Raw genomic sequence first — 288,358 nt, 5'->3', positions numbered from 1 at the left:
CAAAGTTTGATACTAGCCTACGTTAGATTTCATAACTTTTAAAATCATGACCAGAGAGAGACTGTCAAAGAATACAGCAAAGAGCTGCTGTTTTTATGAGTGAGTTCATGTTTAAGTTTTATTCAGCAGTCCAAAGGACATATGAAAAAATCCCTCGTTATGTCAAGATCACAATATATTTATCTAATGATCATGACATAACAAAAGTTGTTTTGTCGAGATCACGAGATAAACTCTATAAATAGGAGTGGACGTATTGGTAATAGATTGACAGTATGGCTGAGGCGGCAGAGCCCACCGTGGATAGGCGCATATATAATAATAATAATATAATATGCCATTTAGCAGACGCTTTTATCCAAAGCGACTTACAGTCATGCGTGCATACATTTTTGTGTATGGGTGGTCCCGGGGCTTGAACCCACTACCTTGGCGTTTCAAGCGCCGTGCTCTACCAGCTGAGCTACAGAGGACCACCATATGTTTTTATTGATTGCTAAACTAAGGGATGGTACATTTCATGCTAACATCATGCTTTCATTTGTGTTTGGAGCTCATTATCAGTTTAAGTTAGAATGTTAGCAAGCTAAATGTCCCCTACCTTGAGCTAAGACCCACTGGGGCATCTAAGCCCTCGTGTGGCATTTAAGCCCTGAACAATGCCTGACAGGCAGCCCTGTCTCCCAGGCTGTGTCACTCCCAAGACCACAAACAATCGCATGCAAGCAACAACGCAGCTAACTTGGCTAGTCTTGTCAGTGAGCGAGTGAGCGAGCTAGCTAGTCTTGTTAGCTATCTAGCTAGCTTGTTATCTATGCTGTTTGTTAGCTTGCATAACTGATACGTGTATAATTTTAAGGGACACTTCATGATTTATGGGTAATGTTTAAATGTACAGAGTGTGTGACCTCCGTTCCTAACAGGCTGATCAGATTTAATTTCAGCCTCAGAGGCTGATAAGTCAGGATTCTGCCTTGTAGGCTGTTTCATAGGTAAAGCTCCCTGCAGGCAGATTAGCAGTCAGTGCACTATGTATATGATCAAGACTGGGTTTGCTCTATTCCTGGCATGCTGATGAGATTCAATAGAAGCCTCAGAGGCTGATAAGTTAGGATGCTGCCTTGTAGGCTGTCTGCAAGGAGATGTACATATGAAACAGCTTACAAGGCAGCATCCTTTTTTGTAGCTGAGGATTTTTACAAAGCAAATTTGAGGAACACGCTACTGAAGTTGTATCAACACATTGCCTTGTAGTACTCGCGCTACAAAAACTCTCGACCACTGTTACTCTCCCTTCCGGGATGGCTACAAGGCCCTCCCCCGCACTCCCTTCGGCAAATCAGATCACGACTCCATTCTGCTCCTCCCTTCCTATAGGCAGAAACTCAAACAGGAAGTACCCATGCTAAGGTCTATTCAACACTGGTCTGACCAATCAGAATCCATGCTTCAATATTGTTTTGATCACGCGGACTGGGATATGTTCCAGGTTGCCTCAGAATAACATTGAGGTATACACGGACACGGTGACTGAGTTCATCAGGAAGTGTATAGGGGATGTTGTTCCCACTGTGCCTATTAAAACCTACCCAAACCAAAAACCGTGGATAGATGGCAGCATTCTTGCAAAACTGAAAGTGCGAAGCTCCGCATTCAACCACGGCATGGTGACTGGGAATATGGTTGAATACAAACAGTGTAATTATTCCCTCCGTAAGGCAATAGAACAGGCAAAACGTCAGTACAGAGAAAGTGTAGTTGCAATTTTGGCAGGGTCTACAGACAATCACGGATTACAAAAGGGAAAACCAGCCACGTCGTGGACACAGACATCTTGCTCCCGGACAAGCTAAACACCTTCTTCGCCCGCTTTGAGGATAACACAGTGCCACCGATGCGGTCCGCTCCCAAGGACTGTGGGCTCTCGTTCTCCGTGGCCGATGTGAGTAAGACATTTAAGCATGTTAACCCTCGCAAGGCTGCCGGCCCAGACGGCATCCCTAGCCGCATTCTCAGAGCATGCGCAGACCAGCTGACTGGAGTGTTTACAGACATATTCAATCTCTCCCTATCCTAGTCTGCTGTCCCAACTTGCTTCAAGATGTCCACCATTGTTCCTGTACCTAAGAAAGCAAAGGTAACTGAACTAAATGACTATCGCCCTGTAGCATTCACTTCTGTCATCATGAAGTGCTTTGAGAGGCTAGTTAAGGATCATATCACCTCCACCTTACCTGACACCCTAGACCAACTTCAATTTGCAAACCACCCCAATAGATCCACAGATTATGCAATCACCATTGCATTGCACACTGCCCTATCCCATCTGGACAAGAGGAATACCTATGTAAGAATGCTGTTCATTGACTATAGCTCAGCCTTCAACACCATAGTACCCTCCAAGCTAATCATTAAGCTTGGGTCCCTGGGTCTGAACCCCGCCCTGTGCAACTGAGTCCTGGACTTCCGGACGGGCCGCCCCCAGGTGGTGAAGGTAGGGAACAACACCTCCATTACGCTGATCCTCAACACAGGGGTGTTGTGTGCTCAGGCCCCTCCTGTACTCCCTGTTCACCCATGACTGCATGGCCACGCACGCCTCCATCTCAAATCATCAAGTTTGCAGACGACAACAGTAGTAGGCCCGATTACCAACAATGACAAGACAGCCTACAGGGAGGAGGTGAGGGCCATGGCGGAGTGGTGCCAGGAAAATAAACTCTCCCTCAACGTCAACAAAACAAAGGAGCTGATTATGGACATCAGGAGACAACAGAGAGAGCACGCCCCTATTCACATTGACGGGACCGCAGTGGAGAAGGTGAAAAGCTTTTTTCTTTTTTTGTCATTTAGCAGACGCTCTTATCCAGAGCGACTTACAGTTAGTGAGTGCATACATTATTATAATTTTTTTCATACTGGCCCCCCGTGGGAATTGAACCCACAACCCTGGCGTTGCAAACGCCATGCTCTACCAACTGAGCTACATCCCTGAGGATCACTGACAATCTGAAATGGTCCACCCACACAGAGAGTGTGGTGAAGGCGCAACAGCACCTCTTCAACATCAGGAGGCTGAAGAAATTCGGCTTGGCCCATAAGACCCTCACAAACTTTTACAGATGTACATTTGAGATCATCAAGGACATCAACCACCCAAGCCACGGCCTGTTCACCCCGCTATCATCCAGAAGGCGAGGTCAGTACAGGTGCATCAAAGCTGGGACCAAGAGACTGAAAAACAGCTTCTATCTCAAGGCCATCCGACTGTTAAATACCCATCACTAGCCGGCTACCACCCGGTTACTCAACCCTGCACCTTTAGAACCTGCTGCCCTAAGTACATAGACATGGAACACTAGTCACTTTAATAAGGTTTACATACTGTTTTACTCATTTCATATTCATATACTGTATTCTACAGTATTTTAGTCAATGCCACTCAGACATTGCTCCTCCTAATATTTATATATTTCTTAATTCCATTATTTTAGATTGTTTATTGTTGAGAATTGTTAGATACTACAGCACTGTTGGAGCTAGGAACACAAGCATTTGGCTAAACCCGCAATAACATCTGCTAAATATGTATGTGAACAATACAATTTGATTTGATACAGTGCTGCCTTTCAGGCATCGTTCAGGGCTTAAAGGCCCCACATCGCCATCAATGCAGCCACAGGACTCCTTGATGAAGTGGTCATTGCACATCTGAACAAATGAATGGATGATGCATGGTACTTTTGATTATCTCATGATCTCGACAAAAAACGTTTGTTATGTTGTGATCATGAGAGAAATAAGTTGTGATCGACATAACAAGGGAACTATTTTATTTATTCATATGTCCTCTCTGGACTTTAGTCGTTTTTATTCAACACTATTACAAAACATAAAACGCGCTTCTCCCAACTTCCACTCGCGCTGCAGCTGAAATGAATGAGTAGCCAAGTGTATCGATAGACCTGCGTATTTATTATTATTAGCAGCTCATTGTGTCTATTTTAATATTGAGGAATATTTCACTTTCTCTGGTAATAGGAACAACATTAAATTGTGCATGAGGCAGATGCGGAGCGACTCGAGTTTCGCCATCAGGTGGAATACTGTGTCCCCTCTCTCTGGTCAGTCTCACCGGAGGAAAGGAAGGAGAGAGCAGGGACCGTGAGAGGCAGACCCTCTGCTGCTCTCTCCCTCCCTGCGCTGAGATCTCGGCTTGCTTTTTGACTGTGAAAGTGATCTTGACTCAGAAACGGTTGGTGACCACTGGTATAGCCTATGCTATGAGAGATTGACATGTAATCAGCAAGAAGGCACTGAATAATCTTCAATTTAAGCCATAGTGTACGTGTGAATATATATGTCATACAGCTAGTAGTACTAGCTAGTAGGTCAATAAAGTAGCTAGGCCAGTGTGTCGTCTAAGCACTTGACATTAGCTAATGCAGGGGTTCCCAAACCTTTTCACTCAGGGCCCCCATTCCAGCATTGGCTAACATCCCGCACCCCCCCTGCATGCGCGCACCACGTCTATTTTTATGGGCACAAGCACTGTTCATGACACAACCTGTTCACACCCCTCTTGTTGGTGGAGAGAATTTTGCAGGTTTAAAGCTTATTTCCTGAAATTCCACACATTTTGTCATTTACATTTTAGTCATTTAGCAGACGCTCTTATCCAGAGCGACTTACAGTTAGTGAGTGCATACATTCATACTGGCCCCCCGTGAGAAACGAACCCACAACCCTGGCGTTGCAAGCGCCATGCTCTACCAACTGAGCTACACGGGACCATGTAGGTCATGGTTGCAAAGAACATTAAGCAGTTTTAAAGCTAATTTTCTTGCAATTCTATACATTTTGCCATGTCTAATGTGATATTTGAGTGACAAATTACAACAATATCTATGGGCTAAAAAACCTAAATAAATAAAATTTAGCTGACATGGGCTAGATGATCTGTTATAAAGTTATAAATAGCTCTCTAAGGTATGCAATGACTAACATGACAAGAGGAACGGATGATTCATTCTACTTTTACAACTTTCAAGAGTACGTTTAAAGCCGGACTGAGTTCCTGTAAAATAAATATATATAAAACACACACACACACACACACACACACACACACACACACACACACACACACCTCGCGCCCAGCTCACAGTTTGGGAACCACTGAGCTAATGTACCGTTAGCCTAATTTAGCTCTAAACGGGAGTGACCACTGGGACAATTTGGACATTTTATTTTTTAGGTTGGGCTTGAAAGCAAACCTGGAAAGATACACTACATGACCAAAAGTATGTGGACACCTGCTGGTCAAACATCTCATTCCAAAATTATGGCCATTAATATGGAGTTGGTCCCCCCTTTGCTGCAATTTCAGCCTCCACTCCTCAGGGAAGGCTGGATGTTGGAACATTGCTGCGGAGACTTGTTTCCATTCCGCCACAAGAGAATTAGTGAGGTCGGGCACTGATGTTGCGCGATTAGGCCTGGCTCGCAGTCGGCGTTCCAATTCATCCCAAAGGTGTTCGATGGGGTTGAGGTCAGGGCTCTGTGCAGGTCAGTCATGTTCTCAAAACCATTTCTGTATGGACCTCACTTTGTGCACGGGGGCATTGTCATGCTGAAACAGGAAAGGGCCTTCCCTAAACTATTGCCACAAAGTTGGAAGCACAGAATCGTATAGAATGTAATTGTATGCTGTAGCGTTAAGATCTACCGCCACTGGTACTAAGGGACCTAGCCTGAACCACAGAAAAACAGCCCACTATTCCTCCTCCACCAAACTTTACAGTTGGCACTATGCAGTCGGGCAGGTAGTGTTCTCCTGGCATCCGCCAAACCCAGATTCACCCGTCGGACTGCCAGATCGTGAAGCGTGATTAATCACTCCAGAGAATGCGTTTCCACTGCTCCAGAGTCCAATGGTCGCGAGCTTTACACCACTCCAGCTGACGCTTGGCATTAAGCATGGTGATCTTAGGCTTGTGTGCGGCTGCTCCGCCATGGAAACCCATTTCATGAAGCTCCAGACAAACAGTTATTGTGCTGAATTTGCTTCCAGAGGCAGTTTGGAACTCTGCAATGAGTGTTGCAACCGAGGACAGATGATTTTTACTCGCTTCAGCGGTCTCGTTCTGTGAGCTTGTGTGGCCTACCACTTTATGGCTGAGCCATTGTTGCTCCTAGACGTTTCCACTTCACAATAAAAGCACTTACAGTTGACCGGGGCAGCTCTAGCAGGGCAGAAATTTGACGAACTGTAACATCCTATAAAGGTGCCACGTTGAATGTCACTGAGCTCTTCAGTAAAGCCATTCTAATGCCAATGTTTGTCTATGGCTGTGTGCTTCATTTTATACACCTGTCAGCAACGAGTGTGGCTGAAATAGCCGAATCCACTAATTTGAAGGGGTGTCCACATACTTCTGTATATATAGTGTAGCTATCTAACTAGATTAGCTGGTAAATTCAAGCTAACGTTAGCCAATTTAGCTAGCTAGCCGATTTAATAGCTAGCTAGAAAAAACTGTAATATCCTGTAGCTAGCTAGCCAGTTGGCTACACACCCTTGCTAACAAACAAGCAAGTACTGTAGTAGCTAGCTAGCTAGTAAACTTGCACCCAGCAAACAAGCACAGCAGCCTTGTCTTACGCTATCATCCGAGACGACAATCATGACAGCTGCAGGATTCTGAATTGACGTTAAGCTAACTAGCAAAAGGTGGTTAGCAAGCAAGCTAACCGTAACACAGAATCGTTACCTCCCCAAATCCCGAGCTTGAGTTGTGAGCTGTCAAGGTTTACAACGTAATCCCCTAAAAACCTGTTTAGGACATCTACTACCACGCTTTCGAAGACCATGTTGCTGTCTCGTTCACCTCTTGGTCACCATGTTTACAATCAGTTTGAACTCGCTCGCCTGTCGCTAATAATGACAGCTGGCTGGTCCAGTTTCCTGAAATATCCAACGGCGCCCGGTCACGTGGACGGTCCTGACGCCATGCGGTTGCGTCAGTAGATTATTCTCTTTGGAGTAGCTGATGCAAGGCTCTCGAGATCCCATATTAATTGTCCTCTTCCTCTTGCCAAATATAGTAGATTTACGTTACTATCCATGACAGAATAGGAACCATAGTTATGGTCCATGATTATTTCACCTTTATTTAACCAGGTAAACCAGTTGAGAACAAGTTCTCATTTACATTTTTTTTTTTTTTTGTCTGCTACAACTGAGACCTGGCCAAGATAAAGCAAAGCAGTGCGATAAAAACAACAACACAGAGTTACATATGGGGTAAAACAAAACATAAAGTCAAAAATACAACATAAAATATATATACAGTGTGTGCAAATGTAGCAAGTTATGGAGGTAAGGCAATAAATAGGCTATAGTGCAAAATAATTACAATTAGTATTAACACTGGAATGATAGATGTGCAAGAGATGATGTGCAAATAGAGATACTGGGGTGCAAATGAGCAAAATAAATAACAATATGGGGATGAGGTAGTTGGGTGGGCTAATTTCAGATGGGCTGTGTACAGGTGCAGTGATCGGTAAGGTGCTCTGACAACTAATGCTTAAAGTTAGTGAGGGAGATAAGAGTCTCCAGCTTCAGAGATTTTTGCCATTGACCCTAATTAGTGGTGAACAGGTATACATTTATAAAAACGCTGAAAAAAGCGGTCATGGCTTGAAAGGATCCAGCTTTTGTAAAATTTACGTCACACCTAGGTCACACCTACAGCATCTTTGTGCAAAATGGTACTCAGGCAGCATCATCTGGACATGTGTGCAACAAAAGTTCAACATTCACCTTCTGCTACGATTTCTGTCAAGCTGTAGCAGAAGGTGAATGTTGAACTTTTGTTGCACACATATACAGATGACGCTGCATACCTAGCAGAAAAACGTTGTAGGATTGATTGAGGAGTCAAGAGTTGGCGGTTCATAGCAGGTTATGAGAATTAACGTAGCAGGTTAGGAGAATTAGGTAAGGTAAAGGGTTAGGGTTAGCTAAAATGCAAAACATTTAAACTTTTGCAGTTAATTTGACAAAAGATGGATCCCTTCTAGCCATGACCCTGAAAATACTCAAGTATGGGTAACTCATAGAGAAAGATAGAGGTCTCATCTTTATATATGTTCCATTATAACGTCTGTGACTGCATCAGCAGCGCCATTGATGCCTTGATCACACCTACAGTGTTATTGTGCAAAATGGTACGCAGCATCATTTACATTTTAGTAATTTAGCAGACACTCTTATCCAGAGCGACTTACAGTTAGTGAGTGCATACATTTTTCATACCCGTGGGAATCGAACCCACAACACTGGCATTGCAAGCGCCATGCTCTACCAGCTGAGCTACAGGAGGCCTGGATATGGATCTGGATATGTGTGCAACAAAAGTTCAACATTCACCTTCTGCTACCATTTCTGTCAAGCCGTCTACGCATACAGTTTGACACATACTTTTGATCAATCCAATGTATGTGTAACCAGTGCTGTGCTGCACCGCTGTAGCTCTGCGTTGTGTGTGATTGAGGCGTGAGGCTACAACCAAGGGCCCAAGGTTCCGGTCTAGAAGCATGGTTTCCACTGATCCTACAGGTTTGCTTCGGTAGTGCAGTTTAACTGACGCCCGGCCCAGAAAGACAATTTCCATAGATGGCCACATAGAGAAATCAGACTAGAAATTCCTACTAAGACGTTTTAGTCATCACCATTGTGCACAAAACATCCATTGAATTACTAAAATAATTGTCGCTGAGGCCGATTTTGTTTTTCATCACTCACAGCCGAAGATATACAATTTATATTCATCCAACGTCTACCATGTTTTTGGATGACGTGATGATGTCATTGCTGTTTGCACTGCTCCCGGTGCGCAATGAGTGCTAGTGCGCATGTGATGTTGGTCCATATAAATCGGATGCAACCCGGACATAGACGGTCCATGAATCGGCGTCTGCAAACGTGAATAGATAACCTTAAAAACAACTGTTGGACATCTTGGATGCAGTCTCCAGTTCTTATTATACCTCAGTGGCTACAACCCATAGGAATCCCGAACCAGTTGAATACTTTGACCACTTTAAAATGGTGGAAGCATGGTGGCCACTAGAGGCTTCCATCATTCTCTATGGGGTAACTGCGTATGTGGAGTGTGTCTGAAAGTGGGCGTTGCGAAACAAGTGGGAGGATCAACACCAGTGGGTGTCTCGAAAGTCGAAACCTAACAGCTAATTGGGGAGATTGGTTGCCACTCAAGACTGTTTTGCTTGGCTGCTTCCTGCTTCCTTGTAGCGTTTTAGCTGAACCGGTTAGGCAGGTTAAGATAATTAACATGGCAGGTTAGGAGAATAAACGCAGCTGGTTAGTATAATTAACATGGTAGGTTAGGATAACTAATTTAGCAGGTTAGGAAAATTTTACGTGGCAGGTTAGGAGAACTAACATAGTAGGATAGGAGAATTAACGTGTCAGGTTAGGAGAATTAACGTGTCAGGTTAGGAGAATTAACATGGCAGGTTAGGAGAATTAACGTGTCAGGTTAGGAGAATTAACATGGCAGGTTAGGAGAATTAACATGGCAGGTTAGGAGAATTAACATGGCAGGTTAGGAGAATTAACATGGCAGGTTAGGAAAATTAACATGGCAGGTTAGGAGAATTAACGTGTCAGGTTAGGAGAATTAACATGGCAGGTTAGGAGAATTAACGTGTCAGGTTAGGAGAATTAACGTGTCAGGTTAGGAGAATTAACATGGCAGGTTAGGAGAATTAACATGGCAGGTTAGGAGAATTAACATGGCAGGTTAGGATAATTAACATGGCAGGTTAGGAGAATTAACATGGCAGGTTAGGAGAATTAACGTGGCAGGTTAGGAGAATTAACGTGGGCTTAAACTGACGGAATTTGATGTGGATTTGTTTATTATGTTACTTAGATTGACGCATGGGTGCACCAATAGATAATAGCCGCATGTGCTCACTCCCGCAGAAATCCTTTGTGGAAAATATCCTTTCTGTTTCATTCAGCTATGTTCAATTGTATTGTTCTTACTATAAAATAATACAAAATAATGCCAAGGAAATCATAAGCAAATATTACCTTCTAAATGAAGTAGTGTAGCCCACAGCCATATGGCATAGCCAGATCAGGGCCTAACATAAAGACAACTCAGAATATGCTATTCCGTTCTTCTGAAATAGGCTACATTTTCTTCATAATGTTCCTTTAGACCTAAATAACGGATTTATTGTGATGGTGTAGGATTTATTAAATGGATTTATTTTTTAAAAAATGTAATGTAGACGTTCCAAAAGTCTGCATCAGTGGCTTGTAGGCTATGCAGTGGAAGCCGGACATGCAAAACATGTTTATGTTAATTAACGGTCAATTACGTGATACCGGCAGTTATTTGCATGACAATCACCTGATGACTAAATGTAATGACCGCCACAGCCCTAGGTATAAGCATTAAGCTAAAATAGCATACATTCGTCAGAATCCAAAGGTGAATCAAGTACCATGTTGCCTATACCTTTCCAGTCTGTTAAAATATAGTGGGAGCCAACAGTCTAATTTGAGCACACAGAGTAAACCTGAGAATAAAAAATATGGTGAAAATATAGGTTTTATTTACAGTGCAGTCCAATGACAACAGTGCAAAAGTGATAGTCGAACTTGGACACAGGGCAAAATACCTAAATAGCCTAAAACATACAAGAGAAATACAACACATGTTGTTTCACAACCAGTTATCCACAACAATCGAGCATAAAGGCTACCTGAACTTGACACTCCCAAAACGGGCTAAACCATTCACACATAATCAAACAGGTAGGTTTTTACATGACCGGTCAAAATGTGCATATCAAAAACATATAGACACAAAACACTATAGACAACATAATTAATGATAACTGCAGTCACTGACTATATCAGACACAAATATACCCCAAACGAAATAAACCAATGCAATAGAGTACCACAGTATGAGTCATAATGCCCATAAAGGGAAATGGTTCCAATAGTTTTTCCACCATTCATTTTTCCCATAGGGGATTTTAGAAGCACTTAAATTAGGGCAAAAAATAAAATGAAAAATAAGGACAAGGTGACTTTTATCAATATATTCGCCTGTATTTACCCCCATCAAATGAAATGCTAAATTAGCATTTTCGAATCTGAGAGTAAATAGAGCCGAAGAAATTGATAAAAGTCACCTTGTCCTTATTTTTCATTTTATTTTTTGCCCTAATTTAAGTGCTTCTAAAATCCCCTATGGGAAAAATGAATGGTGGAAAAACAATTGGAACCATTTCCCTGTTTGACCGCTTTGTTTTATGGGTATTATAACACCTCCACTGTGGGGCTCTATTATCGGCATCACCAATGCAACATAATGAGGAAGGGTGCGTTCCTCTGCCCAGGCGTTGCTGACAAATGCCAGATCTTACAATGCCTGGATAGGTATTTTAAGTATCAGCTAACCACATCATGTTATAGCAATCTGGTGCCTGACGGCACAGTCGATGACTAGGCATGCTACCATTGGTTGATGCATGCGTTCACACTATACATCCACATCACGCAGTGAAACATAGAAGTCATTGGGCGCCTTCGAGCGGATCACTTTTGTCAAGTGGTTGACCATAGTTGGTCACCGCCTTTCAAAGTCTGTTGCAATATGGTCATAAAAATTGACTGACTTGCGACTACATGTCGACTGCATGAACTCAAACTCATTCCACGGAGGGCCGAGTGTCTACCGGTTTTCGCCCTTGTACTTGATTGATGAGTAAGGAATTCGCCTCACCTGTTTGTCTAGGTCTTAATTGAAAGGATAAAATGAAACCCCGCAGACACGGCGCCCTCTGTGGAATGAGTTTGACACCCCTGCTCTAACCAATGAGTTGTATACATGTTATGTTTCCAGTTTGTGAGTGTGTGATATGGGGGTATAGAAACGTTTATTTCAACATTTATACAGACAAACTTTTATAAACAATAGCAGCTATGTTGACACTGCCATGTTGATCTGAGCCTTGCTGTTGGAAAACCAATACAGTGAACGACATTCGGCTGTCGCAGATGCACCTCCCCCGACTTAATTTGCTGACTTCGTCTACTGTCGGTTTCGTTAGGCTTACTGCTTGAACACACCCATTTACTTTCAATGGAAGGAAAGCGAGAGAAGCAGAGTGGGCGGGGGGACCGCTGAGCGATGTGAGCATGGGCGAGGGAGCTGAACAGGACAGGACTAATGTTGGGGATACAAATCCTCCGCGATATCGCTACGAGAGTGACCAACCGAAGCTCACCATAGCTTCCAACCCCTACTGGACTGGCTGACAATGGCTGTTAATACCATAGAGATAGATAGAGGACTCATCTTTATATCTCTACCATTTTAGCGTCTGTGACATCATGGGCAGCGCCATTGGGGCTACAACCCATAGGAATTCCCACCCAGTTACCTATTTTGACTACTTAAAAAAAGTATGGTGGAAGCCCTCAATGGCGCTGACCATGCTTAAACAGCCTTTTTGCCAGGAGATGCCTCTTTCATTCTCTATGGTTGAGATGTAGCACTACCTTCCTTGCTTGCTAGCTTGTTAACACCCACATGAGTGCGAGGCTAGCGTGGCTAGGCGAGTGCCGCTTTTATAGTGTGAACGCTCTGTGACGTTGCATTTCCACAAAATACTATGGGTGTGATTAAACAACGGAGCCCAATTCATTTTCAATGGAGGGAAGTGATGCGGGCGGGGGGACCATTGTACAATGCCAACATGGGCGAGGGAGCGTGAACAAAGTTGGGTAAAGCTGAACTTTATGCAAATGCTAGTGACCAATCGAAGCTAACTATAGTTTCCAGCCCCTACTGGATTGCCTGTTGATACCTAGCCTACTTGCTAGCATTTACATTTTACATTTAGCAGACGCTCTTATCCAGAGCGACTTACAGTTAGTGCATACATTATTTTTTTCATACCCCCTGTGGGAATCGAACCCACAACCCTGGCGTTGCAAACGCCATGCTCTATCAACTGAGCTACATCCCTGCCGGCCATTCCCTCCCCTACCCTGGACGATGCTGGGCCAATTGCGCGCCGCCCCATGGATCTCCCGGTCGCGGCCGGCTACGACAGAGCCTGGATTCGAACCAGGATCTCTAGTGGCACAGCTAGCACTGTGATGCAGTGCCTTAGACCACTGCGCCACTCGGGAGCATTCTAGCCCCCACATGAGGGCGACGCTAGAGTGGCTATCCAAATGATCGTGTTATGTGGAAATCCCTTCCCGAGCAGGGGTACGAGACCGAAGTGTTCTGTACGTGCACCCTTTATACTATGCGGCACAACTGGAGATGGCAAACACACACACTGGTTGTAAATTAAATGTTGCAATATAACTTGTAGCACAAACTGTGTGCACTCATAAGCAAGCTCTACAAAGTTGCAGACTGTCAGAATTCTATTTGTGTTTGGCGCGGTGGAAAAGGAACGGAAGTGGGGATGGATGGTGCGGCAGACTTCACATCGCCACACAATCCCTTTAGATCTCCTCAAGTGCATAGGCTGTAGGTAGGGTTTAGAAGTTGATTTGTGATCGGACCAATGTTTCATTTGAGATGGATTTTGTCCATGAAAACATGAACCCTAGTGGCCACTAGAGGGTGCAAGCAGACTGAATTGAACCTTTAATGCCAACATGGCTAGAACCAGGTTGATTTTACTATTGATGTTTATTCCTATAGGGCAGATCTTTGGGGTTTTGAACATTTTGCCAAATACTTTTCTTTTTTTTCAATGGATAGATATCAAAGTAAAAATTCACAGCATCTCGTATCTTAAGTGTCTTTCAATGGATGGTTTTTGATTATGGGTCCAGTTAAGCACGGCAACAATTTGTTTATTATGAAAATGAAACATTGTGTAAAATTAAAAGTCAGACATTGAATAACAAAGTGACACAAACATGTGCAGTTACAGAGAGAGAAGATGCCTTGACACACACACATGCATGCTCAAACACACACACACACACACACACACATACACTACGCGCCGGGGTCTTTGTCTGTGCTATTAATCCAGTTCCCCTTGTTTGCCTAATTAAAGATAACTGTAATTAAGTGATTGGGAGGAACAACATGCCCGTGTCCCCTCACGCTCCGAGTGAGATGATGAATATGCAGAGGGAGTCGGGGGCCCCACCGCGCTCAGGGGTCAGGTGAGTTAAGATATACTTTATTGCGCCAATAAAAACCCAAGTGCTTCCTCTAATGGAGAGATAAATGATCCGGGAGTCAGTGGAGGACCTTTCCTTTAACCGCTGCCACAGCCGCAATTAACACTAACGAGAGACTAGAACAGTGGGTCGTAGCTAGACCCCAACGTTCTTGTGTAGCTACCGTACCGGTAGCCTCTACTGCAAGGTCTGGGTCAGTATTCATAAACCATCTCAGAGTAGGAGGGCTGATCTAGGACCAGGTCCCGCCTGTCGATTGATTATATTCTAAAAGGAAAAACTGATCCTAGATCTGCAGCACTCCTACTCTGAGACACTTTATGATTACGGACCCTGTGGCATAGGAAGCGTACCTACAGAATAATGTGAAAGCAAGCACCCTAATGTCTACGTCAATGTCAAACTGCCGAAGACAGATTGTCACCCTTGTGATGAAGAAATCTACACCTACCTGTAATGTGAGATCCTATCTCTCTTGAGTACCTATATCCTCCCCCCACTCTTTCTCTCACTCTCTGCTCTTAGACACATTCACTCATACATTACATACGAGCACACACACACAAACACACACACACACACACCCTCAGGGCTCATGTGATTGATGTGAGCTTCAGAATTAAACCTGCTCAAGCTATGCCATAATTATCCATTCCTTTGTCTGTGTGTTTTATCTAAGAGTTCATATCCAGGTCTAATGGCCCTTTGCTGCCATACAGTACTAACACACTCACATTCTCCTTCTCTCTCTTTCACTTTTTTGCGTTTCTCTCCCAAACCAATAACTACACACACAGACATGCTCCCATGCACATACACACACACTCATATCGCACAGACACACATAATATAAACATGTAAAGCTGACATCATAGAAATACACATACTGGTTCCTCTCTCTGTTTCTCTCTTTCCTCCTTCCCTGTAGGCCCGGTAACTCCATCCCTGTGGCCTTGGGCAGGGTCCTGTTGTCTGTACTCTCTTACTGGACAAAGAGGCTGTGGTGCAGTCGGACGGTCAGACATCCACCTATAGATCCTTAACGTCCCCTGAGGTGGGTAAAGAGACAGGGATGGGAAGGGAAATGGCTGGAATGGGTCTGAGTGTAGAGCCTAATCAGGCCGTGGATGTATTCATTAGGACACACCGTAGCAATACATTTTTTTTTTTTTTGATTGGACAAGTTCAGGTTATCCCTCCCGGTTTCAGTCTGATTTTTTCAGTTTGGTGTCTAATGTATATGACCCATGTGTGAAAGTCTAGTAGGCTGCAGTAGATTTATTTGTAACTGTTTTATTTGTAACTGTTCATGCTTAGGGTACTGAGAAAAGCCAAACGTTTGACTTTCTCTTTTCAGCACTTTTTGAGTACTTTACCCTCTATTTCTATTGTTGAGGCCATGAATAAGAATATGAGCACTTACCCTTACCCTCCTCAAAAGGTTGGAATGTTTTTGGGAGGCTAAATGGATCTCTTCTCCAACTAGACTGTCCCCATGTGAGAAAGTGAGAGATGAAAGAGAAGAAAGGATTGAAAAAGGAGAAAGCATGGGACGGAGGCCAACAAGAATGCCCCCTGACCCCTTTTTGTAATCCATAATAAAGTGTAATAATGTCTAATCAGGTAGAATAATGTGAACCATTAACGCAGACAGCAGAATGGAGATTGGATGAGTTGCGTCAGAGGACCTTGTTCAAAGGACAACCAGAAACTGCTTACTTCAGCCAGGAGGGCATCTAGACCCTCACCTCTGAGCACTGAATCACCCTGAATCAGAGAGAGAGAGAGAGAGAGAGAGAGAGAGAACATAAGGGAGAGGAGGTTCGAGAGAGGAAAGGGGGGATGTAAGGGAGAGAGAGAAAGAAAGGATTGGAGAAAGAGAAAGCGAGATAAGAGGCAGTGAAAAAAGTGAACGACAATGAAAAGAGAGAGTTATTGTCATCTGCGGTCTTCTCTGGGCGACCTGCCGTTTAGAGTGCCGGCGCTGACAGCTTCTCTCTGTCGCTGGGGCCGATGGTTAATGCTGCCTAGGTGAGTTTTTCATTAGCCGGGCTTTACTGGCTCGACGGGCAGCAGACACGTCATGTGCCAACTATCCCCACCGTCGATGGGCTGGCGTGGTACAGACGGTGAGGCAGCCATTACCGAGTGGCAGCAGCTGTGGTCCGTACTCCCAGCGCCCGTTAGCAGTGAATCATATACCTTGAGGGAAAAAAGTATCTGATCCCCTGCTGATTTTGTACGTTTGCCCACTGACAAAGACATGATCAGTCTATAATTTTAATGGTAGGTTTATTTGAACAGTGAGAGACAGAATAACAACTAAAAAATCCAGATAAACGCATGTCAAAAATGTTATAAATTGATTTGCATTTTAATGAGGGAAATAAGTATTTGACCCCTCTGCAAAACATGACTTAGTACTTGGTGGCAAAACCCTTGTTGGCAATCACAGAGGTCAGACGTTTCTTGTAGTTGGCCACCAGTTTTGCACACATCTCAAGAGGGATTTTGTCCCACTCCTCTTTGCAGATCTTCTCCAAGTCATTAAGGCTTCGAGGCTGATGTTTGGCAACTCGAACCTTCAGGTCCCTCCACAGATTTTCTATGGGATTAAGGTCTGGAGCAGGGGTGTCAAACTCATTTTAGCTCAGGGGCCACATGGAAGAAAATCTATTCCCAAGTGGGCCGGACCGGTAAAATCATGGTATATATAACTTAAAAACAACAACTTCAGATTGTTTTCTTTGTTTTAATACTATCAACATAAAACATAAAGCTGGAGCCTGAGGACAGTGTGTCCAAAATAGTACAAGCACAACATCACTATTAATCATAAAACACCTCAAGTTTATTTGAAAATTCTAAAGAAAAAGAACACAAACACACAATGCCTCAGTGATTCACAGAACTGTTTCACAGATCACAGAACTATATCAGGGTGTCATTTCTCAGGCAGAAATGTAGATACAAATAATGAAATCCTGTTCCCCAAACAAGTGCAAGAACCACAGAGTCAAGAATAGGTTAAATATACAAATAAAATAAATTAAAAACAATAGCACATCAACATAAAAACATATAAACATAAAGCTGGAGCCTGAGGACAGTGTGTCCAAAAGCACAACATCACTATTAATCATAAAACACCTCAAGTTATTTGAGATTCTGAGGACAAACAACACACATACACACAATGCCTCAGTGATTCACAGAAGTATATCACAGAACTATATCAGGGTGTCTCATGCAGCACTTTAAGTGGGGTTGCATAGTTTATTTGACTCCTGATACCTGGCATCTTTTAGCTTTCACCAGCGCATCAATATCAGGCGTCACATCCTGAGTGGCAGCCAACTTCAGGATGTGATTAAAGTGCTTGTGCGTGAGCCTTGAGCGCAGCTTTGTTTTATGTATGCTCATTACAGAGAACTTGCTCACAAAGATATGTGGTTCCAAACATGCACAACAGTTTTGCAGCAAGGGCTGTCAAGTTGGGGTAACCTGGCAAGAGATTCTGATTAAATGTGTCCAAGCCAGCTGCGGCAAATTTGCCCTTCAAATCCGAGTCACACTGCAAGTCTATTATTTCAAGTTGGATGCTGACGGGCAGATCAGAGGGATTCACGGTGAATGGCGAACAAAAAACGTTGAAGTCTTTCTCCAGTTCACCAAAAATCTGAAAGCGTTGCTCAAACTCCCTTAACAGTCCCGTTATTTGATCTTTGAACCGCTTCATGTCTGCCACATGTTGGGTCGCGCACACATTTTTCAGACAGGGGAAGTGAGCTGCATCACCACCGGCGAGTTGCGTCTCCCACAATGACAGCTTCAACTTGAAAGAACGTATGCTGTCATAATACTGCGTGGCAACTTTGTTGCGCCCTTCCAGCTGTTTGTTCAAGTTATTCAAGTGCTCTGTAACATCCACCATAAATGCAAGGTCCTGCATCCATTCTGCGGAATGAAATTCTAACACTGGTTTGCCCTTTTCTTCCATGAACTGTTCAATTTCTTCTCGTAAATCAAAGAAACGCCTCAGCACAGCACCTCGGCTTAACCATCTTACCTCAGTGTGGTATGGCAGGCCATAGATGTGGTCTTTCTCTCTGAGAAGGCTGTCAAACTGACAGTGATTCAGGCTTCTGGATCGGATGAAATTAACAGTTTGGATGACCACCTTCATGACGTTATCCATCTTTAATGACTTGCAACACAAAGCCTCCTGGTGCAAAATACAGTGAAAAGTCCAAAAATCACATCCTCCATTTGCAGATTGCACTTTCTCTCTGAACTTTGTCACAACGCCTGCTTTTTTTCCCGATCATTGAGGGCGCACCATCTGTAGCCAGGCTGACAGCGCGGGACCAGTCCACTCTGACCCTGTCCAGCGCGCCGACGAGTGCAGTGAAAATATCAGCTGCTGTCGTTGTATCTGTCATCGGCACCAACTCCACGAACTCCTCGGTGACGGTCAATGTGTCATCAACTCCGCGGATGAAAATGGCCAGTTGTGCAACATCTGTAATGTCCGTGCTTTCATCAATTGCAACCGAAAACGCAATAAATGACTGACTTTACTTTTTGCTTCAACTGGCTGTCCAAATCCACTGAAAGATCAGAAATCCTGTCTGCAACTGTGTTTCTTGTCAGGATGATATTTGCAAAAGCCTGGTGCTTTTCAGGGCACACAATCTCTGCTGCCTTCATCATGCATGTTTTTACAAATTCACCCTCACTAAATGGTTTTGAAGCCACTGCGATTTCATTAGCAATGAGGTAGCTAGCTTTCACTGCAGCGTCACTGATGTCTCGGCTGTGAGTAAACACAGACTGCTGTTTCTTCAGACCCACCAACAGTTCATTCACCTTCTCTCTTCTCCGCTGTCCTTGAAAGTTGTCATATTTGTTGGCATGAAGACTCACATAGTGGCGACGAAGGTTATATTCTTTCAGCACTGCAACATGCTGTGAACACACCAAACATACAGCTTTCCCATTCAATTCCGTGAATAAATAGAAGGATGACAATTTTTCTTGGAGCACTCTGCGTCCACTTTTCTCTTTTTTGACAGAGACATATTGGGGCAATGAGGGTGCCAAAGCACATAATGTTAAAAGTAGAAGCCGTAATAAATATCGCGGGCAAAACAAAGTAGCTCATCCGGACTGGCTGCACTTGCTTGACCTATTTGCTATGCCCCGGTATAAACAGTTTGCTTGCTTAACACAATTGCTATTGCGCCATCCAGTGGACACAATTGGAACAGCAGCTTCTTTTATTGAAAAATTGCAGCTCATTTTTATACTTTACAATATCATCTCGCGGGCCGGATTAAACCCGTTTGCGGGCCTGATCCGGCCCGCGGGCCGGACGTTTGACACCCCTGGTCTGGAGACTGGCTAGGCCACTCCAGGACCTTAATGTGCTTCTTCTTGAGCCACTCCTTTGTTGCCTTGGCCGTGTGTTTTGGGTCATTGTCATGCTGGAATACCCATCCACGACCCATTTTCAATGCCCTGGCTGAGGGAAGTAGGTTCTCACCCAAGATTTGACGGTACATGGCCCCGTCCATCGTCCCTTTGATGCGGTGAAGTTGTCCTGTCCCCTTAGCAGAAAAACACTCCCAAAGCATAATGTTTCCACCTCCATGTTTGACGGTGGGGATGGTGTTCTTGGGGTCATAGGCAGCATTCCTCCTCCTCCAAACACGGCGAGTTGAGTTGATGCCAAAGAGCTTGATTTTGGTCTCATCTGACCACAACACTTTCACCCAGTTCTCCTCTGAATCATTCAGATGTTCATTGGCAAACTTCAGACGGGCCTGTATAGGTGCTTTCTTGAGCAGGGGGACCATGTGGGCGCTGCAGGATTTCAGTCCTTCTCGGCGTAGTGTGTTACCAATTGTTTTCTTGGTGACTATGGTCCCAGCTGCATTGAGATCATTGACAAGATCCTCCAGTGTAGTTCTGGGCTGATTCCTCGCCGTTCTCATGATCATTGCAACTCCACGAGGTGAGATCTTGCATGGAGCCCCAGGCCGAGGGAGATTGACAGTTCTTTTGTGTTTCTTCCATTTGCGAATAATCGCACCAACTGTTGTCACCTTCTCACCAAGCTGCTTGGCAATGGTCTTGTAGCCCATTCCAGCCTTGTGTAGGTCTACAATCTTGTCCTTGACATCCTTGGAGAGCTCTTTGGTCTTGGCCATGGTAGAGAGTTTGGAATCTGATTGATTGATTGCTTCTGTGGACAGGTGTCTTTTATACAGGTAACAAGCTGAGATTAGGAGCACTCCCTTTAGGAGTGTGCTCCTAATCTCAGCTCGTTACCTGTATAAAAGACACCTTGGAGCCAGAAATCCTTCTGAATGAGAGGGGGTCAAATACTTATTTCCCTCATTAAAATGCAAATCAATTTATAACATTTTTGACATGCGTTTTTCTGGATTTTGTTGTTGTTATTCTGTCTCTCACTGTTCAAATAAACCTACCATTAAAATTATAGACTGATCATTTGTTTGTCAGTGGGCAAATGTACAAAATCAGCAGGGGATCAAATACTTTTTTCCCTCACTGTACGTTAGCATGTTAGCATGATGAGGGTAACTCATCCAGGCAATCTGCGAGGCTGGCTCTGAAGGCAGCTGTGTACAGATGTAGGCTGTTGGAGTGCAATACTGCCTTATCAACAAAAGAGTCGCCTCCTTGTGTGTGGGTGTACTTTAACGGCCTCTGCCAAGAGATGTGTGGACCTTTATGGCACAGGGGGTAGTGTGCTAGCCCTCTAATCGAAGGCTTGCAGAAGTTTGTCAGGAGTGACATATAAGTAAAACGTCAGCATAGGTGACATATAATATAATTACAATGGTTAAATGTCACTATTTTGATATATTCTAGTGTTGCAGATCGAGTGTGTAAAGTTTCTCAGTTGCACAGTGGAGTTACTCTCTCAAGGTCCTAAGATGCATATCCTCTGAGGTCACACTTTTCCTGGCACTGGAAATTCTAGTTGATAAAGAAACCTCTTAAGAATATTATAATTTCATTAGTGCTGCAACATGGTGAAGTCATTGTGCCCTTGTGGGGGTCTTGTTCTCTGCTGTCTTGTAAAGCCACGAGTTTGTGCAGAGATGGAGAAGAATGTGTGCTTGAGATCGACTACATCGCTGTTGACAACTGCAGACTGACTGATGATCTACAAATCACATCACATCCTAAATGACAGCTCGTTGTGATTTGTAGATCAGCTAGTCTGCAGACGCCAACTGCAATGTAGTCGATCCCAAACACACCCCTTTTCTCTATCGTTTACCCTGTGCGGATGGATAGACCTAGGTTTATGTACACACTGATGGTTTAACTCGAGTATAGATAACTGCAGGGATCGCACAGAGAAATGTAATTGTTCACCCTAAATGCTGCTGGATTAAACGATGAACCTATCAATGCAATTATATGTTTTTACCTATTACCACAATTTCTCTCATACAATGGTATCAACATAATAAAATGTACTAGCCGTTTCAGAGAATGTTAAATCTCTGCTCTGCTTAATGTGTGTGTGTGTGTGTGTGTGTGTGTGTGTGTGTGTGTGTGTGTGTGTGTGTGTGTGTGTGTGTGTGTGTGTGTGTGTGTGTGTGTGTGTGTGTGTGTGTGTGTGTGTGTGTGGCGATGAATGAGAGCATTAATGAATTAAGCTGCTCATTATGATGGTCTGCTCTTGTTGGTCATTAAAAAAACGCATGTAGAATTTGTCACCCTGGCCCCGATGGAGTCTGGGTAATTATGGTTAATGTCTCATCGCCTATTCAAGGCTGGAGCGTTATGCTTAGGAGGGTCGTGCAGCAACAACCCCCTGACCTCATGTTTTATTCATCTTAACAGTCATATTATTCGTGATTAACAGATTTTCAAAGAACAAAAGTTTGATTCATATTCATGTCATACAGTTTAGTTAATGGTATCAGTTTTTATAAGATATAATGACGTATTTGCCTTGCGCAAACGAAATATTGTCATCTCACTTTCAGCCCCATTCACATTCATTTCACCTCTTTGTCTGTGGTCTCTTGATTAGGTACAACTGGATATGATAGGTTTATTACTGTGCTATTGTACCAAGTAGCTATATCATGGGACACACACACAAACACACACAGAAACACACACACACACACACACAGGGACCCACTTAGAATAGCCAGGAAAATTGAATGTGCAAACATACACGTGTTAGATGGTCATGTGATATTCTGATTCCAGAAGCTGTGATATTCTGAAGCCAGTGGATCAGTGAGGATAATTGAGACATTATTACGCCTCTTATTAGCTGGTAATTAGAGGTGTTTAATTATACAGTAACACTGGGAGAATCATTAGAGAGACAACACAGATTAGGGTATTGCCTCCTCATAACAATATCACTCTGTATAACTGATATACTGTAGGTTAACCGAGAGAGAGAGAGAGAGAGAGAGAGAGAGAGAGAGAGAGAGAGAGAGAGAGAGAGAGAGAGAGAGAGAGAGAGAGAGAGAGAATGGCCTCTTAGATGCTTTTTCAGTTCACCACTGGGCTGTTATGTAGAGAAAGTCATGGGGAATTATACAAAAATAAAAGGATTTGAGCGACAGTGCGTGTGTTTGTGTATGCATGTGTGTGTGTGTGACAGATATCTCTTTAATAATGACACAGACCCATTTCAATCCTAACTCCCACATCTTTCCTCCACTTGTATGTCTCAATTATTTGTTCAGAGGCTGGTGTGACAATGGAATGGGTTATGGTTGCCTTTGGAATGCTAAACAGGAAGCCTGAATGTAAGTCACTGTCAGTGGGCAGTACCAAGCTCTTTGTGTTCTGGAGGGGACCTGCTCCCTGGACTTCAAAGGTGGGATTATGTTGGAAAGAGAGAAACAAAAGAAAACTTCATCTAATGCCCACTTTTGAAGTTATGGAGACATATAATACACCCCCCTCAATCCATCTTTTGTGGCACACTCACACTCATGCATTGAGTGTGCACGCTCATAGCAGCCAGGTCTCCTAGACACACACACACACACACACACAGTAATATAAGGTTCAGTGCTACCTCTGGAGTCCTTGCAAAAACTGAAGTTAATTGACATAGATTTAATGACCTATTAGGCCTATAAGCTAAATTTTACAACAATATTGGAAAAAATATATTTGATGTTGTTATAGCATAGCCTAACAGTTTAATACCAGATATATATCTCAATATAGTTAAATATGTGGGACGCTTGTTTTCTGCTTTATTGTATACAAAAACTGTGAAATCCCTGGTTAATAAACTGTCTCAATTGGATAACGCGCAACAGGTGCCCCGCTCGTCAGGCCGTTTTTCTCCCAGAGTTTGGCGCTTTACTGCGCTCGTCTATGTGCCTGATTATGTTAATTTGATTCAAACATAATATTAACCATAATAATCATAATAATCATAAAGGCATAAACTCATCTACTCTTTAGCTTGGTGACGAGCTCTGTGAATATAACGATACCCCTTAAAGCAAACATTGGCCTACAATAGGCAATGAGACCATATTTGTATTACAACATGTTCAAGTGCGTGAATGATTCTCTAATCTTGAATTTAACCACATAAATGGACACCTGAAATATCGTGTATAATAAGTGCAAAATAGTGTGACTTGCTCTCATGCCTTTCAGACGAGGTGTCACACAATTGAGAAAAACCAGCAAACAAACATCAGAAACAACATCTCGATAATTCAAAACGAAACAATCCAATAAAAAATTAACAAAATAACTCAGACAGATGATGAATTTCGTTTAAAGTTCTTTATAAATCTCTTAAGATAAATAATGTTATTTTACAGTCATAACATTTATCTTACATGTAATATTAATTTAGCGTGCTAATAAGAACAGGCCGTAATAAAAGTGTGTTATTATTAGACAACACATTCCATTCTTCAATTAAATCTAATGAACAAAAACTTTGAAATAATTTATATTATCCACTCAAACATTTAAAAACTGAGGTTTCGTCTTTATTCTGATTGACTAAATTATTATTAAATTAAAACTCTCTTTGGGTCAATTCCTCATTGTATTTTAGTGCCACATTTAATGTCATAAATACCTTCACGAAATATGCTAATAATGAATTAAAGAAGAAATGTTGAAATGCGTGGTAGCCTACAACTCATCACTAGAAAGATACAGTCTGAATTCCTTTACAGCTCTCCATACCTGCTCAACATTTAGGCAACTATACATGATTAACATTTTAGATACTGCTCTCGCTCCCTCGTCGATACAGAATCGAGTTGTTGACGTTTAACCCGGTTAAGACAGCAGGAGAGCCGGGTGTATCGCATTGCCCTTGCCCTCCAAAGGGTCGGAACCATTCTTCTCCAGCATGGATGAAGGGGAGCAGAGCTGCGCTGGGCCGGACGGAAGGCCCGAAAGACCGGGCATCGGACCCATAGACGGGGTGGGTTTGATGGGCACGGGAACGGCGGGTAGCGTCTGTCCACTGGCGTGATGGTAGAGACTCTTCATGGACACGCCAAAGGGTGCATACTCTGAGGAGACGGGTATGGCGCTCATGGAATCTGACAGCATGCCGACGTGCGGCCACATTGAGTTGACCACACTGCTGATCTGCGCGGGCATAGGGTAGCCCAGGTGGTGCATCACCGAAGTGATGGGCAGCCCGCTCGTCATCACGCCCTTGTAGTCCCGACCTATGATGTTCTCAATGGCAAACGGGTGCTTGAAGCCGCCGGACTGTCCGCAGTTGATGCTGCCGTAGCTCTGGAAGTGGGGGAGCCTTCCCACTGCCGCGGCGGGGCCTGGATGCTCATGATGCCCTCCACTTAGTTTGCCCTGGTGGTGGAAGTAGTGCATCATTGGGGAGCTCTTGCAGGCCATGTGCTCATCCCGCAGCAGTTTAAAGCGCTTCCGTCTGCGTAGAAAGCTGCCGTTTTCGAACATGTCCCCACAGTCTGGGTGCAGGGCCCAAAAGCTGCCCTTCCCCGGCTGGTCGGGCCGCCGGGGGATTTTGATGAAGCAATCATTGAAGGACAGGTTGTGTCGCAGAGAGTTCTGCCACCGCTGTGTGTTCTCCCGGTAGTAAGGGAAGCGGTCCATAATGAACTTATAGATGTCGCTCAGTGGGAGCATCTTCTCCGTGGAGTTCTGGATGGCCATGGCTGTCAGAGAGATATAGGAGTAAGGCGGCTTCTGGTCACTGTACGAGTTCTTCCCCGGACGAGGCATGCTTTTGTTTACTACGCCTATTTATGATTTATCTATGCTGTCTATTTTCTGGTGAGGGCGCCTGAATGTTGTTGCAAGGCTTTGGTCAGTATCGGTGACTTTGCGCAAGGTGTTCCAAAGTTTGGAGACTCCAAAATCATTTATTTCCTGGCATTGTGTGCTAGTATTTTAGTGGTCTACACGGAGGATCATGTGTGAGTCATTCAGGGAAACACAGACACACATTTTGGTCATGCTTTCTCCAGATGAATTCCTCAAAGATGTGTATCACAAAAAGTCCAAAAATGTTTCTCATTTCTCAACCGGCGCACACAAATTCAGAAGTTCATCTCGCGCGTAAAATAACAAGTCCGTCTCTTGCTGTTTCTTTCCCCGCTACACAGGAGGAGATACGAGGCCAGTTTCTGCGACTGCACAGGGCGATGGGTTGGTGATGCTCCTCGCGTGGGGCCGAGCGCTCTTAGTGCGCTCTTCTGGCCACCCCGCGCCGTTTTTGTAAGGCTGGCATCCAGGCACTTAAGGACACGTCGGGCGAAAGGGGAGGGATGGATGGTGAGGAATAAAGAGGAGGGGAAGGGGAAATCTAAAATCATCCGCGTGACCTTAGCCGGTGCCAATCAGGACCCTCGCGCGCTCCAAGAGGATAAAGGGTGGACATAACAGTAAATATTAGTGATGGGGCATATACAACCCCATAATAGTAGCCTAGTCTAATAATACTAATGTTAAGGGAAGAATAAGATAACTATAAAGGGATAATTAAAACATAACAAAATGTTCTTACAGTTTTTTTACGGTCTTTATTCGAATACGTTTGAATGTAATTTATCTTTCACCAATTTTGTTAATTTTAGTCCGATTTCTTATCGTAAATCGTCCATGAAAATTAGCCACTTGTCTGCGTGTTATGTTAATAAGGTCAAGTTGAAACACTGGGACTTTTTAATGCCTTCTTGGATAGAACTACAGATCTCTGAATTCTTAACGTTGCTTTTCATTTCTTCAATAGCTTTTTGTGTGATTGTCATTGTAAGAAGCAATTTCCTTGTAAAATTCGTTATGGCTATATTTATCTTCGTTTTCTATCTTAATTTACATTTAACATTTTAGTCATTTAGCAGTCGCTCTTATCCAGAGCGACTTACAGTTTAGTGAGTGCATACATTTTTCATACTGGCCCCCTGTGGGAAACGAACCCACAACCCTGGCGTTGCAAGCGCCATGCTCTACCAACTGAGCTACAGGGGACCCTGAATTTATTCTTCGTTTATGTGACGAAATATGACCGATTCCAATCTAGTCTAAGCTATTAACCACATAAATGTTGATGCTTCAAAATACAACGTTATGCAATTTAACTTTATGCACGCTGTTCAGAAGGATATCACATATGCCAATGGTAAGCCTATGAGTGTAAATCGGGAAAGATCTCTTTTCATTCCATTATTTTTCAAATTGTTGAAACTGCAGTTTAAGATAACAATCAATCATGTAAGCTATGAACACACACACACACACACACACACACACACACACACACACACACACACACACACACACACACACATACACACGCACACACACACACACACTCATGTTGTTGGAGATTAATTGCGGTGAGGGGACTCCTTGCAGCCAACCTGCTGTCTGTCTGTTTAAACACCCTCCCGCGTATACTACAAGGATGTAAACAAACTTGCTCCCTCCTCTAAGTTCCGATAAACGAAATAACAAAAGCTGCTACTGATTTTGCACGGCCAGGTGTCAAGGCTCGGCCCTCGACGGCGCCCGTCTTCTCGTGCGCCCCAGAGGGACCCGAATACATTACAATAATTAAGCCTTCTGTGATTTACCTTCCTTGGAGAGAGGTCCAACAATGTAATTAAGCGTGAGCTTGCTATTTTAGATTTGAATATTCAAAACAGCAGGGCCGGCCCTAACCTTTTGGGGGCCCTAGGCAATATTTGGTTGGGGGGCCCCCCACCTCGAGGGCAAAACATGGTGGCCATGTTTTAAAATCAGGTTCCTGCAATTCTACAATTTTTTTCCATGGGGATAGAGAAAATATAGCAGTTTTAAAGCAAGTTTTCTGCAATTCGACACACATGCCACTAATTTCATGCAATTCTACTTGTTTTGGCATGGGGCGGAGAGAAGAAATGTGCAGTTTTACAGCCTTATTCATGTTAACATAGAGTCGATGTCCACGTCCCCGCATAAATATAATCAGCATAATACAAAAATCCCCATAGAAATCTGTCTGTTTAAGCTAGAGATATGTTTTTTATTTTTTTTGCATGTGCTGCGTCTCAATCCACATCCGCCAATGGCGGCCTTCTGCATCTGAGGTGGAAGGAGACTGAGCTACAGTGGTTTTTGTCAGACCATGAGACATCCCAAAAATCAGTCTTCTCACGAAAACGACTGTTGCGTCCGAACGGTTTGGCCTACAAACTAATTACCACTCTATCGAAAGATGAGACTCTCGCGATGGTGTTCTCCGTTTTGCTCTACGACCCATACAAGCGTCACGGGACTCGTCTGAAGTCGATACCGCCAATCTGCCAACTCCTGTATGTAGTGTCCGAACAGTTTGGGCCACACACTAATATGGAAAGGTGAGACTCTCACGAACACTTAGATGTTGTTGTTTTTTGCTCTAGGACACCCACAAGCCTCACAAGCCTCTTCTGAAGGTAGCCCGGTACCAGTTTAAAACATTTATGAAAGTATATATGGAAGTAGTTTAGTGCCATTTTCTTTCTTTATATATATGGGTAAAAAAATAATGCAAATAATCCAGATCTTTCTTATAGCTCTGACACTTTAAAACACTTTTTTTTTTTAATTAAATTTTTTGACTATCTGTTTTTCCATGTATGAATCTATTGTTTTTCAATGCGTTTTTATGGGCTAATAGCAGTAAGGCCAAATTCAATGTTTCATCAATTATTTTGGGGATATCTAAAGGGGTCCTAAAATTCCAAATCAAATAGCTAAATGATCCTTTGTATGAAACAATTCCATATGTCAGCTTCACAGGAGGTTGGTGGCACCTTAATTGGGGTGGACGGGCTCGTGGTAATGGCTGGAGCGGCATCGGTGGAATGGTATCAAATACATAAAACATGGTTTCCATGTGTTTGATGCCATTCCATTTGCTCCATTCCAGTCATTATTATGAGATGTCCTCCCCTCAGCAGCCAGCACTAGACTAATTTACCAATCAAAAAAATGTTAGCTGATGCACAACCAAATTTCGAAATTGCACCTTGTGTATTCTAGCACTCAACAGTAAGTTGAGACCCCGACTGAGTAAAAAATAAAGAAACGTGTCCAGGGGCCCTAGGCAAATGCCTATGTGGTTTATGCCCAGGGCTGGCCCTGCAAAACATGTCAATTAATTAGCCAACAAATCTCTCCCATTATGTCTGCCGCCTTCAAGCACTACAGAGTCACCAGCGCCAAAGAAGAGCATATTTTATACATAGCCTATGAGTCCTCATATAAGCACCTTTAAAATAAAGCACTTTTAAAAACTCATTTAGGCCAATATGTTTCATTAAAAATGCATTGTTTTCGGTGCCTAAAAATGTGTTGGTGCCCTTCGAGGCCCACAGAGGCTAATGCGGGTGTATACATCCTCTTTAAACATGCGGGAAAGATAAATATTAAATCTGTTTTCACAAAGGGGGCCGTTAAGTAGGCCTAGACATCGCGCTGATATGCATAACAAAATTAATTAGGTAGTGTTCGCAGCATCCAACTCCTGGACAAATAACTACTTCTAAAGCACACCTTCTGGGCATACTGAACATATGCTGAAATTATCCTTAATTGACTAATTACATAAATTACTCATTAATTTTTTACAGCACATCAATTATAAAATATATATCAATTAATTTTGCATAAATTAAGGCGGCACACCGCTGAAGAAGGAGGTAGGGGGATGAAGGCGCAGGGAGGGGGCCCACACATGTGTTGGGGGTGCGGGGAAAGGGGTCGTCTGTTTGTTTCGAGAGTCTAATAATTATTTGTTCAGCTTAGGGCAGGATGTTATTCCTCTGTCTCCCATTTTAGAAGAGATGTGGATAATGGCAATTATGATAATAATCTTTAAAGACCCCTCACGAAGTCATCAGGGCCATAGCGGCAGAGCGAGACATTTAAATCAATTAGCCCTATTGTTTCAACGGGAAAATTAGCCGGTTTGGGAGTGGTAAGGCTTAGGCCCTACCGTTGGAGTAATGGGAAATGATTTAGTGGTGACGCATAATGCTCCATGATTGCTCTATTTCCCCATAAAACAGCGGGTGGGGTGGTGGTGATGGCGTCTCCTTGTTGTCGTTAAAAGTTATTGGAAACTCAGTCAAGTTCTGGCGAACCTATATAATATGCTTCATAACAAAAAAGTGGCTTTTTGGTTGGTGCCATCACAACATAAATGTGGTCCTCATTTAGTAATTTAAGTGGGCTAGTTATTAAGGCCGGCCTATATTTGTTTCACTCATTGGTATTTTGACCAATCAGATCAGCTCTGAAAAAGATCTACATTTTTACATTTTAGTCATTTAGCAGACGCTCTTATCCAGAGCGACTTACAGTTAGTGAATACATATTTTTTTATACTGGCCCCCCGTGGGAATCGAACCCACAACCCTGGCGTTGCAAACGCCATGCTCTATCAACTGAGCTACATCCCTGCCGGCCATTCCCTCCCCTACCCTGGACGACGCTGGGCCAATTGTGCGCCGCCCATGAGTCTCCCGGTCGCGACCGGCTCCGACAGAGCCTGGATCTCTAGTGGCACAGTTAGCACTGCGATGCAGTGCCTTAGACCACTGCGCCACTCAGGAGACTACATCTATGTGAAATGATCTGGTGTGATTGGTCAAAAGACCAATTAGTGGAAAAAGATCAGAAATGGGCTGTCTGTGTGAACTCAGCCAATTTGTCTCCGTGGCTGCATTTACACAGGCAACCCAATTCTGATCTTTTTTTTCACTAATTGGTCTTTTGACCAATCAGATCAGCACTGGAAAAGATCTGATGGGAAAATATCTTATATGATTGGTCAAAAGACCAATTAGTGGAAAATAAAATCAGAATTGGGCTGCCTGTGTGAACGCAGCCCATGTCGAGTAATTGAATTACACATTCACCTCGGAAACAGTTTTTCAGAGAAATTACAAGGTGAAGATCATTTGGCACGGGACAGTTGTAGCGCAGTGGCTGGTAAGCGGGCAAGACCGTTGATGCTCTACCGGGCAATGGACACTGGGCGGCAGTGGTCAGCTCTCTCCATCATTTCCCTCTTTCTACCTCCCCTCCCCGCCTCTCAGCTATAATGTTCTGCACGTGCCACACCATTGGTTATGCACCTGCCCTGGCCATGCAAGGCCAGTTTATTTGCAAGAATATTAGGGTTGTGGAGTTGACTAGCCTGGTTAGGATCTGAATCACTGAAGAAGTCTAATTCAGTTATGTATTCCCTATTATTTACAATTGTAAAAATTGAACGTTTGAAATATGGCTGAACAACAACACTGGGAGCTTTACCTTTCAGGATTATTGTGCAGGCCTCTTCCATTAAATGTTTTTTTCCTTAGTGGCCAGTGAGATTTAGGCTACGGGTTGTCCCGCCTACCTAACGGCCGCTGTACACCGTTGTGTGGTGCTGAAGGTCAGTTCTCGGGAGTCGGGACGAGACCCATGTTTCGCCGCTGTCCATGCTGAAACCTCATATCGCTGGTAAGCTATTTGTTGCTCATACATTGGATGTTCCACCACAACTTCTGTGTGGTTTCAACAAAGTAGGCTTCAGAAAATTGTTAATTTTGGTTTCAAACAAGGAACAACAATTTTGACTATATTATAGTTAAGCAATAAGGCCCGAGGGGTATGGTGTTTGGCCAATATACCAAGGCTAAGGGCTGTTCTTAAGCACGACGCAACGCAGAGTGCCTGGACACAGCCCTTAGCCAAGGTGTATTGGCCATATATGTGCCTTATTGCTATTATAAACTGTTTACCAATGTAATTAGAGCAGTAAAAATAAATGTTTTGTCATACCTGGGATATATGTTCTGATATACCACGGCTGTCAGCCAATCAGCATTCTGGGCTCGAACCACCCAGTTTATAATAACAATTATAATAACAATTATAAACTGGGTGGTTCAAGCACTGAATGCTGATTGGCTGACAGCCATGGTATATCAGAACGTATACCCCGGGTATGACAAAACATTTATTTTTACTGCTCTAATTACGTTGGTAACCAGTTTATAATAGCAATAAGGTACCTCTGGGGTTTGTGGTATATTGCCAATATACCACGGCTAAGGGCTGTGTCCAGGCACTCCGCGTTTCTTTGTGCGTAAGAACAGCCCTTAGCCATGGTATATTGGCCATATACCACACCTCCTCTGGCCTTATTGCTTAATTATAGAATTGTATTTTGTTGAGGAATAAAAATGGATTATTACCAAGTGCTAGCCAGTCAGTTACAGCCATGACCCCATTTAGTAGGCTTCCTATTTACAGAGGACAGGAGTGAGCTTGAAGAGGGGTGAGAGGCAGGCTGCTGAGGTGTGTGTTGCTCCACTTTACATATGGCCTACTGGTATTATGCAATTGTTCGGTAGGCCTATGTGACATGGTGACTATGTAACGCCAAACGCCTTTTGCATATGTTCAATCATAAGTTGCTGCAAGTCACCCCTAAAAATGCAATGTCACCTGAGAGGTCCCAATCTGATGGCACAGTGACCTCATGATAAATGCTCTGTCCATTATAAATATTAACGTTTCAGAACTGGCCTGTTTCCCAGAACATGGTGTCTGTGTGTTTATGTGTGTGTGCGTGTGTGTGAAAGAGAGAGAGCGGGGGAGAGATCTTGCCAAAGATGTGTTCTTGATGTTATCCTATAACATTTTCACATTGCGTTTGAATTCAATTGAGGTGGATTTCACAGTTATAAAAGGAAATAAAATGTGTGCCAAGGCAATTGTATGAGCATTCAACATTTTATTGTCGGTTCTTGAAAAACAACGTCTTTGGCCTTTCATTTGTCATGCAGTGCATATTGTCAATTTGTGCGCCAACGGGACGCGCACGCGAGCACACGCACGAAACGCTCACGCGCATAAACACACACACACACACACACACACACACACACACGCACACACACACACACACAGTCCTTGGCCTCCATGGTCGGACAGTCTCAACAGTAGGCTACTGCCAACACGTCTAACCGTATCCTCGGTGCTGCAGCATTCTGCATTTCTGAAGCGGCCGGGCGCTCTGTCAATGGTTGCTTTCCTGTTACAAACTGCTTTAATCTACCCGGATACATTTTTGCCATTGGCGGGGATTCCCAAACGCTGGGTGCGCGTTGAATTCAGCGAGCGCGCCCCCGCTGGATAGCTTCTCGTCACACCTACTTCACATCGGGCCAGCCCGGAGAGGGAGGACCGCTAGCTGAGCTAGTGCTGCAGTGAGCGCAGCGGGGGATTCGGCGGCGCAACAGCGCAAAGACAACCAGCGTTGTAAACTTGTATATGGAGGCTGCAGCGTCCCCCGCAACGACAGACTCCAACATGGAAGATTATTTGTGGCGGGCCAAGACCATACTGGTGAGTTTTAGCCTAAACAGCCCGTGGTTAATAAGGGTTTTACTGATTGGGATGATGACGACATGCTACAGGCTGTATTCCTGTTGCTGAAACTGTACAGTCTCTCGTTTCTTTACCCCACAAGCAGCACCTTTAGTAGGCTACGGCGCAAGGCCAGAATGATGAATAAAAACGAGTGGTCCAAACCATAAGGTTCTCCTGCCACACATTTTGTTAATGAATTTTTATCAGGGAATGCATGGCAACAGCAAGTTCATCAGAGGCACGCACAAGCCGGTGCTGCAGACAACGCCTAATCTGTCATCAAGCAGACTATTTGCATTTTACTTATGCCTAATCTGTCATCAGGCAGACTATTTGCATTTTATTTAAAACTAATAGCCACATAGGCCTACTGTCTCGGCAGCGCTCATGCAAGTAGTTTCCAGTAAAAAGTTGTAAACACCTCATGATGACTATTCACTTACGTGACAGGTAGGCGAAAGGATACTAACTGTTCGTTTTAGGTAGGCTTAGGCTACATCACAAGAATATACATGAGTGTAGGCCTGTAGCTACAATAAACATGCAGGTGAGGTCTGAAGTTGCTTGATTTTGATTGGTCATTCTCCACAAAGTTATGTTGTATCTTCATCTCCCTGAATAGACAGACCCCAGTGAAGACTGTCGTTTTCTGTGTATGTCTAGACCCCTGCATTACAGTTTATGCATGGCTGTTGTAAGCCTAATAGTGTCAGTATGCCTATAGTTGTAGATAGTTGTGTTGGAGTGTGTGTAATGGTTGCTTTTTTGCTAGTCCATCCATTGGCTACAGAGTTCCCTTTGTGTGATGAGCCCATGGGATCCTACTAGGATGACATAGAAGGAGAAGACAAAGATGATGTCATAACAGAAAGCAGGAAGTACACATGGGAGCATGGGATCCAAGATGGAGATTGGGATAAATTGGGCCAACTGAAAGAGAAAGAGTAATTGGACGATAAGGCCCAACTCAGTGGCCTTGTGGTTAGTGTCCGCCCTGAGATTGGAAGGTTGGAATTTGATCCTCGGCACTTGGCACATTAAGGAGACAGGTTGGGGTTAAGGCCCTGCGATGGACTATAGCGTCCTGTCCAGGGGGTGTACTTGTACATCAAGCTGCCTCATGCTACAGAAACAGGAGATAGGCGTTCCGACTCACACAAGCCAAGGCTCGTGCTCGTGTGTGCAATTGGACGATAAGGATGCTAGCTGATGAGTGTCATGGAGGTTGGAGATAACGTGTAATACGATACATGTTTATCGACTTGAGGACTGTTCCCCCTCTGTCTCTCTCTCATTCTCCCCATCTATTTTCACCTTCCTTCCTTTAACACTGCAGTGTGTGAATGGTCTCTCTTCCTCCTTTTTCTCTCCTCCTGCATGGCAACCATCCAGAACATCCATACCTCTAATTGGCTTTCCTGTATAAGTGCTTACTGGATCTATCTTCCTTTCTCTTTCTGTCTATGGCTCTTTCTCTTTCACTCTCTCTCTTTCTTGCTCGCTCTCTGGCATGACACTAAGGCAATGTGCTTAGTGGACACACACATGCACATACGCACGCATGCATGCACAGTGCATACACGTTTTTGAGGAACACATTGATCTAGGCTTTGGCAGGGTGATTTGGGCAGTAGATCACCCTGTCCTTCACCCCATGGCAGAACCCTGCCCAGTGTCTGCACACTTTGTGGAGATTGGAGACATATACAGAGATACATATATACAGATATAGAGATATATTGCCATAGTAGACCTAAAACATTTAGACTTGGACAGTCTTTGACTTGGACAGTGAGTGTGACTGACAGAAACACACAGCATGGGACTGACACAGACTATGTTGTTTCTTAAATGAGGAAATACGTGTGTGTATATGTGTGTCTGTGTTTTGACATGTACGTGTGTGTGTATACATTTGTATAAAAAGCTTTCCTTTTATTCATGACGCACTGTAAATCACTGATGCTCAGGCAGCAGTCAGCTGTTAGTCCTTTGAGTGTTTAGTACGGAAGGCTTTATGCGCAGGCAGCCCTGCTAAATTAACCACATCACTGGAGAAGGAATCACGATATTACCACTGAGCTATAGAGAAGGGGGGAGTACGAGGGACTCATAACAGAAGACAGTGGTGAAAGAGAGGGGATGACGGAATGAAAGAGATAATGGAGGGTAAGAGAGATAGAGGGAAAGCAATAAGACAGCTAAGGAAGGCAGAGAAAGCAGCAGCAGCACTGTGTCCGTCCACCCCGAGCCTCCTTGAGATGAATGGGGGGAATTTTAGATAAGGAGCACACAGTGAAATGGAGATGAGAGAGCGGTACCGGGTGTGTGTTTTGTTGTCTGTGTGCTCTGCTGCTGCTGCAGTGGAATAGACAGTGAGTGGCCTTTCCTTTCTCCACTAATGCGTCTCTTCCTCCCGTAGCCATCAGAGTATCGACCGACCCGCTTCCACCCCCTTCTCCCACCTCCCCCATCCATCCGCCTAAAGAAACATGAGACCAGATATTAGCATCTCAAACAGATATCCCTGCCCACTGCCCATCCCACCCCCCGTTCCCCTCCTCATCTGCTCTAATCATGGATATGCACAGTAATATGAGACCGAGATATGGATGGGTATTCATTGCAAATTTCCCTACTTGACCTATGGTTGTATCCAGGAGAGATTTCAGCAGGCCAGTGTGGCACAGTATGCTGCAGGTGGCGTGTATACCCAATACTGCCTTAATATGCTGACTAACTCAATGTAACAACCACCCCAGATACTTACTATCCCATCCGGTCACAACTGTGTATGACGTAGTACTCTTCATTCAAGCAGATGGCACCCATGTTATTCTCATTGGTGTAGTACTAGTACTGGTAGTAGTGACTAGGATACACACACACACACACACACACACACACACACACACACACACACACACACACACACACACACACACACACACACACACACATCACTGATCACACACACCACAAATCATATTTTGCATTATGCCTGGATTTTTCTGAGTACCGCATTCCAGCACAGTCATACCTGCTTTAGGGATGAGATGATATCAGCTATTTCTGCTCTGCCTACAACACTTCTCACAGCTTATCTTTCTTTCATTTCACAGGCTGCAGTGGCAGAAGAAGTTAAAGCTACAGTATGTAACTTTTTGGGCGACCTGACCAACTTCACATAGATCTGGCATTCTCATTGAAAGCAAGTCTAAGAAGTGTAGATCTGTTCTATGTGTACTATTTCTATACTTCCCGTTCTTAAGTTTCATTTTTGCAACTTTTACTGAGAAGGGTGCAACTGCAGCCCGCAATTCGGGGCGTTCCTGCATGTGGGCATTCCTGCATTTGCAGGAACCCCTCTTTATACTTCTATTGGTCTATTTTTAAGCTATGACTCCAGTACATAGGCGGGAGGCAGGGGCGCTCCAGTACATTAGATTGTGGTAATGCACCATAACGTTGGATGCCAACCGCCGATAAACCCCACAGAAGAATACATTTTATTTATTTATTTTATTTATGTATTCATTTGCACCAAAGAAAACAAGTGATAGACAACAATAAAGATTAAAAATAACAAATAAAAAACGGTGTGCAGGTGTGGTTGAAAGCCCAAGGGCTTATATGAAAACCACACCACAAAAACACAACACACAATACATAAGTACAAAAATAAAAAAGGTTTGTTAAAACAGATAATAAAACCTACTAATTACAAATGTATAAATGAATTGACCAGTAATCACGAAAAAAAATTGTGTGAGTGTGTGAGAGTTAGGCAATATGGAGGAGATTACTGAGTAGTTTGGTTCATCAGGCTGACTGACCCCCAGTCTTCACTTGAAGTTATTGAGGGATGATATTGTTTTGGCAATGTGAAGATAAGAATTCCAGAGGATGGTATCTCTATATTTGATAGATAATTGACTATGTGAGGTGCGGCAGTGGGGAGGGTGAAGGTTATCACAGTGTCTTGTGTTATATAGATGGATTTCAGAATTAACTTGGAAGAATCCATTGAAGGGTTTAGGTAAAGTGTCTGGGAGGTATTAGTATTTGTAGATGAAAGTGCATAATTGGCGTAAAATATTTAGAGGAGGTGGCTAATCTTGCAAATGTCTTTTGTATGATGACTAATTTGGGTAGGTAGGAGACAATATTACAGTAAATTAGATATGGGTAAATTAAGCTATAGTATAGAGTCAGGAAGCAAGCCTGATGAACCAAACCACTAATCGTTCTGATGATACCAACAGATTTCATCACTTTGCTGCAGACAAATTGAATATGATCTTTCCAGGATAACTTTTCATTAATTAGAACTCAGAGGAATCTAGTGGATGTGACTTTTTTATTTATTTATTTTTTACATGATTTCTTATTCTTACTAGCGAATACAATAATGTTGGATTTTTTTTACATTTAAAGATAAACAAATGATCTAGAACCATTCCGAAAATTTGGCCATACCTGAGTTGGCTTCATTAATTAGTGAATCAACATTTTTGTGTGATAAAATCTAATTGGTATCATCAACAAAGAGAATGGGAAGTATGGTAGAAGACACAGCAGGAAGGTCATTGATATAGATTAGGAATAACAAAGGTCCAATTATCGAACCCTGTGGCACGCCACAGGATATCTTGGCCCTGGTAGATGCACAACCATTTGCATTAACAAATTGTTCTCTATCATAAACATAACTATATAGCCAATTATATGTATAATCATGAAAACCGTAATAATGCAATTTAGAAAGTAATATTTCATGATCAACCATGTCAAACGCTTTGGATAAATCTAAAAAGATGCCAAGAGCGGATTCATTGTTGCAAAAGAGCCATATCTGTGCTGTAGTTTTTATGAAAACCATATTGGTGCTCATATAGAATACAGTGTTGAAACCATATTGGTGCTCATATAGAATACAGTGTTGATTTAAATGTTTCAACATTCTCTTATGCACCAATTTTTCTAGGATTAAAAAAACCCATGGTAGTACAGATATTGGGCGATAATTTGTAAAAGATCTTGGATCCCCAGATTTATAGAGGGGCATAACGTTGGCAAATTTAACATCTTTAGTAACAATACCAGTTTGCATTGATTTGGTAAAGATATACACTACCGGTCAAAGGTTTTAGAACACCTACTGATTCAAGGTTTTTTCTTAATTTTTAAAACTATTTTCTACATTGAAATAACACATATGGAATTATGAAGTAACCAAAAAAGTGTTAAACAAATCAAAATATATTTTATATTTGAGATTATTCAAATAGCCACCCTTTGCCTTGATGACAGCTTTGCACACTCTTGGCATTCTCTCAACCAGCTTCACCTGGAATGCTTTTCCAACAGTCTTGAAGGAGTTCCCACATACAGTATCTCACAAAAGTGAGTACACCCCTCACATTTTTGTAAATATTTGAGTATATCTTTTCATGTGACAACACTGAAGAAATGACACTTTGCTACAATGTAAAGTAGTGAGTGTACAGCTTGTATAACAGTGTAAATTTGCTGTCCCCTCAAAATAACACCACACAGCCATTAATGTCTAAACCGCTGGCAACAAAAGTGAGTACACCCCTAAGTGAAAATGTCCAAATTGTGCCAAAGTGTCAATATTTTGTGTGGCCACCATCATTTTCCAGCACTGCCTTAACCCTCTTGGGCATGGAGTTCACCAGAGCTTCACAGGTTGCCACTGGAGTCCTCTTCCACTCCTCCATGACGACATCACGGAGCTGGTGGATGTTAGAGACCTTGCACTCCTCCACCTTCCGTTTGAGGATGCCCCACAGATGCTCAATAGGGTTTAGGTCTGGAGACATGCTTGGCCAGTCCATCACCTTTACCCTCAGCTTCTTTAGCAAGGCAGTGGTCGTCTTGGAGGTGTGTTTGGGGTCGTTATCATGTTGGAATACTGCCCTGCGGCCCAGTCTCCGAAGGGAGGGGATCATGCTATGCTTCAGTATGTCACAGTACATGTTCGGCATTCATGGTTCCCTCAATGAACTGTAGCTCCCCAGTGCCGGCAGCACTCATGCAGCCCCAGACCATGACACTCCCACCACCATGCTTGACTGTAGGCAAGACACACTTGTCTTTGTACTCCTCACCTGGTTGCCACCACACCCGCTTGACACCATCTGAACCAAATAAGTTTATCTTGGACCACAGACCACAGGACATTGTTCCAGTAATCCATGTCCTTAGTCTGCTTGTCTTCAGCAAACTGTTTGCGGGCTTTCTTGTGCATCATCTTTAGAAGAGGCTTCCTTCTGGGACGACAGCCATGCAGACCAATTTCATGCAGTGTGCGGCGTATGGTCTGAGCACTAACAGGCTGACCCCCCACCCCTTCAACCTCTGCAGCAATGCTGGCAGCTCTCATACGTCTTTTTCCCAAAGACAATCTCTGGATATGACGCTGAGCACGTGCACTCAACTTCTTTGGTCGACCATGGCGAGGCCTGTTCTGAGTGGAACCTGTCCTGTTAAACCGCTGTATGGTCTTGGCCACCGTGCTGCAGCTCAGTTTCAGGGTCTTGGCAATCTTCTTATAGCCCAGGCCATCTTTATGTAGAGCAACAATTATTTTTTTCAGATCCTCAGAGAGTTCTTTGCCATGAGGTGCCATGTTGAACTTCCAGTGACCAGTATGAGGGAGTGTGAGAGCGATGACACCAAATTTAACACACCTGCTCCCCATTCACACCTGAGACCTTGTAACACTAACGAGTCACATGACACCGGGGAGGGAAAATGGCTAATTGGGCATTTTCACTTAGGGGTGTACTCACTTTTTTTGCCAGCGGTTTAGACATTAATGGCTGTGTGTTGAGTTATTTTGAGGGGACAGCAAATTTACACTGTTATACAAGCTGTACACTCACTACTTTGCATTGTAGCAAAGTGTCATTTCTTCCGTGTTGTCACATGAAAATATATACTCAAAATTTACAAAAATGTGAGGGGTGTACTCACTTTTGTGAGATACTGTATACTGAGCAATTGTTGGCTGCTTTTCCTTCACTCTGCGGTCCGACTCATCCCAAACCATCTCAAATTGGTTGAGGTCGGGGGATTATATAACACCACCTTCTCCACGCTTTACGGTGAGAAATACACATGCAGAGATCATCCGTTCACCCACACCGCGTCTCACAAAGACACAGTGGTTGGAACCAAAAATCTCCAATTTGGACTCCAGACCAAAGGACAAATTTCCACCAGTCTAATGTCCATTGCTCGTGTTTCTTGGCCCAAGCAAGTCTCTTCTTATTATTGGTGTCCTTTAGTAGTGGTTTCTTCGCAGCAATTCGATCATGAAGGCCTGATTCACACAGTCTCCTCTGAACAGTAGATGTTGAGATGTGTCTGTTACTTGAACTCTGTGAAGCATTTATTTGGGCTGCAACTCTAATGAACTTATCCTCTGCAGCAGAGGTAACTCTGGGTCTTCCTTTCGTGTGGCGGTCCGTATGAGAGCCAGTTTCATCATAGCGCTTGATGGTTTTTGCGACTGCACTTGAAGAAACTTTCAAAGTTCTTGAAATGTTCCGTATTGACTGACCTTCATGTCTTAATGTAATGATGGACTGTCGTTTCTCTTTGCTTATTTGAGCTGTTCTTGCCATAATATGGACTTGGTCTTTTACCAAATAGGGCGATCTTCTGTATACCACCCCTACCTTGTCACAACACAACTGATTGGCTCAAATGCATTAAGAAGGAAATAAATTCCACAAATTAACTTTTAAGAAGGCACACCTGTTCAATGAAATGCATTCCAGGTGACTACCTCATGAAGCTGGTTGAGAGAATGCCAAGAGTGTGCAAAGCTGTCACCAAGGCAAAGGGTGGCTATTTGAAGAATCTCAAATCTCAAATATATTTTGATTTGTTTAACACTTTTTTGGTTACGACATGATATATTTATATATGTGTTATTTCATAGTTTCGATGTCTTCACCATTATTCTACAATGTAGAAAATAGTAAAAATAAAGAAAAACCCTTGAATGAGTAGGTGTTCTAAAACCTACGACCGGTAGTGTACGTTAGAGGCTCAGGAATCGAGGAAGACACTGATTTCACCAAAGAGGCACCAATCTCATCATGGCCTGCTGCTGATATCTTGTAAGTTACCAATTACCTCCGTCACCTCCATTACATCAGGAGGATCAAACTGAAGCAGAGAAGGGAAATGTACCTTAATGTAATCCAAGGGATTCCATCAGTTTTCTCTCTTTCCTTTGACAGAGAGGAACCCACATACACAAAAAAGTAATTAAATTCACATATAATAACATCAGGATCACTATAGTTCTTATTTCCAACAATAAGTTGAGATAGTTGTAGATGCCTTTTTCTTATTCAACAGTTGATTGATGATTTTCCAATTGTCCCTATGGGACTCCCGGTTGTGACACAGCCAGGTCTGTAGTGACGCCTCTAACACTGTGACCGCTGTGCCACTTGGGAGACCACAACTTGTTGTTTTTTACTGAGGATTTGTTGAGACCGGTTGTAAACCAAGGTTTCCAGAACCCATCTGCTGCTCTCTTATGTGATTTTAACTAAGGGAAAGCAGTGGTGAAATACAGAATTGAAAGATGTGAGAAAAGTCAGGTAAGCAGACTCCACATCGGCCTGATTATAAAATATATAGCCTCGTTATTGTTATTTTATTGTGTTACTTATTTTTCTTACTTTAGTTACTTTAAAAAAATCTATAATGTTGGTTAAGGGCTTGTAAGTAAGTATTTCACAGTTAGGTCTACACCTGTTGTATTCGTCGCATTTGATTTTATGTCGTCCTCGAGGGGGGAAGCATTCATGCAGGAGCCAATGGGGTGCTCGGGGGGAGGGGGGAGGGGCAACCTGCAGATGCAGAAATGCCCACATGCAGGAACTCCCCGAATTGCAGGCTGCAGTTGCACCCTATTGCTTTCACTTTCGGTTTTGTACACCAGCTTCAAACAAGCTGAAAATACAATATTTTTGGTTATTGAAAAGTTATTTCACAGCGGTTTAGATGGTACAATGATTCTCTACACTATACATTGCTTGTTTTCTCACATAAACTGACATTACACGACATGGGTCCCATTATGCCTAGCGAAAACCAAACACTGCATTCCACAGTAAGAACCTTATAGCAACGGTCAAGCATGGTCGTGGTAGTGTGATGGTTTGGGGATGCTTTGCTGCCTCAGGACATGGACGACTTGCCTTAACAGAAGGAACCATGAATTCTGCTCTGTATCAGACAATTCTACAGGAGAATGTCAGGCCATCCATCTGTGAGCTGAAGCTGAAGCGCAGATGGGTCATGCAGCAAGACAATGATCCAAAACACACAATCAAGTTTACATGAGAATGTCCAAAAAGCAACAAATGTGAAGTTTTGGAATGGCCTAGTCAATGTCCAGACCTAATCCCAATTGAGATGTTGTGGCAGTACTTGAAACGAGCAGTTCATGCTTGAAAACCCACAAATGTTCCTGAGTTAAAGCAATTCTGTATGGAAGAGTGGGCCAAAATTCCTCCACAGTGACGTGAGAGACTGATCAACAACTACAGGTTGCGTTTGGTTTCGAGTCATTGCAGCTAATGGTGGCACAACCAGTTATTGAGTGTAAGGGGGCAATTACTTTTTCACACAGGGGCATTGGGTGTTGCATAACTTTGTTTATGAAATAAGTATTTAATTGTTGTTATTTGTTCATTCAGGTTCCCTTTATCTAATATTAGGTTTTGGTTGAAGATCCGATAACATTCAGTATCAAAAATATGCAAAAGTAGAGAAAATTAGAAAGGGGGCAAATACTTCACAGCACTGTATGCAAACATAGTTTGGAAATATGCACTGGTGTTTGAATGATGGCCCCTATCAACTCTGGATGACTTCTTTACAATACAGTACACTACATTATACTGTACTTTGTCCATTAGTTACAATGAACTGTCACGATTCTCTAAAGCAGAACCCAGAAGCAGACCAGGACAAGTTGAGTAGAACGAAGGTGAGTATTTATTTACAGACTCAAATGTGGAAGCAGAATAATCCAGGAGACGGAGCGGGCAGCGGATGTGAGTTGGTGGGAGTGAATAGGCAGAGCCAATGGTGTCACAGAAGCCACCGACGACCAGGCAGGTGTGGGGTGAATGTTCCGGGAGAATGATTGTAGACAGAGTAAACAGAGTTGAGTACACGGCAAGCAAAAAGTACAGAACAACAAAACTAACTCTAGTAAACTTGAGGCTGATACGCTGACACAACATACTGTTCATGGCTAACGATCCGGCAGGGAATGGATGTCAGGTCAGAGCTTATGAAGTGGAGAGGTGATGATCAGGACCAGGTGTGCAGATAGCTGATGAGATGCAGGTGCGGGTAATAGAGAGATCTCCCGCCTAGCTTCGTCGCCTGGCAACCAGACAGGGTGCGTTCAGGAACCTCAGGAAACAGACTCCAGAACAGAAAACAGGCAACACAGGTAGAGGATTCATGACAGTACCCCCCCCTCCGACGAACGCCACTGGGCGGACTACCCGGAGCGCCAGGATGGAGGCGGTAGAAGTCACGAAGGAGGTCAGCATCAAGGATCTGACGCCGAGGAATCCAACTCCTCTCCTCAGGACCATACCCCTCCCAGTCCACGAGATACTGGAAACCCCGACCCTGCCGTCTGGAATCCATGATGTGGTGCACCGTGTAGACAGGACCACTTCCGATCATCCGAGGAGGAGGCGGAGGGGGCAACAGAGGACTGAGGAGAACAGGCTTCAGGCAGGAGACATGAAAGGTGGGATGGACTCTGAGCGTTCTAGGCAACTTGAGTCGAACCACAACAGGATTAATCACTCTCTCCACCACAAACGGACCAATGAACTTCGGTGACAGTTTCTTCGACTCAGTCCGCAGAGGAAGATCCCGTGTAGCCTACCAGACCTTATCTCCGATGGCATAAGCGGGGGCTGGAATACGGCGACGATTCGCCTGGAGCTGATACCGGTCAGAAACTCTAAGGAGGGCCTTTCTGGCCCGATGCAAGGTCCGGTGGCAACGACGAATGTGGGCCTGAACAGAGGGAACCGAGAGATCCTTCTCCTGAGAAGGAAACGAGGGAGGTTGGTAGCCGTACAGGCACTGGAAGGGAGACATCCCAGTGGGGGATGTAGGGAGAGTATTGTGGGCATACTCGACCCATGGCAACTGAGAGACCTAAGAGGTGGGGTTGGAGGAGACAAGGCAGCGCAGCGTGGATTCCATCTTCTGGTTGGCTCTCTCCGCCTGAACATTAGATTGGGGGTGAAATCCAGATGTGAGACTGACTGTGGCTCCAATGGCCAAACAGAAGGATTTCCAGACAGCAGAGGTAAACTGAGGACCACGGTCGGAAACTATGTCACTGGGCAACACGTGGACCCTGAAAACCTCCCTAACCAGGATCTCGGATGTCTCAGAGGCAGAGGGAAGCTTGGAGATGGGCACAAAGTGGGCGAACTTGCTGAATCTGTCCACAATAGTCAGAATGACCGTGTTCCCCTCAAAAGAGGGCAACCCAGTGACAAAATCCAGGGCCAGATGCGACCATGGTCGCCGGGGAATAGGTAGGGGGTGAAGAAGTCCAGAGCTGGGCCGATTGGCACTCTTATTCTGCGCACAAACTGGACAGGCAGCAACAAACCTCCGGGTATCTTCTCCCATGGCAGGCCACCAAAATCGTCTGCGTAGTAACGCCATCGTCCGAGCCACGCCAGGGTGACAAGCCATCTTGCTGGCGTGGGACCATTGGAGGACAGCAGAACGGACCGACTCTGGCACAAACAACCGACCGGGTGGACCGTTACCGGGACCGGGCTGCGTCCGAAGGGCCGCCATAACCTCCTCCTCAATCCTCCACGTAACTGCTCCCACGATGAAGTTCCGGGGAAGAATCGTCTCAGTCTTGGTCCCACTCTCCTCCGTCTTGGAGAACATCCGGGACAGGGCGTCCGCCTTGCCGTTCTTAGACCCAGGTCGGAACGTCAGGGAAAAATTTAAGCGTCCAAAAAACAAAGCCCACCTTGCCTGACGGGAGTTGAGACGTCTAGCCGATTGCACGTAAGCAAGATTCTTGTGGTCAGTCCAGACAATAAACGGTTGCTCCGCCCCTCCAACCAGTGGCGCCACTCCTCCAAGGCAAGTTTCACCGCGAGAAGCTCCCAGTTACCCACATCGCAGTTCCTCTCCGTAGACGAAAGACGACGAGAGTAGAAGGCGCAGGGATGGAGTTTACCGTCAGTGGAGCTTCGCTGGGACAGGATGGCGCCAACCCCCACATCAGACACGTCCACTTCAATGACAAACTGACGGGCAGCGTCAGGTTGAGAGAGAATCGGGGCGTTGGTGAATCGAAATGCTCGGTCTGCCTCAGGATTCCAACTGAAGGTTCTGGTACTAGAAGTCAGGGCAGTTAATGGAGCGGCCACACGGCTGTAATCACGGATAAATCTACGATAGAAATTCGCAAACCCCAGAAACCTCTGGAGCTGCAATCTCGTACCAGGCTGGTCCCAATCCAGAACCGCTCTAACCTTCTCTTGATCCATCCTAATCTCTCCCCTGGAGATGATGTACCCGAGGAAGGATGTAGTGTGGGCGTGAAATTCACACTTCTCGGCCTTCACAAACAGGCGGTTCTCCAACAATCGCTGCAGAACCTGCTTGACATGCTGGACGTGGCTGGAAAGCTCCTTAGAGAAGATAAGAATGTCATCCAGGTACACAAACACAAAAAGACCGATCATATCTCTCAGGACGTCATTCACCATACTCTGGAACACTGCTGGAGCATTGGTCAGTCCAAACGGCATCACCTGATACTCGAAATGACCCATCGGTGTATTGAAACCAGTCAACCACTCGTCCCCCTCTCTGATCCGGACCAGATGATACGCATTGCGTAGATCCAGCTTAGTGAACACAGTAGCACCCTGTAAGGAGTCGAAAGCAGAGCTCATCAAGGGCAGGGGATACTTGTTCTCGACTGTAACATAATTCAACCCCCGATAATCAATACAAGGTCGAAGAGAGACATCCTTCTTACTCACAAAAAAGAATCCTGCCCCCAGGGGTGATGACGAGGGACAAATGAGACCAGCAGCTAGAGACTCCTTTATGTAGGTCTCCAAAGCTTCACGTTCAGGTCGGGAGATACTGTATAACCGTCCCTTGGGATAGGCAGCTCCAGGGAACAGGTTAATGGCACAATCATATGGTCGGTGGGGAGGAAGTGACAGAGCCTTCTGCTTACTGAACACTTCCCCCAAATCGTGATATGTTTCAGGAACCAGGGACAAATCTGGGGGGGTAGAATCAATGACCTGACTGGGAACAGAATGGGAACAGGCAGTCTTAAGGCAGTTAGCATGACATTCAATACTCCAACTAGTTACCTTGCCAGTCACCCAATCGAATGTGGGATTGTGTTCTCTCAGCCAGGGGTATCCAAGCACCAGAGGAACATGGGGAGAAGGCAGAATGAAGAAGGAGATAACCTCTGAATGGCATATCCCATAATAAAAAAAATAATGTTTATTTGAAAGAGTTAGCTGGCTAGCTTGTAAAGTGGTGAATTAAAGTAGCCTAACTTTTTCTATTTAGCTAGCTAAGTTAGCTAGGTAGCTAGCTAACAAATGTGCTCAAATTCTAATAATGTTTCAACTTTATTTATCTAGCCTATAGTTTATATCATATGACTTTGGCTTCATATATTTGAATTAAATAATCAATTATTGAAAATAACGTGCTTATTTGTAGGCTACTTCCAAGTTGGTTCAACCACCATCCTATTGCGTCGTCATGCTGGAATGAATTGGCAGTTGGTTTTTGAATCAGAATGGCAGTTACATTTTGAATTGACCAAAAAAGTCCATATAGAACCCCTTCTTTATCTAAGAGTGTATGCTTTTATTAAACACATTATTTCCTCTTGCTTCTAGATAGCATTTAGTTTGCAACAGCACAAGTTTGTATGAACCTTGTGGTTTGCCACTCAGACCTCGGAAACAATGTTTCAAAATATGAATTAGATCTTCCTCATGCCATAGTGAGCTAACGGTGTCGGACGTCAGCTAGCCATTTTTATGACCTCTCGAAATCATGCAGCATCATCATTAATATGGATATAAATGACAATGGAAAACATCTAAAACAAATTAAAAGGGATTGTTAGCTGTCATTTCAGAGTTTGATGTGACTGGGTTAGCTTTTGTTAGCTGTTGATTTCTAAAATCCCCATTACACTCTGGGGTAGGGATAGAACCCTCAAAGTTATTTTTCCTTCACTGGGTATACAGTGCCTTCAGAAAGTTTTCACACCCCTTGACTTTTCCCACATTTTGTTGTGTTACAGCCTGAATTAAAATTGATTAAATTGAGATTTTGTGTCACTGGCCTACACAAAATACCCCATAATGTCAAAGTAGAACTATGTTTTTAGAAATGTTTAGATATTTTATTAAAAATGAAAAGCTGAAATGTCATATGTCAATAAGTATTCAACCCCTTTGTTATGGCAATCCTAAATAAGTTCAGGAGTAAAAATGTGCTTAACAAGTCCCATAATAAGTTGAATGGACTCACTCTGTGTGCAATAATAGTGTTTAACATGATTTTTTAATGACTACCTCATCTCTGTACCCCACACATAAGTAGGTAACATAACTGTAAGGTCCCTCAGTCGAGCAGTGAATTTCAAACAGATTTAACCACAATGACCAGGGAGGTTTTCCAATGCCTCGCAAAGAATGGCACCTATTGGTAGATGGGTAAAAAACAACAACTGACATTTAATATGATTTTGAGCATGGTGAAGTTATTAATTACACTTTGGGTGGTGTATCAATACACCCAGTCACTAGAAAGATACAGGCCTCCCCCCTAACTCAGTTGCCGGAGAGGAAGGAAACCGCTCAGAGTTTTCACCATGAGGCCAATGGTGACTTTAAAACAGTTACAGAGTTGAATGGCTGTGATATGAGAAAACTGAGGATGGATCAACAACATTGTAGTTACTCCACAATACTAACCTAAATGACAGAATGAAAAGAAGGAAGCCTGTACAGAATAAAAATATTCCAAAACATACATCCTGTTTGCAATAAGGCGCTAAATAAAATGTTTGGGGCAAATCCAAGACAACACATCACAAAGTACCACTCTTCATATTTTCAAGCATGTTGGTGGCTGCATCATGTTATGGGAATGCCTGTCATCGGCAAGGACTAGTGAGTTTTTTTGGGTATAAAAATAAATGGAATAGAGCTAAGCACAGGCAAAATCCTAGAGGAAAACCTAGGTCAGTCTGCTTTCCAACAGACACACTGGGAGACAAATTCACCTTTCAGCAGGACAATAACCTAAAACACAAGGCCAAATATACACTGGAGTTGCTTACCAAGACGACAATCCTGAGTGGCCTAGTTACAGTTTTGACTTAAATCGGCTTAAAAATCTATGGCAAGACTTGAAAATGGCTGTCTAACAATGATCAACAACCGACTTGACAGAGCTTGAAGAATTTAAAAAAGAATAATGTGCAAATATTGTACATCCAGGTGTGCAAAGCTCTTAGAGACTTACCCAGAAAGACTCACAGCTGTAATCACTGCCAAAGGTGATTCTAACATGTGGTGTGAATACTCATTGAAATTAGATATTTCTGTATTTTATTTGCAATACATTTGCAAAAATGTTTAAAACATGATTTCACTTTGTCATTACAGGGTATTGTGTGTAGATGGGTGATCAAAAAATCTAGCTAATACATTTTTGAATTCAGGCTGTAACACAACAAAATGTGGAATACGTCAAGGGGTATGAATACTTTCTGAAAGTATATATAACACTTTTTTTTAGGAAAGGGTTTTTTAATCTCATCCAAAGAACCAAACGTTTCAATAGAGAACCTCAAATAACCATTTTTTTCTACAAGTGTATATGCCCACACCATTCCAACTCAGAAAAGCACATTTTTAACATACTTAATTACCACTTTTTGGAAGGAAAACTATTTCACTCATATTGTAATTAATTATAGGTCATATTTCATAGAAACACTGCACAGTTACTTTAAAATGCTTGCTAATCCACAGAATAGAAAAACAAACCGAAATGTAAATGTTGTCAGTGTTTGTTTGTATTTTTGTTTGTTCCAGGCATCAGGACCTGACCATCCTAAAGTCCACGCTGTTCTAGGAGGGGTGGACCCAGGTGTAGATTCTGTGGCTTCAACACTGAGTTACGCCTACTTCCTCAACCAGGTAATGTGTGGGGACATGTTCACGTGTGCATGGTATTTATGTACAGTTGAAGTTGGAAGTTTACATACACTTAGGTTGGAGTCATTAAAACTTGTTTTTCAACCACTCCACAAATGTCTTGTTAACAAACTATAGTTTTGGCAAGTCGGTTAGGACATCTACTTTGTGCATGACACAAGTAATTTTTCCAACAATTGTTTACAGACAATTATTTCACTTATAATTCACTGTATCACAATTCCAGTGAGTCAGAAGTTTACATACTTTACAGAAGTTGACTGTGCCTTTAAACAGCTTGGAAAATTCCAGAAAATGATGTCATGGCATTAGAAGCTTCTGATAGGCTAATTGACATCATTTGAGTCAATTGGAGGTGTACCTATGGATGTATTTCAAGGCCTAACTTCAAACTCAGTCCCTCTTTGCTTGACATCATAGGAAAATCAAAAGAAATCAGCCAAGACCTCAGAAAAAAATGTGTAGACCTCCACAAGTCTGGTTCATCCTTGGGAGCAATTTCCAAAAGCCTGAAGGTACCACGTTCATCTGTACAAACAATAGTACGCAAGTATAAACACCATGGGACCACGCAGCCGTCATACCGCTCAGGAAAGAGACGCGTTCTGTCTCCTAGAGATGAACGTACTTTGGTGCGAAAAGTGCAAATCAATCCCAAAACAACAGCAAAGGACCTTGTGAAGATGCTGGAGGAAACGGGTACAAAAGTATCTATATCCACAGTAAAACGAGACCACCTATACTCCACACACAGAGACGCATACAAAGCTCTCCCTCGCCCTCCCTTTGGCAAATCTGACCATAACTCTATCCTCCTGATTCCTGCTTATAAGCAAAAACTAAAGCAGGAAGCACCAGTGACTCGGTTAATAAAAAACGGGTCAGATGACGCAGATGCTAAGCTACAGGACTGTTTTGCTAGCACAGACTGGAACATGTTCCGCGATTCTTCAGATAGCATTGAGGAGTACACCACATCAGTCACTGGCTTCATCAATAAGTGCATCGATGACGTCGTCCCCACAGTGACCGTACGTACATACCCCAACCAGAAGCCATGGATTACAGGCAACATCCGCACTGAGCTAAAGTGTAGAGCTGCAGCTTTCAAGGAGCGGGACTCTAATCCGGACGCTATGCCCTCAGACGAACCATCAAACATGCAAAGAGTCAATACAGGACTAAGATTGAATCGTACTACACCGGTTGTGACGCTCGTCGGATGTGGCAGGGCTTGAAAACTATTACGACTACAAAGGGAAGCACAGCCGCGAGCTGCCCAGTGACACAAGACTTCCAGACGACCTAAACCACTTCTATGCTCGCTTCGAGGCAAGCAACACTGAAGCATGCATGAGAGCACCAGCTGTTCCGGATGACTATGTGATCACGCTCTCCGTAGCCAATGTGAGTAAGACTTTTAAGCAGTTCAACATTCACAAGGCCGCAGGGCCAGACGGATTACCAGGACGTGTACTCCGAGCATGTGCTGACCAACTGGCAAGTGTCTTCACTGACATTTTCAACATGTCCCTGACTGAGTCTGTAATACCAACATGTTTCAAGCAGACCACCATAGTCCCCGTGCCCAAGGACACTAAGATAACCTGCCTAAATGACTACCGACCCGTAGCACTGACGTCTGTAGCCATGAAGTGCTTTGAAAGGCTGGTCATGGCTCACATCAACACCATTATCTCAGAAACCCTAGACCCACTCCAATTTGCATACCGCCCCAACAGATCCACAGATGATGCAATCTCTATTGCACTCCACACTGCCCTTTCCCACCTGGACAAGAGGAACACCTACGTGAGATTCATTGACTACAGCTCAGCATTCAACACCATAGTGCCCTCAAAGCTCATCACTAAGATAAGGATCCTGGGACTAAACACCTCCCTCTGCAACTGGATCCTGGACTTCCTGATGGGCCGCCCCCAGGTGTTAAGGGTAGGTAACAACACATCTGCCACACTGATCCTCAACACAGGGGCCCCTCAGGGGTGCGTGCTCAGTCCCCTCCTGTACTCCCTGTTCACCCATGACTGCATGGCCAGGCACGACTCCAACACCATCATTAAGTTTGGAGACGACACAACAGTGGTAGGCCTGATCACCGACAACGATGCGACAGCCTATAGAGAGGAGGTCAGAGACCTGGCCGTGTAGTGCCAGGATAACAACCTCTCCCTCAACGTGACCAAGACAAAGGAGATGATTGTGGACTACAGGAAAAAAAGGGAACTGAGCACGCCCCCATTCCCATCGACGGGGCTGTAGTGGAACTGGTTGAGAGCTTCAAGTTCCTTGGTGTCCACATCACCAACAAACTATCATGGTCCAAACACACCAAGACAGTTGTGAAGAGGGCACGACAAAGCCTATTCCCCCTCAGGAGACTGAAAAGATTTGGCATGGGTCCTCAGATCCTCAAAAAATTCTACAGCTGCACCATCGAGAGCATCCTGACTGGTTGCATCACCGCCTGGTATGGCAACTGCTCGGCCTCCGACCGCAAGGCATTACAGAGGGTAGTGCGTACGGCCCAGTACATCACTGGGGCCAAGCTTCCTGCCATCCAGGATGTCTATACCAGGCGGTGTCAGAGGAAGGCCCTCAAAATTGTCAAAGACTCCAGCCACCCTAGTCATAGACTGTTCTCTCTGCTACCGCACGCCAAGCGGTACCGGAGTGCCAAGTCTAGGTCCAAAAGACTTCTCAACAGATGCTACCCCCAAGCCACAAGACTCCTGAACAGCTAATCATGGCTAACCGGACTATTTGCACTGCCCCCCCACCCCATCTTTTTACGCTGCTGCTACTCTGTTAATTATTTATGCATAGTCACTTTAACTCTACCCACATGTACATATTACCTCAACTACCTCAACTAGCCGGTGCCCCCGCACATTGACTCTGCACCGGTACCCCCCTGTGTATATATAGCCTCCCTACTGTTATTTTATTTAACTTCTGCTCTTTTTTTCTCAACACTTTTTTGTTGTTGTTGTTTTATTTTACTTTTTTATTAAAAACATGAATGCATTGTTGGTTAAGGGCTGTAAGTAAGCATTTCACTGTAATGTCTACACCTGTTGTATTCGGCGCATGTAGCCAATTTGATTTGATTTGATTATATCGACATAACCTGAAAGGCCACTCAGCAAGGAAGAAGCCACTGCTCAAAAACCGCCAATGAAAAAGCCAGAATACGGTTTGCAACTGCACATGGGGACAAAGATTGTACTTTTTGGAGAAATGTCCTCTGATCTGATGAAACAAAAATAGAACTGTTTGGCCATAATGACCATCGTTATGTTTGGAGGGAAAAAGGGGTAGCTTGCAAGCAGAAGAACACCATCCCAACCGTGAAGCACGGGGGTGGTAGCATCATGCTGTGGGGGTGCTTTGCTGCAGGAGGGACTGGTGCACTTCACAAAATAGATGGCATCATGAGGAAGGAAAATTATATGGATATATTGAAGCAACATCTCAAGACATCAGTCAGGAAGTTAAAGCTTGGTCGCAAATGGGTCTCCCAAATGGACAATGACCCCAAGCATACTTCCAAAGTTGTGCCAAAATGGCTTAAGGACAACAAAGTCAAGGTATTGGAGTTGCCATCACAAAGCCCTGACCTCAATCCTATAGAAAATGTGTGGGCAGAACTGAAAAAAAGTGTGCGAGCAAGGAGGCCTACAAACCTGACTCAGTTACACCAGCTCTGTCAGGAGGAATGGGCAAAAATTCACCCAACTTATTGTGGGTAGCTTGTGGAAGGCTACCCGAAACGTTTGACCCATGTTAAACAATTTAAAGGCAATGACACCAAATAATAATTGAGTGTATGTAAACTTCTGACCCACTGGGAATGTGATGAAAGAAATAAAAGCTGAAATAAATCATTCTCTCTACTATTATTCTGACATTTCACATTCTTAAAATAAAGTGGTGATCCTAACTGACCTAAGACAGGGAGTTTTTACTAGGATTAAATGTCAGGAATTGTGAAAAACTGAGTTTAAATGTATTTGGCTAAGGTGTATGTAAACTTCCGACTTCAACTGTATGTGATTTGTGTGTGTTTTTGCGTGTGTGTGTATTGTAGTCTTTGTGTACTTGTTTATGTGTTTGAGGTTGAGTTTAAGTTTAAGTAATAATAATAATAATATGCCAGTTAGCAGACGCTTTTATCCAAAGCGATTTACAGTCATGCGTGCATACATATTTTTTTTTTTGTGTATGGGTGGTCCCGGGGATCGAACCCACTACCTTGGCGTTACAAGCGCGGTGCTCTACCAGCTGAGCTACAGTGTATCTTTGTGTCTTGTATTTGTACTTTCTCTGTGTGTGTGTGTGTGTGTGTGTGTGTGTGTGTGTGTGTGTGTGTCTCTCAGAAGGAGCGATCGGACTGTGTGTGTGTCCCGGTCCTGTGTGGTCAGGGATGTGATGTGGGGTTGCCGGGGGAGACAGTGCGGTACCTTAAGAGGGTGAGGGTGTGTGAGTCTGCTCTGCTGTGGAGAGACGACATCAACCTACTGCAGCTCCACCACAGAGGAAAACTCTCCCTCACTTTGATGAGGGACGATGTGCTCAACAGGTACACGCAAATGCACATACACACACACATACACACACACGCGCACACACACAGAATTGATGGGATAAATCATTTGGTTGATATTTTGCGTGTGTTTGTACATTTGGGTGTCTGTATTGTCTGATGTGTGTATTTAGATGGTATACTATGAAAGTGTGTATTTATTGTTTCAGACAGGCCCTGAGGGCTTTGTGCAGATGTAGTGTAATGATCCCATCCCCCTGTCTGATCCAGCTCCGACTATGAAGCTCTGGAGTCCAGCATCCTCCGAGTGGTCCATCACCACGAGCAACGGGCAGGAGAAGAGGGGGTGTTGTCCATGGTGATGGTGGTCGCCAGGGAGATTCTTCAAGAGGCAGCGGAGCAGATCTGTGCGCCGCTGGGGGAGCTCTTAGGAGGTGAGGGCCGATGGCGCCCTCCTGGGGGTAATGGGCCGATGCAGGACACACACAAAGACCCCCGATATGACTCGGTTAACACCCACCAGGAGAGAGGGTGTGTGAGTGTGTGTGCATGGAGGAGGGATGGGACTGAAGAGTAACAAGTCATGACATCTAGACAGAAAGAGAATAGAAGAAAGAGTTTCAGAATGTGTAAATGTGCGTCTGCCCGTGTGTGTGTTTTTTCCGTCCCCTCTGGGTTTTTTGTGTTTGACACTTTAAACACACCTTTATGATTCACTACCTCTGACATGGCAGGTGTGTGCGTGCGTGCATGCTTGAGTGCATGGTGTGTATGTGACTGTGTAAGTGCATGTGTGTGTGTGTGTTATTCCCCCTGCCAATAAATCAGTCAAACAAGCAACCAAGCAAGCAATCTTGTTAGAGAGGTTAATGACCGATTTTTGTTCTCCATTGCATATCCTGCTTATATGCATTGCAGGGCCCTATGTCTTAGCTGTGATTTACCGGATAGTGTGTGTATGTATGTATGTGTGTGTGTGTGTGTGTGTGTGTATGTGTGCTGTGGAGAGGAGAACAACTGCCCCTTCTCATTGAAGCCATGAAGTTCAAGGCCGACCGGGGTACTGCAGGCTGTTGTTTTCAGAAAGCAGGATCCCCAATTATAGTGAATGGGAAAATGGCATTCTTCTAGGGCAATATTTGTTTAAATAAATAAAAATGTATGTCCTTGAACCGATTTTTTTAAAATCGCACACAGAAGAAGTTATTAGGATAATTTAGTTGCTACCGGCAGCCTGGAGTATCCCGGTCAGCCTTCAACTTGAGATACTCAATGAGAAGAGGCAGTACTGAGCTAGTCTGCAACGTCACTTCCCCGAGTAGCTCAAACTGCGCATGTTATGTCTTGAGAATCCCTCGCATGAGACGCCATCTTAGCAAGCTAAAACCGACTTCCTGTGCTTCAAATGTGCCATTGAGTCTTCACATAGGAATGAATGGTGTGACGTCATCGATGGCTTTGTCCATTCATATACAGTCAATGGTGCTGTGTTTATGGAGCACAGTACCACCCAACAGCTCCTGAGCGTGATTAATTGAACTGATGTCACTGACATCACTTTGTGAGAGTACCTCTGTATGATATGATGGTCTTGATGCAGTGTCCCTGAGATATTTGCAGCCTGTACATTTTTCCTCCAGGTCGTTTCAGGGCCATTTACAAACATAATAGGATGGAATGGTCTAATATTACACCAATGACTGAATATCAGTTTGTTTTTGATGTAGCCGGTTTTTGTTTTCTCAGAGGCCCTGCGGCTGCAGTCAGAGGGGATGTGGATCAAAGATGGCCACCGCTCGGTGGACCTGGAGGAGCTGCTGAGGGCATTGGAAGAGAGGAGCAGCATCTCACCCTATGATGTCACAACCGGTCCTAACGCTGGCGAGGCCCAGCTTCAAGGTTTGTGTTTACAGCTGGCTGGATTGTGGCTATTCGAGTAGTGTAATGTAATCTACATTACATAGTGTAATGTGTCTGTCTGTGTGTCTGTCTGTCCGTCCGTCCGTATGTCTGTCTGTGTGAGGCGATGTAACTCATGAAGTGGAGAATTTAATTGGAATTAGGCTGTTTGGGAAATTGTAAAATATTTAGTTGAAATTGAATTAGAATTCAGAATTGAATTAAACTTGAATTCAATGACATGTACTTTGTATACACTGAGTGTACTAAACATTAGGAACACCTGCTCTTTCCATGACTGTCAATGCTGAGGTTTATGCGGCGCTGAAGTCAGGCGCAGGACACAGAGGATCAGTAACGACTACTTTACTTTCCAAAGTAAAATACGCACAAAACAAAAGCCTCCAAACACAAGAGGAGAAATGTACGCGGAGTGCGTAATAAACAAGATGGTCAATGCCGAACATACATACAAGAGACGCGGACAATAACACACAAAGGCAAACATAAAACAAGGGAACTTATATGGTACATAATCAATACAGAATACGAAACAGGTGTACCAACTAGACAATACAAGACAAACATCGAAACATCGAGCGGCAGTAGCTAGTACTCCGGGGACGACGAACGCCGAAGCCTGCCCGAGCAAGGAGGAGGAGCAGCCTCGGCGGCATCCGTGACAGTACCCCCCCTTGACGCGCGGCTCCAGCCGTGCGCCGACCCCGGCCTCGGGGACAGCCAGGAGGACGCGGAGCAGGGCGCGTGGGATGACTCCGGTGGAACTCCGTCAGGAGGGAAGGATCTAAAATGTCCCTCCTAGGCACCCAGCACCGTTCCTCCGGACCGTACCCCTCCCACTCCACGAGATACTGCAGACCCCCCATCCGACGTCTCGAATCCACGATGGACCAGACTGAGTACGCCGGAGCCCCCTCTATGTCCAGTGGGGGCGGAGGAGTCTCCCGTATCTCATTGTCCTGGAGTGGACCAGCTACCACCGGCCTGAGGAGAGACACATGGAACGAGGGGTAATCATGAGGCAGTTGTAACCTGTAACATACCTCGTTCAATCTCCTCAGGACTTTAAATGGCCCCACAAACCGCCGACCCAGCTTCCGGCAGGGCAGGCGACGGGGCAGGTTTCGAGTCGAGAGCCAGACTCGATCTCCAGGTGCGTACACAGGACCCTCACTGCGGTGGAGATCGGCGCTCGCCTTCTGCCTACGGATAGCCCGCTGCAGATGTACATGCGCAGCGTTCCATGTCTCCTCCGAGCGCCGAAACCACTCATCCACCGCAGGAGCCTCGATCTGGCTCTGATGCCATGGTGCCAGAACCGGCTGATACCCCAACACACACTGGAAAGGGGTCAGATTCGTAGAGGAATGGCGAAGGGAGTTCTGGGCGATCTCTGCCCAGGGGATATACCCCGACCACTCCTCCTGCTGGTCCTGGCAATAAGATCTCAGAAACCTACCCACATCCTGGTTCACTCTCTCCACCTGCCCATTACTCTCAGGGTGGAAACCCGAGGTAAGGTTAACCGAGACCCCCAAGTGTTCCATGAACGCCCTCCAGACTCTAGAGGTGAATTGGGGACCCCGATCAGACACTATATCCTCGGGTACCCCGTAGTGCCGGAAGACGTGGGTAAACAAAGCCTCAGCAGTCTGTAGGGCAGTAGGGAGACCCGGCATTGGGATGAGGCGACAGGCCTTAGAGAACCGATCCACAACGACCAGAATAGTGGTATTCCCCTGGGAAGGGGGAAGGTCCGTGACAAAGTCTACGGATAGGTGAGACCACGGCCGTTGTGGAACGGGTAGGGGTTGTAACTTCCCCCTGGGCAGGTGTCTAGGCGCCTAACACTGAGCGCACACCGAGCAGGAGGAGACATAAACCCTCACGTCCTTAGCCAATGTTGGCCACCAGTACTTTTCACTAAGGCAGTGCACTGTCCGGCCAATACCAGGATGTCCAGAGGAGGGTGACGTATGAGCCCAATAAATGAGACGATCACGAATCTCGAGCGGAACGTACGTCCGCCCCGCTGGACACTCTGGAGGAGTAGGGTCGGTACGTAACGCCCGCTCGATTTCCGCATCGACCTCCCACACCACCGGTGCCACCAGACAAGACTCTGGCAGTATGGGAGTGGGCTCAATGGACCTCTCCTCTGTGTCATATCGCCGGGACAGGGCTTCTGCCTTAACGTTCTGGGACCCTGGGATGTAAGTGAGCTTAAAAACAAACCGTGCCAGAAACATGGCCAACCTAGCCTGACGAGGGTTCAGTCTCCTAGCTTCCCGGATGTACTCCAGGTTACGATGGTCAGTCAGAATGAGAAAAGGGTGTTGAGCCCCCTCAAGCCAATGCCTCCACACCTTTAGGGCTTGAACCACGGCTAGCAGCTCCCTGTCCCCCACGTCATAATTACGTTCCGCCGGGCTGAGCTTCTTCGAGTAAAAAGTGCAGGGCCGGAGTTTAGGAGGCGTGCCTGAGCGTTGTGACAGTACAGCCCCAATACCGGCCTCTGACGCGTCCACCTCCACCTGGAACGCTAAAGCGGGGTCCGGATGCGCCAGCACCGGAACCGAGGTGAACAGGTCCTTCAGTTGTCCAAACGCCCTGTCCGCCTCAACCGACCACTGCAAACGCACCGGGCCCCCCTTCAGCAGGGAGGTGATGAGAGCTGCTACCTGTCCAAAACCCCGGATAAACCTCCGGTAGTAATTGGCAAAACCCAAAAACCGCTGCACCTCCTTAACCGTGGTTGGAGTCTTCCAATTACGCACGGCTGAAACGCGGTCAATCTCCATCTCCACCCCTGACGCGGACAACCGATGGCCCAGGAAGGAGATGGACTCCTGGAAAAACAGACATTTCTCTGCCTTGACATACAAGTCATGCTCCAACAGCCTACCCAACACTCGACGCACCAGGGCTACATGCTCGGCTCGTGTAGAAGAGTAAACTAGAATGTCGTCAATATACACCACTACACCCTGCCCATGCAAATCCCGGAAGATCTCGTCCACAAAGGATTGGAAGACTGAAGGAGCATTCATTAACCCGTATGGCATGACGAGATACTCATAGTGACCCGAGGTGGTACTAAATGCTGTCTTCCATTCATCTCCCTCCCTAATGCGCACCAAGTTGTAGGCGCTCCTGAGATCCAGTTTTGTGAAGAAACGCGCTCCGTGTAATGATTCCGTCATACTCGCAAACAGAGGGAGAGGATAACTGTATTTCACAGTGATCTGATTGAGACTACGGTAATCAATACACGGGCGCAACCCTCCATCCTTCTTCTTCACAAAAAATAAACTAGAGGACGCAGGAGAAGTGGAGGGCCGTATATATCCCTGTCTCAGAGACTCGGCTATGTATGTCTCCATAGCCGCCGTCTCCTCTTGAGACAGAGGATACACATGACTACGCGGAAGTGCAGCACCTGCCTGGAGGTCTATCGCACAATCCCCCTGTCTATGAGGTGGCAATCGCGTCGCCCTCGTCTTACTGAACACGAGTGCCAAATCATCATACTCAGGAGGAATGTGCAGTGCGGGCATTTGGTTCGGACTTTCCACCGTGGTCGCCCCTACGGAAACACCTAGACACCGCCCGACACACTGGTCAGACCACTCCTTGAGAGCCCTCTGTTGCCACGAAATGGTGGGGTCGTGAGAGATTAACCAAGGAAGTCCCAGCACCACGGGATACGCAGGAGAGTCGATCAGATACAACTGAATGATCTCATCATGACCCCCCTGCGTCCTCATCTTTAGTGGCGCTGTGACCTCCCTAATCAACCCAGATCCCAACGGACGGCTATCTAGGGCATGAATAGGAAAGGGCACATCTACTGGTAGGAGGGGAATCCCTAACTTAACACAAAAATTACGATCAATAAAATTCCCAGCTGCGCCTGAATCGACTAGCGCCTTATGCTGGGAATGAGATGCAACCTGGGGAAATACTACTTGTATACACAGGTGAACAACAGAGAGCTCTGGGTGAGTTGGGCGCCTACTCACCTGGAATGACTCCCCAGTGCGTGACCTGTTGCCTCGATCCCCTGGAGACCCTCCCCAGCACCAAACCGCAGTGTGTCCTCTACGGCCACAGTTGGTGCAGAGGACGGCCTCCCTCCGGATCTCTCTCCTCCTCTCTCTAGCGCCAGCACCCCCGAGCTCCATAGGGCTCGGCTCGAAGGTGCTGGGGGATGGAATGGACGGCCCCAACTCCGGACGTCCGCGGGTAGCCAACAGGGTATCCAGACGGATCGACATGTCCACCAACTGATCGAAGTTTAGATTGGTGTCCCTGCAGGCCAACTCTCGTCGAACGTCCTCTGGTAGGCTGCACCGATAGTGGTCGATAAGGGCCCTCTCATTCCACCCCGCCTCCGCCGCTAGAGTCCGGAAGTCCAGGGCGAACTCTTGTGCGCTCCTCTTCCCCTGTCGGAGGTGGAACAGACGCTCCCCCGCCGCTTTACCCTCTGGGGGATGATCGAAAACAGCCCTGAAGCGGCGGGAGAACTCCGAGTAGCTGATGGTGGCAGCGTCTATTCCCCTCCATTCGGCATTGGCCCACTCCAAAGCCTTGCCGGATAGACAGGAGATGAGGGCGGAAACGCTCTCGTATCCCGAGGGCGCCGGGTGTATGGTTGCCAGGTAGAGTTCCACTTGAAGTAGGAAACCCTGACACCCGGCTGCGGTGCCATCATATGCCCTCGGGAGCGAGAGCCGAATCCCACTGGACTCCGGAGATGGTACGATGGGGCTGGCCGATGGTGGTGGTAATGTAGGAGGAGGTGTGGGCAAGCCTCCTCTTTCCCATCGGCGCAGGGTGTCCATCACGTCTTGCATGGCGGAGCCGAGTCTATGGATCATGGCGTCCTGGCTGCTGACCCGATCCTCCAGTGACTCAGTCACCGCCGCTGCTCCTGCTGACTCCATGGGTGGTGTGTTATTCTGTCAGTGCTGAGGTGTATGCGGCGGTGAAGTCAGGCGCAGGACACAGAGGATCAGTAACGACTACTTTACTTTCCAAAGTAAAATACGCACAAAACAAAAGCCTCCAAACACAAGAGGAGAAATGTACGCGGAGTGCGTAATAAACAAGATGGTCAATGCCGAACATACATACAAGAGACGTGGACAATAATACACAAAGGCAACCCTAGCAAGGGTCCGTGACAATGACATAGACTGACCAGGTGAATCCAGGTGCAAGCTATGATCCCTTATTGATGTCCCTTGTTAAAGCCACTTCAATCAGTGTAGATGAAGGGGAGGAGACTGATTTTAAAGAAGGATTTTTAAGCCTTTAGACATTTGAGTCATGAATTGTTTATGTGTGCCATTCAGAGGGTGAATTGGCAAGACAAAAGATTTAAGTGCCGTTAAACAGGGTATGGTAGTAGGTGCCAGGAACACCAGTTTGAGTGTGTCAAGAACTGCAACGCTGCTGGGTTTTACACGCTCAACAGTTTCCTGTGTGTATCAAGAATGGTCCACCACCCAAAGGACATCCAGCCAACTTGACACAACTGTGGGAAGCATTGGAGTCAACATGGGCCAGCATCCCTGTGGAATGCTTTCAACACCATGTAGAGTCCATTGTATCTATATTATAGCTGCCTGTGCTTAAACAGTGACATTACACGTACAGTATAGTTCTAATTAATATTAGGTGGCTTCAATTACTATTTACCTCTTCCAAACGTGTACTCCCATTGGTGAATTGTGTGTGTGTGTGTGTGTGTGTGTGTGTGTCCTCATTGCAGGATAATATTGAATTAAATTAAATTAGTGGTATTACAGGGAGCAGACGTTTGTTGGAATTTGTGGAATTGACCCCGAACCCTGCAATCTATACATTATTTGTATGTGTGTGTATGTGTGTGTGTGTGTGTTTGTCTGTGTGTGTGTGACAGGTATGGATATAGAGCAGATGTTTCTGAAGGAGCTGAAGGAGTTCTCTGATGAGGAGCTGACAATGTCTTTCACCACGGTGCCAGTAGATCTGGAGGTAAGATCAAAGGTCATTAGCAAAACAAAACTAGAAATGGAAAATCAACTCATTTCTTTGGTTAGACTGATATAGTTATTTTGGGTTCACAGTAAATTGTGTAATAAAATGTAATGCAAACAATGCTCTAATCCAACTTGACTGGCCAATCGAAGGAGTCAGAAGAAACGAGTTGTAGCTATATATAGTGCTTTAAAATAGAACTGATGACACAAGAAAGAAGTCAAAACTTTCATTTGGTATCAGGTAGAACATTTCAGCATTTCTTCCCCCATTGACTTAATCCTAAACTTTTTATGACAACTTTTAATGACACAGACTTTTGCATTTTTATGCATTGAGATGTTATGGTAATAGAAGCCTAAATACATGTGTCACAGCCAGGTGCACCACACTGGGCTCTGCATTTTAAACCCCTACCTGTCCAAACCCTTCCACTTCTTACTGTGGAAACTAAAAGCCACAAGGGAGCAAGGCTTGAGACCAACAGACACACTCTCTCTCTCTCTCTCTCTCTCTCTCTCTCTCTCTCTCTCTCTCTCTCTCTCTCTCTCTCTCTCTCTCTCTCTCTCTCTCTCTCTCTCTCTCTCTCTCTCTCTCTCTCTCTCTCTCTCTCTCTCTCTCTCTCTCTCTCTCTCTCTCTCTCTCTCTCTCTCTCTCTCTCTCTCTCTCTCTCTCTCTCTCTCTCTCTCTCTCTCTCTCTCTCTCTCTCTCTCTCTCTCTCTCTCTCTCTCTCTCTCTCTCTCTCTCTCTCTCTCTCTCTCTCACAGAGGGTGCTTCCAGACACCCGCGTGCTTGTGCTTTTGTATCCCTCCCTGCCCTCTCCGCTGCAACTTCTAATGTGTCTCTCCAATTCATTTATTATTTCTTTATATCTTTTTCTTTTCCAAAGCCATTTTTCTCCCCTGCTGCCTGGCGTGCGATATTAGGGTATGTGTAAAATAAATGATGTCTATAGCTGTAGGGGTAGCTCTGCCTCCCCCGGAACTACCTACGTCTAAGGAACATTAAACATCATATCCTCGTTTAGCGAATAAATAACCATTCATTTGAATGGCTTTGTGCGCTGGACTTCTGTGCATATTTTACCAGCCCAAGGAGAGGGCCCATTAGGGACTTAATATAGAATAAATGGCCAGGGGCGGCAGTGGCGCCAGCGGACGCGCGACTCAGCAGCGTCATGGTGGGTTACTAATGACCTGCGAGGGCTCCAAATGAATCCGTTATATGCATGTCATTTGCAGTATGTATATATTTATATATTATTTTTTAATTGTGTTTGAGAAGAACAAAACGCTAAGCACATCATTTAGGTTTGCCTTAAATGCTTTTCAAAAACTAAATAAATTAGATTCAATTAGCCCATAATGGAGTGTGTGTGTGTGCGTATTCTTTAGTGTGTGTGTTTATCTTTGTGTGTGTGTGTGTGTGTGGGTGGGGGGGGTGGGTAAAGAGAGAGGGATTGGAGATTTTTATGAGTGCTGTGGAAGCGATTTGTAGCGCTGATTGTCTTGTTAGCACAAGAGTAAGCCCCAGAGTGTGTTGGGTATAAGTACTTATGTGGATAGATACATGGACAAAATACATCAGTCTGCCTGTATGGACTGCAGCAGTATGGAATAGAAGAGAATGAGAAGTAGAGGTTAGCGAGACGGATCTCAATCCATATGGAAGGCAGTTTCAATCCACCGTCTCTGCCTGGTAGATCTACATTAGTAATACATGATTATTATCATTCAGACATCTGTACACCTGTCACTGTGTCTGTGTCTCTGTCTGTAGGACTGCAACAGTGGATCAGTGTAGGTCACACTTTATTTGGATAGTCCCCTATAGATGATCGACAGATGCTCAAACTATCAACAAACTATCAACGGCAACTCTGTTGATGTGCAGCAGCTTGCTAGGGTTAGGTTAGGGTTAGGTTTGGAGTTACAAGGGTTAGGGTTAAGGTTGGGGTTAGGGTTAGGTTAGGGTAGAGTTAGGGCTAGTGGATAGTTAGTTGAAATGTTGTTCAGTTAGTTGAACATCTACTGAACATTTACAAACCATCTATTTGGGACTATCCAAATAAAGTGGTACCGTGTTTGTCTTTGTTTCGCTGTATTGCTGTGACTGGATGTTCGTCTCTGTGAATGTAGTCTCTGTGCTCCTCTGACTCGGTGTAAGCAAAGCGAGGTAATCAGCCCTAAGTGCCTCTAACTTTCACAAAAACCCATTTACCAAAACGGGAGCATTTATTTATTATTTAGCAAATTGACTTGTTGCTAATCTTCTTTGGTGGAAAAACAAACAGCGATTTCTCCCACTCTTCAGAGTGATTGAGCCATCTGGAGCACTCTCTCTCTCTCTCTCGCTCTCTCTCTCGCTCTCTCTCGCTCTCTCTCTCTCTCTCGCTCTCTCTCTCTCTCTCTCTCTCTCTCTCTCTCTTTCTCTCTTTTCCACTTTCTCTTCTGTAGTAATGAAGTTACTTGTATAAGTTACATTTCGATAACTTATACAAGTTTAATCCAGTTTAACCAAGTTCCAAGTTTTGTACAGTAGAAAGTGCCTAAACTTTCCTTCCTTACAGAAATATCCAAACAAAACCAGCTTCCATTATCCTACAAGTAATACTTAAAGCAGGGGTCATCAACCTTTTCTTGACCAGAGACCCCCCTCCCAGGCAAACCGGCGACCCAGGGACCCCATCATACATCATTCATATCAGGTGAATGATAATGGCAAGGAGAAGTAATCAACATCGTTTTTCATAATAATTATAACATAGGTTATTAACTAGAAAGGTAACTCCAAACACATTTTCGGTAAAAGCAGCTGTTTAGCTATTTAAACAAAGGTTAGCCATTTGTTGGCAGTAAAAAAAATCCAAGTCAAGAAAGAGAAGAAAATAAACTTTTTTTTGTTTGTTTAAACAATATTTTCACGGACCCCCTACAGTACCTCCGCGGACCCCCGGTTGAATACCCCTGACTAAAAAGATAGGACGGTGTCAAAATTATTGGCACCCCTAAAGATTCTTATAAATAAAATAAATCTCAGTTTAAGGAACTGTATTGTGGCCTTTCATGGCTTCCTGTTTCACTGGGGTATAAAAATTAGGTACACGAATGTAAAATCCCTTTTTCATCCATCACCATGGGAAAAGGCAAAGAGCTTGCAAACGAAAATAGACATGGTTGTTTACCTTGATAAATCATGCAATGGGTTAAAAAAAGAGAAATATACCACTTACCACTATTAGGGCAACACTTAAGAAGTTTAAAACCACTGGAACAGTGGTAAACTTGCCTGGTATTGGACACAAGTGTATCTTGTCCCCATGCACAGTGAGGAAGATAGTTCGGGAGGCAAAGAAAAATCCAAAGGCCAAAGTTGGAGAATTACAGAACTTGGTTGCATTTTAGGTTCACCAAGTCTCCAAATCTACAACTAGATGCCACCTCCATACCAATAGGCTCTTTGAAAGGGTTGTCAGTAAAAAGCCTTTATTAAGAGCAACCAACAAATATAAAAGCCTGGAGTTTGCTAAACAGCATTGGAACTTGGATTGGAACTTGTGCTGTGGTCAGATGACACGAAAATAGAGCTCTTTGGCCACACACACCAGTGGTGGGTTTGATGTCAAAAGAAGGATGCATATGCAGAAAATAACCCCATAGCTACTGTAAAATATGGTGGTGGATCTTTATGTTTTGCTTCTACTGGTCCTGGGGCCCTTGTTAAGGTCGATGGCATCATGAACTTTACCAAGTACCAGGACATTTTAGCCAAAAACCTGGTTGCCTCTGCCAGGAAGATGAAACTTCCAGCAAGACCATAACCCCATGCACACATCAAAATCCACAAAGAAATTGTTAATTGACCACAAAATCAACATTTTGCATTAGCCATCTCAATCTCTGGACTTGAACCCCATTAAAAACCTGTGGTTTGAATTGAAGAGGGCAGTCCATAAGCATAGACCAAAAGATGTCTACAATCTGGAAAGATTCTGTATGGAGGAATGGTCTAAGATCCTTCCGAATGTGTTCTCCAATCTCATAAAACATTTTAGTGAAAGTCTCAGTGCTGTTATCCTCGCAAGGGGAGGGTGCCAGAGTATTGAAAACATGGGTGCCAATAATGATGAAACCTATCTTTAAAAATATGTTTTTTTACTTCATAAACAAAATCTCTTTCTCTGAGCAATTATATTAGTATAAAATAATATAATGTCCACTTTTTTGATCATACAGTTTAGCTCAGTATATGATATATTTATTTTATATAGTCTTTTTACCTCATCTTTATCAAGGGTGGCAATAATTTTGGACCTGACTGTATGTGTCTGCCTTAGAATTTTAATACAAGCTAATACATGCCACATAGTTTTTCATTGTCAACAACGTGTTTATTTTTCATTGGTTAACATTTTAAAAGAAAATGCCTAAACAGAACAAATGGAAGGCTGACAAATATTAGGAGATGCAGGGTCTTGGTGTTTTCTGCTAAGCTAACGGCAAGCCCGGTAATTAGCCGCGGCAGATGAAGCGTTGGTTGGCGTCGGCGTGCTGGGGAGTTGATGAACTGTAGGAGAGATAGGAGCCTGCAGCCACGTGCATAGAGACGTTACCATATTCATGAGAGAGAGAGAGAGAGTGTGTGTGTGTGTGTTTGTGTAGACATGCCAGTTTGTTTGAATGTGAGTTAGAGATTTATTTTGTTGTGGTTTTACCTGCCATTTTAGCTGGATGCAAAGATTGTTTACAATGTTTGTGTTTGGGTTTTTTATGTCAGTGTTTGTGTTTGTGTTCCTGTGTATCATCATTGTGTTTGTCTGTGTTAGAGGGTATGGTAATGTTGTTTGTCATCCGTCTCCGAGCCCTCCTGTTTGTTTATGCCAGGCCAGTTTTACCCAGCACCCCTTGCAAATAATTATCAGTGCTAATTATGGGCCTGCAGTCACGGCGCTCTAAATGCCTTTCTGATGAGATGGGCTGAGGGATAGCAGGTGCAGGGTGGCCCTCCCAGGGACTAAGACTGAAGAGTAGGCCTCCTCTCTCTCTTCCTCCCTCTCCTCCTCTCTCTCCCTCCTTCCTCTCCTCCTCTCTCTCTTCCTCCCTCTCCTTCTCTCTCTCTTCCTCCCTCTCCTTCTCTCTCTCCCTCCCTCTCCTTCTCTCTCTCCCTCCTTCCTCTTCTCTCCTTTAGGTCAAGCAGGTGATGGTGTCAGTTTGGGACCCACACTTCTCTACCCCCCCAACAGACAGAGCCTCCAGGGCCCGGTTTCATGAAGCATCTCAGAGTAGGAGTGCTGATCTATGATAAATTGTCTTTTAGATGATAATGAATGTGATTTAATGGACAGGGGGGACTGGATCCTGGATCAGCTCTACTGCTCTGAGATGCTTTGTGAAATAGGGCCCAAGTTTCAAGTTTCAAGTTTTAATGTCGCATGCACAAGTACAGTGAAATGCCTTGCAAACTCAAAACCCAACAATGCAATAATCGATAACAATGTAATACTATAAAAAAAAGAGGAATAAGAAGGAATATGAAGAACACAATAAGTAAGTAAGCATACTTTATACAGGGTCAGTTCCAATACCATATTTACAATGTGCAGGGATACTGGAGTGATGGAGGTAGATACAGTGAGGGAAAAAAGTATTTGATCCCCTGCTGATTTTGTACGTTTGTCCACTGACAAAGACATGATCAGTCTATAATTTTAATGGTAGGTTTATTTGAACAGTGAGAGACAGAATAACAATAAAAAAAATCCAGAAAAACGCATGTCAAAAATGTTCTAAATTGATTTGCATTTTAATGAGGGAAATAAGTATTTGACCCCTCTGCAAAACATGACTTAGTACTTGGTGGCAAAACCCTTGTTGGCAATCACAGAGGTCAGACGTTTCTTGTAGTTGGCCACCAGGTTTGCACACATCTCAGGAGGGATTTTGTCCCACTCCTCTTTGGAGATCTTCTCCAAGTCATTAAGGTTTCGAGGCTGACGTTTGGCAACTCAAACCTTCAGCTCCCTCCACATATGTTCTATAGAATTAAGGTCTGGAGACTGGCTAGGCCACTCCAGGACCTTAATGTGCTTCTTCTTGAGCCACTCCTTTGTTGCTTTGGCCGTGTGTTTTGGGTCATTGTCATGCTGGAATACCCATCCACGACCCATTTTCAATGCCCTGGCTGAGGGAAGGAGGTTCTCACCCAAGATTTGACAGTACATGGCCCCGTCCATCGTCCCTTTGATGCAGTGAAGTTGTCCTGTCCCCTTAGCAGAAAAACACCCCCAAAGCATAATGTTTCCACCTCCATGTTTGACGGTGGGGATGGTGTTCTTGGGGTCATAGGCAGCATTCCTCCTCCTCCAAACACGGCGAGTTGAGGTGATGCCAAAGAGCTCCATTTTGGTCTCATCTGACCACAACACTTTCACCCAGTTCTCCTCTGAATCATTCAGATGTTCATTGGCAAACTTCAGACGGGCATGTATATGTGTTTTCTTGAGCAGGGGGACCTTGCGGGCGCTGCAGGATTTCAGTCCTTCATGGCGTAGTGTGTTACCAATTGTTTTCTTGGTGACTATGGTCCCAGCTGCCTTGAGATCATTAACAAGATCCTTCCGTGTAGTTCTGGGCTGATTCCTCACCGTTCTCATGATCATTGCAACTCCACGAGGTGAGATCTTGCATGGAGCCCCAGGCAGAGGGAGATTGACAGTTATTTTGTGTTTCTTCCATTTGCGAATAATCGCACCAACTGTTGTCACCTTCTCACCAAGCTGCTTGGCGATGGTCTTGTAGCCCATTCCAGCCTTGTGTAGGTCTATAATCTTGTCCCTGACATCCTTGGAGAGCTCTTTGGTCTTGGCCACGGTGGAGAGTTTGGAATCTGATTGATTGCTTCTGTGGACAGGTGTATTTTATACAGGTAACAAGCTGAGATTAGGAGCACTCCCTTTAAGAGTGTGTTCCTAATCTCAGCTCGTTACCTGTATAAAAGACACCTGGGTGCCAGAAATCTTTCTGATTGAGAGGGGGTCAAATACTTATTTCCCTCATTAAAATTCAAATCAATTTATAACATTTTTGACATGCGTTTTTCTGGATTTTTTTGTTGTTATTCTGTCTCTCACTGTCCATTAAAATTATAGACGGATCATTTGTTTGTCAGTGGGCAAACGTACAAAATCAGCAGGGGATCAAATACTTTTTTCCCTCACTGTATGTATAGGGGTAAGGTGACTAGGAATCAGGATAAAAGATAAACAGAGTAGCAGCAGCTTGTATGTGAGTGGTTGTGCGTGTGTGTAGAGTCAGTATAAGTGTATGTGCATGTTATGTGTAAGTGGACAGATGATGGAGTGAGTGTTTGTATGAGTATGTAGGGCCCTGTGAGTGTGCATAGAGACAAAAACAATTAAATTAAAGGTCAATGACGATACAAGGTTAACTCAGATAGTCTGTGTAGCTATTTTGTTAGCTATTTATCAGTCTTAATGCTTGGGGATAGAAGCTGTTCAAGAGCCTGTTGGTGCCAGACTTGATGCACCGGTACCGCTTGCCGTGCGGAAGCAGAGAGAATAGTCTATGGCTTGGGTGGTTGGAGTCATTAACGTTTTTCCGGGCCTTCCATATAGATGTCCTGGATGGCAGGGAGCTTGGCCCCAGTGATGTACTGGGCTGTCCTCACCACCCTCTTTAGCGCCATGCGATCAAGGGCGGTGTTATTGCCATACCAGGCAGTGATGCAGCCAGTCAAAATGCTCTCAATGGTACAGCTGTAGAGCTTAAGGATTTTAGGGCCCATGCCAAACTTTTTAAACCTCCTGAGGGGGAAGAGGCGTTGTCGCGCCTTCTTCACGACTGTGCACGTTTGTTTGGACCATTTTAAGTCTTTAGTGATTTGGACACCGAGGAACTTGACGCTCTCGACCTGCTCCACTGCAGCCTCACGATCATCTCCTTGGTCTTATTGACGTTGAGGGAGAGGTTGTTGTTCTGGCACCACACTGCCAGGTCTCTGACCTCCTCCCTGTAGGCTGACTGGAGGCATTCTCACATAGGTATTCCTCTTATCTAGGTGGGTGAGGGCAGTATGGAGCGCAATTCAGATTGCGTCATCTATGGATCTGTTGGGGCGGTATGCAAATTGGAGTGTGTCTATTGGTGTCTGGGATGGTGGAGTTAATGTGTGCCATAACCAGCCTCTCAAAGCACTTCATGATTACAGAAGTGAGTGCTACAGGGCAGTAGTCATTGTGGGATAAAGCCTTAGAGTTATTGGGGACAGGAATGATGGTGGTCATCTTAAAAAATGTGGGGATTACAGACTGGGACAAGGAGAGGTTGAAAATGACAGTGAATATGCCTGCCAGCAGTTCTCCACATGCTCTGAGAACGCGCCCTGGAATACCGTTGGGCCCCGCAGTCTTGCGGGTGTTGACCTTTTTCACGTCGGCCTGGGAGAGCAAGATCACCCAATCCTCTGGGTAACCCTGTCCTTTAGTTAAGTGCCAACCTCTGTGTTAATCCAGGGCTTTTGATTGGGGAAGCAGTGAACCTTCACTGTGGGGACAACGTCGCCGATATATTTTCTAATGAAGCCGGTGACGGAGGTGGTTAACTCGTCAATGTTATCGGCGGAGCCTCGAAACATATTCCAATCAGTGCTAGCAAAGCAGTCCTGTAGCATAACCTCTGATTCTGGTGACCATTTCTCAATGGAGTGAGTCACGGGTACTTCCTGTTTGAGTTTCTGCTTGTAAACAGGAAGCAGGAGTACGGAGTCATGATCTGATTTGCCGAATGGTGGACGAAGGAGGGCCTTGTATGCTTGCTTGTGGGTAGAATAACAGTGATCAAGGACTTTATCACCCCTAGTGGCGTTGGAGACGTGTTGATAGAAGTTGGGCATCATGTGTCTTAGTGATGCGGAATTAAAATCGCCAGCAACCAGAAAAGCAGCCTCTGGATGTAGGTTTTCCTGCTTGTTTATAGCCTTGTACAGTTCGATAAGTGCCAGCTTGTTATTTTTCTTATCCTGAGGTGGAGTGTATACAACAGTCACAATAATAGCTGAAAACTTCCTCGGGAGGTAGAAGGGTTGGCATTTGACCATCAGGTATTCCAAGACGGGTGAACAGTGGGTCGACACTTCCACCGCGCTGGACTTAGCACACCAGTTGGAGTTGATGTAGAGGCAAACCCCTCCCCCCCTCAATTTCCCCGACTCCACTGTCCTGTCCGCCTGGTGAATGGAGAATCCATCGAGTGGGGTATCTTGTCCAAGAGCTGTTTCAGAAAAGCAAATAATATTGCAGTTTCGGCGGACATCCAGTATGGTGCCCTGTAAGGTCTGTGGATGACGAATCAGGAAGGAGTGCCCTGTCAGATCAGGCCTAATGTCAGAACCCATAACCAAATCTGGTGCTAGCTAGCTACTGTGTGAAAGTCTGTCACGAGAGATTAGATGAAGCCTGACCAGGACACCAGACACATCGGTCTTTGAAAAGACAAAAGGAGGGTAGTGAATTGCATAAGCACCCCATGCCTGCTTTAGAGATATGATATGGCCAATGGCTATACTTTTACTTTTAGTATATGCTTCCGTGTTTTAATGTATGTAAGTATGTAGTAACGGCTTGCTCACTAGACTCATCGTGCCGTTGTTTGAGACTTTGTTTGAGACCCTTTGAGTTGCTTTGGGCAAAAAGGCCCAAACAAAACAATGCATCTATAGATTCCAGCCCCAAATATTTTCCCTTGTTGGGTGAATCAAGGGCACGGAGCAGAATATGCGATAGACATTCGTGCATATGTCGTGTGTCAAACTTTTACCCCCCATCCCCCACCCCACCCCCACCCCCATCCAGTCTGTCTCCCAAAGTTCACAGATTTTCGGGTGGTGTCAGCTTGCACTCCAATTGGGCAAGGAAATGAACGTTGATTAATTCTTTGCCAGAGATGTTGTCGACAGCAGGAAATGTGTTTTGCTTTGACTGTGTTTGCATGGGAATTTACGCGCGCGGGGCGTGAGTTATGGAGCACAAGTTTATACCTAAGGCTATTCTGCATAATGATGGCAGGTTGGAGAACTTGGAGGAGCCACTAAAGACTCGCTACCTGTGGCGCAAACACAACTAGAGAGAGGGAGAGAGGGAGAGAGGGAGAGAGGGAGAGAGGGAGAGAGGGAGAGAGGGAGAGAGGGAGAGAGGGAGGGAGAGAGGGAGAGAGGGAGAGAGGGAGAGAGGGAGGGAGGGAGGGAGAGAGGGAGAGAGGGAGAGAGGGAGAGAGGGAGGGAGGGAGAGAGGGAGAGAGGGAGAGAGGGAGAGAGGGAGGGAGGGAGGGAGGGAGGGAGAGAGGGAGGGAGGGAGAGAGGGAGGGAGAGAGAGAGATGGATATAATAGACTAGAGAATAAAGGGAAGCTAAGAGGCAGAGAATCTGAGAAGAAGGAAGTGAGTTGAACATGGAGAAGGAACAAATTATCAAGAGAGAGAAAGAAAGAAAGGCATTAGCTATGTATGGCTTTACCTCCCATGTTCATCTTGTTAATCTAGTTACATTGACCAAAATATTCATTATTTACAATGATATATGATTAGTATTCAAGGGTTTTATTTAGACATCTTTGATCCTTTACATGAGTGGGGTGGGGTAAGGGGAGGAAAGCAAGAGGCTCATAAAGTAGTTTGAATAGGTGGAATAACTGGGAAGGTGGGAGTGAATCTTTATGGGGGAAGAGCTCTTTAGAAGTAACTCAGACGTAGATAGAAGTTTAGAAAGGACTCCCGAGTGGCGCAGCGGTCTAAGACACTGCACGCAGTGCTAGAGGCATCACTACAGACCCTGGTTTGATCCCGGGCTGTATCACAACTGGCTGTGATCGGGAGTCCCATAGGGCGGCGCACAATTGGCCCAGTGTTGTCCGGGTTAGGGGAGGGTTTGGCCGGGGGGGGGGCTTTACTTGACTCATCGTGCTCTAGTGACTCCTTGAGGTGGGCTGGGTGCCTGCAAGCTGACCTCGGTTGTCAGGTGAACGGTGTTTCCTCTGACACATTGGTGCGGCTGGCTTCTGGGTTAAGCATGACTTGACCTTCGCCTCCTGAGCCCGTTGGGGAATTGCAGCGATGAGAAAAATGCTTTATTGTTAAAACATTCTTAGCCTGTCTATCTATTGGTAACAGGGTTGACATGTTATGCTCGACGCGCTCAGTTTTCCACCACAAAACACCTGAAAATTGCCAAAAAGAGTAGAGCCGGCTCACCTGCGTTTACACAATGATTTGACTATTATATGTTCAATATTTTGAGCGTTCAGTTCACGTAACAGGGTTGATCTTCAAATGAGGGACAGATTTAAATTAATCACATGAAATAAATAATCATCTTCAGAAGTGACTTTGTCAAAGCAAGAACATAACTAGGGCTTTACAATGATGGTGAAAACATTGAGACATTTTGGGGTTATGTGTGTTAAAATCTTCCTAGAAGTCGGAAAAACATGACGAGGGACATATAAAAATGCAACTTTTTTATTCATATAAAACGTTTTATTTATAAATATATAATGTGTGTTCAGAGCACTTTATGTAATATAACAGGCTTTTAAATTTCAGTATTGGTGCACATTTTCTACTTAAAATATCAAAGTGAAATTGTAGCTGATGATTTGGGGATGTTGGGGGGCGGGCATGGGGGGGGATGTGGCTTGTAGTTGACTCGCGTTACAAACAAATGGTAGACAGACTGTGGCTCTGCGTGTTATCTGAAAGATTTGTGCTTCACTTTCTCTCTGTGTTTTCCTGTGTGTGTGTGTGTGTGTGTGTGTGTGTGTGTGTGTGTGTGTGTGTGTGTGTGTGTGTGTGTGTGTGTGCGTGTGACCAATGTGTGTGCACATATCGGTATCACTGTTTGTATAATTGTATTCATGAGTGGACTGTGGACATATAATATACAGTATGCGTGCGCACTTGTGCGTGTGCACGTGTGTGTTCATATAAAGTATGTGTTCGCGCATTTGTGTGTGTGTCCTTGGTGTGTGTGTGTGCTTTTGCCTGTGTGAGTGAGTGAATATGTGTGTTTTTAACAAAGCTGGGGAGGCCTCATTGCACTCATCAGGATATCGCTGGTAAAAAATGACTGTGTCGGCGGGGTGACAGTTGTGTGTGAGCAGATTGATGGGGCTCTCCCTGACAGTAGCCATATTGTGCATGTGGCCCTCATCCACGCAGGTTAATATTGACTCAGCCTGGGCAACACCATGCCTACAGCAGCCATCCATCAATACTACTGGGCCTTCGCACACCACACAGGCACAGGCACAGGCACGGACCACACAACTCATGACACACGCTCGCATACACACACACACTCTCAGGCGTGCACACACGCACTTGCACAAACACGCACACACACATATACATAAGCACACACACGCATATCTCTTATAGCCTATAGCCTTGAATGGTGTATACGAAGATGACAGAGATGCAAAGAGATAGGAGTCATTGATAAAACCCTGGACTTAGTATGCCAACCTCTTGTTATACATGTAGATATCCACCGTTGCCTCTGCACATGTGCATTAGCTAGTCACTTCCTATACTGTGTTACAATAGTTTTAAATAATTTTTATAAACTGCTTCCTGTGTCTCAGGACACATTATAACAGTCTCTCTCCAGTCTAAGTTGTAATGCCAGACTGAGTGAACAAGTTTCTTTACACATATCTTTCATGCAATTACAATATGCTTTTAAACAATACTTATTTAAACAATATTTGCTATTTTTCAAATTTCTAGTCAATTCATGTAATCTTTTTGTCTTTATATTTGATATGAAGTTGTGTTTTTTTATTTATTGACAATTTCCCTGTATTATTCAAAGTTATATTGACATGTAGTTTTTTCATTTTTTTCAGGGATGTTATCTAAAAGAATACAAGTATGTTAACTTGTACGCCATTGAAAAAACAAACAACCATCATACAACAAATGTAGTGATTAATCTCGCTATTTGTTTTAAACTGTAACACTTTCACACTTTTTTTCATAAACATTGTCTTAGAAATTAGGGATGCCATAGCGTTGTTGTTAATCATGGAAGAGAAAAAAAACATAGATGGAAAAAAACAAGCTTTCTTGACAAACAAAACCATTAATTAATGCAACTTTCTCTCCATCAATCACCGGGGCTGTCAGAGAATTACCATAATCTGGGAATGTTGGATGTGTTAAGAGCAAACAGTTAATTTCCAAACGATAAATCATAAAATGTCTCTTTACCCCTCTCTGTGCCCTGACGGCTTCGTCTCTCATCAAAATAGACAAAGGCATTCTTAAAAACACTTTTGACTCGATGCACAAAATGAGACGGGACCAAAAAGTTTTTATATTAGTTTAAGTGGAGGTCGTTTTTTTAAGTGGCATAAAATGGTGACAAAGTCAATACCTCAAATACATTTTAGGACAAAGTCAATACCTCGAGTAGACCATAACTATAAAACTCTGAATATGCTATACATACTGTATATGTAAATATAAATGAAAATAAGAGTATCTATCAAAATCAAAATATATCAGATAAGAAACCTAACACATGTCTTTGTTGTTTTCATATGACCACCTAGGACTGGAATGCTCGCCATGGCCTGGTTGGGGAGTTGAAGTCATTCTGTCATCACCATAGTTATGAGAGTCTAGTCATAGTCTCATCTCGCCAAAGTGACCCTCGCCATCCATGCCAGCAGGTGGCAGTGTACTCGGACAACTCTGACATTCTCAATCAGGTATGTGTTCTTTTACATCAGGCATAGTGAGATAGACACCACAGGAGGTTGGTGGCACCTTGATTGGGCAGAACGGGATAGTGGTAATGGCTGGAGTGGAATAATTGGAATGGTATCAAATACATCAAACACATGGTTTCCATGCTCCATTCCGGCCGTTATTATGAGCCGTTCTGCCCTCAGCAGCCTCCTGTGATAGACACATCACCTAGTACACACATCACGTAGTAGAGACATATACACACATCACATAGTAGAGACATATACACACATCCCCTAGTAGAGACATACAGTGCCTTCAGAAAGCACTCATACCCCTTGACGTATTCCACATTTTGTTGTGTTACAGCCTGAATTCAAAATGGATTAAACTGATATTTTTTTCTCACCCATCTACACACAATACCCCATAATGACAACGTGAAAACATGTTTTTAGAAATTTTTGCAAATTCATTCAAAATGAAATACAGAAATATCTATTTTACATAAGTATTCACACCCCTTTGCTATGACACTCCAAATTGAGCTCAGGTGCATCCAATTTATTTTGGTCATCCTTGATCACTACAAATTCATTGGAGTTCAATTGTTTGGACATGATTTAGAAAGAAACACACCTGTCTATATAAGGTCCCACAGTTGACAGTGCATATCAGAGCAGAAACTATACCATGACGTCTAAGGAACTGTCCGTAGAGCTCTGAGATTGTAACGAGGCATATATCTGGGGAAGGGTCTAAAACAATTTCTAGAGTATTGAAAGTGTCCAAGAGCACAGTGGTCTCCATCATTGGGAAATTGAAAAAATATGGAACTACCCAGACACTGCCTAGAGCTGGCCGTCCGGCCAAACTGAGCAACCAGGCAAGAAGGACCTTGGTCAGGGAGGTGACCAAGAACCTAATGGCTGAGATGGGAGAAGTGGCCAGATGGAAGCCACTCCTGAGAAAAAGGCATGACAGCACACCTGGAGTTTGCAAAAAGTTACTTGAAAGACTCAGAGATCATAAGGCAAAAGATTCTGTGGTCTAATGAGAGGGCTATGGCCTAAATGCAAAGCGCTATGTCAGGAAAAAAACACCCGTCTAACACCATCCCTACTGTGAAGCATGGTAATAATAATAATAATAATATGCCACTTAGCAGTGGCAGCATCATGCTATGGGGATGCTTTTCAGCGGCAGGGACTGGGAGACTGGTAAGGATAGAGGGAACAATGAATGGAGCCAAACACAGGCAAATCCTTGATGAGAACCTAGTTGATACAGACATACCCTAGTTGACTCAAATCTGTAATCACCGCCAAAGATGTTTCTAGAAAGTATTGACTCAGGGGTGTAAATACTTATGTAAATGAGATATATCTGTATTTCATTTTCAATACATTTGCAAAAATAATAATAATATGTTTTCACTTCGTCATTACAGGGTATTGTGTGTAGATGGGTGAGAATTAATTAATTTAGAATCAATTTTGAATTCAGGCTGTAACACAACAAAATGTGGAATAAGTCAAGGGGTATGAATACTTTCTGAAGGCACTGTATACACACATTACCTACCAGAGAGATAGACACACATCACCTACCGGAGAGATTAACACAAACATAACCTAATAGAGAGATATGCACACACATCACCCAGTAAAGATATATACAAACATATTTGCAGTGTATGTTGGAAATAATATAAATACATTGACATTTGAAAGTGAAAAAGTTAATCACTTGTATTGAACATTTCTGTTTAAATAACATCAAAATGGAACAGATTTCATTTTGGCCTTGGCCATGCCAAAGCATTTTTTACACCATGTCATCATTCCACTTGTTGTTCCGGTTCTGTTCCAGATCTGCTGTGAGCTGGAGGAGTCAGCGAGCTCCTCTCTGGGGCTGGAGCCTGTGGACTGTCTCCAGGGCTCCCAGGGCTCCCAAGGCTCCCTGCAGCTCTACCACCACAAGGCCCTGGCAGACTCACCTGGAGGTCTGGGACCCCTGGTCATGGAGTTCCTCAAGGAGTTCATGGAGCGCCGGTGCCGCTTGTTAACCTGCGCCCCCACCAGCAGGACCTCCTCCACGGAGGGCGTGGCAGGCAGCGCCCCGCTGTCCCAGGGCTCCTCGGGCTTCACCGACATGTACGGCTCTGACGTGGAGAGGCTCGAGGGCCCCATTGCCGTGGCGATGCCTGGTGACGTGGGTGCCGACCTGGTGAGCCCGGACAGCGGCCTGGCAACCATCCGCAGCAGCCGCTCCTCCAAGGAGAGCTCCGTGTTCCTAAGCGATGACAGCCCGGTAGCCGAGGCAATGGCCGGGGGTTTCCTCCTGAACCCGGCACTCGGGTTCCCCTCCCTGTCCCCCATCCCGCATGAGAGGAGACACTCAAGCAGGAACAGGAGCGGCGACAACTTTGAGCTGTTCAGCTTCGACCCACTGCACTGCAGTAACGCCTCTCCACCTGCAGAAGATGCAGTGCTGCGCTCCTCTCGAGGTACAGGAGGCCATGGCAGCTCCAGCCTGTCTGAGTTTGACGAGCTGAGCATGGTGGATTTCTACACCCCTGATTCGTCAGCTGGGCATGGAGGTTTGGTGGGGAGCGACTTGATTGGGGGAGGAGCTCTGATGGACCAGAGCGTGAACAGGGTCCCTCCCACTCCTGTCAACAGCCTTGTGGGTAGCAGCACTCACAGTGGCACAGAGGTCTGCTTCTTTCCAGAGGACGTCGCTCAGAGAATCAACGGGCTGCAGCACAAAGAGAGTGTATCCTCGTCAGAGGCATGGGATGACTTTGGCTTGGATACTAAGGGCTCCACCTCAGATGACGCCAACACGTGGAGCCTGACAGAGGCTGGGTTTGTCTGCACAGATTGTCCTAACCCTGACATTGATCTGGAGGGACTGAGAGAGGACAAGGATAGCGGAGGAGGAAGAGGAGAAGGAGATGTTAGGAATGCTAAGCCGCGAGAAGAGAAGGATGTCTGTTCCAAACCAGTGGAGAGACAGCTCACCCTTGTGAATGAGTACATAGAACCCTACGAGACCTGGAACCCTGACTCAGGCTTCACAGAACCATGGCAGCCAGTGACACTGGGCGATCTGCAGCTCACTCCTCCGGACGAAGAGAACAGAGAAGGGAAGCTCCTCAAAGTCACATCACGTGCACAGTCCCGTGTGGTAGGAAAAAAGCGAGAGGCTCTGGCCACTCTCACGCCAGAGACCTCGAAGGAGGAAGAGGATGGTCTAGTCAGGAAGGCCACAGAGCTGGACTTCTGGACCTACACAGCCCAGAAGGGATTTCTCAAATCGGACAGTGCGACCAGCACCACCAGCGTCACGACAGCGTCCTACCCAGAGTCTCTGGACCTATGGAACATGACAATCCACGAAGACAGCCAATCCACGCTCACTACCCCAGACATGGCCGACCTATCGGAGCGGTCGGACTCCTGCGGGCTCCCTGCGCTGGGAACATCCTTGGAGAGTCCACTGGGTGTGTCTAGCGAGGGGATGGACATGTGGAACACCACCATACAGGAAGACAGCGCTTCCATGGCAACCAGTCCGGAGGACGCTGGGACTGGGAGGGAGGAGCTTACTGGCATGGAGCCCTGGGAGGCAGAGCCTGGGACAGACCTAAGGCAACAGGAGGGGGAGAGGAGATATTCAGAAGAAGCCTCTCCACTACAAGAGAATGTAAAGAGGCAGGCCCAGAGAGTTCAGATAGTCATCAAAGGAGACGAGGGGAAAATATGTCCCCAATCAGGGCATGATGATCACATGATGACAGAGAATCAAATTACACAGGATCAAATTCCGGGGGCCATGCTCGTCCCCGTCCCCAACATGGTGACGTCTACCTCTGAGTATGATAACATAGGAGAAGGAGGCGTCTGGAGTCAGCCCTCCTCCCCTGACCTCCAGGCCAGCCCTGGAACAGACACTACTGAACTGATCCAAGGTCAGTCCAGCCCTTTTATAGCAGTGCTAAATCCAGAATCAAGTGGAAGCACCACTGAACATCAGGCGTCCATTGTGAAAGGCAACAGTGATTATAGCGGGTCAACAACGACAGGCATTGAACAGTTGACTGTCCAGTGTTCCACTGGCAGACAGGTGTTCCTATTCGACGGAACCTCTGGACTGGGCCACGGGACCAGAAATGGGCAGCTTCCAGTTCCAGGGGGCCACTCTGTGGAGAGCAAGTATGACAACAGAGGGCAGGGGTCTGAGGCATCGGAGGGCCCAGATTGGACAGAGGACCTGAGTAGCCATTCCCCATTCGTGCTGGTGGACGATGGCTCCTCCCCCACAGAGAGTGACGTCTTGCCTCTGAGTCACAGGGAGGAGCCAGTCACTGAGCTAAACTTTGACCAAACATGGAAAGATCCAGCCACAACCCAGACTCAACCCTCTGCAACCCCAAAGCTTGACAGTTGGGACCACCTATCCACCCCTGTTGTGAAACCAGGTGATTCTGAATCGCCACCAAATGGCGCATCATCCCTCCAGTGGACTACTAAGGTGATCTATCCGGATGGGGGACCTCATCATATGGAAGATCGTAGCACTATGGATGCTATGTCACTGAGCTCCAGCTCAGGGGAAAAAGACAGGCTCAAGCCCAGCCCAGATAGCCTTCCTCCCGGGAGCCGCGAGGATGTCAGGTCCAACTCAGACGGAGACTCCTCATCGGGCCTGGAAATGGACTACATCATTGTGTCAGGGACGGTCAGAGAGAGTGATAGAGAGAGGAAGGATGATTATAGAGAGAGGAATGTAACCAAAGACTGTGATAGAGGCAGGAGGGAGGGGTCTACATCCTTAGAGACATATAGCATGCTCTCTTATGTGGCTACTTTTCTCCAATCCGGCACAGCCTCTCACAGACATCCCGAAGAAAACAATGAGCTAAATAGGCATGATCTAACAAACATAGATATCCACAGCCCATACTGCTCAGTTGCAGGTGACAATCCTATTTCACCTATTCACACAGACGTAGACCACTCTACCGAAGCCAACGCAAATGGGATTGGTTTCTTTCAAAGCTCACACGCAACCAACCAAAGGTACTCCGAAACAGCCGCCTCTTATCTTGTAAGCCCTCAAATCCAAGTAACCACAGAGATAAGCGACCGTGGCCAATCAGACACCAATCGGTCAAGCCTCCACAAGTCAGAGATGAGAGTGGCGGGCCTCGATAGTTCGGACGTGGATGAGGACAGCTATGATGGCCAGACGAACGCCAAAGTTGTAAAAAGTAGCAGCGCCTCCCTGAGATACCCAGCAGAACAACACTTCTTCAAAGCCAGGGAGGAGGTCTACGTCCACTCTCAGATCTCTCTGGAGGACTCAGACGAGGGCGGGCTCTCCCCCTCCGCCGCCACATGTCCCTCCCAACGGAGCCAGGCCTGGGGCTCTCTGCTGAGGGAACAAGACGACCAGCAGCGGCAGCACGCCATCCCCCAGTCTCCCCTCCCCCTCACAGACAGCTCACCATCCCCATTGGGGGACAGCTCGTTGATGGGCACTCCCGATAACCAATCAGGTGGTCCCTCTCCTGTCCAAGAGGTGGGGCTTCCGTTCTCAGGCGACCTCATGGACAAGGAGGAGGAGGAGTTTGGAATGGACCCTCCCAGTTGGGACGCAGGTGAGGAGATGGAGAAAGGAGGATGTGGGGTGATACACAGCCACACCCATGCACCAAACCCTGGGCCTACCGATGAGCTACTGGAGAATAGTGAGCATCCGTGTGGAGGTCATTTCTCAGAGGATGGAGATAGACTGACAGCACAGCCAATGATTGACAGGTTCTCGCAGGGTCAGGTTGACTTTGCAGCTGAGCAACCAATGAGAAATCAGCCCCGAAGACCTTTACAGGGCCTTGAAGACCTGTTAGTTAATCATAAAAGGGGAGGTTATGGAGATGATTTTGAAGAAGCCGACTCATCTGATCTGGGGTAAGTAATATCTATAAAGTAACATACAGTATATTGCACACTGTACAATTGTTTACATAAATGAGAGTTATGGTGTTTCTTTGTGTATGCCCTTAGACCATCCTGCCTTTTCAATGGGTTTCGGAGTGTGTATGGGTCTCTAAACAGCTGCTGGGTATTTGTAAAGTAGCACAGACTGTGGAAGCAGAGTTAAAAGCTCTCAGGAGAGTGAGATGGTGTGTTCTATGTGAGAGAAGAATGGGGTGGGTGGAGGGGGTAGAGAGGGGATATTGCACCCGTGTGGCCTCATACCCCTCTCCAGCATGAACAGAGCTTTTGAAGATGAAACAAGGGATCCCTGTGTGTGTGTGTGTGTGTGTGTGTGTGTGTGTGTGTTTGTTGCGCCAGACTTTGATCTCAGCCCTGGGTGTGTTTATAAATCTGTTTACGCCTCATTAAATATGCATTACCTGCCTCATTACAGATGTATCCCCACCACAGCTAATGGAGCCAGCTCCCCTCTGTCTTACACAAGGTGTGTGTGAGAATCTGTATTTGCACTCTTTAGTGGACATGAGAATGACTGACAGTCAGTGATTATTACATGTTTGCTATGTATTTTCATCTGTTTTGTAATTTTTCTCCCTTCAGACTTGAAGATGTTGCAACCCAGCCTTGGAACCAGCAATCCAGCGAGAGTGTTCCTCACCAGTGGACAGCAAGTCAGGACCAAGCCAACAACAGTTACACCCAGTATGGATATGGCCACACTGACCACCACACACATACTGATCATCCATCTGTGGACTACCATGAGACTGAAGACCATGCCTACCACCAAACCCACGACCATGCTGAAGATAAGAGAGATGATGGCCTCAGCCAACACTATGAGGCTAAAGGACATACTTCTACTTCCTACTACTACCATACTGAAGGCAATGGCCAAGACCGGTCTGATGACTATAGCCATTATGAGAGTGAAGGCCAGGCCCACTGGGAGGCTGAACGTCAAGACCACTCCAGAACTCCTGAAGAGCCATATGACCCCACGGGCAACGCTAAGTGTCTTCTTGAAGACCATGCCCATTATGAGACTGAAGAGCAGACCCAGTATGTTCCTGATGACTATGCCCACTTTCTACTCTCCAGGTACGTTTTTTACTAGCCTCCTCCTAGATCTGTTTGTGCTGTCTTGGTTGGCATGGAAATGACCATAGGAGTACAAACATATCTAGGACCAATTACAATTCCATATTTTAACAGATCTGAGTTTAAATAGTATTTGTTGTCTTTTGAGAATCCCTCAAGTATTCAGTATCTAATTTGTATTTTTTTCCCCAACCTTTATTGACTACATTAGAATAGGCTGGAGACTAGGGAGGAGACATTGAGCTGCAGTATTGTGTATTACCACAGGAGTGCAGTACAGATTCATACTGAACCAATAGGACAACAGTGTGATGGTGGTCCCGAGTCGAGGTGTATGTTTGGGACTGTGTTTTAGTGATGGGGCAAAAAATCAAGACATTTACATATTGGGATATTATTTTTGACGCTATATCGTATTGTTTTGTTTTGACAATATCACAATATTATTTTTGCGCTAGTTGGCTGTACCTGCACCAAAACAGTATTTTTCCTTCATAGCTTGTTCTTCATCTTCTTTTTAAATAAGGAGCCAATTTGTTTTCAGCACTTTTATTTCCATGACTGATCAAAACTCGTTATCTCATGGCTCTCTCTTGTCCCTCTGCAGCAGACATACAGTTGAAGTCAGAAGTTTGCATAAACTTAGGTTGGAGTCATTAAATCTAGTTTTTCAAACACTCCACAAATTTCTTGTTAACAAACTATCGTTTTGGCAAGTCGTTAGGACATCTACTTTGTGCATGACACAAGTACTTTTTCCAACAATTGTTTACAGACAGATTATTTCACTTATAATTCACTGTATCACAATTCCAGTGCGTCAGAAGTTTACATACACTAAGTTGACTGTGCCTTTAAACAGCTTGAAAAATTCCAGAAAATGATGTCATGGCTTTAGAAGCTTCTGATAGGCTAATTGACATCATTTGAGTCAATTGGAGGTGTACCTGTGGATGTATTTCAAGGCCTAACTTCAAACTCAGTGCCTCTTTGCTTGACATCATGGGAAAATCAAAAGAAATCAGCCAAGACCTCAGAAAAATAATTGTAGACCTCCACAAGTCTGGTTCATTCTTGGGAGCAATTTTCAAACACCTGAAGGTACCACATTCATCTGTACAAACAATAGTACGCAAGTATAAACACCATGGGACCACGCAGCCGTCATACCGCTCAGGAAGGAGACGCGTTCTGTCTCCTAGAGATGAACGTACTTTGGTGTGAAAAGTGCAAATCAATCCCAGAACAACAGCAAAGGACCTTGTGAAGATGCTGGAGGAAACAGGTACAAAAGTATCTATATCCACAGTAAAACGAGTCCTATATCGACATAACCTGAAAGGCCGCTCAGCAAGGAAGAAGCCACTGTTCCAAAACCGCCATAAAAAAGCCAGACTACGGTTTGCAGCTGCACATGGGGACAACGATCGTACTTTTTGGAGAAATGTCCTCTGGTCTGATGAAAGAAAAATAGAACTGTTTGGCCATAATGACCATCGTTATGTTTGGAGGAAAAAGGGGGTAGCTTGCAAGCCGAAGAACACCATCCCAACCGTGTAGCACGGGGGTGGCAGCATCATGCTGTGGGGGTGCTTTGCTGCAGGAGGAACTGGTGCACTTCACAAAATAGATGGCATCATGAGGAAGGAACATTTTGTGGATATATTGAAGCAACATCTCAAGACATCAGTCAGGAAGTTAAAGCTTGGTCGCAAATGGGCCTTCCAAATGGACAATGACCCCAAGCATACTTCCAAAGTTGTGCCAAAATGGCTTAAGGACAACAAAGTCAAGGTATTGGAGTGGCCATCACAAAGCCCTGACCTCAATCCTATAGAAAATGTGTGGGCAGAACTGAAAAAGCATGTGCGAGCAAGGAGACCTACAAACCTGATTCAGTTACACCAGCTCTGTCAGGAGGAATGGCCCAAAATTCACCCAACTGATTGTGGGAAGCTTGTGGAAGACTACCCGAAACGTTTGACCCAAGTTAAACAATTTAAAGGCAATGCTACCAAATACTAATTGAGTGTATGTAAACTTCTGACCCACTGGGTATGTGATGAAAGAAATAAAAGCTGAAATAAATCACTCTCTACTATTATTCTGACATTTCACATTCTTAAAATAAAGTGGTGATCCTAACTGACCGAAGACAGGGAATTTTTACTAGGATTAAATGTCAGGAATTGTGAAAAACTGAGTTTAAATGTATTTGGCTAAGGTGTATGTAAACTTCTGACTTCAACTATATAATGAGCAATATGTTTGGAACATCGAATCGCAATAAAATCACACTACCAAATTGCAATACATATAGAATCGTGAGAATCGCAATACATATTGTATCGGCACCTAAGTATCGTGATAATATCGTATCGTGAGGTCCCTGGCAATTCCCAGCCCTACTGTGTTTACATGTATGTGTTTTTGAGGCTGTGTCAGCGCCCCAAATTTACATGTTGGTGTTTTATTGTTTTTCCATGTTGCAGGATCAGTAATGGATCAGTTTAATCTATTTGATTCCCATTGCATGATGTATCTCACTCTGTGTGTGAGTGTTTTGTGAGTGATAGTAGCAGCTCACTATCTAGTGTAGCCCAGAGCCTCATATTTGAATATCCAGAATGGTTATTCCAGAAGTATTACTCAACAATTATTACTTACTCTCAACCTCACAATTTAAATGTAGAATTTCCATTGCTTTTTAGTCTAGAATTTGGCTTAATCTGTGTCCAGGAAACCGGCCTTACAGGTGTGTGTTTTTATTTTCAGTACAGTCTTTAATTTGTGTTGGATTTACATCATGCAGTTTGTCTTGATCCACACATGTTTTTAATTGAATAATATTGCATAAGGACCTCCAAGCATTTCTATTTCCTCAACATTTTGGGGGGGTTATTTGCATCTCAAGGTTTCACTGTAGAACCAGATTGCTGAAGTATTCAACTGTGTGTGTGTGTACTTCTCTCTCTCTCTCTCTCTCTCTCTCTCTCTCTCTTTACATTTACATTTTACAGCTACTTACAGTTAGTGAGTGCATACATTTTTCATACTGGCCCCCCGTGGGAAACGAACCCACAACCCTGGCGTTGCAAGTGCCATGCTCTACCAACTGAGCTACAGGGGACTCTTACTCTCTCTCTCTCACTCACTCACTCACTCACTCACTCACTCACTCACTCACTCACTCACTCACTCACTCACTCACTCACTCACTCACTCACTCACTCACTCACTAACTCACTCACTCACTCACACACTCACACATACACACAAATTCCTCTGTGGGATGGGCCACTTATTAGGTAGTCCTGACCTCTGTTGCTTGGCAACTGTCCCATTAATGTGGATGCGCTCCCAAGCAATGGAGTTGGCTCCATTCCAATCTATGCTCCAGAATGGGCCACATGTCATATCATACTACAGTGTATTTATTATGTCTATGTGAATGTGTGACAACTCTACATGCAAATTCCAACATTCTATGTGCTTAGATGTACACTCCCTTGAATAGGCAGTGTTTCAAATGGAGAGCAGTTTCAGTGAGATTAACTTTAGGTTGTTCTCTTATGAAGTGTTTACTCCATTTTTTGGTGCGTGTCTGTGTGTGTTTGGTAATTTTTTTCCTCTGCCCCAGTTGCACTCCCACTGGGCACAGACGTCAATTCAACGTTGATTCAACCAGTGGGTTGTGGATGTTTGTCTTGCCTTGTCGCCCCTCTTTGTAATTCAAATGACTCCTCCCCTCTTTGGTTACAGGGGGATAAGTATGACCCCTCCCCCTATTTTTGTGTGTGTGTGTGAATAATTGTGATTGAGGTCTGTTTGCTGTCCTGTTCATGAGAAAGTGGGGAACTAACTTCTAAATAGATCCAATGTATTTTTGACAATTAAGTTCATTGTGACAATCTTGTTTTTTAACTATATTTTTTGGAGGCTGACATTGAGTCTAAGTTTAGAATGAGTAGTGGACAAATGTAACTAAACATAGCTTAATATATTTTATACTTAATTTGTGTTTATTTTGACACGCTCTGCACTCTGCGACAGCTGAGCATCTCAGAGGGAGGTCACATGACTCCAATATAACGAATGAGGGACCGAGTCCCTTATGCTGAAAGAGACAGAAAAGAAAGAAACAGAGGGGCTGAAACAGCCATAAAGACAGGCAAAGTGTGAAAGATAAAGAAAACAAGAGTTGGGGAAGAGAGAGAAAAGTGTGTGGCATCCCAGTTGACAGGAGAGCAGCACAGAGATCACCTGGTTGTCTGGAAAGAGGTGAGTTTGTAGAGCATCTCTGCATCTTTTTTGGAGAGAATTTCACCAACAACAACAACTCTCTTTAGATTAGAAGCAATTGGTTAGTTGTTAGTATATTTTCGTCCTATTGTTAGGAAAGCTGGGTATGTTGGAAAGTGTGTGCATGCGTGAGTGCGTGTGAGTCTTTGTCTAACTCCCCATTGTTAATGGGAGTTATGCTAATAAGGGTCTGGGGGTGCGGCTTGGAGGCTAATAAAAAAGGTTGTATTGTCCCTGGTCCACGTGCATTTAGTGATTCTTTCTCTTGCTTTGTGGTCAATTATTTACAAACAAATTATTGGAAGTGTTTGTTCATATATTGAATTGTGTCAAACACATTTTCTTGAATGTGTTTTAATTCCTCAATTGAGTAGAGTCCATGGTTGTTTTATTCATGACTGGATTATTGTGTGTTGTTGGGTAGGCCTGCTTCAGACGATGCTGGGATGATGGCCTCAAATAAAGACGACACAGATGGGCTGGAAAACAGACCAGGTGATACACATACACACATGCACCAGGCACACACTTTTCAACACACTTTTCAACACACTCAAGAAAATACTGCATCTGTGCAGTCACAGTTGTCATTGATCTGTGGGTCTAAATACTTTCTCTTGACCAATGGTGCGAGTGGGACATGGAATATCTATGTGACAACCAACGCCACTAGCATCCTGCTACCAATTTGTGGTAGATAGATTTACACTCAAATAAGAAGTTATTATCTCATCTCATAGTCATTCTAGTGTATCAATGTCTCTAAAGGTATTGCTATCTATCCTCTCCACTAATGCTATTTTTTAAAATGATGTAAATTGGTCTTGCATCACCACTTACTGATCATGAATTCAAGAACTTATGAGGAAATATTCATTAGCATACAGAGAAACATATCACTAACATATTGTGAACATTTGCCTTAGATCCCCCTTCCTCACTGGAGCTGAATGGGGCCAGTGTCCCACCCAGGAAGAAGCTGGTGGCCCCGCCCATGAACGTGTCTCTGGACCGCAGCGAGGGCTCCGTCCTCTCTGATGACGCAATGGATACGCCTGACGACGCCTTGGATACGGGCGATGATCTGGACATCAACTTGGACGAGCTGGACACACCTGACGAGGCCGACTCCCTGGAGTTCAACGGACTAGGTGAGACACATACACACACATGCATATACACACACATGCTCATTATACACACATGATACAGACAGACAGACAGACAGACAGACTAAAACAACCATGGACTCTACTCAATTGTTTGACACAATTCAATATATGAACAGACACTTTCAATAATTTGTTTGTAAATAATTAACCACAAACAATAGAGAAAGACTCACATGCAGCACAGGACAAAGTAAGACACCCATACACTCACCCATACATGTCGAGCAAGGTGTATTTGCATTTTTTTTTTTCATGAGATGAAGTGAACACTGAAGTCTACTGAAGACTCGTCTAGCTGTATTCATATGCTTCATCATGATGTGTGTGAGTTAGGCCATTAGATATATAATTATTTTACCAACAGGTGACCCCCAGGGGTCCAATCAGGAAACAGACAGGGAGCCTAGCGAGGCTATCCCAGAATACAGTGCAGAGGAGGAGCGACAGGACGCCAAACTGTGGAGGACAGTCGTAATCGGGGAGCAGGAGCACCGCATCGACATGAAGTGTATTGAGCCTTACCAAAGAGTCATCTCTCATGGAGGTACAAACACACACACACACTCCAAGTCGGATTGAAGTCAGTCAATTCAGGAAATAAACAATAAAATAAAATGGCATCCATTTTTTATGATTTCCCAATCAATTGAAAAGGAGAAGCTATTACGTTTTTAAATGTTTGCATTTTTAATTCAAATCACTTCCTGAATTGAGTGCCTTCAATTTCAATTGACCCCAACCCTGACACACACAGACACACCTTTGCATTGAATAGCCTGTGAGTATTCAGTAGACGCCTCCTCTTGATGGGCCCACCCCATCTCCTCCCTCTCCACAGGTTACTATGGTGACCTGAATGCCATCATCGTGTTTGCAGCGTGTTTCCTACCTGACAGTAACTGTGATGATTATCATTACGTCATGGAGAACCTCTTCCTGTAAGTGCTACTGCTATTGATTGTGATCAAGTCATGGATCCATAAGCATATCATGCATGTACTGTATCATCATGTATCATAATGCTCTCAACAGTATTGTGTGTGTATGTTCAGGTATGTGATCAGCACTCTGGAGCTCATGGTTGCTGAAGACTACATGATTGTGTATCTGAATGGAGCCACACCCCGCAGGAGGATGCCTGGACTAGGTTGGATGAAGAAGTGCTACCAGATGATTGACAGGAGGTAACAAGTCTCACACACAAACACACACACACACACATTTGTTTTTCTATCCTTGTGGGGACCAAACAATTGATTCCCATTCAAAATCCTATTTTCCCTAACCGCTAACCCTAAACCTTTAACCTAACCCTAACCTTAAAGAAGTTTACCCAAAATCCAGAAACTCTCAAGTGATTCCATACATTGAAACTACTGCTGCATTTGCCATCTCCCCCCTCTCTCCCTGTAGTGCTGTACTGAAACAGCTGCAAAAACGGGTCACGTGACTTGTGACGTTGTTGGATGCAGGCCTCACTATGCTCTGTTGCCAGTGAATTCATGATTCAGAAATCTGTGAAGTTTGGACTAATTCATTGTTTTATTGAAAGCATATGGCCAAAATAGCAATTTTTGTCAAAACTACCAACAGTTTTGAGTTAGGAAATGTGTACTTTTCCACCTAAAACTTTTGCGATCATTTTATGTAGCCGACTGCCACAGCAGCCAGATGGGTAACAACTGTGCATGTGTGCTCTCGGGGGAATCCCTGCTACGTAGAAACTGCACGTTATGCCCTTATTCACAGATGCACGTTTTATTCGGCGGAGAAGTGAAGACAGCGTTACACATTAGTTATACAAAGTAAACAACAACCTACAAATACTGTATGTCTGACGAATACTGTAGCTCAGATGGTAGAGCATCGCGCTTGTAATGCCAGGGTTGTGGGTTCGTTTCCAATGGGGGGCCAGTATGAAAATGTATGCACTCACTATCTGTAAGTCGCTCTGGATAAGAGCTGCTAAATGACTAAAATGTAAAATGATTAAACACTTGCGATTGATGAAGAAAACTACTGGAGGGGTGCCAATGTTGTTGTCGAACCGTATTTACAATGTATTTGAGCCTGAGTTTTCGGATGAAGAATTTAGACAAATTGAGCTTCAGATGGTCGCCTCCCTCTAGCCACCAAAGCTGCAGCAGTTGTTTCAATGTATGGAATCACTAGGGAGTTTCTTTTTTGGGGGGTAAACTCCTCCTTTAACCCCTAACCCGAAACCTAACCCAAATCCCTAATTCTAACCCTAACCCTAATTGTGACCCTAAACCTCTAAAATAGCCTTTTTCCTTGTGGGGACCCGCAAAATGTCCCCTTGTTTTACTATCCTTGTGAGGACTTCTGGTCCCCACAAGCATAGTAAACCAAAAATACACACACACACACACACACACACACACATGCATACAGTACATACAGACTCATGCTTCAATTCTCACTAACTCTTGTTTTCTTTTGTGTTTTCATGTCTCATGTCAGGCTCAGGAAGAATCTGAAATCCTTTATCATTGTCCATCCGTCATGGTTTATCCGAACAGTGTTGGGAATCATCAGACCCTTCATAAGGTGGAGATACCCATGCTTTCTCACACATTTATTTTACCTTTATTTTACCAGGGAGTCATACTGAGACCAAGGTCTCTTTTACAGAAGAGCCCTGAATTACAGAAAATTACCAAAATACAAACATTAAATATGAAATGCAAACAGAAACAAAACACGGTCATAAAAAAAAAAAAAAACATTATTGAATTGCCCTAGAGGCACAAATACATCTAATTTAAGAGAATTTTGAAGATTGTTCCACAAATACGGTACAAATAAGATGATTTACTTAACTCTGTAAAGACCGAAGGAATTTCCAGAGTTAGCCATCCCCGAAACCGGGTGTGGTAACTCATTTGTCTAAAGGTTATTAATGATGTACAGCGGGATTTTTGTAAAAGAGCTTTATAAATTAAAAGACAATGTATCATACCAGATACCAGAGTTTAGTAAGATGGTGTCACATACAATGGCCTACATTGTTCAGGTTGAATGATATGTAGAGTATTTTGAGTTAGTTACCCATGTATTATACGAGAACTTTGTTTATGTAAGACGGATTTTAAACTGGTTGAGTGACTTTATATCTCCCTGACATTTCATAAAAAATATTAAGATCTGTTTTTATGTTTAAATTAAGAGTTACAAGTAAGCTATCAAAGTGCATTTGGAAAGTATTCAGCCCCCTTGACTTTACAACAAGTATTCAGATCCTTTACTCAGTACTTTGTTGAAGCACCTTTGGCAGCGATTACAGCCTCGAGTCTTCTTGGGTATGACGCTACAAGCGTGACACACCTGTATTTGGGGAGTTTCTCCCATTCTTCTCTGCAGATTCTCTCAAGCTCTGGCAGGTTGGATGGGGAGCGTCGCTGCACAGCTATTTTCAGGTCTCTCCAGAGATGTTAGATTGGGTTCAAGTCCGGGCTCTGGCTGGGTCACTCAAGGACATTCAGAGACTTGTCCCAAAGCCACTCCTGCGTTGTCTTGGCTGTGTGCTTAGGATCGTTGTCCTGATGGAAGGTGAAATTTGCCCCAGTCAGAGGTCCTGAGCGCTCTGGAGCAGGTTTTCATAAAGGATCTCTCTGTACTTTGCTCTGTTAATATTTTCCTCAATCCTGACTTGTCTCCCAGTCCCTGCTGCTGAAAAACATCCCCACAGCATGATACTGCCACCACCGTGCTTCACCGTAGGGATGGTGCCAGGTTTCCTCCAGATGTGACGCTTGGCATTTAGGCCAAAGAGTTCAATCTTGGTTTCATCAGACCAGAGAATCTTGTTTCTTATGGTCTGGGAGTCCTTTAGGTGCCTTTTGGCAAACTCCAAGCGGGCTGCCATGTGCCTTTTACTGAGGAGTGGCTTCCGTCTGGCCACTCTACCATAAAGGCCTGATTGGTGGAGTGACGCAGAGATGGTTGTCCTTCTGGAAGGTTCTCCCATCTCCACAGAGGAACTCTGGAGCTCTGTCAGAGTGACCATCGGGTTCTTGATCACCTCCCTGACCAAGGCCCTTCTCCCCCGATTGCTCAGTTTGGCCGGGCAGCCAGCTCGGAAGAGTCTTGCTGGTTCCAAACTTCTTCCATTTAAGAATGATGGAGGCCACTGTGTTCTTGGGGACCTTCAATGCTGCAGAAATGTTTTCGTACCCTTCCCCAGATCTGTGCCTCGACACAATCCTGTCTCTGCGCTCTACGGACAATTCCTTCGACCTCATGGCTTGGTCTTTGCTCTGACATGCACTGTCAACTGTGGGACCTTATATAGACAGGCGTGTGCCTTTCCAAATCATGTCCAATCAATTGAATTTACCACAGGTGGACTCCAATCAAGTTGTAGAAACATCTCAAGGATGAGCAATGGAAACAGGATGCACCTGACCTCAATTTCGAGTCCCATAGCAAAGGGTCTGAATACTTATGTAAATAAGGTATTCGTGTTTTTTATGTCCAAAGAAATGTCTCAAAAACTGTTTGTCATTATGGGGTATTGTGTGTAGATTGATGAGTAAAACATATATTTAATCAATTTTAGAATAAGCCTGTAACGTAACAAAATGTGGAAAAAGTCAAGGGGTCTGAATACCTTCCGAATGCACCGTATAACAAGTAATAATGCATTTGATCAACCTGTCAGCTTTAAGTTAAGTGTCACCAAAAGTTGTTCTTCTATCATGCCTTTGTCTTGCACCCCACTATTCTCTGCCACCAATCCACCTTTCTCACAACTGCTCTCTCTCTCTCTCTCTCTCTCTCTCTCTCTCTCTCTGTCTCTGTCTCTGTCTCTCTCTCTGTCTCTCGCTCTCTCTGCAGTTCTAAGTTCAGCAGTAAGATAAAGTATGTGAACAGCCTGGCGGAGCTACGAGAGCTAATTCCAATGGAGTATGTGAACATCCCTGAGAGCATTATCAAGTGAGTGTGTGTGAAGATATTGTGAGCATGAAGATAAAGTAACAACACACACACCCACATGGAATGAGAGTGGAATGAAGTTCCACCACTTTAGTTTGGGAAACGGTGTGATCAGACTAGATTTCTGTAAAAAATATCTTAGAAAAGTAGCCAATTTGGGGGATAAACTTTACAGCACCTGATACATTGCGTTTGCATAAGATCACACTGACATTCTGTAATACAACCTTTTAAACGTGACAATGTTTAGAGCCACACTGGTACAAAACATTGTCACTATTAAAAGGTGGTATGAGGAGGATAATAGTGTGGTGTGGGCCTTTTTTGTCATTTTCAACAACTTTTTTTCTCATTTTTGGGGGGAACCATAAAATCAGTGTAAAATGTTGCACTACTGCCTGTTATTGAGGGGGATAGACTGAGGGGACATTCAATCGAGGCCAGGGATAGGCAACAGATGCTGATTTGAAAGGAAAATAACAAAATCCAGCACGATATCGTCTTCCAAGTTGCCTATACCTGTTCTACATCAACTTGCCATGTTGTCATTGTAGCTAAGAATTTGTCCTTAAAGGAATATTTCAGTATTTTGGCAATGAAGCCCTTTATCTAATTCCCCAGAGTCAGATGGACTGGTGGATACCATTTTTATGCTTCTGCGTCCAGTTTGAAGGAAGTTGCTAACTAGCGTTAGCATGCTAGTAGATACCATAGACCTCCAGTCATTGCGCTAACGCTAGTTAGCACTGGCTCGCAAAACGACCTCTAACTTCCTTCATACTGGATGCAGAGACATAAAAATGGTATCCATGAGTTCATCTGACTCTGAGGAAGTAGATAAAATCGTGAAGTATCCCTTTAAACTCAAATGGTTAAATTAAGCTTAATTAAAAATAGTCAGACAGGTGGAAGGAAATTATTGGATGAGAGCAGCAAGAATGCATGTGTAGACTACTAAGACATTTGGATGATTTCTCATTGACTTGTAGAGAGTCAAAGGAGACCTGCTGTATCCTCTGTAACCTGGACACTGTCATTGGAGACGTGTGAAAGACAGAATAGAGCTGAGGCATAATAACCCTGGGATTGTTCCTGTGCTGAGTTGAGGGAAACAGAGCCATAGTGGTTGGTTGGGAGGGAGGATGAATCCTCTGTGTCTTGTGTCCACTCCCTAACTGTACCCCTCCTGCCTCTCTCCGCTCCCGTCTAAGGTACGAAGAGGAGAGGGGTATACAGACATTTGCATGTATGAGGTAAACTCAAAAGGTCTGCCTGTGTTGGTTGAGTTCCCTTACCCCCCCTCCAAACCCTTTCCTAATATCCTGTATTTTCAGACTGGCCCTACCTCCTGGTACTAACACCCCTCCCCCCATACGCCCAGGTTGATTTGATCTGATGACCTCACCCACAGTCTGTGTGATATGTAAGAATGTGTCCTGTCTGTCCCGTCCTGTGATTGGTTGTTTCTGCTCTCTGCATGAGGGATTTTTTTTCTCTATTTGATGATCAACTTGTTTGACCTCTTTGGGACTCCTTTACCCATAATCCACCCCAACTGACCGTAGACCCCTGCCTACAGTTCGGTGCGTTGAAAGGTTAGGTCGCGGCACGGTATTGGCAGAACAATTGTCGCAAAGCGTGGGTAACTGCACAAGTGGTGTTTTCTAAGTGTGGGAACATGTTATGTTTTAATATCCCAATGTGAATTCAATAAATATTCAACAATGTTTTACGATAAATTAATTAATGCAACTTTGATCAAACTTTTGAATTATTATTATTTTTCATTTTATTTATATTTTACCCCTTTTTCTCCCCAATTTCGTGGTATCCAATTGGTAGTTACATTCTTGTCCCATCGCTGCAACTCCCGTACGGACACGGGAGAGGCGAAGGTCGAGAGCTGTGCATCCTCCGAAACACAACCCAACCGAGCCGCACTGCTTCTTGACACAATGCCCGCTTAACCCGAAAGCCAGCCACACCAATGTGTCGGAGGAAACACCATACACCTGGTGACCGTGTCAGTGTGCACTGCGCTCGGCCCGCCACAGGAGTCGCTAGTGTGCGATGGCACAAGAACATCCCTGCCGGCCAAACCCTCCCCTAACCTGGACAACGCTTGGCCAATTTTGCGCCGCCCCATGGGTCTCCTGGTTGCTGCCGGCTGCGACAGAGCCTGGACTCGAACCAGGATCTCTAAACTTTGATGAAACTTACTCGACAAACATTCAATTGTGCTTGCTGCTACAAGGAACTCTCCTTCATCCAGGCACAGGTGTCAAAAAAACTTTTCAGCGGGCACAACTGTATCTTTCTAGCATTCTCCGTTCCCTTCCTAACCCTCTTAACCCCTTATAGCCCAGATGTACTGACCTAACTGCATGCGTACTGACAGTGCGCTTTACCCCTTGTTGTGTTTCTTATCCTTTACTAACTTTTAACCTTTGACCCTGATCCAGACTGGATGAAGAATTACAGGAGGAAGCGACTAAGTAAGAGTGCATATGTGTCTGTGTGTGTTTGTGTGTGATGTGGTTTGTGTGTCATTGGTTGGTTTTTTACTGTATGTATCGTACATTTACAGTAAATGTATTTAGGTCGAAGCCTTTTTCCATCTAAGGTTGGAGCACTAATATAAAATCCCCTCAGCCAGCTCACGAGACAAGAGCCCTAATGTCAATGTTATCTAACACTGAAGGCTCAACGGGAACAAGGAACAAGTTACAAGCTAAACCATTTGCATGTGAGGAATTCCTTGAAGGCATAGTCTCTGCCTCTCTCACACGGATCCCCTTGAAGTTCCCTCTTATAACCAATGACGACATATCCCTCTTGACATAGGTTAACATTCTCACAAAACACTATGCCCATACTATAGTCATTTACCAGACGCGCTTATCCAGAACGACTTACAGGAGCAATTATGGTAAAGTACCTTGCTCAAGGGCACAGCGACAGACTTTTCACCTAATCGGCTCGGGGATTCGAACCAGCAACCTCTTGTTACTGGCCCAGTACTCTTAACCGCTAGGCTACCTGCCACCTAGTCTAATGAAGATACTGTCTCTCCCCCCCCCCTCTCTCTCTTTCTCACAGAGTGGATAAGAGAGTGAACTCTGGTGTTTGATCATTCCTTGGTGCCTGCTACCCATTTGTCCCTTGCCATATGACCCTGCGGTTTAGAGTTGACTGCACACACCTGTGGTGAAGAGGAGGGACTATTCTACCATGTATGATACCTTATTAGTCTGTCCCCGCTTGAAAGAGGCACAGAAGCAAGAACCCAGGAAGTCCTCAAGTTATGATTTCTTCGCAGGCAGTGTTCAACACAACAGATAACGCATAAACTGTAGCTTTTGGCAGCGAGTAAGCATGAGTATTTAAAGGGGAACTGACACATGTAATGGGGATTGAGAGTTTTTGAAAGAAATTGGATTTCATTTAAACTAACATGTTTTCGAAATGTAATAAATTGTTTAAAACCTGTCAATCAGTCAATCACTAAGTTATTTTCCAGACTCATAAGGTTGTGCCCACATACAGTTGGGGGCATTAAAAATGTACTTTTTCAAAATTATTTTGCTGCAGCAACGATACACTGTTAATGTGACAAACTCTCTCAGGGTGATGCCAAGCACCAAGTTTATTAACTATAATCGACCAATAACCCCTGTAATGAAATACATTTCAGAAAACTATTAATACAAACTCCCTATTTACAAATTACATTGTTTATTTAATAATGAAAGTAAAACTACAATCAGAATATGAAGGTAAGACAGGATTTCAATTAACTTAAATAATATTTAGATCAGAAATCACCAGGAAATGTAAAAGTTTGATAGAACTTCCTGAGTTATTTATCTAAAAGAAAACCTCTATCTAGGATGACATTAAGAAGGATGAGACAGAGATGGCACCATAAACGTTTTGATTTGGCTCCCAATGCAGATATATTGTACTTCCTGATGACTTGAGATTCATGACATCACTGTCGTATCCTTCTTTATCTCATTCTAGAAATAGAAAATACAGGTTAGAAACTTTGTATCACATTTCAGAGGATACAAATGATTTGCTTTAGTGTATTTCTGCGAGTGCCTTATGTCTAAGATGCTCCTCCACACCACTATAACATAGGTACCATGGCACGGCAGATACACTGCAGAGCTGGCGTCCTCTTCCCCCTCATACCACGGCCACTTCACCAGCCTATCGATGGCGTGCATGTCCGTCAGGTTGAACGTGGGGCTGGGGTGCATGGAGCCGGGCACGCTGGGAAGCCTCTGAATGGTAGCCCACAGGAACTCATCGGGAGTCAAAGTGTCATTAGCCCACTGGATCAGAGCCAGCACCTTGCTGTCCTCAGCACAGCACACACACCCTATTCACCACCATGTACACTCCACTTGACCAGATGGGTACACCGAAGGGGGGAGGAGCTTTGTCCTGCTCTGTTCCTTGAATTTTGACATTAACAACCTGCTGCAACTTCTTCCAGTGGACCTCCTTACCTCTGGCCATGGACTCTGACTTCATGCTGTTTCCCTCAGCCAGCGCCCACAGGCTGCGCACCATCTCCTGGTTGGTCTTGATAGGGAAGTCCTGGCCACAGAGGTTGATGAAATACTTCCAGTGCGGGCTATCCCTGTACAGATAACTTATACAATTGATGTCAGCCTGGACGCGACTCCAGCTCACATACACCACACTTACCGGATGGCTGGCCAAGAAAACATTGTCAAAGCAGGACGTGATGTCTATGATGGAAGGAAGAACGGACGCTTTGGCCTTCATGTCCACATGGATGCAGTATATGTTTTTGGGGGCGAGCAGCCTCTTGAAGTTTTCCACGTTGTGGTGGACGACCAGCGAGAAGGCCAGGGGGAAGTGCTCCTCCTCACGACTCAGGGGGAACTCCAGGTACTTGTGTGTGGACCTGAACCTCTGACAGTCCCTGGTCAGCTCCAGGTACAGTAGTGTTCGTCCGGGACCTGCGTGCTGTTGAGGAAGCTGCGTGTAATGGACAGGACCTTGGCATGCTCGATGGCCATCATGTCTCCTTGCAGGATTGCGCTGCAGTCACTGTCGTCCTGCGGAATGTGGTCAACATCAGAGTACTGCAGCCACTTCTAGCCATAGTCGTACATTCTCACCTGAACAGGACCGAGCTGGGTAAGCATCCAGATCCCAATAGATACCAGCATTGCACTGAGCAGAAGCTTTGAGAGTCTCCCCCATCTCCTCATACTCCTCAATGCCATCTAAGAAGGGTCAATGTAATGACGATTGTTACCGGGTGGTTTTAAATATCACTATTGCAGGCAGATATCTGGTGAAGTTAACTTATTCACCATGTCTCTATTCAGTGTGAGTGTCTAACGAAATCAGTTCTCCAAGTTATTTCAGGATGTCATTGTGGTTTAAGCTGTAAATGTGTTTATAATTCCAATCCCTTTGAGTGCCAAAGAACTCTGGAAAAATAGAGAAAGAACACTTGAGCACTTCCTAATTTACATTTGCAGTCATGAAGATGTACACAAATTAGTTATAGGCAGGCCAATCATCATAACCCTTTAACTGTCTCTTCTTGAAAAACATGCAGAAAAAAATGTTTCACATTATATTCCTATTACTAACAACTCAAGAACTTCCAATACTTTGGAAATTACAGAGCTCTACCAGGCGGTTGAGAAGTCAAGAGGGTCATACCAGCAATGCCATATTAGAATGGTAATTTGCATTGCATTTTTACTCATTTCAACAATAATGCATAAATGAGTTTAGCTCTGCTTCAATGGCTTTTGTAAGCATTGTTAAATGGGGACGGGTGTCAAATTTGAACAAAGTATGGTAATTCTGTTTGTCCAAACATGAATATTTAAATACAGTGAAATTAATGTGTTTCCAGGTGGTGTATAGGTACAATGTACCCCAAAAATAGTTTTCTTAAATTTCAAATGATCCATGTTCAGACTACCTTTTGAGACAATATATTACTAAATGCAGTTTATAACTACTATTGCCAACCTTTTGTCTGAATATTGATTAATTGACCCCAAGGGGCATTTATGATGCATTGTTGTGTGCTGTCAACAATTCAATCATATTTTTCACCAAAATAAGGATTTTTCATAGAAAATAAATGTACCCTTTTCTTAGTCCACAATACTTCATACTTCATACTGACATATAACTGCCTGGTTGAGCACATATTTTCAAAATTCTTGCTTTTTAGCCTTTTTACATTTTACAACTACTCTTCTACTACCACCTACTCTTCAAGGTCTCTGCTAACAGGAATTGTGCAATATTTATCCATGACCAAGTGAATTCCTGCCTTTTTATCCCATGTCTCCTTTGGTGACTGGTTTTGAGTTTTCTTACCGCCCTCTGAGTGGGCATAAGAGAGCCATAGCACTGAACTGCAGCAACCCAAAATGATATAAATTATGTAAATTGATGCAGGAGGCCTAGGGAACTTGACCAATCAAGTTTAAGTGTATATATTTTTTCATATTCATTTCTAAATCCACTGTCAAAACATGCTCTACCAGCCAGTTGAGAAAAGGGTTAAAGGGATCATCTTTATTTTGTTCTGCTGTGAACTAAACACATACAGTACCTAACCACGTATAAAGGTTTGGTTGCAAGTTCTGTTGTTAAACTAGTTGTGCACATACAGTATTTCACAACATATTCAACAATGAAGCAATTTGTCAAATAAAATCAACTTTATTTTACAGTTACAAAAATGATAAATTACAGTTGCGGTCAAATAGATTGTCACCCTTGTATGAGTCAGTATTTCTTCAAAAATAAGTTGAAATAAAAATAAATGGTTGGTGTTCACATGTGTATTTGTTTGATTTACAAATGCACAGGAACAAAAACAAAATCTTAAACTGAAAGAGATTTTTCACTTCAAAGTCAAAAAATGGCATGGACTAATTAATTTGGTTGGAGGCAAGTTCTCACCTGTGGTAAGTTGCAGGTGCCGACAGGGTAAAAATAGCCATTCAACCAGTTTCGAAAAGAACATTGAAAGAAATCTTTGTGCATTTATTTATGTAAAGCTTCTAATCTAAAAAATGACTTCTTAACACACACAGATCTGGACAGTGAGATGACACCCACAACAAAAAACATAGACTAGAACTGTGGTGAAATAGGCTTATAAGAGGTCACCCATATATCCCTTACTTCTGCACTGCAATTAATGAGACTCAAAGAAGCCATCTGCCCCCCCAAAATTCTTTTTTTGTTTGTTTGTCTGTGTTTTTGTAAGTTGTGTTATCCGTCCTATGACTATTGTATGCTCATGGATTTCAGTTTGTCTCTCGCTTACTCTAACACACACACACACACATTAGTGTCTAATGCTTTGTCTACAAACAACTGCTCACTTGGCACACACTGGTTGAATCACCGTTGTTTCCACATCATTTCAATGAAATTATGTTGAACCAACGTAGAATATATGTTGAATTGACGTCTGTGCCCAGTGGGTGGTGCTCAGTCACAGAGCATGAAGAGCCGAATGAGTCGGTCGTAATCTGAGAAATAGCGGCACCCCCTTTTTCCTTCAGAACAGCCTCAATTCGTCAGGGCATGGACTCTACAAGGTGTCGAAAGCGTTCCACAGGGATGCTGTCCCATGTTAACTCCAATGCTTCCCACATTTGTATCAGGTTTGCTGGTGGACCCTTCTTGATACACACAGGAAACGGTTGAGCGTGAAAAACCCAGCAGTGGTGCAGTTCTTGACACACTCAAATCAAATGTTATTTGCCACATGCACTGAATGCAACAGGTGTAGACCTTACAGTGAAATGCTTACTTACAAGCCCTTAACCAACAATGCAGTTTTAATAAAAAATAAGTGTAAAGAACCGGTGCACCTACTACCTACCAATTCCCATTCAAAGGCACTTAAATATTTTGTCTTGCCCATTCACCCTCTGTATGGCACACATACACAATCCATGTCTCAAGGCTTAAAAATCCTTCTTTAACCTGTCTCCTCCCCTACACCGATTGAAGTGGATTTAACAAGTGACATCAATAAGGGATCATAGCTTTCACCTGGTCAGTCTGTCATGGAAAGAGCAGGTTTTCCTAATGTTTTGTACACTCAGTGTATAGATACTTTTTGTAAATAAGCATAGGCCTACACCACACCAGGAGTAGGCAACCCTGTTCCTGGAGAGCCACAGGGTATGCAGGATTTTGCTTTAACCGACCAAGACCAGGTGTGTTGAATTTAGTCAATCATTGAACTGACCAACTGAGCTTATTGATCAGTTCAGTGGTTGACTAAATTCAACACACCTGGTCATCCAGGTCGGTTAAAGCAAAATCCGGCATACCCTGCAGCTCTCCAGGAACAGGGTTGCCTACCCCTGGTCTACGCAGTTTAATTCATAGCGAATTAGGTGCATTAATTATTTTAAAAGCGTAATCTAGTGGCATATTTGTGTAGGACCTGGTATCTTATTTCTCAGTGAATAATGTATGTAGAAAATGGACGTGAGATTGGTAAACCTACTGTCATGATACGTCTTTTTTGTAAATTGAAGGTAACAGAGTCATCTCCAAGTAGAAGAAATCCTGGACATAAAATAATTTCAACATAAATTCTGATTTATTATATGCCTTCGTCATACTGTATCTCAATAACATTGCCGACCTTTGAGACCAACCGCTTGGTGGAGCTACATAGAGGTAAAGAGGCGGAGCCTACGTAATGGATGAGAGCAGTCATTGGATGAGAGCCGTGGGGTGGTCACGAGGTCAGTTACCTACTAAGCATAGGTCGTCACTAGTTACTACAGCCACAAAGTCATAAACCCCGCCTATTTCTACAATTTATCTTCTTAAATTGGGATTTTAAACCAAACCACACTGCTAACCTTATGTATAACCCTAACCTTAAAGTAAGACCAAAACGCTAACTTTGTGGCTGTGGTAACACGCAGCTGTCTAGTGCAAGCGCTATGGCTAGAAGATAGCCTAAATAAACAGCCTGGTCTCATAGACTAGACGTAGCATAGTAAATGTAAATCCGGGATTTTTAAATTAGTTTGATATGTTACGTTTGGTATGGTTACATAAGACAGATGGTTACTTAAGGTTAAAAGAAAAGCAGGGTGGTTGATCAGGATGGGTGGGCTTATAACGCACAAGTCTAGCAACCCAAAGGTTGCGTGTTTGAATCTCATCACAGACAACTTTAGAATTGTAACTATTTAGCAACTATTTTTTTGCTGTTACTTTTTACCCCTTTTTTGTGATATCCAATTGGTAGTTACAGTCTTGTCCCATCGCTGCAACTCCTGTACGGACTCGGGAGAGAGCCATGCGTCCTCCGAAACACTGCTTCTTGACACACTGCTCGCCTAACCCGGATGCCAGCAGCACCAATGTGTCGGAGGAAACCCTGACATCGCTGGGCCATGTGCGCCGCCTCAAGGGTCTCCCGATCGCGGCCGGCTGCGACACAGCCCGGGATCAAACCCGGGTCTGTAGTGACGCCTCAAGCACTGCGATGCAGTGCCTTAGACCGCTGCGCCACTCGGGAGGCCCGCTAATTAGCAACGTTAACTACTTACTACTTTCTAGCTACTTTGCAACTACTTAGCATGTTAGCTAACCCTCCCCCTAACCCTTTAACCTAACTCCTAAACTTAACCCTAACCTTAACCCCTAGCTAACATTAGCCAGCTAACTAACGTTAGCCACTTAGCTATAATTTGTGACATTCTATTCGATTTGCAAATTCGTAACATATTGTACGTTTTGCAAATTGGTAACATATTGTACGTTTTGCAAATTCGTAACATATAATAACAATTGTAATTCGTAACATATCATATAAAACGAGTGATGGACATCCACAAAGTAATACATACCATACGAAACGTAACATAAATGGAGTGTCTCGGATTTACCTACAGAATGGATGCTGATGTTGTAGTTTCAATGAGCAAGGAAGGGGGAATAGGCAAAAAGCCTGATATGGACAGTGATGGTGCAGAGATGGCAGGAGCAGTGGAATAGCAATACTAAGGGCAGGCATAGTATTGCCCTTAATACTAGCTGCTTATAAAGCCCATTGAAATAAAGCCCATTGAAGAAGTACGTACATAATAATACGATATGCTCTAAGACCAGGTTGCAGCAAAACACTGTGCATCGTCGACCTCAATCACACATTGAAATAGGCTAAATTAGCTAGCTAGCTAATTGACCAAAGCTCAACGGGGTGAGGAGAGATAAGTATCTCAAGCTAACGTAACCTAGCTAGCTTAGCTAAATTAACAGTTCTGTCATTTTCGCCGGTCAATAAGCATTAAAGGGCGAACTGTGGACTTTGTGCGTGGGAAGAATCTCTTGCTACCGTTAGTTGTCAGTGGTTAGCTAGTTGTCTTTCGTTTCGAGGTCATCCTCACCAGTGTGTATCGAGTTAGCTAACGTTACAGCAAGCTTTTTGGAGTCTGTAAGCTTGACTAGGTAGCTAACAATTTAGCTAACTAACGTTAGCTGAAAGTCGTCTTCAGTTGGAAAAGACCAGACATGAAGAGTCTTCCATATTTCTGCCGGGGGGAAGTCGTTCGAGGATTCGGGCGAGGAAGCAAAGAACTAGGGATTCCCACAGGTAACGTTAAACGTAGCTAAACGGTATCATCTAAAGATGTTTGTGATTATGTTAACGTTATGCTTCACCGGCATGTTTTGATAATAATTTGATAATTTGACTTCACTACTTAGCTAACTACTGATGTTGGCAGCTAGCTAGAGAGATTCTATATGCCTTGCGCTTGTATCGCGCTAGCACTTTTTAGCTAGTTACCTAGGCTTTGCTATGACTGAAGGAGGATTCCGAGTTAGCTGATAACGAACCCCCTCATCTGTGGTTTTACGCTACGTGGGCTGCACACTGTCTGTGTCGCAATCCCTGTGATGATAGTTACCGAACTAGCCTGTGACATTATTACTATTAGTTAGGCTAGGTAGGTAACGGTGCCTAACGTTAGTTAGTTACATTACGGTAGGCCAACTCTCTATTTTCATACAACTTCATTACTCGTCAAAGTTGTCATCTGACCGAACTATAATCGACAACGACTCATGTTTGCAAGCTAGTTAACGTTTTTGACTGTAGCCACAAAAGCAATCGCTAACTGTGTTGATTGACCAAGCTAACTAACTAGACTTTTGACCTGACTTCCTCAAAGCAACTCCGCTAGGTAGCTACGTTCGAATTTCCAGTGAAAATTCTAGAAACGAAAGAAGGAAACAATTAGACCCAAATCCATGCTCGAATACAGTTAGTTAACTACAGTTATACAACGGGCGTGTCTAATGCTGATTTGTTGAAACCGTAATCCACAAATTACCACCGGCTAAATCTGATGTTAAAATGCCTATTTACTCTATTCCATCTGACTGCGCAATCCACTGTCACATAAACCCAGCCAGGCAATCTCTAACATCATCTCCACTATAAAAAGCAGCTAGACATTATCTCAAATTTATTTTAGACTAACATTTAGTTTTCAATAGCAGAGATTTGTATAAACCTTGCTGTCTGTCTCTCCAACATTTGCAACATTGTTTCAATATTCAAATTTGATCTCCAGTTGTGCCATAGTAATGAACATGTCAGGGTGAGACAGACAGGCAGCTTTTCTCAGCCAGTCGAAATCATGAATCAGCATCATTTTTATGGATATATATATATATATACACACACACACACAAAGAACTACCAATAGAAAACATATAGTTTTACTGTCTTTCCAGCTTCAGTTTGAAGTGATTGTGTTAGCTGTGTTGTTGACTAGCGCCTCTGAACAAGTGTCCAGATGAGAGAGCACATTTTGTACACCAGGTGAAATCGCGCATCATTAGCTCATTGTTATGGATGTTTCCAAATAAATGTAACTAAAAATCAAGCTTTAACAACTGCAAATGCAGCTACTTTGCTGTTATTCTGGCTGCACGTAAGTTAGCCGTAGTTGGCTAGCTAGCAAGCAAGGGATAAGAACGTTGCCAGCCAGTATGGCAATGGAACATTTAGAACGAACGACTGGGTCAGATATAGAACATAAAGACTGAACGAATGGATCGTGTCTCTGGCAACCAAACCTATAGAACGAATGTCCAGCCGGCTTGTGTAGCAACCCTAAATTTGTGTCGGGACTATATCTTGTGGAAGGATGAAATTGTATGAATAAATGAATCAAAATAACATTTTTAATGAAAATATGTCAATCATTATTTTAATATGTTGGTAACCCTCGAAGCCGGTGTTTGGAGGATATATTGGTACGGTTTGCCAGCCCTCGACTTCGTCTCTGGCCTAACACCCGCGCAGATATATCCTCCAAACACCGGCTTCTCGGGCATTATCACTTTTATACAACGGGTTACCAACATATTCACTTAATTAGCTAACTAGTTAAGTTACCTTACCTTGTTAAGTTGTACTGCTTTCTAGCTAGCTAGTGGACTTGCGCGAAACATTTGACATAAAATGTTGTTTATCACATGCGCAACAGGTGTAGACCTTACAGTGAAATGCTTACTTACAAGCCCTAAACCAACAATGCAGTTTAAGAAAAGGAGAAAAAAAAGTGTTAAGTAAAAAATAGCAAATAATTAAAGAGCAGCAGTAAAATACAATAACAGTAGGGAGGCTATATACAGGGGGCAGGGACGGCTTGTTCAATAGGGCGATATGGGCGACGCACTGCCAAACGGGAAAAGGAAGGGATTTTTTTTCTAATCAATTATAAAAAATAAAAAATAAAAAAAAATATTTTTTTTTAAATAAATTTATAAAAAATTATATCACGGCAACAGCAGTTATCAGTGTTCACGTCTGATCTGCCAGCCACTAAATGTCAAATCAGGCTAAAGTCGTGCTTCAAATGGCCCCGCCCGTTTTTTGGGCGATTTCAGTCAGGTTGAAAATCGCCCAGAAGTCTCTCATAGCCTGTCATGTAAAATCTATTTTTTTCACATTTCAAAGCTTTCAATACATTCTCTATGGGTGTCTGTGTGCATGCACTTACGCGCTTTCGTCATACGTGACGTAACGTTGAACGTAACTAAGACAATGGCGGCTATCAGCGTCTATGTTGCGACCTGCAGTGTGGCGTTATTTTATGTTTTTAATTTGTAGACTTAGTTTACAAACATTCTGCAAACATTCTGCTTTGGACTGATCTTCGGTTTTGGACTGATCTTGTTGATCGTGTACATACCCGCTACGAACGGACTAAATAATGAAAACGCTGCTGGCAGAGAGGTGGAGCCGGCCACCTTCACCCTGGTCAGAGCGGACCGCGATCCTGGTAAGAGAGCGACTGTACCCCGACATTGAACTGCTTTCTGTGTCATTGAACCTTACTATTGTTGATAAAACAAGTTTACTGGAGAACGGAGAAAAAGTAGAGACTTTTGGACAAGGTGGATAATTGTATAATATAAGGCAGTTTATTCAGAGGTAAAGATATCTGCAATCGGCGTTCACGGACCCGTTCGTCAAACTCTTAGGGAGCTATAAATCAAGCCCCATTACTTACCATATCAGATAAGAGAAATTGCTGCAGCTACATATATTTTACATCCTGGCCCTACATAGTTCACTATTTGCATCACTTACCAAAATATTACATGTGGTCATATATGCTTGGAAAGTGGAGATGCCATAGAACGTCAAAAAAGTAAACATTGCTGGAGACACATTGCGTTTGCTAGCGAAGAGATTTGTTGTGGCAAATGAACTTGGGCTGGGAATTGCCAGGAACCTCACGATAAGATATATGCATCAGCATTGCGAGTCTCATGATTCTATACGTATTGCGATTCGATACTGTGATTTTATTGCGCACCATATGTCTGTTGCAGAGGGATCAGAAAGCCATGAGAACGAGTTTTGATCAGTCATGGAAATAAAAGTGCTGAAAACAAATTGGCTCCCAATGTGAAAAGATTGAGAACAAGCTATGAAGGAACAATAATGGTGTTTTGGTGCAGGTACAGCCAACTAGCGCTAAAATATTGCGATATTGTCAATACAGTATATCGTAAAGTATCACTATGTAACTCGATTTCTTTCACCCCAATCCCTCAAATTAACGGTAAATAACTGAATTGTTTGCCCCACATTTAGCTAAGATGATTAGCTAGCCAGCTAAAATGTTTTATTTAGTTAGCAGTCGCATCTACAATAGTTTACTGTCAATAACATGTCTCCAAAAATGACGTGGTGTCTCCAATTGTGTTGACATTTTACAATTGCAATGCGCATCCATGAGTATCCACTTTCTGTAGCTCAGCTGGTAGAGCATGGTGCTTGTAACGCCAAGGTAGTGGGTTCGATCCCCGGGACCACCCATACACAAAAATGTATGCACGCATGACTGTAAGTCGCTTTGGATAAAAGCGTCTGCTAAATGGCATATTATTATTATTATTATTATTATTATCTGAAGAGAGCCCCGAAACATTGTGTGCAGACATTTTATGCAATAAATGAAGTAGGTTCAATCTAGTAGTTCTGATCTTCTGATTGGTCCTGATGAGTTGGGCGAGGTCCCCTCCAGGCTACTGTCACTGTTGCATTGGCTCTGAGTCGGGTTCTCTGTCTTCAAATGTTCAGCCTAAGAGAGGGGATTTTTGTGTGTGTGTGTGTGTGTGTGTGTTTAACAGTGATGATGTGTGTGTGTGTGTGTGTTTAACAGTGATGATGTGTGTGTGTGTGTGTTTGTGTGTGTGTGTGTCCTCAGAGCAAGAACTCGTGAGTTGGAAGAACTGAGAGGCCTATGGCGTGGGTGTTGTCCTTGGCCACCTGCTGACAAGGCTGACAAGATAGGACCCTTTTGTCCATTGTTATTGGATAGGAACATAACTTATAACCAGCTCCTGACCTAAATAGATCTTAGCACAACATTTTACTCAACATATCATATTCCATATTCACTATAACAAATATATTTACTACGACATTAGCAAGAACCGCCACATCCTCAGCCGGCTAATCCAGTGTGTGAAGTTTTGCGGAGTGTTTGAGTTAGCTTTGCGAGGCAAAGATGAAACTGAGGGCTCCACCAACCCTGGTAAGCCAACACTTTTGAGATCAGTCAATAAATGCTTCTGGTATTGACTTATATGCTGCCCCTGTCTTCATGTTGTTGCTGGACATATCTTTTTTTAAATGTGTGTAGGTCACCTAAATCATCAGAAAAATTGCCCCTCCTGAGAATTTTTTCAGGAGCCGCCACTGACAGGGGGTACGGGTACAGAGTCGATGTGCGGGGGCACCGGTAATTGAGGTAATATGTACATGTGGGTAGAGTTAGTGACTATGCATAAATAATAAACAAAGTAGCAGCAGCATAAAAGAGGTGGGTGGGCGTGCAATGCAAATAGTCTGGGTAGCCATGGTTAGCTGTTCAGGAGTCTTATGGCTTGGGGGTAGAAGCTGTTAAGAAGCCTTTTGGACCTAGACTTGGCGCTCCGGACTGCTTGCCGTGCGGTAGCAGAGAGAACAGTCTATGACTAGGGTGGCTGGAGTCTTTGACAATTTTTAAGTCCTTCTTCTGACACCGCCTGGTATAGAGGTCCTGGATGGCAGGAAGCTTGGCCCCAGTGATGTACTGGGCCGTACGCGCTACCCTCTGTAGTGCCTTGCGGTCGGAGGCCGAGCAGTTGCCATACCAGGCAGTGATGCAACCAGTCAGGATGCTCTCGATGGTGCAACTGTATAACTTTTTGAGGATCTGAGGACCCATGCCAAATCTTTTCAGTCTCCTGAGGTGGAATTGGCGTTTGTCGTGCCCTCTTCACGACTGTCTTGGTGTGTTTGGACCATGATAGTTTGTTGGTGATGTGGACACCACGGAACTTGAAGCTCTCAACCTGTTCCACTACAGCCCCGTCGATGAGAATGGGGGCGTGCTCAGTCCTCTTTTTTCCCCCCTGTAGCCCACAATCACCTCCTTTGTTTTGATCACGTTGAGGGAGAGGTTGTTATCTTGGCACCACATTGCCAGGTCTCTGACCTCCTCCCTATAGGCTGTCGGTGATCAGGCCTACCACTGTTGTGTCGTCGGCAAACTTAATGATGGTGTTGGAGTCGTGCCTGGCCATGCAGTCTTGGGTGAACAGGGAGTACAGGAGGGGACTGAGCACGCACCCCCTGAGGGGCCTCCGTGTTGGGGATCAGCGTGGCAGATGTGTTGTTACCTACCCTTACCACCTGGGTGCGGCCCGTCAGGAAGTCCAGGATCCAGTTGCAGAGGGAGGTGTTTAGTCCAAGGATCCTTAGCTTAGTGGTGAGCTTTGAAGGCACTATGGTGTTGACATGACGTTAAAGGTACACTGCGTGGCCAAGAGGATGAGGACACACCTTCAAATTAGTGGATTCGGCTATTTCAGCCACACCTGTTGCTGACAGATGTATAAAATTGAGCACACATCCATGCAATCTCCATAGACAAACACTGGCAGTAGAATTACCTTACTGAAGAGCTCAGTGACTTTCACATAGGATGCCACCTTTGCAACAAGTCAGTCAGATTTCTGCCCTGCTAGAGCTGCCCCGCTCAACTCTAAGTGCTGTTATTGTGAAGTGGAAACGTCTAGGAGCAACAACGGCTCAGCTGCGAAGTGGTAGGCCACACATGCTCACAGAATAGGACCGACGAGTGCTGAAGCGCGTAAAAATCGTCTGTCCTCGGTTGCAACACTCACTACCCAGTTCCAAACTGCCTCTGGAAGCAACGTCGGCACAATAACTGTTTGTCAGGAGTTTCATGAAATGGGTTTCCATGGCCGAGCAGCAGCACACAAACCTAGGATCACCATGCATAATGCCAAGTGTCGGCTGGAGTGGTGTAAATCCACCTCTACGCAGACGACACCATTTTGTATACATCTGGCCCTTCATTGGACACTGTGTTAACAAACCTCAAAACGAGCTTCAATGCCATACAACACTCCTTCAGTAGCCTCCAACTGCTCTTAAACACTAGTAAAACTAAATGCATGCTTTTCAATCGAACGCTGCTGGCACCTGCCCACCCGACTAGAATCACCACACTTGACGGGTCTGACCTAGATTATGTGGACAACTACAAATACCTAGGTGTCTGGTTAGACTGTAAACTCTCCTTCCAGACTCACATAAAGAATCTCCAATCCAAAGTTAAATCTAGAATCGGCTTCCTATTTCGCAACAAAGCCTCCTTCACTCATGCTGCCAAACATGCCCTCGTAAAACTGACTATCCTACCGATCCTTGACTTCGGTGATGTCATTTACAAAATAGCCTCCAACACTACTCAGCAAATTGGATGTAGTCTATCACAGTGCCATCCGTTTTGTCTCCAAAGCCCCATACGCTACCCACCACTGTGACCTGTACGCTCTTGTTGGCTGGTCCTCACTACATGTTCGTCGTCAAACCCACTGGCTCCAGGCCATCTATAAATCACTGCTAGGCAAATCCCCGCCTTATCTTAGCTCATTGGTCACCATAGCAGCACCCACCCGTAGTCTGCGCTCCAGCAGGTATATCTCACTGGTCATTCCCAAAGCCAACACCTCCTTTGGCCGCTATTCCTTCCAGTTCTCTGCTGCCAATGACTGGAACGAATTGCAAAAATCTCTGAAGCTGGAGACTCTTATCTCCCTCACTAACTTTAAGCATCAGTTGTCAGAGCACCTTACCGATCACTGCACCTGTACACAGCCCATCTGAAATTAGCCCACCCAACTACCTCATCCCTATATTGTTATTTATTTTGCTCTTTTGCACCCCAGTATCTCTATTTGCACATAATCTCTTGCACATCTAGCATTCCAGTGTTAATACTATTGTAATTATTTTGCACTATAGCCTATTTATTGCCTTACCTCCATAACTTGCTACATTTGCACACACTGTATATATATTTTCTGTTGTATTTTTGACTTTATGTTTTTTACCCCATATGTAACTCTGTGTTGTTTTTATCGCACTGCTTTGCTTTATCTTGGCCAGGTCGCAGTTGTAAATGAGAACTTGTTCTCAACTGGCTTACCTGGTTAAATAAAGGTGAAATAAAAAATTAAATAAAAAAAAGCTCGCCGCCATTGGACTCTGGAGCAGTGGAAACGTGTTCTCTGGAGTGATGAATCATGCTTCACCATTTGGCAGTCCGACGGACAAATCTGGGTTTGGCGGATGCCAGAAGAACGCTACCTGCCCGAATGCATAGTGCCAACTGTAAAGTTTGGTGGATGAGGAATAATGGTCTATTTTTCATGGTTCTGGCTAGGCCCCTTAGTTCCAGTGAAGGGACATCTTAACGCTACAGCATACAATGAGATTCTAGACGATTCTGTGCTTCCAACTTTGTGGCAACAGTTTGGGGAAGGCCCTTTCCTGTTTCAGCATTACAATGCCCCCGTGCACAAAGCGAGATACATACAGAAATGGTTTGTCGAGATCGGTGTGGAAGAACTTGACTGGCCTGCACAGAGGCTTGACGTCAACCCCATCGGACACCTTTGGGATGAATTGGAACGCCGACTGCAAGCCAGGCCTAGTCACCCAACATCAGTGCCCGACCTCACTAATGCTCTTGTGGCTGAATGGAAGCAGGTCCCCGCAGCAATGTTCCAACATCTAGTGGAAAATCTTCCCAGAAAAGTGCTGTTACAGCAGCAAAGGGGGGACCAACTCCATATTAATGCCCATGATTTTGGAATGAGATGTTCGATGAGCAGGTGTTCACATACTTTTGGCTATGTAGTGTATTTAGCTACCTTTTTAACCTCTTAGATGTAAAGTCCCCTTTTTAGGGGACCTCCATGGTTCTGTTACCGGTTCTGACCGACATTTTGACTTATAAATCGATCTGTGGACAACATAGATTGAAATGGCTTGCATTGAGTGATAGCCCTGGTTCCCATGGACACAATAGTATGTTTTACACCTGTGTGACATAGGATGTGAAATCTGAAACCACTTGAAGCTGGGATGTCCCTCCTACCATTTTTATTCGTTTTTCCGACTGCCCATCAACTCCTGGCTGAACACTATGTCACAGCCACTGACAAGGCACATGCCTGCACCCTTACATCAGAGATGACAAATTCAAAGATGGCCTACTTTTCTATACTCAAGGGGGAGAGAGACAAACATAGCTTGACTGTTGTTTTGCTATTAACCTCAATGCTATTGTTTTTAATTTCGTAAAGCTGCTTGTAGAAGGCGGTTGACTGGTTAGCTACGGGCAAGCAAAAGAGTTGCCTGCGCGATGTTTATGAGTCGGAGACGGCCTGCCTGTCTGCCCACACTCATTGATGTAGGCTGTGTGGCATGTTCTTACCACTGCTGAACAGACCAGACCCCTCGCTGCACTGTGCACCTAGTGCTGCTAATAATCTGCTTATCATAGCCTATCCAGTCCAAGTGCAAATACAAGTCGCGAGTTCGAGTCACCAGTGGTCGAGAAGGCGAATCACAAGTAATGAAAATCGTGTGCTGGACTCGAGTACTTCAACACTGGTCTGAATAAATTGTTTAGTTTTCAATGTCATTCAAGGAAGCTTCAAGGGATCCAACATAAAAGATAATATAAGCAACTTTACAAGGTCAGGCAGAAATGCAATTGATGGAATGAGACTACTTGGTCAAGAAGACGACTGTTAGTCAAGACTACTGCCAGTGAAGTCAACCTTACCCTTTTTTTCAGACCAACTAGCAAAACTATGGAAATGCTTTTCAAGTACAGTTTGACTTGCATGTCACCACTTTTGTTAGTCATTTTATTGTGGTGTTATGGGAGAGTGGGTTAGTGATCAAATGGGCACTCCCCGCAGACTCTTCTTAAAAGCAGGGCTCGACATTAAAGCTTGGCCAGGCAAGTAAAATTTGATTTGTTTAAAAAAATGTTTGGTTACTACATGATTCCATATGTGTTATTTCATAGTTTTGATGTCTTCACTATTATTCTACAATGTAGAAAATAGTAAAAATAAAGAAAAACCCTTGAATGAGTAGGTGTGTCCAAACTTTTGACTGGTACTGTATATTAACCTACACCTAATAAGAGAGGGGGATGAGTTGCTCTGCAGCCCATGATGATTAACAACCCATCACAAGACCCACAGCCAGCGAGGCTGGTTGACTGTGTGTCATTTGCTCCATCAGCGGGGCTTCGGCACAGACACACAGATAGTCCTACTAGGCTACTACACATCTCTTTCGTGCCACAGCTCCACCGGAGTGGAATAAGATATTCGAAAAGATTTAGCTCCACAAAATATATGTTGTCAATGTCATGATTCCTCTCATCCCACCTGTAGCATTTGAGCCAAATGTATAGCAGTCTTTTTGTGTGTTAACCTTTAAAAAAAAAAAAATTGGGGGGTGGCCGCTAGGGGGGGTGATAACATTGTCTACAGGCAAGCACAGAAAATGATTTCACATCCCTGCTATGTACTTGCATTTACTTCACTCATTTTAAGTCACCATTTTGGCCGATGGTGTTATTTATTTTTGGGGGGGGGGGGGACAAGTGACTACAGCTTTTGGACAAGTAAAAAACCAGTCCTACTTGTGGCAAAAAAAGTTAATGCCAAGCCCTGTAACGTAAATGTCCTTTTCATGTCTCTTCTGATCAGCCAACTTCCCAGACTCTGTGGTGGAGCACCTGCCTGGCGACATCAGCACAGGGATCTACTATGGCTGGGCGTGCGTGGACACCGGAGACATCCACAAGATGGTGATGAGCATCGGCTGGAACCCCTACTACAAGAACACCAAGAAATCCATGGCAGGTCCAGCTTTCCCACCCATATAGGCTAGAAAAGTATATAGGCCTATACAGTTGTGGCAGAATATATTGGCACTGCTTAAATAATTCCCTATTTCTTCTAAAATAAGTTGAAAAATATTTTATTTTTATTGGATTCGCAACATTGCAGAACAAATTGTATTTGTGTAAACTTAAGTTTACAATTTAAATGTTAAAATTAAAGACAACTGGCCTGGACAACATTATTGGCACCCCGGAGCTAGTACTTGGTTGCACAGCTTTGGCCAAGATAACAGCAGACAAATACCTATTGTAGCTATCAATGAGCTTGCTGCACCTTTTCTACTGGCAATTGGCCCACACCTCAGCAGCAAACTGTTTTTAATTCTTCAATATTTGAGGGGTGCCCTCCACCAACTGCTGTTTTCAGATCTCGCCATAGGTTTTGGATGTGATTCAGATCTGGACTCTTTGCTGGCCACTCCAGAACAGTCCAGTGTTTCTTCTTAAACCATTCCTGGGTGATTTGATGTATGCTTGGGGTTGTTGTCCTGCTGGAAGACCCAAAACCTTCAATGGAGACGCAGTTTTTGGACACTGGGTTGAACATTAGACTCAAACACCTTAATAATCTGCTGACTTCATGATGCCTTGCACACATTCAATGCTCCTAGTACCAGAGGCAGCAAAGCAACCCCACCGCATTATCAATCCTCCCTGTGTTTGATTGTAGGGAGGGGTGTTCTTTTCATTGAATGCTTAATTTGGCCGTCGACGCTACTAGCTATTATTAGCTGCTAACTAGTGACGTGACTTTCATTAATATGATGACTGTTATTTATCGAATAATAATAATAAATAATAATAATAATATGCCATTTAGCAGACGCTTTTATCCAAAGCGACTTACAGTCATGCGTGCATACATTTTTTTTGTGTATGGGTGGTCCCGGGGATCGAACCCACTACCTTGGCGTTACAAGCGCCGTGCTCTACCAGCTGAGCTACAGAGGGTTCTGGCTTGTAGTGGAGTGTACTCAGAGCAGATACTCAGTGATTGTCCCACCTCGTGTCTTTAGTCAAAGTTCTAGGTCACTTTACACGCACAGCTGCAGACTGGCAATGTTCTGGTCTAGTGAGTTTATCTTCACCTCGTGTTGAGATTCAAAGGTCTAACCATTTTAAGCCGTATAGCCACAGCTCCACGCTTTCTGGTCTAATGTAAATTTTGTTACCAAGGCTTTTTATGCACTCTGGTAAAAGGGGCGTTCCTACTTGCTTACACGGTCTCTGAGCTCACTTGGGGCTTGGCTACTGACTTTGCATAGCTTATATGAAAACCTATGATCTCGTTAGTACTAAAATCACATTCATATCTTAACAAATACTTTCATAATTTTTCATTTCATATACACAACATATTGGATGAAGACTTGACAGATAGAATGTGTATACTTTCCAAATTACAGTACTTTCTTGATACCATCCTTAATGACATCACAACAATATGACATGATTATTCTTTAGATCCCCACTGACCATTCCCCACATTCTGTTTTTGGAGACAAAGCACATTCCTTTCAATACTGAAGAGCAATGGAGAGACTCCACTCCTGCCTAATTTACGACCGAGTGTTAAGGTGTAAAAACCGGCCCAGCCCCACTTCCCCTCTTCTGTGGGTGAGAGGGTCTGGTTGTTGTCAGCCATTTGACAAGCTGATCTGAGACCTTTGGATCCTCTGCCAGGCCAAGCTAGCTAGCTAACCTTATGCTAACATGTCTTCCAGTAGAAAGGTGCAGCAAGCTCATTGATGGCTACAACAAGCATTTGTCGGGAGTCATCTTGGCCCAAGGCTGTGCAACCAAGTACTAGCTCCAGGGTGCCAATAATTGTGGCCATGCCGTTTGCCATTATTTTCTAAATTTAAAATTGTAAATGTAAGTTTTACAAAAAGAAAGTTCTGGAATGTTGGAAATCCAATAAAAATGTGTGGAGACAGTGTTTTTTCAATGTCAACTTATTTTAGAAGAAATAAGGAATTATTTTTAAAGGTACAATATGCAAAAACCGCTCTGACATTTCCTGGTTGCAAAAATTCTAATAGTTTGCCTAATTTCAGTTGTGACAAAACAAGCAATGCATGGTGTATAGAACCGCTGTAAAATATATATTTTAAATAACCAAAACAATTGTATTTTCAGCTGTTTGAAGCTGGTGTACAAAACCGAAAGTAAAAGACGCAAAAGCGAAACTTAAGATCGGGAAGCATAAAAATAGAACAGATCGACCGCTTCTTAGACTTGCTTACAATGAGAGTGACAGATCTATAGTTACTTTTTTATTGTCACGTGCACAGGTACAGTGAAATGCCTTTCTTGCAAGCTCCAAACCCAACAATGCAGTAATCAATATCAATGTAGCACAAACAATTACAATAAATATAAATAAGTTCTAGGCCTCCCGAGTGGCGCAGGGGTCTAAGGCACTGCAGTTTTTGAGGTGTAACTAGAGACCCGGGTTTGATCCCAGGCTGTGTCACAGCCGGCCGTGACCGGGAGACCCATGAGGCGGTGCACAATTGGCCCAGCGCTGTCCGGGTTAGGGGAGGATTTGGCCTGTCAGGATTTCCTTGTCCCATCGCGCTCTAGCGACTCCTTGTGGCTGACCGGGCGCCTGCAAGCTGACTTCGGTCGCCTGCTGGATGGTGTTTCCTCCGACACATTAGTGCGGCTGGCTTCCGGGTTAAGCGAGCAGTGTGTCAAGAAGCAGTGCGGCTTGGCAGGGCCGTGTTTCGGATGACGCATGGCTCTCGACCTTCGCCTCTCCCGAGTCCGTAGGGGAGTTGCAGCGATGGGACAAGACTGTAACTACCAATTGGATATCACGAAAAAAGGGGTAAAATTAATATACACTGCTCAAAAAAATAAAGGGAACACTTAAACAACACAATGTAACTCCAAGTCAATCACACTTCTGTGAAATAAAACTGTCCACTTAGGAAGCAACACTGATTGACAATAAATGTCACATGCTGTTGTGCAAATGGAATAGACAACAGGTGGAAATTATAGGCAATTAGCAAGACACCCCCAATAAAGGACTGGTTTTGCAGGTGGTGACCACAGACCACTTCTCAGTTCCTATACTTCCTGGCTGATGTTTTGGTCACTTTTGAATGCTGGCGGTGCTTTCACTCTAGTGGCAGCATGAGACGGAGTCTACAACCCACACAAGTGGCTCAGGTAGTGCAGCTCATCCAGGATGGCACATCAATGCGAGCTGTGGCAAGAAGGTTTGCTGTGTCTGTCAGCGTAGTGTCCAGAGCATGGAGGCGCTACCAGGAGACAGGCCAGTACATCAGGAGACGTGGAGGAGGCCGTAGGAGGGCAACAACCCAGCAGCAGGACTGCTACCTCCGCCTTTGTGCAAGGAGGAGCAGGAGGAGCACTGCCAGAGCCCTGCAAAATGACCTCCAGCAGGCCACAAATGTGCATGTGTCTGCTCAAATGGTCAGAAACAGACTCCATGAGGGTGGTATGAGGGCCCTACGTCCACAGGTGGGGGTTGTGCTTACAGCCCAACACCGTGCAGGACGTTTGGCATTTGCCAGAGAACACCAAGATTGGGAAATTCGCCACTGGCGCCCTGTGCTCTTCACAGATGAAAGCAGGTTCACACTGAGCACGTGACAGACGTGACAGAGTCTGGAGACGCCGTGGAGTACGTTCTGCTGCCTGCAACATCCTCCAGCATGACCGGTTTGGCGGTGGGTCAGTCATGGTGTGGGGTGGCATTTCTTTGGGGGGCCGCACAGCCCTCCATGTTCTCGCCAGAGGTAGCCTGACTGCCATTAGGTACCGAGATGAGATCCACAGACCCCTTGTGAGACCATATGCTGGTGCGGTTGGCCCTGGGTTCCTCCTAATGCAAGACAATGCTAGACCTCATGTGGCTGGAGTGTGTCAGCAGTTCCTGCAAGAGGAAGGCATTGATGCTATGGACTGGCCTGCCCGTTCCCCAGACCTGAATCCAATTGAGCACATCTGGGACATCATGTCTCGCTCAATCCACCAACGCCACGTTGCACCACAGACTGTCCAGGAGTTGGCGGATGCTTTAGTTCAGGTCTGGGAGGAGATCCCTCAGGAGACCATCCGCCACCTCATCAGGAGCATGCCCAGGCGTTGTAGGGAGGTCATACAGGCACGTGGAGGCCACACACACTACTGAGCCTCATTTTGACTTGTTTTAAGGACATTACATCAAAGTTGGATCAGCCTGTAGTGTGGTTTTCCTCTTTAATTTTGAGGGTGACTCCAAATCCAGACCTCCATGGGTTGATACATTTGATTTCCATTGATAATTTTTGTGTGATTTTGTTGTCAGCACATTCAACTATGTAAAAAAAGTATTTAATAAGATTATTTCATTCATTCAGATGGAGGATGTGTTGTTTTAGTGTTCCCTTTATTTTTTTGAGCAGTGTATTAATTTTTTTTATATAACACAAGAAAGTAAGAACCTATATACAGGGTCAGTTCCAATGGCATATTTACAATGTGCAGGGATACTGGAGTCATAGAGGTAGATGCGTATAGGGGCAAGGTGACTAGGCATCAGCATGTATGGTGAGGCGGCAGGGAGCCTTGCGGTTAGAGAGTAGGGCCAGTAATCGGAAGGTCGCTGGTTCAAATACCCGAGGTGACAAGGTGAAAAATATGTCGATGCCCTTGAGCAAGGCACTTAAACCTAATTTGCTCCAGGGGCGCCGTACTACTATGGCTGACCCTGTAAAATGACACATTTCACTGCACCTATCCGGTGTAATTGACAATAAATAAAAATAACATCTAAACGGCGTAGCAGCAGCTTAAATGATTGTAAGTGTATGTAGAGTCAGTATAAATGTGTGTGTGTGTGTGTGTAGAGTGTTAAAATACAAGGGTCAACTCCGTCATTCTGCTAGCTATTTAGCAGTCTTCAGCAGTTCAGGAGCCTGTTGGTGTCAGACTTGATGTACTGTTTTCCGTGCGAAAGCACTGATGTCATACTCCCATATACGTTATTTCCTATATATACAGTGCATTCGGAAAGTATTCAGACCCCTTGACTTTTTCCACATTTTGTTACGTTACAGCCTTATTCTAAAATGTATTTAAAAAATCTACACATAATACCCCATAATGACAAAGCAAAAACAGGTTTAGAAATTTTGCAAATGTATTAAAAATAAGAATTACTTAAATATTACATTTACATAAGTATTCAGACCCTTTACTCAGTACTTTGTTGAAGCACCTTTGGCAGCGATTACAGCCTTGAGTCTTCTTGGGTATGATGCTACAAGCTTAGCACACCTGTATTTGGGGAGTTTCTTCCATTCTTCTCTGCAGATCCTCTCAAGCTCTGTCTGGTTGTATGGGGAGTGTCGCTGCACAGCTATTTTCAGGTCTCTCCAGAGATGTTTGATAGGGTTCAAGTCCGGGATCTGGCTGGGCCACTCAAGGACATTCAGAGACTTCTCCCGAAGCCACTCCTGCGTTGTCTTGGCTGTGTGCTTCGGGTCGTTGTCCTGTTGGAAGGTGAACCTTCGCCCCTGTCTGAGGTTTTCATCAAGGATCTCTCTGTACTTTGCTCCGTTCATCTTGCCATCGATCTTGACTAGTCTCCCAGTCCCTGCCGCTGAAAAACATCCCCACAGCATGATGCTGCCACCACAATGCTTCACCTTAGGGATGGTGCCAGGTTTCCTACAGACGTGACGCTTAGCATTCAGGCCAAAGAGTTCAATCTTGGTTTCATCAGACCAGAGAATCTTGAGTCCTTTAGGTGCCTTTTGGCAAACTCCAAGCAGGTTGTCATGTGCCTTTTTACTGAGTGGCTTCCGTCTGGCCACTCTACCATAAAGGCCTGATTGGTGGAGTGCTGCAGAGATGGTTGTTCTTCTGGAAGATTCTCCCATCACCACAGAGGAACTCTGGAGCTCTGTCAGAGTGACCATTTGGGTTCTTGATCACCTCCCTGATCAAGGCCCTTCTCCCCCGATTGCTCAGTTTGGCCGGGCGGCCAGCTCTAGGAAGAGTCTTGTTGGTTCCAAACTTCTTCCATTTAAGAATGATGGAGGCCACTGTTCTTGGGGACCTTCTATGCTGCAGAAATGTTTTGGTACCCTTCCCCAGATCTGTGCCTCGACACAATCCTGTCTCGGAGCTCTACAGACAATTCCTTCGACCTCTTGGCTTGGTTTTTACTCTGATGTGCACTGTCAAATGTGGGACCTTTATATAGACAGGTGTGTGCCTTTCCAAATCATGTCCAATCAATTGAATTTACCACAGTTGGACTCCAAGTTGTAGAAACATCTCATGGATGACCAATGGAAACAGGATGTACCTGAGCTCAATTATGAGTCTCATAGCAAAGGGTCTGAATTCTTATGTAAATGTGATATTTCTATTTTATAAATTTGCAATAATAATAAAAAATAATAATAATGCTTTGTCGTTATGGGGTATTGTGTGTAGACTGAGGGAAAGAAAAAAAAAATGTAATTTAGAATAAGTCTGTAACGTAACAAAATGTGGAAAAAGGGAAAGCCGCGGAAAACTTTCTGAATACACTGTGTATGTGTAATAAATAAATATATATATCTATATACATACATACAGTGAGGGGAAAAACGTTTTTGATCCCCTGCTGATTTTGTACGTTTGCCCACTGACAAAGACATGATCAGTCTATAATTTTAATGGTAGGTTTATTTGAACAGTGAGAGACAGAATAACAACAACAAAAATCCAGAAAAACGCATGTCAAAAATGTTATAAATTGATTTGCATTTTAATGAGGGAAATAAGTATTTGACCCCTCTGCAAAACATTACTTAGTACTTGGTGGCAAAACCCTTGTTGGCAATCACAGAGGTCAGACGTTTCTTGTAGTTGGCCACCAGGTTTGCACACATCTCAGGAGGGATTTTGTCCCACTCCTCTTTGCAGATCTTCTCTGAGTCATTAAGGTTTTGAGCCTGACGTTTGGCAACTCGAACCTTCAGCTCCCTCCACAGATTTTATATGGGATTAAGGTCTGGAGACTGGCTAGGCCACTCCAGGACCTTAATGTGCTTCTTCTTGAGCCACTCCTTTGTTGCCTTGGCTGTGTGTTTTGGGTCATTGTCATGCTGGAATAACCATCCACGACCCATTTTCAATGCCCTGGCTGAGGGAAGGAGGTTCTCACCCAAGATTTGACGGTACATGGCCCCGTCCATCGTCCCTTTGATGCGGTGAAGTTGTCCTGTCCCCTTAGCAGAAAAACACCCCCAAAGCATAATGTTTCCACCTCCATGTTTGACGGTGGGGATGGTGTTCTTGGGGTCATAGGCAGCATTCCTCCTCCAAACATGGCGAGTTGAGTTGATGCCAAAGAGCTCGATTTTGGTCTCATCTGACAACACTTTCACCCAGTTCTCCTCTGAATCATTCAGATGTTCATTGGTAAACTTCAGACGGGCATGTATATGTGCTTTCTTGAGCAGGGGGACCTTGCGGGCGCTGCAGGATTTCAGTCCTTCACGGCGTAGTGTGTTACCAATTGTTTTCTTGGTGACTATGGTCCCAGCTGCCTTGAGATCATTGACAAGATCCTCCCGTGTAGTTCTGGGCTGATTCCTCACCGTTCTCATGATCATTGCAACTCCACAAGGTTTGACCTTGCATGGAGCCCCAGGCCGAGGGAGATTGACAGTTATTTTGTGTTTCTTCCATCTGCGAATAATCGCTCCAACTGTTGTCACCTTCTCACCAAGCTGCTTGGCGATGGTCTTGTAGCCCATCCCAGCCTTGTGTAGGTCTACAATCTTGTCCCTGACATCCTTGGAGAGCTCTTTGGTCTTGGCCATGGTGGAGAGTTTGGAATCTGATTGATTGCTTCTGTGGACAGGTGTCTTTTATACAGGTAACAAACTGAGATTAGGAGCACTCCCTTTAAGAGTGTGCTCCTAATCTCAGCTCGTTACCTGTATAAAAGACACCTGGGAACCAGAAATCTTTCTGATTGAAAGGGGGTCAAATACTTATTTCCCTCATTAAAATGCAAATCAATTTATAACACTTTTGACATGCGTTTTTCTGGATTTTGTTGTTGTTATTCTGTCTCTCACTGTTCAAATAAACCTACCATTAAAAGTATAGACTGATCATTTCTTTGTCAGTGGGCAAACGTACAAAATCAGCAGGGGATCAAATACTTTTTTCCCTCACTGTGTGTGTGTGTTATATATATATATATATATATATATATATACACAGTACCAGTCATACGTTTGGACACCTACTCATTCAAGGGTTTTTCTTTATTTTTACTATTTTCTACATTGTAGAATAATAGTGAAGACATCAAAACTATGAAATAACACATGGAATCATGTAGTAACCAAGAAAGTGTTAAACAAACCTACTCTGCATCTCACAAAGATATGGCGGTTGGAACCAAAAATCTCAAATTTGAACTCTAGAACAAAGGACTGATTTCCACCAGTCTAATGTCCATTGCTCGTGTTTCTTGGCCCAAGCAAGTCTCTTCTTCGTTTTGGTGTCCTTTAATAGTGGTTTCTTTGCAGCAATTCGACCATGAAGTCCTGATTTCACGCAGTCTCCTCTGAACAGTTGATGTTGAGATGTCTGTTACTTGAATTCTGAAGCATTTATTTGGGCTACAATTTCTGAGGCTGGTAACACTAACTTATCCTCTGCAGCAGAGGTAACTCTGGGTCTTCCTTTCCTGTGGCGGTCCTCATGAGAGCCAGTTTCATTATAGCACTTGATGGTTTTTGCGACTGCACTTGAAGAAACTTTCAAAGTTTTTGAAATTGATCGTACTCTAAACAAGAGAACTATCCCTGATCAGTACACTATTCCTCGCATTGACAACACCCTAGACAGCCTGACTGGGAGCAAGTGGTTCTCTGTCCTAGATCTGCGTAATGGCTACTACCAGTTTGCCATGAGCCCTGATGATAAGGAAAAGACAGCGTTCATCTGCCCTCTGAAGTTTTACCAGTTCAAATGAATGCCTCGGGATTACCGCAGCACCAGCTACATTCCAGTGCTTGATGGCGAGAGCAGTAAGCGACATGAATCTTATGGAGGTCCTTATCTACCTGGACAACCTGATTTTTGTTTGGACGGATCCTAGAAGAGTACGAAGAACAGCTGTTGAAGGTTCTGGACTGACTGGAGGCGTGCGACTTGAAGCTGTCATTGGACAAATGCCAGTCCTGTCAGCCTCAGGTCAAATATGTGGGCCACATTGTCAGAGCAAGTAATTGCTACCAACCCCACCACAGTAGAAGCAGTGGCCACATGGGAGAAGCCCACAGAATTGAGGTCGTTCCTGGGATTATTCTCAACTACTCAACCATTGTGAAACTCATGACAGACCTAAAAGGCTACCAACCCATCAAGGGAAGAAGGACAAAATGGCCCTACAACCAAGTACTACAAGATTGGAGAGCAATTTGGAGAGTGGTGGAACCACCACTGTGACAAGGTGTTAAAATAAATCATCTATGCTTTTACCCACGCCTCAGTGTTGGCTCTTGCGGACAACACCAAGCCGTACACCCTCCATGTAGATGCCAGTTTCGAGGGGTTAGGAGCTGTTCTGTACCAAGAGTATCTTGAGGGGCTGCACCATGTAGCTTTTGCAAGCAGAAAACTGTCGGCTGCAGAGAAAAGATACCCAGTCAATCAGCTTGCCAACCTAAACCATCTGCTACCGATTGATCATCTAGTCAGGCTGGCCAAAGAACCCCAGACCCTGCAGGTCGCCCTGCCTCAGGCTGCCACGCCATCACGAAGAAACAAAGAGCCAGCTGACCAAACCAAAAGGTCACAGAATCCTACACGTGACTTACCTGACACAGACTCTGAAGAGGAGGGATGTTCAGTCGGCATCTATGATCTGCCCAGTCTGATGGGCCTGGTTCTGCCCATAGTTCTGCAAAACGCTGAGCCTGAGGGCATGAAAGGTAGCTGGACACTTGAGGAAGTACCGGAGACACCTGACGACCTAGAAAGCGTAATGGGAGAGGGGTTACCTTTCAGGATCAACTTGTGTATCCCCGTCGATCACAGAGAACGGGTCGAACCCCGCAGAGACTTACATATGTTAAATCTGGAGTGTCAGTGGATTTCCCTGTCCAGATCGTGCACAAAGGCATAGTGATCTTAGTGGAGGTTGACTGCGGACCACACAGAAAGACTGATAAGCCAAGGGCACGTGTGGTACCAAACCGCCCGCACACAGCTACGTGTGATGTAAGCTCTTTATTTATCCTCACCGCCTAGTCCCCTAGTGTTAGGCCAGGTGTATAAGGGCATACAGACCTGTTAAGAGGGGAAGGATGTAACCCAGCATTAATCCCTGTTTCTGCCTTGGCCAATCAGAGGGATAGTAGGGAAAGTGAAGGGAACAAATGACAATAGCTGGGGGGCGGGAGTTAGTCCTATGATGATTAAAAAATATATTTTAAATGTTTTATTCCCGGTATATAGCTGTGGCTGTCTTCTGTAATTTAAATGTATTTTGTGTGTAGCGTATGAATTGTATAAATTGCCAAGAAGACGAGACCAGATAGCGACTCTAGATACCGGCAATTCTAGTTCTCTGGGTCCTGTCTGAAGATACGCGACGCTACTAGCTAATATTAGCAGCTAACTAGCTAACCTTATTCTAGCAAGTCACCCCTTAAGCAGCAGATACATTTGTATTGTGAGTACCGTGTGTCAAAGTAGTTTAGGGCGAGCTCAGATAACTACCCTAAATATAAGGAAATTCTAGGGTTTCCTCTGAGTCTCTCGTGAAGAAACGTCATCTGGCTAACTAGCGTTTCCCACCACTGCACTGAATACGGACCGCTCTCGCCTGCATTGGAACTCCCGCTCCAGAATACACGCACACACACAGAAGGCAAGCACAAAGATTGTGCTTGTTCATTTAGTCCCGTTGAGGGACGAAGCACAGGCCTACAATGTAGTAAGACTTTTTACATTTCAGAGCTCTGGTAGTTAAAAGGGTACCCTGTTTTTTTAAAGGTTGCGACTGTTTGTTATTGAATGTGTATGGTGAATGCAATGTTTTTAATTCGATTGATTGTCTTGATGCCATACTGATTTGGGTTATGTTTAACTGCTACTGAATGTCTTTATTGAGAGAGGTTGTGTTGCTTGTCCATACAATTCCTCAAATGAGACATTTTGCTGTGTGCATTTTGTTGTAGTGTGTCTGATAACGGGTCAGGTTACACTAAGGGTATTTGAATAGGGAATGAGAGAACACCTGGGGTTATTTAATTTTAGTTAAACCCCAGACCACCCCTTTAGACCACTATCAACCAGACTTCACCCTGGTTAGGAAAGTGTTACATATGTATGTTTATTGTGGTCAAGTGTTGATTACATTTATTGATTGACGTGTATTACAGGAGACTCATGTGATCCACACGTTTAAAGAAGATTTCTATGGACAGATCCTCAGTGTAGTCATGGTGGGCTACATCCGTCCAGAGAGGAGCTATGACTCGCTTGGTAAGAGTACTGGTGTACACACACACGCGTTCCTCCATTCTTGTACGGACACAGCAATCCTCAGAGACTTAAGGACACACATTCTCACTCCTGTCTCTGTGTTTGCAGACGCCCTTATAGCAGCGATCAACAATGATATTGAGGAGGCCAAAAGAAAGCTGGAGCTCCCAGAACACCTCAAACTCAAAGAGGACAACTTCTTCAGAGCCTCCGCCAGCACGTCCATGACGACGTCCAACAAGATCATGAATGGCCACTGACCTCTAATCACATCACACAACATGTTGTTCACTCTCGCGTTGCTCATCACTCGGTAAAGTCAGTGTCACAAGTATGCATCCAAATGTAATTTTTCTCTAGGCCTATTTACCTGGCCGGCAGAGGCCTTGCTTGTATTTGTTTAGTGTGGTGCAAACATGAACCACTGAAGTTAGGGAGTGCCTCATCAAAAACAGCCAAGTGATTTCCCAACACTGCTTTGGGTGTTTTCCATGGCAGTTGAATGACTGGATGGTTGACAACTAATGGGCTCGCCTGTCTGTTATCCTCTATGCTATGTCCTGTCTTTCTCTCTGTAAACACTACCACAGCAAGGGCCAATATATTACTTTTTCAATCCTCTGTAGAGATTTGTTGTGAGCATCAAATCTGGGTATCATTGTATCCGACCTGACCTGAAGCTACAGTAGACCACGGTCGTGTTCATTAGGGCACACAACCAAAAACACTTCAGAATTGGACAAGTTTGGTGCCTAACGAACACAATCCTGATAATGTGCAACTCTAGGAAGTGAATGATCTTAATGCGTGTTGAAAGGAGCCCTGTACCACCATATCCACTGCTAAGGGTGGCAGGTAGCCTAGCGGTTAGAGCGTTGGGCCAGTAACTGAAAGGTTGGTGGTTCGAATACCCGAGCAGATAAGGCACCCGTCTGCTGCCTTTGCTCAAGGGACGCTGTACGACTATGGCTGTCCTTGTAAAACACTTCACTGCATCTATCCAGCGTCTGTGACAATAAAACATCCTATTAAAATTAATGGTCATTTTGTATTGGTTTAGAATTGGGGTTTAGTCTCATGACTTTGCACTCAGTTTATTCCTCCTTTTCATATTCCGGTGTATTCAAAAGGTCTGCCTTGAAGCAGAGAAGTCCTCAATATATCTTGCATTTGATCTAGGCTAAATAGTTGCATTATACACAGCACTGAATTCATGTGTATTATTTTATTTGAGAAACTGAAGTTATTTGACCTACGCAAACTGCATGGTTGGCTAAAGACAAATGCAGCTTCAGTTTTCTGATGTTCTTAATTTGTATAGTTCCTCATTGGTCAAATCCAGTATTCTCCCTCCCCAGCAATGAGGGCCATTTATTTAACACTAAAGATTTGTCAGAAAAATAAAAAATGGTGCCACTTAACTGTCTGTTGAAAGTTTCCAGAATTTAGTTTTTACTGACTTAACCTTGTCATAATCTTAACCTTGTGTTTGGACCCTCATTCCACTGAGATAAGCACTGATATGGTACAAGAGAGGACTGAAGCCTTGTTAACACTGCAGGCCTTAATGCTCAAAGGATAAGATGATCCAACTTTCAAAAGTCTTTTTTGGCTAGCCACAGCAGTCAATTAGCTAGCTAGGTAGCTCTTTAGCATTCTAGCACATTCATTCATTTGTTTGTAAACAATTAACAAGCTAGTTAGCTACATGCTTTTGTCAAAACTGTCAAACGAGTAGTTGGCAAGCAACAAGACATACCAAATAAGTGTTAAAAAACACAAGGGCAAGTACATCAGATTTGACCGTTCAGACACAAGTTGCATGGCCAGGAATCAGATTTGTATCTGTGGCTTCAAATATCTGATTCCATGTGCTTTTTGGCTGTTCCGACTACAGGAAAAAGATCAGATTTCAAATCAGATATGCAAAAAAAAAAAGGATTTGAGTCACTTCAAACTGCCAATATGAACAAGGCGTGAGTCCAAGGTTCTGATTCTCTGCAGATGGATGCGATGGGAATATGTGCGTTTTCTTTCCTTGTCATTTCTTCAGAGTGTCGAGCATACGTACGTAGTGCTTAATAATAAGTTGTTCAAAATGAATTGTGAGCTAAAGTGATTTGAGATTTAATGTATTTAAGAGAGGCTAATTTTGGCAGAGGAAACAATATGGCTGTTGTTTATAATATATTAATGTTTTCGTAGACCAAATCTGTGAATATGATTCTATATTCCCCGTCCCTACCCTCCAAGTTCCCCTCTTCAGATTTTGAGCTTTGTTCCTTTAAATAAATCATGGCCTTTTTATTGCAGGCGACCTTAAATTCCCCCTCACCCATACCCAGAAAATGTATTGGGGTAAGTAATTGATATGCATAAGTAAATGTGTACAATATTATTCAACAATGACGTTTTGAAAGATATGCAATATGGGATGAGATCAGTCATTATAGCATTTAAAAGTCCAGAGGGAAAGTTTTCCCTGGGTTAGTTTATGGTTACGGTTTGGTTAGAACATGGACTCAGAGCACCAGTTGTAGAAGAGGGATTTGTCTTGTGTTCCCCAGACCTATATGCCTGACTGGTTAGCAGTACTATGCCTTAGTACCACAGAAGGACATTGACCAACATATACATACGGTTTCCCATAAACATACTTAGCAGAATCTGTGTTAATGTAAACCCAGTGTTCTCCATTGTCTGTCTAATCTGACTTTCCCTGTCATTAGCCTGTGCAGTGTTTCCCAAACTCTGTCCTGGGGCCCCCCGGTACACTTATCATGCAGTGCTAGCTATTGCCTTAGTACTGTAGTCATGGGCGGCTCCTGGGAGGGGCAAGACTGTGCTGAAGCCCCCTCAAGCATAGCACCCCCAGGAAAGATTGTATTAGGACATGCACACCAAATATTACAGGCACCCCTACACAATGGCCAAGCTACCCCTGTGAAACATTTTTGGTGCCACCACTGACTAGTTAAACCTACAATATACAGTAAGCAAACACATGACTCGAAGGGCCATTCTAATGTTTCTCAGTCTGTAATGGTATTACTCTGAAGGCTAGGGTCGTGTTCATCAGGTCAGTTTGTAGCTGATTTATTAACATGTTTTGATCTATGTGGATCTTCATCTGGTCAGACCCCTACACGATTAAACTACAGCTTTGTGGGATTGTTTGTGTCCTTTATGTACATAACTGTCAGATGTTCTATACATCAGTGCAGCTAGAAGCTCTCATTGAACTGTCAAAACAACATGGCTTATATTTGATAAAGGACTATGCACTAGTGTTGGATTAGGCAACTGTACTCCTCGTAGGCATCTGGTAGTAATACTAGTAGGCTTGCTCTCCAGTTTGGCACCAAACCACAACCACCACCCTGAGCCAACATGATCTCATATTAAACAAGGGAACCATCTAGATCAGTCGAGACCATGCTTAGTAGAATCAGACAATGTCATTAACCAGGGTCATCTGCTTCTTCTCCCACTAGTCTTCCACTTTTATTCTGCCTTTATTTCTTTATGAAGAGTGGGATGGCAGAATGGCCTGTTCCCAAAAATTTGCTTTAGCTGGCTAAGCCGCCTCCTTGTAAATTATTTATATGCTTTCCAAGTAACTCATGGATTTACCCAACCTCCGATACAAAATGTTATTCTGTAGTCCTTTCAGCTGTGATTGCATACATTTGACTGCTTTTGTATGTAAGAAAAATCATGCAATTCTGTAATTATTGATGAAGCATCATGTCATAGCTTTGGATAAATAATTGTATTTGTCTTATCCCAGTTAACCATTGGTCTCTGTTCAGGGACCAGTCGTATGTGTTGGGCTCATTCAAAATCATTCTGTCTGCTGCTGTATGATCCTGCTTGAAGTTTTATTCTTATTAAACATGTTCAAAGATGCATCTGTCTCATTTTCTTCCGCTCTCCTTGCGCAACCTCATTCCGCTTTCAGTGCTATTGTAGATTTTACAGTTGTGTCTAGTAGAACATTTCTGCTTCATAGGAAATGGGGTTGTTGCAAGTATACTGAATAAAAATATAAATGCAACAACTTCAAAGATTTGACGGAGTTACAGTTAATATAAGGAAATCAGTAAATTGATCCCACCCATCATGCTGTTTAATCAGATTCTTGATTTGCGACACCTGTCAGGTGGGTGGATTATCTTGGCAAAGGAGAAATGCTCACTAATAGGGATGTAAACAGATTTGTGCACAGAATTTGAGAGAAATAAGGTTTTTGTGCATATGGAAAATGTCTGGGATTTTTTATTTCAGCTCATGAAACATGGGACCAACACTTTATATGTTGTGTTTATATTTTTGTTCAGTGTAGTTCCTTTCCACAGAGAGCCTCTACTTCCTAAAGCGGCTGAAGAAATTAGGCATGCCACCCCGGGTCCTGTCCAAATACTACCACTGCACCATCAAGAGCGTTCTGACCGGTTGCATCACGGCCTGGTACGGGAATTGCTCTATCCACGACCTCAAGGCCCTCCAGCAGGTGGTGAAGACTGACCAGTACATCACTGGGGCCGTGTTCACACCCATCAAGGACATCTACTTGAAACGGTGCCTGAGGAAGTCCTACAGCATCATCAAGGACCCCACACACACCCCAGCTTCACCGTAGGGATGGTGCTAGGTTTCCGCCAGACGTGACGCTTGGCATTCAGGCCAAAGAGTTAAATCTTGGTTTCATCAGACCAGATAATGTTGTTTCTCATGGTCTGAGTGTCCTTTAGGTGCCTATTGGCAAACTCCAAGCAGGCTGTCATGTGCCTTTTACTGAGGAGTGGCTTCCGTCTGGCCACTCTACCATAAAAGCCTGTTTGGTGGTGCTGCAGAGATGGTTGTCCTTCTCGAAGGTTCTCCCATCTCTACAGAGGAACTCTGGAGTTCTGTCAGAGGGACCATCGGATTCTTGGTCACCTCCCTGACCAAGGCCCTTTGTCACGAGAATTTCTATCTCTTAATTAAACTCAAGCTTGAATAATTCCCAGAGGTTGTAATGCTCTGGTTTTAATCATGAATTAAACAAGGTCCACAACCAGCAATAATCATCTGTATGTTTATTCATGAGAGCTCTAGAGCCAAAAAATACACACAGCCTTTTATATCCCTTCACACAAAGGAACTTTGCTCCGCCCACCTTTAGGCGGCCTGTACATTTCCACAGTATAGAATGATTAACCAGTTTCCCCTCCCTCATGGAATGTTTGTCTCAGCAGTTTCTAACTCCCCCCGCCTCGGTTAGTGGGTTTATACTACATTATAACTCTAACACAGTTCATACATTTATACCGTATTTGGGATGAAATCCTTTAGTCATTATTTTAAAAATACAAATTCATCTATCACCCTTCTCCCCCGATTGCTCAGTTTGGCCGAGCAGCCAGCTCTAGGAAGAGTCTTGGTGGTTCCAAACTTCTTCCATTTAAGAATGATGGAAGCCACTGTGTTCTTGGGGACCTTCAATGCTGCAGAAATGTTTTGGTACCCTTCCCCAGATCTGTGCATCGACACAATCCTGTCTCGGCGCTCTACGGACAATTCCTTCGACCTCATCGCTTGGTTTTTGCCCTGACATGCAGTGTCAACTGTGGGACCTTATATAGACAGGTGTGTGCCTTTCCAAATCCAGTTGTAGAAACATCTCAAGGATGATCAATGGAAATAGGATGCACCTGAGCTCAATTTCGAGTCTCATAGCAAAGGGTCTGAATACTTATGTAAATAAGGTATTTGTTGTTTTCGCTTGGTCATTATTGGGTATTGTGGCGCAGTGGTCTAAGGCACTGCATCATAGTGCTAGCTGTGCCACTAGAGATCCTGGTTCATATCCAGGCTCTGTCGTAGCCGGCCGCGACCGGGAGACCCATGGGCCGGCGCACTATTGGCCCAGCGTCGTCCAGGGTAGGGGAGGGAATGGCCGGCAGGGATGTAGCTCAGTTGGTAGAGCATGGTGTTTGCAACGCCAGGGTTGTGGGTTCGATTCCCACGGGGGGCCAGTATGAAAAATTAAAAAATAATGTATGCACTCACTAACTGTAAGTCGCTCTGGATAAGAGCGTCTGCTAAATGACTAAAATGTAAAAAATTTAAATGTAGTTATAATAAGGCTGTAACGTAACAAAATGTGGAAAAAGTCAAGGGGTCTGAATGCTTTCCGAATGCACTGTATTTTTATCCAAGAGAGCATACAGCTAGCTAAATCCATGGGCTTTTATGTTTTTCTGTTGTGCATAATGTGCAGTAGCCTATATATCATATACATTTACATCATTTAGCAGACGCTCTTATCCAGAGCGACTTACAAATTGGTGCATTCACCTTATGATAACCAGTGGGACAACCACTTTACAATGTATTATTATCAAATGTTAAATTTTTAGAGTATATTTTTAATTTTCATTTGTTTTATATATATTTAAAAACAATGTTTTTTTTTTTTTTTTTTTTGGGGGGTGGGGGTAGGGGGGGTAAAATGATTACTTTTATACTATCCCAGGTATTCCTTAAAGAGGTAGGGTTTCAAGTGTCTCCGGAAGGTGGTCAGTGACTCCGCTGTCCTGGCGTCGTGAGGGAGCTTGTTCCACCATTGGGGTGCCAGAGCAGCGAACAGTTTTGACTGGGCTGAGCGGGAACTGTGCTTCCGCAGAGGTAGGGGGACCAGCAGGCCAGAGGTGGAAGAACGCAATGCCCTCGTTTGGGTGTAGGGACTGATCAGAGCCTGAAGGTAAGGAGGTGCCATTCCCCTCACAGCTCCGTAGGCAAGCACCATATACAGTATGTATTGGATAACAGCACAATCATTTGGTCTTATTTGGGCTTGAAATCTTTAATGTATGGCTCATCAGGTAGCATCAGGCTTGAATTTTCGATCAAAGCTCTAATCAAATCCAGACATAGGCCTATTTATAGTATATGCTTTATATGCTTTTGAATGACACACTGGTCAGGAAATACCGGGTTACCCTGGAGAAAAGTGATTTATTCTCGGGATGGAACAGTTGTAAAATACCGGGAAAATATTCAACCCTAGACACCACCTGTTGCAGTCAGAGACAGACGTCACGTCTGTTAGACACAGATTATTTCTATCTATCACAAAATAAATGCCTCATATGGTTTAGGAGACCATCAAATTATGCTAAAATTAGAGGATGTGTGCGTGCGTATGTGCGTGCCATGTGTGTATAATCCCAGTACCCCTGCACTCGGAGGTGACTACGTGCAGTCGGCGTGACAACGCACACACTCCTTCTGCTCCTCGCTGGGGAAGAAGCCCCTGCGGCAGTCATCCACACACTGATCTTTATGCAGGAGGCAGTACTCCTCACACTCTGATGCAGAGAGACACTGGGAGATGCGCTAAATACATAGAAATAGAATGACTCCTATGGGTACACTCAATATGGAGGCCATATTGAGTGTAATTCTGTTTCTATGGCTAAATGATATGAGATTAGAGAGAGAGAAAGAACGATGGAGTGATAGAGATGGAGTGGATATTTTTGTACAGTAGCTGACCTGTCTCTGCATCACGTCCCCACCACCCCCTTTTACCCTAACCCCACCACCTCTGTTCCCCCTGCAGCAGCCTTACCCTTACACAGGCAGTCGCGGCTGCACTCTAGGCAGACGTGTGGGCAACGTTGGGGTAGTGCCCGTCGGGACAGTGCCCTATGCAGGAGTGCTCCAGTAGCAAGGACTGGGTCACACACCTCAGGGAGTGGGTGGCGTTCCCCTGGGATGAGGCACACTCTAGGGCACAGGGGATGGCACTCTGCCCCCTTAGGGTAACCCCTGCACAGAGGAGGGGGGAGAGAGGTGAAGTGACGGCAAGTTATATTTTTTTTTCTAATGATATGATACAAAAAAGACACCCACAATGCTCCAGTTGGAGTGTGTGTGTAAGAGTGTAGTGCGTGTGTATGCATATATGAAAGTCACATATCAGTTTCGATGGGAAGGGATGGAAGAATGGGAATATATTAATGAGTAGATCTAACCTCTGGCACTCGGGAACACACTGGTCGCCCTGCAGGTAGAGGTGTGTGTGTCCAGTCCGGCACCTCTGGCACCGGTGGGCATCCTGGCACAGAGCACAGCCTGGCATTGCCGAAAGTACCAGACAGGCACTTCGTCACACACGCCTGGCGGGCTGCCAGAAAGCGCTCTACAGGTGTCACACTACGCCTGGCGGGCTGCCAGAAAGCGCTCTACAGGTGTCACACTACGCCTCTATGTTTTCATTATTCTTCAAAAAAGTGTAGTATTTTCTAAACAGATTGTCACTCATCACCTTCACATACACAATTAAACCACACCATCAAACTATAGTAAAGGTGACTTAAGAAGTACTAATACAGGTGAGAGAACGCAGATAAATTACAGAGGCAATTACCCCCCGCCACGGACCGAGGAGGACATAGCAATCAGGCACAATAAATCCCATGCACTCAACTCTTACCTGTGTCACAGATGTTACACTGATCCTTCCCAGAGCCTGCACATGTCTTACAACTGGAGTGGCACTGCTCACATTCACCCTGACCTGAGCAGAGAATGAGTTAAATAATGAGACTTTTATTGGAACAAAAGAGAAACGAGGAATGACTGGACAAACTTCGCAGGCCACATCAAACTGTCTCGTGCATGGGCCGGATTTGGCCCACTGGCCACCAGTTGCAGACCCCTGAACTTATATGAAGTGTTAGTTAGGTAAGTATGAAGTTCAGATGAGGCCTTACTGTTGAGGAAACGCTTGTCAGGGCAGGAAGCAGAGTGGTGTCCACACACTCTCAGTCTTTCAGAGTGAAGTCATCCTCGCATGAGTCACAGTCGTCATAGTTGGGCCCGCCGCACGTCTGACACATGCAGTGACACAGTTCGCATTCCTGACTCTCCTCGACCAACAAAGAACCCCTCCTTACACTGCTCCACACACTCTCCGTTTGGAAACGCACACACTTGTTTAATGACCAATGACATAAAGTGTGTGTTCTACCAAATTATTCACTGACAAAATTCAGAGTAGAAATATCAACTGAATGATGGGTCCTACCTGAGACGTAGAAGTCCTCACACCAGTAGTACTGGGACTAGTCACAGTTGGAACAGTGGCTGTCCTCACACTTGACACACGTCATGGTATCATTCACTCTGTAGGTCCTGTTTGGGCAGCTTCAGTCGGAATCAGGCCCCAACCTCCACCTTCATATCACAATATATCTGTAGGCTGCAGTGCAACTGTCAAAGATGATTCAACAATAATTCATTTACTGGTAGTACTCCTTTGCACAGGTGACGCTTTGCTTGGGGTTTTCTGTATGGCGACAAGGGTTGGTGTCAATCATTAATCGAAAAGTCAGTTTCATTGTACATCTCCTTCACCTTGGCAGTTACTGGGTGCATCGCAATTCTGAAACGTGGCTTCCTCTATCAGTCTCCTCTTCATCATCTGCACTGATCCGAAAACACTACGCTAGGTGAAGGCAATATGGTGGATAAGATATTCACCGTGAATTTGCTCTAAATCGCTCCATCACATTAGTGAATGTGAAAGCAGGGGGATGAGGAGAGGAAGCCACTATTGAGATGCACGCAAGAGCTCTCATTTGAAGCACTCCCTTTTCATGCCAGCAGACAGCAGCATAGCATCACATAAAACCAGGCAGTCACCTCTCCTACACCTATCTGCCCACTGTGGGGGATGAATAGGATCCATTTGAACATACTAATGCAGCCTAATCCAATCCAAACTATCCTCTCCACATTTAATATGCGAAGTTCACCAAGTTCAAACCAATCACAACCAGCTCAGCCCACAGATATCACAAAAACAGAGACCACTGGGTGAGTTAATCTGTCTCAGGACTGTCGCAATTAAAAAGTGTGAATAGGTGTTGGCATACAAGAAGAGGGTGTACACTAATATTTGCTAACCCTAACCCAGAGTGTTAATGATAACCTTGAGCATGACTCAACCTGGCCTGTAACTAACAGTAAGCCACTAACCAAAACCCTCCAACCTAATTCCCCTCCCAGCCATCAGAGAGTTGCCTGGGATACGCCTTACCCTATTCCTGTCATCCCCTCAGCTCTCGGCAGCCAAAACATCCCTGGAGGAACGACAGGAGCAATAAAAGCTCATTCTTCAGCCGTGCCCCATGGGGCATTCCTGGGAGACAGGGCTGCTCTCTTCCAGCGCATCGCTACGTGGCTACGCGGCTAGCCTAGCCCAGGCATCCCAGCACCCAAAAGCCAACACTGCATTAGACGACACTACAGGGGGGAACAAGCCTCTACCTGGGAGAGCAATTATTCAGAGAGAGAGAGAGTGATTTCCTTCAGATTACACAGACCCACAAAGAATTCGAAAGAAAATCCAATAAACTCCCATATCTATAAGGTGAAATACCACAGTGTGCCATCACAGCAGCAAGATTTGTGTCCTATTGCCACAAGAAAAGGGCAACCAGTGAAGCACAAACACCATTGTAAATGCAACCCATATTTATCTGTTTATTTATTTTTTCCTTTTGTTCAACTACTTGCACGTTGTAGCAACACGGTATATAGCCATAATATAACAAATCTCCATTATTTTGTGTAATGTTTACTGTTAATTTCTGATTGTTTATTTCACTGTTGTTTATTGTCTATTTCACTTGTTTTAGCAATGTAAACATACATTTCCCATGCCAATAAAGCCTTTTGAATTGAATTGAGTGAGAGAGAGAGCGAGAAGGAATGGGGGAGAGGAGCGAGAGAGAGAGAGACAGAGATGGTGGGTGGAATGGAGGTATAGAAAGACATAAGGAGAGCAAAGAGCCGGAAATCAGGCCTTCAGGCCCTGTCTATTCCACATCAGGGAAAAAAAACGCCTCACATAAATATTAATGGAGCATGCCAAGAGGAAAACTTCTACAGCTTTTCAAAACACACACATAAATTGAGGCATAGACATTATAGACATTACAAACACACACACACACACACACTTCATATGGCACATTCAGTAAAATGCAAACGCACAAGCTGTATAAGCAAAGTCTCTGTGGGGTTAAGCAAAGTCTCTGTGGGGTTACTCAATCCCCCTGGGGAACAAGGGAGATGAAGTTTACAAGAGACCCGTAAGAGGTCATTATGTGACTCCTGGTTCAGGTGCTATTTCCCCCTACAGAGCGAGCTGGGGATCAGAACACAACTACAGTACTGTGCGCTATGCTCTACGAGGTGTATGGAGGGTTTATGACGACATCAAGACAACTGTGGAGAGAGAGCGCGAGAGAGAGAAGAGAGAGAGAGAGCGCGAGAGAGAGAAGAGAGAGAGAGAGCGCGAGAGAGAGAAGAGAGAGAGAGAGCGCGAGAGAGAGAAGAAAGAGAGCAGAGAGAGAGAGAGAGAGAGAGAGAGAGAGAGAGAGAGAGAGAGAGAGAGAGAGAAAGAGAGCGCGAGAGAGAGAAAGAGAGAGAGAGAAAGAGGGAGAGAGAAAGAGAGAGAGCGAGAGAGAGAGAAAGAAAGAGAGAGATCACACTCAGTAGAAATATCTGGTTCATCAAATTACAGGCTCTTTCACACTCCCTCTCATCTTACTCTTAGCATCCTTACAGTTTGGAGAAGTTCCTGTTCCAGTTTAGATACGCACGTAATCAGAACCTGCATGCAAAAAGTGGTAGAAGGGGAGGGGGGCTATAGACATGGGGGTCTGCTATCTCTTTGAAGGGGTCCACACACACTTGGTTTTTATCAACAAACTGATTGCTCACTTCATCTCTGACATTTTAGCCGGTGGCATCAAGTCCCCGGAACAATAATCTCAAAGTCTTCATCTGTGGCTTGTCTTTTATTTCAGAGGTTTATAATTACCAAAAGTGGGGAGGCGGGTGGGGAGATGGTGGTGACGGTGAACAAAGACATTCCCCACATGATGAATAACATCTTGCATGTGCCTTTCTTAGTTTTGACTGAATAATACAGAATAATGGCTTTCTGGTATGCTGATGGGCTTCGCCCGAAATGGTCGAAGATACAGACCTGGCATTCAACTAGGGTGTAGGAAACGGAAATGGTTCTCACAGGAAGGTTTTGGGGGTCTGAAAGGATGTTAAGATTATCAGTATTATTGTAACACTTCTAAGTGTTAGTCTTAGGTCTTGGGGGGATTTGAGGCAGTCTAGTCTGTAGTGGTCTATAGTGGTCTGAAGCGGGGGTCCAAAGTAGAGTTCCGTGGACTCGCAAAGGTGTATACCTACTCTGCAGCCATTTATTACAGCTCTCTTCACGGGGCAGGTAATCCTCATACTCTGGGTCCTCCACCTCACCTGTAGGATAGATACATCAAAGACATATGGATCTATCAACACTGGCACCACCGCAGCCACTCAAATGTCCAAAACATTGCTTTATACTAAGTAGTATGCTAGCGTAGATATTGGAGTCATACATACTCATTGGACTATCAGGCGCACAGTAACATGCCATTGCTATCTATGACCAACGCTGGATGAGAGACTAAGGTGAAATAGGGGTGTAGCGGCTTTACAGCAGAACAAAGTGGGGAAGGTGTTAAATGCAAGTGATGGGGCGTGAGCTGTGGCAGGTTTCAGGGCCCATGCATGGGATCAGTTTGGACATGTCTGCCACATATGATAAGAATTTCCGCTCTCTTTATCTCTCATTGACTTGTTTTAGCAGTGTCTCTGTGGTTTTCAATATGTCTCCCTCTCAAACATTTTATCTGTCTGTCTCAGTCTCACAGACAGTCAATCTCTCCTGGGAGTAATAAGGACAACAGACAAATACAAACAATAATCTGTCCTAGGTTGCAACACTCACTACCTAGTTCCAAACTACCTCTGGAAGCAACGTCAGCACAATAACTGTTCGTCGGGAGCTTCATGAAATGGGTTTCCATGACCGAGCAGCTGCACACAAGCCTAAGATCACCATGCGCAATGCCAAGAGTCAGCTTCACCATTTGGCAGTCCCACGGATGAATCGGAGTTTGGCGGATGCCAGGAGAACGCTACCTGCCCGAATGCATAGTGCCAACTGTAAAGTTTGGTGGAGGAGGAATAATGGTCTGGGGCAGTTTTTTCATGGTTTGGGCTAGAACCCTTAGTTCCAGTGAAGGGAAATCTTAACGCTACAGCATACAATGACATTCTAGATGATTCTGTGCTTCCAACTTTGTGGGAACATTTTTGGGAAAGCCCTTTCCTGTTTCAGCACTGCAATGCCCCCGTGCAACAAAGCGAGGTCCATACACAAATGGTTTGTCTAGATTGGTGTGGAAGAACTTGACTGGCCTGCACAGAGCCCTGACCTCAACCCCATCGAACACCTTTGGGAAGAATTGCAACGCCGACTGCGAGCCAGGCCTAATCGCTCAACATCAGTGCCCAACCTCACTAATGCTCTTGTGGCTGAATGGAAGCAAGTCCCTGCAGCAATGTTCCAACATCTAGTTTAAAGCCTTCCCTGAAGAGTGGAGGCTGTTATAGCAGTAAAGGCGGGACCAACTCCATATTAATGCCCATGATGAGCAGGTGTCCACATACTTTCAGTCATGTAGTGTATCTGGGGGATTATGGTTGAAAATAAACATAAGATCCCTTATGCACTGGTTTTCATGACTTTATAATATACACTTATAAGTATATAACGCATAATATATGCTAACAATTAACAGTAAGTGTATCATTAATGTACACTATACACAAGACATTGAGTTTTCAAAACATTAGGAACACCTTCTTAATATTGAGTTGCACCCACTTTTGCCTTCAGAACAGCCTCCATTCGTTGGGTCATGGACTCTACAAGGTGTCGAAAGCGTTCCAAAGGGATGTTGGCCCATGTTGACTCCAATGCTTTCCCAACGTTGTGTCAAATTGGCTGGATGTCCTTTGGGTGGTGTACCATTCTTGATACACATGAGAAACTGTTGAGTGTGAAAAACCAAGCAGCGTTGCAGTTCTTGACACACTCTACCATACCCTGTTCAAAGGCACTTTATTTGTCTTGCCCATTCACCCTCTGAATGGCACACATACACAATCAATGTCTCAATTGTCTCAAGGTTTAAAAATCGTTCTTAAACCCGTCTCCTCCCCTTCATCTACACTGATTGAAGTGGATTTAACAGGTGGAATCAATAAGGGATCATATCTTTCACCTGGTCAGTCTATGTCATGGAAAGAGTAGAGTGTTCCTAATGTTTTGTACACTCAGTGTATATGTGTATGTCTGTGTGGTGTGTGCATGAGTGAGTGCATGTGTGCTAAGGTGCATAGAATCAGAGCAGGTGGTCAGTCCAGTTCAAGTGTTCAGAAGTCTGATGGCTTGTAGATAGAAACTGTCTCTGAGCCTGTTGGTATCAAAAACCATGCTTCCGGTAAGGGAGAGAACAGCTCGTGGCTGGGGTGTGTGGGGTCCTTGATGATGCTCTGTGCCTTCCTCAGGCACCGTTTCGAGTAGATGTCTTGGATGGGTGGGAGCATGGTCCCAGTGATGTACTGGGCCGTCCTCACCACCTGCTGGAGGGCCTTGCAGTCGTGGACGGAGCAATTCCCGTACCAGGCCGTGATGTAACCGGTCAGAACGCTCTCGATGGTGCAGCAGTAGTATTTGGAGAGGACCCGGGGTGCCTTCTTCAGCCGCCTTTGGAAGTAAACGCTGTTGTGCCCTCTTGACAAGAGTTGTGGTGTTGTTGGTACATGACAAGTCCTCGGTGATGTGGATGCCGAGGAACTTAAAACTTGTGACTCTCTCTACTGCAGTTAGTTGGGCTTGATAAGGCGATGGCATAAAGTCAACACAGGCTTTACATTAAAGTCTAGTTAGCTCTTCTAACATCTGTGATCCAATCTGTTCATACATTCATAATAAGCTTTAATAATGCGTTTTAATAATGCTCCATGTAGCTTTATACAATGGGTGGATCTAATCCTGAATGCTGATTGGTTAAAACCGCGTTCCAGCCAGTGTCTATTTAAGCAATAAGGCCAGAGGGTGTGTGGTATATGGCCAATATACCATGGCTAAGGGCTGTTCTTAGGCACTACGCAACGCAGAGTTTATAATCCACAAATTACCACCGGTGCCAGATCTGACTGCCTACCATATCTGACTGACCATCGCGCAGATCTGCGTCACAAACATTTTGGAAGCTGATTCGCTGCTTCTCTCCCATAACTCCACCCTATAGTTACTGTTGCTACGATGAATCCACACGTACTAGGAGGTCAAGGGAGAAGGGGAGCCAGATCGGGCAAGGTGCTGCAAGCTAGCTAGCAGCTAAAATGATGGCTAGTACACGTAGCTAGCTAGCTATCTGGCTATGGTGAGAGGCAACTGTGCTCTGTTAACTAGCTAGCAACCCGTTTTTACTGTATAAATTACTTGATTGGTTTGTATTTATTTTACTTTTTAGAATAAAGAAGAATCAGTGGCTAGCTAGCTACATTAACAACAAGCCAAGGAAGACATCAACAAACTGTCTTAGATAAATGTATTTTTTGTCTTTTAATTTTACATTTGGAAGGTGCATTGAAACAATTAGCTAGCTAACTAGATAGCATGGTAATATATTTTCTATCACAGCCAGCTAGTAAGTTACAGTGAGGGAAAAATGTATTTGATCCCCTGCTGATTTTGTACGTTTGCCCACTGACAAAGAAATGATAAGTCTATAATTTTAATGGTAGGTTTATTTGAACCGTGAGAGACAGAATAACAACAAAAAAATCCAGAAAAACACATGTCAAAAATGTTATAAATTGATTTGCATTTTAATGAGGGAAATAAGTATTTGACCCCCTCGCGATCAGAAAGATTTCTGGCTCCCAGGTGTCTTTTATACAGGTAACGAGCTGAGATTAGGAGCACACTCTTAAAGGGAGTGCTCCTAATCTCAGCTTGTTACCTGTATAAAAGACAACCTGTCCACAGAAGCAATCAATCAATCAGATTCCAAACTCGCCACCATGGCCAAGACCAAAAAGCTCTCCAAGGATGTCAGGGACAAGATTGTAGACCTACACAAGGCTGGAATGGGCTACAAGACCATCACCAAGCAGCTTGGTGAGAAGGTGACAACAGTTGGTGCGATTATTCGCAAATGGAAGAAACACAAAAGAACTGTCAATCTCCCTCGGCCTGGGGCTCCATGCAAGATCTCACCTCGTGGAGTTGCAATTATCACGAGAACGGTGAGGAATCAGCCCAGAACTACACGGGAGGATCTTGTCAATGATCTCAAGGCAGCTGGGACCATAGTCACCAAGAAAACAATTGGTAACACACTACGCCTTGAAGGACTGAAATCCTGCAGTGCCCGCATGGTCCCCCTGCTCAAGAAAGCACATATACAGGGCCGTCTGAAGTTTGCCAATGAACTTCTGAATGATTCAGAGGAGAACTGGGTGAAAGTGTTGTGGTCAGATGAGACCAAAATCGAGCTCTTTGGCATCAACTCAACTCGCCGCGTTAGGAGGAGGAGGAATACTGCCTATGACCCCAAGAACACCATCCCCACCGTCAAACATGGAGGTGGAAACATTATGCTTTGGGGGTGTTTTTCTGCTAAGGGGACAAGACAACTTCACCGCATCAAAGGGACGATGGACGGGGCCATGTACCGTCAAATCTTGGGTGAGAACCTCCTTCCCTCAGCCAGGGCATTGAAAATGGGTCGTGGATGGGTATTCCAGCATGACAATGACCCAAAACACACGGCCAAGGCAACAAAGGAGTGGCTCAAGAAGAAGCACATTAAGGTCCTGGAGTGGCCTAGCCAGTCTCCAGACCTTAATCCCAAAGAAAATCTGTGGAGGGAGCTGAAGGTTCGAGTTGTCAAACGTCAGCCTCGAAACCTTAATGACTTGGAGAAGATCTGCAAAGAGGAGTGGGACAAAATCCCTCCTGAGATGTGTGCAAACCTGGTGGCCAACTACAAGAAATGTCTGACCTCTGTGATTGCCAACAAGGGTTTTGCCACCAAGTACTAAGTCATGTTTTGCAGAGGGGTCAAATACTTATTTCCCTCATTAAAATGCAAATCAATTTGTAACATTTTTTAGATGTGTTTTTCTGGATTTTTTTGTTGTTATTCTGTCTCTCACTGTTCAAATAAACCTACCATTAAAATTATAGACTGATCATGTCTTTGTCAGTGGGCAAACGTACAAAATCAGCAGGGGATCAAATACTTTTTTCCCTCACAGTATGATGCACTGAAGTTACTAGAGGGTATTACTATGGTATGTGGGTATTCAAGAGCAAGGGCTTTATCTGAAAGCATGTCATCATGCTATATATTGTACATACAATATAACATTTTGTTTTACATTTGTTTATTTTTTTGGGCCCAGCTCTCACATTGTCCGACTGTCTGCCTGTCTGTCTTTCTGTCCGTCTGTTTAGGAGTTTCAGAAGTGGATGGAGAAGAGTGGTGGCAGACAACACTGGGGGGCATGTTCACTGAGCAATGAGCACATGTAGGAGCTCAGCCTCATGAAGTTAATCTATAACAGCTGATACACTGTAAGTATCCCATATTAGGTACTAATGCTTGGATGGATAGATAGGATGTGGAGGGGTTCCAAGCATACATGTAGATACTGTACTGCCCTCAAACTCAACTCTGGACCTCGAAGCCAGTTCCACTGCTTTTTTTCATTGTTCCCCTCTAATCAGGGACTGATTTAGACCTGGGACACCAGGTGGGTGCAATTAATTATCAGGTAGAACAGAAAACCAGCAGGCTCCAGACCTCGTAGGGTAAGAGTTGCGTAACCCTGCTGTACTGTATCTAACTCTATGGTTCCAAGTCATTACTTGGCACTGATTGTGCAACCCAAAGACACATCATTTCACACACTGTGAACAGACCGTGTGTGAAGTACCCTTTCTCCTCATAGGCAGTACTCAAATGAGTTGGACTTACAAGTCATGTTGTTGAGTTGCGTCCCGATTATCTTCCCTTCTCCCAAAGTGTGCACTTCTATACTTTTTTTTGTTGCATGGATTTAGCATTGGAAACTCCCTCCTTCCAATGCTTACACCAATCCTATGCTTTTAAATTCATAAGGAGTTTGCAAGTGCAAGGCTCAGACACAGCAGTAGAGTTTGCTGGCCCAGAGTACTTAGCACCTCTGAACGTAATTTGCGAACCGAGTGTGCACCAATTTTACATGTAGAATCACGTCAGACGTCTACAGCGGGTAGTCCCTAAAACACAGTGCGCTGAACGATCGCAGACAAACGCTAGGGCCACATTCGGTGCGATGTGTGCGATCCTTTAGGGAGAAGGGTGGAGAATTGGGCATAGCCCTCATGTGCTCTCTCAACCACCTCTGCGCCTTGTACTGCAGGCCACAGTGATCTTACAACATAAGGGGTACTCTACAGCATGAATTAAAATTGAATTATATTCATATTGTAGTCCCATCCTCCCCCACTGAGTTCTTGTGTGACATTTTATTTGTTGCAAGTCTAGCTTTTGTTTACATACCAGTAAATATTGTAAATTGTCAACAGTGGGAACAATAACAGATACTCTGAAAGGGGGCTGATCTATGGTTTGGACTGGAATGTCTGATTCAGTCTAATTTTCCTGTTGTTATATTCGAAGGCTACAAAAGTAATTTTGAGAAGAAAAGCCTTTCTATATAAGTTAATTTGCTCCAGACCACACAGTGTGCCTTTCAGCTAATCTATTTTGTGGTCCAACCCTCAGGAAACTATGAGAAGGTAGTGGTTCAGCTGACCAATGGCATTGCAACCCCAGCAGCTCCTCCAACAGACGCTGTCCCCTCCGGTCTTCCAGATGCTGCTTACCAAGCTGCTCACCATCAGACAGGTGAGGATGCTCTCCCATAGGAAGGAAGGGCTGGAGTGGCACCAAAATGGCTGAAAAATGCATTGGTGTTGTGGTTCCCTCCCCTCTGTTCCAATGGTATGCACTTGGTTACTCCCCTTCATGGACTTAAGAGCAATGGATTGGTACAACCATGGTTGGAGACAGTTCCACCATATTCCTTACACCACCAGTCAATTCCCTTTAAGCCCATGAGGGTGATTGTGTGAGAGCTTACTTCGACTTAAAGGCGCTGCATGGTCAATCCGATGTCTGCATTTCGGTAATATGACCTCTGCAGAAGTCAGGGCATTCATACTTCTTATGCTTCGCCGAGCAGCACAGAGCTGTTGTGAAGGAAGTTGTCAAGGAAGTGAGTTTGTGTTTAGACAGGACCTCCTGCCCTCACCTACCGTCAACCAATCATGTCAATTTGGAGCTATACGGAGCCCTCTGCATTGTTACAAAATGTGTGAGGCGCACGGTGATGCGATACAGAGATCAATTTGGCCTCTGCGTGCCTCCAGAGGCTCCGCAATTGCGTAACACCATCCATACGTCGCCTCCGACCACATTTTTGGATCAAGCATAAATTGGCTCTTAGGGGTAAATGGTAAGTTTGTGTCCTGATTGTCCACCCTTCTCCCAAAGAGTGCACTGTCATGGATTTTACAACAATGGAAACTCCCTCTATAGCCAATGACTACACCAATCCAATGTTTGTAAATCTATGGCGGGGAGAAGGGTGGTGAATATCCCGTATATTTGACTAATAAAACTTTAAACTCATTCACCCTTCATTTGCCCTTGACCACCTTAGTGCATTAGACTGACCTCTTCTGGAATAGATGTGGCAATAGTATTTAGTCTAGTTCAGTGTTCCTCATGCTTGGTCCTAATGGGCAACAGTGTACTAATTGTGCTATAACTACTCAATAAGACCATACTTGGGTACATTTTGTGAATTAATGGTTGGAGCGTACAGTTATCGTGAACAATAAACAAGTTGGGTATTTGAATTGTGACTAGTGCAATTGCCATGAGTTGTACATTGATCATCTGTTTTAGGTTTCCACACATAATTTGTACTCCTTTTTCACAGGTGGTTCCGGCTGATGACCTGTCTCCATAGCGGAGAGAAAATTAGGAATATCACTTTGTTTCCAATACTACTACTAATGTTTCTAACTGTATTGATGAGGAATATCACTTTGTTTCCAATACTACTACTAATGTTTCGAACTGTATTCATGAGGAAGAAGAGTCTGGACTTATCCATTGTTACTATACTGTGTTCAGTCAAATTTACAGTGCCACTTTGTTACCAGAAACTAGTCACATGTTCAATAAGGTATTATGCAAAGAGAATTACAATACAAAAATGTTCATGCTCTTCAGTGAAGTTCTGCCCATCATATGTTGGATACCATTATTAAGGAAACCGAGTTAAACACTTTGTGTAAATTGTAACATGTTTCTTGAACTCCAGTGATTCTAAGGACAATAATAACTGTTACCTGTAAGTCAATGTCTCTATCACAGGTCACTAATAAAATAATTTGTTAATTGTGCAGACTGATTGCTATGGCATGGGCATGACAAGTCAGTTAACTAATTAAACACTGTTATTGGCTATTATGCCTCTCAATTTCCAGTCGACATTACCAAAGAAGTCAAATATGCAGTATAGCTATACCGATGGCTAGCAGCTTTGACAGTATTGAGTCAAGCAACAGCTTTACTGTTTCAGAAAATATGGTGTCAGTGCTGGAGGGGCAGAGCAGGAAGGTGGGCTTTCTATCTCCTGATACCCTGATGAAGCACACTGGCAGAGATGACAACCAGAAGTATTTGTAAATACTGTCTCACCAAGGAGGAACTCAAAGACTGTAAAGGCCACTTGAAAGGGGTCCTTCTCCCTCTCTCTCACACACAGTCACTGTGTGCCAAAAATTAAGTATTTTAATGTGTTCGACCACAATGATTGCAGTAGGTTTTGTCCAACTACTCATCCCTTAAAATGTTGACAAATACAACTTGATACTTGCCTTATGTGTTTAGAGAAGGTTGTAAATGCCTTTGGTTATGTTGCACTGCAGCTATCTAGCTAAATTACCACACAACTTGCTAGCTAGCTTATTAGCCTGGTAACTAACAGAGCAAGGTGCTGGAGATATTCGTTCAGAATACAATCAACACGTCTATCTAACTTCTGGAATTAGCAATCAAATTTTTATACAGTAACAAACGAGTTAGCTAGCTATATAGCCATGGAATTAGCTTCTAGCTTGTTAGCTAACGTTAGCATGCAGCACCTTGCCAGGTCACCCCTTCTCCCGCGAACTGCTGGCACACATTGGCTGGTCGTACATACAGTAACTACGGGGCGGAGTTATGAGAGAGAAGCAGCCAATCAGCTTCCAAATGTGTTGTTTGTGATGCAGATCGGCGCGACGTTCAGTCAGATTCAGTAGGCCGTCAGATCAGAGATATTCGAGAAACCTGTCTATTTTCCTCTAAGTGCATAATGTCACGATTCCAAAGCATTATGATATTACAGAGAACAAGTTAATTATCTCACATCTCAGAAAAGAGTTGTAATGTTGTACTTCTTGTTGACAAAATTCATGCAAATGTTGAGTTTTTGAGCTAGTGCCCAATTGAGCCACACAGTGGACGCGTCATAATAACCATAAAACCTAGCGGTCAAACACAGAAATGGTTCCAGTTGTTTTTTCAACATTAATTTTATCCATTGTGGATTTTAGAAACACTTCATATAAGGGCTGTGTTTCGTGTAGGCTTACCCTGACGTGTCGTTGTAAATCTCCCTCAGACAAGGTGACTTTTATCAATATATTCGGCTCTATTTCCTCTCAGATTTCGAAAATGCTAATTAGCATCAAAGTAGATATCATGCAAGACTACATATCCCTGCAGGCTCCTGCACGTAATCTCTAGCTGACACCTTTGCTGTCAGCTAGCTAGCTACCTTGATCCAAAACTAAAGATATATTGAACGATTGAATTTACTTTTCCATATTTTATTTAACTAATATTTGTTGTCTTATTTATTAAGGCCTTGTGTCTTGTACAGAATACTATCCTAGTAACAGTCAGATATTTATAATGTGCCATGAATACTAGGCTAGTTATTTGCAAAGAAGCTGTATAGCTAGCTAGCTACCTACCTAGATGATATTAGCAACATACGCTTATTTTACCAGATCCTCTTCTCCTTCAGCTGGTAGAGGCTTTTATTTAATCCCTTATAATTTCTGTCAACTACACTGAACAAAAATATAAAACGCAACATGCAACAATTTCAAAGATTTTACTAAGTTACAGTTCATATAAGGAAATCAGTCAATTGAAATAAATTCAGTAGGCCCAAATCTATGGATTTCACATGACTGGGAATACAGTTATTCATCTATTGGTTACATATGCCTTTAAAGAAAGGTAGGGTCATGGATCAGGAATCCAGTCAGTATCTGGTGTGACCACCATTTTCCTCATGCAGCGCAACATCTCCTTCGCATGGAGTTGATCAGGCTGTTGATTGTGGCCTGGGGAATGTTGTCCCACTCCTCTTCAATGGCTGTGCGAAGTTGCTGGATATTGGCAGGAACTGGAACACACGGTCGTACAATTAAATCCAGAGCATCCCAAACATGCTCAATGAGAGACATGTCTGGTGAGTATGCAGGCCATGGAAGAACTGGGACATTTTCAGCTTCCAGGAATTGTGTACAAATCCTTGCGACATGGGGCTGTGCATTATCATGCTGAAACATGAGGTGATGGCGGCGAATGAATGGCATGACAATGGGCCTCAGGATCTCGTCACGGTATCTCTGTGCATTCAAATTGCCATCAATAAAATGCAATTGTGTTCGTTGTCCGTAGCTTATGCTTGCCCATACCATAACCCCAACGCCACCATGGGGCACTCTGTTCACAACGTTGACATCAGCAAACCACTTGCCCACACGAGGCCATCTGCCATCTGCCCGGTACAGTTGAAACCGGGATTCATTCGTGTAGAGCACACTTCTCCAGTGTGCCAGTGGCCATCGAAGGTGAGCATTTGCCCACTGAAGTCAGTTACGACGCCGAACTGCAGTCAGGTCAAGACCCTAGTGAGGACGGCGAGCACGCAGATGAGCTTCCCTGAGACGGTTTCTGACAGTTTGTGCAGAAATTCTTGAGTTGTGCAAACCCACAGTTTCATCAGCTGTCCGGGTGGCTGGTCTCAGACGATCCCGCAGGTGAAGAAGCCGGATGTGGAGGTCCTGGGCTGGCGTGGTTACACGTGGTCTGCGTTTGTGAGGTCAGTTGGACGTACTGACAAATTCTCTAAAACAAAGTTGGAGGCAGCTTATGGTAGAGAAATTAACATTCAATTCTCTGGCAACAGCTCTGGTGGACAGTCCTGCGGTCAGCATGCCAGTTGCACGCTACCTCAAAACTTGAGACATCTGTGGCATTGTGTTGTGTGACAAAACTTCACATTTTAGAGTGGCCTTTTATTGTCCCCAGCACAATGTGCATCTGTGTAATGATCATGATGTTTAATCAGCTTCTTGATATGCCACACCTGTCAGGTGGATGGATGATCTTGGCAAAGGATAAATGCTCACTAACAGGGATGTAAACAAATTTGTGCACAAAAGTTGAGAGAAATAAGCTTTTTGGGATTTTTTATTTCAGCTCATGAAACATGGGACCAACACTTTACATGTTGCGTTTATATTTTTGAGCAGTGTATATGAACAAGGTGAAATATATTTCCATCATGGTGTCAGAATTCACTGCTGTATTAAAGCAATTCAGAACTAACTTTTTGACATATTCTGTTGCAGATTCAAAGCCAGATTAACTCATTGCTGAGATTATCCATAATCATGAATGAATAAGCATATTTATTTGACAAGAATGCACCTAGTCACCCATCAATCACCTGAACTCCAACAATTACATTGTTTTAAAGAAATCAAAATAGTAAACAATATATATAAATATATATATGCCTTTTATACATAACATAACAAACTCAGCAAAAAAAGAAACGTCCCTTTTTCAGGACCCTGTCTTTCAAAGATAATTCGGAAAAATCCAAATAACTTCACAGATCTTCATTGTAAAGGGTTTAAACACTGTTTCCCATGCTTGTTCAATGAACCATAAACAATTAATGAACATGCACCTGTGGAACGGTCGTTAAGACACTAACAGCTTACAGATGGTAGGCAATTAAGGTCACAGTTATGAAAACCTAGGACACTAAATAGGCCTTTCTACTGACTCTGAAAAACACCAAAAGAAAGATGCCCAGGGTCCCTGCTCATCTGCATGAACGTCCCTTAGGCATGCTGCAAGGAGGCATGAGGACTGAAGATGTGGCCAGGGCAATAAATTGCAATGTCCGTACTACTGTGAGACGCCTAAGACAGAGCTACAGGGAGACAGGACGGACAGCTGATCGTCCTCGCAGTGGCCACGTGTAACAACACCTGCACAGGATCGGTACATCCGAACATCACACCTGCGAGACAGGTACAGGATGGCAACAACAACTGCCCGAGTTACACCAGGAACGCACAATCCCTCCATCAGTGCTCAGACTGTCCGCAATAGGCTGAGAGAGGCTGGACTGAGGGCTTGTAGGCCTGTTGTAAGGCAGGTCCTCACCAGACATCACTGGCAACAACGTTGCCTATGGGCACAAACCCACCATCGCTGTACCAGACAGGACTGGCAAAAAGTGCTCTTCACTGACGAGTCACGATTTTGTTTCACCAGGGGGGATGGTCGGATTCACATTTATCGTCGAAGGAATGAGCATTACACCGAGGCCTGTACTCTGGAGCGGGATCGATTTGGAGGTGGAGGGTCCGTCATGGTCTGGGGCGGTGTGTCACAGCATCATCGGACTGAGCTTGTTGTCATTGCAGGCAATCTCAACGCTGTGCGTTACAGGGAAGACATCCTCCTCCCTCATGTGGTACCCTTCCTGCAGGCTCATCCTGACATGACCCTCCAGCATGACAATGCCACCAGCCATGCTGCTCGTTCTGTGCGTGATTTCCTGCAAGACAGGAATGTCAGTGTTCTGCCATGGCCAGCGAAGAGGCCGGATCTCAATCCCATTGAGCACGTCTGGGACCTGTTGGATCGGAGGGTGAGGGCTAGGGCCATTCCCCCCAGAAATGTCCGGGAACTTGCAGGTGCCTTGGTGGAAGAGTGGGGTAACAAGAACTGGCAAATCTGGTGCAGTCCATGAGGAGGAGATGCACTGCAGTACTTAATGCAGTTGGTGGCCACACAAGATACTGACTGTTACTTTTGATTTTGACCACTCCTTTGTTCAGGGACACTTTATTCCATTTCTGTTAGTCACATGTCTGTGGAACTTGTTCAGTTTATGTCTCAGTTGTTGAATCTTGTTATGTTCATACAAATATTTACACGTTAAGTTTGCTGAAAATAAACGCAGTTGACAGTGAGAGGACGTTTCTTTTTTTGCTGAGTTTATAAACATCTGAATTTAAGTCAACATTAAATAATTTATTCAACAAGTTCAACTTCAACTTGAGAATGGTGCATGCATTATATATCAATACTCCCTCCCACCCGTACCCATAGTACAGAATAATGACTTAAACTGGTGGACAGCTCCAGATCTGAATGGCAGGAGTGTGTATAAGCTTCTGTTCCAGCCCAGCTCTAACACCAGACAAAACCCTTCACACCCTCCTGCTCTTCATGACTTACTGCAATGACTGAAATAGACCAAAGCAGGAGAATAGTGTTCCAGGTTGAAACAGCTGACCTAGTTGAGAGATGATAAGACTCAGGCACACCCATTGGTTCTGGAATAGAGAAGATGCGAATAAGGTTTGCAATTTGGCATCAACAACATGACAGTAATTCTACCTCAAAAACAAACGTGTGAATACCAATTCATTTAAAACCCACCAAAGCAGGTAGGACTAAAGAAGGTTACATACCCTGCCTGCTAGCTATACTAATGATCTGCTGTCCAGAGGGTAACAGCAAACATTAAGTGCATTCGGAAAGTATTCAGACCCCTTGACTTTTTCTACATTTTGTTACATTACAGCCTTATTCTAAAATTGATCAAATAAATGTTTTTCCTCATCTACACACAATACCCCATAATGACAAAGCAAAAACAGGTTTTTGCATATGTATTACAAATAAAAAACTGAAATACCTTATTTACATAATTATTCAGACCCTTTACTCTGACCTCTGTGATTGCCAACAAGGTTTTTGCCACCAATTCATAATATTTTTTACGTGTTTTTCTGGATTTTTTTGTTGTTATTCTGTCTCTCACTGTTCAAATAAACCTACCATTAAAATTATAGACTGATCATTTCTTTGTCAGTGGGCAAACGTACAAAATCAGCAGGGGATCAAATACTTTTTTCCCTCACTGTATATATATAACATTTACATATATAACATTTACATAAGTATTCAGACCCTTTACTCAGTACTTCGTTGAAGCACCTTTGGCAACGATTACAGCCTCGAGTCCTCTTGGGTATGACGCTACAAGCTTGGCACACCTGTATTTGGGGAGTTTCTGCCATTCTTCTCTGCAGATCCTCTCAAGCTCTGTCAGGTTGGATGGGGAGCGTCGCTGCACAGCTATTTTCAGGTCTCTCCAGAGATGTTCGATCGGGTTCAAGTCCGGGCTATGGCTGGGCCACTCAAGGACATTCACAGACTTGTCACGAAGCCACTCCTGCGTTGTCTTGGCTGTGTGCTTAGGGTCGTTGTCCTGTTGGAAGATGAACTATTTAATCCATTTTAGAATAAGGCTGTAACATAACAAAATGTGGAAAAATTCAAGGGGTCTGAATACTTTCCGAATGTACTGTATCGATATTTTGCCGCGGTAAAGTAAGCACACTGTTGACACAAGAGAGGATGCTAATCAGTCCATCTCTGAAACCTGTCAAAAAGTCAAACTAAAATAATAAAACTAGCTAAGGTAGCTACAAGTCAAGTAGTACTTGAAGTAGGCTACTCACCTCTCACCCACAGACACAAACAAACATTATCAAGAATGCATAGCCCTAGCTTCACTATCTAAGTTAGCTAGCTAGTTAACTAGCAAGCTAGACTATGGTTTATAAAAGCCAAAGAAAGATGCACTTGTTTTTATGAATTTCTCATGCATTTAAATGGTTAGACAAATAGACGGCTAATGTTGCTAAATAGCTAACCATGAGCTAGCTAGTTAGATAACAGGCATTTTCAATTTAAAATTGGCTAAATTTAACCAACTTTAGCCAATTTATTAATTACAAAATGTAGCTACCATTAGATAGTTACTCCAGAGATTCTTACCTTTGCCTCGATTCGGCAGTCTCTTCCAGATCATCATGGCCCTGGTGAGTGACATGAAGCTTGAGACAGGCATTTGTAGTTCTGTATGATAGAAGCTAATTAGCATTTCATTTTTGGGGATAAATACAGGCAAATATATTGATAAAAGTCACCTTGTCCGAGAGAGATTTACATGGTTATCAAAACATCACGCCAGGGTAAGCCTACACGAAACACTACGGAAGTCCAGAGAGGACATATGAATATATATATATATATTATTTTTTTTACCTCATTATGTTGAGATCACAACTTATTTATCTCATGATCGCTACATAACAAAAGTTGTTTTGTAGAGATCACGAGATAATCAAAAGTACCACGCATCATCCATTCATACGTAAAAATGTATGCACGCATGACTGTAAGTCGCTTTGGATAAAAGCGTCTGCTAAATGGCATATAATTTTTATTATTTATTATTTTCATTTGTTTTGATGCACGATAACCACTTTATCAAGGAGCCCTGTGGCTGTATTGATTGCAATGCGGGGCATTTAAGCCCTGAACAATACCTGACAGGCAACCCTGTCTCCCAGGCTGCGTGCTGCCCAGAAGAACACAGCCAATCGCATGCAAGGAACAACGCAGCTAACTTGGCTAGTCTTGTGAGCTAGCTAGTTAGCTAAGTAGTCTTGTTAGCTGGTTGTTAGCTTGCGTAACTGATATGTGTATAATTATAAAGGGACACTTCATGTTTTGTCAATAATATATACATTTATAGTGGGTGAGCTCCATTCCTGACAGGCTGATCAGATTCAAGTCAGGATGATACCTTGTAGGTTGTTTCATAGGTAAAGCTCCTTGCAGGCAGATTAGCTAAAATCCAGAAAATCACATTGTATGATTTTTAAGTAATTAATTTGCATTTTATTGCATGACATAAGTATTTGATCACCTACCAACCAGTAAGAATTCCGTCTCTCACAGACCTGTTAGTTTTTCTTTAAGAAGCCCTCCAGATTCCGTCTCTCACAGTTGAAGTGTACCTATGATAAAAAATTACAGACCTCTACATGCTTTGTAAGTAGGAAAACCTGCAAAATTGGCAGTGTATCTCCCCACTGTAGACTGATGCATGTTATCCAGAGTGGGTGAGCTCTATTCCTGGCAGGCTGATCAGAGTCGCCTCTTCACTGTTGATGTTGAGACTGGTGTTTTGCGGGTACTATTTGATGAAGCTGCCAGTTGAGGACCTGTGAGGCGTCTGTTTCTCAAACTAGACACTCTAATGTATTTGTCTTCTTGCTCAGTTGTGCACCAGGGCCTCCCACTCCTCTTTCTATTCTGGTTACAGCCAGTTTGCGCTCTTCTGTGAAGGGAGTAGTACACAGCGTTGTACGAGATCTTCAGTTTCTTGGCAATTTCTCGCATGGAATAGCCTTCATTTCTCAGAACAAGAATAGACTGACGAGTTTCAAAAGAAAGTAATTTTTTCTGGCCATTTTGAGCCTGTAATCGAACCCACAATTGCTGATGCTCCAGATACTCAACTAGTCTCAAGAAGGCCAGTTTTATTGCTTCTTTAATTAGCACAACAGTTTTCAGCTGTGCTAACATAATTGCAAAAGGGTTTTCTAATGATCAATTAGCCTTTTAAAATGATAATCTTGGATTAGCAAACACAACGTGCCATTGGAACACAGGACTGATGGTTGCTGATAATGGGCCTCTGTACACCTGTGTAGATATTCCATTAAAAATCAGCCGTTTCCAGCTAAAATAGCCATTTACAACATTAACAATGTCTACACTGTATTTCTGATCAATTTGATGTTATTTTAAATGGACAAAAAAAAAACAAGGACATTTCTAAGTGACACCAAACTTTTGAACGGTAGTGTGAGGGAAAAATGAGGGAAAAATGTGAGGGAAAAATGTATTTGATCCCCTGCTGATTTTGTACGCTTGCCCACTGACAAAGAAATGATCAGTCTATAATTTTAATGGTAGGTTTATTTGAACAGTGAGAGACAGAATAACAACAAAAAAATCCAGAAAAACGCATGTCAAAAAAGTGTTTTGTGTATGGGTGGTCCCAGGGATCGAACCCACTACCCTGGCGTTACAAGCGCCGTGCTCTACCAGCTGAGCTACAGAGGACCACCTTCACAATAGCTCTGCTCTGCTAACCGCAAGAAGTATGAAAGCCGTGACGTCTTTGGAGGCTGCATCCCAATAAATGCTGTACAGCCACTTCAGACGTCGGATTGACAAAGCAGAGCCTCTTATGCTTGATCCGAAAATGTGGTCAGAGGCTCCGTATGGAGGGTGTGACGCAATTGCGAAGCCTCCAGAGGCATGCAGAGGCCAAATTGAGCTCCGTACCACATCGCGTGCGCCTCCCAAATTTTGTAACAATGCGGAGGGCTCTGTATAGCTCCATATAGCTCCGCATTGACATGATTGGTTGACGGTAGGTGGGGGCGGGAGGTCCTGTATAAACATAAACAACTTGCGTTCACAACAGCTCTGCGCTGCTCCACGAAGTGCAATAAGTATGAATGCCCTGACTTCTGCAGAGGCCGTATCACCGTAAATGCTACATGGCCAATGCAGACAACAGATTGACCATGCAGCGCCTTTAACTCTGCTGCTGCAATTTGACTTTCTGGCTGTTCTGTCCTCTCCACCACATTTACTGCTGCCTTCTTGTGCTCAACCTGCTCGCTTTTATTGCCTCCCTTTCGGAAGAAGTTCAGAATATCCATATTTGCTCTATGCTATACAGCAGACTGAGTGACAGGTCTTTTGCTAAATGATGACATTGAAATCTAACCGGTGCTGAAGGAATGTGGGCGGTCCACTGTCCACTGTGAAATCTTGAACAATCACAGCAGCTACCGCATCACTCCAGGGGCTTCTTGCAGTACTTGGTTTCCACTAGATAACACAGCCACAAAGTCATATTCCACAGCCACAAAGTCAGAATTGGCTAAAACAATTAGCGTTTTGGTCTTAATTCAAGGTTAGGGTTAGGCATAAGGTTAGCAGTGTGGTAAATGTTTAAAATCAGATTTTAAGAAGATAAATTGTAGAAATGGGCAAGAGTTTAGCCATAATTATAATTTTGTGGCTGTGTTAACTAATGACAACCCTACTACTGCCTACTGTATATTGTATTGTTTATTTTTGTCATAAAAATGTGTCTGTAAAACATTTGGCACGCATAGTTAGGCCCTAAAGCTTAGGCTTAGCCTATGCACTAATGCCAGATAGCCTAAAATAATGAAATAAAAACCTCGGTGTAACCTATAGATATAGATTGCACAAGAATGATACATGTATGGATTTTTTTAATGTATTGTTTTCTCTTTATTCAACCCACCCCTCCTCGCCCCGCCACCCAACCAACCTTCCATCCACACAGTATTTCATGACCCTAAACCCGCCCACCCGCAAATATAACCACGGGGACTGCTGGTTAAAAGTCAACCTGTGCATTACTAGGCTACTGCCCCTCAGACCTTTGTAACATTTGTTTCAATTTTGAAATGCGATCTCCACTGGCCCAGAGTCAGGACGAGACAGACAGCTTTTCTCTGAAGGGCAAAATCATGCATCAGCATAGTTTTTATCCAAAGACATGTCAATAGAATAACAGGTAAAATGAAATGAAATGCAGCTGTTTTGCTGTCTCTCCAGTTTCAGTTTGAACATGGAAGTGATTGTGTTAGCTGTGTAGTTGGCTAGCTAGCAAGAGAGAAGAGCCTGCAAAGCAACGTGCCAATAGAACGAACCTCAATGGAACGAACAACAAAATCAGCTTGGCTGGCAACGATTCCAATCGAACAAACGACCAGTAGGCTTGACTGGCAACCCTAGATTTGTGTCGGGACTACAGTATATTCTCGTGGAGGGATGAAATAGTAGCCTATGAATACATTTTTCAAAATAAAGATTTTATTGAATTGGTAACTCCGTTGTAGAAAAGCAATTGTGCCACGCCCTCTCGTGTAAAATTGCTTTAATGTATGCTTCATAATACAAAGTAAATGTAAATCGTTACGTTATATAGAATTCCAATAATATCAACATGAAAAGTATTTTTGGACATTATCATCATTCATCAAAACATTCGTTTTGTGATGCTGAACTTCCAAAGTTATGTTTAATCAAAGAACATGCTGTTCAGTCTCATCTCACAGACAAGACATTCAGTGTATCAAAAGGTGCTCCAAGGTCTAAACTTGTCCAATACAAGTCCATTGCTTTCGGTTTCAGTTGCAATTTTGTGACGTCTGCACTAATGAATATGACCCATTCTCTAATCCACTGCAGTGTGTCCATCTCACCTGCTGGATGGGCAGCTCATGCAGTCCTCCTTCTCAGGACCTGTGCACTTATAGCAGGTGGCGTAACACAGGTGGCATTTCCCATACCTGCTCAGGTACTCACCTGAAAACAGAGAGGGAGAATATACTTACACAACCCTACCTAGGACCTACTAGGACTCATCTCACACACCTGACACATACTCCACATCTGATTGCTTCCTAGAAGAGCACAAAACGTGTGCATTTCTAGACATCTTTGAAAAGCGAGTCAGGTAAATAGCTTTTTTTTTTTGTCTTAAAGGGGAAGTGCTGTATTTTGAGACAGGCTTGAATAAGCTAAGTAGCCAATAGGCAGAGGGTAGCATAACTTGTCTGATTCTCTGTAATAATGTTATGGGAATAATGATGCACTTTATTAAGAAAGAAAGAAAGAAAGAAAGAAAGAAAGAAAGAAAGAAAGAAAGAAAGAAAGAAAGAAAGAAAGAAAGAAAGAAAGAAAGAAAGAAAGAAAGAAAGAAAGAAAGAAAGAAAGAAAGAAAGAAAGAAAGAAAGAAAGAAAGAAAGAAAGAAAGAAAGAAAGAAAGAAAGAAAGAAAGAAAGAAAGAAAGAAAGAAAGAAAGAAAGAAAGAAAGAAAGAAAGAAAGAAAGAAAGAAAGAAAGAAAGAAAGAAAGAAAGAAAGAAAGAAAGAAAGAAAGAAAGAAAGAAAGAAAGAAAGAAAGAAAGAAAGAAAGAAAGAAAGAAAGAAAGAAAGAAAGAAAGAAAGAAAGAAAGAAAGAAAGAAAGAAAGAAAGAAAGAAAGAAAGAAAGAAAGAAAGAAAGAAAGAAAGAAAGAAAGAAAGAAAGAAAGAAAGAAAGAAAGAAAGAAAGAAAGAGAAAGAAAGAAAGAAAGAAAGAAAGAAAGAAAGAAAGAAAGAAAGAAAGAAAGAAAGAAAGAAAGAAAGAAAGAAAGAAAGAAAGAAAGAAAGAAAGAAAGAAAGAAAGAAAGAAAGAAAGAAAGAAAGAAAGAAAGAAAGAAAGAAAGAAAGAAAGAAAGAAAGAAAGAAAGAAAGAAAGAAAGAAAGAAAGAAAGAAAGAAAGAAAGAAAGAAAGAAAGAAAGAAAGAAAGAAAGAAAGAAAGAAAGAAAGAAAGAAAGAAAGAAAGAAAGAAAGAAAGAAAGAAAGAAAGAAAGAAAGAAAGAAAGAAAGAAAGAAAGAAAGAAAGAAAGAAAGAAAGAAAGAAAGAAAGAAAGAAAGAAAGAAAGAAAGAAAGAAAGAAAGAAAGAAAGAAAGAAAGAAAGAAAGAAAGAAAGAAAGAAAGAAAGAAAGAAAGAAAGAAAGAAAGAAAGAAAGAAAGAAAGAAAGAAAGAAAGAAAGAAAGAAAGAAAGAAAGAAAGAAAGAAAGAAAGAAAGAAAGAAAGAAAGAAAGAAAGAAAGAAAGAGAAAGAAAGAAAGAAAGAAAGAAAGAAAGAAAGAAAGAAAGAAGAAGAAAGAAAGAAAGAAAGAAAGAAAGAAAGAAAGAAAGAAAGAAAGAAAGAAAGAAAGAAAGAAAGAGAAAGAAAGAAAGAAAGAAAGAAAGAAAGAAAGAAAGAAAGAAAGAAAGAAAGAAAGAAAGAAAGAAAGAAAGAAAGAAAGAAAGAAAGAAAGAAAGAAAGAAAGAAAGAAAGAAAGAAAGAAAGAAAGAAAGAAAGAAAGAAAGAACCCCTTGACTTTTTCCACATTTTGTTCCGTTACAGCCTTATTCTAAAATGGATTAAATAAAAAAATATTCTCATCAATCTACACACAATACCCAATAATGACAAAGCGAAAACAGATTTTTAGAAATGTTTGCAAATGTATAAACAAAAAAAACAGAAAAACCTTATTTACATAAGTATTCAGACCCTTTGTTATGAGACTCGAAATTGAGCGCAGGTGCATCCTGTTTCCATTGATCATCCTTGAGATGTTTGAACAACTTGATGGAGTCACTGTGGTAAATTCAATTGATTGGACATGATTTGGAAAGAACATATATAAAAGACAGTTGACAGTGCATGTAGAGCAAAAAAGCCATGAGGTAAAGGAATTGTCGCAGAGCTCCGAGACAGGATTGTGATCTAAATGGAAGAAATTTGAACCACCAAGCACTTCTAGAGGCATCCGGCCAAACTGAGCAATCGGGGAGAAGGGCTTGGTCAGGAGGTGACCAAGAACCCGATGGTCACTCTGAATGAGCTCCAGAGTTCCTCATGGAGATGGGAGAGCCTTCCAGAAGGAAACCATCTCTGCAGCACCCACCATTCAGGCTTATCGTAGAGTGGCCAGACGGACTCACTACTCAGTAAAAGGACATGACAGCCTGCTTGGAGTTTGCCAAAAGGCACCTAAAAGACCAGACCATGATAAACAAGATTTTCTGGTCTGATAAAACCAAGATGAACCTTGGCTGAATGCCAAGCGCCACAGAAATGGAATCTACGGTGAAGCATGGGGTGGCAGCATCAGTGGGATGTTTTTAGTGGCAGGACCGTAGGATAAAACAGCAGCTCTGGTAAGAAAGGGGTGGCAGTCTATGTATATTTGTAAACAATAGCAGCTGCACGAATTAAGGAAGTCTCAAGGTTTGCTTGCCTGAGGTACAGTATTATGACAAGCTGTAGACCAGCACTATCTACCAAGAGAGTTTATATATATTCTTGGAGCTGTCTATTTACACCACAAACCGAATGAGGACTAAGACCGGACTCAATGAACGTATAGCCACTAAGCAAACAGAAAAATGCTCATCCAGAGGCGAGGCCCTAGTGGCCGGGGACTTTAATGCAGGGAAACTAAATCAGTTTTACCTCATTTCTACCAGATGTTAATGTGCAACCAGAAGGAAAACACTCTAGACCACTTACTCCACACACAGAGACGCGTACAAAGCCCCCCCCTCCATTTGGAAAAATCTGACCATAAACCATCCTCCCGATTATGCTTAACAAAAATAAAGCAGGAAGCACCAGAGACTGGTCAATAAACAAGTGGTCAGATGAAGCAGATGCTAAGCTAAGGACTTTTTTGTAGCACAGACTGGAAAGTTCGGGATTTCTGATGGATTGAGGAGTACACCACATCAGTCACTGGTTATAATAAGTGCATCGACGACCGCCTCACAGTGACTGTACGAAATGGGGAAAAAAGTATTTAGTCAGCCACCAATTGTGCAAGTTACCACTTAAAAAGATGAGAGAGGCCTGTAATTTTCATCATAGGTACACGCCAACTATGACAGACAAATTGAGAAGAAAAAATCCAGAAAATCACATTGTAGGATTTTTAATGAATTTATTTGAAATTATGGTGGAAAATAATATTTGGTCACCTACAAACAAGAAGATTTTGGTCTCACAGACCTGTAACTTCTTCTTTAAGAGTCTTGTCCTCCACTGCTACCTGGATTAATGGCACCTGTTTGAACTTGTTATCAGTATAAAAGACACCTGTCCACAACCCTCAAACAGTCACACTCCAAACTCCACTATGGCTAAGACCAAAGAGCTGTAAAGGACACCAGAAACAAAATTGTAGACCTGCACCAGGCTGGGAAGACTGAATCTGCAATAGGTAAGCAGCTTGGTTTGAAGAAATCAACTGTGGGAGCAATTATTAGGAAATGGAAGACATACAAGACCACTGATAATCTCCCTCGATCTGGGGCTCCACGCAAGATCTCACCCCGTAGAGTCAAAATGATCACAAGAACGGTGAGCAAAAATCCCAGAACCACACAGGGGGACCTAGTGAATGACCTGCAGAGAGCTGGGACCAAAGTAACAAAGCCTACCATCAGTAACACACTACGCCGCCAGGGACTCAAATCCTGCAGTGCCAGACGTGTCCCCCTGCTTAAGCCAGTACATGTCCAGGCCCGTCTGAAGTTTGCTAGAGTGCATTTGGATGATCCAGAAGAGGATTGGGAGAATGTCATATGGTCAGATGAAACCAAAATATAACTTTTTGGTAAAAAAACTCAACTCGTCGTGTTTGGAGGACAACGAATGCTGAGTTGAACACCATACCTACTGTGAAGCATGGGGGTGGAAAGATCATGCTTTGGGGCTGTTTTTCTGCAAAGGGACCAGGACGACTGATCTGTGTAAAGGAAAGAATGAATGGGGCCATGTATCGTGAGATTTTGAGTGAAAACCTCCTTCCATCAGCAAGGGCATTGAAGATGAAACGTGGCTGGGTCTTTCAGCATGACAATGATCCCAAACACACCGCCCGGGCAACGAAGGAGTGGCTTCGTGAAGAAGCATTTCAAGGTCCTGGAGTGGCCTAGCCAGTCTCCAGATCTCAACCCCATAGAAAATCTTTGGAGGGAGTTGAAAGTCTGTGTTGCCCAGCGACAGCCCCAAAACATCACTGCTCTAGAGGAGATCTGCATGGAGGAATGGGCCAAAATACCAGCAACAGTGTGTGAAAACCTCTGGGAAGACTTACAGAAAACGTTGACCTGTGTCATTGCCAACAAAGGGTATATAACAAAGTATTGAGAAACTTTTGTTATTGACCAAATACTTATTTTCCACCATAATTTACAAATAAATTCATTAAAAATCCTACAATGTGATTTTCTGGATTTTTTTTCCTCATTTTGTCTGTCATAGTTGACTTGTACATATGATGAAAATTACAGGCCTCTCTCATCTTTTTAAGTGGGAGAACTTGCACAATTGGTGGCTGACTAAATACTTTTTTCCCCCACTGTACATACCCAAACCAGAAGCCATGGATTACTTCCGCACTGAGCTAAAGAGTAGAGCTGCCGCTTTCAAGGAGCGGGACTCTAACCCGGAAGCTTATAAGAAATCCCGCTATGCCCTCCGACGAACCATCAAACAGGCAAAGCGTCAATACAGGACTAAGATCGAATCGTACTACACCGACTCCGACGCTTGTCGGATGTGGCAGGGCTTGCAAACTATTACAGACTACAAAGGGAAGCACAGCCGCGAGCTGCCCAGTGACATGAGCCTACCAGACGAGCTAAATTACTTATATGCTCGCTTCGAGGCAAGTAACACTGAAACATGCATGAGAGCATCAGCTGTTCTGGATGACTGTGTGATCACGCTCTCCGTAGCCGATGTGAGTAAGACCTTTAAACAGGTCAACATTCACGAGGCCGCAGGGCCAGACGAATTACAAGGACGTGTACGCCGAGCATGCGCTGACCAACTGGCTGTAATACCAACATGTTTCAAGCAGACCACCATAGTCCCTGTGCCCAAGAACACTAATGTAACCTGCCTAAATGACTACCGACCCGTAGCACTCACGTCTGTAGCCATGAAGTGCTTTGAAAGGCTGGTCATGTCTCACATTAACACCATTATCCCAGAAACCCTAGACCCACTCCAATTTGCATATCGCCCTAACAGATCCACAGATGATGCAATCTCTATTGCGCTCCACACTGCCCTTTCACACCTGGACAAAATGAACATGTATGTGAGAATGCTATTCATTGACATCCAACACCATAGTGCCCTCAAAGCTCATCACTAAGCTAAGGACCCTGGGACTAAACACCTCCCTCTGCAACTGGATCTTGACGGGCCGTCCCCAGGTGGTAAGGATAGGTAACAACACATCCGCCACGCTGATCCTGAACACGGGGGCCCCTCAGGGGTGCGTGCTCAGTCCCCTCCTGTCCTCCCTGTTCACTCATGACTGCATGGCCAGGCACGACTCCAACATCATCATTAAGTTTGCCAATGACACAACAGTGGTAGGCCTGATCACCAACAACGACGAGACAGCCTATAGGGAGGAGGTCAGAGACCTGGCCGTGTGGTGCCAGGACAACAACCTCTCCCTCAGCGTAATCAAGACAAAGGAGATGATTGTGGACTACAGTAAAAAGAAGAGGACAGAGCATGCCCCCATTCTCTTCGACGGGGCAGTAGTGGAGCAGGTTGAGAGCTTGAAGTTCCTTGGTGTCCACATCAAAAACAAACTAACATGATCCAAGCACACCAAGACAGTTGTGAAGAGGGCACTACAAAACCTATTCTCCCTAAGGAGACTGAAAAGATTTGGCATGGGTCCTCAGATCCTCAAAAGGTTCTACAGCTGCACCATTGAGAGCATCCTGACTGGTCGCATCACTGCCTGGTATGGCAACTGCTCGGCCTCCGACCGCAAGGCACTACAGAGGGTAGTGCGTACGGCCCAGTACATCACTATGGGCCAAGCTTCCTGCCATCCAGGACCTCTATACCAGGCGGTGTCAGAGGAAGGCCCTAAAAATTGTCAAAGACTCCAGCCACCCGAGTCATAGACTGTTCTCTCTGCTACCGCACGGCAAGCGGTACCGGAGCACAAAGTCTAGGTCCAAGAGGCTTCTAAACAGCTTCTACTCTCAAGCCATAAGACTGAACATCTAATCAAATGGCTACCCAGACTATTTGCATTGCCCCCCCACCCCTCTTTTACGCTGCTGCTACTCTCTGTTCATTATCTATGCATAGTCACTTTAATAACTCTACCTACATGTACATATTACCCCAATTACCTTGACTAACCGGTGCCCCCGCACATTGACTCGGTACCGGTACCCCCTGTATATAGCCTCGCTCTTGTTATTTCTACTGCTGCGCTTTAATTATTTGTTACTTTTATTTCATATTGTATTTTTGTGTGAATTTTTTGGGTATTCTTTCTTAAAACTGCATTGTTGGTTAAGGGCTTGTAAGTAAGCAGTTCACTGTAAGGTCTACCCCTGTTATATTCGGCGCATGCGACAAATAACACTTGATTTGATTTGATTTGCATCCCGTGTGTGGCCGTAATGCCTTCTAAAAACATACATTCCTTTTGTGGCCAGTGACCGCTGTGCCCTTGGGCTGAATATAATAATTATAATTCCCTTCTCCGGGCTGCGTGCCGAAGCACCTCTCACTCACATGGCTCTCAGTCACGTGATCGGGTCTTTCTCACAGGCTACAAGTGAAGACAAATACTTCAGGGATGCAACTGCGCTCGTCCTTATCAAATTCCGAGGCGCAAATTGAAGATATTGGAAGAAATTATTATCCAAACATAGTCTGGGACAGTTGTGGGATGCGCTAGATCCAAATTAATACAACCTCTAGCATCAAAAAACCTGTTTTAAGCAATGAGCCTGACGCAACAGATGAGAACGTTTAGCTTAAAATGTTGATAAATTATTAGGCTATTTCTTCACATTATAAGCACAGCAATGAGCACACGGCAGTAGGTTATAAGCGCAAATGTTCCTTTAGCAGGAAAACACCATTCTCAAAAGTGACCACAAATGCGATTATGCATGTATTGCTTTTATTATAAAAGGTATATTTTTATGGTGAAAGTTATCTTCCCCAAACTTGAAACTCACGTGCTGCGTATGTATGTCAGTCAATTAGGCTCTACACCCGTTGTAAAGTGGATTAATGTGCTTCATTTTAAAGAAGTTATTTGGCCACTTTAGTTGTGATACAAACCTTATCAAAACATATAGGCCTATGGGCTAGCCTACATGAGGTGTGCGACTATGATTTGAAAAAGTCACACAAAAAAAATGTGCGGTTTGCCTTGGGCATCATTCACAAGTGATAATATATAATTCACAAGTGATAGGCTAATATTGTCACCCATCACACTATTCTTGATTTAATCTTGTCTTTACATATACTAAATAATATATATGTGAGAAATTTGTTTTGATTTAGAATGGACCATTATCATGAACCTGTCTCGAAACCGGGGCAGCGGAAAAAAATACAGGTCATCTACGCACTTAAATAGCGAATGGAGGACGCTTTTCACGTGGTTCATTTTCATGCCAGTCAGGTAGGTTGTAAACAGAAGCAATGTGCTTAATATTAGGAAAGTTGAGAAATAAACATTGTAGGCCTAGCCTATTAAAAGCGGATGGGATCCTCCTCTTTTTAAGAGGCCATCACTCTGTTCTCACGCAATTGCAGCCTATAGAAATGTTGCACAACATGAGCTCTCATTAAGTGTTTGATTAGATTTTCGATGACACTTGCATTGATGTCAGAGTGATTAGAGGGACAATAGAGTGCTGAGTACCAGGCAGTTAGCAAGTTTGGTAGGCTACTAATGACCATCAGCAGCATCAGAGCTTGGAGAAGCCTAATTACTGTGACTAAACGGTCATGTGGAATTTGACTGTCATCATGACTCGTGACTGCCGGTGTAGCGGTAATACGGTCACGGTAACAGCCCTAGTCTGATGCCGAAAATTATAATAAATTGTCTACTTCACCCATTAATTATTTTTGTGTAGTTCCAGTAGTTAGCTGCACTGCTAACTACGTAGATTTTAATTCAAATCTAGGTAGTGTTTTCAGTAGTTACTTACTTTTTTAGTAGTTTACTACTCCAACACTGACTGCGTTGGATAAAAGTCTCTTCGGATAAATATGTCTGCTAAATGACCAAATACAATTATATTACATACATCCTGTAACTTCTTGCTAAACCTTGAACTTAAAGGAACATAATGTTGGGTGAGGAACAGGCTGGGAGGTTTATCATACAACCAGGGTTGTGTTCATTAGGGCTCACAACAGAAAACGTTTTCAAACTTTTTATAATGAAAACTCAAATTAGCGTTTCTTATAGAACAAGTCCATGTAGTCCCTCCCTGTTTCAGTTAGTTATTTTTCAATTTTGTGCCTAATAAACCCGACCCAGATGAACAGTGTGGGGAAATGATTATGTTCATAATGACCATAAGTGGCCAACAGAGCCTAGCAGAAAAAATACACAAAAAGATTAACAGATTAACCAATTTAATTAAAATTAAAACTGTAAGTAAAATATAATCCAGACTAGGTCTTGGAGGAGTAATGACATTAATATATATAACATCGACACTAGTGTACAAAAAACTACTCTGATACTATCTAATCAAATCTAAGTAATCTTCAACAATGACCAAGAATACGTGTCTGTTAACCAAAGGGATCAATACATTTTTATTTCAAATCAAACCAAAATCATCAGTACAACACAACTACAGTAATTGTTCAAAAGGTATAAACCCACATTGAGAATATTTATTCTTTATTGGAATACAGTGCTGTATCCACCTCAGTATTCATTCTATAATAGGTTTTATCAACAGGTTTTTCAACCACTACAAAGTTGACTCCTATAGCCTGTGTGTGACAGAGACAGACAGTGGTCACATTTTGCAGCACCAACCATTGTCTTGGATTCTCAGTCTCTCTGAGGCGCTTACAACATGAGTCTTGTTCATCAGGGCACACAACAGAAAACATTTTAATATGTCATACTGTCTGTTTTCTTCCGTTTGGTGCCTAATGAGCACGACCTTTATGAAATGCATGCCGTTTGCTAGTGTCATGGACATGTCTTGAATGTGTGGCAGCTTGCTAGGATAGAATAACATTTAAATGAAGTCAACCAAAAACATCTACCATATCAAAGAAGATGATCTAGAAGATCAATACAGTACCAACTCTGTTTGAATGGAATGACATAACCGTGCAATGTTGTGGAATAAAGCCCTGATAGTGCTGCTGTTTGTGAAAGTGCAATGGCCCCATGGTCTCATGTAGCAGTAAGATATGGGTCTTGTTCATTACGGCACACAACGAAAACATTTAAAAAAAAAAAAAAAAAAAAAAAAAAAAAAAAAGGTTTCCTATTGGACGAGCCCAGGTAGTCCTTCCCTGTTTAAGTCAGTTTTCTTGTTTTTTGCCTAATAAACATGACCCTGATTTATGTAATGTAGTATTTTATAAACAGATGTCTCATCTTAGGACCTGTGGAATGATTTGTGTCTGAATCTAAGTGAGTCAAGGGTACCTGTAACGTTCTCCCTCTCACACGCACACTACCTGAAATATAGATGACAGTTTTGCAACCTCTATTCCTGTGGCACACAATTGCTACATGTAGAATGGGGACATGATTTTCGCAACTATCAATTCAAGTGTTTGCACAATCGTGCGTGCGTTCATGTGCGCATGTATCCTCACTTGGCAGATAGCAAACTTAACCCAGACAGTTTTCACATTATTGAGTGAGCTTTTAAGTTTATTTACAAACACACAACCGGGGTTGATACGTTCATCAGCTTTCACCTGTGCATCGTTAATCTTGACAAGGAGGAGAAAGAAAAAAAAACATGAAGGGAAACAGATTCACAGGGTCCCTCCTGCAAGCTACACATCCTACATTGGAAAAGGGTACAATTATTTTGGCATCGATGCTTTGGTCACAAAATACCGACACATTATTTGTTTTCGTTTTTTTGTAAGTCCCAGTCGCTACTGTCGCCCTGACCACATGTCCCAGTACAGGAAAAGGTAGGTTTGTTGTAGTTTTGTCATCACACCTCCGACGTAGTCCCTTAAGAGGCACAGATTTTCTTATAAATTATGTAACTGAGTGAGCGGGCTGTGGTAGAGGGGTGCCGCCCCCCCCCCGTCCCCTCGCGGGATGTCCAGTCACCCTTTTAGCGAGCATGTTCTGCAGCACAGTTGCTGCAGCACTTTCCTCTGGCACAGATTGTTCTTTTTAACAAGCACACAGAAACTGCCTTCCGCCCAAGATTCTTCATTTGCTTTCCCATAGACCATGAAGAAGAGATGGGGGAAAAAACAGGCAGAGCCGTGGGATTGGTCAGGACAGGCGGGCAGAGCCACATGATTGGTCAGGAGAGGAGTCAGGTGACAAAGATTTTGATCCATCAGAGATGTGATGTTCATCGGAGGGGAAAAATTGTAGTCCAGCAGGAATGATTGGATCCATGTCGTAAAGTAAAACAGACATTTTGGGAAAAATAGAAAACATTTCAATCAATTTCAAAGAGGGACAATTTCAAAAGTAAAAACATAAAGTAACTTTTCATCAGAGATGACTTTGCACACAAAAAGTGGGTCGCCAGTCTGTTGTAACCTCAATTTGAAAGAATGGACATTTAAACTTGCAGTGCACTCAAAAACCAAGAGAGTCTTGAGTTGGCTACAAGCTGAAGTGATTCATTACCAGTTAGTCAATAAAACACTTTCTCTTAGTCTCAGTAGGTCATGTACAGACTGGGGATGACACTTTGAATATAATCAGATCTTAAGAAAGTTATTGACCATAGAGATGCCACAAATCCTATTTTATTAGCTACACACACTCCAGTACAATAAGTAGAGTTTGTTTTACGAACCACAAATAAACTCATAAAAGCAGAAGGCAAGGAAATGAATTGCCCTTAATGCCGTTGCCCACACATTCACAGAAGCAATAATGGCAAAGATAGGGGTGGGCTTTCTTTCCAACTCTATGGTCACGACTCACAAACACCATCATATCTCACAGACAAATGGGCCCTGTAGGTTAGGGCTGAAAAGGTTAGCTGTGTCACTGGAATGCCAAAAATAGAACATGGATACTCTCTATACTGGGTTACAGTATGAGGCCACAACACCAACCTTTCATCTAGTGTGTGAGATATGGGGAAGGTTTTGCAGAAACAGAAGTTGCTTCATTTTAAACAATTTAGACAAGATGTAAAGGGAGATTGGGATAGATGAAGTAGGAGTGAATACATGAGCAAGAGATAAAAGGTAGGAGAGAATATGGAAAAGAGCGATAAGGAAAGAATGTGACGGATGAGGGTGAGGGGCAGATAGGAAGTAAACTAGGAGAGCGAGAAAGAGGGGAGAGCTAAGAAAGCTGTGACCTGTGGTGAGCAGCCACTGCTAGAACAAGCTTCTGAAATAAAGAGTCTATAAAATACATGAGGGGTTTCTAGCACTCACCATCTTTGCAGATGGTGCTGACCACACACACTCCTGCCTCCAGGTTGTAGCCGTTCACACAGGTGCTGCAGTTGGTCTCGCCGGGCCCTGTGCAGGAGTAGCAGCTGTGGTCACACCTGGGGGTGGGGGGAGGACGGGTAGAACTAAGGTTTGGGCGATAGAGGGCACACTTTCCACAAAGCCTGTTGGTCCCTTTTACAAAGTTTATGATTTAGGTACATCAAATAGGAGGGCTGAAGGGAAGATATCCTCCAGACCAGAAAGTGAGTAGAGGTAGAGGATTAAAGGAGGAAACGGCAGGTTTAAGGGACCATAGATATTGGACAGATGTTGAAACCGTTTGGAAGATTAGGGTCTGGTTTGAGGCAGTTAAACATGCCAGGATAAACATGCCAGGTTTGTAGGGAGGAGGTGTCAAAGAGAGGAGGAAGTGGAAGGTGTGGAATTTGTGTGCGTCAATCCGACTCACTTCCTGCAGGACTTGTTGACGTCGCCATTGTCCAAAGTCTGCTCGGCCATGTAGTATCCCACGCTGCAGGCGGACACACAGCGCCACTCCTCCATTAAGTAGCTCTCTGAACACTTGATACATGCCTCCATACCAGTGCCTGCAGACAGGGGGAGACGGTGAGCAGTGCACAGACTTCACTTTAGGCAAAATATCGATTTTTACTTTGGGCAACTGAGTAGTAGGCCCCATCTTTACTTTGTGAAGGGAGCGTTACCTGCACAGGTGGCACACACTTGGTGGCACGGCACGCAGGTCCTCCTGTGGCCATTATAGTAGGTCCCGGGGTCACAGGTCATCTGACATTTATTCCCCTGAAGACTGGAGAGAGCAATACACTGAATTACACAGTCACACATTAGTACACAACACACCTCTCTAGCAACAGGTCTCTTTTTTCTGCATTAGTCTCATACATCAGAAATAAAATCATACACTATACATAGTCCAGTGGTTTTCAAACCGCTCCTCTGGGACCCCAGACATTTGAAAACATTTTTGTAGCCCTGAACTAGCTCACCTGATTCGCCTTTTCAAGGGCTTGATGATTAGTTGACAAGTTGAATCAGGTGTGCTAGCTGTGGAATAGTTCAAATGATTGGAATGGCTGGGGGTCCTCGGGGAGAGGTTTGTTCAGAAAAGTCTGTTCAAGAACAGGAGGTTCTAAACCCGATTCTGAGAAGTTGCTGTGAGGACAGGTTTCTGTGGTGCACTGAGCTGAAAAACAGCTGGACTGAGTTATATTAGTTCCGTTTCCCAGAAAGGATTTGGGTTTTTGTCCTCCCTCTTTCCTGTGAATGGTGAATAGGAGTGACTGTCTGTGGTCTTGCGGGCATTCTGAAGTATTACTGCACACTTGTTACCACCTCTGTCTCAGACAGCACTGAACACTAGCAGAAGCAACCCGAGTCAGGCTGGGTTCAAGACCACAACATTTTGAGATGCTTCAAAGTGTTTTGTCCTTGATCTAACTGAAACGCTTTGGAACGGTAATCAAGATGATCAAAAGCCACCAAAAACTCCACGAGACACGTCAAAATGGATCCCTGGACCGTTTGGTGATTCGACTACTACTAGAAACCAGTAGTTTGTGAGGGAGGCGATGTTGGGAAGTGGGTTTGGCTTGGCTTGGCGTACCTCATCCCTGGTTTGCATTCTGTGCAGATATTAGATGTGATGCACTTCTTGCAGTTTTCATTGCATCTCCTGCACATGTTGGAATCTGTAACACGAGAGAAGACGACGTCCAGTCACATAGGGACCAAAGAGGCATTGGGAGTGTTAGGAGGACTGGTGTGGGGGTCAGAGCTGAGTGAGGGAGAAGAGGCTGAGTTTGAGTATGGTGGAGGGGGGGTGGGTTCAAATCTGGGCCTCAAGGTTTTCATCCTTTTCTTCTCTGGGACTGGTTCAATCAATCAATCAATCAATCAATCAATCAATCAACTGCCTACCAGGGAGAAAATAAAAAACTGGAAGTACTTCAGACTTCGAGGCCCATATTAGAATAATCCTTGTGTGTGTATGGGTGTGTGTGTGGAGACGTGGACTTGCCGTGGTCCAGATAGAAGCCGTCCACACAGCTGGCCACGCAGGTGTTGGAGGCCTCGTTAAGGTGGAAGCCCGGCCTGCAGGTGGAGCACTGGTCGCTGCGGCTACCAACACAAGTCTCACACAGAGACGAACACTTCTTACAGCGCTTCCTGTCATCGCGGAAAAAGCCGGAGGGGCACTCCGACACGCACGTCCTGCAGCGGAGAGATGGAGGAGAGGAGAGAGGGAGGAGAGGAGAGAGGGGGAGGAGAGGAGAGAGGGGGAGGAGAGGAGAGAGAGGGAGGAGAGCGAGGGAGGACAGGGATGGAGAGGAGGACAGTAAGGGAGAAATATGCCTCATTATCATTGCTGTTATTGGCTTACGGGAACAGGCTAGAGGAAAGAAACTGAGTGCGAGGCTGGATTTTTGTACTCTTGACCACTGACTGTTTGAACAAGGTGATAAATCTAAATGATTGCAGAATAACAACCCCTCTCCCCCTGGGGGAGTAGACAAAGTTCATGGCCTGAAGTTATACACATCATATGTTTGTGTGCGTATCGGCTTATATGGCTGCATTTGAGCGTGCGAGTGTGTGTGTGTGCGCGTGGGAGTGTGTGTTTCTGTACGGTGAACAGGTCCATTCTTTTAAAGCACATCTGTTAGATAACTCCATAAACCTCCTTTGCCCTTTCGTTCTCACGCTGTTTTTTTACAAAGGTGAAACCGTGTGCTCCAAAACTTCTCTCCCACGTCAGATCACCCTCCCCCACCAACCCCACCCACACCAGTTTGGCGGGGTCATCAAAGAGAAACATAGGGATATAATTATGAGCATTAAATGACCCCCCCTTTCATTTCACCCTTCCCAAACTCCACTCCAGCTACATCAAGCAAGCACTCCGGGGTTGGAAGTAGTGGGAAAACATTGTATTCTTAGGAGGGCTAATGATGAGGTTTTACAGAACAAGACAGAGCACCTGCAGGCTTCTTGTTTATTAGTGTACTGCGTACTGTGTTCGGCTGCTCGCAAAGACAAAGGCAATTACAGTGGACTTCAATCCCCAACTCACACGATCACACCACTCAACCGCCCCCTTCTCACATACAGTGGGGAAAAAAAGTATTTAGTCAGCCACCAATTGTGCAAGTTCTCCCACTTAAAAAGATTAAAGAGGCCTGTAATTTTCATCATAGGTACACGTCAACTATGACAGACAAATTGAGAAAAGAAAATCCAGAAAATCACATTGTAGGATTTGTAATGAATTTATTTGCAAATTATGGTGGAAAATAAGTATTTGGTCACCTACAAACAAGCAAGATTTCTGGCTCTCACAGACCTGTAACTTCTTCTTTAGGAGGCTCCTCTGTCCTCCACTCGTTACCTGTATTAATGGCACCTGTTTGAACTTGTTATCAGTATAAAAGACACCTGTCCACAACCTCAAACAGTCACACTCCAAACTCCACTATGGCCAAGACCAAAGAGCTGTCAAAGGACACCAGAAACAAAATTGTAGACCTGCACCAGGCTGGGAAGACTGAATCTGCAATAGGTAAGCAGCTTGGTTTGAAGAAATCAACTGTGGGAGCAATTATTAGGAAATGGAAGACATACAAGACCACTGATAATCTCCCTCGATCTGGGGCTCCACGCAAGATCTCACCCCGTGGGGTCAAAATGATCACAAGAACGGTGAGCAAAAATCCCAGAACCACACGTGGGGACCTAGTGAATGACCTGCAGAGAGCTGGGACCAAAGTAACAAAGCCTACCATCAGTAACACAATACGCCGCCAGGGACTCTCATCCTGCAGTGCCAGACGTGTCCCCCTGCTTAAGCCAGTACATGTCCAGGCCCGTCTGAAGTTTGCTAGAGTGCATTTGGATGATCCAGAAGAGGATTGGGAGAATGTCATATGGTCAGATGAAACCAAAATAGAACTTTTTGGTAAAAACTAAACTCGTCGTGTTTGGAGGACAAAGAATGCTGAGTTGCATCCAAAGAACACCATACCTACTGTGAAGCATGGGGGTGGAAACTTCATGCTTTGGGGCTGTTTTCTGCAAAGGGACCAGGACGACTGATCCGTGTAAAGGAAAGAATGAATGGGGCCATGTATCGTGAGATTTTGAGTGAAAACCTCCTTCCATCAGCAAGGGCATTGAAGATGAAACGTGGCTGGGTCTTTCAGCATGACAATGATCCCAAACACACTGCCCGGGCAACGGGCCTAGCCAGTCTCCAGATCTCAACCCCACAGAAAATCTTTGGAGGGAGTTGGAAGTCCGTGTTGCCCAGCGATAGCCCCAAAACATCACTGCTCTAGAGGAGATCTGCATGGAGGAATGGGCCAAAATACCAGCAACAGTGTGTGAAAACCTTGTGAAGACTTACAGAAAATGTTTGACCTGTGTCATTGCCAACAAAGGGTATATAACAAAGTATTGAGAAACTTTTGTTATTGACCAAATACTTATTTTCCACCATAATTTGCAAATAAATTCATTAAAAATCCTACAATGTGATTTTCTGGAGAAAAAAAATCTCATTTTGTCTGTCATAGTTGACGTGTACCTATGATGAAAATTACAGGCCTCTCTCATCTTTTTAAGTGGGAGAACTTGCACAATTGGTGGCTGACTAAATACTTTTTTTCCCCACTGTAGATATTAGTTTTGCGTTTATGGTGTGCCCTACTGAACACGACCCTTGTCACAACAGTTCTCACCGTGTTTAAATGATTGGGTAATCACCTACTTCAATCAGTGCAAATGAGTGAGAGAAGGGAGGTGCAACATTCCTAACACTGCAGTCAGACCAATGACTATTGCCTAAATCATGAACATGCTATCCGATGTTGGTGAATTCAGAGAGGGGCAAAAACAAAAAGACAAGACCGGAAGTCCCTCCCTGTTTCAGTCTGTTTTCTTCAGTTTGGTGCCTAATGAACATGACCCAGCTGTTGACCTGCAGGAGGCAGCCAGAACACTGACATGCTAACCTGGTGTTGTTCTTGAACTTGAGGAAGTAATGGAGGCAGTTGATGCACTGGTGAGGTCCAGGGCCTTCACAGCCGTTCTCGTTGCACTCACTGTCACAGAGCCCTGGTGAAGAGGATATGTTATACAGAGCATTATGGGTACTGTAGTTCCTCATGTTACGGGGGAGGGGGGGGGTAGGTGGAGACTTTATGAATGAGACAAAACTGGGTGTGACTAAAGGGAGGTGACTGGCATTCCAACCAGTCAGTGAGTGAGTGAGTGAGTGAGTGAGTGAGTGAGTGTGTAAGGTGTTCCTTGTTGTGCTGAAGGCAGGAGAATGTTATGTCTACCGAGCGTATAAACGTTGGGGCTGTTTATGTTCTGCTGTCATGGCTGTGTGCTGTGGCTTATCAAACTGGCTAATGGACTATCAGCTACCTCACTGTAACCTCAAATATGCTCACATTGGGCGGCATGTAGCCTAGAGGTTAGAGTGTTGGGTCAGTAACCGAATGGTTGCTAATTCTAATCCCCAAGCTGACAAGGTGAAAATTCTGTCGATGTATCCTTAAGAGAGGCACTTAACCCTAATTGCTCCAGAGTCGCCGTTGATAATAGTGGACCCTGGCCGTGACCCTACTCTCCGACGGTGTCTCATGGGGAGTTGGGACATGCAAAAAAACACATTTCCATTTCACATACGCATGTGTGTACAAAACATTTAATATTGAGTTGCACCCCCCCGCCCCTTTTGCCCTCAGAACAGCCTCAATTCGTTGGGGCATGGACTCAATAGGTGTCGAAAGCGTTCCACTGGGATGCTGGCCAATGCTTCCCACAGTTGTGTCAAGTTGGCTGGATGTCCTTTGGGTGGTGGACCATTCTTGATACACACAACTGTTGAGTGTGGAAAACCCAGCAGCATTGCAGTTCTTGACACAAACCAGTGCGCCTGGCACCTACTACCATACCCCGTTCAAAGGCACTTAAATATTTTGTCTTGCCCATTCACCCTCTGAATGGCACACATACACAATCCATGTGTCAATTGTCTCAAGGCTTAAAAATCCTTCTTTAACCTGTCTCCTCCCCTTCATCTACACTGATTGAAGTGGATTTAACAAATTACATCAATAAGGGATCATAGCTTTCACCTGGATTCGCCTGGTCATTCTAATTCATGGAAAGAGCAGGTGTTCCTAATGTTTTGTACACTCAGTGTATAAGCACGCCCCAAATTATTATTAATATTTTATCATTATAACCCTGCACAAGAGAGGGAACCCACAGAGGTAAAGAGAGAGAGAGAGAACAGCGAGAGAGAGCGAGAGAGAACAGAAACAGGGACAAAGAACAGAGAGAGAGAGGAAGAGAACAGAGAAGAGGGAGAGCACAGAAAGGGGTAGCAAGTGAAGGAGAGAACAGAGAGAAAGGGAGAGCACAGAGAGATAGGGAGAAAACAGAGAGGGAGAGAACAGAAAGAGAGGTAATGTCAAGGTAGTGCGAGAGATTAATAATAAAGAGGTAGCAAACAGAGAGAGAACAGACAGAGCGGTAGAGAGAACAGAGAGGTAGAGAGAATCAAAGGTTTATTTGGTAGAAGTGCCTGGCCCTGATCCTTTTTTCCTCCCCCTTAGTCTCTCCTCCATTTGCACCCCCCTTTCCTACTATGTCTCCCTTGTAACAGGATTCCTGTATTCTGTCCTCCACCTCTTTTTCCTTACAGTCCCTCCCTCCCTCCCATCCTATTCCCCACTCACCGTTGTACTCCTCGTCTGCAGGGGGCTCGGCCGAGCGAGGCTTGTCACTGCGCAGGGAGGAGTACGGGTGCACAGAGGTGCCATAAAGCACCAGGGACCACTCCTTCAGCTTGCCTGGGGGTTGTGTCGCCCAGCACAGCAGACACACACACAGACAGACAAAGAGAGAGAGAAAGAAAAATACACATCATTGGTATACTTCTAAGCAATATAAATGTGGTTATCGGTGAGTATTCTTAAAGGGGCAATCCTAAATTGAAACAATAAAGCGGGCTCCCCGCCCCTGTTCCGGTAAAAAGCTGAAGGATGGGGCTGGAGAAATGTAACCACTCTCAAATTCAAAGACAGAGCTATGGATGCAAGGCCTGACCATCCATGACATCAAAATGATCGTTTTAACCATGTTTTGAGGCTATACAGTGTTTGTTTACATGTACTTTGTTTACAAACATTGGAGTAAAACAAGCGTATATTTTGGGTTCTGATGGGGTACTACAGTCGAACTAAGCTCATGAGGCATTTATGTTATATTCTTCACAAATCAATGGGTACATATCACAAGTCCAAAAAACTGTAGATTGCCACTTTAAGGGGATAGTTCACTTTTTAAAGCATATTTTCCACTGGTACGGTCACTCCTTTAAACAGGGTGGCTTCTCTAGTCTACTGTACCTGGGACTTTCTGGCTGCGGAGCTGCGAAGGGGAATCATGGATCTCCAGGATCCAGTCCCCGGCCGCCTTCTCCCCCCAGCAGTGGGTGGTCATGAACTCCCAGTTCTTAAAGCCCTCCATGGAGTGGTCGAACAACCTAGAGGAAAGCACACAGAGACCACATTTCTATTTCCTACAAAGGAAAAACCACACGGTTCGACCATATTCAGACCACACACTGGAAAGATACAGAAGTAGAATGTTTCTTCATTCCTGGTCCTGGGAAGCCACAGGGGTGGGCAGGCTTTTCTTATTCCGGTCCAGTACCAACACACCTGGTTCAACTAATCAACGGCTTAATGATTAGTCTAATCAGTTGTCTTATTGCCAGGAAGAAACACTGGTGTGTAGAGTGTGAGAGGGAGCGGAGTAGAACTGAAGGGGAGATTCACCTGTTGGCGAGCAGCTGGGACTTAGTTCCCGAGGGGGACGTGAGATTGATAGACAGGTCGCCACGGCGTGGGTGCGTGATGGTGATGCGTACGACTACGTGCTCCAGGTAGATGACATGGTGGTTGAAGTTGTCAATGCAGCTGGTGGCCTTGTACACGGAGCGCACCACGTGCTCTGGGCGGATCGTCCTGCAGGCAGAGGGAAGCAACCAATCAGATGTCAGTGTCAGAGCAGTCACCCAATCAGAATCTAAATCTGACAAGATAGGAAGTGGAACCCACAGAGTAGACGAGCCAGGTGCTACCCAGCTATCATGGATTATTGATTCATCTCAACACTGGGTTATTGAGAGCACACAATAACGTTTAAACCCCATTATTCAATCAATGTTCAAATATTTAATTTCAAGAGGCTCTAGTCTAGTTAATATTACTTAATTTAATTGGTCTGATTTGAATAGAAATGAATTCACAGCCGGGCCCGCAGCATATGGGCCATTAAAAAGAACAGAGAGCACACAGCAGAGTTTGGATGGCCAAGCCAGAGGATGGCAGCGGGGACGGGTGACACGCAGTCTTGGATCCTAAACACTACACCAGAATCCACGCTAGTGTGCGTGTGTATGAGTAAATGTGTTGGGGTGTAGATCTGCATTTAAGTGTGCTTGGGGCAGTGGCGTACTGCAGTTTCTGAGCAAGGTAACTTTCTACAATTCTACACATTTTGCCATGGGGCAAAGACAAACATTTGCCGTTTTATAGCTAATCTCTTGCTATTCTACACATTTTGCCATGAGGCCGAGAGAAAATGTTGCTGTTTTAAAGCTAATTTCCTGCAATTCTAAACATATTGCCATGGGGCAAAAAAATTGAAATAATAATTTTATAGCTAATCTCATGCTATAAAACTGCAATTGCGAGGGCTGTGGGGGTGTATGGTACGCTAGTGGCTTGGGCGGGGGGCTGGGAGGAGACAAACCCAGATTACAACTTCCCTGGCGGTCTACAGATCCTACATGTTTTTTTCTCCAACGCTCCAAGGATGAGGAGGCCCAGACATGACCAAATGCAATGGAGAGGCCAGTGGTGTCTCAGTGGAGAGGCCAGTGGTGTCTCAGTGGAGAGGCCAGTGGTGTCTCAGTGGAGAGGCCAGTGGTGTCTCAGTGGAGAGGCCAGTGGTGTCTCAGTGGAGAGGCCAGTGGTGTCTCAGTGGAGAGGCCAGTGGTGTCTCAGTGGAGAGGCCAGTGGTGTCTCAGTGGAGAGGCCAGTGGTGTCTCAGTGGAGAGGCCAGTGGTGTCTCAGTGGAGAGGCCAGTGGTGTCTCAGTGTAGAGACCTGTGTCTGGAAGATGACGACAGGAGAACAGCTCCAGATCAAAAACAAACTGCACTGCCAAAAGCACCCTCCGTTCTGCCCCAAAAACCTGAGGGGCCACAGCCGGCGGTCCTCAATTCACATACTACACACACTCTCACAAACATACGCACGCCGAGATGGGCTTCCCATAAGATTCCTATGGTCTGGCCAGCATGGGGCTGATAGATCGGGAGCTTGACTGGGGAACTAGCATGAGGCTGATTGGTTCCATTCAAAGCCAGTAAACTAAACTGTGATTGGCTCTTTAATGTGTTCAACAGGAGCCCGATTAAACATCCAGCTGCACAGGGAGAGAAAAAAAAAGCGGATCAAATTGAAAGGGCCTGTGATTGCAGGGGTTGGAACCAAAATAATTTTCAAATAATTTAGTTCTGAACAGAAACATACTTTTTTTTTGTTCCGTTCCGCTGTTCCAACCAGCAAAAGAAAGTTCTGAACCGGTTCAAACCAAGAAAAAGTACAGTTTATATCTTTCCTTTCTGTTCCTTTTTAAACCTCTGAAATATATATATTTCTTACATTTAGCTTGACATTAAATTACTTCACCAATCAGTGTGGATAGAGCAGCTTGCTGTGGAGCGGGTAAGCGATTTAATCTGTATAGTAAAGTCGTTAAGAGAAAATTGTATTTTGCCATAACAGCATGGTTTAATCATAATTTAAGACAAACACACACACTGTGCTGCCAGTCACAGTGTAAGGCGCGAGAAGCAACTGACATTTTGAGTGTGAGGAGAGAGGCTGGAGGAAGCTTGCCTTGAAGTGCTGGGCATCTTATGACATGCATTATCTGAATTAGGCCCACAGAATTATACCTATGGAGGAGCGGCTTCTATAAAGGTACTTTGAATGTCATTCTCAGTTGGTTTAAAGTTGGACCAGAGCAAAGGTTAGCTAGCTAACAAGCTTGATTGTGCAGAGCAGACCTAGAATTAAAAACACGTCTTACCTTTTTATAGTTAATAAATCCGATGTGATAACTATACTAGCATTGAAAAAGTAAATCCATTCTTCTCTAATTAAATATCTCTCCCTAATTTCTGAATTACGCTTGCAACCTATGCTTCAAAGGGGAGGGGCAGGTAGCCTACACACACACCCACCGGCAAATATTTCCAGCTGGCAGGCAGAAGCTGGAATACATTTCTGAGTGAGGGCTTAGCATAGGCGCTTTGTTGGGATTTTTGTGGGACTGGAAAATGCCCGGAATGTAAAATAACGTTATTAACCGGTTGCCATGCTTTTAAAATAACGGTTCTGTTCTGGAACAGTATGGATCACTTTAGTTTTTAGTTTGGGTTCTGTTCCTCAAATAATAGTGTTATTTTCCCTGAACCGGTTCCAACCCTTGGATGATTGTGTGTGTGTTTTGTGTGCATGTTAGGGATGTGACAAAAAAAATTAAAAATTAAAAACAGCCATTTTTTATTGTTAAAAAAAAAAAACATACATGTCCCACTCCTCATCAATGTGATGGCTCGTTGCAGTGATGTATGACAGTGTGTTCATAGATGTCCAACAACCTGTTGTTTACATCACATATGGTGTTGGAGAGCTCGCGCTTTGTACTTGCAGAGCAATCAATCATTGTACAATTTCTCCATCAGGGCCGTCACGGTTTTTCGACGTGGCATCTTGTAGTCTGGTTCTAGATATGCCATTAGGTTATTGAAGCCGACATCCTCTACCATTGACAATGGCTGCATATCAACTGCAATCAGCGCTGTGATTTTCTCACGCTGTCCCTTATCACACTGCTGCCAGCAACGGGTTGGGTCTCACGGTGCCTCCCTTTCAGCATTGCACCTGTACTGCCACTGTAGCTCAATTCCACCTCACAAAGTTTGCATTTCATCACTTTCTCATTTAACTTCACAAAGTATTGCCATACAGGACTTTGCTGCTGTTGCTTCCCTGTCCCACTCTGCCATTTTTCCAACTGTTAATGACGATGAGGTGTGGAGCGCTCAATATCTATGTCAAATAATTTGAAAGATGCATATCGCCTCCTACTTACAGCGTTGTTGCAATATATATATTTTTTGTCTTTATGATGATGATGATGATGATGATGATGATGATCGGGACCTGTTAGTGGTAGTTTTGTGATAAGTGCACTGTGATTTTAATTGTAAAACAATACGTTTTAAGTTAGGGATTTTTTCTAAACGTTAACGATCGCAAATTAGTTTAAACGTCACACCCCTAGTGTGTGTGCATGCATGCATTTTGTATGTGTGTTTGTGCAGGCATGCGTTAGACCCTCCAGAACTAATACTTGGCTGGCTCCTCTCAGTGTGCAGGAGCTTTCAGAAATCCCATACGTGGGTGCATGAAGAACTTTTGGACAGAAACACACACATGAACATGACCCTTGGTTGCTGTTAAATATAGTGTTTTCATGTATTTCTCAATAGCTCTGAACAGATTACATTTGATTGGTTGGTTGATTGGGTAAGGACAGGTCCACTAGGGAGGTGTTACTGTGTAGTACCTGATCTGGCGGTCGGCACTCTCCACACAGATATGCTGCGCGGGGACCTGCTTCCATCGCTCCGCCTCCTTCACCATAGCCTCCGCGTCCATCAGGCCAAAGCCATACAGGTGGCTGACTGCAAGACACGCCCACCGTCAGTCAATCCACACAGCCAATCAAAATAGTTCAAAACCACACATCACTTCAATACATTTCACAGAACCATATTCATATCTGTAAGAATCCACCCCAATAAGCACAAAAGTGTTGCCTTACAGCCTAGATTGTTTTTTTTATTCACTGATCTAAACAACCTATCCCACCAAAAAATCTAGACAGTTTAAAAAATGTATAACAACCTGAAATGTTTTCATGAGATAAGTATCCACTGCTTTATGAAAGAGCTTGAGTAATTTTGCCCAGAGGAATGGATAAATACTTCTAGCAAATATCATAGCCTTGATTCAGGATTCTAGAGTAGGCAAGATTAACTAAGTATTGACACAGAGGAGTTTTTTTTTTTTCACCTAATTTGTAACCAAAAAATGTTTTAAGTAAGAATTGTGCAAGGGGGTGGATACTTTCTGAGCCAATGGTTATTCATGCCTTAGAACAGTGGTCACCAACCTTGTCTGAGTCAAGATCACTTTCTGAGTCAAAATGCAAGCCAAGATCTACTGCTCAGATTATATATATATATATATATATATATTTTACACGACTTAAAAAAACGTAAGCCTATGCAACATTAAGCAATTAAAAACAGTTATGGAGCAATGAGGTTTCGGATTGGCCAGCGGTAGGCCTATAGGTGCACTTGATTTGCTCTCAGGGCCTGCCGGGTAGGCAGAGTTATACCTTCAGACACATGAAATGGTTAAAAATGGGAACACATTGCCTTCCTGGCGCTAGGGCTGCTGAATCAAGTGCACCTACCACCATCAGCGCAAAACAAACACAAAATAGGAATGCAAGGCTTTATCATTGTTATTTTGACAGAAATGTTTGGTGATCGACTAGGAATGTCTTCATGATCGACCGGTTGGTGACCACCGCCTTAGAACAACCAATCAAAACAGCCATCCAACCAAAGCAGTATCACAGTAAAACATCAGTAAGTTAACCCAATCCACAAAACCAATCAAATATTGTTTCCCCATCCCTCCCCCTCTTTCTTTAAACCTCCGCTCTCCATTTCCTCTGGATGAACTCCCCACCTCCTCCCTTTTCTCTCTCACTAGGTTTCCCAATCCTCTTTGAAACAGCCGCTTGGAAAAACTCCAGACGGACTAGGACTGCAGTCTCAGTCTCACACACACACACACTCACACACAAACACACACAAACACACACACTTATGAAACAAAGTACTCCGCATGAAATCCCTGACAGGTAGTTGGCAGGCGGTAGGATGGTTTATGGTGAGTGACTGGGCTAAGAGTAAGTGAGGGGTATGAAAGAAAGAGGGGAAAAAGAGGTGAGTGGCCGAGGGAGGAGAGGAGGCGGGCAGTGTTAAGCACCGTTGTATCCAGCGGTGTTGGTCTTCCAGTCAGGGGCGTTGAGGTGGCCAGCTCGAGACGTCTTGACAATGATGTGCTGAACATCCCTCCACGACAACAGAGGACTGGAGGAGAAATCACAAAACACCACAGAGACACACTGGTGACCAACAATATACACAGACTTAACACGGTTTGTGTGTGTATGTGTGTTTGTGTGTACTATACATATGGTGCTTGGGTGTTTGCGTGTAACAGAAAGGGAGCGGGAGAGTTAGGTATACCAGATACAGTATGCCCATCCATCTGCCTCCCTCCCCTCTCCAATCTCACGTGATAACCATTACAAGATGGCAGCCATGTGTCCTTTGATGTAAAGACGGTGCTTAAAAAAAATTATATCTAGGTCACCAAGTTTCCTGGGAATCCCTTCATATGCCGTCCAGATGCTTCATTATTTTCTCCCGCTCTCATCTCTCCCTCATCCTCTGAGCACAGCATTTCGGAAAATTCCGAGGCAGCAGGTTTTTCTAGAAAAGTACTACTCCGCAAGGATATACAGTGGGGTCTGAAATGATTGACACCATTGATAAAGACGAGCAAAATGACTGTATCGAATAAATAGGTATATTGTAAGTTTAAAATGTTTGGGAAATTATATTATACTAATACAATTGCTCAGAGAAATACATTTTGTTTAACAAGTAATACAAAAAAATCTCAAAAAAGTAGGGGTCAAAATGATTGACACCCCTGTTTTTAATACCTTTCAATACCTCAACTTTTTCAAAAATATTTTATGAGTTGGAGAACACATTGGGAGGGATCTTTGACCATTCCTCCATACAGAATCCTTCCAGATCCTTGATATCCTTCGTCTGCGCTTATGGACATGCCCTCATCAATTCAAACCACAGGTTTTCAATGGGTTTCAAGTCCGGAGACTGAGATGGCCATTGCAAAATGTTGATTTTGTGGCCAATTAACCATTTCTTTGTGGATTTTGATGTGTGCCTAGGGTTATGGTCTTGCTGGAAGATCCAGTTGCGGCCAAGTTTCAGCCTCCTGGCAGAGGCAACCAGGTTTTTGGCTAAAATGTCCTGGTACTGGGTAAAGTTCATGATGCCGTTGACCTTAACATGTGCCCCCGGGACCAGTGGAAGCAAAATATCCCCATAACATCAAAGATCCACCACCCTACTTTACAGTAGGTATGGGGTTCTTTTCTGCTTAGGAATTCTCATTTTGACAACAAACCCACCACTGGTGTGAACGGCCAAAGAGCTCTATTTTCATGTAATCTGACCAAAGCACCGGTTCCAATCCAAGTGCCAATGCTGTTAAGCAAACTCCAGGTGTTTACATTTGTTGGGTGACATGAAAATCTACCAATAAGGTGTCAATCATTTCAGACCCCACTGTATATACAGTTGAAGTCAGAAGTTTACATACATTTATGTTGGAGTCATTAAAACTTGTTTTTCAACTACTCCACAAATTTCTTGTTAACACACCATAGTTTTGGCAAGTTGGTTAGGACATCTACTTTGTGCATGACACAAGTAATTTTTCCAACAATTGTTTACAGACAGATTATTTCACTTATAATTCACTGTATCACAATTCCAGTGGGTCAGAAGTTTACATACACTAAGTTGACTGTGCCTTTAAACAGCTTGGGAAATTCCAGAAAATGATGTCATGGCTTTAGAAGCTTCTGATCATCATTTGAGTCAATTGAAGGTGTACCTGTGGATGTATTTCAAGGCCTACCTTCAAACTCAGTGCCTCTTTGCTTGACATCATGGGAAAATCTAAAGAAATCAGCCAAGACCTCAGAAAAAGAATTATAGACCTCCACAAGTCTGGTTCATCCTTGGGAGCAATTTCCAAGCGCCTGAAGGTACCATGTTCATTTGTACCAACAATAGTACGCAAGTATAAACACCATGGGACCACGCAGCCTTCATACCACTCAGGAAGGACACGCGTTCTGTCTCCTAGAGATGAACGTACTTTGGTGTGAAAAGTGCAAATCAATCCCAGAACAGCAAAGGACCTTGTGAAGATGCTGGAGGAAACAGGTACAAAAGTATCTATATCCACAGTAAAACAAGTCCTATATCGACATAACCTGAAAGGCCGCTCAGCAAGGAAGCAGCCACTGCTCCAAAACCGCCATAGAAAAACGAGACTACGGTTTGCAACTGCACATGGGGACAAAGATCGTAATTTTTGGAGAAATGTCCTCTGGTCTGATGGAACAAAAATAGAACTGTTTGGCCATAATGACCATCGTTATGTTTGGAGGAAAAGGGGGGTAGCTTGCAAGCCGAAGAACACCATCCCAACCGTGAAGCACGGGGGTGGCAGCATCATGCTGTGGGGGTGCTTTGCTGCAGGAGGGACTGGTGCACTTCACAAAATATATGGCATCATGAGGAAGGAAAATGATGTGGATATATTGAAGCAACATCTCAAGGCATCAGTCAGGAAGTTAAAGCTTGGTCGCAAATGGGTCTTCAAATGGACAATGACCCCAAGCATACTTCCAAAGTGGCAAAATGGCTTAAGGACAACAAAGTCAAGGTATTGGAGTGGCCATCACAAAGCACTGACCTCAATCCTATAGATCATTTGTGGGCAGAACTGAAAAAGCGTGTGCGAGCAAGGAGGCCTACAAACCTGACTCAGTTACACCAGCTCTGTCAGGAGGAATGGGCCAACATTCACCCAACTTATTGTGGGAGGCTTGTGGAAGGCTACCCGAAACATTTGACCCCAGTTAAACAATTTAAAGGCAATGCTACCAAATACTAATTGAGTGTATGTTAACTTCTGACCCACTGTGAATGTGATCAAAGAAATAAAAGCTTAAATAAATAATTCTCTCTACTATTATTATGACATTTCACATTCTTAAAATAAAGTGGTGATCCTAACTGACCTAAGACATGGCATTTTTACTAGGATTAAATGTCAGGAATTGTGGGAAAACTGAGTTTAAATGTATTTGGCTAAGGTGTATGTAAACTTCCGACTTCAACTGTACACTCCCCTCCATATGTATTTTGACAGTAAAGCTAACATTTAAAATGTGGCTCTATACTCCAGCATTTTGGATTTGAGATCAATGTTTCATATGATGCAACAACAGTACAGAATGTATTGAGGATATTTTCATACATATCCGTTTCACCGTTTAGAAATGAAAGCACTTTATGCATCTATTCCCCCACCCCCTCTCCTGAGTAGATGTTTCTGAACACTTCTAAATTAATCCTGATAATGCCATGATTGATAAAAATCATGAATGAATCATGAATAATGTTGAGTAAGATGCCGTTCAGAGGCAACAAAACATGGTGGTATGATCTTTGTACCTCTAACCTTTAACTCATTACTCACAATTAATTTAACAAATAATCATGGTAGCATCCACATGAATGTAGCAGTGTTCAGAAACATATATTCTTACTTACAATAAAAGTGACTCCAAAATGGCGCAATCCATTATTCACCATTCAGGTATCCAAAGCACAACCACAACAAACTGCAAATGCATCCAACAAGTTTGTATCGTCACAAGCTTGATGTTGTCAATGTGTGCAAGGAATATGGGACCAAATACTAAACTATCGACTACTTAATACACCTAGTGGTCCCCTGTAGCTCAGTTGGTAGAGCATGGCGCTTGCAACGCCAGGGTTGTGGGTTCGTTTCCCACAGGGGGCCAGTATGAAAATGTATGCACTCACTAACTGTAAGTCGCTCTGGATAAGAGCGTCTGCTAAATGACTAAAATGTAAATGTAAGTGAATTTGTCCAAATACTGACTTCTTCAAATGGCCGGACTAGACACAAAGTGCATTCATTTCTAAACGGTAAAACAGATATGTATGAAAAGACCCTAAAATAAAAACGGACATTGTGTACTGTCTCCTAAGGAGTTTATCGTGGAAGAGAAAACCTTCACGGCTAACCAATAACATCAACCTCTTGAACACTAGTGGGAGAGTATGTTTAAGTGTTTCACCTCCCAGGAGTCATCCGTTCTCCTGCTCGCTGTCCAACACTCACTCTGTTCACTACGTTTTCCAAAAAACTAATTCAAGTGAAAACCAGAAGCTGTCAGCTTGGACGCCAGTCATGGCATATCAATTCCATAAGGAGTTGGCAAGAGACCAGAAACAGACGGGCACTCACAGGTTAAGAAGCTATGTCTTCTGGAGGGAAAAGCAGGGGGGTCCCAACCCCAATAACCATCCATGAAAACTCTGATATATTGACAATTAAAACCAACCAATGTTAGTTTAACTCCACCACTCCATCCATAATTCACATTCTATAAATGTTTCATCATCATTAACGTGGTACACTAACTAGGCCATGGCACAGGCATCCTAAAATCATTTGAACGCTGCCGGAGCGCACACACACACACACACACACACAGGAACTGTTCCAACAGCTCGTTCGGTCCCCACAGATCCGACATCAAACCCGGCTGATGTTGGAGAGTCTCCTCTCATGTTCTGACTGAAGTGTAATTATGGTATAAACATACAGGTGTAATATGAGGCAGAGGAGGAAGATAACCTGGCTTTCAAATGACAGAGCAGGCCTGCTCCCAGCCCCAGCCCCTCTTGAATATATGTTTATCAAAGTCGGCCCGTTCTCTTTCATATACCAGATAACCGCTGCAACCATCAGCAGCGCTCAAAGAGTTGTGGCCAATCTGCTCCACTTAACGAGTGTGTGTACGGAGAAGTTGGTGTGTGTGTGTGTGTGGGAGGGGGGGATGCAGCAGAGAAAGAAAGTGAAAAAAGGCAAAGAGACGGGAGAGAGAGAATTTTGATAAGCAATGTGAGCAATGGGATTGATTGACTGACTAGCTGGGTGAACTGAACTAACTGCAGTGCACAGGTGGAGTCGTGTGAATCCCTGAGTTAAGGTTAAGGAGCTTACTTAGCCTCCAGGGCCAGCGCGATGATCCCAGCTGCCATAGGAGCAGACGCCGAGGTCCCTGTGTGGCTATCTGTGCAGCGCTGCCGCAGATCTGTGGTGATCTACAGCAGGAGGGAGGGAGAGAGAGAAGAAAGATGGGATGGACAGAGAGGGGAAGGAGGGTTAAGTCCTGTGGATCAGGGGGAGATTGAGGCACACCTGAGACTGCACACATTCCAGCTTTGATACGCTGCCATGCTAGAGATGACACACACACACACACACACATAATAGCCTGCTGTTCCCTAAGGTACCCAGGAAATCATTTCTCAGCCAAAGAGGACCAAAGGGAGTGGAAAGGAGGGAAATATTCTTTTTTTGCAGGTGCCTCCCGAGTGGCGCAGCGGTCTAAGGCACTGCATTGCAGTGTTAGGGCGTCACTACAGCCTGGGGTTCGATCCCAGGCTGTGTCATTACAGACAGTGACCGGGAGTCCCATAAGGCGGCGCACAATTGGCCCAGCGTCGTCCGGGTTAGGTTCATGGTTGAATTGCTGCAAAGAAACCACTACTAAAGGACACCAATAAGAAGAAGAGACATTAGAACAGTGGAAATGTGTCCTTTGGTCTGGAGTCCAAATTGGAGATTTTTGGTTCCAACCGCCGTGTCTTTGTTAGACGCGGTGTGGGTGAACGGATGATCTCCGCATGTGTATGGTGTGGCGGTGGAGGTGTTATGGTGTGGGGGTGCTTTGCTAGTGACACTGTCTGTGATTTATTTAGAATTCAAGGCACACTTAACCAGCATGGCTACCACAGCATTCTGCAGCGATACGCCATCCCATCTGGTTTGGGCTTAGTGGGACTATCATTTCTTTTTCAACAGGACAATGACCCAACACACCTCCAGGCTTTATAAGGGCTATTTAACCAAGAAGGAGAGTGATGGAGTGCTGCATCAGATGACCTGGCCTCCACAATACCCCGACCTTAACCAAATTGAGATGGCATGTGGGAACTCCTTCAAGACTGTTGGAAAAGCATTCCAGGTGAAGCTGGTTGAGAGAATGCCAAGAGTGTGCAAAGCTGTCATCAAGGCAAAGGGTGGCTATTTGAATAATCTCAAATATAAAATATATTTTTTAATTTCTTTAACACTTTTTTGGTTACTACATGATTCCATATGTGTTATTTCATATAGTTTTGATGTCTTCACTATTATTCTACAATGTAGAAAATAGTTTTAAAAAATAATGAAAAACCCTTGAATGAGTAGGTGTTCTAAAACTTTTGACCGGTAGTGTATATGCACAGGGGGGACTTGAACCTAGATCAGCCCTCCTACTCTGATATGCTTTACAAATACGGGCCCTGGAGTAGGACATTGTGTGCATGACCGTGTGTGTGTGTTGAGTGCTGGTCATTGCTCTGTGTGAGTCTGTAGCACAGCGCTGGCCTGGCTGGTTCTTAGTGACTGCTCTCTCTCTCTCTCTCCCTGCTTGGTCTCCAGAACCTCTATTGGTACTGTGGCGAGACACTGCCAGACAAGCTGGGACAACTGTCACTCTGTCTGACAGTCTACCCCAATGCACCCTGGGCCAGGGGTGGAGAGTAGGAGGGGGTCAGCCAGGACACACAGCTCAACCCCCGACACATTGACCTCATTCACCCAGCCTTGGGTTCAAAGGTCATGGGCTTTAAAAACAACCAAAGCCTGTTTGTCTGGCTTTGCCCACACAGGAATCAGTTACGTATGCCATCTAGTCGGCCTAAATGACAAAGCAGCATTAGCACATTAGTGCTCTCTCTCTCGCTCTCATACGCGTTACGTTATGGTAGTCCAACGTATCCGATGATGACTTCCACTTCTGAGTTAACGGTGAATTCTTTGGTGACTGTAGAGTCCAATCCGAGATCCACAAACTTTATTGCAGGTGGGGCATGTGCAGTCTGTGTTGGCAGGGGCAGGCATGGTTGTATGTCTCCTGAGCAGTTTTTGCTGTTTCTTTGTGCTCTTCTCCACCTCTGTACACCGCTCTGGCAGAGCTGCCGCCAGGTGGAACGGTCGGCAGCATCGTCCTCCAGGTCTGTGGGTTTGATGTTGCACTTCTTCAGCGACGTTTTCAGCTGGTCCTTGTAGCACTTCATCTGCCCCCCTGCAGACCACCGGCTAAGGTGTAGCTGGCCATACAGGATCTTCCACAGCAAGCGCTCCAGAGACATCCTAATGACATGCCCAAGCCAGCGCAGTTGGTGCTGAGTGACCATGGCGTCCATACTCTTGCAGTTGGTCTTAGCAAGTATTTCTGTATGGTGTACATGGTCGCAGCAGGTGATTCCCAGGATGCGCTGCAGGCATCTTATGTGGAATCGCTCGAGCGGCTTGTTGTGGCGACTGTAAGCGACCCAGGCTTCACAGCTGTAAAGAAGTGTGGTGATGCAGACGGCTTGATAGACGGTGACTTCGGTGTGGAGGTGGAGATCCCAGTTTTGGAAGACCCTGCGTCTGAGTTTCCCGAAGGCAGCTGATGCTTGCTTGATCCTGTTTTGAATTGAGGTCGATGCTGCAGTCCTCCGAGAGGATGCTGCCCAGGTATTTGAATGACGGGACTATTGCCAGTGATTTGTGCTCAATGGTGAAGACAGGCATGGTGGGTGGAGGGCTGGATCTCCATTGACAGACCACCTCTGTCTTGGTGGTGTTGATACAGTCCCATCATCCTGCTATAGACCCTCACAGCCGTTACAAGGACGGACTGAAGGTCTTCCAGACTGTGGGCCACAAGAGCTCTCTCACACACACACACACACACACACCCCTCAACTATTAGACAGTTGTAGTTCTCTCTTCCCTCTGCTGCTGTATGTTGTGGTAAGAATGGTGGAACACACACACACACTTTCTCTCTCTTTCGGAGACAGACTTACTATCTTGCGGTCGTAGTTCTCTCCGCTGCTGTAGGTGGTGGTTAGGGTGGACGAGCACTCCTCCAGGTACCAGGGCTTGCGTCCGCTCTCTGCGGTGCTGGAGATGGAGATAGTGTAGATGCTGTTGGTGTAGCCGTCACAGGAGCAGTGGTCCCGGCTCCGCCCGCCGTTTCCTGACGCCCACACAAAGATGGAGCCGCGCCCCTTTCTTCCCTGGCAGGAAATCAAATCATTGTCAATTAGATCAAAGGCGGGACTTCCTGCCCGTGGGAACAACGTTCTTCCACCACCTGATGCTGAAATGGTAATAGCAGGTGCACGGGGAATGAGCACATTAATTACATTAGCACAAATTACTTAATGGAGCAGGCCTACCACACAGCTTCAGTAAACAGAGTTATTTACATAGAAATACAATTACTAAAGTGGGCATCCCCAATCAAATAAAGTCAATGATGCCAAAATGCCATTATTCTATTTATATGGACATTTCTTGGTGTGTGATTGGCAGAGATACTTGAGGGAGCCTACTGCTCTGTGAGCTCTGACTGTCACTCTCACTCACTCAAACACGCACGCAAGCATTCATGTACACACATCCACACACAGAGGGGATAAAAGGTGGAGGGGAGCACTTCAAAAGGCCTGTCTGCCAGTGATAAGAGATAGAAGCCCCTCTGAGTGAGGAGAGAATCAGACAGGACGAAACGCTGACGGAAAACTGGGACCAGCTTTGAAGGGATGGAGGGAGAAAAAAAAAGAGGGAGAGAGCGAGAAAGAGAGAAGTTGAGCGAGAAAGGAGGGGAGAGATACAGAGGGAGAGTGAGAGAGACTGAAAGAGAGAGAGAAAGAGCAGGTAGGGAGAGGATGACTTATTGAAGAAAGAGGGAGACAGACAAAGGCAACCGAAAAACTTTTACGAGGAAATTAGCTCAAGAACCCTAAGAGAGCGTGGGGGGCGGGTGGGTGTGGGGGGACCTGCACCCTCTAACCTAACCTATCACAACAGCAACACACACCTCTCCCTAACCTGGCAGTAATATCTCACAAACATACGGGGACTAATACATTTTCTCCTCCCTCCCAACCGGTCACACTTTCTCCCCGCTCACTAGCCGGTCACATCCCCTTTCCATAGGCCAACCTGCCACGGTCCTGCCACACACACACCCACACACCTCTAACCATCTGTCATAATAGCCCAATAGACCTCTGTAGCTTCCATGGCCAAAAAAGATGTACACTGAGTATACAAAACATTAAGAACACCTGCTCTTTCCATGACATAAAACTGACCAGGTGAATGCTATTATCTCTTATTACATTTTAATTTAATTTTAGTCATTTAGCAGATGCTCTTATCCAGAGTGACTTACATGATCAATTAGGGTTAAGTGCCTTGCTCAAGGGCACATCAACAGATATTTTACATAGTCAGCTCGGGGTTTCAAACCAGCGACCTTTCAGTTATCGGCCCAACACTCTTAACCGCTAGGCTACCTGCCGCCCTTATTGATGGCACTTGTTAAATCCACTTCAAAATCAGTGTAGATGAAGGGGAGGAGACAGGTTAAAGAAGGATGTTTAAGCCTCGAGACAATTGAGACATGGATTGTGTATGTGTGCCATTCAGAGGGTGAATGGGCTAGATTAAACATGTAAGTGCCTTTGAACAGGGTATGGTAGTAGGTGCCAGGCACACCGGTTTGAGTGTGTCAAGAACTGCAACGCTGCTGGGTTTTTCACGCTCAACAGTTTCCCTGTGTGTATCAAGAATGGTCCACCACCCAAAGGACATCCAGCCAACTTGACACAACTGTGGGAAGCATTGGACTCAACATGGGCCAGCATCCCTGTGGAACGCTTTCGACACCTTGTAGAGCCCAACGAATTGAGACTGTTCTGAGGGCAAAGGGGGGTGTTCCTAATGTTTTGAATTCTCAGTGTACGTAACCCACCACCACCAAAGTAACCATTGTTTTAGTTTCCCCACAATCAAAATGTCAGCAGCATTTCTGACTCAGCAAGGAGAGGACACTGAAATCATCACATGCGACCTTCTGTACTCAACTCCCCTCCACTTAACCCCTGGGCTAGGCTCTTCCTTTGAGCCACCTCCACAACACAGTCATGAATATGGATACACCACATTGATATGCTAATCAGACCAAGCTCTTTAATGCAAATGTATAGAAGTGCCCCTGAGGCATTGATAACCCTCTAGCCTCCGGGTTACTGTGTGCGTGTGTGTTTGTCCAAGTAAATTTGTATTCTTTGCCCCAGTCTTCTTTTGAGGGTGAATTGGTGTATGATAGTGGGTATAAGTGTGTATACTTAATGTGTACTTAATGTCTACTGTGTGTGTGTGAGAGACGCACCATGCGGATGCCGTTCTCGAAGGCCTGCCTGGCCAGGGAGGCGGGGCCGTCCACCGTCTTGCCGTCGTCGTCAGGACCCCAGCTGGCGCTGTAGATGTCAATGTGCTGCGGCTGCAGACTCAGAGACTTGGCCTCCACCATGTCCGTCACATCACCGTCCAGCATCCTCACCCCTGACACACACACACACACAGACAGAGAGTGAGCAAACAGTACATATAGCACACACAGTTTACATCACACACTCAAGCACAGATGCAAAGAGTAAAACCAACGCGCGCGCGCACTTGCAGGCACTCACCACTAGTGAGTAAGATTTCTATTACATATGGCAAATAACCTTGAAACACACATAAACATGCACTCACCACCTATCCGTGCGTTGTAGGCGATTCCCACAGTGCAATGGGAGTTGTTAGCAGATGCAGCAACTTCCCCAGCACAGCGTGTTCCATGCCTGAAGAGAGAGCAGGGACACTTCACATTATGCACACATAAACAGATATACACATTTACACACTCCCACAAGCGCACATTTATAAAACTCACACAAATATTTTAAACAGATATACTGAAGAATGCACAAACAGTCAGGATAACATCTGACAACCTGCATGTTTGAGCAAAGACATATGGCCGAAAAAGTAGTGGAGGAGAACTAAGTGGAGTTCGACTTAGTTCAAACTCTGGCCTGGAGGAACAGGGCTCCTCATGGCCAGTAGCAGGGGCTGAGTCTTGTTCATAAGGGCATGCAGTGGAAAATGTCTTATAGTCCATTTTCTTTGGTTTGGTGCGTAACGAACATGACCCTGCTGTCAGAGGCAGCAGCAGCTGCACTGGATTACATACAGCCCTCAGATATTTTCACAATGTGAAAGAGACAATGTTTTGCATGTCCCCGAGCCCTCAACAAACAAGGGTAACATTCCGCCACAGACTGTAGCGACAATCTGCCAGGGTCAGTAACCAGCGCAAACAAACAAGAGTGTGTTTTAGGAGGAGGAAGAGGCAAACACTTGCTCGGCACGACCAGCCCTCCTGCCAAGAACATCTGGACCAAGCGGCCCAGAGTCACCACTGACCGCTGTCATGGCAACCCAGCATCTACCCCGGGGCAGGCAGACGTGCACATCCTTGCTAGTTTATGGGTTCCACTGTACTGTATTCCATCACCTGGCTGGAACCTCCATCCACAACACAGCTCTTCCCCTATAGCAGCCAAATAGTATGGAACATTCAAATCCTTTAGCTCCGTTTGGCTTCATACAGCTCCATATTCTGCCTGTTGCCTGAGTCACCTCTACGTACGTGTGCAGAGTGTGGGGTGTGTGTGCACGTGTTGTCTGCTCTCAGCCCATCTCTGTTCCATGCCTGCAGGATGAATACAGTTCAATGTGAATAACACACTGACTGGATCAATCCTGGAGGTCATTCCTTGGTTCATTATGGCAGAGATTTTATCACATGGAAATGTTCAAATTCACCACCGGATACGTTCCTCACACAGGGAATAAGCATAAAGAACAGCTTGTTCTCCTCTGGAAACACACACACATACACAAAGGTAACACACCCCACAGCAGATGCAAGGTTAGTGTCAATTTACTTTGAACATCTGTGAAACTGCTGGTTTAAAGAAAGGGACGGTAGAGGGGACTGTAACCAATCCATTCTAGTCTCTTTGGTTGGTCAGGATCAGAAGTGGTGAGTCCTCTTTCCTCAAATCAGTACCATGTCATAAAGCTAGAGCAAATTGGAACTCCTACCACCACCACACTCGTGTACTCGCAAACGTATTGGATAGGGACGTCTCGAGTGCATCAGCAGTTGGTGGAGAGCTTTCATAGAACCTCTCACAAATGACTTCGAAATCTTCCACCTGGACAAGTTGGGACAATGCAAAGATACAAATCTGGCTGAAATGCGTGTAGTGTGTAAGCTTTAGGTAGCAGTAGCATACTAATGGCTATGTTCCAATATCCCCTCCAGCAGCATACTACCTAGAATAGAGCAATAAGCGGTATGCATTCTAAGCGGTATGCTAGTATGGACATTGGAACGTACCCATTATTGTGACATATTTCTCAACAAACCCCAGTCAGAGAGGGATAGAGAGAGAGGGTGAGACACAGTGCAGACGCTGATCTATCTATAAAGCAGTGGGTTAGTAAACCTCCTGTCTCTTTAAGAAAACAATCTACCACAGAGCACTGAGGGTTTGCCAAGGCATTTTGGCTAGAATGTCCAAAAACACTGACAGCCAAACTGGCGCAGGACACAGGGCTCCCAGGCAGAGGAGAGTTCTCCACACACACACACCATTCTCACTTACACCATAAACACACCACACTACTACGTAACTATACAGATACCGAAGCGAGGGCACACACACACAGCGGAGAGTGATGCTGTGACCCAGTATCTTACTTGTTCTCGTTGCTGGCATCGTAACGGGGCATGGGGTCCATGTCATTCCCGTTGACATCATAACTGGCCTGGTTATCCTGGAAACAGAGGAAATATCTTCACCATCATGGTCTTGTTACGGCCGAGGGCAGAGCAGCAGAAATCAGCCAATGGCAGAATACGCCACACACTCCTACTCCAACCCACATACATACCCCATTCCAAAACACACACATACACTGAGTGTACAAAACATTAGGAACACCTTCCTAATATTGAGTTGCACCCCCTTTTGCCCTCAGAACAGCCTCAATTCGTCGGGGCATGGACTCTACAAGGTGTCAAAAGCATTCCACAGGGATGCTGTCCCATGTTGACGCCAATGCTTCCCACAGTCAAGTTGGCTGGATGTCCTTTGGGTGGTGGACCGTTCTTGAAACGCACTGGAAAATATTGAGTGTGAAAACGCCAGCTGCGTTGCAGTTGACACACTCAAACTGGTGCGCCTGGCACCTACTACCATACCCCATTCAAAGGCACTTATATCTATTGACTTGCCCATTCACTTTCTGAATGGCACACATACACAATCCATGTCTCAAGGCTTAAAAATCCTCCTTTAACCTGTCTCCTCCCCTTCATCTACACTGATTGAAGTGGATTTAACAGGTGACATCAATAAGGGAGCATAGCTTTCACCTGGATTCACCTGGTCAGTCTATGTCCGGCAAAGAGCAGGTGTTCCTAATGTTTTGTACACTCAGTGTACATGCACCCACACACATGCATACATACAGTACACACTCACGTAGTTCTGAATGAGGTCGGGGTGGTTCCTCTCTATGCCGTCATCCAGGATGGTGACCACCACGTCTTTCCCCGTGTAGCCCCTCTTCCACGCCCCCACTATGTTCATGTCCGACTGGCAGTTATGGATATCATCGTTACAGTGCTGGAACACACACACACACACACACACACACACACACACACACACAGTTACGTCACTGGAATAGTGCTGAAACAAAACTAGCAACCCACTTACGTGTCCGTTATAATTCTGGAACAGAGAGCCACATCTGTGTTGTGTTTCAGTCATTGCTCCGACCTCAACTTCCGGACTTGTCTCCCTGCTGCTGTGCTGTTCTATATCGTGGAGCTCCGCCCCATAGGGGAGCTCTGCTCCTATTGGTTTACCCTGCTGCGAACAGCCTGAGACAAAATTAGGCACACACCTGCAGCCAATAGGAGTACAGGTGTCCCTATAAGAGGGGACGCTTCCCCGCAATCAACCTCCCATTATGTTCAGCGACTGGACTAGACTGAAGAAGCCAAGAAGAGACGAAGACTCAGGACGAAAACGCAGTCGATTTTCCAGGTCATCGACGTCGTCCTAAATGAGCACACCAGCTCTTTTCAGAGCTCAATGCCGCTGTGCCTCCATGGGGGCTGCGGACTCCCACAACCTTTGTTTTGTGTGTTTGGGTTCACAGCACGCCAAGGACGGCATCAGCGATCCCCCTATTTGCGCCAGCTGCGCCCTCCTTTCATTGAAGGAGAGGAAGTAGCGCTGGGCGTTCTTTAGGGAGGATATCCCTTTGGAGGACGTGCTATCGGTGTTAGCCTCAGCTTCTGAGGCATCATCCGAGGGCGCCGACTCTGGAGAAGACAGGGATTATGGGGATGAGATGGATATTCCTATGGAACAATCTGTCCCTCTGACCGAGAACTTCAAGACCCCCTTTCCTTTGGAGAGTGAGAGGTCTTGTACTTCCCCGGCGATGACGACACGGGCTCTGAGAGATCAGTAGCCTTGTTCTTCGCAGTAGCCTCTCTGCGCTCAGACTTTCCTGGGCTCATTGAGAGGGCTGCTAGACGTTTGGAGATAGCGCTGCCCCCAATTCCCTCCGCACCGGATGTGGACATGATGGAGGGCGACCCCTATTCTCGGCCAAGGAGGGCGGCGGAGCCTTTGGCTCCAGCAATGCCCTCGCTGGCAAAATACGTAGAGGGCTCGTGGAAGGCGCCTCTGGCGGCCCGTTCGCCGGCCAAGGCGTACCTCCCGTTTACCAGAGGGAGGGAAGGTAACAGGGCTTCACTAAGGGAATCCCCAGGCTAGAGAGCGCATTGGCTGCGTATCTCGTGCCGGGTTCGAGTCCCTAGCCCTCTTCCAAGAAGGCCACTCTGCCAACGCAGAAAGACCGCTTCACAGCACAGCTGGTGGGAAAGTATTTTACGTTGGGGGCCCAAGCTGTAGCAGTGCCCTCCTAGCGACCTCTCTGTCCCGTCTAACCACGGGTAAGACTGAGCTCGCCAGGGAGGAGGTGGAAGAGGCATCCAGGATTTCTGGCGCTATTCTTCACCTGACACAGGCATCAGCTGTCGGCGCGGGGAGGTCCATGGCCACTTCAGTGGTCGCGGAGCGACACCTATGGTTGTCACTGACAACCATGAAAGAAGCAGACAGAGCGTCGCTTCTGAACGCCCCCTTCTCTGACGACGGGCTCTTCAGAGTCGCCGTCAAAGAGGCGACGGGGCGCTTCACGAAGCTTGATGAGGAGAGGAAGCAGCTGGCCAGACACCTGCCACTGGCAGGGAGAGCAGGCCACGTGACTACTACTAAACAGTCCACCTCCACCGCCTCTAGTAGAGCAAGCTCTACTGCGAGACGTCGTACCTGGCGCCAGACGGCGGCTTCAAGCAGCAGGAGAGAGGGCTCCGCCCCCCCAGCAGCACCTGAGGCCCCGACGATGCCGCCGGCGAGGGAAGTCATCAGAGCGTCGACCGCCACTGGGGAGTTCTCCTGTATGCATTCCCACCGCTGTCCTGCATTCTCCTACCGTTAGCCAGGGTGAGATCAGGCGGGCTGTCAATAATATTGGTGGACCCCGATCGCCCAGGGGCTCCATGGTTCGCGGAGATGAGTCAGATGTTGATTGCGCCACCATGGCCAATTCCACATCGACGGGACGCGTTGTCTCAGTCGGGAGGCTCGATAGGGCGATTGCCCATAATCGGCCAACCACTGAAGGCTTGGCTCCTAAGAGGGACAGGCTAGAGCGCTGTGGGTTATCTGATTCAGTAATCAGGACCATACAGGGTTCAAGTGCCGGTTCCACTTCCAGGGTGTATGCCAGTAAATGGAACGTGTTTTCACAGTGGTGTGTCACAGAGAATGTAGACCCCATGAACTGTCGGGTTGAGAGTGTTCTCTCGTTCCTGCAGTTTGTTTGATAAGCAGCGATCGCCCGCCACCATTAAAGGTGATTGCAGCGGCGATTTCAGCTTGTCACGAGGGGTTTGGCAGAGACACTGTCTTCAGCCACCCTCTAGTGAAACGTTTCTTATTAGGAACGCGGCGGCTTAGACCAATGCCTAGAGCCACGCTTCCTCAGTGGGATTTGGCTTTGGTACTCGAAGCGCTCTGTGAGTCGCCGTTCGAGCCATTGAATCAAATACCCCTCAAGATGCTGTCTATGAAGACGGCACTGTTGCTCGCTTTGACTACTGCTAAGCGTGTCAGTGATTTGTGTGCTCTTTTGACGAGACCCGACTGTCTTGCCATTAATGGCGATTTGAGCAGAGCGGTGTTACGTCCTAACCCGGCTTTTATGCCAAAGGTTATTAAGAGCTCATATAGATCACAGACCGTGGAGCTGTGGGCTTTTTCTCCCCCTCCCCATGGGGAGAGGAGAGAGGAAAGGCTCCATTGCCTGTGCCCAGTGCGCGCTTAGGCGTGTTACGTTGAGCGCACAGCAGCGATTAGGTCATCGCCTCAGCTGTTTGTGTGTCACGGTGCGGCTGCACTAGGTAGACACTTTCGAAGCAGCTTCTGTCTCATTGGCTTTGCGAAGGCATTGAGACAGCTTATGAGGCAGCGGGCGACAATTGCCTCAGGGTATAAGAGCCCATCTCAGAGGAAAAGGGGTAGAGGATATCTGTGCAGCGGCATCGTGGTCGTCACAGTCTCCATTTATCTGTTTCTATCTCTTGGATATGTCTTCTAACTCTTTGGCTCAGTCTGTACTCAGCGTGGCTGAGGGGAGGACTTGAGCTAAGAGAGAGGAATGCAGGAACGAGGAGACAGGTCTCTTTCAGGTCCACTTCTGATAGAAAGACATATTTTAGCATGACTCCTGACTGACAGGTTCAGTACAGTAGAAGGCATGTATTGATCTGCCACCAGTGAATAACTGGGTTGAGGCGGAATGAGGGATAATAGTAGTAACCTTGGTTACGGTACTATTAGACCGGTCATGACAATTTTGACGGAATGTGACGTCATCTATCTGCTTGTTCAGATTAGTATGAATCATGTTCTGGGATCTGCCCACTAATTTTTGGGGTTCCATTGATTGAGTGGGGCGGGCTACCGTGTACACAATGTAGAGTGACACTTGTGTCATTCCATTAGTGGTTGGTATTGTTGTAACAGGATATTGAGGTACCATCTATCTGCTAGTACAGATTGGTATGGCCCGTATCCTGGTGATCTGCCCACTAGACATTGGTGATGCCATTGGACTAGATGGGGCGGATTTGGACCGATGACGCAGTATATTGTGACACAGTGTGTTACAGTACTGCGAGACTTGGTCGCAGCCATTGCTAGGCCCAACCTTTTCATTTAGATGGGAAGCGTTGGGCACGGCAGGGAGTACATTTTGAAGCGTTGCGCTCCGCCTTAAACCAATAGGAGCAGAGCTCCCCTATGGGGCGGAGCTCCACGATATAGAACGATAGTTACCGGAGTGTAACTCCAGTTCTATGAGTGGAGCGGAGCCCCATAGGACTTAAGGCCCTGCAGACCCTCTCTAGTCTCGCTGAAGATAATATCTCGGGAGGCTGATTGAGGGGAAGCGTTCCCTCTTATAGGGACACCTGTACTCCTATTGAATTTGAAGATAATTGGCCCTCTTTCTGGGACTCACCCACAAACAGGACCAAGCCTGGCCTGCTGAGGAGTGACGGACTCCATCCTAGCTGGAGGGGTGCTCTCATCTTATCTATGAACATAGACAGGGATCTAACTCCTCTAGCTCCACAATGAGATAGGGTGCAGGCCAGGCAGCAGGCTGTTAGCCAGCTTAGTGGAGTCTGCCACTAGCACAGTCAGTGTAGTCAGCTCAGCTATCCCCATTGAGACCGTGTCTGTGCCTCGATCTAGGTTGAGCAAAACAAAACATTGCGGTGTTCGCAATCTCACTGGAATAAAGGCCTCCATTCCTGTCATTATTGGAAGAGATTGTGATATCTCACATCTCAAAGTAGGGTTACTTAATGTTAGATCCCTCACTTCACTTGTGATTGGCCTGACTGAAACATAGCTCAAGCCTGATGAATTTACTGTGTTAAATGAGGCCTCTCCTCCTGGTTACACTAGCGAGCATATACAATGCGCAAAGGCGGAGGTGTTGCTAACATTTATGACAGCAAATTTCAATTTACAAAACAAACAAAAAAAGACTGCGTTTTCGTCTTTTGAGCTTCTAGTCATTAAATCTATGCAGCCTACTCAATCACTTTTTATAGCAATGTTTACAGGCCTCCTGGGCCGTATACAGCATTCCTCACTGAGTTCCCTGAATTCCTATCAGACCTTGTAGTCATGGCAGATAATATTCTAATTTTTGGTGACTTTAATATTCACATGGAAAAGTCCACAGACCCACTCCAAAAGGCTTTTGGAGCAATCATCGGCTCAGTGGGTTTTGTCCAACATGTCTCTGGACCTACTCATTGCCACAGTCATACCCTGGATCTAGTTTTGTCCCGTGGAATAAATATTGTGGATCTAAATGTTTTTCCTCATAATCCTGGACAATCGATCGTACTACCATCTTATTACGTTTGCAATCGCAACAAATAATCTGCTCAGACCCCAGCCAAAGATCATCAAAAGCTGTGCCATAAATTCTCGGACAACCCAAAGATTCCTAGATGCCCTTCCAGACTCCCTCCACCTACCCCAAAATCGGTTAACCACCTAACTGAGGATCTACATTTAATATTGCGTAATACCCTAGATGCAGTCGCACCCCTAAAAACAAAAAAACATATGTAACAAGAAATTTGCTCCCTGGTACACAGAAAATACCCAAGCCCTGAAGCAAGCTTCCAGAAAATTGGAACAGAAATGGGGCTCCACCAAATGGGAAGTCTTCCGAATAGCTTGGAAAGACAGTACCGTGCAATATCGAAGAGCCCTCAATGCTGCTCAATAATCCTATTTTTCCAACCTAATTGAGGAGAATAAGAACAATCCTAAATGTGTTTTTGATACTGTCGCAAAGCTAACTAAAAATCAGCATTCAACAAGAGATGATGGCTTTCACTTCAGCAGTGATAAATTCATGAACTTCTTCAATGAAAAGATCATGATCATTAGAAAGCAAATTACGGACTCCTCTTTGAATCTGCATATTTCTCCAAAGCTCAGTTGTCCTGAGTCTGCACAGAACTGCCAGGACCTAGGATCAATGGAGACACTCAAGTTTTTTAATCATGTATCTCTTGACACATTCATGAAAATAGTCATGGCCTCTAAACCCTCAAGCTGCATCCTGGACCCTATTCCAACTAAACTACTAAAAGAGCTACCGGTACTTCCTGTGCTTGGCCCTCCTACAATGAACATAATAAATGGCTCCCTATCCACCAGATGTTTACCAAACTCACTAAAAGTGGCAGTAATAAAGCCTCTCTTGAAAAAGCCAAACCTTGACCCGGAAAATGTAAAAAAAGAAAAATCTGCATATACCGAATCTCCCATTCCTCTCAAACATTTTAGAAAAAGCTGTTGTGCAGCAACTCACTGCCTTTCTGAAGACAAATAATGTATACGAAATGCTTCAGTCTGGTTTTAGACCCCATCATAGCACTGAGACTACACTCGTGAAGATGGTAAATTACCTTTAAATGGCGTCAGACCAAGGCTCTGTATCTGTCCTCGTGCTCCTAGACCTTAGCGCTGCTTTTGACACCGTCGATCACCACATTCTTTTGGAGAGATTAGAAACCCTAATTGGTCTACATGAACAAGTTCTTGCCTGGTTTAGATCTTCTGTCGGAATGATATCAGTTCGTCTCTGTGGATGGTTTGTCCTCTGACAAATCAATTGTATGTTTCGGCGTTGCTCAAGGTTTCGTTTTAGGACCACTATTGTTTTCACTACATATTCTACCTGTTGGTGATGTCATTCGGAAACACAATGTCTACTTTCACTGCTATGCGGACGACACACAGCTGTACATTGATGAAACATGGTGAAGCCCCAAAATAGGCTACCCTGGAAGCCTGTGTTTCAGACATAAGGAAGTGGATGGCAGCCAATGTTTTATTTTTAAACTCGGACAAAACAGAGATGCTAGTTCTAGGTCCCAAGAAACAAAGAGATCTGCTGTTGGATCTGACAATTAATCTTGATGGTTGTACAGTCGTCTCAAATAAAAAACTTTGAAGGACCTCGGCATTACTCTGGACCCTGATCTCTCTTTTGACGAACATAAAGAATATTTCAAGGACAGCTTTTTTCCCATCTTCGTAACATTGCAAAAATCAGAAACGTTATATCCAAAAATGATGCAGAAAAGCTAATCCATGTTTTTGTCACTTCTAGATTAGACTACTGCAATGCTCTACTCTCCGGCTGCCCGGATAAAGTACTAAATAAACTTCAGTTAGTGCTAAACACGACTGCTAGAATCCTGACTAGAACCAAACAATTTGATCATATTACTCCAGTGCTAGCCTCTCTACACTGGCTTCCTGTTAATGCTAGGGCTGACTTCAAGGTTTTACTGCTAACCTACAAAGCATTACATGGGCTTGCTCCTACCGATCTCTCCGATTTGGTCCTGCCGTACATACCTACACGTACACTACGGTCACAAGACGCAGGCCTCCTTATTGTCCCTAGAATTTCTAAGCAAACAGCTGGAAATCAGGGCTTTCTCCTATATAGCTCCATTATTATGGAATGGTCTGCCTATCCATGTGAGAGACGCAGACTCGTTCTCGACCTTTAAGTCTTTACTGAAGACGCATCTCTTCAGTAGATCCTATGATTGAGTGTAGTCTGGCCCAGGGGTGCGAAGGTGAATGGCAAGGCACTGGAGCGACAAACCGCCCTTGCTGTCTCTGCCTGGCCGGCTCCCATCTCTCCACTGGGATTCTCTGCCTCTGACCCTATTACGAGGACTGAGTCACTGGCTTACTAGTGCTCTTCCATGCCGTCCCTAAGAGGGGTGCGCCACTTGAGTGGGTTGAGTCACAGACGTGATTTTCCTGTCCGGTTTTGCGGTGGAGGAGATCTACTCAGCCTTGTCTCAGGGTAGTAAGTTGGTGGTCTGTTGATATCCCTCTAGTGGTGTGGGGGCTGTGCTTTGGCAAAGTGGGTGGGGTTGTATCCTGCCTGGTTGGCCCTGTCCGGGGGTATCGTCGGACGGGGCCACAGTGTCCCCCCAACCCACCCGTCTCAGCCTCCAGTATCTATGCTGCAATAGTCTATGTGCCGGGGGGCTAGGGTCAGTCTGTTATATCTGGTGTAATTCTCCTGTCTTATCTGGTGTCCTGTGTGAATTTAAGTATGCTCCCTCTAATTATCTCGCTCTCCCTCCCCTCCCGGAGGACCTGAGCCCTAGGATCATGCCTCAGGACTACCTGGCCTGATGACTCCTGGCTCTCCCCAGTCCACCTGGTCGTGCTGCTGCTCAACTGTTCCGCCTGCGGCTAGGGAACCCTGACCTGTTCACCGGACATGATACCTTGTCCCGGACCTGCTGTTTTCGACTCTCTCTCTCCCTTTACTGCACCTGCTGTCTCGACCTCTGAATGCTCGGCTATGAAAAGCCAACTGACATTTACTCCTGAGGTACTGACCTGTTGCACTCTCTACAACCACTGTGATTATTATTTGACCCTGCTGGTCATCTATGAACGTTTTAACATCTTGAAGAACAACCTGGCCTTAAATGGCCATGTACTCTTATAATCTCCACCCGGCACAGCCAGAAGAGGACTGGCCACCCCTCAGAGCCTGGTTCCTCTCTAGGTTTCTTCCTAGGTTCCTGCCTTTCTAGGGAGTTTTTCCTAGCTGCTATGCTTCTACATCTGCATTGCTTGCTGTTTGGGGTTTTAGGCTGTGTTTCTGTATAGCAATTTGTGACATCTGCTGATGTAAAAAGGGCTTTATAAATACATTTGATTGATTGATTGAGCCCATAGACATAGGCCCTGTTCGAATACTTTGAAAATGCAACTTTCCCTTCTCCGTTCCTTGAAGTAATCATTAATCGGACATGTCTGGATTGGTGAACGCTATGAACTGGAGTTCTTGCTTTAACCTGTCCAATCATGCTAGATCAGTTATTAGTCCAAGGAGGAGAGGAAGGAACGGAAGCATTTGAACAGTTTTTAAATAGGTCCAGAGATGGAGGGAGAAAGTCAGTTGTAGACTAATGCCCAGGTGAACAAATGTCAACAGACGTGAACATGGACAACGACTTGTAAACAAATAGTCTCAATCTCATACATAAACAGGAAACACTCATGACTGATTATAACAGATTATGAAACTGGACAGATAAGTGGAAGCGCTAAGGTCAAAGTATTGGCATTATCTTTGCCAAGTTAACCATTGACAGAACCTAGAAGAAAAGAAAAAGACAAGAGCGCTTACCATCCGCACAGAATGTAAGGGAGTAATGATTTGTATGTGGATGTGACTAGCGACCACAAGCGAGTGAAGTATTTTTCTGTGTAGAGCTGTACAGCTTGTGCAGCCTGGACAGAGTCATTTCACACTGCTGTATGGATTTAAATCCTCTCTATGTCATTAGAAAAGGTGTGAGAAGTTGTCTAGACATTTGCCTTTGAGGCACTACACCCGCTTCTCCTTCACCCAAATTCAGATAGCTGATGTTCTGAAAGAGCTGCAAAATCTGGACCCCTACAAATCAGCTGGGCTAGACAATCTGGACCCTTTCTTTCTAAAATTAGCCACCGAAATTGTCGCAACCCCTATTACTAGCCTGTTCAACCTCTCTTTCATATCGTCTGAGATCCCCAGAGATTGGAAAGCTGCCGCGGTCATCCCCCTCTTCAAAGGGGGTGACACTCTAGATCCAAACTGTTACAGACCTATATCCATCCTGCCCTGCCTTTCGAAAGTATTTGAAAGCCAAGTAAAAAAACAGATCACCGATCATTTCGAATCCCACCGTACCTTCTCCGCTATGCAATCTGGTTTCCGAGCTGGTCATGGGTGCACCTCAGCCACGCTCAAGGTCCTAAATGATATTATAACCGCGATCGATAAAAGACAGTACTGTGCAGCCGTCTTCATCGACCTGGCCAAGGCTTTCGACTCTGTCAACCACCGCATTCTTATTGGCAGACTAAATAGCCTTGGTTTCTCAAATGACTGCCTCCCCTGGTTCACAAACTACTTCTCAGATAGAGTTCAATGTGTCAAATCGGAGGGCCTGTTGTCTGGACTTCTGGCAGTCTATGGGGGTGCCACAGGGTTCAATTCTCGGGCCGACTCTATTCTCTGCGTATATATCAATGATGTCGCTCTTGCTGCTGGTGACTCTCAGATCCACCTCTACGCAGACGACACCATTTTGTATACATCTGGCACTTCATTGGACACTGTGTTAACAAACCTCCAAACGAGCTTCAATGCCATACAACACTCCTTCCGTAGCCTCCAATTGCTCTTAAACGCTAGTAAAACTAAATGCATGCTCTTCAATCGAACGCTGCTTGCACCCGCCCGCCCGACTAGAATCACTACTCTCGGCGGGTCTGACTTAGAATATGTGGACAACTACAAATACCAAGGTGTCTGGTTTGACCGTAAACTCTCCTTCCAGACTCACATTAAGCATCTCCAATCCAAAGTTAAATCTAGAATTGGCTTCTTCTTTCACAACAAAGCATCCTTCACTCATGCTTCCAAAAATGCCCTCGTAAAACTGACTATCCTACCGATCCTTGACTTCGGCGATGTCATTTACAAATAGCCTCCAACACTCTACTCAGCAAATTGGATGTAGTCTATCACAGTGCCATCCGTTTTGTCTCCAAAGCCCCATATACTACCCACCACTGTGACCTGTACGCTCTCGTTGGCTGGCCCTCACTACATAGTCGTCGCCAAACCCACTGGCTCCAGGTCGTCTATAAATCACTGCTAGGCAAATCCCCGCCTTATCTTAGCTCATTGGTCACCATAGCAACACCCACCCGTAGTATGCGCTCCAGCAGGTATATCTCACTGGTCATCCCCAAAGCCAAAACCTCCTTTGGCCGCCATTCCTTCCAGTTCTCTGCTGCCAATGACTGGAACGAACTGCAAAAATCTCTGAAGCTGGAGACTCTTCTCTCCCTCACTAACTTTAAGCATAAGTTGTCAGAGCAGCTTACCGATCACTGCACATGTACACAGCCAATCTGTAATTAGCCAACCCAACTACCTCATCCCCATATTGTTATTTATTTTGCTCATTTGCACCCCAGTATCTCTATTTGCACATCATCTTCTGCACATCTATCACTCCAGTGTTAATACTCAATTGTAATTACAGTGAGGGAAAAAAGTATTTGATCCCCTGCTGATTTTGTACGTTTGCCCACTGACAAAGAAATGATCAGTCTATAATTTTAATGGTAGGTTTATTTGAACCGTGAGAGACAGAATAACAACAAAAAATCCAGAAAAACACATAAAAAATGTTATAAATTGATTTGCATTTTAATGAGAGAAATAAGTATTTGACCCCTCTCAATCAGAAAGATTTCTGGCTCCCAGGTGTCTTTTATACAGGTAAAGAGCTGAGATTAGGAGCACACTCTTAAAGGGAGTTCTCCTAATCTCAGTTTGTTACCTGTATAAAAGACACCTGTCCACAGAAGCAATCAATCAGATTCCAAACTCTCCACCATGGCTAAGACCAAAGAGCTCTCCAAGGATGTCAGGGACAAGATTGTAGACCTATAAGGCTGGAATGGGCTACAAGACCATCGCCAAGCAGCTTGGTGAGAAGGTGACAACTGTTGGTGCGATTATTCGCAAATGGAAGAAACACAAAATAACTGTCACTCTCCCTCGGCCTGGTGCTCCATGCAAGATCTCACCTCGTGGAGTTGCAATGATCATGAGAACGGTGAGGAATCAGCCCAGAACTACACGGGAGGATCTTGTCAATGATCTCAAGGCAGCTGGGACCATAGTCACCAAGAAAACAATTGGTAACACACTACACCGTGAAGACTGAAATCCTGCAGCGCCCGCAAGGTCCCCCTGCTCAAGAAAGCACATATACATGCCCGTCTGAAGTTTGCCAATGAACATCTGAATGATTCAGAGGAGAACTGGGTGAAAGTGTTGTGGTCAGATGAGACCAAAATGGAGCTCTTTGGCATCAACTCAACTCGCCATGTTTGGAGGAGGAGGAATGCTGCCTATGACCCTAAGAACACCATCCCCACCGTCAAACATGGAGGTGGAAACATAATGCTTTGGGGGGGGTTTTCTGCTAAGGGGACAGGACAACTTCACCGCATGAAAGGGACGATGGACGGGGCCATGTACCGTCAAATCTTGGGTGAGAACCTCCTTCCCTCAGCCAGGGCATTGAAAATGGGTCGTGGATGGGTATTCCAGCATGACAATGACCCAAAACACACGGCCAAGGCAACAAAGGAGTGGCTCCAGACCTTAATCCCATAGAAAATCTGTGGAGGGAGCTGAAGGTTCGAGTTGCCAAACGTCAGCCTCGAAACCTTAATGACTTGGAGAAGATCTGCAAAGAGGAGTGGGACAAAATCCCTCCTGAGATGTGTACAAACCTGGTGGCCAACTACAAGAAACGTCTGACCTCTGTGATTGCCAACAAGGGTTTTGCCACCAAGTACTAAGTCATGTTTTGCAGAGGAGTCAAATACTTATTTCCCTCATTAAAATGCAAATCAATTTATAAAATTTTTGACATGCGTCTTTCTGGATTTTTTTGTGTTATTCTGTCTCTCACTGTTCAAATAAACCTACCATTAACATTATAGACTGATCATTTCTTTGTCAGTGGGCAAACGTACAAAATCAGCAGGGAATCAAATACTTTTTTCCCTCACTGTATTTTGCACTATGGCCTATTTATTGCCTTACCTCCATAACTTACTACATTTGCACACACTGTATATAGATTTTCTATTTTTCTATTATGTTATTGACTGTACGTTTTTGTTTATCCCATATGTAACTGTGTGTTGTTGTTGTTTTTAATTGCACTGCTTTGCTTTATCTTGGCCAGGTCACAGTTGTAAATGAGAACTTAACCTACCTGGTTAAATAAAGGTGAAATAAAAATAAATAAACAACCAAGAGTCACTCACACACCCCCTGTGGACCCTCCATTAAGTAGGTCATGGTGGTGGTGAGTCTGGTGACCCTTGACCCTGAGTGCTGGGGTATGGCCTGATCTGCATACTCACTATGTACCACATACTGCTCCACTTGGCGTCGTTGAAGAAGATGGACTGGGCGGGGCTAGTCTGGGCGGGGCTAGAGAGAGGGTGAGGGGCCGCCTTGTAATCCCTCTTGATCCGCCTCTTCACCACCTGCTGCTGAATCCACTCCACCTAAAACAGAGGGCATACCATTGGACAGTGAGTAAAAACAATATCAAACATCCAATCACTGAATGGGAATATGCAGGATTTATGGGCAAGCATGTTTTGGGTGGACAATGGGAGATGGAGGGATGTGCGTGGAGAAATACATTAACAAAGTAAAACACTGGCTGACAGACAAGTGTGCACATAAATGTGAACATATGCATGTGCATGCGCGCACACTACATCTCAGGTCACATCAATCTCTCAAACCGAATCTCTCACAGAATTCCTTGGCTCATCTCAGAAATGTGGGAGCAATGGGTAGGATTTTTTCAGATTTCGAAATTGGGATGATGGACAAGGAAATCTCAAACCTGGCCAGATTAGAGCCTTATACTTGATAGGTAGCTAAATAAATGACTGTTGCCTCTCACTTTCACACAAGGTAGCCTAATCGTTCAGGTAAAACAATAAAAAAAGAAAAAAAGAGGTGATCGACTTCATACAAACATTTTTTTTAACAAAAATTAAATGGGTAGTGAAGTAGACAATCATCTGAGAGTGAATGACCTATTTAAAAAATCTGTCAGTTTCTCCAGAGAGCGGAGGAGAGAAAAGAGAGCGGAGGAGGGAAAAAACATTGAGAAAAGAGAGAGATGGTGGTAGACCAAGAAAAACACAGGCAGAAAGATTGAAGGGGGGTGGGGAACACTGAGGGAGAGAGAGAGATTTCATAACCTAGGATGTAGTTATGAAGTCTAAAAAGGAAAGAGAAAAAATAATAATTTAACAGTGCTGGAGGGCGATCAGACTGGTGTTAATGCTTAGACAAGACAGCAGGCGGAAGTCTCTGCTCATTTTACACTGTCATTAACATCAGTTTCAAAGCAACCGTTTACACACCTCACTAAGCTCAGAACAACAGCGCCATCAGTATGTGTGTGTGTCTATCTCTGGCTCTGCCTACACCATGTCTATGTCCGTGTGTTTGTGCATGACGAGCGTAAGCCTTATGCAGCAGTCCTCAGACAGTCAACTGGACAGGAGGTCTGACCCCAGCAGCCAGTCATCCATTAGCTCCACCACTGACCTGAGAGTGCACTAAGAGGGAGAGGAACCGGATCTGATCTCTCTTCCTTCAGATGGTGAACTGGACTGGGGGCTTTTGAAATACGACTGCTTCTGCTTTGCCCCTTCTTAAGGGTTTGCAGGTGGCTCCCTCTCTATTGCAGTCTCTCCCTCTCGCACTGACTGGGTCAGTAACCAAGGGCAACCAGGACCCAAAAGGGCCAGCCGTACAGAAGGAGCGTCAGTTGAAGTCAGACTTTTGTAATCATGATCACTGATCTGACATGAAAGTATAGGTAGAAGTGATGGGGTCCTTGCCTATACCTATCCAAATCTGTTATAAATCAGTGATTACTCTGAGGAAGTCCCATGTGGCTCAGTTGGTAGTGCATCGCGCAAGCAATGCCAGGGCTGTGGGTTCGAAAATGCATGCACTCACTTACTGTAAGTCGCTCTGGATAAGAGTGTCTGCTAAATAAATAAATATATATATATTTTTTGTATTTGAATGGGGTAAAAGGTCCCTACGGTGAGGTCACACTCAAGCACCTCTTCTCCAAGCCATGGAGACCTGCGTGCCAACAGGTAGACCGCACAACGTACACACACAAGGTGTGCCCGCTACACCCAGACTCGCACACAAACACACAGAGATGACTTGCATTATACAACTAAGCATAACAACGTGATTAGTTCTATAACATTTTAGTCATTTAGCAGACGCTCTTATCCAGAGCGACTTACAGGAGCAATTAGGGTTAAGTGCCTTGCTTAAGGGCACAGACAGATTTTTCACCTAGTCGGCTCGGGGATTAGAACCAGCGACCTTTCAGTTACTGGCACAACGCTCTTACCCACTAAGCTACCTGCCCAAAATCAGCACGAAAGGAGACTGGCATCAGAATGATAGGACACTGATCCCTGAAAAGTAGTGATGGGAACAGACGGACTCCCAGCTCAGACTGCAGGGCCAGCTGACATCATTTACACATCTCCTTCCTGTCAACCCCTCACACAGGAGAGAAACCAGAGGAAGAAGAGAGGCAAAGAGAACACTGCTCTCTCTCGCTCCCCCTCTCTCTCCCCCTCTCGCTCCCTCTCTCTCTCCCCCTCTCTCCCTCCCTCCCTCCATGAACTGTGATGCCTGTCAATGCAAAACTGCCTCCTGCCCAGAGGGAAGTATTGTGGAATATGTTCAAAATGGCCAATGTTTCAAGTGAGTATAATACATCTCACATTGATGACAACTATGCTCAGCAGTGCTATGGTTGGTAGACTTTTCGGCAGTGTGCTGAACTACAATTGTGCCCTGGACTGTACGCATCATCAGGGCAAGACCAACGGCGGTGTTCTGAGACTCATCAATAATGCAGGCGGGTGCCGATGACCCCGCTGGGCGGCCTGCGAACACTGTGAGGTGGCGATCGGGATAGGCTTACCTTGGGCTCCATCGAGATGAAGCTGTGGCCACCGCGACTGGAGAGCGTTGACCTTTTGATGGTCCTGCTGTGAAAAAAGTGATAGTGGTCCTTCAGGTCGCCAATCTGCCGAGGAAAACACACGCGATCAGTCTACAGTAAATACGTTGGTTGCATCCGGAATGCAGTGAATAGGGTGCCATTTCAGATGCATGCATTCACTTTTATGTACCAAGAAGACATCAGGGGGTGGCATTATGAATGTAAATGAGACAAAATTAACATTTATTTGGTTCATAATGAGCAGTAAAGACGTCAACCGAGTTGACGGGAACCACAAACCTCCTAAACAAGACAGACAGAGAGAGACACAGACATGAGGCAAGCAAAGGGTGATTAACTTCAATAATTCAGAGGTAGATTATCAAACTGTCATGGCTACCAGGTGTCATATACTCTTTACAGGAGCTACCCGAGGGCCCATATCACGCCTGTATATCCTTTCAGGCAACTCACAACAATAGTTCACCCCATAATACAATGAGTCGTATTCATTAGGGTACACCGTAAGAAAACATTGCATAACGTTTTGCAGCGGAAAACAAGAGTTTCTTATTAGACAAGTTCAGGTAGTCCTTCCCTCTTGCAGTAGCATAGGGTCATTTCCATGTAAAAGGACCCATAAGCACCAACCAACATGTGAAGTTTATAGGAGCATATCAAATTTGGTGTCAACTGAAAGCAGAGTCTATATTTTGGGGAAATGAAGCAATAGATACGTTTTTCAACCATTTTCCATCCTAAAAATGTGGAATAAGCGAAGACTTTGATTTCTGGTCACACAGATGGAAAAGGGGTCTTAAAAACATCTCCTATAGAGTCTTAAAAAGGTATTAGAAATACATCAAAACACAATAATGTTACAGTAAATGCCCCTACCAACTAATATCAACATTTATATTTAGTTTTGCAGAAATGATTTGCATTTTGTACGTTTTAGAAATATTGCCTAGTGTCTTGTCATTCTGTTACCAAAAACCCACGTTTAAGATATTTTCTAATTTCTCTCCCTCGAGGGAGGATTATGAAAGTTCACAGAAGTAACAAGTAAAAGGTAAACCTACCAATTAGTTAGTGTTTTTACTGATAACAATCTTGTTTATGAATTATTACGTTTTTTAAATGCGTCACTCTGTTACCAAATAGGAAAATCTGTAACAAAATGACTGCAATTGAATTGGCCACAATGTGAAATCATAGTAGTCACAAACCACAGTTGCAGTAGAGCACAGTACAGTAAAGAAAAGTATAGTATAGTTAAATACAGTACAGTTCAGTAGAGCACACATGAGTAGAGTACAGTATAATGTAATATACTCTACTGTACTCTATGGTACTTTTCTTCACTGTACTTTTCTTTACTGTACTGTGCTGTCCAAACACGTGAAACATAGACGTCTGATTGGTACAGATTTGGTCCGGTCCGGACCAACCAAATGTGGTCTTGCTTGGGGGCGGAGCTTATTAGAATAATAGCCAGTGAGTAGAATTATACCCGAACATGCAATGGAGGATATTACATTTTCTACCTTGGTGTACCTATTCAGGATACATCATCATGACGAGAATGACTTTCATATGCATTTCTTTTTAGTACAGCTCAAGGACCCATGATGTCATTCTGTTACCGTCATTCTGTTACCAGGATCGCTTACTGTAGTTCAATACCCAAAATACATTTTTCAAACTCAAGATATCATTGCTGACACCCCATTATTTCTGCAGACATCTTTTAATCTTAATTCGTAGTAGATATTTAACATAGTTTTTGGAAAACGTGGTCACATAAAAAACTGAGGGAGATTTTACTGTAATTCTGTTACCAAAAGTTGCATCTGCACTGTTCCTAATGTAAATGTGTTTTAGTAAAATTGTCTGTGGCAATTGTTAAAAGTAGACTTCTGCATATACACAGAATATACCAAACATTAGGAACACCTTCCTAATATTGAGTTACACCCCCCCCTTTTGCCCTCAGAACAGCCTCAAATCGTCGGGGCATGGACTCTACAAGGTGTCGAAAGTGTTCCACAGGGATGCTAGCCCATGTTGACTCCAATGCTACCCACAGTTGTGTCAAGTTGGCTGGATGTCCTTTGGGTGGTGGACCATTCTTGATACACACGGGAAACTGAGCTTGAAAAACCCAGCAGTGTTGCAGTTCTTGACACAAACCGATGCGTCTGGCACCTACTACCATACCCTGTACAAAGGCACAAATCTTTTGTCTTGCCCATTCACCCTCTGAATGGCACACATACACAATCAATGTCTCAAGGCTTAGAAATCCTTCTTTAACCGGTCTCCTCCCCCTCATCGACAATGTTTGAAGTGGATTTAACAAGTCACATCAATAAGGGATCATAGCCTTCACTTGGATTCACCTGGTCAGTCCATGTCATGGAAAGAGCAGTGTACATATGGTTTCTGATGGTTTTTGCTTGGCATACATTCTAAAGTGAAAAAATGAGTCTCAGCGTCACTGTTACAGTGGAATTGCCCATAGACCCAGAAGGCATGCTTTGACCGCGTTACTGTCAGAACGTGGAGGACACAAGGCAACAGCAGGTAGCCTATATCATACCCAAAAGCGTCCGGGCTCCAGAAAGACATGAAGCCCAACATTCTAAAATTGTAAATGTCGAAATCCAAATAAAGACATTTCTGACTTAATCTTTGGTCTCACAACAACTTCCCTCCACCTCACACAGCAAGAGATAAATGGTGCATTTGGATGCTGTCGGAAATTCGGAGGTACGAGTGTGACAAGTGAGACAACTGAGGGACCTCCGAGCGAGTTGGTAGGGGAAAGGGAATGGTTTGGGATTCAGCAATAACCAGTTCACTACCTGCTTAAAAATTGAGAAAGCCCTCATGCTAAAACAAGCTTTGTGTCAAGTACGCCCTCTATCCAACTCTATGTGCCACAATGATGAAACCAGAGTTTACGAATTGTAGCGTTCCATCATTAGCTGTGTTTCCATGAACTTGTTCAATAATTTTCTGTTGCAATTTCAAAAGTTTGTATAGAAAATAGATGCAACAATTGCCTACTGCGGTGCGTTTCCATTTAACTGTCTTGTATGGATAAAACAGCTGGATGTAATGAGTCACACCAACAACAACAACAACAAAAAACTTGCGCAAAAACCTATTGTCAAATAAAAATGAAGTGGTTGAAGTGTTTCCATTACCCATTTAGGCAAATTGCACATTAATAAATTGGCGACAGCCTGTATGCCCTCCCACCTATCGGTTTCATGTCACAGGTCGCCAGCGAAAATCAGCATGGATAGAATGCAAGGACTGACAAATATTTGCCATAATTCTCATGTGCCGATGTATCACCACGGTCCGTGCCATGGTGAAATTTGCACTCCTCTAGATCTGAAATAATTGGATGGTGAAACTTGCATCCAGCCAACCAGTAAAGCAAGGCGAATCAATTCAGGCATTCTTGAAAGTCGGGACAATCCTTGTCTTGCAAATTATATATATTTTCAAATGTAACAATGTTTCTTTGCAAGGAGTAGGTATATAATTAAAATAGCGGCACCCTACCCTATGGGCAGTAAATCATTGGATCTGATTAATTTGATTCAATGCAATTCAATCTTTGATGACTGCAACTATAGAAATAACATTTATGAGCCATTGTCAACTTTCCATCTGGTTATTTTGCTCCCAGCTCACTGTCAACCTGTTTACATATAGGCTATGGATTTCATACAGAAACATAATTTGTTTGCAAATGCAACTGGGGCCATTACATCACGTGCCCTGCATACCTTTAAAATGATTCGGCACTCATAATTTATTCGAAAAACACAGTTTCCAACAGCTGCATGCCTTCCTCCCTCCCTCTCCATTCATATGTGGTTGTTTGTGTCTCAATGTACATTGTATGTTCCCATCTCTCTTCCTCAATTTCACCATCACATGCATATCAAATGATTGTCCTAAATAAACAACCTATTTTCATCCTGAAAAAAAACAATACAAAATCATGGTAGCTTGTTGGGTGTCCAAAATAATAACCCACATATATGCACCTTTTGTGCAAGCTTGATATTCATCACAGCCAACAGTACCTCTACTTAAGGTCTGACTGTGTGGGGTCCGCATTTGTGTGTGTGTATATACACACACAACCGGCACAGCTGGTGTCAAAGTTCAGGTTAGAAGACTGGAGCGATATTGCCCCATGGGAGCGTCTTTCAGAGGTTTACCCAAGCAGGAAGTGAAGGAACCCCTCTGTCTGTCTGTCTATTAGGTGTCAAAGTCCAATGAGCACTCCATATTCACATGGAAATGAAGGGGTGAGGGGCTGCACCCACTGGAATACCATTTTTTTGGGGGGGTTGGGGGGGGCACTAGACTCAATTCCCGTAAAGGAGTGGGGGGGGTAAATCACCACTATATACCTAGGGAGAAAGAGTGGCGGGAGGTTTGAGGGCTGGCTGACCCTGCTATTGCTGTTTTTAACTACTAGTCTAGGATACTCATTTTCAACCTGTCAGAATACGTAGTATGGCTTTCTTCGTGGATAGAGAGCGAGTGCTTTGGATTGCCTCGTGGTTGCTAGATATTTCTCCCATATAGACCACCGCCCTGTTAAATGCGTGGGTTGCTAAGCAACCACATGTTGCCTACTCTGAACTTGCATGGGCCTCTCTGATCATAAGGACAATTGTTGAACAACAAAATGACGTCCCTTTTAAATCCAGCATGTGTGACCATATCTCCTCTAGGCTATAGCATCTTGTTCCCAGTGTTGTACCTGAAAGCAGTTATGGATTGGAGTGGGAAGGGTTGCTGGTGAATGTAGCATGTTCCTTGGGAAGGACACCAACAGGGCCATAACAGATAGGCAAAAGGTTTGAAACACTCAGTGCAAATCACATTATCAACCCCTCGGCAACATCAATGCATGCTTTCCAGTCTTCTTTTACTGTGGCCACTTATACAATTACAAGTGCTTGAGGTTCAAAGGTTGTTAAAAGATTATTTGATGTTTAAGTTAATCTTATCTTAAAGTGCTCATTAAGGGGTCCTAGTCTCAACATCCACAACTGATAGCCGATGATAGTGAGATCATTAACCCATAAGAGTCTAAGCCCTGTATAAGCTGGGGGAGGGGGTTCTACTAAGCTACAGTACGTGTTTGTGAGAGTCTCACCTTCCCATAGAGGGGTCATAATAGTTTTTGTAGGCCAAACCGTTCGGACACTACAGACGATTTTGTGAGAAGACCAATTTTCGGGATGTCTCATGGTCTGACAAACACCGCTTTAGCTCTGTCACCTTTCACCACAGATGTGTAAGTGCGACATAAGCGGATGCGGTGGATTGAGACGCAGCCAATGCAAAAAAACAGATCTCTCCAGCTTAAACTGTGGATTTTTATGGGGATTTTTTATTATGCTAATTAGATAACAGTGGGAGCGGGACCTTTTAACAGGTTAACATTCACAAGGCCGCAGGGCCAGATGGATTACCAGGACGCATACTCAGAGTATGCGCTGACCAGCTGGTAAGTGTCTTCACTGACATTTTCAACCTGTCCCTGACTGGTTGAAAATTATAGTCCCTGTGCCCAAGAACGCCATGGTAACCTGTCTAAATGACTATCGCCCCGTAGCTCATCTGTAGCCATGAAATGCTTGTAAAGGCTGGTCATGGCTCACATCAACGCCATCATCCCAGACACCCTGGACCCACTCCAATTCGCATACGGCCCCTCAGTAGTGCCTGCTTAGTCCTCTCCTGTACTCCCTGTTCACCCACGACTGCATGGCCATGCACAACAACTACATCATTAAGTTTGCTGATGACACGACGGTGGTAGGCCTGATCACTGACGACGATGAGACAGCCTATAGGGAGGAGGTCAGAGACCTGGCAGTGTGGGAGAGGACAACAACCTCTCCCTCAACGTCAGCAAGACAAAGGAGCTGATCGTGGATTACAGGAAATCTGATTGTGGACTATCTGCACCATTGAGAGCATCTTGACTGGCCGCATCACCGCTTGGTATGGCAACTGCTTGGCATCTGACCGCAAGGCACTACAGTGGGTAGTGCGTACGGCCGAACTCTCTGCCACCCAGGAACTCTATACCAGGCGATGTCAGAGGAAGGCCCTAAAAATGGTCAAAGCCACCCAAGTCACAGACTGTTCTCTCTGCTACCGTACGGAAAGCGGTACCGATGCACCAAGTCTGAACCAACAGGACCCTGATCAGCTTCTACCCACAAGCCATAAGACTGCCAAATAGTTAGTTAAATAGTTCACCAAATAGCTACCCGGACTATCTGCACTGACCCTTTTTGCACTAACTTTTTGACTCCTCACATACGCTGATGTTACTGTTTACTATCTGTCAGTTTTATTCCTAGTTCTTTGTACATACTCTACGTGGCCATAAGTATGTGGACACATGCTTGTCGAACATGTCATTCCAAAATCATGGGCATTAATTTGGAGTTGGTCCCCCCTTTGCTGCTATAACAGCCTCCACTCTTCTGGGAAGGCTTTAAACTAGATGTTGGAACATTGCTGTGGGGACTTGCTTCCATTCAGCTACAAGAGCATTAGTGAGGTCTGGCACTGATGTTGGGCGATTAGGCCTGGCTCGCAGTCAACGTTCCAATTCATCCCAATGGTATTCGATGGGGTTGAGGTCAGGGCTCTGTGCAGGCCAGTCAAGTTCTTCCACACCAATCTAGACAAACCATTTCTGTATGGACCTTGCTTTGTGCATGGAGGCATTGTCATGCTGAAACAGGAAAGAGCCTTCCCCAAACTGTTGCCACAAAGTTTGAAGCACAGAATCGTCTAGAATGTCATTGTATGCTGTCCCGTTAAGATTTCCCTTCATTGGAACTAAGGGGCCTAGCCCGAACCATGAAAAAACTGCCCCAGAGCTTTATTCCTCCTCCACCAAACTTTACAGTTGGCCCTATGCATTGGGGCAGGTAGCGTTCTCCTGCCATCCTCCAAACCCAGATTAGTCCGTTGGACTGCCAGATGGTGAAGCGTGATTCATAACTCCAGAGAACGCGTTTCCACTGCTCCAGAATCCAATGGCGGCGAGCTTTACACCACTCCAGCCAACGCTTGGCATTGTGCATGGTGATCTTAGGCTTGTGAGCGGTGTTCAGCCATGTAAACCCATTTCATGAAGCTCCCAAACGAACAGTTATTGTGCAGACATTGCTTCCAGAGGCAGTTTGGAACTCGGTAGGGAGTGTTGCAACCGAGGACAGACGATTTTTACACGCTTCAGCACTCGGCAGTCCTGTTCTGTGAGCTTGTGTGGCCTATCACTTTGCGTCTGAGCCATTGTTTCTCCTAGATGTTTCCACTTCACAATAACAGCACTTACAGTTGACCGGGGAAGCTCTAGCAGGGCAGAAATGTGACGAACTGACTTGATGGAAAGGTAGCATCCTATGACGGTGCCACGTTGAAAGTCACTGAGCTCTTCAGTACGGGCCATTCTTCTGCCAAAGTCTGTCTATGGCTGTGTGCTCGGATTTATACACCTTTCAGCAACGGGTTTGGCTGAAATAGCTAAATACGAGCATTTGAAGGGCTGTCCACACGCAACACTACATGAACAAAAATATCTAACTCAATTACCTCGTACCCCTGCACATCGACACAGTACCGGTACCTCTTGTATATAGCGAAGTTATCTTTACTCATTGCGTTACTACTTGTTTAACTTTTTCTACTATTTCTCTATTTTCTTTCTCACTAAGCATTTAACTGCTAGTCCACACCTGTTGTTTACGAAGCATGTGAGGAATACAATTTTTAAAAATTTCATTTGAAATTTCATTTGATCATGCAGCCCCAAATTAGTTTGAGACATGAAATACTAGACAGTAACTGTTGCGTGTGAGCACCTGTTGTCCCACTGTTGTAGAGCCTAATCACTACACTACCCCTTTCTCTCGCTTCATTCATGTCATTGTCTGTCCCGTTTGTGATAGGCTGATCCCCGCCACACACACACACACACACACACACACACGCCAGATACTATCCCGGGTTCAAGTTTCAAGTTTTAATCAAGGCACATTAGAGTAGAGGTAGCGCGTTCGGGCTGGCCCTGTGGGAGGACTCTCCGCTGTGGCCCCGGGCGGCTAACCTTGACGTTTGAACTTCAATCGGACTGACAATGAAACGCCACGGTTCAATATCAAAATATGTTTTAATTATCAAATAAAAACACTAGTGCAGCATTTTACTTTGAAAGTCGTTTGGAAAAAAACGAAATTATATAACTTTGAGAAGAACCACAAACATACCTGACCCATATTCTTATAGCCATATTTGCCCGCTATCCGATCAGCGATGTCGGGTCCACCGTTTATCCGTACAGCCCAATGGTTGCTGTAAATCCGAGCTTTGCACGGGGCAGACGTAAAACCAAGCAAGAGCGCCAGGATGCACATCAAGACTATTCTCAAAGCGGCGTTCCAAACCATCTTCCTCTACTTTTCCCCCGAGCCTCCCGTGTCTCCCTCCGCCGACTAGGCAAACAATCAAACTTCTCTTCTCGCCGCAGGCAGAGCAAGCAAGATTATCGTATAACTGTTCGCGCCACATAGACTACACGCAATGAAAGAAAAAAACGGAAACCGAAAATGCCTCAAAAGCCCGTTAGACGGTCTTGTTCTGTGTTCTCCGCGTGCATGGAGAGTTCTAAGTTTGCGTTTGTCTGAGTACTTCTCCTTCGCAACAGTGGGGGTAGTCTGTCTGAATACAGTGCTCTGGGTTAATTTCTTTCCCCCAGAACTCGGATGTTTGTTCTCAATCTCTCTTTAAAGTGGCGAAAAAACTAGCGACACTGAAGAGCAGAAACTAATGCTGCGTTCGTAACCAAGTGGGAGATGGAAATTTACCAATTGAATTCGGAAATACCAGTTGGATGCCTTCATGTACTTTGAACTCGTTGAGAAACGCCAATAGGCTAATGGGCCAACAAGCTGTGTAAACCATAAACTAAAAGTTCAGCTATCATGCTTATAAACACATTATATAGTTCAAAAACCATATTAATAGATTGCTTTTTAGAAATAATGTTTTGTTACATTAACTGCCGAAAATGCTGTTATGGTGGCCATTTCCTTAGTGGGTGACGTCAGAGGTCAGCATGTGGGAGTAGTCGGAGCTCAGGGATAATAGAAGAGTTTCCCACTAGTAATTACCAATTGGAGGGCCGTTGAAATGGATGTTTCCCAGTCATATGTTGTAAAATCCCACTTTCCACTTGGTTACAAATGCAGCATAACCCTCGGGGCTACCAGCGCTCTGCTGGGTCTTAAAGGCACACCAAATTTTATCTCAAGCTGGTCTCTCTGATACTGTATCTAATTTATGACTGAGAGACAGTGTTAGCCCGTTTGAATTGGCCTACTATAGGCTATTGTTATGTTCTAAATGTTTGATATAACAGAATATTGCAGGCTGAGTTAATGTGATTTGGAACAACGTGCCAGACTTTGTTACTTTGTAGGCCTAACTATTTAAATTGTTACAAATCATTTCCGTTAGCATTGCAACATAGTTGCACAAAACAGGGAAAACATTTTACGCACTGGACTGGGTTTATTAGGCCTATAGCCTAAAAGACAAGATGGAAATTGTGAAAATCCCTTGTGTAGATTGTTATCATGAAGATCCCAAGCCAGTAATAACTCATTATTGCCGCCACCTCTCTCATCAGTGTTCAGCTTCATTAAAGATGTCACGGTAGTAGGCTAATGGTGTCATTATTGAGGTTGGCGTTATTTGTCGGCCAATTTGAGGCCTATTGATTCATAGGTTCTTGTTTTCGTAGCAGTTGCTTGGAGTAACACCGCAGCATGCCAGGGACGGTGCACACAGAAAAACTCTGTTCCGCCTCAAACACAAGTAGCAAATCAGCATAATTGCTCTAATTGCGGCCAATTTCTTGGTGAATGGACCCCGCTGTCAAATCTAACAACAAGTGGGGGACAATAATATCTCACGGTCCTCCAAAATGAGATGAAAGGAACCAGAACACTCCATGACCGCGAGCATTCAGTGCAAGGACAGACTTGTAATTTAAAGCATTGAAAGGAGAAAAAACAGGCAATGATTTGAGAATGAAATCAACTACCCAGCTCACGAGCCCCACATTCACTGTGTGGCCTCACTGCTGGGGGGCCAAATCCAGCCCCCCTATTCGGGAATGAACCGAGTGAACCCCACAAAACATCTTTGTCGACACCATCTGAGAGAGCAGTAGCGAGTGACAACAAACATTGGCATTCCTGCGTACATTCCTGCTCAAGTTCATTGAAATGTTCAAGATCGAGCCTACATCCACCATTGAGACGCCACTATTAGCCTATTTTGAGCCATTGTGTGACACGGTACTAGTTGAGCTGGATAGAAACATCAAGTCTGAGGCAACAGAGTTATACCAGCCTATATAACCTAAATATATTATCTTCACATAAGGGGGGCTTGGTTCTTTAGTTGGGCCCCATTATTGGGTTTTCTCTGTCATGAAAAGGCCTCCTCAGTTTTATTCACCTGTACATGGAATATATTAAAGATATGGTTGAAGATTTTTTTTTAAGTGCCCCCTTAAAAATACAAAGCCAATCGTATTGCTATACAGGGGCTATCTATTGCACAACATATTAAACATTAGTCCTCCTACTACAACAGTATACAGGGCCAGAGTGATTCATTCCTGAGAAGCAGTAGCCTCGTACTACCATGATGATCTTGCAAGCTTACATTCTGTTTTGCTACAAGGATTCAGTGATTGATTGATGAAGTGAAACGAGAGTGCAGCATTAAGGCTGGTTGTGTATCAGGCTAGAGAAGCAGAGCCCTGCTGGAAACCAGAAGCATGAGTTCATTAACAAGTGGCTAAGGTTAATAAGTGTATAGGTTGTATGTTGGGAGCTTTTGGGAAAGAGCACAGTTAGAAAGATATGGCATATAGAAGCAAACCGGATGGACATCATGAAAATGATCAGAGAGGTTGAGAGTAGAAGAAGTTCAGGAGAAAAAACAAACAAAATATAATTATTGTAAAATTGACTGTGTCCATAAAATGTAGATAGTAAGTATAAGCTGGAAGTAGAGGCCTAAGCATTGTTGTTCCCTAATTTACCCCAAGTAGGGAAAGGGTGGCGGGGTTGGAAAGTAATAAAGGGGAGTATATATATAAAAAACATGGGGTATTGGAAGTGATGCAGACAATTAGATTGATGGAAGTTACAATCTATCTGCAATATTAAGCTGATCTACCCCCCCCAAGGTTATACACATTCATAATGATCAAGACAAATCAGGATGGAGATAGCCAGTCATGGCTTTTTAATAAGAAGGACTATTCAAACTGTCTGTCTCACGCTACCTCTCTCTCTATCCGGACCTTCCTTTCTTCTTTCCTCTTGCTTGCACCCTCCTTCCCCACTCTCTCTCTGGGTGGGCTTCCAGAAAGCGAGATTTTACTTTGACCTCTGACCCAAGAGCTGTGTAGACTTCTGCAGTTGAGCACAATGGCACCAGCCACTCACCCTCCCTCGTCCTGTCTCGTTTGGATCGGAATATGGAGCTCTATTCTGTGGGCCACAAGATTCTTCTTTGTTTTGTTGAAATATAATATATATGGATACATACAGTACTACTACCTTCTATCATGTAGCTCAGAGAACACTGTCTGCACCTACACATAATTAGGGTACTTGTATATGGTAAGACAGTTGTATGGGTCATTCCACGAAATGAGTGCCTTTGCGTCCCTTTAATATTTTAAGTAGAAATTGTGCACCAACATAGAATTTAAAAGCCTGTTATATTCAATGAAGTGCCCTTTAATATAGACCACATGGGCTGCGTTTACACAGGCAGCCCAATTCTGATAATCTTTTCACTAATTGGTCTTTTGACCAATCAGATCAGCTCTGAAAAAGAATTAATGTGAAAAGATCTGATTAGTCAAAAGCCCAATTAGTGTAAAAAAAGATCAGAATTTGGCTTCCCCTCATCTGCCGGCCACTGCAGAGATGGTTATCCTTCTGGAAGGTTCTCCCATCTACACAGAGGAACCCTGGAGCTCTGTCAGAGTGACCATCGGGTTCTTGATCACCTCCCTGACCAAGGCCCTTCTCCCCCGATTGCTCAGTTTGGCCGGGCGGCCAGCTCTAGGAAGCGGCTTGGTGGTTCCAAACTTCTTCCATTTAAGAATGATGGAGGCCACTGTGTTCTTGGGGACCTTCAATGCTGCAGAAATGTTTTGGTACCCTTCCCCAGATCTGTGCCTCGACACAATCCTGTCTCGGCGCTCCACGAACAGTTCCTTCGACCTCATGGCCTGGTTTTTGCCCTGACGTGCACTGTCAACTGTGGGACCTTACATATGTGTGCCTTTCCAAATCATGTCCAATCAATTGAATTTACCACAGATGGACTCCAATCTAGTTGTAGAAACATCTCAAGGATGACCAATGGAAACAGGATGCATCTGAGCTCAATTTCTAGTATCATAGCAAAGGGTCTGAATACTTATGTAAATAAGGTATTTCTGTTTTTTATTTTTAATAAATTAGCGAAAATGTCTAAAAACCTGTTTTCGCGTTGTCATTAAGGGGTATTGTGTGTAGATTGATGAGAAAAATTTTTTTGTATCCATTTTAGAATAAGGCTGTAACGTAACAAAATGTGGAAAAAGTCAAGGGGTCTGAATACTTTCCGAATGCACTGTATGTGTCCATTTCCCCTGTCACAAGGGGATTTATAGCTGATTTAAGATGAAATTATCAACCCTGCCACTGTCCTTGCTATCCGTGATCCTTGGGACGTCCCTACCCCATTGAAGTTGAAATTTAAAATGGTTAAGGTAAGGGTTAGTGATTAGGGGTTAGGGTGGGGACGTCCCAAAGATCCGGGATAGCACCAACCACCCTGTTAGAGTGCCTGTAACTGTATTTGGCACTTCATATATTTTTTAATTTAACCTCTTAAAATGAGGTGAAATCAAGTTATTTTCCACCAAGTTACACATCTCAAAAGGCACAGAATTGGTGGAATGACCCATGTACATTCCATAAGACATTAAGTTATATTCAATGGGTATATCCAACAGCAGGAAATCTTATGTGGCTTTAATAGATGTTACCGCAAAGGTAATGATGCTGTATCATATAGAAGCTCAGCTTTACCCTTATAATCAATGTAACAAATTAGCAGTAGCATTAGAATCAGCAAGTTCATGCTTCAATTTTGTTGAGCAATTTTAAGTTGACTATGGTGCATATCAGGTGGAAACTCCCTCTAGTCCTACCAATAATTACACCATTCTAATGCTTTATGACTAGAAGGGTTCAACTGCACATTTAAAAAATAAGGATATAAAATCAGGATCTGGCCTAAAACAGGCACCTAATAGAAGTCCTAACTCCAAGACTGCTTGCGCCCTCCAGTGGTGAACAACCACATTACAGAGAGGGTATTTGTTGATAGCCTGGGGTAGGATTCTGCTGTTAAACGCCTGTGCAGTGCACCACCTGTGTATTCTCATCATGAGTGGTGCTCCACAGACCTGTGTGTGCTTCCCTCTCATGCTGAGCCACCATATGGCATGGGAACAAATCACTAGCCGGAAACTACAGTAAGCCTGCAACAGCAGGAAATAATACAGTACCTTCGGAAAGTATTTACACCCCTTGACTTTTTCCACATTTTATTGTTACGGCCTGAATTTGAAATTGAGTAAATTTCGATGTTTTTGTCACTGGCCTACACACACACACACACACACACACACACACACACACACACACACACAATTCCCCATAACCTCAAAGTGGAATTATGTTTGTAATTTGTTTTCGTACAAATTAATACAAATGAAAAGACTGCCCATCTTACTCTTTTCTCTTTATTGGCCAGTCTGAGATATGGCTTTTTCTTTGCAACGCTGCCTAGAAGGTCAGCATCCCGGAGTCGCCTCTTCACTGTTGACGTTGAGACTGGTGTTTGCAGGTACTATTTAATGAAGCTGCCAGTTGAGGACCTATGAGGCGCCTGTTTCTCAAACTAGACACTCTAATGCATTTGTCCTCTTGCTCAGTTGTGCACCGGGGCCTCCCACTCCTCTTTCTATTCTGGTTAGAGCCAGTTTGCACTGTTCTGTGAAGGGAGTAGTACACAGCGTTGTACGAGATCTTCAGTTTCTTGGCAATTTCTCGCATGGAATAGCCTTAATTTCTCAGAACAAGAATAGACTGACGAGTTTCAGAAGAAAGTTAGTTGTTTCTGGCCATTTTGAGCCTGTAATCGAACCCACAATTGCTGATGCTTCAGATACTCAACTAGTCTCAAGACAGCCAGTTTTATTGCTTCTTTAATCAGCACAACAGTTTTCAGCTGTGCTAACATAATTGCAAAAGGGTTTTCTAATGATCAATTAGCCTTTTAAAATGATAAACTTGGATTAGCAAACACAATGTGCCATTGGAACACAGGACTGATGGTTGCGGATAATGGGCCTCTGTACGCCCGTGTAGATATTCCATATAAAATCAGCCGTTTCCAGCTACAATAGCCATTTACAACATTAACAATGTCTATACTGTATTTCTGATCAATTTGATGTTATTTTAATGGACAAAAAAATTACTTTTCTTTCAAAAACAAGGATAGTGTATTTAGCATGTTGTTATTGCAGGTGTGGCGAAATGCTTGTTCCTACTGTAGCTCCAACAGTTCAGTAATATCTAACAATACACACAAATCTAAAAGAATGGAATTAAGAAAAATATTAGGAAAAGCAATGTCAGAGTCTGGAGTATAAATATACAGTACCAGTCAAAGGTTTGGACACACCTACTCATTCAAGGGTTTTTCTTTATTTTTTACAATTTTCTGCATTGTAGAATAATAGTGAAGACATCAAAACTATGAATTAACAACAAATACCCACCATTTGCCTTGAGTACAGCTTTGCACATTATTGGCATTCTCTCAACCAGCTTCACTTGGAATGCTTTTCCAACAGTCTTGAAGGAGTTCCCACATATGCTGAGCACTTGTTGGCTGCTTTTTCTTCACTCTGCGGTCCAACTCATCCAAAACCATCTCAATTGGGTTGAGGTCGGGGGATTGTGGAGGCCAGGTCATCTGATGCAGCACTCCATCACTCTCCTTCTTGGTAAAATAGCCCTTACACAGCCTGGAGGTGTGTTGGGTCATTGTCCTGTTGAAAAACAAATGATAGTCCCACTAAGCCCAAACCAGATGGGATGGCATATCGCTGCAGAATGCTGTGGTAGCCATGCTGTTTAAGTGTGCCTTGAATAAATCACAGAGAATGTCACCAGCAAAGCACCCCCACACCATAACACCACCTCCTGCATGCTTTACATCCGTTCACCCACACCGCGTCTCACAAAGACATTGCTTGTGTTTCTTGGCCCAAGCAGATCTCTTCTTCTTATTGGTGTCCTTTAGTAGTGGTTCCTTTGCAGCAATTCGACCATGAAGGCCTGATTCATACAGTCCCCTCTGAACAGTTGATGTTGAGATGTGTTTGTGACTTGAACTCTGTGAAGCATTTATTTGGGCTGCAATTTATGAGACTGGTAACTCTAATGAACTTATCCTCTGCAGCAGAGGTAACTCTGGGTCTTCCTTTCCTGTGGCGGTCCTCATGAGAGCCAGTTTCATCATAGCGCTTGATGGTTTTTGTGACTGCACTTGAAGAAACGTTCAAAGTTCTTGAAATGTTCCGTATTGACTGACCTTCATGTCTTAAAGTAATGATGGACTATCGTTTCTCTTTGCATATTTGAGCTGTTCTTGCCATAATATGGACTTTTACCAAATAGGGATATCTTCTGTATACCCCCACTACCTTGTCACAACACAACTGATTGGCTCAAACGCATTAAGGAAATAAATTCCACAAATTAACTTAAGATGGCACACCTGTTAATTCAAATGCATTCCAGGTGACAACCTTATGAAGCTGGTTGAGAGAATGCCAAGAGTGTGCAAAGCTGTCATCAAGGCAAAGGGTGGCTATTTAAAGGATCTCAAATATAAAATATATTTTGATTTGTTTAATACTTTTTTGGTTACTACATGATTCCATATGTGTTATTCATAGTTTTGATGTCTTCACTATTATTCTACAATGTAGAAAATAGTAAAAATAAAGAAAAACCCTTGAATGAGTAGGTGTGTTCAAACTTTTGACTGGTACTGTATGCATACACAGTGCATTCGGAAAGTGTTCAGACCCCTTGACTTTTTCCAAATGTTATGTTACAGCCTTTTTATAAAATTGATTAAATTATTTTTCAATCTACACACAATACCCCATAATAACAAAGCGAAAACTGGTTTAGACATTTTAGCAAATGTATTTAAAAATAAATAAATAAAATACCTTATTTACATAAGTATTCATACCCTTTGCTATGAGACTCAAAATTGAGCTCAGGTGCATCCTGTTTCCATTGATCATCCTTGAGATGTTTCTACAACTTGATTGGTGTCCATCTGTGGTAAATTCAATTGATTGGACATGATTTGGAAAGGCACACACCTGTCTATATAAGGTCCCAAAGTTGACAGTGCATGTCAGAGCAAAAACCAAGCCATGAGGTCGAAGGAATTGTCCGTAGAGCTCCGAGACAGGATTGTGTAAAGGCACAGATCTGGGGAATGGTACCAAAAAATTTCTGCAGCATTGAAGTCCTCCAAGAACACAGTGGCCTCCATCATTCTTAAATGGAAGAAGTTTTGAACCACAAAGGCACCTGCATGATCATCAAGACTCTTGGAAGAACGTTCTATGGACAGATGATTCAAAAGTATAACTTTTTGGACGACATGGTTCCAGTAATGCGTGGCGAAAACCAAACTGCATTCCACAGTAAGAACATCACACCAAAGGTCAAGCATGGTGGTGGTGGTGTGATGGTCCCAAAAATATAAATGCAATGTAAAGTGTTGGTCCCATGTTTCATGAGCTGAAATAAAAGATCACAGAAATTTTCCATACGCACAAAAAGCTGATTTTCTCTCAAATTGTGTGCACAAATTTGTTTACATCCCTGTTAGTGAGCATTCCTCCTTTGCCAAGATAATCCATCTGCCTGACAGGTGTGGTATATCAAGAAGCTGATTAAACAGCATGATCATTACATACGTGCACCCTGTGCTGGGGACAATAAAAGGTCACTAAAATGTGTAGTTTTGTCACACAACAATGCCACAGATGTCCCATGTTGAGGGAGCGTGCAATTGGCATGCTGACTGCAGGAATGTTCACCAGAGTTGTTGCTAGACAATTTAAATGTAAGTTTCTCTACCATAAGCTGTTGTTTTAGAGAATTTAGCAGTAAATCCAACCGGCCTCACAACCGCAGACCACGTGTAACCATGCCAGCCCAGGACCTCCACATCCGGCTTCTTCACCTGTGGGATCGTCTGTGACCAGCCACCCGGACAGCTGATGAAACTGATGAGTATTTGTCTGTAAGAAAGCCCTTTTGTGGAGAAAAACTGGCTCCCCAATCAATTGACGGATTTCCTTCTATGAACTGTAACTCAGTACAATCGTTGAAATTGCTGCGTTTATATTTTTGTTCCGTATATATTGCGATTAGAGATCTTGCTAGGGTTTCTGAGGATGCGTATTGTGCATGTTTAGCCAATGTGAAATGAAATTACTGTCAAGTAAGCGGTGCGCTCGGCATTCTGCAAGTGACGTCTGTACTGGGTCGGTGGTATGGACGGTGCTTGAGTAAGGTGTTGTGCAGTATCTCTGGTCAGTTTGAGCGCTGGTCAGGACAGGGACAACATGACACAAACATACATATTTATGACAACATCCAAGACCACAGTCTGACTTCACAATAGTCCCTCACAGACTGAGAAATAACTTGCGCAAGACAAAGTTACTGCTCAGAACTTTTATTTAGAGGTAAACGATGGTTAAAATTACATTAAAACATAATATTTGAATGGGCAAGTCTTTGAGGGGGACCGATGCGGGGAGGGCACAGAGGCGGCCCCCCTCCGCAGAAACAGAAAACAGCAAATGGGGGGGAAAGAGACCTACAGCTACAAAATTGAAATTGAGTTTTAAAAGATGGTCAAAAGGAGTGGGATTAGCTGGGTCACTCAGAGTTGTGTATAAAAAAGGAGAAAAATGCAGTTTGTTAATGTGGAAACCCTCCATCTGAGACGTCCTCATTTCATCAGTGCTAAAGCGCTCTCCTTTTCCATTTCTCTATAGGAGTACAGATTATTTGTTGTAACGTCTTCCTGCAGTTTTGAAAAAGTAAACAAAAACGTCCTTCAAAAATAAAATGCAGCAACCACATTTCTTGTTCTACCATTACATAAACAGTATTTATATATATATATATATAAATACATACACAAATATCTTACATGTACAACCAATTTGAAAAGGGAAAAGAAAGAAAAAGGTATAAGGACTTTGGGGGCGAGGGGAGTTGGAGGGTTATGTTTGGGTAGTGTGTTTATGTTTAGCTTCACACACAGAGAGCCTTTAGGATGGGGGTAGGACAGAATCCCCTAGGTGCCCCCACAGTGCCCTTCAGTTGGCCCAGTAAGGGCTGCCATAGCTGGACTTGTTGCCCTGGTTCTTCTGCTGCATGCTGCTGGACTGGTTGCGCTGACCGGGTCCACCCTGCGGGGGCGGGGGGGGGGTTAGAGAGAGCACACACACCAGTCAATAGGCAGGTTTCCATTGACCCACGTTTATTAGACTAAAGCAATGTCGCAAAAATTTTTTTACTTGACATGTGTAATGGAAACGGCAGCTATAGGAGACATGTTCTAAAGATCGACATTTTAATCCGTCCGACTGGTGGATTTTTCTTTTGTGATGGAAACTGTTTTTGGAGTAAATTCTGATTGCCGAATAATTTTGAATGTGTGTGGGGCATCATGTAACTATAAAGCTCCATTGCACATTCAATTCTAAATGCCTACTGCTTGCTAAATCTATTTTTCAAATATAAAAATAATGTTTCTTTGCAGGACAAGGATTATCTTCACTTTCAAGAATGCCCGAAATGCGTCACCTTGCTTTTCTGTTTGGCTGGATGCAAGTTTCACCATCCAATAATTTCAGATCTAGGCTACAGAAGTGCACGTTTCACCATGGAGGCAGTCCGCAGTACAGCTCCCCATAAGTCCATGCATATGGTGTTTATTAACAGCAAGTGGAGAATATAAGTCTATGGTGTTTATTAACAACAGGTTGAAGGGGTGTTACCTGTCCGTCTTGGGCGAGGTGATGGTGCAGCATCTGGGAGTGGGGCTGCTGGTGGGCAGGCAGGATGTGGAGGAAGGGGGCTGGGGCGTAACCGGGGGCACCGCCGGGGTTCAGGGGGCCTGTGCCCCCCAGGGCAGACGGCAGGCTGAAGGGAGGGGGGGGTTCCCGTGTGGAAGCCCTGCTTATCAAAAGACTGGGGTGGGGTGGGGGGACAGAGGTTGGAGAGGACCATTATATTATGTCATGTCTGAGTATAATCCTTAAATGTATCCTTATTTATGTTTCAATCCTGTGGTAAGGAGGCTGTGTGCTCCTCGATCAGACAGCTTTGCTATTAACCACAATTAATCCAACTAGCCGTTTAAATTAAAATCTATTTGTTATTCTCAGACATGACTTAGCGGAAACTACTACACAGCAACAACTATACACCAAGTGTGGACTGACTCACCTGTGTCTTGCTGTACATTGAAGCACCCATTTCAGGCACCCCTCCACTGCTGCCCGAGCCGGACAAACCTGGAGCTGTGAGCGAGAGGACACAAACAACATGTCAGTTTGACCCTGTGATGCGGCACGGTGCCAGTAGGCAATGTTCAACATTTCTAGTGAGGGAGTTCACCATTTCAAGAGTTAGTGGTGAGTGAGGGAGTATTTCTCAGTAGTGAGGGAAGTGTTTCAGAACAGTAGTAGTATATCACGGCGGATAACAGTGAAGGGGGGCGGGGAGGGGGGGGTGCGTCCTGGGGCAGCCGAGTTCAATGAGTGTACCTTTCCCTGGGCCGCTGCCAGCTGATTTGGCCTGTGACTGGGCAGAGCCTCCGTACCCTCCCTTACTGTACTCCCCCGCGTGGCCCTGAGACAGGTCGTCAAAAGCTGAGAGAGGAATGGAAGAGGACCAGGAGGACCGAGTGAAGTGGAGGGGGAGAGTAAAAAAGACAGCAGAGGAGGAAGGGGGAGAAGAACCGAGAGAGAAGCAATAAGGTAACTGGCTAGAATAGCATGTGAACAGCGACTATATCCGGCAGAGGGGGACGGGACGGGAAGGGGGGACGGCATGCTCGCTAAGCAAGATCTCTCCCTCTCAGCCACGCACACAACAGACACACGGTCTGATTTCAGTTCATCCTCTTACACATACCTGTTCCATACGTGTGCTGGCCGTAGCTGGGCTGATGCTGTTGGTGGTACTGGCTGGAGGGGTTCCCCAGGCCCATGTTTGGCTGCTTGGCCGAGGCCGGAGGCACGAAGACGGTGGGGCCGTACTGGAAGGCGCTGGGCACCCCGGGCATGCCGGCGTAGTAGGGCAGGCCGGTGTAGCCGTAGCCCGGGGGCAGAGGGGGGTTGAGGAAGGCCTGGTTCTGGGTCGGTTGGCTCTGGCTCTGAGCCTGGGGGGGCTGTGAGGGGCCCTGTGAAAGGCTGGTGGGGGGAGCCGGGGATGACGAATCCCCTCGACCAAACTTGGTCGCTTCACCTAAACAAGAGAGAGGAGAGATGGTGATCGATATGAGAACAGGCAAATGCATAGGAGGGAATGTGAGAGAGCCAAATGGGTCTATGTTCCTGTGAATTTATCTAGAATTATTTGTTTTAAGTGGGTTTCTTATGTGCAGTATTTTCAACTTTTAGTTTATTTGAAAGCTAATCAAGTACTGAATACAAAGATCTAGTTTTCTATACCGAAAACATTAAAACTAGCCTACCTCTCCAATCAACTAGCTAATTGTTTGGATTTGAATACTAGCCACGCTTCTCTTATCTCCTGAACAGAAGGCAAGACCAAAGATTAAGAAATGGCAGCAACTTTCCTCCACTACAAGTATTCCTCAGAAATTGAATACTTTTTTTCAACAACCCTGTGCAAGGAGCTCAAGAACAGCCTTATGCAATACGGGATCTTATGGAAAACATGCAGACGGCGAGGACGACGAGGCGGTAGGAAACTGATCAGCAAATTAAAGTCTATTGTGTGCACTGGCGATGCGAGCAGTACAACATGCACAACGGAGTTGGACAATACATTTTACATGCCAGTTCTGCAGGCTGACCCGCAGGCTATTGATGTCACCCAATCCAGTCCATACAGAGCGCAAGAGCGCAATGGACCAACCAAAATGCAATGAATCCATTTCCACCAATGCCTCCACACGTTTTACGCTCCGCCTGGATACAAATACATTGAAAAGGCGTGCAGCCACGGCCGCGGTGGAGGCCTTGCTGTTTTATACAGAGACTGCTTTATTTTAAACCCACTGATTGTTGCTGGTTTTCAGTCTTTTTAGTGCCTTGCTTTTAAATGTAAACAACCAAAATCCGAATTAGTTTTCCCCCACAAAAGGGCTTTATTACAGACAGAAATACACCCCTCAGACGATCCCACAGGTGAAGAAGCTGGATGTGAAGGTCCTGGGCTGGCGTGGTTACATGTGGTGTGCGGTTGTGAGGCCAGTTGGATGTACTGCCAAATTCTCTGAAACGACGGAGGTGGCTTATGGTAGGGAAATAAACATTACATTCTCTGGCAACAGCTCTGTTGGACATTCCTGTAGTCAGCATGCCAATTGCATGCGCCCTCAAAACTTGAGACATCTGTGGCATTGTGTTGTGTGACAAAACTCTGCACATTTTAGAGTGGCCTTTTATCTTATAGTCCCCAGCACCTGTGTAATGATCATGCTGTTTAATCAGCTTCTTGATATGCCACACCTGTCAGGTGGATGGATTATCTTGACAATGGAGAAATGCTCACTAATAGGGATGTAAACAATTTTGTGCACAATTTGAGAGAAATACATTTTTTGTACGCAAGGACATTTCTGGGATCTTTTTATTTTATTTCAGCTCATGAAACATGGGCCCAAGACGTTACATGTTGCGTTTCTATTGATGTTCAATATATTAACCTCTATGCCCCACCCTCGCCAACATTGGAATTTTGGGAGACTAACATCCATGTTGACTCACCCAAGTGCTCTATGGTTGCTGACTTGCTGGATTGTCTAAACCTTGTGCAACATGTAAATGTTCACACCCACAACCGTGGACACACATTGGACCTCATTATCACTGGTGATGTCCCTGACTTGGATGTCATCGAGCTAGGCGTCTCTGACCGCTCCAACTCCTCTGCACCAACCAAAGAGCACCATTACATTCCTCAACCTGAGGAAACTCAATCCATTCTTCTTTCAGGAACACATCCAGCCCACCTTTGAGTCCGACTGCAATGAGCGGGCCCTTGATGACATGGTCAATCTGTATAACAGCACTCAGTTACACCCTGAACATTTTTGCCACTGAAAAAACATGTGAAGTAACATTCCAACGCTTGCCCCCTTGGTTCACTGACGAACTGCACAGAATGAAGACTCATGGCCGTAAGCTTGAGAGACATTGGAGCTAGGATGGCCTCACTGTCCACCTACTGGCCTATAAAGACCACCAGGCAAACTACTCTGCTGCCTTAAAAGCAGCACGATCAACCTTCTACTCTGCCACGATTGACAATAACAAAAAGGTAACCGCAGAACCCTGTTTTCTACATATAGTCGCCTTTTCAACCCTGCAAACTCATTCTCTCTCGCATTTGACCAGTGACATCGCTTCTAAGATTCTTTCAAGACAAAGATTGACACCAGCATGACAATCATGGCCTCTAAGACTGCCCCTCACGTCAACAACTTCACAGAATTCACATCCGCTGTGCAGTCAATGATCTCTAAAATGAAGGTCACCACTTGCTCCCTTGACCCTATCACTACATCCCTTCTCAAAACCTGCTCATCTAGCCTGCTTATGTTTATCACCACCCTGATCAACAAGTCCCTGCTGACTGGAGAAGTACCCTCAATATTCAAAAAACAGCTGCAGTCACCGCGACTGAAGAAACCCAACCTTGCCCAGGACATCCTATTCAACTACAGGCCCATCTCCAACCTCCCCTTCCTATCAAACGTACTGGAGAAAGTGGTTGCAAACCAGCTTTAATCGCATCTGTCATCTAATCAGTTGTACAAGGTTTTCCAGTCTGGCTTCCGACCCTTGCACAGCACCGAAACACAGGGGTTTAAAGCAACAACAAAAATCCAATGACAAACTTAAGTCTATCTCAGATCGATTGTCTGGGGCCAAGTTAACCTCCCCTTTCATGTAAGAAAGTCATAATCATCATGCTTTTAGGGAAAGAGGATAATTGTGTACAGTATTAAACAGAGTTTGACCAATTCCAGTCCCCTTGGTTAGGGGATCTGAGGTCCTCCCCCAGAATTGTTTTATGTAGGACTGAGAAGCTCCGTTCTGGCGACTTTTTAAAAGGACATTCTTCTCCAAAAATGATGATAATAAATTGATGCTGACACCATCTAAAATATAATTTCTACCTCCAGAAATGGGCACAATAACATACTTGTAAAAATGTTGTTAAAATAATTTGTACATATTGGACCATGTGCATATAGCCTATGCATGGTCTATATTATCAGATGTGCCATTAGCAATAAGCATTATCACCTGTAGCCCAACTGATGAAGCATAGTGGCTATAAAATGTACATAGGCTGAAGCATGGGGTTTGTCCACTTGCATTTACCCCATTGGACACAACATCCTGATTATTATTAATTATTATATACATTATTCATTATTATTCACTTTAAAATATTACAATGTATGTCATTGCCCTTTTAAGAGGACATTGCCCATTTAAGAGCTCTGTTGTGCAGCTGCACCTAAAAACCATGCTTGAAACTCTGGTCGTAAAATGATGCCACATGCGCAACTGAAGGAGTAAAGAAATAAACGTGGTAGCAATGTAAACCTGGGATCCCCTCTAACAAAACGAATTTCAAAAGTGTTTTCCCGTGATTGCGTTATGAATTGTTGTGAATTGGACTGCTAGTCAGAATATGTTTACCTCCTATGGCTCTCGCAACTTGAATGCGCCTCAAGGAATATTTAGCTCGGATAGAACACGCAACAAGCCGACTAGGTAAATAGGTAAACTATTCTACTATGAGGTTGTCGGATTATGTTTTAATAACATTACATGGCAAAAATAGTAGAACTGGAAAGTTACATCCTGAGCGATAAAGTACATGTTTTGAATGACTTTACCAGCAGCTACAGTAGGCTTCACACCACTGTCTGAGGTGAGCGCTGCTATATAATATTTAATTCCCTTCATCTGAACATCGGATTGTCATCAACAATCATGCATGTCAGTTCAGTGCACATTTATTTGGGAATATATTTAGTAGAACAGACATGCTTCTGTCTGTATTAGGCTAAGTCATCTCCAAACCACTACTGCCCACCAGAAGTAAATCAAGCTTTAATTCTACTGTTAGTCAGAGGAGATGGGAGATTCAGTCATTGAGATAGTCCACATATTAAGATTCAGCTATGTGCTTGTAACCATCATCATCTCCATATTATGGTGCACACACAAGATTTGGTTCTGGCCTCCGAGATGAGTGCTTTACCTGAGTATGGATTGGTGGCTAGCCCATCTCTGCCAGGCATCGTTGCCGTTGTACCAGGGAATGTGACTCCATAGTAGTCCTACAGAGAGATGGAGAAATACACCAGTTTAAACTAGAGACAGAAGGAGAGAAAACAGTAACATTACCAAATAAATCAGATTCAACACAGGAGATTCAGTCATTGAGGTAGTCCACATATTAGGATTCAGCTATGTGCTTGTAACCATCATGATCTCCATATTAAGACAGACACAATATTAAATCATTAACATTTATTTATGTCTGGGTCTACTAAAACTACATCTAAACCAGAGACCGTGCGAGAGTCCACCTGGGCAAACAGAAATGTGTGCTGCATTGCTCTTCATGGACGTAGTAAGTAAGTGCTGTTCCATGTGTGAAAGGTCGCTCACCATAGGCAGACGAGACTGCAGCATCTGCAGGTCCTCATATCCATAGATCTGCTTTAGAGCAGGACAAAAGAACACAGGTCAGTTGATACAGTTCAACTGAAATAGTCAAAATATTCAACCACAACTCACTAAGCAAGAACCACTGGTATGAAAGAGGAGAGTGAGAAAGAGAGATGGTTACCGGGTATGCAGGAAGCAGGCCTCCAGGGCCCATAATGTACTGATTGGCCAACAGAGGGGGCACTCCTTGGGCCAGGTTAGGGGGGGGTTTGCCTGTGGAACACAAGAAAGAGAGAGAAAGAGGAGTCAAAAACCACACTGGTCTATAATCAATGGTCAAATAAGCAGAGGCAGTAGGACAGCGTTTCCCAAACTCTGTCCTTGGGACCCCAAGGGGTGCACATTTTGTTTTTTCTAACACCACACAGCTGATTCAAAATGTTCAAAACTTGATGATTAGTTGATTATTATAAATCAGCTGTGTAGTGCTAGGGCAAAAACCAATACGTGCACCCCTTGGGGTCCCTAGGACCGAGTCTGGGAAACCCTGGAATAGGACCATTAAGTGACCGTAACAAACCTATGTGTGACGGCAGGGTTCTCCTGGACTCACCCGAGGTGGTGGTCAGCAGAGGTTGGGCGGTGCGCCCGGCGGCTGAGAGGGCGGCGTTGCCGGTCAGACCAAGCGCTCCGGGGCCGTGCATCATGCCATTGGAGCTGCTAACAGCGGCGTTGATCGAAGGGCCCGAGGAGGAGAAGGCGTGGAGACTGCTGCTCTCCTCACTGGTCATCTGTATGGTAGGGTGGAGGGAGAGAGTTAGCCTGACAGAACCTTAGCTTTATTGGTTGCCTTTTTCCTCTCCAGTGTCTCAGTGCTTATTTAAAGATCAGTCCCTCTGCGATCAACAACCAGACACACACCGTCTAGGACGTGTTTTACGTTAGCCCAAGAAGAAGAGGCTGTGCTTACCGTGAGGGAGGAGCTTGTAGAGAGGGCAGATCCTGACGAGTATGTACTGGTGACATGACTGGAGAGACAGCAGCAGAGAAACAGGTAATGTTACCAAATCATCTGATGCGTATTAACCCAATGAGTCCCACCGTAACTTGAGCGCGTTTTGGACTTCTAACCCCTTTAAACCCCCTAGAATCCCCCCCAAAAGCTGTCTGTTTAAGCTAGAGATATTGTTTTTGGCATTGGATGCATCTCAATCCACCACATCCTCCAATGTCGCACTGTGGCAGAAGAGCGGTGTTTGTCTGACCATGAGACATCCCGAAAATCATTCTCACAAAATCTGTAGTGTCAGAACGGTTTGGAATACAAACTACTATGACCCCTCTTTGGAAAGATGACTCTCACGAACACGATGTGTTCTCCGTTTTGCTCTACGACCCACACAAGCATCTTGGGACTCGTCTGAAGTCGGTACAGACGACCTGCCAACTTCTGTCTGTAGCGTCCGAACAGTTTGGGCTACACACTAATATGACCCCTCTGTGGAAAGGTGAGACTCTCACGAACAAGTCGGATTTTGCTCTAGGACGCCCACAGGCCCCACAAGACTCGTCTGAAGGTCCCCCGGTACCAGGTTTTTTTTTTTTTCATGAACAGAAGTATATATGGAGACTGTTTAGTACCAAAAAGAGGTTAAATACATGTTTTTTTTTTTTTAAATACATATGTTTCCTGATCTTTTTTTATATCTCAGACATAGGACAGACACTTCAGAACAAACTTCCTTTTGATTCTTTATTTTTTTGTTGGGGGGGGGAGACGGGACGGGACTATCTGTTCCATGTAGTGAATCTGTTATTTAATGAGTTTGTATGGGCTAGTAGTAGTAAGCCCAAACAAAAATGCTAATCCAATAATTTGTTAATATTTTCTTTGGTACTTCAAGAGTTCTTAAAATTCAAATAGCTAAATTATTGGTATGACCTTAAAGCAATTCCATATACAGTGGGGTAAAAAAGTATTTAGTCAGCCACCAATTGTGCATGTTCTCCCACTTAAAAAGATGAGAGAGGCCTGTAATTTTCATCATAGGTACACGTCAACTATGACAGACAAAATGAGAATTTTTTTTCCAGAAAATCACATTGTAGGATTTTTAATGAATTTATTTGCAAATTATGGTGGAAAATAAGTATTTGGTCAATAACAAAAGTTTCTCAATACTTTGTTATATACCCTTTGTTGGCAATGACACAGGTCAAACGTTTTCTGTAAGTCTTCACAAGGTTTTCACACACTGTTGCTGGTATTTTGGCCCATTCCTCCATGCAGATCTCCTCTAGAGCAGTGATGTTTTGGGGCTGTCGCTGGGCAACACGGACTTTCAACTCCCTCCAAAGATTTTCTATGGGGTTGAGATCTGGAGACTGGCTAGGCCACTCCAGGACCTTGAAATGCTTCTTACGAAGCCACTCCTTCGTTGCCCGGGCGGTGTGTTTGGGATCATTGTCATGCTGAAAGACCCAGCCACGTTTCATCTTCAATGCCCTTGCTGATGGAAGGAGGTTTTCACTCAAAATCTCACGATACATGGCCCCATTCATTCTTTCCTTTACACGGATCAGTCGTCCTGGTCCCTTTGCAGAAAAACAGCCCCAAAGCATGATGTTTCCACCCCCATGCTTCACAGTAGGTATGGTGTTCTTTGGATGCAACTCAGCATTCTTTGTCCTCCAAACACAACGAGTTGAGTTTTTACCAAAAAGTTCTATTTTGGTTTCATCTGACCATATGACATTCTCCCAATCCTCTTCTGGATCATCCAAATGCACTCTAGCAAACTTCAGACGGGCCTGGACATGTACTGGCTTAAGCAGGGGGACACGTCTGGCATTGCAGGATTTGAGTCCCTGGCGGCGTAGTGTGTTACTGATGGTAGGCTTTGTTACTTTGGTCCCAACTCTCTGCAGGTCATTCACTAGGTCCCCCCGTGTTGTTCTATGATTTTTGCTCACTGTTCTTGTGATCATTTTGACCCCACGGGGTGAGATCTTGCGTGGAGCCCCAGATCGAGGGAGATTATCAGTGGTCTTGTATGTCTTCCATTTCCTAATAATTGCTCCCACAGTTGATTTCTTCAAACCAAGCTGCTTACTTATTGCAGATTCAGTCTTCCCAGCCTGGTGCAGGTCTACAATTTTGTTTCTGGTGTCCTTTGACAGCTCTTTGGTCTTGGCCATAGTGGAGTTTGGAGTGTGACTGTTTGAGGTTGTGGACAGGTGTCTTTTATACTGATAACAAGTTCAAACAGGTGCCATTAATACAGGTAACGAGTGGAGGACAGAGGAGCCTCTTAAAGAATAAGTTACAGGTCTGTGAGAGCCAGAAATCTTGCTTGTTTGTAGGTGACCAAATGCTTATTTTCCACCATAATTTGCAAATAAATTAATAAAAAATCCTACAATGTGATTTTCTGGATTTTTTTTCCTCAATTTGTCTGTCATAGTTGACGTGTACCTATGATGAAAATTACAGGCCTCTCATCTTTTTAAGTGGGAGAACTTGCACAATTGGTGGCTGACTAAATACTTTTTTCCCCCACTGTAGCTTGGTAGGCTTAGACAGGGCTTAGTCTGTAGAGAGTTAAACACTGTGTTTGAGCTACACACTTTTGGGTTGTACCATTGGATTCGTCCATTTCTTCTGCATCCGTAGATACCATTAGTCTGTGTGATTAACATTTACATTTTAGTCATTTAGCAGACGCTCTTATCCAGAGCGACTTACAGTTAGTGAGTGCATACATTATTTTTTGTATTTTTCATACTGGCCCCCCGTGGGAATCGAACCCACAACCCTGGCGTTGCAAACGGGGGCTGAGCTAGAGCAGTGTTTGTAAGACAATGACAGATCCCAAAGGGGCCCGGGTCTTTTTTCCAAAAATGTCTGTAAAGTCCAAATGGTTTGAGCTAAGAACTATTAAAAGCCATCTATGAAAAGCTGAGACTTTCACGAACATGCACAGGTTTTGCTCTATGACCCTAACAAGCTATACAAGAGTCGTTAGAAGGTAAGGGGTTCTTCTAGATAGATCATGGTCCCCTGTAGCTCAGGGTTGTGGGTTCGTTTCCCACGGGGGGCCAGTATGAAAAATGTATGCACTCACTAACTGTAAGTCGCTCTGGATAAGAGCGTCTGCTAAATGACAAATGTGAAATGTAAATCATAGGAAATCCCAGGACATAGTGTATATAATACTGTGATAAGCTAACAGTTTCTATCACCAACGCCAAACCGTTGTCACTGACTAGTTGGATATTAATTTCCCAGTGAGCAAACAACTTCTGTACTTACAGCATTCATTTTTATCAGGTTTTTGCTTTGGTGGACTGTACTTTTCCAATTGACATTTGTCAATAAAACTCATGAAAGCAACTATTTATGTCAAATGGTGTGTTCTACTTGTAGCCCTGGTTGTCCTGAAAAGAAAATGGTAAAACACTTCATTGTGAGGCTAAATATAAGGGCTGGACATGCAGATAAATGAAAAGCCCATTTTTGCTGGGGTCTCGGGACTGATAGGGTTAAAAGGGTTTAACCAACCGATAATGACTTCAATTCTACTGAGTCAACATGGGAGATTCAGTCATTGAGGTAGTCCAAATATTAAGATTCAGCTATGTACCCCCTAAAAAATAAAGATTCCGCTATGTACTTGTAAACATAATTATCACCATTATCATGAGAATGACTGGGGGAGAGTGATGGGCTTACCTGCTGAGGGATGGCAGGGGGGCGGAGTGGGAGGGCGTGGGGGCCGGGGAGGGAACATGGTGGACGGGGCCACTTTCACTGCTCATGGGCGGCGACTCTGGCTTTTGGGTACGAGAGGCCAATGACGTTGCTGAGAAAGAAGAGGAGAGAGACGGACAGTTAAGCAAGCATGCTGGACTCGTTTTTTGTCTTAAACATCAACTAAGAACACCTTTTCCTTCAAAAGGGGTTTCTGTTTTGTCAACCACAAATTCTCCTGGGTACTTACAGTCCTGTGGGCCCTGTGTCCTCATGCCACAATAGCCATTCTGTGAAAGAAGACATTGACACTCAGTGGGCCATCTGATTTCACTAACAATGATACGTCCTGTATCAGTGGTCACAAGCCTTTTGAAAGGGTGTTCTTGGGCATATAGCGCTGTTACAGTAAAGCTCTAGTCATCTTAAAATCACGCTTAGGGTCTTCAAAATGTCCATTGACAATAGGAGATTCAGTCATTGAGGTATTCCACATAAGAATCAGATATGTGCTTGTAACCATCATTATCTCCATATTTACAAGTGACAGGAGGAGTAGTCTTAAATCGAGTCAGAGACAGTGTGTGTTGACCACACCTGAAAAGTGAAGTGTGGGTGACTCACGGTGAGAGGGGAGGAGGGGGCGTCTTTGCTCTGGGAGTAGCCTAGGTGCGAGGGCATGCTCCGCGGAGGGCCACTGTCCACTCTGCTAGCCGAGGGGTTGGAGGAGGGTGGGGCGGCGCAGGGGAGACCCAGGGAGGGAGAGGGCGTGGCACAGGGCAAGCCCAGAGACGGGGAGGGGAAACTGGGGTCCGACACCAGAGGCATGGATGGCGAGCTGCCCAGGGGCTCACTGCAACAGAGGGAAGAGTTAGTGTGAGACAAGTTCACCTTGGCCTCTACGCCCATACAACAGTGAGACTAATTATGCCAAAAATAAAAACACACCTGACAGATCCAGGTTTTGAGAACAAGCTACTCTGGGGCTGAGGTACGGCTGTGGAGGCCGGCTCCCTGGCAGGCTCAGCCTGGTGGCCCATGTCAGTCACACTGGGCTCCGAGCCAAAGTCCAGAGCCCCAAACTGCACGTTGAGACCAGACACGTCTGCCGAGCCTGGCATCTCCACAGCCGACGAGGGGATCTGAAGAGAGAAAGCAAGGGATGGATAAAGAAAGAGGGTGAGGGAAATTTACGCACGAAATCACATCAATGTACATCTGCTATTCACAGTGTGATTAATGATCACACTTTCAGACCCAATGTGTAAGAGCATGCAAAGTTACTCACTACTTGTAGATGTTTACAATTAGAGAAACAAACACTCCTTTTATGTACCCTCTAAGTGAGCATGCAGCCTCTATTTCCACACACACACATTTCCTAACCTTGGAGGGAGGTGGTACTCTGCGTCTCTGGGTCTTGATCTGCCTCTGTTGGGGTTCAGCCATGGGGGCCTGGTGGTCGAGAGCCAGCTTGACACCGGGGGAAGGCCCATCTCTGGGAGGCGGGGGCCCGGCGTCGTAGTGGCCGTGGCCTGGGGGAGTGGGGACCGAGGGGGGAAGAGACAGAGGCTCTGCCTTGGGCAGAGAGCTCTGCTGGGCCTGCTGCTGCCGCTGGGCCAGTTGGCTGAGGACAGCGGACGGCTCCGGCTGCATCTTCAGATCCACTGGAGAAGACAGAGACCGACAGAGGGGTTAACGGTGGTATTGGGAGTACAGTAAATACATGTATGAAGAATATTGTGCCAGGATGGCTGTTGGTCCCAATTGACTCCCTTATCCTTCCCCTTCAATGTTTGCTCCACCACCACTACACTGCTTACACCTATCCAGACTCGTCAGATCTGCAAACATTGAATGGGTTAGGACCCAGGGGATGGGACTAAGGAGTGAATAAGGACCAGCTATGTGTGGCAGCATTTACAATAGAACACTGACTTAAGGTTCTTGGTGTACCCTGATGCTTCTCCCCCCCACTGGGTCACCATTAGATCTCAATAGACTATTTAGATTTGGGGGGGGGGGGTAGAAAGAGATGTTGAACAGAGTGATAATGTGTTGGGGAAAGAATGCAATTTGAGGACGGAAGGAGATTCAGTCAGCGGTAGTCCACATGTTAAGTTTCAGCTATGTGCTTGTAACCATCATCTCCTCTTCGACAAGCCGATACAGACAAGCAATGACGTACCCACACTTGAAACTTGATTTCCGGGTGATAGTACCTGTGTGTGTCTTACATTGAGAGGTTGGAACTGGGCCATTCTCCACTCTTGGGGCCTTGAATTCGCTGGCGGAAATGGGGGAGGGGACTTCAACTGCAGGTGGACCGGATTCTTTGGCGACACAGCCATTGCCCGTGGTGACCAGCTGCTGATTGGGCCGCGGGGCGAGCCGGGGCCCGTTGAGCTGCTCTGGTATCCTGACCTCATCTTGGGCCGGCTTGGGCCCACTCAGAGCCCCAAAACCAGAGCCCAGGACTGAGGACTGACGTGGGGGCTGGGGGGGGGGAGAGAGTGAGAGTTGATAATGTGTCTGTCTGAAAGCATGTACGGATGTCTAAATTCACTTGAGAGCATATTACTAGTGTGCATGTATAAGCATTTAAGAATATGAATGTGTGTAACCATGTTATGGGCATGCGTGTGGCTGGCTGCCTCACCAGGGCGGCGTGGGCGTAGCTGTTGGCGGCGGCGCTGGCGTAGCTGTGTGTGGCAGTGCGAGTGCCATTGTGATGGGAGTTGGTGAACACCAGGCTATGGCCTCCCAGGCCCTCGACGGCAGGGGGCTCCATGCCACCCAGCTCCGCTTCCACAACGCCCGCCTTGGGCAGCAGCAAGGCCAAGCCCACACTACAGAGGGGGGATAAGAAAGTCAACCAGCAGAGTTTACAATGGGGCACTGAATGCAGAGTTTTGTGTTGTACCCTGATACTGCTTCTTTTTCCCAGCATTTATATCTATCTCAATGAGAAGTTGAGCAGAGTGAGAATGTAATGGAAAAATAATGTAGTTACAGGACGGAAGGAGATTCAGAGATTGAGGTAGTCCACATATTAGGATTCAGCTATGTGCTTGTAACCATCATTATCTCCATCATTTGAAATGCCGGTACAGAGAAACACTCGCATACCAACCCCAGCCAATGTAATTAGTGCTATCAGAGAGAGCCAACAGAGGTACTCGAGTATGTAATGGGTGTAAAGTGTGCTTTACTGTGTGAGAATTAGATTGGAGCCCTTACTTGTGTCCAGGTGTGATGTGGTTTGCAGGAGCAGAGGCAGTGAACACTTTGGTCTCAGACAGCTGTTGATAAAAACAGAAACATCAGGAAGAGAACCTTTGTTGTATGTCCCCACTGGAATATAAAGTCAAAAGTGGCAATCACTCACATCCTCATTCCAGTCTTCTGCAGCCCAGTCTTCTAAGTTGCCTCTCCATGTTCCTCCTACGAGGGTAGGGGACAGTAGGGGTATATAAGGTAAACACGTCTTCATGCCTACTCTGGCCAACAGAGCTCAGTCAGCACAATAAAAGCTGGGTTGTGTTCATTAGGACACCTCCTAGAGAAAACGTATCACAACGGAAAACGAAAAAAGGAGTTTCTTATTGGACAAAACTAACCTAGTCCCTTCCAGTTTGTCAGGTTTCTTCCCGGCGGTGCCTAATGAACACAGCCCAAGTTGAGGCCAAACGTCACAGCTCCAACTGTGGCCAGTGCTGCACCACCACTACTACTACACTTTAAAGCTCTAAAACATACAACTTGAAAAGGAGTGGGCCTACATTTCCCACCTCAGGGAAACCCATTTGGCCATCTAAAATCAACTGGCATGCTTGAAAGGTCTAACCTGTCCCATCTCCACCGTCGCTCCCCTCCGTTTCCCAGGTTTCCTGGCGAGACACGCCAGAGTTGGCATTGTAGTCAGCGGGGTTGAAGATTCTGAGGTGAAGAGAGGTTGTTTAGGGGTTCATCTATGTCTAATCATTATAGCCATTATTCTGCAATGCTACGATACAGTGAAACAGCCACCTACACACACACTAAAGACCTCCTGGATACTGGGCTGAACAGACATGAACAGAGGGAGAAAATGGGTGGCTCTCCTCATGTGTGGTTTTTCCCAACTCACCCCATCCCCTGAGAGGAGAACCGGTTCCCACCAGCTGCTCTTCCGCGACCCGCCAAACCTAAGGACACACACAGAAACACGTCTGACCTCTGCTGCAAGACACACAAACCTCTGTCTAATAATCACACGTGATGTTTGTGAGTTTTAAAAACAGACATACGTTTTCCGCACACACGTCTGATATCTGTTGCTTCAAACACACAAGCATAGGTTAGAGGGGGGCATGTTAATATGGGTGAGTTACACGTGTAGACTGCTAGAGAATTTTGAACAGACTGAAAGCCTAACATTACTTGCTTATCAGAAATGAGTGTCTAGACTTCAGCTTGACAACGGTGACACCATTTGACAGGCTTTAGATCAGTATTCGAGGGCTGGCTTAGCCTAGACAGTTTAAGTTAAGACATATGACAAATACATTTAGAGACTGCCATCACAGGCACTCCTGACCCCACCCTCACACTATGCACGTCTGTCTTTGACTGTCCCAACAAAAACAACCCCCCCTGGCTAGTCCCACCGCCCACCCGCTCCCTAGTAGCTGCAGGACACAGTACATTCCACACGTTGTATGGCACTTGTGGTAATTGCTGGGTGACACAAATAGACACATTGCCAACTAAAACTCTACACCCACCCCACTAGATGCCCAAATGCCCACTTTACATTCCATTTTGGGTACACAAGGGCACGGTAGAGTATAAAGGATGGGTTTAGCACAACTCTGATCAGGGAGGGTTATTGTGGAGGCTATTGTAGCAAACAGCATAGTAAAGTGGAATGTTATTGTGGGGCACACAGGGCTCTAAATTGCGACTATTTTGGTAGCATATGCTCCAAAATATTTTGCTGTACAACCTGCACCAGTGTGCAGAGAAAAGTAAATCACCCAGAATAATTGTTATGACTTCGCTGTACAGATAAAGTATCCTAGAGAAAGGTGCCGGTCATGGTTGCACCATTAACAATCAAAACAGATTGATTCTAGGCCAAACCGTTCAAAAGATTTGACCCAAATAACCAGTGCTACATTTCTTTCTTTCCATCACACATTGGCGGGCCACATTTATACATACATGTCGCGGGCAGTTCTAAAACTAGGTCTACTCGCAAGCCGTTAATTATTTGTTTACACCTTGTTCAGTTATCTAGCTAACAACCCGGTAACTTTTCCTAAACATTTAAGGGCACAGAAATAAAAGGGACAGCTTCTTCAGGAGATCAATGACCATAGCAACTAATGAATGAGACTGACTGATCTCTTGCATGTCGTCACAAACTTTTTTAAAGAGTGTGTACAATTTTCTATGTAATGCAAGGCTACAAACTGGTGAGGGCGCAGAAAAGTGTGACATTTTGCGCACGGAAACATGCTAGAACTGCGGCTATTTTCAGAATGAGGTCGTCACAAGCCCAACATTTTCACTAACAATGTGATACTAGGCCAAGTATCGCGATACAGAGTAGTATCGTGATACCACAGTGTCTCCCCCGTTCCCGTTTCCTATACATTCTGCATGTGTGCTGCACAAAAACTGCCCCTGACATTCACACATCTACTCAATACAACACATTGAATTTAACATCACACTTTTTACTGTATAATAGAAAAGGCTACCGCAGAAAATAGCTGATTTGCTCATAGGCCTACATGTGATTGGGCAGAATGAGGTAAGAAATATAAATGCATAAGGATCTGATTTTTCATTGTGGCAGTAAGGGGAAAACACACCAGGCCTATATGAAACCCTCTTTACAGTGAGGGAAAAAAGTATTTGATCCACTGCTGATTTTGTACGTTTGCCCACTGACAAAGAAATGATCAGTCTATAATTTTAATGGTAGGTTTATTTGAACAGTGAGAGACAGAATAACAACAAAATCCAGAAAAACGCATGTCAAAAATTTTATAAATTGATTTCCATTTTAATGAGGGAAATAAGTATTTGACCCCCTCTGCAAAACATGACTTAGTACTTGGTGGCAAAACCCTTGTTGGCAATCACAGAGGTCAGACGTTTCTTGTAGTTGCCCACCAGGTTTGCACACATCTCAGGAGGGATTTTGTCCCACTCCTCTTTGCAGATCTTCTCCAAGTCATTAAGGTTTCGAGGCTGACGTTTGGCAACTCGAACCTTCAGCTCCCTCCACAGATGTTCTATGGGATTAAGGTCTGGAGACTGGCTAGGCCACTCCAGGACCTTAATGTGCTTCTTCTTGAGCCACTCCTTTGTTGCTTTGGCCGTGTGTTTTGGGTCATGTTAATGCTGGAATACCCATCCACGACACATTTTCAATGCCCTGGCTGAGGGAAGGAGGTTCTCACCCAAGATTTGACGGTACATGGCCCCGTCCATCGTCCCTTTGATGCGGTGAAGTTGTCCTGTCCCCTTAGCAGAAAAACACCCCCAAAACATAATGTTTCCACCTCCATGTTTGACGTTGGAGATGGTGTTCTTGGGGTCATAGGCAGAATTCCTCCTCCTCCAAACATGGCGAGTTGAGTTGATGCCAAAAGAGCTTGATTTGGGTCTCATCTGACCACAACACTTTCACCCAGTTCTACTCTGAATCATTCAGATGTTCATTGGCAAACTTCAGACGGCCCTGTATATGTGCTTTCTTGAGCAGGGGGACCTTGCGGGCGCTGCAGGATTTCAGTCCTTCACGGCGTAGTGTGTTACCAATTGTTTTCTTGGTGACTATGGTCCCAGCTGCCTTGAGATCATTGACAAGATCCTCCCGTGTAGTTCTGGACTGATTCCTCACCGTTCTCATGATCATTGCAACTCCACGAGGTGAGATCTTGCATGGAGCACCAGGCCGAGGGAGATTGACAGTTCTTTTGTGTTTCTTCCATTTGCGAATAATCGCACCAACAGTTGTCACCACCTCACCAAGCTGCTTGGCGATGGTCTTGTAGCCCATTCCAGCCTTGTGTAGAGCCCTTTAAGAGTGTGCTCCTAATCTCAGCTCGTTACCTGTATAAAAGACACCTGGGAGCCAGAAATCTTTCTGATTGAGAGGGGGTCAAATACTTATTTCCCTCATTAAAATGTAAATCAATTTATAACATTTTTGACATGCGTTTTTCTGGATTTCTTTGTTGTTATTCTGTCTCTCACTGTTCAAATAAACCTACCATTAAAATTATAGACTGATCATTTCTTTGTCATTGGGCAAACATACAAAATCAGCAGGGGACCAAATACTTTTTTCCCCTCACTGTAGCTTACTTTTCAGATAACTTTACACAGCCTCCACACACCCATTCTCTCCCACACACATACACAACTCCTAAAAGCTGGCCATCAAAAATAATTTAAGGAACACCAGAAAAATATTGATTTCAAATTTGGCTTAGAAATACATTTAGGCATATGCATCCGACCTTGGTGTGTCCAAACTTTTGACTGGTACTGTACATACACACACACACAACACTACCAGTCAAAAGTTTGGACACCTACTCATTCAACGGTTTTTCTTTATTTTTGACTATTTTTTACATTGTAGAATAATAGTGAAGACATCAAAACTATGAAATAACACAAATGGAATCATGTAGTAACCAAAAAAGTGTTCACCAAAACGAAATATATTTTATATTAGAGATTCTTCAAAGTAGCCACCCTTTGCCTTGATGACAGCTTTGCACACTCTTGGCATTCTCTCAACCAGCTTCATGAGGTAGTCACCTGGAATGCATTTCAATTAACCGGTGTGACTTCTTAAAAGTGAATTTGTGGAATTTATTTCCTTCTTAAAGCATTTGAGCCAATCAGTTGTGTTGTGACAAGGTAGGGGGGGAATACAGAAGATGGCCTTTTACCAAATAGGGCTAAGTCCATATTATGGTAAGAATAGCTCAAATAAGCAAAGAGAAACGAGAGTCCATCATTACTTTAAAGACATGAAGGTCAGTCAATACGGAACATTTCAAGAACTTTGAACGTTTCTTCAAGTGCAGTCGCAAAAACCATCAAGCGCTATGATGAAACTGGCTCTCATGAGGACTGCCACAAGAACGGAAGACCTAGAGTTACCTCTGCTGCAGAGGATAAGTTCATTAGAGTTGCCAGCCTCAGAAATTGCAGCCCAAATAAATGCTTCACAGAGTTCAAGTAACAGACACATCTCAACATCAACTGTTCAGAGGAGACTGTGTGAATCAGGCCTTCATGCCAAATTGCTGCAAAGAAACCACTACTAAAGGACAGCAATGAGAAGATAACTAGCTTGGGCCAAGAAACACGAGCAATGGACATTAGACCGGTGGAATTTTGTCCTTTGGTCTGGAGTCCAAATTTTAGATTTTTGGTTCCAACCGCCGTGTGAAGGAAAAGCAGCCAACAAGTGCTCAGCATGTGGGAACTCCTTCAAGACGGTTGGAAAAGCATTCCAGGTGAAGCTGGTTGAGAGAATGCCAAGAGTGTGCAAAGCTGTCATCAAGGCAAAGGGTGGCTATTTGAAGAATCTCAAATATAAAATATATTTTGATTTGTTTAACACTTATTTGGTTACTACATGATTCCATATGTGTTACTTCATAGTTTTGATGTCTTCACTATTACTCTACAATGCAGAAAATAGTAAAAGAAAAACCCTTGAATGAGTAGGTGTTCTAAAACTTTTGACCGGTAGTATATATATTTTAATTTCTGGTGCTCCTAAATTGTATGTTGTGCTCCTAACTTTAAAGTTGGGAGCACCAGCGCATTTTATTTAAATTTTTTAGGGCCCTGGGGGCACAGTATGGAGTATGGAGGCTGCTCAGGGTGTGGCATGGTACAACAAAGCTTGGTGGGACGTGGTGGGGTATATTGATGGTAGTAACATAGTAGAAAGGGCAAACATACAACTGATTTCACGAGGTGCAGGCAGACGGTACAGAACACTTAGGAAAAATAATGTTTGTCACACTGTAAAGCTCCCGATGCAATGGATGTATCAAATAACCAACATTTAATGAAATCAATTGCATCAAAGCTATAGAATGTGGTTACATTATTTTCTTAGTACCAGTAACACTCACCTCTGCCAGCAACGCCCCTCCCCCTGCGACCACGGTCGGCCCCTCTATCTCCAGGACCCATTTCAAACACATTCTCCTCTGACCGCACTGAAAGATGAGGCAAAAAGAGAAACAACTACATACGTCAACACACTTGCAAAACACAAAGAGGGGATTTAACACATACACTGAGTTTACAAAGCATTAGGAACACCCCTTTCCATGACAAACTGACTTGGTGAAAGCTATGATCCTTTACTGATGTTACCTGTTAAATCCACTTCAAAAATCAGTGTAGATGAAGGGGAAGAGAGCTTAAAGACTGATTTTCAAGCCTCAAGACATTTGAGACATGGATTGTGTATGTGTGCCATTCAGAGGTTGAATGGGCAGACAAAATATTTAAGTGCCTTTGAACAGGGTATGGTAGTAGGTGCCAGGCGCACCGGTTTGAATGTGTCAAAAACTGCAACGCTGCTGGGTTTTTCAAGCTCAACAGTTTCCAGTGTGTATCAAGAATGGTCCACCATCTAAAGTACATCCAGCCAACTTGATAACTGTGGGAAGCATTGGAGTCAACATGGGCCAGCATCCCTGTGGAACGCTTTCAACACCTTGTAGAGCCCATGCCCTGACGAATTGAGGCTGTTCTGAGGGCAATAGGGTGTGCAACTCTTAGGAAGGTGTTCACATGTCTCCCCTCGGTGTCCCTAGGGCTGTGGCGGTCATGAAACTCTGTCAGCTATATGCTGACAGATGGCAAATGACTGCCGGTCTCAGTAATTGACCGTTAAAACAAACACGTTAAGCATCTCCAGCTTCCACGCATAGGCTAAATCCATACACTATAGGCTACATCTACATACCATCACATTAAATCCATTATTTACTTTAGGCAGGCCTTAAGAAACATTATGAAGTATTTTTCCCCCCAGAAGAACAGAATTTCATATTCTGAGTCAGCCTACTGTATGTTGCTGACCTTGCATCTAGGGTGTGGTCTAGTTAATTTATAGCAGACAAGATATGCATTATTTTAAGTATGATTTTATAGTTATATGACTATAAGTCAACATAAAGCTGACTAAAATAGAAAGGATATTTCTCAAAAGATTGCCATGGGAGTGCGCACATTGAGCGGCTATTCTGTGTGGTGTAAAAAGTGTATTTGAAACAGGTCCTATACGCTTAATTTATAATTATTTTGCAACTTTAGTTGTGATAAAGCGTAGAATGTCTTAGAAATCTAAATATGGGCTGCATGATGCGACTCAATAGATGATTTGAAAAAAGTCGCAAAGGCTTTCGCTCTGTTTCTTGCCTAGACCGCACACGCAGTCATTAGTCTCATTCACATGTGATAATATTCTTCTCACCCATCAGACTATTCTCAATTTAATATTGTCTTTACATATTATACTAAATAATATGTGTGTGTGAAATTGGTTTCCATTTAGAATGGGCCATTATCAGGGCATGCCAATCGTATGCACCAACATGGTAATAGCATATAGAAGTGTAAGCAAGCATTGAGGACGACTGAAGACAAGGAAAATAACGCTATAGAGGATGATTTGCAGAAGGACTAAGAATTGGTTTGAAAAAAAGGGGGCTTCCTCTGTCGTTTGGAACTGGTTTGGCTTTAAGACATCCCACCTCGACCAACAAACAGTACTGTGGAAGTTGTGTCGACGCATTGTGCTAGCCAAAAGGTGGAAACACCAGCAATCTTTTCCACCACCTGAAAACCCTGCGTGCGCGAATATGAAGAATCTACCAGAATGCATGCAACAAACCCCCAGAGCAAGTCCCAAGACATCTTCAAGCCAGAGACGCACTCAGCTATCACTCGAATAATCATTTGTTAGTGGTACTCCCTATGACAAGAAGAGCAAGAAGTGGAATGAGATAACGAGCGCAATTACGTATCACATAGCAAAAGACATGGAACCAATTCAAACTGTGGAGACAGAATGTTTCAGAAAGTTGATTCGAACTCTAGACCCAAGACACGAGATCCTGAGCCGTAAATACTTCAGCAAAACATGTCTGCCAGAACTCTACACAGAATGTTGGGACAGAGATGCCAACGAAATCCGTAACGCTGCATTCTTCTCTACCACTGCCAACTTATGGTCAAGCCTGACCACAGAGCCATACATTAGCCTTACGGTTCATTACATTGACGACAACTGGAAGCTGCAAAGCAAATGCCTTCAGACCTCTCATTTCCCAGACGACCACACCAGAGAATAATTGCAGCTGGGCTGAGGGAGGCACTTTCATCCTGGGGCTTGAAAGAGTTGTGTCAAGTATGTATGACTACCGACAGCGGATCAAACATGGTCAAAGCACTGGAGCTGAACAAATGGACAAGACTAGGGTGTTTCAGACACAGGCTACACATAGCATTTGGTAAGTTTCAACGTCCAAAACACAGAGATAGGTAGAAAAATAGTGCAACTTAAAAACCACATAAAATGCAGAATAACTATTGTATTCCTTATCTCCTCTGTTTCAAGTTATAGCTGACTACACTGCCTGATCCTTCTTATTCGTTAAGCCGAATATATACAGCTCCGCAAATCTATAATATTTGTAAATGGGTGCAATATCCAAACATTATATGATCACATTGCTTTTATTTATAATTGATACATTAGCCTATGGTTTCAATATATGAATCTATCCTCTCTTTCAATAATAAATAGCCTACTCAATAAATTATCCTGTTTTCTAAAGCAACATAGCTCTCTTAAATCACAACAGTTGTATGTAAATCTATAGATGGATTACATTTGTAATCATGTCCAGTGTCCATGCTGTAAATTGTTGTAATTACAGCAGATGCAATGTTATTTCTATTGAATAATTGTGATTTATATGTAATTCCTTTTCACCTTTTTATTTTTCAGAGAGTAGTGTCCAAAACGAACCTCGGGTTTCCCAGACCACAGGAGTGTGCAAGAAAGTGGTCAGCACATTTTCCTATAGTTGGAAGAAGCAGAAGGCCCTGACAAGTGCACAGGATAAACTGAGCCTGCCCCTCCACAAGCTCATCACGGAATTCCCGACAAGGTGGGGATCTCGACTGCAGATAATGGAAAGAGTCCTGGAGCAGGAAAAGGCCATCACACAAGACCTAGCAGCAGACACAAAAACATGGCACCTTGCACCCTCCTGGAAAGACATTGAGGTCTTTGAATCTATCACGGTAGCACTTAAGCCCCTCCAGGATTTCACAGATGCCCTGTCAGGAGAGACATATGTGAGTGTGTCCTATCTGAAGCCGGTCCTCCATTTGTTCAAGACGGAGGTTCTGAAATCAAATGAGGGCGAAGCCAAACTGACCGGAGAGATTAAGATGAGGGTCCTCAATTACCTGAATGACAAATACACCGACCCTGAAACAGATGCGCTGCTCACCATGGCTACCTTTCTGGACCCAAGGTTCAAGACCACCTACATGACCACTGAGAAGCTGGTGGAGCTGCCTCCGAGACAGAAGGCCTGGTAGGGAACACAGCCGTGGGAGACTTCTCTCTTGAAGAGGACCAGAGTGAGAAAGAAGCTGCTACTGCTCCACAATCAGCAAAGAAGTCCAAGAAGAGCCTTGGGAGCTTCTTTAAGAAAACCAGTAGTGCACCTGCCTTCAGAACCCAGAGACAGGTCATCGAGCAAGAGCTGGACAGCTACACTCTGATAATGGCAGCAGACAGTGAGGCTGATCCTTTGGAGTGGTGGAGAGTTCACGCATCTAACTTCTCACAAGTGAGTTGTCTGACAAAGAAATACTTATGCATCCCTGCCACAAGTTAAAAGCAATATTTGGTCAATTATTAACTTTGAACTGCTAATAATATATATATATATATATTTTTATGTACAGTATATCATGATATTAAATCGCTATCGTCCGGACAGTGGAAAATATTGTGATATGAATTTTAGTTCATATTGTCCACCCCTAATTGCTACTTTAACATAGCAGATGGATTTTGGGTTCTAGAAATTTAATTGTTTGCATCATTTCTAATCCCCCTTATTTCACCCACAGCTGCCAATCCACCATCCATTCTTATCTTAACTCCAACCCTCCGATGTCCACAGTATAATACCATTTTGCTATTTCCTTTTGCAATACATCCTTCCATTTTATTGTGACGTTTTACGAGGGTCTTGAACCTCCCCATTTGTAACATTTCTACCAATATTACCCTAAAAACAAATACTGTACCCAAGAGCATTATGATATTTCCCATTGATATTTCCTATTTCCCATTTCCAGGTCCATCTGAACCCTAAAATGACATGGCCACCGTTCACTCTTCGTCGTTGCTGAAATTTACCCACTATGCCATTTACTGTCTGCAACTAAGTTATATCGCCATGTGATTTTTTAACTAATAATTTTAAGCCATTTATAGTTTAATTGGTGGCAGACAGACATTATTTAAGTAATTGCCTCTTCCAATTGTGGCAGAACCAAAATATGTTGGTTATAATTTTGTATTGAGCATACACTTAATTGCTTGTGTGACAATGTTACCATCCTCTCTTCAACTATATTCCCGCAATTGCAATCTGAAATGTTGCAATCACGTGCATTTCTCTCCCTCTCCTCTCGGAGCGCAGAGAGAGAGTGTGGTTTGGAGGATGGATGAGATTTCAGATAATAGCAGCAAGTCTATTAAAATAGAAAAATGTGGAACTTGAAATGGAATGTTATGGTTAATACACCTGCATTTTCAGAATGCAACACTTATTTTCTGTGTGACAAATGCTGGATTCTGTGTTTTGGGCCTCTGCAGATTATTCAAATTAAATCAAGTGTTTGATGTGATTTTCGATTGAATTTGCATTGATGTCAGAGTGATTAGAGGAACTAGAGAGCGTGAAGTACCAGGCCATTAGCGAATTTACTGCTGTTAGCAAGTTGGTTAGGCTACTAACACCCATCAGCCCCATTCCTTTACAGAGCACAGCTTTGGAGTAGTTACCGTGACTCAACGGTCACGTGGAATTTTACCGCGTTCATGGCTCGTGACCGCTGGTGTGGCGGTACTATGGTCACCGTAACAGCCCTAGGAGTCCCGCTCTCACCCTCTCGGCTGCGGCTGGTTCCACGGCCCCTCCTGTTGGGGCCCCCGCGGCCCCGGCTTGCCTCGCGATCCCTCTTGTCTCGGTTGTCCTTCATCTCAGAGGGTCCTCCCTCCTTCCCGGGGCCTCGTGCCTTTTTTCCAACCGTCTCCCAGGAGGTCTGAATGACAAAGAGACCTTATTGCAAACACGAATACACTTCACACTGAATAAGCAAACTTGAGAAATAGGTTGTAGATTTTGGTTATGAGAATCCGTTGAGTGCAAATTTGGGACTGACTAGTAAATGGGCTCCCTGCAATTGGTATCCATTTCTGGAGTTAATGAAATAGCTTGTTTTACTTCATAGTTTGTAAACAATGTAATTGTAAACAAACACTGTATAGAAGGGCTCTCCAAGCCTGTTCCTGGAGAGCTATCCCCGTGTAGGTTTTCGATCCAACCTCAGTTGTAACTAGTGGATTCAACTTATCAACCAGCCAATTATTAGAATCAGGTACACTAGATTAGGGTTGCAGCAAAAACCTACAGGACAGTAGCTCTCCAGGAACAGGGTTGGAGAGCTGTGCTGTATAGCCTGAAAACATGATTAGAACTATAATTTTGATCTCATGGATGGTCAGTACTAGCATCCATAACAGTCTATACATTTCAGAGTGATTACACTTCTCCAGCCCCATCACTCAGCCGTTTATCAAAACAGTAGCAGGGTGTTTGCTTTGTGGATGTTTGAACTGCAGATTGCCCCTTTAATGAGAGTTAGTGTCACTGGATGTGTATGCATGTCAGAGCGTGGATGCACGTGAGCCCCTGCGGTGAACCTCACTGTGTCAGAGGTGCTTTCCAGCAGGAAATTGATGGCTTTGTTGACATCCTCGTTGCAGTCATGGAGGGCCACCATACACTCATCTTGGGTCTTCCCAGTCACCTCAATCAGCTGTGGGAATACACACACACAATCAGCACTAGGCGGCAGGTAGTCTAGTGGTTAAGAGCATTGGACCAGTAACCGAAAGGTCGCTGGTTCAAATCCCTGAGCCAGCAATGTGGGAAAATCTGCCATTCTGCCCTTGAGCAAGGCAGTTAACCTCCAACAACAACTTCTCCCCGGGCGCAGAGGACGTCAATTAAGAGGGGTTGGGGCTAAATGCGGAAGACACATTTAGGTTGTGCAACTGACTAGGTATCCCCTTTTCCCAAGTAGACCATTTTTCTTAGCGTTTAAACTGCCATTTTAAAAAATGTATTATCATTTTCCCATTAAAACTAAGGAAAATGCATAAAATCCCACGTGAATTCACAATGCAGCTGTCGGCAACGGTTTGGGTCTTATGGTGAGTTCCTTTCAGATGATTAAGCATGGCACATGTACTACCATTACTGTACCCCAACTCCACCTCACAAAGTTTGCATTTCCTTCTCAAATTATTGACATACAGGACTTCACTGCTGTTGCTTGCCTTTCTCTGCCATTTTTCCAACTGTTAACAGCAATGACATTCTGGTTGAGACTCCCAGTGTAGACTCCATTTCTGAGTGTCAAGATTTGATTTTGTTCCTAAGATTCAGTATTTTTGGAACAGAGACCGATTAGTTGCCATACATCCAGTAACACAAACACTTGCATCTTTCATAGCAAACTAGTGAGGGGTGGAGTGAGAGGGGCACAGTATAGGCAGGTCGGCCACCAGGCAGGCAGTAAGAACCGTGCACTAGGCCCATCTATCAATAGCTGTATCTTGGAATTTCTTGGCTTGCAATGTCTTGCAACTTCAGTAAAGCAGGGCCTATCAATGAATAGGCTAGGATATTCTACATGCAACAGACCGAAGACTCTTTAGCGAAAAGAAAGAGCATGGGGTGTAATCATGAGTCCAAACAGTTTGGAACTAAAACGAGAGTTTCTATTGGACACTATAAGTCAGGTAGGTCCCTCCACGTAATGAATACGCCCCCAGACGAGCCAGCGCGAGGGAGAAGGCAGAAATATGTGCACCACGGTTCTGTCTTGGTAATCTGTATCTGGCAATGTCTTGCTTGCCTCGCAAATTCACCGAAGTAGCCTAAAGTTTGCCTCTTCCTCTGGTTTTACTTCAAATGAAACTTTCTCCAGGCCTTTATAGCCTATCGTGTACATAGACTATAACACAGAAAATAATATATTTTGTGATAACTGCACTGTGATTTTAATTTTGTGGAGAATTTATTTTCTTACGGTTAGGGATTTTTCTTAACGTTAAGGATCCCAATTTAATTTAAACGTTCACTGCCCTAATCAGCACGTGTGCACATAAAACAACTCAGTGGTACCGACACAAACACACTCACAAATACAAACAGACGTGTGTGGGGTGAGTGTGCATTGGTTCTGTACTTAAATCATATACACTGCTATACAAATGCCACATTTTTCACAACAACTTTCACACACTGTCCTCACCTGTTTGACCTTATCCTCAAAGTCTGCATCATTTTTGTCGTAGATCATCTGGGCAAGCCGAATCTGTTCTGCTGTGGCCTGCATTCAAAAAGAGTAGTTACACACAGGGGACCTCCATTGTTTGTATGTGTGGTAAGACTAAAAGGTGATCGGCACATTTTAAATATGTACCGGTGATGGTAAGAATAACATGAGAAAAGCTAATGCGTCCCCTGGATTTGGTATAACAAAGGCTAGGTGGGACATTAAGTCAAGTTGGCCAAGACGTGGAGTATATTGATGGATAGCTCTCGAAAACCCTTCTCCATAGGTATGGTTTTCTTGCGGTTACATTCACACACAGTTGGCTTCATGTGAACCACAATTCTGATGCTGTGTTTTAACATTTAGAAACATAAATAATCGTCGCTTTCAAAGCTGTTTTCGAAACATACGGTACAATGGCCCTTATTTCATATCCGCTCAAAATAATCTTTAAAATAAAAAATACACTTACTGTGGCAGTTTTGCACAGATCCACAAGCTGTGTGCCTCCAGTTGATGAACTACACTTCATCCCCGGTTACACTTACACACAGGTGTGTGGAGGACGCTAGATAGCAAATTAGCACAGGTGGCCGCCTGTCTTTCGTAAACAAGCGATGTAACATGGAGATATGGCCGTGTGGGAACACTAACCCTATAAAAATGCGTGTAGAAATTTAACCGATTAATTTTTTAAATATTTTCTAGCCGATATGAAAGATACATTCCTTATGTTTACAATACCGTACGCGATGTTTTAACATTCAGAACGCGCATTGGGGATCTTTAACAAAAAAAAGTACCCTACCAGAAGATACTATCGTCAATAGGCGCTAATGCAATTAGCATCTATGAATGGGTTAACTGATGAGTTGCACCAGTAACATAGTAGAAAAGGGGGGAAAATATACAACTGATTTGATGAGGTGCAGGCATACAGAACACGTAGAAAAAATAATGTATCTGCACACTGCAGAGCACCCGATCATCAAATAAAACATCTATTGCATCAGAGCTATAGAACGCGGCTACATTTTCTTAGTACCAGTAACACTCACCTCTGCCAGCAACCAAAATTACACTGTACAGTGTTGCGACTCTGAAATGGTGTATGAAACTCACCTGTATCTGTTTTTGTGGCTGTGTGGTTTGTGTTGTGGTGGGCAGCGCTCTGTCTCGAGTTCCTCGAGCTGGATTGCTGACCACTGAAGTCATCATATACAGTATATACAAAACAATGTATGTACAAAATAGAAAAATCTGAAACAGATGGGGGGGGGGGAACAGTCAGTCAAATGGACATCATAATCATTTCAACCTCAGACAGGACTGCTTGTACTGAGTCTTGCTTTTGTCTCAACTTTGCCTGTGCCATGTAAGACTATAACCCTGTCCATTGCCCTTCATGTTTAAATTTAGACATGCAGGCTGGGGGGGGCCTGTTCTGGTGTCAACTTACATCTCTCACGCACACAGTCAAAAACAGTCTCACAAACATAAATGTAATGGTCAAACAAGAACCACTCATACAATTGGCTAAGGTTAGAAAACCACAATACATTTTATTGAATTAAATAGCACCTATAAGTACTGGCAATTTGTAAGTGGCGAATATGGATTTGAAGGTTGTGCGTGTAGGTAGCGTTGAAAGTTATAGCTAGGCATTCAAACCACAGAGCGCCTAGTCCAACTCATGCGCAGCCATTTGGGATTGCCTAAAAAACTTGCGACGTGCCAAGGGTTCATGACGTGCCCGTGAAGTTACTAAAAACAACGTTAGCTAAATTAGGCCTCGCTAATAACGGAACGGCAAGCGGCTAGATGGCCTAGCTAGCCAACTAATTGACACATTTAAGTGTAATTCAGATAATCTCATGATAGTGCGTAGCTGGTTTGCTAGCTCTCGTCTCGCTAACAAAGCAGCTGCCATTGTTTGTTATTGTGACAGCTGTGTTCTCTAATCGGGGTGGGTACACAAATGAACAAACCAGTTTCGGATTCGATTAGCTACCAATAGGCTATGGTAGTTAGCTTAGCTGAGCGTCCTTATCGAGAAGAAGAAAGCTAACAAATCTTACAGTAATATAGTTATCTATTTCCAGGAATCAGTGCATCCCAAAATGAGCTTGGTTGTGCGCTTGATTATTTCGTTGATTCACATGTCAAGTCGATGACTAACGTTGACGTAGCTAGTTATAACGTTAACATGGACCAATAAATTATTCAAATGTCTAAAGTAAGCTTGAGCAAAGCACAAACTAATTGGCTGCCTCTAAACGTTAAATATCTAACTAGCTAAATGTTAACTAAATTACTGTAGTTAGCTAAATATTAATCCCATACCGTCCGTTGGATAGCTAGCTAAACATGCTACGGCAGATCACTTGGTTTGCGTTCACTGTCAGAGGCAAAAATAAACAATGTTGGACGGAGCTCTTTGTGTAAACGGCTAATATTAGCCAGTTAGCTAGTACCCCTAGCTAATGTTTTATAATAATGGTCGTTTTTTGATGAACAATCGCCCAGAAACGTTAGCTACTCCACACACGTCAACTAATAACATTAAATGAACTAATAACATGTAACTAGTACAGCTACTACAAATTGTACACAATACTACAATGTAACCCGCTAGAAAGAAGCGTGTGGACATGGCAAGGTAGCTAGTTACTTGACCCGTGAGTTATCTGGCTAGCATGCTAGTTAGCATACCCTTTTAGCATTTGAAAACGTTCGCACAATGCAATGTGCCATACGGCAGAGAGCTAGCTTCATCTGCATCTCGTCGCCACTTTAGCACTGAAGTGGCTAAGCTAACTGGCAACGTGAAATGATGGCTCGGTCTGTCTATTTTCGGAGTATCACTACAGTAAAGTGGATCAAACGTATACAACGACGGCCCGCACTGTATTTTTTCGTTTATGTCCATAATTATCATAACAAACATTTTTATTTCTTTACCTGCTAACACGCTTCACTCAGCCAGCAGCAGATGCCGTCACGTGACACACCGCGCCGTTGTTCAATCCTGTACGTGCTCGCTCCCTCCCCCTCCGGACACGCTGTTCTTCTTCTTCTTCAGTGGGGTTATCGGCAGTTGGCATCCAACGTTATGGTGCATTAACGCCACCTACTGTACTGGAGTGTTGGCCAGAGACAGGGAGAATCTAAATCCTACCTATCAGCCCCGTTGCTCTTAAAAAAGATACCGACATATTTGAGACTATATTTTATGACGTTCTTCTCAATATAATCTTTAAACAAATTTCCTGTATCCCCTTCTCCCTCATACTAGATCTCATCCTCTCTCTTTTCCTCTGATACTGCCCACACATAGCAATTAATGCTCCACGGTCTGTTTCCTGACAATAATCACACTTTCCTGTTGGATGCTTTCCTATCACATTTAATGTCTTATTCAACTGGCTGTGTCCCACCCTTAATCTTGTAAAAATAGCCTCCTCCCTTCTGTCCCTTCCTGTTGTCCTCGTTCCCCTCCACCCCCACATGGGCTTCTTCTTCTTCTTCTTCTTCTTCTTCTGTGGGTTTTATGGTGGCCTACAACCCCAAAAGGTGTATTGTCACCACCAACTGGACGGGTTGAAACCAAAACAAGGTAAAAAGAAAATCCATACGTGATTAGAAAACGAACTTAATCCACCCAAATAAAATAGTACATTGACAAAACAAAACTCCCACTTCTTCATCTCCCTTCTTTTTTAATTATTTAACTAGGCAAGTCAGTTAAGAACAAATTCTTATTTACAATGACGGCCAACACCTGCCAAACCCAGACAACGCTGGACCAATTGTGCGCTGCCCTATGGGACTCCCAATCACGTCCAGTTGTGATACAGCCTGGAATCGAACCAGGGGGTTTGTCTCAGTGATGTCTCAAGCACTGCGATGCAGTGCCTTAGACCGCTGCGCCACTCGGGAGCCCTAGGGCCTGAGAGGGTGGTACGGCTTGTGACAATATTCCATGTAAATCTTTCAGCCCCAGGAACCTCTCCACCACTTCCACAATGATTTCTATCTTTATCACCATAGCTATAAAGGCCACAAAGTCCACCTTCTTAACCTTTAAAATGTCAGGATCCTGCTGGTGAAAGACAACCCCTGCAGCCTGCAGTGAAGGCCTATTCACCAACATAGACTCTTCAAGTGCACCATTCAAACCCTCAGCCCTTTTTGGGACGTGCTGTTGATTAGTCAGTGGTTGGTTGGCCTCAGTGGCATTTGATTAGGCTGGCTCTGGTTGGTATTATGCCACCTACAAGGTGATGATTATGATGGCTCAAGGGAATCACATCTTCTGTTCATCCTTATCTACCAAAATGACCAATGAAATGATAGGTATTACAGTCTAAGATGTAGACATAGAGCGAAAAAAACAGAATGTGATTAAACTAAATGTATTTTGTGAGCTCAAACCCCAAATGTTAGTACAGAGTAATATTATTTCAACACCACTATCTTCTCTGGACACAAGTGAAGCAGTACATTTTAGATGATAATTTTAGTCATTTAGCAGGTGACTTACAATCAATGCATTCAACTAAGGTAGACCACACATGCATATACAGTGGGGAAAAAAAGTATTTAGTCAGCCACCAATTGTGCAAGTTCTCCCACTTAAGAAGATGAGAGAGGCCTGTAATTTTCATCATAGGTACACGTCAACTATGACAGACAAAATGAGAATTTTTTTTCCAGAAAATCACATTGTAGGATTTTTAATTAATTTATTGGCATATGATGGTGGAAAATAAGTATTTGGTCAATAACAAAAGTTTCTCAATACTTTGTTATATACCCTTTGTTGGCAATGACACAGGTCAAACGTTTTTTGTAAGTCTTCACAAGGTTTTCACACACTGTTGCTGGTATTTTGGCCCATTCCTCCATGCAGATCTCCTCTAGAGCAGTGATGTTTTGGGGCTGTCGCTGGGCAACACAGACTTTCAACTCCCTCCAAAGATTTTCTATGGGGTTGAGATCTGGAGACTGGCTAGGCCACTCCAGGACCTTGAAATGCTTCTTCTACGAAGCCACTCCTTCGTTGCCCGGGCGGTGTGTTTGGGATCATTGTCATGCTGAAAGACCCAGCCACGTTTCATCTTCAATGCCCTTGCTGATGGAAGGAGGGTTTCACTCAAAATCTCACGATACATGGCCCCATTCATTCTTTCCTTTACACGGATCAGTCGTCCTGGTCCCTTTGCAGAAAAACAGCCCCAAAGCATGATGTTTCCAACCCCATGCTTCACAGTAGGTATAGTGTTCTTTGGATGCAACTCAGCATTCTTTGTCCTCCAAACATGACGAGTTGAGTTTTTACCAAAAAGTTATATTTTGGTTTCATCTGACCATATGACATTCTCCCAATCCTCTTCTGGATCATCCAAATGCACTTCAGACGGGCCTGGACATGTACTGGCTTAAGCAGGGGGACACGTCTCGCACTGCAGGATTTGAGTCCCTGGCGGCGTAGTGTGTTACTGATGGTTGGCTTTGTTACTTTGGTCCCAGCTCTCAGCAGGTCATTCACTAGGTCCCCCCCGTGTGGTTCTGGGATTTTTGCTCACCGTTCTTGTGATCATTTTGACCCCACGGGGTGAGATCTTGCGTGGAGCCCCAGATCGAGGGAGATTATCAGTGGTCTTGTATGTCTTCCATTTCCTAATAATTGCTTTCACAGTTGATTTCTTCAAACCAAGCTGCTTACCTATTGCAGATTCAGTCTTCCCAGCCTGGTGCAGGTCTACAATTTTGTTTTTGGTGTCCTTTGACAGCTCTTTGGTCTTGGCCATTGTGAAGTTTGGAGTGTGACTGTTTGAGGTTGTGGACAGGTGTCTTTTATACTGATAACAAGTTCAAACAGGTGCCATTAATACAGGTAACGAGTGGAGGACAGAGGAGCCTCTTAAAGAAGAAGTTACAGGTCTGTGAGAGCCAGAAATCTTGCTTGTTTGTAGGTGACCAAATACTTATTTTCCACCATAATTTGCAAATAAATTCATTAAAAATCCTACAATGGGATTTTCTGGATTTTTTTTTCTCAATTTGTCTGTCATAGTTGACGTGTACCTATGATGAAAATTACAGGCCTCTCTCATCTTTTTAAGTGGGAGAACTTGCACAATTGGTGGCTGACTAAATACTTTTTTTCCCCACTGTAACAATCATTGAAAAAACAATCTAAATAGCCGCTATATGCAAAATCAGAGGCTCGGATGGTCTTTACTGAGCGGCGGCGGCAAAAGAGAGGCAGGCAAGGCGGCATCCTGAAAGGAGACTAGGTCGACGAGCATTGCCCTCTGTCCTATTGGTGAAGTTATTATGTGACTTGTTAAGCACATTTTCACTCCTGAACTTATTTAGGCTTGCCATAACAAAGGGGTTGAATACTTATTGACTCAAGACATTTCAACTTTTCATTTTTCATTAATTTGTAAACATTTCAAAAAATATATATTTTTTAATTAAGGCTGTAACACAACAAAATGTGGAAAAAGTAAAGGGGTGTGAGTACTTTCTGAAGGCACTGTACATACCCAAACCAGATGCCATGGATTAAAGGCAAGGCATTATTACAGGACTAAGATTTAATCCTACTACGCAGACTCTGACATTCGACAGATATGGCAGGGCTTGCAAACTATCATGGATTACAAAGGGAAACCCAGCCGCGAGCTGCCCAGTGACACAAGCCTACCAGATGAGCTAAATGCCTTCTATGCTCGCTTCGAGTCTAGCAACACTGAACCATGCATGAGAGCACCAGCTGTTCCGGACGACTGTGTGATCTCGCTCTCCATAGCCGATGTGAGTAAGACCTTTAAACAGGTTAACATTCGCAAGGCCAGACAGAATACCAGGACATAATAATATGCCATTTAGCAGACGCTTTTATCCAAAGCGACTTACAGTCATGTGTGCATACATTTTTACGTATGGGTGGTCCCGGGGATCGAACCCACTACCCTGGCGTTACAAGCGCCATTCTCTACCAATTGAGCTACAGAGGACCACATGCACTGACCAGCTGACAAGTGTCTTCACTGACATTTTCAACCTATACCTGACCCGGTCTATAATCCCAATTTCTTTCAAGCCGACCACCATAGTCCCCACGTGCCCAAGAACGCCAAGGTTACCTGCCTAAATTACTTGCCCCGTAGCATTCACATCTACAGCCATGAAATGCTTTGAAAGGCTGGTCATGGCTCACATCAACACCATCATCCCAGACACCCTGGACCCACTCCAATTCGCATACCGCCCGACAGATCCACAGATGACGCAATCTCTATTGCACTCCACACTGCCCTCACCCACCTGGACAAAAGGAATACCTTTGTAAGAATGGTGTTCATTGACTACAGCTCAGAATTCAACACCATAGTCCCCTCCAAGCTCATCACCAAGCTCAGGACCCTGGGACTGAACACCTCCCTCTGCAACTGGATCCTGGACTTCCTGACAGGCCATCCCCTGGCGGTGAGGGTAGGCAACAACACATCCGCCACGCTTACCATCAACACGGAGGCCCCTCAGGGGTGTGTGCTTAGTCCCCTCCTGTACTCCCTGTTCACCCACGACTGCATGGCCGCACACGATTCCAACACCATCATCAAGTTTGCTGACGACAAGACGGTGGTACTGATCACCGTCGACAATGAGACAGCCTTTAGGGAGGAGGTCAGAGACATGTCGTGTGGTGCCAGGACAATAGATCCTCAAAAAGTTCTAAAGCTGGCCCATTGAGAGCATCTTGACTAGCTGCATCACCTCTTGGTACGCCAAATGCAAGGCACCCAACCGCAAGGCGCTACAGGGGGTGGTGAGCAATGTTCCCTCTAAGCTGCGCGCGTGCGCGGGCACGCAGTAGCCCCAAGACTGCCACTCATCTCCCCCAGGACTGCTGGGCAGAAGAACTATCAGCCCACGGAGAGAAGCACGAGATTGAACTTCACTCAACTTTCTAGAGTTTTCCCTGTTAGTTAACACTATCAACATTCCCCTTTACTGTGGCAATTGTGATCGAATCAACACAACATTAGCCACTTTCAATGCAACATACCGAAAAACAGAATGAATGGAAGGCACCAGGGACAAACAGGGACAGACTACCTGAACTTGTCCAATACAAAAAGCTTGTTTGTGCACTAATAATTGAGCCCCTGGTTGTTTCCTCCAGGTCCGGGGTGTTGCTGTAGGGCTATAGGGTGGGTAAGGTAGGGCTGTAGCTGAGCTCTCATGCTCTGAACGCACACAGCCTTTTGCTCCATGATCTCCTCCAGTTTCTGAACGTACTCCCTGAAGTCCTGAAGGATAGAGAGAGGGACCGGTGAGACAGACAGGGAAGGAAGATGGATCAACAAATGGTAGACAGTCATGGAGAGCACTACTCTCAAACAAGGTGTCCTATTCAGCAACAAAAATAGCAATTGCAATGAATCTAATGAATCCAATCCATGATTTATGAGCTAGTATATTGATATATCTCTATATGGAATACTTATATATATAAGGTGTTGAGTTCTCACCATGTCAGGCTGTTGGCACAGCAGTGTCCCCTCTCTACGACACAGAGACTCCATCTCCTCCAACTGCTCCCAATGGGCCTGGACAATACACCACCTGAGGGACACAGAAGGGAGAAATGGAGAGAAAGAAAGAAAGAGAGAGAGAGAGAGAGAGAGAGAGAGAGAGAGAGAGAGAGAGAGAGAGAGAGAGAGAGAGAGAGAGAGAGAGAGAGAGGGAGGGAGAGAGAGAGGGAGAGAGAGAAATAGAGAGAGAGAAATAGAAAGAGAGAGAGAGAGAAATAGAGAGAGAGAGAGAGAGAGAGAGAGAGAGAGAGAGAGAGTGAGAGGGGGGAGAGAGAGAGAGAGAGAGAGAGAGAGAGAGAGAGAGAGAGAGAGGAAGAGATGGCAAGAGATAGAGCCAGGATGAGTAAGGAACCATAAACCTACACATTGTTCATGCTACATAACAGATAGACTTGAACTTACTGGGCATGCTCCAGGGCTTCCTGAGTAGAGAGGGAGAGGATGGCTGGGGGTCCAAAGTGCTTTAACAGACTGTCTGGACTGTATGAACTGCTTGAACCGCTGAGACGGCATGGAATGTGGAGATTAGGAGGACTGTTTGAACTGGGCGACTGAGATTGGTCCTGCAAAATGTTAAGTTGGACGGAGTTGTTCATTTGTTGGATAATTTGCACACTAGGCATGGAGGAGTTAGGTGTATCCTGAAAAGTGTGTTTAGTAGTGATGGGAGGCTTATGTGTATGTTGTGGTATATGGGTGGTAGGCAGAGGGTGCGATGTGTGTGTGTTGTGCTGGACTGGGCCTTGGGAACACTTGGTTGTGTGTGTATTGGATACAGTGAGGTTGTGTGGTGAGTGGAGGTGTGGAGAAGGGCCAGGGGGACAGGCAGAGTCTCTGGAGCCTAGGACCTCACTCCCTAACTGGGCTGTGGTTTTCAAGATTCCTCCTTGGTCTTGGACAGACACCAGGGAGACCACAGGGGCAGATGGTTTGGTCATAGCTGGTCAGAACAGACAGTATTAGAGCAACATCTTACTATTTCTTAACACGCAATCCCCTAAAAAAAATGTAATTCTCACATATTAACAATGTCAATGAGAAGATGGCAATTATTTACACAGATATTATGTAAACAATGCAGGAAAAAAAGCATTGCACAAGCTTGTGTATGTGAGTATGGAACTCACCCATTCTCCAGAGAGGAGCAGCGTCCATCTTGGATCTCCTCTGATCCATGTGGCCTTCAGGTGTCACTGTCTTAGGAAGGACACAACCAGTCTGCACTCGCAGAAACTGCTTTACAAGAAGAGAGAGTCCAACACCTTCCCTTTCGTCTTCTCCACTCTTCCCATCTATCCCTAGAGTGGGTACTAGAGACTGGCCACCCTCCACCACCCCTTTTCCCATTCCACTTTCCCTAGACAAGAGGGAGCGGGAGTAAATGCTGTGTGGTACCTGCTGGCAGAGGAAGGAGTCTGTTGCTGCCAGCCTGTCTACTTGAAGCAAGGAAAGTGAGAGGGGATCCATGGTGCAGCTGGATGAATCGCCCGAGGATTCACGGTGTGGTGGTGAAGAAGGGGGCATTTGAGCTACAACTCCAGAATTACTTTGTCTCTCAGGGGGAAGCCTTGTGGTGCCAACTGCTGCTCCCCTCCCCGTCTGCACAAAGGACAGAAGGGGGGTGGCAGGGTCTATCTGACGTAACAGCTCAGCACCTGGTAGCACTGTTCTCTCTCTGGGGCTCAGTGGTACTCCCTTCAGGCAGGGGCAAGGGGGGACATTTTGGAAGTGTAGGCACAGGCCACTGGAGCTCTGGTTGATGTGCTTGGACTCCAGGGACAGGTCGTTGAGCTTGGCCGGGGGTGGGGGTGGAGAGAGGGGCCTCTCGGCCAGAGCGTGGCGGCTGCGGTGGTGGTGTCGGTGAAGGCTGTCGTTGTCACTGTTGCTGTCTGCGGAGCCGAGGGTAAAGGCATTAACGTCAACCTCTCCTTCCTCCTCTGTGCTCCATTCAGACTCCAGCAGGATATCTTCTTCTCCTCTCTCCTCGTGTTCCCCTGCCCACCCCCTCCTCTCAGCTGCCTTGCGGAGGCTAGATGGTACCCGTTCCTCCTCCCCAAGACCCAACACAGCCCCTGTCCACCTGCCGCCCTCTTCTGACTCTACCACTCTACACTCTGGCCATGCCCATCTCCCTCTCCCCTCCTCCTCCTCGGGTGACCCCCATTCGTCCCCACTCCCTCTCTCCACTCCTCCTCCTCCTGTCCCTCTGTCGTCCACCCTGCTGATGGTAGACAGCACTGATCCAGCCCCGGGGACGAGACACTCGAGGATGTGCTCTCCACTACCATCATTATCTCCTTCATTATCATCATCATCAACTTCATTATCATCATCATCATTGTGGCAGTGGCTCTGAGACATGTTGTTAGAGAAGTGACTCTGTCCCTGCCCCTTTGCCTCCACTGTGACCCCTGCAGGCCCTTCCCCCCGGAGTGGGAGGTGGTCTGCCCCGGCCACAGCAGTGGCCCTGTACCCAGCCAGCAGCTCCTCCAGACCACGGCAGACAGACGGCGAGCCAGACAGAGGCTGCTGGAGCCACTGCATCTGCTGCAGCTGCTGGTGGTATCTTCTCAAATGCCTCTCTCTTTCCTTCTCGCTCTCCCGCTCCTTTGGCGTCTCAGTTTCTCTCTCCCTTTGCCGTTCTGTACTAGTCCTCCTATCTCTCTCCCTGTCCTCTCCTAACTCTCTCTGTCCCTCAGCCGTCTTCTCTCTTTCCCACTCCCCCACAATTCGGTCCTGCTCTATCCATCTTCTGCCCTCTCCCTCTCCTTTACTCGTAGTAGTCCTCTGCCTCTCTGCTCCTCTGACGCAGGAAGCAGCAGCTGCCCTTTGACCTATGGCCATCTTACTTGTAGTGGCTCCTCTTTCTCTGGGTGTTTCCCAAAGGGGTGTCCTCAACTCTCCCATTCGCTGTCTCGTCACCAGAGCCGCCCCATGGTCCTGTTCCGTGTTGGAATCATCTGTCTTCTCACGTTTCTTTCTTTGCCCTTTCTTTTCCACCTCCCTCTCTCTATCCCGCCTCCTATCCCTCTCTCCCACTCCCTCACTCCTCCTGCGCCGCCAAAGCCCCTGGCCCAGTGAGCCCCTCACAGGTGTGGTGTGCTCCAAACAGAGGTCTTCTCTCCCCCTTCCAAAGCCCTCCCCCGCCCCCCGGCCCTTTGGTGTGGAGCAGAGCAGGGCTTCCCCTGGGGCTAACCTCCTGGCAGGGGTGCCAGTCACGTCTCGGGCCTCTCTGTGACCCCCCAACTTCACTCTTTTTGGGGGACTTTTCCCCCTGCTGGCGCTACTACCACTGCTGCTGCTAGTCTGATCGGGTTTCAGGGATGGGGACTGGGAGACTGTGGGCCGTCTTCTACCCACTCCCCCCCTCAGCTCCTTCACCCTGTAGAGGCCATAGGAGATGATATATCACTCACTGTCATATGGCTAATGTCACTGACCAATTAAACAATGTCGTCAAAACTGCTGAGTCTGAGTGTGTGTTCTTATAGGACCTACGTAATACACACTCACCGGTCAGTGTATCTCAGCGTATTGAGTGTGTGTTCGGTTGCTAGGTGACTGGGGGAAATGTTTGCAATCATACATGTCTTTGAATCACCAACAAAGGAGTCCTTCAAAACCTATACAGAGAACAAGGTAAACACAGTTTGAACAAAGTGGTACTGACACAAATTCTATAATTCCCTGTGAACAACACAGTTGAAGCACAAGCCTGGTGTGGAACCCGTGAACGTTTGCAATGTGTGTGTGATTCTTTACCTGCGTGAGCTTGCTCTGTCTGAATGGTGTGTGTGACTGCTCTTGGTCCAGAGAACGGATACATTCTTTCAGCTGAAACAAATAAGCTACACGTTAACAGCAATCACATTGAACAATAAAGTGTTGTATTGTATCCTATTGTGTGTGTTGCCCTCACTGCCAGTAGACTCTGGTTGATCTCTGCCCCCTCCATGCGGCTCAGTCTGTCTGGGTCTCTGGAGTCTGCTGCTCTCTCACTCCCAGCTAGATCCACAAATGACATCCTACACAACACAGTGTGGGATACATTGTGGTCCGATGACTTTTAATTTAATGTCACCTAAACTATGTTACAAAGCTACTGAATTGCAAACACACACCCACACACACAGAGTGGCAGTATAGCTAATCATACATAAAATAACACATTAAACCTCAGGTATATTGCTGAATATGTGCTTTATTTTAGATTATAAAATGTCCTAATCTTGGAAAAGTCATCTAAAAAAAGTGTCTGAATTGCAATGTGCAAACTCCATATACCTGGTAGATAATTTGCTATATATCGCTCTCAAAAAACAAAAATACGGAATTATTTTTGCTACATGGAACTAATTTGTCGGATTTGTCCTATAACTCATTATAACATGACACTGACCTGCCAGTGGCCCGATGGCCAGAGTCTCTGAGCTGTATCTGGAGCAGAGCATGGGAGCGGGACGACACAGGGTTGACTCCACTCACCCCCTGGGTGCGCTCCCCTGTACCCCACAAAATCACCTGGAGGACGGAGAGAGGAGAAGGTGGGGAGGACGAATGAGGAGGGGTGGAGGCAAGAGAAGAGATGAAAGGAGGATGGAATGGAGAAGGGAAGTCAATCAAAACCGCAAGGCAGGGAGGTCAAATGGATAATAAAACAGATGAGAATAGGAAGAATGAGAAGAGAGGGATAAAGGTCTCGCCTCCAGCAATGAGTTGACAGACTCCACTTTGACCTCTCTCAGCCCTGCTATCTGAACCACCTGGTGCCCATCCTCCCTCGCAAACAACCTGCACAGAGAAGACACAGATGTCATTATAAAGGGACCCATCAGAGGTTTACTGGTTCAGTGGTTCACTGAGTTCATTGAGTGGTTCACTGAGTAGTTCACAGGTTCAGTGGTTCGCTGAGTGGTTCGCTGAGTGGTTCAGTGGTTCAACTGGTTCAGTGGTTCAATGTTATTATGAAGGGACCAATCAGAGAGTAAGGTTATGACCATGTCATTATGAAGGGACCAATCAGAGAGCAGGGTTATGTTCAGCGATGTAGTCAATTTACTAAACCTCGAGTCCGAGTCGAGTCCCAAGTCTCTGGTGTTCGAGTCAGAGTCAAAGTTAGAGTGTTACATTATGAAATATTTTCTGAAAACAAAGTCACTACTACTGGTCGAGTTAAGTCAATCCTGAACTTGAGTACTAAAAAACTGTGCACGCCCACACACACACACCGTTTTCTATTGTCCAACAAGTCGTAGAGCTGGCCACAGTAGATCTCAAAGAAGCTGACATAGACATAGATGTGGGATGGGACTGGAGAGTTGCCACGGTCCTGGGTGGAGTGAAGCTGGGTGAAGATGTCCCTGGCAGCCAGCGCGTATAGCCCCTGTCTCTGAGGAGGACAACCCAGCATGGTGTGTGTCTTTCCTGCTCCCGTCTGGCCGTACGCAAAACAAGTGGCCTTGCCTCTACAGACAGAAATAGGTCACACAATATCACATTACAAATCAAATCAAATTTTATTTGTCACATGCTTCGTAAACAACAGGTGTAGACTAACAGTGAAATGCTTACTTACAGGCCCTTCCCAACAATGCAGAGAGAAAAAAATAGAGAAATAGTAGAAGAAATAGAAGAAATTGAAAAATAATAACACAAGGAATAAATACACAATGAGTAACGATAACTTGGCTATATACATGGGGTACCAGTACCGAGTCGATGTGCAGGGCTACGAGGTAATTGAGGTAGATATGTACATATAGGTCGGGATAGATAAGTGACTAGGCAACGGGATAGATAATAAACAGTAACAGCTGCGTATGTGATGAGTCAAAAGAGATTAGTGCAAAAAGGGTCAATGCAGATATTCCGGGTAGCTATTGGTTAACTATTTAAGTAACTATTAGCAGTCTTATAGCTTGAGGGTAGAAGCTGTTCAGGGTCATGTTGGTTCCAGACTTGGTCATCGATACTACTTGCCGTGTGGTAGCAGAGAGAACAGTCTGTGACTTGGGTGGCTGAAGTCTTTGACGATTTTTAGGGCCTTCCTCTGACACATCCTGGTATAGAGGTCCTGGATGGCAGGGAGCTTGTCCCCAGTCATGTACTCAGGGTTCGTACAGACAGTAGCAAGTCATATTCAAGGACCATCAATTTGTAATAGTTCATATTGTGCTATTGTTTCTAGTCGCCACCAGATGGCAGTATATCACCACAACCTCATGAAATAAATGACTTATTTACTACATACATATGTGGTAAGTCAGTACTGATGATTTTATAATTTGGGTAGTATTGCGGCAGAGTTTTGGGACATGCCTACTGGTGAACACACATTTCCTATTCACATTACTACACAACTCCAGCTTAATGACTGGGTGGGCTGTGTGAGGGAAACGGCACGTGAACAGCCACCAGAACAGCAGGTGTACGAACAGCTGTGAATGAAAAGCTCTGGAGGTTGTTGCAGAGAAAAAGTCACATCGTGTAGAACTGGCGCCAGCGCAGGATGCCGCGTTGTGTCTTTCCCCCTTCATGTGGCTCTTCAGGGCCGATTCACCCAGGGCCGATTCACCCAGTCTGATGCATTTTTTGCACCTTAGATGTTGTGGGTTGGTTGGCTCCAGAAATGTAGTGGTAAAACAAGGTGGGTAAACTATACTGAACAAAAATATAAAACGCAACAAAAAAGTGTTGTTCCCATGTTTCATGAGCTGAAATAAAAGATCCCAGACATTTTCCATACGCACAAAAGGCAGGTTTGAATCTATATTTTCCCAGCGGTTTAGCTATCTATGTGATGTTTGGCGGCACCTAATCAGTCAGTTCTGTACCTGCCTGGCTGAGTGGCAGTGTGGGTGGAATGAGCGAGCTTGCCTGGCAACCACAGCACGAAACACGTGAGGAAATAAAACTTGGTAGTCTGCCTGGAAATTAATTTGCAAGAGAAATCCATTTTTATAATATTTTTCATAAACGTATTTGATCATTATCTGTTCTCCTCTCATAATTAATTCAAGTACTTTTCAAGTACCAACTTCAGAAAATGTCAGATTTTTAAGGTATTCCAGTACTTGAATTTCAGAGTGCCAAATTCAAGTACTTTAAGCACCTCAAGCACCTTGTGCGAACCCTGTGTCCTGGGCGTATGCACTACCCTCTGTAGCGCCTTGTGTTCGGATGCCAAGCAGTTGCCATACCAAGCGGTGATGCAGCCAGTCAAGATGCTCTCAACGGTGCAGCTGTAGAGCTTTTTGAGGATCTGAGGGCCCATGCCACATCTTTTCAGCCTCCTGAGGGGGAAGAGGCGTTGCCGTGCCCTCTTCACGACTGTGTTGATGTGTGTGGACCATGATGGTTCTTTAGTGATGTGGACACTGAGGAACTTGGAGCTCTCGACCTGTTCGACCTGTTTGAGCGTAACTGTTTTAGGGTACATTCCACACGGGGGAATATGGCTAACATCGACTTTTCTTATTGGAGTCCCTCCCCGTATTCTTTAGTTTGGTGCCTAATGAACACAACACAAGGTTCCTTACCCATTGAGGACATGCTGTATCAGGGGAAAGGCTGTTTTCAGATACACATCCACATTGGAGCTCTCCTCCCCAAACACCTCATCATAATAAAACCTGTGCTGTGGAGGGGACCAGAGAAGAGCGCAGACACACACACACAGATCAACACTGTGTTACATGGATCAGGGGGCCTGAAGCCTTAACACTGGTTAAGACTGAATGATGTACACAGTACATCCAAACATACAGATGTAGGATCTTAATTTTGATCACTCTTTTGTTAATGCACAGCAGGAAATGCAAGCTTGTAGTGTATTTGCGTTTTAAAAAGGTTTCTAAAGTTTGTTATTCCTACTTTGAAATTCAGACTTTACTTACCCTAACAAACAATTTATCAACCCCTACAAAAATGTCCATTAACTATAATCCACATAATAATTCACATTTCCTGTTGCTGCAGGATTATTTTTCTGCTGTAGCAAACTGGCTCAAATTAAGATCCTACATCTGTATGATATACAAACCTACATACTCTGTCTCCTTTATTGTACCTACATACTGTATATTCACTGTCTGTATACACTGTGTACTGTATAAATTGTTATATTCAAGTCTTGCTAGACTCTGTCCTCTGTGACTGTGTGTAATGTAGCCTCTGAGTGTACTGTACATTAGAGCTCTGCTACCCGAACCGAGCCCGACAAGCCCCGACATTATACATCAGGTTATGGCCATGTAGGGCCTGTTTTTTCATCAATAACTAGGGTACGGGCAGGGCTCGGGTATCACTAAATTGATCAATAACATTTTGAAGCTGAGCCATTTGCGCGTGCTCTGCTGCGCAGTACAGGCATATCTGACTAAGATCATAACATGGTGTCAGAAATGCTTCAACCTCGTCAAATATAAGACAGGAGAGATTATTTCACAGAAAATTATAATGTTAATTGAGTTTTGTCGGAGTTTAGAGTGATGAAAAGTAGCTAACAGCTAACTGCTGTCTCATTTCTCTTCATTGAGCAGAGTAGCCCAAGCGGAGCCGTTGCTATGGATACTCACAGACTCAGAGCGCCATGAGCAGAGCGCATGCAGAGTGAGCTGCGCGAAGGAAGTGAGTGACAAAGAGGAGCAGCTAATGAATTTACTAAAGGGGGAAGTTATTTTTGATTTCGGGTATCGGGCAGGGCCGGGCCTTGAATTTGGCAGAAGCAATCGGGCCTGGGTAGGGTAGGGCCTGAGCGTCACGAGCATGGGTAGGGCTCGGGCTTAAAATTCACGCCTGTGCAGGGCTCTACTGTACCTGGTACCTACTTGTAGTATGTACTGGGTCAGGTCCACTGTCTCTTTGCTCTCGTGGACCACCACAGAGTCTCCATCCTGGGCTGTGACCACGTCTGCCTCCCCTCTCCTGTTCTCAGCATGGGTCAGGGGCCTCTTCCTCACACACACACTGATCCGCTGCTCACCTGCCTCCCTAAAACACACACACGCGCAAATTGCAGGGGGTCTATTGTCCAACAGTACAATTAATAAGAGAGAGTTACCTTTTCCAAGTAACCAAGTGTGAGGGGCAGTTATTTGGAGAATGAAAAGAAATAGGAAAACAGATGAAAGGAGAGATAGCAGCAGACCAGAGCCTAGTAGCCCATACATTAACTACAACAGCATTATACACAATTGAAACATAATACAACTTACTTTCTGGTTGACACTGGACAATTCAGGGGCAGACCATAGTTGTAGCCAAGAGTTCTCTTCGATGTGTACATGCATGTGGGCTCATCCGTCCTCCTAGATGTCCCATCCGCCTCCCGGCACACCTCAGGTCTTGCCCTGCTGCTGATGGTAATGGCCTCGTTGTAAACGCAGACGCTCTGACGATGGCTCACTTTGCTGTTGCTCCTGTGCATTGTGGTCCGTCTGACAGTCTGCTTGTGAGGACAGCTACGCCTCGGCGTACCACTGATCTGGGTTCTGTGTGTGGGTGACCCTCTGCTGATGTCAGAGCGTGGTTTGGGTTTAACCCCAGTGTTCGGGCTCGGGAAGGTGAGGACACCAGCCCCCCTATAACTGTCGTAGTCACTGAGCCATCCGCGTTTGGGTTCGCTAGACCTACCATCACCATCAAAATCTAGCTGCCTGCATGTGGGGACTTTGCTGCCTGAAGTGAAAGTCTTTGTTGTTATCACAACTCTATCATCATCGTGGCCCCCATGGTCCTCCTCTTCCTCCTCCTCCAGAGACTTGACCAGCTGTACCAGATGGAACAGCCGGGCACGGTCCCCCATGCTGTGGACCCCCAAGCTCGAGTAGTCCCCCATTGTGATCAAAGACAGGTGTCCCGCACGTCTCAGCCCCTTTGCGGTAAAACAAGGGTAGTGACGCTGCAGCCCGACCTCGCGCAGGCACTCGTACAGGCATGATGTCATCGCCTCAACTGGTTCCTTCTCACCTCTTGCATGTGCACGCAATCCCTGTGAGAGAATGAGTGGTGGTCATTCCATCGGGTTAATGTTAGAGCGCGCTGTCCCCAAGGCGGCACAACCAAATAGACCTTCAGTAGCCTCGTCTACAAATGTATAAACCGGTGGCACATTACAAGACAACTCCCTTGCTTACACCTTGCCTTCCTCCGTGCTTTTTGTTGATGAATGACAGCCTACTCTTGTGGCTGGGTGAGCTGCACGCTTTGATGCAGAAACTTGACACTGCTAATGGACCCGGTGGCACTAGTCACGTCACACATTGCAGTGTAGCAAATATGATAAATATAGATGAGCCAACAGAACAACAGCTGTCATAGCTTTACAGTTATGTTGACAGCTGCAGTGCTCTGACAGTTGTGAAGGATCATGTCATGAAAACTCTGAACCAAATAAAGTCGGAATTCACTGGGATGTTGTTGAGGACCCAGGGAAGGAAAATGCTGTAAACATTTAAATAATCCTTTTGTCATCATCTCTCACCTCACCAGGCTATATTATATAAGTGAACCTTCTTGCAAGTGTGCTGGCTGTAGTTTTTACAAAGAAAGGTGAGTTGCCAAGCAAATAGGTTAGTCCAAAAGTGCCCACATCACTCACCAATGTTCGAACTTCGAAGCCAGTCTCCTCTTCTGACGATTAACTGACCAAACGAGCTCCCTGTCTCGTGTATCAAAGCTAAGTAACTAACATACACATTACATTTTTAAACAGTGGAAATCTTCTTCCCACTGTTTCCGTACACAAAAAGCATCTCCATAACGACGGTTTGAGTTAGCGCATTTCTTCCCGCTGTAAACTCAGACCAATGAGCATACTTCTGCATGTGCATGGAGTTGAGAAAGGCAGGAAAGGGCAGAATTAGTTTGCATGGTACGCTGGCTGCTGGCGGATCGGAATCATTCCATTTGCGCTCGGCGCGCTGCACTCACATGGCCCCTCGCGTTTTGTCTGCTATTCATTAGCTGGTGTGCCAAAAGCTATGTGAGAGTTAACTTGATTTTTTTTGTAAGGAAAACTACGTTTCTTTAAAAAATATCAAAAAGTTGAGCCCTTTTGCCGTGACATTGTGTATCGCAATGCCGTGACCCGGATTCGAACCGGGGTTGCTGCGGCCACAACGCAGAGTACTAACCACTATACGATCACGGCGAGCTACCAGGGCTTTGAAACTCATGGGAGAAATTAGGCAGTTGACGGGAGAAATTAGGATTTGTATTGCCATTGATAAACTAGTTAAACGTTAGCGTTGTGTGTTTTTTTTTTACATTGAATTTAAGGAGTGAAATCATTTTCCAAGGATTTTACATTGGCGGTTTCCTAGATTTAATTTGAATGTGCTTGCTGAAGGCAAGACCACTCTAGATTTCTTACATACTTCTTATTAATGTGCTTGCTGAAAACAAGACCACTCTAGCACTATTCTGCTCGCTCTAGTGCTTTAACCCAACTGGGGCAATTCTAGGATTTTCTTTTCTTGGGTGGCAGAGGGACCAAGAACCAGTCATGGGAAAATGGCCTTAAACTACGACGCATTGTATTAAATAACTGCTTCAACTGTACATTTGTATCTGCCCTAATCAGGCACTTAACTTGCAGTGGTCAATTTGACCCCCCCAATACCATGTTGAATATGAGTGATAATTGGTAACGGTTATATTAGATCTGTGTGCGGTTCGTTCAGTCAATATCCGGCTTAAACAACTAAGACAGATAATCATTTCGACTACATGAATGTCCAACTCGAAAATGTCCAACTTTCCAATTTATTGTAGTTATACAAGTGCCGCATTCAACCAGTTAGCAAGTCGAACATTTCCAAATGTCCTAGTTCCGACTAGCATGTGAACGCGGCATTACTAAATTGAGTAGGCAACGCAGTACATTAGGTGGGGCCAATAATATAGGGTTCTGCGAGTGAAAACCCCGTTAACTAATTTTGACATTGCCTTTTCTTTTTTTTTTTTTGCATTGAATTTAAGGACTGAAATCATTTTCCAAGGATTTTACATTGGCGGTTTCCAATATTTAATTTGAATGTGCTTGCTGAAAACAAGACCACTCTAGCACTATTCTGCTCGCTCTAGTGCTTTAACCCAGCTGGGGCAATTCTAGGATTTTATTTTCTTGGGTGGCAGAGGGACCAAGAACCAGTCATGGGAAAATGGGCGTAAACTATAACGCATTGTATTAAATAACTGCTTCAACTGTACATTTGTATCTGCCCTAATCAGGCACTTAACTTGCAGTGGTCAATTTGACCCCCCCCAATACCATGATGAATATGAGTGATAATTGGTAACGGTTATATTAGATCTGTGTGCGGTTCGTTCAGTCAGTATCCGGCTTAAACAACTAAGACAGATAATCATTTCGACTACATGAATTCATTTTTCTTATGTCAACCACAAAATTGAATTAATGAACAGAGACGTGTGGGCGTTTAGAGGAGGGGCTGCAACAGGATATGTGCTCTAGCTGGTTGACGGAAGATGGCGGAAGCGGATGATGAAGTGGAATCTGAATACAATGGCGGTAGAATCAAGGAGAATTGGAGTATTGTTCAAAATAATGGAAAACAGTGCAAAGTAGGGTTCAGTGATGAGAGTGACCCTTCGTATCTAGTAGGAGTACGGTTTGTAAATAAGGAGCAGCTGAGCAGAGTACCAATCTTGAAGAAACCATTTGAGTTGTCCAAATTGGTGGAGAGAGAGCTGGGTAAAGTAAAGGATGTGAGGATCACGAGAGGCGGGCTTGTTTTGATTTTTTGTGATTCTGCGGATCAGAAGGAATGTGTGTTGTGTCTTATTTGATTTGATACGTTTGAAGTGTTGTGTGTGTGTTGCTTCGGAACAGGGCTCCCCTGTTTCATGGGAAGTTTATTTTATTTGCTATTTCAGTTACCTTCACTTTCTTAGGTACAGGGACAATGGTGGACATCTTGAAGCAAGTGGGGACAGCACTTCTTGAAGCAAGCAGGCACAACACGTCTTCCATTCCCTGCCTTACATGGTATGGCTTTGTATATACTAGAGCCCTCAAACTACACTCTGGACCTCAAAGCCAGTTCCACTGCGTTTTTTCATTGTTCCCCTCTAATCAGGGACTGATTTAGACCTGGGACTCCGGGTGGGTGCAATTCATTTCCAGGTAGAACAGCAAACCAGCAGGCTCCAGACCTTGTAGGGTAGGAGTTGAATACCCCTGTCCTAGAGTATAATGGCATATTTCTCTCTGTTTTTCTAGAGAGGGATAGTGACAGTGTGTAATGTGCGATTAACTAAATTGACTTTGTATTTGACTCTGTGTGTGTCACGGTTTCGGCCGAGGCTGCTCCTCCTCCTGGTTCGGGCAGGCTTCGGCGGTCGTCGTCCCCGGAGTACTAGCTGCCACCGATCTATGTTTCATGTTCGTTTGGTTTTGTCTTGATGTTGTACACCTGTGTCTTGTTAGTCCTCGTTAGTGTCCTATTTAGTTCTCGTTGTGTGTGTTTGTCTTTGTGTGTGATTGCTCTTCTGTTTTGTGTTGGAGCTACGTACTTCCCTCCAGTGTTTTGGAGAGGTTTTTCGCACATGTTAGTGCGCCGTTTGTTTGACGCCTGTGTGCGCCGTTATTTCGCCTTCGGGCTTATTGTGCTTATTTTCTACGTGAATATTGCACTAAAGTCTTTTGGACTGAGCTTCTGCGTCCTGCGCTTGATTCATGCACCACACCCACCTTCAGCACCCCTTGACAGAATCACACACCAAAATGGAATCAGCAGGATCTGCAGTTACGCCTGAGTCGCTTGAGGAGCATGTTCGCGGCCAAGATGACCAGATACGACAACTGGGGACCGCTCTACAGGACGTCATCAACACCCTGCACCGATGGGAGGCCAGCGGGGTACCCACACCTCCACCTACCCTGCCAACCCCATCGGCCGGTCCACCAGTCCCAGGTCCGGAACCCAGGGGGATTCGGCTCTCGCTCCCGAGGGCGTATGACGGAACAGCTGCCGGGTGTCAGGGGTTCCTCTTGCAGGTGGAGCTCTACCTGGCCACTGTACACCCGGTGCCCTCGGGACACGAGAGCGTTTCCGCCCTCATCTCCTGTCTCACGGGCAAGGCGTTGGAGTGGGCTAACGCCGAGTGGAGGAAGATGGATGCCAACACCATCTCCTACGCCGAGTTCTCCCGCCGCTTCAAGGCCGTGTTCGACCATCCACCTGAGGGCAAAGCGGCGGGGGGAGCGTCTAGTCCACCTGAGACAGGGGAGGAGGAGCGCACAGGCGTTTGCTCTAGAGTTCCGGACTCTAGCGGCGGACGCAGGGTGGAATGAACGGGCCCTCATCGACCATTTTCGATGTAGCCTACGGGAGGACGTTCAACGTGAGTTGGCCTGCAGGGATACCCATCTCACCTTCGACCAGTTGGTCGATATGTCCATCCGTCTGGACACCCTGCTGGCCACCCGTGGACGTCCCGAGGGGGTCCGTCCATTTCCGCCCTCCGGCACCTCCGAGCCGAGCCCTATGGGAGCTCGGGGGTGCCGGCGCTAGAGAACGGAGGAGGAGGAGCCCGAGGGGGCCTGTCTCCTGCACCAAGTGCGGTCGTGGAGGGCACACTGCGGCCAGGTGCTGGGGAGGGTTCTCCGGGGGAGAAGACAACAGGCCACGCACTGGGGGCCTCCCAGGTGAGTAGACGTCCCACTTACCCAGAGCTTTCTGTTGCGCACTTTTGTATACCTGTGTGTTTCCCACAGGTTGCACCTCATTCCCAGCATAAGGCGCTAGTAGATTCAGGCGCAGCTGGGAATTTTGTTGATCGGAAGTTTTGTTTAGATTTAGGGATCCCTCTCCTACCTGTTGACAAACCTTTTCCCGTTCATGCCTTAGATAGCCGCCCATTGGGGTCGGGGGTTGATTAGGAGATCACAGCACCACTTAGGATGTGTGCGCAGGGGGGTCATGAAGAGACTATACAGCTGTATCTGATCGACTCTCCTGCGTACCCAGTGGTGCTGGGAATTCCTGGTTAAGCACCCATAACCCTGCTATTTCATGGCAACAGAGGGCTCTCGATGGGTGGTCTGCTCAGTGCGAGGGGCGATGTCTGGGTGTTTCCGTGGGGGGCGACTTCGGTGGAAAGTCCAAACCAAGTGCCCGCACTGCACCTTCCGCCTGAATATGGGGATTTAGCTCTCGTGTTTAGTAAAACTAGGGCGACGCAGTTGCCTCCTCATAGACAGGGGGATTGTGCGATTGATCTCCAGGCAGGAGCAGCGCTCCCACGGAGCCACGTGTATCCTTTGTCTCAAGAGGAGAGAAAAGCTATGGAGACTTACATAGCCGAATCTTTGAGACAGGGATACATTCGGCCCTCCACTTCTCCCGCCTCCTCGAGCTTCTTTTTTGTGAAGAAGAAAGATGGAGGGTTGCGCCCGTGCATTGATTACCGTGGTCTCAATCAGATTACTGTGAAATACAGTTATCCACTCCCTCTGATTGCGACCATGACAGAGTCATTGCATGGAGCGCGGTTTTTCACAAAATTGGATCTCAGGAGCGCGTATAACTTGGTGCGCATTAGGGAGGGCGACGAATGGAAGACAGCGTTTAGTACCACGTCAGGTCATTTCGAATATCTCGTCATGCCATATGGGTTGATGAATGCTCCATCAGTCTTCCAATCCTTCGTAGATGACATTTTTCGGGATATGCAGGGACAAGGGGTGGTCGTGTACATTGATGACATTCTGGTGTACTCGTCTACCCGAGCCGAGCATATAACCCTGGTGCGTCGTGTATTGAGGAGGCTGTTGGAGCACGACCTATATGTCAAGGCAGAGAAATGTCTGTTCTTCCAGGAGTCGGTCTCCCTTTTGGGTTATCGGTTGTCCGCGTCAGGGGTGAGAATGGAGGTGGATCGTGTGTCCGCTGTGCGTAATTGGCAAACTCCAACCACTGTAAAAGAGGTGCAGCAGTTCTTGGGCTTTGCGAATTACTACCAGAGGTTTATCCGGGGTTTTGGACAGGTGGCAGCTCCCATCACGTCCCTTCTGAAAGGGGGTCCAGTCGTCTGCAGTGGTCAGCTGATGCGGACAGGGCCTTTAGGAGACTGAAGGACCTGTTTATGTCGGCTCCGGTGCTGGCGCATCCGGATCCCGCATTACCCTTTCAGGTTGAGGTAGACGCGTCTGAGGCTGGTATAGGGGCCGTTCTCTCTCAACGGTCCGGCACGCCACCTAAACTCCGCCCCTGTGCTTTTTACTCAAAAAAGCTCAGCCCGGCGGAGCGTAACTATGACGTTGGGGACAGGGAGCTGTTAGCTGTAGTTCAAGCCCTTAAGGTGTGGAGGCATTGGCTTGAGGGGGCTTAACACCCTTTCCTCATTTTGACTGACCATCGGAACCTGGAGTACATCCGGGCAGCGAGGAGACTGAACCCTCGCCAGGCTCGATGGAGTATGTTTCTCACCAGGTTCGTATTTAAAATCACGTACATCCCTGGGTCCCAGAATGGTAAGGCAGATGCGCTGTCCCGGCGGTATGACACGGAGGAGAGGTCCGTTGAGCCTACTCCCATACTACCGGAGTCTTGCCTTGTGGCACCGGTGGTGTGGGAGGTCGATGCCGAAATCGAGCGAGCGTTATGACCGACCCCAGCCCTCCACAGTGTCCTGAGGGTCGGAAGTACGTTCCGCTCGAGATTCGGGATCGACTCATTTACTGGGCTCACACGTCACCCTCCTCTGGACATCCGGGTATTGGCCGGACAGTGCATTGCCTTAGCACTAAATACTGGTGGCCCACTTTGGCTAGGGATGTGAGGGTTTATGTCTCCTCCTGCTCGGTGTGCGCCCAGTGTAAGGCGCCCGACATCTGCCCAGGGGGTAAGTTACAACCCCTGCCCGTTCCACAACGACCATGGTCCCACCTCTCGGTGGATTTTGTGACAGACCTTCCCCTCTCTCAGGGGAATACCACCATCCTGGTCGTTGTGGACCGGTTCTCTAAGGCCTGTTGTCTTCTCCCTATGTCGGGTCTTCCTACTGCCCTACAGACCGCTGAGGCCCTATTTACCCACGTCTTCCGGCATTACGGGGTACCCGAGGATATAGTGTCTGATCGAGGCCCCCAGTTTACCTCCCGTGTTTGGAGAGCGTTCATGGAGCGTTTGGGGGTCTCGGTTAGCCTTACCTCAGGGTACCACCCGGAGAGTAACGGGCAGGTAGAACGTGTCAACCAGGATGTGGGTAGGTTTCTGAGGTCGTATTGCCAGGGCCGGCCGGAGGAGTGGGCACGGTACATTCCCTGGGCCGAGATGGCCCAGAACTCTCTCCGCCACTCCTCTACCAACCTAACCCCCTTCCAATGTGTGTTAGGTTACCAGCCGGTTCTGGCACCTTGGCAGCAGAGCCAGATCGAGGCCCCTGCGGTGGATGATTGGATGAGGCGCTCAGAAGAGACGTGGAACGCTGCCCACGTCCACCTGCAGCGGGCCGTCCTTCGTCACAAGGCGAGCGCTAATCTCCACCGCAGTGAGGGGCCGGGGTACGCACCCGGAGATCGAGTCTGGCTCTCTACCAGAAACCTACCCCTCCGCCTGCCCTGCCGGAAGCTGGGTCGGCGGTTTGTGGGGCCCTTTAAAGTCCTGAGAAGATTGAACGAGGTGTGTTATAGGTTACATCTACCTGTTGAGTATAAGAATATTAACCCCTCGTTCCATGTGTCTCTTCTCAGGCCGGTGGTAGCTGGTCCACTCCAGGACAATGAGATAGGGGAGACTCCTCCGCCCCCACTGGACATCGAGGGGGCTCCGGCGGCACACCGTTCGGTCCATCTTGGACTCAAGACGCCGGATGGGGGTCTCCAGTATCTCGTGGAGTGGGAGGGGTACGGCCCGGAGGAGCGGTGCTGGGTGCCGCGGAGGGACATCCTAGACCCATCTCTCCTGTCGGAGTTCCACCGGGACCATCCCGCGCGCCCTGCTCCGCGTCCTCCTGGTCGTCCCCGAGGCCGGGGTCGGCGCACGGCTGGAGCCGCGCGTCCAAGGGGGGGTACTGTCACGGTTTCGGCCGAGGCTGCTCCTCCTCCTGGTTCGGGCAGGCTTCGGCGGTCGTCGTCCCCGGAGTACTAGCTGCCACCGATCTATGTTTCATGTTCGTTTGGTTTTGTCTTGATGTTGTACACCTGTGTCTTGTTAGTCCTCGTTAGTGTCCTATTTAGTTCTTGTTGTGTGTGTTTGTCTTTGTGTGTGATTGCTCTTCTGTTTTGTGTTGGAGCTACGTACTTCCCTCCAGTGTTTTGGAGAGGTTTTTCGCACATGTTAGTGTGCCGTTTGTTTGACGCCTGTGTGCGCCGTTATTTCGCCTTCGGGCTTATTGTGCTTATTTTCTACGTGAATATTGCACTAAAGTCTTTTGGACTGAGCTTCTGCGTCCTGCGCTTGATTCATGCACCACACCCACCTTCAACACCCCTTGACAGTGTGTAGAATCTTCATTCTCCATAGAGACGCTGGATGCAGAATTACAGTCCCTTACACTCCCTCACATCCTACACATGTTCAGTAGAAAATAACATCCATAGACATGGAGCTGCTGCAGCAGCTAGACCACTTCCTACAGGTAACACGCACACACAGGAATGGATGAGCACACACAGACACGGTCATCATTTCCCACATAGAAAGGCTTAAAGTCTGCACCGAGAATGTTATGAGATTTATTTGTGTGTGTGTGTGGGTAAAGGGGAAGAGTGAGTGTTTCCCGATGTGCTCTGTTAGTGTATGCATCTGAACGCTCTAACCTGTGTGTGTGTAGGAAGTGAGAAGGCAGACTGTATTGTACCCTCTGTCCTCTCTGAAGGGGTTAGTGTGCGAGGGCTCTAACCTGCTGCTTCTGATGCTGCTCCCTCTGAGGAAGAACGTCCCGAAAAACAACCTTCCTCTCCTTTCACCAGGACACACATCTCAACCTCGACGTGTGTGTGTGTGTCAGTTGTTTTAGTCTGCCCTACTCATATAAGTGTGTTTTTTTGTGAGAGAAGTGTGTTCACTGTTCTATGAAGTTGATGTGTGTTCTCAGTTGTGTTTGATTTAACCTCGTTCCCAGACACTTCCACCCAAATGCGCAAAGGTGGGCCAACACGTCAAACTGTGGTCAGAGGGAGTAGACAGCAGATGGTAGGGGTGGAGGTGTTTGGGGTGGAGAGGACGGTGGACTCAGTGGAGGACATCCCAGCCACTTGGCAGTGTTGGCACCTCTACTTCCTACCTGACGGGTCAGTGGACATCACTTGTACTTATTGTGATGTCACGAGAGGCTGTGTCCTGGAGGGACGTTACATCCCCCTGAGGTGGCTGCAAACCCAGACAGCTATGGCTCCATCTGCTGGTATGGTCGGGAACGCCACCCCTCTATGGCCAATCTTCCCACGCAGCTGAAACAAATCAGGAGCTGATGAGCTGAAGGTTTGGAAGGGAAGAGACACAGTCTCCAACCTGGGCTCTCTGGAGGACAAGAGTGCTGCACGTCCACTTCCATGAGGAATATAAGGATTTGGAGATACTTACCTTTGGGAAATACTCACCTTTGGATATATGCACCTGTGGAAATATGTGTGGGACATTTGGAAGGACGTTTTGCTGGGTTGGCCACTAGCTGCAACGTGGAATACAGTAAGACTGGGGAAAAGTTATTTGAGCGAGGGGAGAGTTATGATTTTGGATGTGGAAGAGACATCCCTGAACTGTTAACCCTTAAAGAGCCACCAGAGAACAGAATTGTGTTATACTTTCGTTAGTTTCCCAAGACCTTTAATAAAATCCTTGTTTTGGTTGAACCTGGTCTCCTTGCACTACTTGAGCAATCCCGCTGAAAGCTGTGTAGCCTCTCGTGACATCACAGATGGTGGAGAATACAGGCACGCTCAAGCGTTAATAGTGCATGTCAGAGGAGGATACCGAAGGTTTGATCACCCAGTTTTCCAAGTTGGCCGTAGGCTCCCCGCCGACTGAAATGGAGGACATATTGAAAGCCCTTGTTGCTGGCCAGCAAGCCCAGATGCAAGCAAACGTGGCTCTCTTGGAGGAGCAAAAGAAAGCCAACCTTCTGAAGGCAGAGGAATTGCAGTTGCAGAGACAGAGGGTGGTCCAAAATACCCGCCCAATAAAGGCAAGTGACTTTATATCTAAGATGGGAGCTACCGATGACATTGAGGCATACCTGCATGCATTTGAGGCCACGGCCACTAGGGAAGCCTGGCCCAAGCAACAGTGGGTTGGTCTGTTAGCCCCCTTTCTAACCGGGGAATCGCTGAATGCTGTCCGGGACCTGGGCCCTGACCAGGTTACTGACTATGATGCCCTGAAGTCTGAGATCCTCAGCAGATATGGACTCACAAAGTTTGGTATGGCCCAGCGCTTTCACAGTTGGACCTTCCAACCAGACCAACCTCCTCGGGCGCAGATGCATGAACTTGTCCGAATCGCAAGGAAATGGCTGGATCCGCAGAGGAATACAGCAGCGGCGGTGGTGGAGGCCGTTGTGGTGGATCGTTACTCTACGCGCCCTGCCTTATGAGGCAAAACGGTTCATCAGTCAACAGGCCTTGACCACGGCTGATCTGACCGTGGAAGCTGTGGAAAAGTACCAGGCCACAGCGGAGATGCTGAATGCTTCCCGAAAAGACCCCAGGAGTGCGGCCCCACCACAAATGGGAAGAACCCGTCCAAAGGACCCCAAGGTCTCGAACCCAGCCACGTCAGGACTTATCCCGGCTCCAGGGGGAGCCAGAAACCAGGCGGGTCCAAGAAGAGTACACCAGGAGGGGGGGAAACTCGACAGTGTTACCGGTGTGGGGAGATGGGACATATCTCCTGGCAGTGTGGGAAACCAGCCGATGAACCTATGCCCACTGCGGAGTCCTCCAGCTCAGCACCCACACACCGTTTTGCCTCGCTCTTGGGAGTCGTAGATGGCGGCCCAGATCGACCCCCCCACCTGCCCGGTAACTGTGAATCACCATGATGTGGAGGCCTTACTGGATTCTGGTAGCCGGGCCACCCTGGTGCGTAAGGATTTGGTGGGCCCCACGTGTCTGACCCCGGGAAAGTCCTCCCAGTTTCCTGTGTCCATGGGGACACCAGAGAATACCCCATTACTGAACTTACAATGACCAGCACACGGGGAACCATACACACGACGGCGGGGTGGTTGATTCCCTCCCCGTCCCTGTCCTAATTGGACGAGACTGCCCAGCCTTTTACCCACTCTGGAGAGAGTCTCAGGAGAGGATAACCCGAGTACCTCGGAAACGGAGAGGCAAGACTCATCCTGGGAAGGCTCCGTGCAATCCTCCGAGTTACTCACTCCCGCCCGGGCTCTGATAGGGATGGCAGGTGCCCAGACCGACACAGAGACGGAGCTACAGAATCTGGACAAAGAACTGTCTGGTCTGAAGGGGACCGCTGAGAGGTATCGTTTGTTAAAGCAACAGTTAGACATGAAGACAGAAGAGTTAGATATCCTCCAGGCTAAACTCCAACAGAGCTCCTTCCCTAAGCAACAGGAGGAGCTGGAGAGGCTGCGCAGGACCATCGAGGAGTGTGAGGAGACCCTGCGCAGTAGTAAGGAGGTCCAGAAGAAGGCAGAGGAGAAGTACAAGGTGTTGGAGAACAAGATGAAGAATGCGGAGGCAGAGAGAGAGAAGGAACTGAAAGCTGCTCAACAGAAGCTAAACTCTGCTAAAACCAAGGCTGATGCGTTCAGTAAGAAACTCAAGGAGAGACAACAGGAGGCTGAGTCCCTGGTCCTAGAGTTGGAGGAGTGGAAGAGAGAGCAGGCTGGCAAGCACCACGGCAA

The 288,358-nt window shown here is 44.7% G+C and overlaps 7 protein-coding genes, 2 non-coding genes and 1 pseudogene across 14 annotated transcripts in view; 2 read left to right on the top strand and 8 right to left on the bottom strand.

The window, feature by feature from the left end:
- Positions 1-6,951, bottom strand: part of LOC121551985 (vacuolar protein sorting-associated protein 13A) — a 72,297-nt gene extending 65,346 nt beyond the window's left edge. The window contains exon 1 of the mRNA XM_045226797.1: positions 6,774-6,951. Coding sequence (XP_045082732.1) covers positions 6,774-6,873 — 100 coding nt within the window. The 5' untranslated portion in view covers positions 6,874-6,951. The remainder of the gene's footprint in view (positions 1-6,773) is intronic.
- A 17,164-nt stretch (positions 6,952-24,115) lies between these two features.
- Positions 24,116-26,063, bottom strand: LOC121550717 (forkhead box protein B2-like). Its single transcript, XM_041863073.1, has one exon. The coding sequence runs from the start codon at positions 25,547-25,549 to the stop codon at positions 24,614-24,616; it is 936 nt and encodes a 311-aa protein (XP_041719007.1). The 5' UTR covers positions 25,550-26,063; the 3' UTR covers positions 24,116-24,613.
- A 6,933-nt stretch (positions 26,064-32,996) lies between these two features.
- Positions 32,997-96,865, top strand: LOC121550738. Of its 4 annotated transcripts, XM_045226791.1 has the most exons (20): positions 32,997-33,196; positions 49,447-49,551; positions 53,970-54,172; positions 54,407-54,570; positions 55,883-56,035; positions 61,983-62,077; positions 75,705-75,863; positions 77,716-81,821; positions 82,285-82,335; positions 82,452-82,952; positions 87,679-87,749; positions 88,181-88,405; positions 88,791-88,970; positions 89,265-89,364; positions 89,479-89,610; positions 90,908-90,994; positions 93,284-93,382; positions 94,594-94,635; positions 95,845-95,877; positions 96,482-96,865. In XM_045226791.1, exons 1-20 carry the CDS (start codon positions 33,122-33,124, stop codon positions 96,510-96,512), a joined length of 6,612 nt encoding a protein of 2,203 aa, XP_045082726.1. In that variant the 5' UTR covers positions 32,997-33,121; the 3' UTR covers positions 96,513-96,865. The 4 variants fall into 4 exon arrangements, with proteins under 4 accessions (XP_045082726.1, XP_045082728.1, XP_045082727.1 ...); XM_045226793.1 differs by lacking the exon at positions 94,594-94,635; XM_045226792.1 differs by lacking the exon at positions 95,845-95,877.
- Positions 96,866-97,365: 500 nt separating this feature from the next.
- Positions 97,366-98,525, bottom strand: LOC121550737 (annotated as a pseudogene).
- Positions 98,526-103,560: 5,035 nt separating this feature from the next.
- LOC121551984 (riboflavin kinase) lies at positions 103,561-129,702 on the top strand. The gene is made up of 4 exons (XM_041864691.2): positions 103,561-104,042; positions 114,071-114,222; positions 125,691-125,793; positions 125,902-129,702. Exons 1-4 carry the CDS (start codon positions 103,961-103,963, stop codon positions 126,051-126,053), a joined length of 489 nt encoding a protein of 162 aa, XP_041720625.1. The 5' UTR covers positions 103,561-103,960; the 3' UTR covers positions 126,054-129,702.
- A 27,277-nt stretch (positions 129,703-156,979) lies between these two features.
- LOC121551983 (proprotein convertase subtilisin/kexin type 5) lies at positions 156,980-220,089 on the bottom strand. Of its 3 annotated transcripts, none has more exons than XM_041864689.2 (21): positions 219,549-220,089; positions 211,192-211,296; positions 208,562-208,708; positions 195,872-196,015; positions 195,085-195,161; positions 193,026-193,114; positions 192,658-192,830; positions 190,280-190,492; positions 187,374-187,474; positions 182,427-182,530; positions 180,925-181,042; positions 177,055-177,243; positions 176,623-176,759; positions 175,951-176,064; positions 174,211-174,313; positions 171,222-171,415; positions 170,808-170,892; positions 169,888-169,991; positions 169,632-169,770; positions 169,163-169,278; positions 156,980-157,496 (listed from the first exon to the last, which is right to left on the bottom strand). In XM_041864689.2, exons 1-21 carry the CDS (start codon positions 219,726-219,728, stop codon positions 157,390-157,392), a joined length of 2,739 nt encoding a protein of 912 aa, XP_041720623.2. In that variant the 5' UTR covers positions 219,729-220,089; the 3' UTR covers positions 156,980-157,389. The 3 variants fall into 3 exon arrangements, with proteins under 3 accessions (XP_041720623.2, XP_041720622.2, XP_041720624.2); XM_041864688.2 differs by lacking the exon at positions 156,980-157,496 and adding an exon at positions 166,327-167,970; XM_041864690.2 differs by lacking the exon at positions 156,980-157,496 and adding an exon at positions 166,327-167,961.
- A 9,107-nt stretch (positions 220,090-229,196) lies between these two features.
- On the bottom strand, positions 229,197-260,960 carry LOC121551982 (ubiquitin-associated protein 2). Its single transcript, XM_041864679.2, is given in 28 exon segments — positions 229,197-229,957; positions 230,549-230,698; positions 230,700-230,741; positions 231,000-231,073; positions 231,320-231,424; positions 231,690-232,022; positions 236,028-236,106; positions 236,441-236,491; positions 236,622-236,713; positions 237,021-237,231; positions 237,411-237,468; positions 241,173-241,302; positions 241,441-241,480; positions 241,815-242,043; positions 242,139-242,332; positions 242,577-242,857; positions 243,413-243,686; positions 243,850-244,039; positions 244,431-244,492; positions 244,579-244,634; positions 245,038-245,129; positions 245,320-245,377; positions 250,355-250,441; positions 255,437-255,593; positions 256,260-256,370; positions 257,874-257,951; positions 259,020-259,157; positions 260,859-260,960. Coding segments are annotated over 27 exon segments (3,423 nt in total). The 5' UTR covers positions 259,116-259,157; positions 260,859-260,960; the 3' UTR covers positions 229,197-229,864.
- On the bottom strand, positions 241,654-241,728 carry LOC121552033. Its single transcript, XR_005997165.1, has one exon. It is a non-coding gene; the product is annotated as a small nucleolar RNA SNORD121A (small nucleolar RNA).
- Positions 260,961-265,485: 4,525 nt separating the features above from the next.
- On the bottom strand, positions 265,486-271,135 carry LOC121551926. Its single transcript, XM_041864607.1, has 8 exons — positions 270,912-271,135; positions 270,432-270,537; positions 270,275-270,346; positions 270,026-270,135; positions 267,640-269,894; positions 266,915-267,452; positions 266,450-266,543; positions 265,486-266,227 (listed from the first exon to the last, which is right to left on the bottom strand). Exons 2-8 carry the CDS (start codon positions 270,534-270,536, stop codon positions 266,069-266,071), a joined length of 3,333 nt encoding a protein of 1,110 aa, XP_041720541.1. The 5' UTR covers position 270,537; positions 270,912-271,135; the 3' UTR covers positions 265,486-266,068.
- Positions 271,136-277,592: 6,457 nt separating this feature from the next.
- Positions 277,593-277,664, bottom strand: trnah-gug. Its single transcript has one exon. It is a non-coding gene; the product is annotated as a tRNA-His (tRNA).
- Positions 277,665-288,358: the final 10,694 nt, after the last annotated feature.

The sequence above is a fragment of the Coregonus clupeaformis genome, chromosome 18 (assembly GCF_020615455.1).
Source record: "Coregonus clupeaformis isolate EN_2021a chromosome 18, ASM2061545v1, whole genome shotgun sequence".
In the NCBI taxonomy this organism is placed as follows: domain Eukaryota; kingdom Metazoa; phylum Chordata; class Actinopteri; order Salmoniformes; family Salmonidae; genus Coregonus; species Coregonus clupeaformis.
Note: the sequence above shows the minus strand (reverse complement) of the source record. Positions and strands in the feature narration are given on the sequence as shown.

Coding starts and splice junctions, on each gene's coding strand:
- LOC121550717 (XM_041863073.1), bottom strand. CDS start 25,549: ATGCCTCGTCCGGGGAAGAACTCGTACAGTGACCAGAAGCCGCCTTAC.
- LOC121550738 (XM_045226791.1), top strand. CDS start 33,122: ATGGAGGCTGCAGCGTCCCCCGCAACGACAGACTCCAACATGGAAGAT. Junction 54,571..55,882: donor GCTGGGGGAGCTCTTAGGAG/GTGAGGGCCGAT, acceptor TTGTTTTCTCAG/AGGCCCTGCGGCTGCAGTCA. Junction 75,864..77,715: donor ACTCTGACATTCTCAATCAG/GTATGTGTTCTT, acceptor GTTCTGTTCCAG/ATCTGCTGTGAGCTGGAGGA.
- LOC121551984 (XM_041864691.2), top strand. CDS start 103,961: ATGAAGAGTCTTCCATATTTCTGCCGGGGGGAAGTCGTTCGAGGATTC. Junction 104,043..114,070: donor AGAACTAGGGATTCCCACAG/GTAACGTTAAAC, acceptor TCTTCTGATCAG/CCAACTTCCCAGACTCTGTG. Junction 125,794..125,901: donor GAGGAGCTATGACTCGCTTG/GTAAGAGTACTG, acceptor CTGTGTTTGCAG/ACGCCCTTATAGCAGCGATC.
- LOC121551983 (XM_041864688.2), bottom strand. CDS start 219,728: ATGGTTTGGAACGCCGCTTTGAGAATAGTCTTGATGTGCATCCTGGCG. Junction 196,016..208,561: donor GGAGCAGTATGTGGTACATA/GTGAGTATGCAG, acceptor TGTGTGTTCCAG/CACTGTAACGATGATATCCA. Junction 177,244..180,924: donor AGTGCCGACCGCCAGATCAG/GTACTACACAGT, acceptor CTCTGCCTGCAG/GACGATCCGCCCAGAGCACG.
- LOC121551926 (XM_041864607.1), bottom strand. CDS start 270,536: ATGTCATTTGTGGATCTAGCTGGGAGTGAGAGAGCAGCAGACTCCAGA. Junction 270,136..270,274: donor GACAGAGCAAGCTCACGCAG/GTAAAGAATCAC, acceptor TTCTCTGTATAG/GTTTTGAAGGACTCCTTTGT. Junction 267,453..267,639: donor TGCTCCTCTCTGGAGAATGG/GTGAGTTCCATA, acceptor TGTTCTGACCAG/CTATGACCAAACCATCTGCC.